This window comes from Carassius auratus, chromosome 6, assembly GCF_003368295.1.
Source record: "Carassius auratus strain Wakin chromosome 6, ASM336829v1, whole genome shotgun sequence".
Lineage (NCBI taxonomy): Eukaryota > Metazoa > Chordata > Actinopteri > Cypriniformes > Cyprinidae > Carassius > Carassius auratus.
This window is the reverse complement of record NC_039248.1, coordinates 7,309,870-7,548,548: the sequence shown is the minus strand read 5'-3', so window position 1 is coordinate 7,548,548 and position 238,679 is coordinate 7,309,870. Positions and strand designations below refer to the sequence as shown.

At 36.8% G+C, this 238,679-nt stretch overlaps 18 protein-coding genes, 1 long non-coding RNA gene and 1 other non-coding gene across 36 annotated transcripts; 9 read left to right on the top strand and 11 right to left on the bottom strand.

Annotated features, from left to right (window-relative positions):
• Window positions 1-18,208: 18,208 nt before the first annotated feature.
• Window positions 18,209-22,772, bottom strand: gmppab (GDP-mannose pyrophosphorylase Ab). The gene is made up of 12 exons (XM_026259301.1): window positions 22,505-22,772; window positions 22,153-22,250; window positions 21,940-22,043; window positions 21,564-21,756; window positions 20,486-20,545; window positions 20,212-20,342; window positions 19,962-20,096; window positions 19,777-19,874; window positions 19,576-19,622; window positions 19,406-19,498; window positions 19,154-19,322; window positions 18,209-18,827 (listed from the first exon to the last, which is right to left on the bottom strand). Exons 1-12 carry the CDS (start codon window positions 22,542-22,544, stop codon window positions 18,727-18,729), a joined length of 1,269 nt encoding a protein of 422 aa, XP_026115086.1. The 5' UTR covers window positions 22,545-22,772; the 3' UTR covers window positions 18,209-18,726.
• Window positions 22,773-33,009: 10,237 nt separating this feature from the next.
• On the top strand, window positions 33,010-45,441 carry mylkb (myosin light chain kinase b). The gene is made up of 17 exons (XM_026259295.1): window positions 33,010-33,920; window positions 35,003-35,119; window positions 35,340-35,405; window positions 37,414-37,455; window positions 37,644-37,771; window positions 38,525-38,681; window positions 38,880-39,185; window positions 39,795-39,839; window positions 39,948-40,038; window positions 40,134-40,337; window positions 40,888-41,105; window positions 41,193-41,316; window positions 42,194-42,346; window positions 42,495-42,618; window positions 42,723-42,813; window positions 42,920-43,054; window positions 44,150-45,441. The coding sequence occupies exons 1-17, from the start codon at window positions 33,269-33,271 to the stop codon at window positions 44,401-44,403; spliced, it is 2,907 nt and encodes a 968-aa protein (XP_026115080.1). The 5' UTR covers window positions 33,010-33,268; the 3' UTR covers window positions 44,404-45,441.
• A 1,046-nt stretch (window positions 45,442-46,487) lies between these two features.
• fmnl2b (formin-like 2b) lies at window positions 46,488-75,746 on the top strand. 4 transcript variants are annotated; one of them, XM_026259290.1, is made up of 28 exons: window positions 46,940-47,059; window positions 52,563-52,646; window positions 54,778-54,858; window positions 55,590-55,666; window positions 55,792-55,875; window positions 59,719-59,868; window positions 59,971-60,079; window positions 60,188-60,264; window positions 60,827-60,920; window positions 63,271-63,345; window positions 63,457-63,567; window positions 63,666-63,815; window positions 63,982-64,083; window positions 64,604-64,958; window positions 66,484-66,681; window positions 66,859-66,879; window positions 67,056-67,180; window positions 67,779-67,981; window positions 68,400-68,634; window positions 68,747-68,815; window positions 68,901-68,981; window positions 69,110-69,239; window positions 70,054-70,217; window positions 70,312-70,413; window positions 70,492-70,593; window positions 72,513-72,636; window positions 72,889-73,004; window positions 73,917-75,746. In XM_026259290.1, exons 1-27 carry the CDS (start codon window positions 46,940-46,942, stop codon window positions 72,978-72,980), a joined length of 3,315 nt encoding a protein of 1,104 aa, XP_026115075.1. In that variant the 3' UTR covers window positions 72,981-73,004; window positions 73,917-75,746. The 4 variants fall into 4 exon arrangements, with proteins under 4 accessions (XP_026115076.1, XP_026115075.1, XP_026115078.1 ...); XM_026259293.1 differs by lacking the exon at window positions 66,859-66,879; XM_026259289.1 differs by lacking the exon at window positions 72,889-73,004.
• Window positions 75,352-76,926, bottom strand: LOC113093719 (uncharacterized). The gene is made up of 3 exons (XR_003287868.1): window positions 76,866-76,926; window positions 76,712-76,758; window positions 75,352-76,531 (listed from the first exon to the last, which is right to left on the bottom strand). It is a non-coding gene; the product is annotated as an uncharacterized LOC113093719 (long non-coding RNA).
• Window positions 76,927-77,204: 278 nt separating this feature from the next.
• On the top strand, window positions 77,205-89,123 carry arl6ip6 (ADP-ribosylation factor-like 6 interacting protein 6). Its single transcript, XM_026259294.1, has 4 exons — window positions 77,205-77,775; window positions 77,899-77,952; window positions 78,024-78,156; window positions 87,554-89,123. Exons 1-4 carry the CDS (start codon window positions 77,493-77,495, stop codon window positions 87,645-87,647), a joined length of 564 nt encoding a protein of 187 aa, XP_026115079.1. The 5' UTR covers window positions 77,205-77,492; the 3' UTR covers window positions 87,648-89,123.
• A 3,252-nt stretch (window positions 89,124-92,375) lies between these two features.
• On the bottom strand, window positions 92,376-92,693 carry rprmb (reprimo, TP53 dependent G2 arrest mediator candidate b). Its single transcript, XM_026266300.1, has one exon. The coding sequence runs from the start codon at window positions 92,691-92,693 to the stop codon at window positions 92,376-92,378; it is 318 nt and encodes a 105-aa protein (XP_026122085.1).
• A 7,106-nt stretch (window positions 92,694-99,799) lies between these two features.
• kcnj3b (potassium inwardly rectifying channel subfamily J member 3b) lies at window positions 99,800-111,430 on the top strand. The gene is made up of 3 exons (XM_026259288.1): window positions 99,800-102,748; window positions 103,151-103,367; window positions 109,523-111,430. Exons 1-3 carry the CDS (start codon window positions 102,071-102,073, stop codon window positions 110,245-110,247), a joined length of 1,620 nt encoding a protein of 539 aa, XP_026115073.1. The 5' UTR covers window positions 99,800-102,070; the 3' UTR covers window positions 110,248-111,430.
• Window positions 111,431-111,691: 261 nt separating this feature from the next.
• On the bottom strand, window positions 111,692-111,803 carry LOC113105177 (U6 spliceosomal RNA). The gene has a single exon (XR_003292317.1). It is a non-coding gene; the product is annotated as a U6 spliceosomal RNA (small nuclear RNA).
• Window positions 111,804-122,113: 10,310 nt separating this feature from the next.
• Window positions 122,114-138,097, bottom strand: ino80db (INO80 complex subunit Db). Of its 2 annotated transcripts, none has more exons than XM_026259283.1 (10): window positions 137,070-138,097; window positions 135,222-135,468; window positions 134,399-135,135; window positions 134,213-134,312; window positions 132,761-132,973; window positions 130,552-130,658; window positions 126,592-126,725; window positions 126,274-126,506; window positions 126,052-126,209; window positions 122,114-124,137 (listed from the first exon to the last, which is right to left on the bottom strand). In XM_026259283.1, the coding sequence occupies exons 2-10, from the start codon at window positions 135,437-135,439 to the stop codon at window positions 123,413-123,415; spliced, it is 2,625 nt and encodes an 874-aa protein (XP_026115068.1). In that variant the 5' UTR covers window positions 135,440-135,468; window positions 137,070-138,097; the 3' UTR covers window positions 122,114-123,412. The 2 variants fall into 2 exon arrangements, with proteins under 2 accessions (XP_026115068.1, XP_026115070.1); XM_026259285.1 differs by having other exon boundaries at window positions 137,388-138,097.
• A 223-nt stretch (window positions 138,098-138,320) lies between these two features.
• Window positions 138,321-144,889, bottom strand: ndufs1 (NADH:ubiquinone oxidoreductase core subunit S1). The gene is made up of 20 exons (XM_026259286.1): window positions 144,871-144,889; window positions 144,622-144,733; window positions 143,927-144,009; window positions 143,740-143,831; window positions 143,545-143,652; window positions 143,352-143,428; window positions 143,179-143,260; window positions 142,917-143,047; window positions 142,003-142,188; window positions 141,725-141,859; window positions 141,513-141,627; window positions 141,283-141,428; window positions 140,346-140,474; window positions 140,116-140,245; window positions 139,855-140,015; window positions 139,569-139,723; window positions 139,226-139,401; window positions 138,969-139,103; window positions 138,810-138,882; window positions 138,321-138,698 (listed from the first exon to the last, which is right to left on the bottom strand). The coding sequence occupies exons 3-20, from the start codon at window positions 144,003-144,005 to the stop codon at window positions 138,607-138,609; spliced, it is 2,202 nt and encodes a 733-aa protein (XP_026115071.1). The 5' UTR covers window positions 144,006-144,009; window positions 144,622-144,733; window positions 144,871-144,889; the 3' UTR covers window positions 138,321-138,606.
• A 238-nt stretch (window positions 144,890-145,127) lies between these two features.
• On the top strand, window positions 145,128-147,448 carry eef1b2 (eukaryotic translation elongation factor 1 beta 2). Its single transcript, XM_026259287.1, has 6 exons — window positions 145,128-145,289; window positions 145,669-145,791; window positions 145,984-146,113; window positions 146,302-146,365; window positions 147,034-147,159; window positions 147,247-147,448. The coding sequence occupies exons 1-6, from the start codon at window positions 145,210-145,212 to the stop codon at window positions 147,399-147,401; spliced, it is 678 nt and encodes a 225-aa protein (XP_026115072.1). The 5' UTR covers window positions 145,128-145,209; the 3' UTR covers window positions 147,402-147,448.
• Window positions 147,449-147,813: 365 nt separating this feature from the next.
• Window positions 147,814-159,848, top strand: zdbf2 (zinc finger, DBF-type containing 2). 2 transcript variants are annotated; one of them, XM_026259276.1, is made up of 7 exons: window positions 147,814-148,126; window positions 148,454-148,540; window positions 148,908-148,952; window positions 149,506-149,533; window positions 149,646-149,742; window positions 150,365-150,492; window positions 156,784-159,848. In XM_026259276.1, the coding sequence occupies exons 3-7, from the start codon at window positions 148,916-148,918 to the stop codon at window positions 159,221-159,223; spliced, it is 2,730 nt and encodes a 909-aa protein (XP_026115061.1). In that variant the 5' UTR covers window positions 147,814-148,126; window positions 148,454-148,540; window positions 148,908-148,915; the 3' UTR covers window positions 159,224-159,848. The 2 variants fall into 2 exon arrangements, with proteins under 2 accessions (XP_026115061.1, XP_026115054.1); XM_026259269.1 differs by having other exon boundaries at window positions 148,454-148,544.
• A 644-nt stretch (window positions 159,849-160,492) lies between these two features.
• On the top strand, window positions 160,493-180,508 carry adam23a (ADAM metallopeptidase domain 23a). 6 transcript variants are annotated; one of them, XR_003287742.1, is made up of 27 exons: window positions 160,499-160,869; window positions 161,587-161,810; window positions 162,334-162,410; window positions 164,022-164,085; window positions 164,168-164,250; window positions 164,573-164,636; window positions 164,715-164,787; window positions 164,880-164,965; window positions 165,082-165,147; window positions 165,389-165,457; window positions 165,553-165,719; window positions 166,295-166,379; window positions 166,528-166,615; window positions 166,711-166,762; window positions 166,882-166,981; window positions 168,555-168,626; window positions 168,739-168,825; window positions 168,946-169,026; window positions 169,801-169,851; window positions 169,944-170,007; window positions 170,179-170,284; window positions 173,237-173,356; window positions 173,436-173,604; window positions 174,271-174,382; window positions 175,651-175,741; window positions 179,021-179,212; window positions 179,847-179,982. XR_003287742.1 is itself a non-coding variant. In XM_026259246.1 (26 exons), exons 1-26 carry the CDS (start codon window positions 160,791-160,793, stop codon window positions 179,890-179,892), a joined length of 2,376 nt encoding a protein of 791 aa, XP_026115031.1. In that variant the 5' UTR covers window positions 160,493-160,790; the 3' UTR covers window positions 179,893-180,508. The 6 variants fall into 6 exon arrangements, 5 of the variants coding, with proteins under 5 accessions (XP_026115031.1, XP_026115043.1, XP_026115029.1 ...); XM_026259246.1 differs by lacking the exons at window positions 175,651-175,741; window positions 179,021-179,212 and adding an exon at window positions 174,661-174,751 and having other exon boundaries at window positions 160,493-160,869; window positions 179,847-180,508; XM_026259258.1 differs by lacking the exons at window positions 179,021-179,212; window positions 179,847-179,982 and adding an exon at window positions 174,661-174,751 and having other exon boundaries at window positions 160,494-160,869.
• Window positions 180,509-180,571: 63 nt separating this feature from the next.
• dytn (dystrotelin) lies at window positions 180,572-186,773 on the bottom strand. Of its 3 annotated transcripts, none has more exons than XM_026259226.1 (14): window positions 186,691-186,773; window positions 186,311-186,382; window positions 185,992-186,193; window positions 185,820-185,905; window positions 185,615-185,715; window positions 185,464-185,535; window positions 185,067-185,230; window positions 184,686-184,797; window positions 184,351-184,481; window positions 184,127-184,265; window positions 183,903-183,976; window positions 183,647-183,806; window positions 182,622-183,090; window positions 180,572-182,460 (listed from the first exon to the last, which is right to left on the bottom strand). In XM_026259226.1, exons 1-14 carry the CDS (start codon window positions 186,707-186,709, stop codon window positions 182,357-182,359), a joined length of 1,905 nt encoding a protein of 634 aa, XP_026115011.1. In that variant the 5' UTR covers window positions 186,710-186,773; the 3' UTR covers window positions 180,572-182,356. The 3 variants fall into 3 exon arrangements, with proteins under 3 accessions (XP_026115011.1, XP_026115012.1, XP_026115018.1); XM_026259227.1 differs by having other exon boundaries at window positions 183,656-183,806; XM_026259233.1 differs by having other exon boundaries at window positions 182,349-183,090.
• Window positions 186,774-186,955: 182 nt separating this feature from the next.
• On the top strand, window positions 186,956-190,673 carry LOC113088368 (caspase-8-like). Its single transcript, XM_026255759.1, has 5 exons — window positions 186,956-187,046; window positions 187,697-188,046; window positions 188,128-188,233; window positions 188,819-189,317; window positions 189,450-190,673. Exons 2-5 carry the CDS (start codon window positions 187,720-187,722, stop codon window positions 189,574-189,576), a joined length of 1,059 nt encoding a protein of 352 aa, XP_026111544.1. The 5' UTR covers window positions 186,956-187,046; window positions 187,697-187,719; the 3' UTR covers window positions 189,577-190,673.
• Window positions 190,674-198,530: 7,857 nt separating this feature from the next.
• Window positions 198,531-206,098, bottom strand: casp8l1 (caspase 8, apoptosis-related cysteine peptidase, like 1). Of its 2 annotated transcripts, none has more exons than XM_026259225.1 (6): window positions 205,789-206,098; window positions 205,526-205,593; window positions 200,730-200,847; window positions 200,520-200,642; window positions 199,906-200,404; window positions 198,531-199,109 (listed from the first exon to the last, which is right to left on the bottom strand). In XM_026259225.1, exons 2-6 carry the CDS (start codon window positions 205,589-205,591, stop codon window positions 198,971-198,973), a joined length of 945 nt encoding a protein of 314 aa, XP_026115010.1. In that variant the 5' UTR covers window positions 205,592-205,593; window positions 205,789-206,098; the 3' UTR covers window positions 198,531-198,970. The 2 variants fall into 2 exon arrangements, with proteins under 2 accessions (XP_026115010.1, XP_026115009.1); XM_026259224.1 differs by having other exon boundaries at window positions 205,490-205,593; window positions 205,789-206,070.
• A 1,189-nt stretch (window positions 206,099-207,287) lies between these two features.
• Window positions 207,288-213,349, bottom strand: LOC113093418 (caspase-8-like). 2 transcript variants are annotated; one of them, XM_026259219.1, is made up of 10 exons: window positions 213,193-213,349; window positions 212,238-212,539; window positions 211,913-212,012; window positions 211,563-211,701; window positions 211,384-211,457; window positions 210,096-210,117; window positions 209,957-210,000; window positions 209,602-209,719; window positions 209,009-209,513; window positions 207,288-208,700 (listed from the first exon to the last, which is right to left on the bottom strand). In XM_026259219.1, exons 2-10 carry the CDS (start codon window positions 212,534-212,536, stop codon window positions 208,571-208,573), a joined length of 1,431 nt encoding a protein of 476 aa, XP_026115004.1. In that variant the 5' UTR covers window positions 212,537-212,539; window positions 213,193-213,349; the 3' UTR covers window positions 207,288-208,570. The 2 variants fall into 2 exon arrangements, with proteins under 2 accessions (XP_026115004.1, XP_026115005.1); XM_026259220.1 differs by having other exon boundaries at window positions 213,188-213,344.
• A 243-nt stretch (window positions 213,350-213,592) lies between these two features.
• On the bottom strand, window positions 213,593-218,133 carry catip (ciliogenesis associated TTC17 interacting protein). The gene is made up of 10 exons (XM_026259222.1): window positions 217,898-218,133; window positions 217,597-217,682; window positions 216,740-216,925; window positions 216,558-216,613; window positions 216,300-216,386; window positions 215,028-215,195; window positions 214,776-214,900; window positions 214,319-214,395; window positions 214,109-214,197; window positions 213,593-213,883 (listed from the first exon to the last, which is right to left on the bottom strand). Exons 2-10 carry the CDS (start codon window positions 217,676-217,678, stop codon window positions 213,683-213,685), a joined length of 1,071 nt encoding a protein of 356 aa, XP_026115007.1. The 5' UTR covers window positions 217,679-217,682; window positions 217,898-218,133; the 3' UTR covers window positions 213,593-213,682.
• A 98-nt stretch (window positions 218,134-218,231) lies between these two features.
• Window positions 218,232-226,095, bottom strand: pnkd (PNKD metallo-beta-lactamase domain containing). Its single transcript, XM_026259221.1, has 9 exons — window positions 225,904-226,095; window positions 223,329-223,444; window positions 223,140-223,252; window positions 222,684-222,742; window positions 221,856-221,948; window positions 221,145-221,311; window positions 220,787-220,873; window positions 219,812-219,927; window positions 218,232-219,663 (listed from the first exon to the last, which is right to left on the bottom strand). The coding sequence occupies exons 1-9, from the start codon at window positions 226,068-226,070 to the stop codon at window positions 219,490-219,492; spliced, it is 1,092 nt and encodes a 363-aa protein (XP_026115006.1). The 5' UTR covers window positions 226,071-226,095; the 3' UTR covers window positions 218,232-219,489.
• A 3,960-nt stretch (window positions 226,096-230,055) lies between these two features.
• tmbim1a (transmembrane BAX inhibitor motif containing 1a) lies at window positions 230,056-237,344 on the top strand. Of its 3 annotated transcripts, none has more exons than XM_026259200.1 (12): window positions 230,056-230,136; window positions 233,332-233,561; window positions 234,344-234,414; window positions 234,566-234,630; window positions 234,757-234,810; window positions 234,905-234,955; window positions 235,194-235,233; window positions 235,374-235,411; window positions 235,896-235,983; window positions 236,068-236,163; window positions 236,245-236,298; window positions 236,426-237,344. In XM_026259200.1, the coding sequence occupies exons 2-12, from the start codon at window positions 233,345-233,347 to the stop codon at window positions 236,573-236,575; spliced, it is 924 nt and encodes a 307-aa protein (XP_026114985.1). In that variant the 5' UTR covers window positions 230,056-230,136; window positions 233,332-233,344; the 3' UTR covers window positions 236,576-237,344. The 3 variants fall into 3 exon arrangements, with proteins under 3 accessions (XP_026114985.1, XP_026114983.1, XP_026114974.1); XM_026259198.1 differs by lacking the exon at window positions 230,056-230,136 and adding an exon at window positions 230,336-230,713 and having other exon boundaries at window positions 235,896-235,987; window positions 236,072-236,163; XM_026259189.1 differs by lacking the exon at window positions 230,056-230,136 and adding an exon at window positions 230,337-230,713.
• The last annotated feature ends 1,335 nt before the right edge of the window (window positions 237,345-238,679 follow it).

The following is a 238,679-nucleotide window of genomic DNA, read 5'->3' as shown; positions in this document are numbered from 1 at the left end:
ATGCATCATTAAAAATATGCTTTGCATGCATAGCAGAATACTCTCAAGAGTGGTTCTTCAAGTCTACTTTCGAGTGGTCAACTAACACCAGAGGTCAAATATCATCACTAAGATCAGATGATCATGCCACTTTTTATGTTTTCTTTGTTTTTACAGTCCAGTCAGTGTTATCTCTATTAAGAAAAGTTACGATATTTTGAAGTTCAACTGTGGTAAATGTTTCTTGTTTACACACATTACACACTCTAAAAAATGCTGGGTTAAATATAGACATATTGATATATTGGGTTGTTTTGACCAAGTGGTTGGGTTACTACCGAGAAGGTTGGGTTAAACATTTAAACCAACCGCTAGGTCAAAACAATCCTGGGTAATAGCTGGGTTTGTCCATATTTCACCCAGTGCTGGGTTATATTTAACCCATACAAATGAAGGTAATAAAGCTTTTTGTTCAGTCTGTTGAAAATTTTTTTAATGGTAATAATCATTGAAAAGCTGAGCAAAAAAAAGGGGGGGGGGGGTTACAACATTTAAGGTGAGAGAACATCTTTTGGGCAGGTTCCTCATTGTTAGGACAAATGATTTCAGTCGATTTTATCAGAACACTCCATTACCTGGTGATAACCATCTTTGGCAGTTTAAAAGAAGAAAAGCAGGGTGAGTACAAAAAGGACAAAGTGTCTGGAAAGAACAGCTGCAAAAAGACAGCACCTGAATGAGAGAAACACTTTGATTTTCACTGTATTTTCTTTAAACATATATATATACTAAAATGGACACTAAAAGTAACAGCAATCTCTATGAAGCATTTAAGATGCAGATCTTCAGTTTGACCCAACCACCACATGTGAAAACTGCTAATATTCTAATAGGTTGCAAATTCACAACACAGTAACAATTTTAACAAGTTGCTTATTAGCATGTATATTACCAGCATGTTGGCTGCATATTAGTATATATAAAGCACATATTAATGCCTTGTTCTGCATGACCATACTTTAGATCTCTTGATTCTACCCCTTACCTAAACTTAATAACAAAAATACCTAAGCTAAAAAAAATGTTTTAATGATAAATAATGAAAAAAAAACAACACTTTTTAAATTTAATTTAATTTATTGTTTTGGTATGGGACAATCAATATATTTTTCGCTCTGTGAGGTCTGGCAGGGTTTTGCCAATAATTCCTCGAATTATTATACATATACATATAACATATAAGCACACATTGAATGATTCTGAAGTTAAATGTCAGGTCTCATGAGAAACTAGGAGACAGGCTGAGGTTAAGTTGGGAGCATCTGCATGTGGCCTTGCTGCACAAATTATACCAAAAGGTCAGAAAGATCCCAGGGTGGATTGAGTCCAGTCAGGGCAAACATAGGTAGGTCTGACAAATGAGATACTGCACTGTAAAAAATTTTGCCGTTAAATAACAGTAATTTTCTGGCAGCAGGGGTGCCAGTAAAGTACTGTTAATTTACAGCTCTTAACCATTAATTTACCACTCTTATTTTTTAACAGTATTTTACCGTAAATTCTACCATGGAAATTAACTCCACTCCCACTGCTTCAAACAGTTCGAGTTTTTAAAACTAGCATTCCTACGATGTTAGTACTATGAACATATTTCATTTGAGTCCACTGAGAAGAAATATTTCTTACACTTAATGTGCAGTAATAAAGTAACTAAATACATGACTTTTACTCAAATCACTGCAGCTCATTGTCAGCTGTATTACACATGTATGTGCTGAAATACTCAACACAGAGATCATCACTGTATCAGCAACTCCACATTTACTGCCTTTATATAAAGCAGCAGAAAATCTGAATTTGTGGCTCATCATTGACTGAAGCACCAGCTCTACTCTACAGCACAATGGTGAACAACAAAACTACATTAAACTAAACGATCTCTCTTGTGCAAACACACATTAATACAGTCAAGTTCAGTAGTTACTCTCATTATCAGTGTATGACTTTGCCTATTTTTTTTCTATGGATGTTAACAAATATTTTAGTTAAATTAACTTTTTTTTCATTTGGTAAATCTGACGTTTACATTTTACAGTATATTACTGTTTTTCCTTGACTTGACGGCAAAAAACTGTAGAAAAAACACTTTTTTTTGCTGGCAACCATTAATTTACGGCAAGAAACAGTAGAAAAACTGTTATTTACTGGCAGCAGGGGTGCCAGTAAATAACTGTTTTTTTACAGTTTGTTTCCTGTAAATTAATTACAGTTTATTACTGTTAAATTATGTTTCATGCTGTTTTTTCTTCATCTTAAATCTTTAACCCTTTAAACCCCACAAGAAAATCCTCAGTTTTAAATGAACACTTATAATGTGTGCACACTACAGAGTGTTTGAGTAACACTGAATCAGTGAAGTTAATGAGATAATTCGGTGATTAATTGATGATTGAGCATTAGTGATAAACACCTGCACAATCACTGAAGGAAAGAGAAACACAAGATCTACAAATGACTTCAGCCACAGCCTTAAATGAAATCAACTGAATAAAAGAATACATCAAATCTCTCAAGATCTGATTAAACAACTACTAAAACAGCTTCACCAGATTCACATTACTAACCAGACTGACTTTATTTCTGTCAGATGTCTACAGAAGAACTTATGGAGAGTTAAATAGGTTTAGGTGTTTTTTTCACTACCATGATGGAGATCAGTGTTTACTTTAGTTGGGCTCTTGAACGTGACTTTTCAACAACTAAGGTTTTTTTTTTTTTTTACATGCTGTAACAATGCGCTTTTGGAACCTGTTATAGCAAAACAAAAGTACACAGAAGAAAAAAAATTGTTTATAGATTGACAAGAACAAATACTATTATTTCTGATCTAATCCCGTGTCTCTTCTCTTATTGATACTACAGCATAAGAAGGAACACTGCTGAGCCATAAGTTATAAAAGACTGTTAAGAAAATTTCACTCATAATAAAAAAAAAAACCTTTGCTGAAATTTAGACAGAAACATCAAGAATCAGCGTATGAATCACAACAATGGTGACAATCCACAAAATAAATGAAAAGATCAGTTCTGAACATCACAACACATGCTACTAAAACTTAAAACAAATGCAAAATTATAAGCACATAAGAATTCAAGAAAATAAGTGAACAATTCAGGGGCATAATTTATTCATGCCGCAATGCATGCTGGGAATCATGGATGAGTTTTATCCTGTGCTGGTACCCAGCATGCATTGCATCATGAACCTTTTGATTGTCACCATTGTTGAGATTCATATGCTGATTGTTGATTTCTCTCTTTGAGTGTTGTGGGGACTGCTGGCCGAAATAATTTTTAACTAAAACTAGTCGTTAAATCCATAAATACTGGTTATCACACTACTTTTCAATCTTACAAAATTGAAGTGTCATTCACTCAAATATTTCAACACCAAATTAATATTTGATTATCATAGTAACACTTTAAGTCAGTCTAGTAGATCATGCCTGTTAGAAACAACCATAATCACTTGACTCTCAAAATTAATACTGCTGTAACAGATGCATCATAAAGATACAAATACAGCAATAAAACAAAATGTAAAGTGTAAAAGTCAATGGTCAGGAGCCCAACTAAAGCAAACACTGATCTCCAAAATGGTGACGCTAAACGAAACAGTAACATTATCATCTAAATCTCTTTAATTCTCAGTAAGATCTTTTGATCTCTGTTCTCTGATCTGACAGAAATAAACTCAGTCTGGTTAGTAATGTGTGAAGTTGGTGAAGCTGTTTGTTGATCGTTTAAATCTTTAGTTGATTTCATCTAAGGCTGTGGCTGAAGTCAGTTGTATTTCATGTGTTTGTCTTGTTATGTTTTTTTTTCTTCAGTGATTCTACTCATTAACAGCAGCTGTTGATCAGTGTCTGAATTCACTCATTAGTGTTCATTCTCTCTGTCACGTGGAATATATTAGTAAACTCATGTAGGGAATAGTGAATGAGGGTGTAGGGTGTGATTTGAAACACAGCCGCTGAGTGTCGACTTTGAACGTTGTTAATTTACGATATATAGCAGCAGGCTACTTCTCGAAAACGATGAATATTACCCAGAATGCACTGTTTTAATGAAAAACAGTATTTTACTGTCGAAATTTGGCCGTTTTTTTACAGCGATTTTTAACAGTGTGTAATAGTCTCTGGAGCTTTGAAAGGAAGGACCATAATAGTCAAGTAATGATGAGGGTAATTTTGCATTCTCCCAGACCAACATGGGAGGCATAACCATTAACCAAGGTACACATAAATTGCATAGGGAATCACCATCAGTAATGTAAGCAAGATGCAGTCCCACCAAAATGACTTGCAAGCAAAACACAGCCAATCAATGAGAAGATGACAGGACAAACCACTATGATTCTGATACTGGCCCCATTCCGAAACAAAGACAAGTCTTGGCTCAGAATGAATATCAGACATTAGAATATAAATTATTCCACAAGAAGGCAGCACAATGGCAAAGTGCTTGAGGATTTGAACCTTTTAAGTATAAAACCATTTACTTTCACAGTAAGGGGTTGGCAAAGGGCAGTTGAAAGCAATATTGTTAGACATAAGAAGGATTTTTTTTTTTTAATTAATCTAAAATTTAAGACATAGTCAGTGTGACGTTACATTGGGGAAAATCTATTCAGAGCTCCCTGTTCCTTGTGTTCTGGTATAGCACTGACTTTAACATGTATACCTAAGGCTCATTGGAAATACCTGCCTGTGGCAACATTTCTGCTAAAAGCATATTCAGTTTCTTCTGAAACAGATGAACTTGAATGTGAAAAAAACTAAAATAAATAAAATTGTATATATATATATATATATATATATATATATATATATATATATATATATATATATATATATATATATATATATATATATTAGGGGTGTAACGATACGCGTATTCGTATTGAACCGTTCGGTACGACGCTTTCGGTTCGGTACGCGGTACGCATTATGTATACCGAACGGTTCGTTGGAGTAATTAATTATATTTGAAAAAAAAAAAAAAGAGAGAGAAAGAAATATAATGATATGCGTTCAACAAGGTAGCCCAATAACCCAAACAACGTAACAGGCAACGCCCCTGACACTCCCGAAGAAGAAAAAAACACCATCTTATATGTTTATGTTAGGCTACTCAGCAGGCGCTCGCTCACTCAGTACGCGCTGAAGGCTCGTTGCAAAATAGCCAATGCGTTTAACAGACTAGAAATGAGAAGATCCCCCAATAACCAACAGGTCTGGTGTTTGGGTGCACTTTTGATTCCCTTTAAGCTATAATGGTGATGGCAAGAGAGTGGTGGATAAAAAAACAACGGTATGTAGCATCTGCAACATGACAGGGTACACCAGCTGGATTACAAAAAAACAAAAAAAAAACAGCGGGAATATCTGGGATATATGCGTCAGTACTATCTGGGAAAAGACGAAAAAAAGGAGAAACATGCACGCAGCAAACTATCCCTGCAGCATTTAGACACTATAGCTTACAGGGAATCCAACCCAAACACCAGACCTGTTGGTTATTTTAGGATCTTATATTTCTGGTCTGTTAAATGCATTCGACATTTTGCAACGAGCCTTCAGCGCGTGCTGAGTGAGCGAGCGCCTTAGGGGCCGTTCACATATCGTGCCTAAAAACGCATGGAAAACGCTAAGCGCGTCTTTCTCCTGAGGCGTCTGTCTTTGCTAAGCAACAATGACGTGCTCTCTCCATGAGACGCGGAAATTTCAGCGAAGGATAAATGGATTTGCAGCTCTAAAAATCGCTTGCAGTAGCTCTGCTACTGAATTTATTTCAAAATTGCAATCCATATACAACTATGATCAGCTGATCCTTCATCTTGGCTGAGCTCTCAACGTTGTTACGGGAAAGGATGAAGCTGATTGGTTGGTTCTTGTCACATGACCCGCGGTGCGCTTGCGGCATTCTGAAAAGTTGAGATGTTTTTACATTTTGCTGTATCTAAAACGTATCGAACCGAACCGAACCGAACCGTGACATCAGTGTATCGTATTGAACCGAACCGTGAATTTTGTGAACCGTTACACCCCTAATATATATATATTAGGGGTGTAACGGTTCACAAAATTCACGGTTCGGTTCGATACGATACACTGATGTCACGGTTCGGTTCGGTTCGGTTCGATACGTTTTAGATACAGCAAAATGTAAAAACATCTCAACTTTTCATTTATCCTTTTATCCTTCGCTGAAATTTCCGCGTCTCATGGAGAGAGCACGTCATTGTTGCTTAGCAAAGACAGACGCGCTTAGCGTTTTCCATGCGTTTTTAGGCACGATATGTGAACGGCCCCTAAGGCGCTCGCTCACTCAGCACGCGCTGAAGGCTCGTTGCAAAATGTCGAATGCATTTAACAGACCAGAAATATAAGATCCTAAAATAACCAACAGGTCTGGTGTTTGGGTTGGATTCCCTGTAAGCTATAGTGTCTAAATGCTGCAGGGATAGTTTGCTGCGTGCATGTTTCTCCTTTTTTTCGTCTTTTCCCAGATAGTACTGACGCATATATCCCAGATATTCCCGCTGTTTTTTTTTTGTTTTTTTGTAATCCCGCTGGTGTACCCTGTCATGTTGCAGATGCGACATACCGTTGTTTTTTTATCCACCACTCTCTTGCCATCACCATTATAGCTTAAAGGGAATCAAAAGTGCACCCAAACACCAGACCTGTTGGTTATTGGGGGATCTTCTCATTTCTAGTCTGTTAAACGCATTGGCTATTTTGCAACGAGCCTTCAGCGCGTACTGAGTGAGCGAGCGCCTGCTGAGTAGCCTAACATAAACATATAAGATGGTGTTTTTTTCTTCTTCGGGAGTGTCAGGGGCGTTGCCTGTTACGTTGTTTGGGTTATTGGGCTAACTTGTTGAACGCATATCATTATATTTCTTTCTCTCTCTTTTTTTTTTTTTTCAAATATAATTAATTACTCCAACGAACCGTTCGGTATACATAATGCGTACCGCGTACCGAACCGAAAGCGTCGTACCGAACGGTTCAATACGAATACGCGTATCGTTACACCCCTAATATATATATATATTACGCTGTTCGTATCACAGCAGTTCAGAAACGAATCACGGATAGTGGAAAAAAAGAAAAGAGTTGTGACATTGAGCACTGTTCATTCACTCCTTCCCACCTACAACACCTGCCAGCACTGAGACTCGAACCTGCAACCTTTGGGTTACAAGTCCAACTCTCTAACCATTAGGCTACAACTGTCCCCCACACATGTTGTCACACATTAGAATAAACAAACTCTAAAACCCCACCCTAAAGCTAATCAATGTTGTAAATAAATGTAAATGTACTGAAGCAACCATGCCATTTTAGCATGCTTCTATAATTATTTGAGTTCTTTTATAATGACTTGTGCTTCATATGACTCATCCTGGTTTCTGAGCACTCAGCATTGCATCTATGAAGCTGTACCAAGTGGGCTATCAAGCAAGTTTACAAAAGAAAAGAAAATACATATGGAGCTGGTTATGTAACGCAAGCATCAAAATGAAATACGTAGTTTATTAATTCGTCTTTGGACACCATAAAATAAGAATTACCATGCAAGAAACCATGCAAAAATAAGTCTTTATTAATCAGTAATCTGTCCCTGTAATCATAATTGTAGTTATTTTTAGTTATTTATGTTATACTGTAGGTACGTTTTTGGAGATTGAAGTGCATGTAGAAAAAGGCACAATTTTCCAATGATGCCTTTAACAAATGCACCATTCATTTGCACTTGATTACCCTTTTTGAAAGATTTATTTATTAGTTGTTCTCTTATTCATTTTGGCTTTATATCTGCACATCAGCATTTGTGAGATATATTCCATCCGAAGAGTAATAAGTTAAGTTTTTCATCGAAATAAGCTTACAATGTTGGTCTTCAAAGAACCACTTCTGAAAGGCACAGAGCTCGTTTTGGAAAGCTCCATTGTTATTTAATTTTTGTGAACTTACGTCTCAGGCAGCAGATGGATAAAAGATAAAACTAACAAAACTGATGTAAAGTGTTATTTTCATATCCTTATGCTTTAATCTATTCTAAAGCAGGCACTTCCTGCACAAATATGTCAGCAGACTTGTGTCTGTTAAAAGCATTTGGTTTGTTTAAAAGCTCAGAGCGAACAGAGGCAGGTGAGGCATAAAAAAACAGATTGTATGAATCTCAATTTAAGAGGATTAATTAAACATCCCGACCTGTTCTCTCAGATCTCACTGGAAGACATTTGTTTGTATTCCACCAGCTTTCCACATCATGCATGCTTATTTATGAAAAATTTGATTAGGGATGTAAATGTGTTTATTTTACATAATATCCTGCTTTCACCCATCCCATCTTCATCTCTCTCACCAAAAGAGGAACATATGATGAAGACTACAAACCTCTCCAAACACGGCTGCACTCAAAATTTAATTTAGCAACAGGACTTTCAAAAAATAAAAAATAAAAAAAGCTCTCGCTTAAAAGGTTTTCTGATGGGCAAGATCACATTATTATCAGAGAGACAGTCTTTAAATAGAAGTAGATGTTTCAGAATTTCAAAAATTATCCCTCTGCTCCTCAATAATGCTTTAAGTGTACATTAAGAGGATTTTAGTGTGGTGGAAAAGAACTTTAGGGTAGAAGATTATGCTGAAGATGCCAAGTCTGTGGAGTGTGGTGTTAAAATGCATTCAGAGTACAGATTCGCTGGGGTTTTCACTAACACGGATTGCTGTTGAGTCCGACTGCAACAGTCAGATAAGTCTATAATGCAAGATAAGTTTAGAGGCTAATTGGGTGATATGTGTGCATGAATACGAAGCATCATACAAATGTTTCATATTATACCAATTTACATCCATTGCTCATTCAAATGAAAAACAAAAACCGTAATGCTCACGTTGGCTATATTTAGTACTAATGAGTTTATAATTGATAAGTTAGGTTTTCAAATTGGGATACTATTTATTATTTCATAAACCAAAGGCATAGACTAATTTGCGAATCTCTGTTATGCAAGCTATGAGCCAGTTTAACCTCCGGCGATCCTGCCTGCTGTAGAAAAGCAGACAATGCTGTGTAAGTTAGGCCCTTACGCTTCACTGCTCACTCTCTCTCTTTAAGTGCTGTCACCACTTTAAAAACACATTATTTTCTCGTCAGCAGACAGACGGACACAACTTATATTTCGCCATCTACCTCCAACTGAGCCATTAGGAAGGGCAGTGAGTGGGCAAGGCAGGAACTACAGTTAATGCTCCATTTTAAATCTTTTAAAGCTCGTGTTATGAAATAGTCAAGACAAGCCCTTTGTTCTTACAGTACCTCCTGCTAGTTTCCTAAGGGTTGCTTCTGAAGCACTGTATTAGATGCTTTAATTCCTCTAATGAAGAGTTAAACACAAAAGTAATGGCTGAAGACTCATCTCTAGGGTGGGAGTACAATGTTCAATTACCCTCTTACATTCATTGACCCACAACAGTTAAGATGTATATTTGCATACATGCACATGCATGTGTGTGAAGGGAAATACAAAGTAAGTTCCATGATTAGAGATAACAAAATTAGATTCAATTACAGCTGAATTTTAACCAATTAAAGCCCACTGAGTTGTCACAATAGCAAAAAAAATTGATGTTAGTGATCAGGGTATAGGACTTACAAGGCAAATGATGCCTGTGACCTAAATCAAAATGCTACTCCAGACAGGCACAGGGGTATGATGTTTCTGCTAATCATGCAATATAGAGAATTAGAGTTGATGGATAAACAAACTGCCAGTGGGACAATATAAAAGCCTCACTAATGTGTTCACTGTTGCAGAAATGTCCTCAGATAACACAGTCTCTTATTAACATAGAACTCCAATTAATGATTTTCTTTACATGCAAATCATATCACAGATTATGTATACCAGTTGATGTGAAAGGAGTTTTGTGCATTTATAACACTGAAATAAAAAATCTTAAAATCTGTATGCCACAACATGAAAACCACTGGCAGTGAATAACATTAATTATAGCATTGCAATGGCACCTGTCAAGGGGTAGGATATATTGCCCAGCAAGTGAACAGTCGGTTCTTGAATTTAATATTTTGGAGGCAGGAAAAATGTGAAAATTAGTGAAAACTTGATGGCTGGGTCAGAGCATCTCCCAAACATCAAGGCTTGTGTCAAGTGTTCCCGCTGTATTTGGTTAATACCTACCAAAACTGCTGCAAGAAAGGAACATCCGGGGAACTGGCACCAGGTAATGGGTGCCCAAGGCTCACTAATGCACAAGGGAAGTGAAGGCTAGTCCATCTGGTTCAATCACACAGTAGAGCTGCTGTAGCTTGAATTGCTGAAAAACTTAATACTGCTCATAATAGAAAGCTGCCAGCATGCATCATAGCTTGCTGAGTATGTGGCTGCATGGCCGCAGACCAGTCAGAGTGCCCATGATTAACCCCTGTCTACTACTGAAAGCACATAAAATGAGCATGTGAGCATCAGAACTGCACCATGGGGACATGGGAGAAGGTTGCCTAGTCTGATATATCAGGTTTTATTTGTGATTAGGATGGCTGGGTGAGTGTGCACAAAGACTATAGAAATACAAAGACGGTTCACTCCTATTCTTATGAATGGAAGAAACTGCAACATTCAATATGGCAGTATAGTCCCGCCATCTAAATAAATGAGCCAATGGTTCATTGGAAAAGTCATTGCATCTGCAGCGACCATTAGAAGATCCGGTTCCCATAGAAACCTGAAGCTAGAGCAGCTGATGCACATGCGCAGTCAAAAGTGTGTTGGAACTACACATGCAAATTGGCTGGTCTAGCCTGAAAAATTAGCATTTTGAATGCTACTTAAGCATAAGAAACAATATTCAAAGGGCAGTTAATTTCAGATTTTGTTGCTGATTTGAAATATGTTATTTAATCGCGAGTTCAGCCAGCAGTGTTTGAGATTTTAGAATTCCTCCATTCATTTGGATAGACTTGGTCTTGTTTGAGCTGCCCGGAAGCGTTGCAAATATGGCGGCAGAGTGAACGGACTTTCCTTGAAAGGGACTTTGGTGTGCATTATGTACCTGGGGAAGAGATGGCAGCAGGATGAACTTAGAAGACAGTAAGGTAAACCTTGGGTCCTGGGATTCATTTGGATGTTACTTTGACACATACCACCTGACCTACTTAAGATTGCTCTGGAATATTTTACACCCCTTCATGGCAGTGGATGTGATACCTGGCACCAAGATAGATGCAGTATCCTTTAAACTTCAGGAATTAAAGGATATACTGCCACTGTCAGGTACAAGATGCCAGGTACCAGAGAACATATATAGAGATCTTATGGAGTTCATGCCTCAGTGCATCAGAGCTGTTTGGCACTACATTAGTAAAGGATTTTGTTCTGGCTGATCAATGTAAATATTTATACTGAAGCTCAATACAGCATACTGAAGCATACACCACACCCATATTTGCTAGAAAAAATTTTCATTTCAAAACAACAGACATAAAAGGGAGTTGGTTCATAAATTACTACAGCTTCCACTCTTCTGGGATGGCTTTCAAATATATTTTGGAACCTGGTTGCAGGGCTTTTTTCCTTCCTCCTTTCAAACACGAGAGCATCAGTGAGGTCAGACATTCATGTTGGGCAAAGACCTGGCACAGAGCTGGTGTTCTAATTCATCCCAAATATATCTAGTAAGTATGGGTTATTTAAGTTATTCCATGCCAGATTCTTAAGATATTTTGGAAAACGTCATATTTTGTTTCCGGAAAGGAAAGAAAGAAAATCATACAGGTTTAGAATGACATGAGGGGTGAACTATTCTTTTAACTGTATATACACTTTATGGATTGGACACCTGACCATTACAACATAACATAAACTATAACAGCTATAACAGATTCCAGTCCTCTGGGAAAGCTTTCCAAAAGATTGTGGAGTGTTTCTGTGGGTATAATTGCCAATTCATCCACAAGAGCATTTGTGAGATCAGACATTGTTGTTGGACGAGAAGGCCTGTTCCAGTTCATCCCAAAGGTGTTTGATGGGTTGAGGTCAGGGCTCTGTGTGGGCCAGTCAAGTTCTTCCAAACTCATCCAGCCATGTCTTTATGGAATTGCTTTGAGCACTGGGGCAAAGTCACTCTTGAATATAAAAGCGTCTTTCTCAGACTGTTACTGGACGTGTAGCATTATCCAAAATGTCTCGGTATGCTTTACAGTCAGTACAGGTCAGTCAGACAGGTCACGTTCTATTGACATCTGCCAAACCCAGACTGCCAAACAGAGAAGCATGATCCGTTGCTCCGCGGAACAGGTTTGCACTGCTCCAGAGTCCAGTGCTATGCACCACTCCATCCAGGGCTTGCCATTGTACTTGATGTGAGGCTTGCATGCAGCCATGGAAAAGCATTGCAGAAAGCTAGTGCCAGTTTGAAACTCTTCAGCTATGGAATCAGCAGAGCATTGTCAACTTTTACACACCATGCTCTGTGGTCTTCTTCTTTACGGCTAAGTTGTTCCTGTTTCTAAACACTTCCACTTTCCTATAATACCATTTACAGTTAACTGTGGAAAGTCTAGCAGGGAGGAAATTTTAAGAAGTGACTTATTGAAAATGCGGCATCATATAATAATATCACGGCTGAATTTAGTGAACTCTTCACGAAAACCCTTTTTTTATGTTTGTAAATGTATACTGCCTGGCTAGGTGCTTGACTTTATTTGATTTGTTTTACATCTTTGGCAATGGGTCTGATTAAAACAGCTCAATTCAATAATTAGGATGTGTGTCACAATACTTTTGTTGATGTAATTTATATATTACTACCATTGAAATGTTTGGGGTTGGTAAGATTTTGAATATAGATAAAATAATACCATGCCTGTATTTATTTTATCAAAAGTTCAAGAAATATTATTACAATTTAAAATAACTGCTTTTGTATTTTAATATATTTATAATATATGTAATAATGCATAACTGAGTATATATACTGTTCAATGTGGCATTGGCCACCCAACAACCACCCACATTCATTTTCAAACCTTCTTCATTTCACTTATTTCCTCTCATGGCGGATTTACTTTCTATTATCAGAACATAAGTAGATGAATAGAACACGCATTAAAAGTACAAAGCTTGGAGACTCTAATTAAAATTCAGACTGAGCCATGGAAACTAAAGTCCTTACAACTCAGAACTCTGACAGGGACCACTGACGAAACTGGAGGGATGAGTTAAGCCCTGAAGACTAAAGTTATTTACACTGAAAAGAAGCTAATCACGCTTGACACCTTTAGATCTCTAATCAAAGAGAAAGAGATTGTAAATATCCTGATAGGGAGATATTCTCCTCCCAGCTTCGCACAATCTGAAGCTGTCAGATTAAGTGAGTAGCCTATGTGGAGAAATGTGCTTAAAAAAGGGGAAAATAAGCGATCTCATCAAAAGAGGACAGTGAACTGAGGACCACTGTACTAAGCTAAATGCTAATAAATTCACAGGCTTCCGACACTAAGCTCATGTGAACTTAGTTTATATGAAAAAAAGATGAGGACAGCTGATGCACCAGTACTAAACTGCGTAGCAGATCATTTCTGGTTTCAAAGGAAACTAAAGAAAAGAATGCTAATGTTACATACAGTATCCAAGCTCACAGATACTTATCGTTTATTCCAAGTTCACCAAGGTTCAATCAGTAATTTTGAGGTTTAAGATCAATATGTTTCAAATGAATGTTTCATCCACAGAAATGTTCCAAATATGTATGTGTAATTAACTTTTGTTCAGCCTCTTTAATGTTTCATCAGGAGTCTTTTTTTATCGGTCATAAGCAGAGACCACAAAATTTGCACCTGCATATTATTACTTAACACTATTATTTCTCAAAAACAGTTTGTAATATAATTTACAGTAGAAAACCTGATTTCCTTTAAGAGTTAAGAATAATTTCTTCTCTTCAGCTTCAGGCACTTTCTCTGTCTCACATTCATGCTCCACACCTTTGAAAATCCATGGTACCTGTTTTCTTTCTTCCCTCTTTTTACAGGTTAGATGATAACCCTAATTTGCACACTACATAAGTTGTTGGTGCTGAAAATCTACATTTCATTTCAGTATGTAGTTAACATTTAATACAAGTTTGTTTGACTAGCTACCCAAAATATTAATTTTTAAGATACTCCCTACATTTTCTCCCTACATTTGTGGCATGCTGTCAATAAGCCAGAAAAAAAAGGATATTTGAAATAAAAAGTTTTGTTTTTACAACATGGGGTAATCATGGGGATTTAAACGTTGTTGTTTTTTTAAATGGACTTTTACTCACATGAATTGCTCTGAAACAATGTTGAACTAATAATTGTTTTGTATAGTTGTCCAAATCATTTTCTAGGTGGGCAAACCTGATTCTATATTGATTAATTCTAGTCAAGCTGTCACGGTATGCAGTTTTTGTTCTGCTAAAAAACTCTTGTTTTGAAAAAGAAAATGCTCCATAGTAATACAGAGCACAAAAAGGATTATAAGGTAATGATCACATCCTAAAAGGCACATAAGCATAATGAAAGCAGTCTATATGACTTGTTGGTTTCACTTTATTTTGATGGTCCATTTAGCACATTCTGTTGACTTTAAGTAGCGTTGCAGATATCTGCTAAGTCTCACTGTTAGTAAAGTATAAGTAGTGTGCTAGGGTTAGGGTTAGATTAAGTTGACATGCATTTGCAAAGTTACTTATAGTCAATAGATTGTCTGTTGGGAGACCATCACAATAAGCAGAAAGCAGACAGGCTACTGATACTTCAATGAGGTTTATTTGACATGTAGGTGCAGTACTATTTTTTATCAACAGAATGTTCTAAGGGGACCATGAAAATAAAATTTTACCGACTTGTGGACTATATTCCTGAACCTGTAATAACTGTGGAAACAGACTGAAATTTAAGTTGCTTTCCTTGAAATCCCTGACTTTTGGCATTCATTTCTGGAGCATTAAGCTATGTTCACACTGTCAGTGATTTGGAGATTCAAGTTCAGTGGTTTCAAGGTGATATAAACCAAGCCAATTCAGTGATCAATTAAAGCTGCGGTAGGGAACTTTTGACGCTCTAGCGGGTAATAAACAGAACTACTTGCGCCTTGCGGATATACATCGTAGCCGGAACTACTTCTCTCTGTTTATGTCTATGAAGAATCACAAAGGTACTGGGTTACTCCGCCGCGGTACCCCTAAAGCAATCTAAAATAGTCCGAATATAAACACTTATTATAGGTGCACCCTAGTGATTCAGGAAAAGCCAAAAACACGGTTTGGAAAATGGATTCATGGTGTACTCGCTTATTATATACATTTTTCTACATTTTCAACACAAACAAAGTTACGGACCGCAGCTCTGATTGGTTGTTTCTTACCGGGAGCGGTCTGTAATTGCAAATGGCAATAGGACCACTGGGAGGAGCCAGAGGAGCTTGATTTTTTTCACAGATTATCTGTCTCATATTCTACTGTCAGGACATAATGACAGGTTTAATAAATATGTAAAAAAAAATATTTTAAAAAAAAAGTTCCCTACTGCACCTTTAATTTATATAAAACCATATAGGACAATACACTCTGCACATGCATGGTTTACCCTGGTTCCCTTTGGCTGTGTAACATACTCGAAGGTTTAAGTAGTTATGCATTTAAAGCCACTCTCTTTTGCCCATGTTTTTCTCTCAACAAACATGCCACCACCACTAGGCTATTTTTTTTATAATCTGACATGAAAAGGCTTTAAAAAAGAACACAGAACTCTATTTCCAAACTGGAATTATGTACTGCATCTGAGGAGAGTGAGAGTAAAGATAAAGCTGCAAGAATCCACTCACAAAGGAGCCATTAAACCTCTTCTGACCCACTCCACTCTGTGAATAATCAACATGTTTATGGAGGAAGGAGGAGGCTTTCACCTTTCTGAATTACATATTATCTGTATAGCAAAGAAGCATTATTTCAAATTTATAAGGTACTCTGTGGTTTATTTTAAAGGAAGAAAAAAATTGAAGAATCCAATCTTCTGTCAGAAGTAATGCAAACCTACGTACAAGGCAATGGTCTTCTGATGTATAAAGATATTTCCATGTATCCTGACTGTAAGGGCAAGTTAAACAGTTATAGAGTAACTCAAAAAAGCCTAATTGTCAATAAAATTAACTACCACAACAAAGGTCTACCTAAACAACTACATATCATGTCCCATTTCCTTCATAAAGTGTGGTTGTATAGTATGATGTTTGCCTTTTATGATCCAATTATCACATGTTAAACAGAAATAAAGTAGGCTATAAATAATAATGATATATTAAACAATATTTTTGACATCTAAATAATAAATATTCCAGAACTGCTTGTAAAATGAGTCAAGGGAAAAAAATGAATGCTAATACAACAAACTATAAACATTTACATTTACTTATTTTAAGTCTTTTGTTAAACACTGGCAAGTGAAAGGAGTTGAGAACGTAAAGTGCACACTTAAGATAGCTTAATGCTAATTAGACTAATAAATAATGCACATTATTTACTCTCCTTAAAAGCACACAAATGCACAAGTGTGCATTTAATTATCACATGTGTGACACATTTGTTGTTACTTAACAGTGCAGTAGTCATATTTAACTTGGGTGTTGGGGCTCCTTTTTAAACTAAAAACTGAAAACTTTTTATGGATTATGGCCATTTATTTACATGACAACAGCATTTCAAAATGCACATTTTTGCACATTTTACTGTCATTATTTCTGTTTATACTACAAATCTATAGTCAATAGGTGTGTGCTGTTTCTTTTCAACTGATGTCGCCAACTACTAGCCTGTAATGCATAATACAGGGGATTTGGTCTTTTTTTGAGGATCTATGTGAATCCGGATTGTTTTGAAAACATTGTAGTCTGTACAGTAAAAACACAAATGAAAAGCTTTTCGATTTTTCAGTACATCTTTGTCATGTAATTGCACACCCAGGCAATACCTTACACAAATATGCAATTGCTTGGACAGTTACATGCATTTTTGGTTAGCTTATCTAGCTACTTCACACAACATTGCATTACAAAAAGATTTAGCCAACAGCAGAGTGCATTCATGCTTAACCATTATTTACATATTTTTCTTATTTTTCCTATAAGCATTTCTTAGAGACTTTGTTAAAAAGTTATAAGACAAAACGTACCAGCTTAAGGTGAATCATAACATTTTATATGAAGCAAACAGCAATACTTCTGTTGTAAACTCCAAATATGACACCATCCTAAATTTGAAAAAATGCTGAAGATTAGCAAACAGGATGTCAGTTTGCTAAGTAATATGGCGAAAAGGTGGTTCCTCACAGAAACAGTTTATTAAGCATATTGAAGCCTCTTCTCAATTGACAACCGAAAAAAAAAGCACCTTGTCTCCTTGCCAGCACTGGTGCATTATGCTTTTTTGATAACCTTGAAGGCTCCCCTTGGGGAAGGGCTCTGCTGCAGAGGTCCTTTGGTGCCATTAGTTTGCCCTAGTTCTGTGATTGGTGGAAATATTTTTGCAAGATCATGGTTAGTGTAGTTCTTCACTAGAAATTGCAACGTTGGTTTTATTTATTTTTTTAGATGAAATGATGCAGGTGCAGGTTTTAAGAGAAGTATATTTTATTGATAAACAACTAAATAGTTCTTTGTAGGTCTGTCTTTAAATACTTAAAAGTTAGCGTTAGAATTAATTCACGGTTGTGGCTAGAAGGGATACAGCTACTAACAATAAATACAATTTTGAACCTTTTACATTTTTTTATTAACATCTACACCTACGTCAATCCTAAACCTACTCCTTACAACAAAGCAAAAACTGATTATTGTACAGTGTGACAAAAATTGCACTATACATTATTGATGTGCGCGAGCCCAGTAGCAACAGCTGTATCCACCCATTAATACAATAATTTGATATGTCAACTTCAGCAACACATTTAAAACATTATGATGCATTCGATTACATTTTCCTGATCTTTTAATTAAAATACAAATTCATAAGGCTCAACTTGTGCTCACGGGGGACTCCACGTTCTGATGTTTCTAAATTTCTGTTAGTAGATGATTTTAATACATGGTTGCAACAGAGAACATGAATAATTCAGAAATAAAATCATTATTTATTTATTAATTTAAAATTTTTATTGTTAAAATTCAAAACCTTATCACCATCTTTTCCTTTCCTACCAAAAAATATGTACCTTCAAATTTCTCACTCTTCATTTTACTGAAAAGGCAATACAGGTATGTTTGATTTGTAATTATGGAATAAAACTAAAATAAAAGTAAACTGTTGTGTTGTCTACAACTGTCATCTACTATATGTGTATACGGCTGCTGTATCAACTTAGAACAAGATATTAAATACAAAATTCCCAGTCCTAAAATTATCAGGAAAACTGAACCCCATTGAACAATATTTTTCACGCTATATTACTGCAATACAAATTGACCACACAAGTGGACTTATTTTCTCTGGACTGTAACTACCAAATACATAAACACGAAATAATGATAAACAATAAACAGAACTTAGTGCAATCTTTAGGCTATATACTTTCTACATGACCCAATGTACAGTGTTTATTCACAAAGACAGCAGAGGAAAGTGTCTTCTATAGGATAATCTGGTTTTGGAAGCTCCTGTTGAGATCTTTATGAGGCAAGACGATAGAGTTCCGAATGATGACCTCTGATGGAATACTCACGTTGCAGCCTAGAAGGAAAATATAGAGTTTAGATGGTCAGACAAAATTCCTGTTGTGAAAAAAACTCTTGCCACATACAAGCAATAGCAAGATGATTGTTATAACTTCTTAAGGAACAGCTCCACCTTCTGGAAAAAAACAGTACATCGTATTTATTATTTATTAGATTATCAGTAATGTAGTTACAACATGGCTTTATTATATTACCATTAAAAAGTTTGAAGTCAGTATAATTTTAAAGTGTACTTATTCATCAGTGATGCTTTAAACTGATCAAAAATTACATTACAAAGCTTTTAAATTCTATATTTTTATACCGAAGGAAACTTCATACCAAGGATGGTGATGGATGGGGTTAGACCTCCATCTCTGAACAGAGTCTCGCTGTCAATCTTGGCATATGGGTCGTTGGGATTGGGGTCACTTGGAGTTCCTTCAACTCTTGCCCATTTCCCCACTGTACTGTCCCACCCAACAATACTGTTCAACACACAACAGTGATCCTGAAACAGAAACCCATATATTTTTATAATAATCAATGTCACGTTTCTTTCTAATGTCTGATTGTCATTGTGACCCACTTCACCTGTAACACGGCTCCATGTAAAATAATGGACTCCCTCAATCTTACGCCTCCTCCAATCGTCACCCCTTTGCCGACGGAAACATTAGGACCCAACTGAATGGAGAGAAAGAAACTGAATACAATGCAGAAGCATATATTTACTGTATATAAGTTGTTGCCCACGCACTTACCACAGCAGAGGGATCAATGTTTGCTGTAGGGTGGATATAAACATCCCCTGAAGGTGGAAAACAATTTTTCGGTGACCTTGTTAACTGCATTTGATTATATAATGCAACTAGTGTGTTCTGTATTTACATAGGTGAATTGGGTTTGATAAAAACACAGCTTTAAGATAAACTTATTCAGAGAGAACTCTTCATGCAACATACCTATTATTTTGGGGCTTCCATCTTGGTTTGTGGCCAGTCTTTCAGGATGTGTCTGATGGTACTGCTTGAGGTACAAACGACTAGCATATATTGCTGACCTGTGTTACGTTATATAACATCATGTATTAGAAACAGTGACAGGAAGGAGAGATGACAGGTAAAAATTGAGAGAAAGGCAGTTTTACCCTGCAGACTTTATCTGACTCCAGAAATGCTGTGTTTTGTAGACAAAGAGTTTTTTCTGTCCTGCTAGGGTTGTAAAGATGTCCTGTTCTAGCCGAATCACCTCTGACATCTGCTTGCCATTAGTGAGTTCTTCCCTGTGGAAGAAATTTCAGTGCAAACAGGTCAGGCTGACCTATTATTATACACGTAAAACTGTCCGGTGGAGGTTTCAAAGGAGTTTATAGGCTGAATTATGTCAGTGATACTCACTGGATCCTCTCCCGCTGGTTCCTCTGGAAAACCATCCCAATGTGGCCAAAAATATCTGGTGTGAACAAATAGATCCCACAGTTGATAATGTCACTTACAAAAGTACTGGGTTTCTCCACAAAATGGAGCACCTGAAAGAAATAAGTGATAATTAGCATAATGTGAAAAAGTATGTATCTTCTTAATGGCATTTTTTTTTAACACAATGCTTGTCCTTCAGATCATATGAATTAGTGTACAAGGAAGCAGTCTTGTACATATTTATTTCTGGTACCTCATTTGTCTCATGGTTTTCCACAATGCAGCCGTAGTTCAGAGATTGTGTTCTATTGGCCTGCAATGAGAGAGATATAGAAAAAACCCTGAAACACTTTACCACTTTTTTTAACATTGATAAAAACAAAAACAAAAACAAAAAAAATTTATTATTTATGATTAAGTATGATTTCTGAAAGATCATGTGACACTGAAGACTATAATAAATAACGGCTGCTGAAATATCAGCTATGCCATCACAGAAATATATTACATTTTAAACTATTTTAAAATAGAAAACTGTCATCTTTTAATAGTAAAATTGTATAATATTACTGCTATTACTGTGCTACTGGTGAAATAAATTTGTTATTGGTGAACATAGGATACTTTTTTCACAAATATAATTAAAAAAAAAGTTTAAACTTTTTAACAGTACTACATATTATATTATATTATATTATATTATATTATATTATATTATATTATATTATATTATATTATATTATATTATATTATATTATATTATATTATATTATTAGGGCTGTCAGCCGATTCAAATATTTAATCTAAGTAATTACAAGATTTGTCGATTAATTAATCTAATTAGTCACAAATTAAAGTTGGCTGTGAAATCACCCACAAAAGGTCATTTAAATCCATTATTATGTTCAATGAGAACAAATCAAGGAGACATTTCAAACTGTAGCTTTAGAAAGAAATCTTTCATTTGATTCAACATAAAATTTAGAACACATAAACATTTAGACTACAATGGCCTAACATAAACTATGGAACATAAAAGAAGATCATTTGAGTAACATCTTAGTATTTTTTGTTCATACAGTGAAAGTCATTGGTTACCAAAAGAGCTTAATTACCAAAAGTCTTCAAAACACCGACCTTATTTTATGTTTTTGTAGTTGTTGCCCTACATCATATTTTTCTTGGCGCGGGACCAGTCTGTTAACTGTGTTACAATATTTTAATCACATTATTTTTAACACCTTAAACTGACAGCCCTAAATATTATATTATATGACATTATATTATATCCAAAAATCATATTACCCACTAATTACTAAAAATAAACCTACTGTTGTCCCAAGTAAGACTCCACAATGATTCTCGCCATGTTGACAGTGGAACTGGAGCATTTCCTGCAAAGGGAACTCAGAGCATACATCAGCATTCATGAGGAAAAATGCAGCCGGACCCCCAGATAAGATCTGGTCACGAAAGTGATAGATCCCACCTGCTGTACCGAGGGCGGCAAACTCCTGCAGGTACCTGCAGATTCAAAAAGAAATAAATTGCGTTAAGCATATGTATTTGACAAGTTTTTAAATTACAGGACTATCAGATGTGGTGAGACAAAATATTAGTATAAACATCATCTGTATTATATAACACGATAAAATTGGATAAATTTGTCTTCATTTAAAATATCTGCTGATCTGAACTGGTATCTACCTGATTGGGATTTTAAACTCTTGCTGTGCAGAAGAAATAAAGCGGTTTAGCTCGTCATTGGGCTGATAAAAACCTATTAGTATGATCTCTTTCATTTCAGGAACCTGTAAAAGAATAAAACATGGCAAACTTTCAAAACAGATATTGATTACTGTGTAGAACATTCAGCTGTATGCTTTACATGTGATCTAATCATTATCTGCTGTGTCTTACTTGGGCACAGGCTTCTATATGATGCTGCAGCATGGGAACTCCTGCCACGGGAAACAGAGGTTTGGGCACCTCGAATGACAGGGGGCGGAACCTGGTGCCTGAACGCAGGGCATTTTTATGAAATGTGTATTCTAACAGGTTTTACTATACATACATCGCCATATTTGCTAATTTAAAAGACCGTAACTTTGTACAACTAATTCGTGTTTAACATATCAGACGCTATCACGTAGCTACGTCCTTTGCGCCACGTCATCATATGAGACAATGTTGTTGCGGTATCATTCGTGTTTTATTCATAACATTCGTACAGTTAGAAACAACAACAACAATAATAAAACTAAAATCTCACCTTTTTGAGGGCCCCCAATTAGGATAATCGCTTTTAACATTTTTCAGTTCACTCTTATAGACGACTGAATACTGTGATACTAGTTTTTAATTACTTAATATAAATCTGTTTATGAAAATGAATTACCAAGTTACCAATTTTGTTCACGAAATAAAAATCTGCTGCTTAGACAAGGTTTTTTTCTTCTGACAACGCTAACTGCGTCTAAAACTTCAGCATAACCAACCAGTTTCATTAAATCAATGCAGTACAGTAATGCGGAAGTTAGTGTACTGTAATCCCGCCCACTGTGACGTGTCGGCTGCACTTACCAATCAGGTCGTCTGTCTGGAGATATAGGTCAGTTTAATCATAGACATATAAATAACTAGACGCCTCATTGGCCGCTCGACCGCACGTCAACGTCGCCGCCATATTGGAGCGGGCAACTGTCATAACTCTCACATCAGGACAGAAGAAAACATATCTGACTCATCGACAGATTGGACACCTACAAACCGTCACACGATAGTAAAAACAGATCTCGGGGTGTTATCTTTCACAGGTAAGACTCAGCTGTTCTTTCTCGATGTTTTTGGTCATTTTTAACTTTATGTTGACAGCTTAATTAACCACCAGTGTCAGACGATTAATAATATCGCTAGCGTAGTTAGCAGTGAAGGCTGAGACTTCATAAGAACTCAGAGTTTAAATGAATTCTTATTACGTTTTAACTTATATTGCCATTTATATAATAAACTAAATGGTGTTATGAGCACAATATACAGAGTGAGCCCTTTGACTGTCTAGATTAATGATGGAGCTAAAGCTTCTCTCTTTAATTTCACTACCATTACTTATTTACAAATATGAAGTGGTAACACTTTAGAATACTAGTCCTTTAGTTAATGTTAGTTAATGTATTAATTAACATGAACAAACAATGAACAATACATTTATTACTGTATTTATTCATCTTTGTTCATGTTAGTTAATGAAAATACAGTTTTTCATCGTTAGTTCATGCTAATTCAGAGTGCATTAACTAATGTTAACAAGCACAGCTTTTGTTTTAAATAATGCATTAGTAAATGTTGAAATGAACATCAACTAAGATTAAAAAATGCTGTAGAAGGATTGTTCTTGCTTAGATCATTTTAACTAAAGTAGTTAACTAATATTAACTAATGGACCGTTTTTCAAAAGTGTTAAAGATTAAGTTTATCATCACTTGATTATAAGGATTTCATTGCTTTTCATAAAACTGTGAACTGATTCTATGTATTCTTTTTTCTTCTCTTTTAGCCATTTGCAAACAGGACAAGGACAGCCTTAAGGAAAGCTGAGGAAAGCTGTTCTCGGAGACAAGACTATTCCTCCACAGACTAGTGTTGTGTTTGTACTAAACCCAGAGCAGCCCTGAATGAATCGACGGAATGACCAGCTCATGTTCATACTATAGACTGCTTTTACAGTCTTTGCACAGGCTGTTTAATGCTGATAATGTACTGAGTGTGTCTTTACACAAAAACTACATGATGTTAATAGCCTAGAAATGAAAAACACAGGAACTCATAGTGAATCAAGCTGCAATAGCATGATAAATTCATTGTGATGTTGTTATAATTATTATTAATTTTGATTAATATCAAGTTTTTGAGGGGAGCATCTCATATTCTGGTCTGTGATAAACAACTATACTTTGAGATTTTGTTGTGCAAGGTAAACCTTACACACTCACACCCAAACATTTATATGTGTTAACATACATGGAAAAATAAATCACTGTTTCAAAATGTGTGTTTTTTCTGCATGAGTGTGTGTAATGTGCATTATAGAACATATATATATATATATATATATATATATATATATATATATATATATATATACATACATATATATACACATATATATATATATATACATATATATATATATATATATATATATATATGTGTGTGTGTGTGTGTGTGTGTGTACATGTATATATTATACATGTATATATTTTACTTAAGGAGCTCATTAATTAAACAATCTGGAACTCATGTCCACAATTTTTTTATATTGTGTCTGAATTTGATTAATAATTATTACACAAATAGTATTTTAAAATTACATTTCAATTTTTTTTTATTTTACTCTTTAATTTACTATTAATTTATTCTTCATTTTTGTCTATTCTGTATTATTCCACCCTTGATATTACATATTCTTCTTGCTATTGTTAACCTATTGTTGTTCAGTTATTGTTAACCTTTTGTTGTTCAGTTATTTATTATGGTATTATTCATATTATACAAATAATTTTATACTATTATAAATCTATTATATCGAATATGTTATTGTAGCATTGTACTCGCTTTTCATATTATTCACTTTACTTTAAGTTGTACTACATGTACTTTTTAATATAACATATCACTTTTACTATATTTCTACTGTGCACTGTATCAGTTCATATTTTCATTTTCACTGGATCCATAGCCTCATCAGTTACATGTGTTATTATTTGTTGTGGAGTTCATCTGTAGGCTAGTGTGTCACTTTTTGATTTGTATTTACTTGTTTTATTAAATTTTCTCAACAATAGTAAATTATTAGTGTTTAAAGATGTATTACTTAGATTTTATCACAGAATTTCAAAGGGAATGAGCTGTGTTCTGATCTGAGACACGAAAGAGCGAAAAAAGAGAAAAATGTTGGGATTGAACACAGACAAGGCAATAAAATCAAATACATTTAATTAAATGAATATTCAAATTAAATTACATTCATATGTCACAGTTATACTAAATTAACATTAGAATTATAAACCGAAAATAAACGAAATCAAGAAGTGAGACAAATGTGAGCTTTCACAATTCCTTACGAAAATTAATAATTTTCCAAACCTAACTAAATAACTGGAGGCAAAGTTTTTAACTGCACGTAGATCACAAACCTGAAATCGGTTGATAAATGTGAACGTTATCTTGTTTTTATTCAGAAAAAACCGGAGCTCCCCGTTTACTTCCATGTATTTTTAAGGCAGTCTTGCCCTCACTAACATGGCGGCGGCGTTGACGTATCGCAGCAACGGCTCAGAGCGGCCAATGAGGCGTCTAGTTATTTATATGTCTATGAGTTTAATCATAGACATATAAATAACTAGACGCCTCATTGGCCGCTCGACCGCACGTCAACGTCGCCGCCATATTGGAGCGGGCAACTGTCATAACTCTCACATCAGGACAGAAGAAAACATATCTGACTCATCGACAGATTGGACACCTACAAACCGTCACACGATAGTAAAAACAGATCTCGGGGTGTTATCTTTCACAGGTAAGACTCAGCTGTTCTTTCTCGATGTTTTTGGTCATTTTTAACTTTATGTTGACAGCTTAATTAACCACCAGTGTCAGACGATTAATAATATCGCTAGCGTAGTTAGCAGTGAAGGCTGAGACTTCATAAGAACTCAGAGTTTAAATGAATTCTTATTACGTTTTAACTTATATTGCCATTTATATAATAAACTAAATGGTGTTATGAGCACAATATACAGAGTGAGCCCTTTGACTGTCTAGATTAATGATGGAGCTAAAGCTTCTCTCTTTAATTTCACTACCATTACTTATTTACAAATATGAAGTGGTAACACTTTAGAATACTAGTCCTTTAGTTAATGTTAGTTAATGTATTAATTAACATGAACAAACAATGAACAATACATTTATTACTGTATTTATTCATCTTTGTTCATGTTAGTTAATGAAAATACAGTTTTTCATCGTTAGTTCATGCTAATTCAGAGTGCATTAACTAATGTTAACAAGCACAGCTTTTGTTTTAAATAATGCATTAGTAAATGTTGAAATGAACATCAACTAAGATTAAAAAATGCTGTAGAAGGATTGTTCTTGCTTAGATCATTTTAACTAAAGTAGTTAACTAATATTAACTAATGGACCGTTTTTCAAAAGTGTTAAAGATTAAGTTTATCATCACTTGATTATAAGGATTTCATTGCTTTTCATAAAACTGTGAACTGATTCTATGTATTCTTTTTTCTTCTCTTTTAGCCATTTGCAAACAGGACAAGGACAGCCTTAAGGAAAGCTGAGGAAAGCTGTTCTCGGAGACAAGACTATTCCTCCACAGACTAGTGTTGTGTTTGTACTAAACCCAGAGCAGCCCTGAATGAATCGACGGAATGACCAGCTCATGTTCATACTATAGACTGCTTTTACAGTCTTTGCACAGGCTGTTTAATGCTGATAATGTACTGAGTGTGTCTTTACACAAAAACTACATGATGTTAATAGCCTAGAAATGAAAAACACAGGAACTCATAGTGAATCAAGCTGCAATAGCATGATAAATTCATTGTGATGTTGTTATAATTATTATTAATTTTGATTAATATCAAGTTTTTGAGGGGAGCATCTCATATTCTGGTCTGTGATAAACAACTATACTTTGAGATTTTGTTGTGCAAGGTAAACCTTACACACTCACACCCAAACATTTATATGTGTTAACATACATGGAAAAATAAATCACTGTTTCAAAATGTGTGTTTTTTCTGCATGAGTGTGTGTAATGTGCATTATAGAACATATATATATATATATATATATATATATATATATATATATACATACATATATATACACATATATATATATATATACATATATATATATATATATATATATATATATGTGTGTGTGTGTGTGTGTGTGTGTACATGTATATATTATACATGTATATATTTTACTTAAGGAGCTCATTAATTAAACAATCTGGAACTCATGTCCACAATTTTTTTATATTGTGTCTGAATTTGATTAATAATTATTACACAAATAGTATTTTAAAATTACATTTCAATTTTTTTTATTTTACTCTTTAATTTACTATTAATTTATTCTTCATTTTTGTCTATTCTGTATTATTCCACCCTTGATATTACATATTCTTCTTGCTATTGTTAACCTATTGTTGTTCAGTTATTGTTAACCTTTTGTTGTTCAGTTATTTATTATGGTATTATTCATATTATACAAATAATTTTATACTATTATAAATCTATTATATCGAATATGTTATTGTAGCATTGTACTCGCTTTTCATATTATTCACTTTACTTTAAGTTGTACTACATGTACTTTTTAATATAACATATCACTTTTACTATATTTCTACTGTGCACTGTATCAGTTCATATTTTCATTTTCACTGGATCCATAGCCTCATCAGTTACATGTGTTATTATTTGTTGTGGAGTTCATCTGTAGGCTAGTGTGTCACTTTTTGATTTGTATTTACTTGTTTTATTAAATTTTCTCAACAATAGTAAATTATTAGTGTTTAAAGATGTATTACTTAGATTTTATCACAGAATTTCAAAGGGAATGAGCTGTGTTCTGATCTGAGACACGAAAGAGCGAAAAAAGAGAAAAATGTTGGGATTGAACACAGACAAGGCAATAAAATCAAATACATTTAATTAAATGAATATTCAAATTAAATTACATTCATATGTCACAGTTATACTAAATTAACATTAGAATTATAAACCGAAAATAAACGAAATCAAGAAGTGAGACAAATGTGAGCTTTCACAATTCCTTACGAAAATTAATAATTTTCCAAACCTAACTAAATAACTGGAGGCAAAGTTTTTAACTGCACGTAGATCACAAACCTGAAATCGGTTGATAAATGTGAACGTTATCTTGTTTTTATTCAGAAAAAACCGGAGCTCCCCGTTTACTTCCATGTATTTTTAAGGCAGTCTTGCCCTCACTAACATGGCGGCGGCGTTGACGTATCGCAGCAACGGCTCAGAGCGGCCAATGAGGCGTCTAGTTATTTATATGTCTATGAGTTTAATGTACAGACTGGTCCAGTTGTTCCATATTTAGGTCAAACAAACATTAAATAAGGTTTAATAAAGACCACGATTTAGGCTTCATGATTCTCATATATTATAGACAGATAACAGAAACATTTCTTAACGTTTCTCTCTCATACCTCATTTCACATGAGGAGAGCTGGCTCAAATTATCTGCCACAAGATGGCAGACCTAGTCTTTTATCCCCAGTCTTGTCTTTTTACAACTTTCATAGATTGTAGATTCCATAGTCACCTGGGTTAGTGACAATTAAGAATTTTTGAGATAGTGAAGACAATAAATATAAAGAAAATAATAAAGAAAAGGGCATTGTAAAAAGTGTAAAACATGTTCAAAGTTCGAAACATACATACAACATTTTTTTTTTTTTTTTTTGTATATAGGGGAGAGGTTGCAACTTTTGTTCCATTTCCTTCAGTTGGAAAACTGAGACTCAATAATTTCCTACTTCTGTTAACTTCTGTGAAAGTTGACTGGGGCCAGATGCATAAACATAGCCACTATGTTAAAACTTTTGCCTAACTATCAGTTAACCAAGTAGTAATCAGTCTTACTGTTCAGAATCAAATTAGGCAAATCAACCATTTTATTTAACTGTCTTTATGTGTGTGTGTGTGTGTGTGTGTGTGTGTGTGTGTGTGTGTGTGTGTGTGTGTGTGTGTGTGTGTGTGTGTGTGTGTGTGTGTGTGTGACAGAAAGAGTGAGATAGAAAGAAATTCCACATTAGACTCATTCGATTTTTAAAAACCTGTTTACTTAAAAAGTAGTGAGACCTTACTATTGAAAGGGGTTCTCTATTAGTTCATAAAATTAAAATTTTGTAATGTTATGGTAAGCTTTTAAATGGTAAGGTGCAGCATATTGGGAAGATTATAACAAAGTTATTCAACTGTCCCTACAGCCTGACAGCCACAATACAACTTGCTATATTAACTTGACACAACATCTTCAACACAAGAAAGCACTGATTAAAATGATATATGATTTTATATGATATGATATATGATTTTTTTTTATTTATTTTTTTTATTTTTTTTTGTAGAAGGAATGGTTACATGAGGCTGCTTTCTTCCAGGAAGAATGAGGGGCTAATTGAGTATGTGCAGTAATATTATCACTGTAGCTCATTCCTAATTGAAGAAAGCCTTGTTGCAACCATCATGCTTTCCCCTGTATTTATGTCTTGTCTACATTAATGAGCATTTTTCACCAACATGTAGTATCTATAACTATTTTCTGATGACTCTAAAATTTAAAATGTTTAATTATCACATAAAAAGTACTAAAATATTTTCCTTGGTCATCATCAACTCATTTATAATCAGTATTTTATATTTTTTAAAAATTATTTATATTTATGTGTGTTAAAGTGTGAATTGCATTTACATTACATTTATTCATTTAGCAGACGCATTTATCCAAAGCGACTTACAAATGAGGACAGTGGAAGCAATCAAAAACAACAAAAAGAGCAATGATATATAAGTGCTATAACAAGTCTCAGTTAGGTTAACACAGTACACATAGCAAGGGCTTTTGAATAATATAATAAATAAAAAGAAAACAGAAAAAAATAAAATAATGGAGCAAGCTAGTGTTAGAGGTCTTATACACACACACACACCCACACACACACACACACACACACACACACACACACACACGTAATTGCATAATAAATGAAAAGACAATAGAATACAAAAAGATTAGAAAGGTAGTTTTTTTTTAAAGAATAGAATTAGAATAGTGAAGTGCTAAAGTTAGAGGGTCAAATAAAGATGGAAGACATGGGTTTTAAGATTCTTGAAGATTGCTATGGAATTACATAATAAATGCATTTTGAATAACTTTAAATTAATTAATAATTAATTTAAATAAAAATGGGGGGAAATGTCATTGTCAGTATACCAAAGCCATAATAACTGAGGTTCATATAGTACTGTATAACAGCCATGAATCATGAACTTATGATATCTAACAGCCATCTTTCAAAGTGAAATGTAAAACATTATATATAACCAGACAACATTCTCAGAAAAGAACAGTATGCAGAAGCCTTGAATCATGACTGGTATGAGAAGTGCTTATTAAGTCTTTATGGACATATAAGGTTCTGGTCTCAGAAGAAGAAAGACCACACAAGCAGTTCTGTAAACAGTGTCCCCTTGCTTGTCTACCCCAGATCAGATCCTCTCCATACAAAGCATAGTCATGTTCCTTTCACACCACTCTCAGCAAGGATATTAAGGGATGCCCCCTATTCTCTCACACCCACTGTTGTTTTACTATTTCAGAATGTGTGATGGGTATCATCATAATTTAAATGCAAGGAGGAGATGAGAGATTATATTTTTAATGAGAAACTTCTCACTTGTGTACTTCCATTTTGACATGTTTATTGCTTTTTTGTATGTAGTACAGGGCATCCCTGAGACTAACTATTGTGTCAATCCTTGAGAGAAAATGCAGTGTATACAGTTTGTACAGTATGTTCACATTAAATTTGGTCTTAAGGTTCTAACAACTGAATAACTAACAACTTTCTGGTTTTATCATAAATTTGGCAGTTTTATACATTTTAAAATCACATTGAAGAGTAGATTCAGATCAGAGGTTTATTTGTGCATCAAATATAAAGTATAAGTTTCGCAAGCAATAAAAATGGTTTAGGCCTAAGATTACTGTGAAATTGTTTGATATCTCTCTTTTTATACACATCAGACATATTCATATTCGTTATCATAACTAAAAGGTAGAAAGTATCCACCAAACTCATGCTTATACTCTTCATTCTACACATTCCTGCTATTTTTTTTTTCTCCAGTCAGTTATTTTCATCGAGTTTATCCTCAGATGCAAACAACTGCCTGGAATATCTAACATATTTCATGTTATAGCTTTAAAATAGTTAAAAAACTTTTCTGAATGGTTGGGGCTTTGTTTATTCCCTTCAGGTATTTTCTTTAGGCTTTTAGTTTTTTTGCCTGATAAACAATTCTTCAAAGAATAAGCAATGTGCTTTTGCTTGCTTTTGAATAAATTATTATTGTTGGACTGTTTCTGTTTTTGTATGTTTAGCAAAGCTAATTTATATAATAAATGCTTCCTGTAGACAGTAGACAGTTTACCAGTTTGTGGCCTGTGCAAATAAATACTGGCAAAGTATATGTGAAATGTTGCCTTTAAACTTAGCACTTCTTATATGAATAAATTAGCTTTAATTTAATAAAGGTTAATAAAAGAAATGTTCTAAAGTTACTGGTTTCCTTCTTTCTCTTTGATAGTTGGCTTTATTTTGCACAATTAATGCTTTAAAAACTGTCTTCTCCGTGGTATGTTTAATAACAGTGTAAAAAAATAGGTGTGCTTATAGATTCCAAGCTAAGAGATATGTTTATAGCAGAGTACAGCTGTGGAAAAGCTTGAGGATAGCGCATAAATGGGTGGCAGTTAAAAATGAGATACTCTTTTTGTTTGTTCCTTATAAGTCTGGTTAATGTTCCTGCCCCAATGCCGAAGATAAACTCCCAGAACAAAGCAGCGAGGGACTTTTCATGATGTATCCTTTTCCATTGTTTTGTTGTTAACAATAGAATCTGGACTTTTGCTGACAAGAGTTTAAAACCCACACCATAGTAATGTGTTTTCCAGCTTTTTCCAACCCACAAAAGGAGACTTTGTTTTCAAATCTCCTATTTAAAAGTATTTCTAATCATCAGATGTCAGCATCTGTGCCCAAACAGATCTGTTCTTTATGCCTCATGAAATTATATCCCATTTCATCATTATGGTTATCTCTAAGATCTCTATAGGATTGCCATTGAGGACTGGACTTTTACAGAATATAAGGGAGATTCATTTAAAGATGTGAGTTTGACTGTTTAATACCAGCAGCAATGGAAAATTCACTCACCAATTCACTTTGTGGTGAAGCAAAACAGCACAGGAAGCTATTTTATCTAGGAGACATTCCCATGATGTGTCCATCTTCCACACACACGCACAAGTAGAAGAGTAACAGATAGGTTCATAGCCATATAAGGCTACCCATGTAACATTTTAATATAAACTGTTGCAGACATGCAACTCAACTCTGATTGGTGAAATGCATCTTCGAACTGGCCCAGTGAGGGGCCCCCATTTATAGAGAGGTCAAAAAGTTAGGAGCATCCAAAGAAACACCCACGGAATAAACAGAACACTTATTTTCTGGTTTCTGTCCAAGCACCAAAGAAACAGTGAGATTCTCTTTCTTTGCAAATTATTAAATAGTTCTTGCCTTTCAGTTAACGTAACTCCACATCAAGTTACTCAAGATGTTTATCTGCATTTATGTTCTTAGCATACTAATAATGTATCAGATTCTGATGCTATCTTGCCATCTGTTTACCTCCTAGCTCTGTTCCGCTGTGTTGATGCCCATGCACTGGAAGTGTTTCCCTAATAAGGCAATGGCGCTCCCCTTTGATGCCACACAGATATGAAATGTGTTCCCGTCTCCAATTAACCTATTATAGAATGGAGTCTAAGCTTTTAAACATTCCAATTCCACTCCCCACCCACACATATCTCTCTCCTTCCCTCTGTATGTCCTCTCTCTACCCTTTATTCTCTCCTCCCTCTTTCATTCTGGTCCAGAGGGGTTGTCCCAGCAGTGGTTTGAGGGGGGAGAGCAGAGAGTTGCACAGTGACCACAGACAGAACAGGACCTCCACAAAGTCACTGGATCAGTGGGATCGTGAAGGAACGTTCATACAACTGGACATCCGTATTCATTTACAGCTTGAAGAAACCCCTACTTAAGGAGCTGAGAGGGACTGACAAAAAAGAGCTTTCATAAATTTGGTTTTAATTTCTAGAGGTTAGGAAAGGAAGCCAGATGACAGACTTTAGGGCAGCTCTAAAGCCCCGTTCGGGGCCTAAGCCAGGGTCTGAGATCAAGACAAGCACCCCAACAAAGGTTGACTTTAGGTCATTGCTCAACAAGAAAGATGGTTCACCCAAAGCACCTGCTGCCACGCCACCTCCAAGCAGCACACCTTCAGACTTCAGGTCCATCCTGAATAAGAAGCAAGCACCAGAACCAGAGAAGACTGAGAAAAATGAACAGAATTCATCAAAGCTAGCGCCCAAGGCACCACAGAAGGAAAAGCAAAGTGATGTCAATGGTGTAAATGGTGGTGCAATTGATAAAAAGGTTAACATGAAGGAAAACGCAACGACAGAGAAGAAAGCCAGCAGCACTGATGCAGGGACAACTGAAAAAAAGGAGAAAGCCAGCCCAGAGAAGAAGACAACTGGTGGACAGATAACAGAGACAAACGACAAAGGGGCAAAAGTTGTGAATGGAGGAGAGAAGGATACAAGAAAGCTGCCCGTTTTCAAACAGCCGCTCGGTGACATCACTGTGCTGGATGGAGAGAGACTGAGGTTAGAGTGTCAGGTGACCTCTGACCCCAAAGCTGTCATCACCTGGATTCTTGATGGGAAAATAGTGAAGGCATCCAAGTTCATTGTCATATCACAGGAAGGTATGAAAGTAGATACGTTTGACATTTTCACAGTTTACAATGCCAAATACTATTGATCTTGTATTTTCTACACAGTTTTTTATCTCTTTTGATTAATAGATGTTTAAATGTGACAGACAGTTCCAATGAAATTCGATAACCTTGGGTCTAAAGAGTAATTTAATGATGAGGACAGCTTTAAAACCTCTTTTCCTAAAGTCCCTACTTTAGAGTTCTAAGCTGTGTTGTAAATCACATGCTGAGAGGAATGATCTTAAAGCTGAGGCTGATTCACTGCCAAATGGAGCACTCAGTGAGTGTTATCTTGGTTCTTTGAGCTCATTCACGTTAGGTTATTTGATCTGAGGGTTTAAGGTCTCTCTAACCCCTTCCACTGACATGAGACAGAATGATGATCTAAGTCACAATTAGAAGGTTCTGAAATAGCAATAGAGGATTCCCTGAGTCTAAATCAAACAGGGATGTGATGGGTGTCCCCTACCACTACAGTATCCAGTGCTTCAGGCTCTTGGTTGTTCTGGTCAATTTTATGTTGAGGAAGCAGGGTATGGATTCATCAAAATCTTCTTTTTGTTTGTAGGAATGCTAATTTATGAAAGTGTTAATCTTACATTTCTTGTGAAAATCTTTTTTTGTTTGGTTTTGTCTCAGATAAGCATTCCTAAGATGTGTGGTAGGAATACAAAATATTATTAACTTAATTCTTAAGTGTAAAAATATACAAACCGGCCCCTGGTTCAGATAATTTGTGCTAATGGAATCATCTGCATTAAAAAATATATATATATTTATGGAGAACTATAGAATTTGAAGCCTTTGGATAATATGGAAAAAAAAACTGTTGACTATTCCATGTTATTATTTTTTTATTATTATTATTATTATATTTTGTCCTTGGAAATCAAGTATCCTTTTTATCGGAGACAAGCCTCAATAGCTGTAAAGGGTTTCAACTGCCATAAGAGTTTTTTAACCATGTTAACCCTGCATTTAGTTTTTAGTTAATAATAAGGCTGAAAATACAAAACAATTCAGTTGTCATATGCACTCGTTATTAAATGCTACCTCTTGTTTTACATCAGGTGAAAAGTGTTCACTTACAATCGACAAGGCTCTACCAGAGGACGAAGGACGCTACACATGTAAGGCTGAGAATGCACATGGTAAAGCAGAGTGTTCCTGTATGGTCACTGTAGATGGTAAGTGTTCTGTCTCCTAGACTTCCCCTTATGCATGTCATTGGAAACATATAATATTAAGTGAGAGTGCAATACCAGTAACCCAACAGCAACACTAACAATGACAAATTCTTCCTAAACTCATAATTAGGGTTTATTTGAAACAAAAAAGGGGGAAATTATTGTTAAGTTTTTTGTTGTTGTTGTTGTTGTTGTTGTTTTGTTTTTTGCATTCCTCTAGATCCCTCAGACCCATCAGCAGATAAGAAAAACAGGAAGAGCTCTTCTGCAACTCCCACTACAGAAAGTGAGTGAGGACACATGCTGTGGCCTGTTTACTTGTGATGTTAGTAGTTTATTTATAAAGGAATGAAATGTCATTAATCTGTAACTCAACCTCATGTAATTTCCAAATCGTGATCATCAGCTTGTCTTCCATTAGTAAAAGGAGACATTTTGAAGAATGTTCAAGCTGCTCTCTTCCATATTAAAGTGTATGGATTAAGATAATAATAACAACAACAACAAAAAAACTGAAAACTGACAGCCATTCAGGTTTCAAAATGAGGATTAGTAAACAACAACAGAATTTTCATATCTAGGTGAACTGTTCATTCATAAAAGCACCTTTAAATTAAAATCAAGTCGGGTCATGCTTTATAGACGCATTCATTAAATTAGAGCTGAGTGATAATATACTTTACATTTTGTGATGATACAAGCAGTTGAGATATTGGATTACATAAGTATATATGTGGATAAATATGCAGACAAAGTTGGACATACTTTATATAAAGAGCTGGGCAATAATATAGTGAAATCTTGTAAACAATCTGAAATCTGAGAAGTTGACCTTAAAGATGGGAACAATAGTCATCACGCGCACTCTATATAGACTCCCAAAGAGGATTTCCATCCCACAGTATCTGATGGCAGATTGTATCTATAGTGCTCAAATGGTTTGCCTGTTTGTTTTGTTCCAGCTTTTAACACAATGGTCACACTAGATCCTACATTTTAATCCATGTGATCACGATAGAGTAGAAAATAAACTCAGCCGATGTTGTTTTGCAACAATAGGCAACCAGTTGTACTGCTGCATTTAGTCTTCTAGTATTTCATAAGCATATAGCAGCCTCTAAATGGTTCACATTTACATTGCAGTTATGCTCTTAACAAACAATGTCAAAGTGATTTACAATTCAGTGCACGAAAATCATGTTACTGGCGAATACCAGAACAGAGTACATCTTATTCTCACAGTGCTTGTGGAAAAAGTTCAGGTCTCTCCAAGCATAAGAGAGAAAATGAAAGATAGGAAAGAAGCAACTGAGGACGAAGAGAAGGCCTAAAATGGTAGACTTCTGTGAGCTGAAACACATAAAGATCTGACTGTCCTCTCTGTCTTCCTCGCCCCTGTTCTCCCCCTTTCTCAGTCTCTCTGTTTGGAGTGTGCTGGAGTATTAGTGGGGTTTACATGTTGCATTGTTTCTTGACGGCGATCAAACCTTAAATAAATAGTGGAGAGAGAGAGCCACTGCTTCCTGGATCTTGGAGACCCTATATTTAGCATGTCCGTATAAGGGGAATTCCAGCAAGACACAGTGTCCACTCAGAAACTCTCTCTCTGGATGCTGATCAGTTTCCTTAGAACTCCTGTCAGTTCTCAGATGAATGTTGACCAGTTATTTCCTTTGAAATGGTGTAAAATTTAATTTCATGAAAACATGGTTTGATTACTGGTTTTTTTTTCATTGTTTATTATTTATTGTTTATGTTTCATTGTTTATTATTTATCAAGTTTGTTATTTATCAATTTAATAAGGAAGAAAAGAAAATGTAAAATCCCTACAATCTAACTATTGGCTATTAACGTACATATAACCAATGCTATTTTTTTAATGGTGGTATGAAAGCATAATAATTTAAAGTTTACCATTATTCAATTTGAAGCTGCAAAATACTGTCATAATTCCTTCTAAAATCATTATTTATGCTTTTTTTATGTAACACAACAGAAGATATTTTGGGAAATGTTTCTTTTATTCCATGAAAGTCGATGGTAATCGAAACTGTATGGTTGCCAACATTCTTTAGAATATCTTATTTTGTGTTCTGTAGAAGAAAGAAAGTCATACACATTTCAGCCAGCACGAGGAGGAGAAAACTATGAGCATATTTGGCTAAACCGTCCCTTTATAGAAATGTTTATTTTAATAATTATGTAAATATGTTTAGCTAAAAATGTACATAGTAGACCACTGCTGCATTAGATGCTATCTTATGTCAATACATGCTCTCTCGCTCTTCTGCAGATGAAGCCAGAATAAAGAAGAAACCAGCTCCTGCCAAACAGGGTAAGATTACTCTCCCATTATCCCTTATATGGCCCAAGAAATATTTGATCTGAAGGCCATGTACAGAGACACGTTCTTGTGTGATAAGCTGTCTTGCAGAATTCTGATAGTAGACAGACAGAGAGAGAAAATACGGAATAACTATTTGTGCTGAATATGAACCCATGTTTGCTTATGATGCCATGCAGGTTCTCCGCCACAGTTTCTGCAGTTCCCTGGGGATCAGAAGATCAGGGCGGGAGAAAAGGTGGAGCTGTTGGGCAACTTTGGAGGGACTGCACCCATAACTTGCACCTGGCTCAAATTTAAAAAGCCGGTAGGAAAAGGACAGAGAGTATGTAATGACAGATGAATTCAATGATGAACTGAGACAATTCTCACTTTTTACAAGTTGCTTATTATCATGCCTTATCGGCTGTTTATTAGTTCTTATAAAGCACATCTATTGCATGACCATATTCTACATCCCTAATCCTACCCAATATACAAACTTAACAACTTCCTTATTAACATAAGCAAAAATTAGGAGTTTATTGAGGGTTGGACCTTAAAATAAAGTGCTACTGAATACCCCACCTGTTAACTTTAACAGGAGACTGAAACCTCCAGGTTGCACAAGCATTTCATTTTCGCTGCCACTCTCACACAGTGAGCAGACTCACATTATTTGTGTCATTAGCATGTTTGGTTTTTGTGATTCAGCAAGTATAGAGATGCACAGTGGAATCAGAGACCGTCGAAGTACAAAACACTTAAACTGATACATTAATGTATACAATGAAGCAGAGATTATGCAAAACTCACTTTGGGAACCAATGTTAGATGACAGAAGGTGAAATGAGAGGAGGACGGTGTTGCTGTTGTCTATTGTGATCTTTACGTGTTGTTTCCTAGAGATTAAGACAAAAAGATAATAATTTGGAAAAACTACTAAATAAGGGATCGGATTTCATGATCACTTGGTTCATATGTTTGATGTAAATGTGGTTAAAGAAGAGGTGAAAATAAGAAAATAAATGCCTAAAAGCCTTAAAGTCCTATATACATTGTATACTCTTCTCCTGTTTAGATCCAGCCAGGAAGTGGGGGCATTTCCATAGAGACCACCGAGAACAGCAGCCACCTGACAATCGCAGCGAGTGACCAAGACCACTGTGGTTGCTACACTCTTGAACTGCAGAATAAATTTGGTACCAAGCAGGCCTCACTCAACCTCACTATCGTAGGTATGACAGTAAGCAAAGACAGGAAGTGACACATAATGAGAAGCAGGATGGAGAAAGATTTAAATATGAGAGACTGTATTTAGCACTTTGATACAACATAGTAACATAAAGCATATTGTCTTGTAGTTTCCCTATCTTTCTATTCATTGCTTTCTATATAACTAATGCTATCCTCTTCAATGTAAATCTGTGTCCCAGACAAGCCAGATCCCCCAGCCGGCATCCCTGCTGCCTCTGATATCCGCAAGTCCTCGCTCACCCTCTCCTGGTACGGCCCAACCTACGATGGAGGCAGCATTGTCCAGTCCTACAACCTGGAGATCTGGAATTCGATCGACAACACATGGAATGACCTCACCTCCTGTAACAGCACCTCATACCACGTCCAGAACCTTCTCACTGATCGTCAGTACAAGTTCCGCATTCGAGCTGTTAATGTGTATGGAGTTGGAGAGCCCAGTGCAGAATCTGAGCCCATTACAGTGGGAGTGGAGGAGGTAACAGGTGAGAAAGAACATCTGATTAATTGTGTTACTACTGATCGAAAAAGAATCAGTGGGGACCAAAAATCTGAAGCCACTAGAGAGAATTCCTACATTATGCATTCCTATTTGATATAATACATGCATTTCCATAACACATTCTACTATCATCATAAAAATGTTAATGATTTTAATTTCTGAATTTCTCCTGCCTTTATGGCAGCATCACTCAAATTGGCGTAAACTCAAGTCTTATAATATTATATGTCTAAATTAATATAATGAATGTTATACAGTATGTTATCAAATGTAATGTGTCACATGTATCAATAGTCTATCAAATTGACTGTGTGTGTGTGTTTATGTTCAATGATCTTATATTATATTAATTAAATTAAAATGCATAGCTTTGTCTAATATATCAATATTAAATGCATTGCATTGTATATTATATATGAAATGTATTATATCAAATGCATCAATGCATGTAAATGTATAATTATTTCAATATTTTTTGTATACACATATATATACACATATATATATTCACTGCATGTGGTCTCAGACTATTGATGAGCTGATGCACTACTTAAAGACTAAACCTTTAAAAAACATTCATACTTTTCTCCAGAGAAAAAGGAAGGGGAAGAAGTTGGAGCCACTGTTTCTGATGATGGTATGAAGTTCAAAGCAATTAGCCCACCATTCCATCCTTCCTAAATCCAAAGTTTAATAACATGACTCCCACATGGTCAAGCTGATACATATCCTGTTCATTTCACAGATGAGGAGAAAGAACCAGAATACAGAGATGTGGTGATTAAGAAAGACTGCAGCGTGAAGGATTTCTATGATATAGAGGACCGCTTAGGAACGTACGAGATGCATTATCAATATAACCATTTTGGATTTACTGCACCATAAATCTTTCTTTCAGTTTCTTCAATTGCCTTTCTCTTATTTCTAAAAGGGGTAAATTTGGTCAAGTCTTCAAACTTGTGGAAAAGTCCACCAAGAAGGTATGGGCAGGGAAGTTCATCAAGGCATTCTCACAGAAGGAAAAAGAAAACGTGAGGCAGGAGATTGACATCATGAACAGCCTCCACCACCCCAAGCTGGTGCAATGTGTGGACGCCTTTGTGGGAAAATCTGACATGGTCATGGTTTTGGAGATGTGAGTCCCTATATCCTCAATCTTTTAAGCCGAAAGACTAACATGATACATGTTAACTAAATAAAAGCTTTCATGAGTAGGCCATGTTCCAGTTTGGGAGCCGTGTTCACATAAGGTCACTTTGGTGAACCTGCCTTGTGTGTCCTGCCTGGTTTCTTTGAACAGGCTGTATTGTTTGTTAGTTGTTTTTTCAACACCTTTAAATCATTCTACTAGTTTAGCTTTTTATGGCGAGAGTGGAATGTAAAATCCAGCACCCTGTGATGGGAGAAGTGCGTGTCACATGTCCTTATATAGTGAGCTAGACAAACAGGGAGGTGGGGAGAAGAAAGCATGGATGCTCTCTGCTTCAGCTTGGCAGCCATGATGGAAAATAGCCCAGAATTAAATCTCCCTGACTGTAAGAGGATTCTTTAGCACTCCAGACACTGCTCATCTGGTTGTTAAATGGAATGTGCATAAACAGTTCCAATGCATTGAGATTGCAGTCTGACAGTGATTGGTTTGCGTCGCTTAACAATAATGTCATTGTGGTCCCCATTGGCTGCAGGATTTCTGGCGGCGAGTTGTTTGAGCGAATCGTTGATGAGGATTTCGAGTTGACTGAGCGAGAGGTGATTAAGTACATGCTGCAGATCATTGACGGCGTCCAGTTTATCCACAAGCAGGGCATTGTCCACTTGGACCTCAAACCTGAGAACATCATGTGTATCAACAAGACAGGAAGCAAGATCAAGCTCATTGACTTTGGACTTGCTCGAAGGCTAGGTAAACAAGCGTAAACAACTGCAAAAACAAACAGCGTCTGGCTTTCTGGCACAGTTTTAATTTATTTAGATTTTTTTCTGTTTTCAGAGGAATCTGGTTCTCTGAAAGTTCTGTTTGGAACTCCTGAGTTTGTGGCTCCTGAAGTGATCAACTACGAAGCTATCAGCTACCCAACAGACATGTGGAGTATTGGCGTCATCTGTTACATTCTGTGAGTGATAAATCAGTATCTCAGCAACATCGGTATCACTCCTCCGACAGTCACTAACAACCAATCAATGCTGAGGACTGGGAACATTTCCTTTTAAGGCCATTATTAGTTTTTAGACAACTCGCTTGTCAAGCTTGCTTTTTCAATTTATCACATAAACACAAATAAGATTCCTTGGAGGTGAAGTATAAATATTTAAACCGACTTGTGTCAGTTACTCTTATCTTCAGGTTACGAGAGGCTAATGCCCCCTGTGTTAAAAGGCCATTTTCGATTTGATCGTTTTTCCAAAACACTAAACAGCCATTAAAATGAATGCAAATAAAATTAAATGCTCGATCCTTTCCTAAACATAGTTTTGTTGCTATGAACTGCAAAATTGTCCTGATTAAACTTGATTTATCATTTAAATAGTGCAGATGAGAACTAAACATTAAAATCCACTAAACATTGCCTCTATATCCTTAACTACCGCCTCTACTTTAAACTGTATGACTTCATTACTATCTATAAACTATCTACACTATCTATAAGATGTTTAGCTTTTCTTTTTTTTACAGAACTGCACTGAATATGTAACACCATAATCAAAAAATATGAATATATACAGAATATATACATTACCGTCCAAAAGTTTTATGTTTATTAAAGAAGCCTCTTATTCTCACAAAGGTTGCATTTATTTGATCAAAATAAAATGATAAACGTAATGTGTCCTTTTGGAATTTAAAAAAAAGTGTTTAAAAAAATGTCTTAATAAATAAAACATTTGCCTTAAGGGATGCTTTTTGTTGTACCTTACATCATATTTTGGTTGAATGTGCGCTAACAGAACGAGAGATTATTGCCTAATACCCTTCCTCTTGTTTACCCTCAGTGTCAGTGGTCTCTCTCCATTCATGGGAGACAATGACAATGAAACTCTTGCCAATGTCACCTCAGCCACCTGGGATTTTGAGGATGAGGCATTTGATGAGATTTCAGATCAGGCCAAAGACTTCATCAGCAGTCTCCTAAAAAAGGACATGAGGTAAGCTTCATGTCCTTGTAAATGCAGGGTGTAATTTGAGCTTATTAAGAAACTTATCACTCAAATGTATGAATTAATCCTGAATAGTGATGAAAGGATTTTAAGCATTTGATATTAACTCTGTGTCCCTATAAATGCCACTCTATAGGGCCAGACTAACCTGCGCTCAGTGTTTAGAGCACTCTTGGCTCAAACAGGACACCAAAAATATGGAGGCTAAACAACTGTCCAAAGAGAGGATGAAGAAGTACATCCTGAGACGCCGCTGGCAGGTGAAAGCACTGGCGTTTATTTTAATTTATTTGTTAGACAAAGAATCCATTTCTATGAGTTATATGGGAAACCGTTTTCTTCATGTTTGTGAGTGTCTGTGCAGAAAACAGGGAATGCAGTGCGAGCCATCTCCAGGTTCAGCTCTATGGGGATGTTGGGAGGAATCGGTCCAAAGAAAAGTTCCCCGACTGATGGTAAAGGTCCAGCAACCAGTTTTCAATATTGATGCTGAACATTGTATATTGAATGTCATATATGTTAAAATGTTAATTACACATTAATAAATGTGTTTGTGTTCAGAAGAGCCTCCTGCTTCGTTTCTTGAGAGTGTGGAGGATGAAAACCACACCCCTGTGGCCCCCACCTTCTCCTCTGTCATTCAGGATGTAGAAGTGGTGGAAGGCAGTGCTGCCCGCTTTGACTGCAAGATTGAGGGTAATGACCCTTTATACTAGCGTAAGAACCATAGACTGTATAAAAATAGGTGAGAACACAATCCCATAAAAGCGGCAATTGGAATGGTTCTTCAAGAATACGGACCCAGGTGCATGCAGTTAAGACATGTTTTTTCTTTAGTAAAAATTTGTCTTTGATAAGTCTTGACAGTAGTTTTTAATGCAAAAGAGGTACTGCGCTGGCATGGAACTATTATGCTGAGTAATAATTCTTCTGCTCTTAACCCTTAAGTTTAAATAAATATCTTTACTGTCACTTTTGATCAATTTAATGCATCCTTGCTGAATACATGTATTCGTTTTCTTACTCTAAACTTCTGAAAGGTATATACTTTAGTTTAGTTTGTAGTGAAATTCCAGGTTTTTATTAAAATGTAATATTGTTGTTGGATGCTAAAGAAAAATAAATGCCTTTATGGTGTCTCAACATATTTTAGGGACTGAAGGGATTTCGTTAAAATTATAAATATGAATTTGTTATGAATTATAAAATGTAATTACTTAATTTAAGAAAAAATTATTTAATCCTAATGCAACAAAACACTATTTGTACATGTTTTTTTGTACATGCAAACATTATCAGCTATAATATAACCTTATTATTAGTTCTTAGCCATTAGCCATTTGGTTGAGCAGTTAAAAAAAAAAAAAAGTATATTTTTAAAAAGTATTGTTATTTTAATCTCCTTTAGGATTTAAAATGAAAACGGTTATCCTTTTCTCTACCTATCCATTTCCTTATTAACAATACTGTGAGGATTTTGTGTCTACCTTCTCTCCCTTTAATATGGTGATGTTCAAAAGTCACAAATAATATAAAAAGCTTGGCAATTTGATCATAATAAGTCAGAAAATTTACAAATTAGCCCTGGGTATGATTCAGCGTGTTGACACTTATTATGATCCACTACTCTGCATATTGATATTTAAATGCTACAGTATGTCCTTTTGGTTAATTGTTGGTAGACCTTAGTTCAATGACTGTTGTTGTGTGATCCACTTGCTCTTGCATTTTTCATTTGTTACAGTTTCACTGTGTCTTCAATTTGTTACTGTTCTTTACTGTGTCACAAAGGCTACCCAGACCCCGAGGTTGTGTGGTACAAGGAAGACCAGCCTATTAAGGAGACGCGTCACTTCCAGATTGACTATGAAGAGGACGGCCACTGTAGCCTGGTGATCTCAGAGGTCTGTCCTGATGATGATGCCAAGTACACCTGCAAAGCCGTCAACAGTTTGGGAGAAGCCACCTGTACTGCTGAACTGATGGTGGAGTTTATGCAGGAGGAGGAAGGCGAGGGTGACGCTGAAGGAGAGGAAGAAGACTGAATGGAGAAGTGAAAATGATGTGAGATAGAGAAGGAGAATGACTGAATAGCACAGGAACTATGAATATCTTAAACATTTTACACATTTGGATTTTTCTTCTTTTTTTTACACCATCTCCATATTTCTTCTTACTGCCTAGAATAATTTGGAAAGAGCAACTGTTTTGGGGTAAAACTGTTTGCCAAGATCAAAGACATTCCATCTTGTGCCATTGTGTCCGGACAAGTGTCCCGACTGATTTACCAAAAGGAACTACAAAACTAAATGTGACAACTATATGTCTGTATAGCAATGAAAAAAATCCACCACTTGTTTTATCATACTGATTTCATCCATGTCATTAATTTTGCGAGTCAGTATACTTTGACAATTTAGGTCTGCACTGCAGTGCTCTCTAGTGGTATAAACACGACAGAGCTTCTTCAAATAAAGCTAGTCTACTCTATATGGTATTGGAATCAATATGAAGACAGTTGAAATACTTTTGGAGACATTACTGTACGAAAATATTAACTAATGCTTATATTATTATGTTTTATTTAATAGTTATAAGAATGATTGTTGCTAAATGATTGACTGTAGTTAATTCAGTTGTTTAGAAACTGTAGCTGATAGAAGAATGTGACCGTTATTAGACTGTTTGTGCTGTTTGCACTTTGAATTCGTTTTGCCCTCTTTGAGTTAATTCACTTGCATGACAGAGCAATGAGGTGAATTTTTGCAGCAACCTGCAATACAACTCCTCATATGATATTTATAAACCCCATACAGGCTTCTGCTGCCTTTGAGTGTCTGCACTTTTCTCTGAGAATGAATTAGTCATAGAATTAAAACTTAGAGCTGTTTTGTCTTATTTTTTGATGTTCACTACACATATAATGCTTTAAATTTACCATCACATCAGAAGTAGTATATTAAAACTTTAAAACACAAATCAACAAAAAAGATTGGCCCTGTTTGTTAGTTTTGGTTTAATCAGCATAATTGACAGTGAATTTCTGAACAGTTGACATATAAATAAAGTATTTCCCTTCTGTGCTTTTGTGACACTTATGTTGTTTGTTTGTCAAAATTGCAGTTATTTAGAGATGCAGATTTTAATCATATTGGCATGCAACGGAACTATTTCTTTTTCATGCAGTTCAAAGCACAGCATGAACCTTGCGAAAAAGAACTCTTTTGAAAGAGCGCTTTTGAAAGGATTTTTTTTTCAACAACTTAGTATTAATCAAATAAAATACTGCTTGAGTGTACTTAAAAAAAAAGTAAATTTTTATGACTGTTCACGAGTACCACATGTTATCTTATTTTGTACTGTATAGTTATATTTAACTGGGTTAAAAAAAAAATGTTACCACAGTTTAATTTCACTGGAATTATTGCAATATTTGGAGAGGAATCAGCATTCCTTCAGGTCTTGACAGATGACCACAGGAGCAATTTACTAAATTTAACATTAGGCTTTTACATATGTTTATATAGCTAATGCCTATATACTAACCTATTTAAGCTATTAAAATCTGATTGTTACTGCAAAAATATAATAATTTATACATTAAAATATATCATATAATATTAATCACACAGGTAATGTCATATGGTGATAAAAACATATCACATTTACATAATGCTGAAAACATTACAGCCTAACACTTTCAACAAAGTATTACAAGTGCTACTTTTTATTACTTAAAACGGCATCATTGCCTTGTTAAACATAAAATAAAAGACTATCAGCATAATATATATTTTCGCTGTAATTCTAACTTAAATTCATACTAAAACATTTATTATAATTTCCTTCTTTTCCCTCAAAATGTACTAAATTCCAACGAGTGTTATGAAGGGAAACGTTGAAGATTTTGAAGAAACATAACCTACATGTAAAAAAAAAAAAAAAAGGGGGATAAAATAATGTACAGCCTTATACCATGATCATGGTCGTTTTTACAATACCCTACAATAAATGTAGTACTTTTAGGAGTCGGAGTTTTAGCTGTTCTGTCCAAACTACAAATACCAGCATGCAACAGAACAAAACATTGCCTCCCCCAAGACTACTCAGCATGGCTTTTTGGCACTCCCCAGCGGGGGATTGGTGCTGAAAGACTTCATTGTGTCGGGGATTGAATGAGGGAGTTTGCGTTTTGTCGAAGTCCGTCTGTTATCGTCCACACAGCGCGGACTAACTGCTCTGCCCGAGTCCGAGCCATGCGCGTTATCATGCCGCAAACCTCCAGCGGTGCATTTATTGTGCATGATACAGATAAATGCGCCCAGCTTCAGAGCCGCTGCCGCTGAGTGAACGATGCTCAACAGCTTCTAAAAATGAACGGAGGGCCCGACAGATACGGATTAACAATGTAGGGATGCTATTAATCTGATACAGAGCTCTGCGGGTTTGCATCGATGGAGAGGGTGTCTGGTCACCTATAAAAAGCCTGCACTTCCTTTTTGATAGATTTTTTCTTGATTACATTTTGGTGCCGAGGACGTTTTTCCAAAGGGTTTACCGTCGCTGGGCATCAGACAAAACATGGGGAACGCAGAAAGTATGGATGCTCATCTCACAGATTTCAGGGCGAGGGGCAGCAAACCCCCTAAACTGCCCATGCCGGACCCGGCCGAACTGGAGGAGAGATTTGCCATCGCACTGGTAAATTTAATTGATATCCTCAAAAGCCGTAAGTGTATCATGTGCACAACTAGTATGGAAGCTGGCAGTCCACGCCAGCACACACGCCTCTATTGTGTGCGGTTGGCAGTGTGCATTGCTTTGATGCTGTTTGCGCGAGCATGATAGCTACTGATTGCAGGCGCGCGGCACCTTTAATGTGGAATCCTTTGGGTTTTTCATCTGCTTTAGCGTCACCAGAATTGTGAGCTTGCACACTTGCTTGCTTATCGCAGTGAATATGCGTTCATGTATGATTTAAGGAGTCTGTCCTTAATCCAGTCATCGCAACGTGCTCTGTAGGCCAGCGTGTTCCCTGCATTTACTTTTAAATATTTTTTAGGTGTTTGAACATGAGCAATAACCCCCGTGGTATCAAAAGTAAATTTACTTATTTGGATACAGAAAGAGATACAATGTCAGTCTTGTTGGTTGATATTTCAGCCATTGGCACAACCTGTCTGATTGTTGTCTTTAATGGGTTCTGAAATGCTCCAGTTTGCCAGCAAGGGCTCTTCAAGATAATGTCTTGGGGGATATACATGATATCTACCCTGTGATTTAATTATCTTATCAGAATATAGCTTGCAGTCTATTAAAATGACATTTGGAGTGGTACAGATTTCTCCCCAGAGACCCTAAATTTCCTTTTGGAAATCAATAAGGTGTAACTACCTGTCTCTGTATTATACCATTTGACTTTGATAAGACCTGTTTTCTTATTGATGTTAGCTGTTCCTGTTCATGTCTATAATTACAGTGCCTTGATTAATGTCAAAACCACATTCTTTTGACAAGCTTTACATGCGAAGTTCTCAAGGGTCTTTAATCAATGCACTTAGAACAGGTCATCTGTTGCTTATCTCCCTGATTGGATTTTCAGGGTGTCCTCCAGACAGACACAAGTAATTTGCTTACATTAGAGACCTGCCCTCTGAACACTCATGATCTAATCAGTGCATTGAGAATCAAAAGTCTGCAAATCAGCATAACCACTTCATGCCATGTGTGCATCGTGCATGTGTGTGGGCACGTCTGTCTGTTTGTGTCTGTATTTGTGCCTAAGAGAGGAGAAACCGAGTGGGGGGAGTGAATGCAAATCTTTTAATGTTGCCTCATTTTCTCAGATTTGCATCACAAATTCTGTCCCTATAGAGTTGGCTTTTATAGCCCAAGTCTCTTTACCCTCTTCCACATGTTGGGCACTGCTGTTGTGTTTTCATTTGATGCTCAGACTGTTTGATTTCCAGAGCTTTTCTCTCATTAATCATTTAATCAGACTTGGGCTTGACTTATTATGCCCAAATAGAAGAACAGAAAGTAACCAGCAAAATGCATGAGGAACTATGTTTCAGTGAGTTATCTTTGATGGGCTCAGTTAAATTAATTTAAATATAATTTAAATTAAATCAAAGGATTAAACCGATTCTAGCGATCCATTATATTACTTAAAGAGATTTTTTTTTTTTTTACCCCAAAATGAAAATTGTCATTAATTACTTATTAATTACTCATGAATTACATTTTGGAGAGTACCCCAGAATGTAATCAACGTAATGAGCTTTGTTTATGTTCAGCATGTGTGCCCTCTCTGCTGAATGTAAACAGCGCTTATTACGTTATGCGAAAGCACGCGCATGCTTGAACATAAACAACGCTCATTTCGTTGATAACGTTCTGGGTTACTCTTTAAAATGGCGTAAGACGTTAACTCGGGGAGAAGAACTGCTGAATAAGTTATGTTATTATTTTTTTTCTTTGCACACAAAAAGCATTCTCGTAGCTTTGTAAAATTATGGTTGAACCACTGATGTCACATGGACTATTTTACCAATGTCTTTGTGAGTAATTAATGACAGAATTTTCCTTTGTTTTGGGTGAACTAACCCTTTAAAATTTGTACAAAATAAGCATACAGGTGCTTAATTAGAATATCATCAAAAAGTTGATTTATTTCACCAATTCCATTCAAAAAGTGAAACTTGTATATTATATTTATTCATTGTACACAGACTGAAATATTTCAAATGTTTTTTTTTTTTTGTTTTTTTTTTTTGATGATTATAACTGACAACTAAGGAAAATCCCAAATTCGGTATCTCAGAAAATTTGAATATTCTCAAGACCAATACCTAAGACCAATACAAAAAAGGATTTTGAGAAATCTTGCCAACTGAAAAGTATGAACATGTACAGCACTCAATACTTAGTTGGGGCTCCTTTTGCCTGAATTACTGCAGCAATGCGGCGTGGCATGGAATCGTTCAGTCTGTGGCACTGCTTAGGTGTTATGAGAATCCAGGTTGCTCTGATAGTGGCCTTCAGCTCTACTGCATTGTTGGGTTGACCTTGGACCTCAGCAAACACAGTGGACCAACACCAGCAGATGACATGGCACCTCAAACCATCACTGACTGTGGAAACTTGACACTGGACCTCAAGCAACGTGGATTGTGTGCCTCTCCTCTCTTTCTCCAGACTCTGGGACCCTGATATCCAGAGGAAATGCAAAATTGACTTTAATCAGAAAACATAACTTTGGACTACACAGCAGTAGTCCAGTCCTTTTTGTCTTTAGACACTTCATACGTCTGTGCGTAGTGTTTCTTGAATCACAGACTCCAGCTGCAGTCCATTCTTTGTGAATCTCCCCTACATTTTTAAATGGGTTTTATTTCACAATCCTCTCCAGGTTGCGGTTATCCCTATTGCTTGTACAATTTTTTTTCTACCACATCTTTTCCTTTCCTTGGCCTCTCTATTAATGTGCTTAGACAAAGAGCTCTGTGAACAGCCAGCCTATTTAGAAATGACCTTTTGTGTCTTGCCCTCCCTGTGCAAGGTGTCAATGGTCGTCTTTTGGACAACTGTCAAGTCAGCAGTCTTCCCCATGATTGTGAAGCTTACAGAACTAGACCGAGAGACCATTTAAAGGCCTTTGCAGGTGTTTTGAGTTAATTAGCTGATTAGAGTGTGGCACCAGGTGCCTTCAATATTGAACCTTTTCACAATATTCAAATTTTCTGAGATTTTCCTTAGTTGTCAGTTATAATCATCAAAATTAAAATAAACATTTAAAATATATCAGTCTGTGTGTACTGAATGAATATAATATACAAGTTTCACTTTTTGAATGGAATTAGGGAAATAAACTTTTTGATGATATTCTAATTATATGACCAGCACCTGTTTATGGACCAAGTGTGTAGCACAAATATAATATCCACTATGGAGACATTTTCACTAAAATTAGTGGTGGATAGAAGAAAAGGTTTCATAAGCCCCTTTCACACTGCCATTCCGGCAAATACAGGGGTAAAGTGTTCCTGCAATTGGTCCCTGGTTGCTAGATTTGGCACTTTCACACTGCCAGTGATGACCCGGTATATGTGCGTGCTTTCACACACAACCCGTGAAGATCCCGTAACGACATGTGACATCAGCATGTGACGTGTAATGTACGAGTCGACAACGCTAGGCACGTTATACTTGCACTCCATTATATTACTCCGTTATACACTGAAGCAAGCAAACGATCTAGGCTTCAGCGCGGAAATTGAGGAACTAACTGATCTCCGCTTCGTTACAGTTTGCACATATGTTTTCATCGCGAATGTTGATCTTCCTTCAAAACAGCCGGTAAAAGAGTCGCGCGATAACGCACGTCATCACTTCGACACGGAATTAGATCTGGCTTTTGTTCACACAGCGCTCGTCCCGGGGCGAACCCCCCAATGTTACTAGGTCCCCGACCCGGGTTCAATTCGGTAATCAATTCCGGGACGTGGTTGCTTTCACACAGAAGGCGACCCGGCAATGTTCCGGAAATATTGCGGGTCCGACTTGCAGTGTGAAAGGGGCTATACTGGGTTTCTTTCCTTAAATATGCTCGTCTTAAGGAAATAGTTAACCTAAAAAATGAACACACCCAGGCCAACCTGGATGTAGATGAGTTTTTTCATTAGAACAGATTAGGAGAAATTTAGCATTACAGTTTATACAGTTACAGAAAAAAGTTGATTAAGCACATCACAATAATCCACAAGTTATCTTCACTCCAGTCTATCAGTTAATGTCTTGGGAAGTGAAAAGCTGTGTGTTTGAGAAATTCGTACAGATCAAGCACCGTTTACAAAGCAACCCACTTGCACTAAGTTTGTACTTAAAATACTAAAAATTATTCTTTGGTACTTCTTAAAATAAACTTAATCTAAGTGTACTCATCTGTGCTATTTTGAGACACCACGAATATGAACTAAATGTGCTTTTGTGCTTTTAACATACCATCTCTGTATTTAAAGTCGTCGTATGATGTTGCTAAAAAGAACATTATTTTGTGTAATGAAATGTGTTTATGAAGTTTAAAGTTAAATAAACACATTATTTTCCACAATGTACATTATTGATTCTCCTCTATGTCCGGCCTTTCTGAAATGTGTCAGTTTTTATTAAGCTCATCGTTCTGAAAAGCCAGGTGTACGCTGATTGGCCAGCTATCCAGTGTGTTGTGATTGGCCAAAATGGAAATGTTACGCCCCTTACCATACTGTCATGCCTTTTCCCGGTCAGAACACCACAGCAACAGGACAAAAACATTAAAACCCATTATAAACAAGGCATTTGTTGCATTCAGTGGGGACATAAGTACAGTTTATAAAGACTTGTACTGTTTTTTTCAAAAGCACAATTTAGTTCTTATTCGTGGTGTCTCAACATAAAATCACATAGCTGAGTATAATTAGATGATATTAAGTTTATCTTAATAATAATTTGTGCTATATAAATTACAAAATTAGTGTGTGAAAATAGAGCACTATTTAAAAAAAAAAGTACATTACAGGAGTGCACAACATTTTATTTATGGAAACACTATTATGGATTATGTTTCACGTAGCGCATTAAAATGTTTTTTTTTTTTTTTACGAACACAGTTTTTTATTTCACAAGGTGTTAATTGATGTTCTGGACATGTGGATTATTGTGATGTATTTATCAGCCGTTTGGACTCCATTGGTTAGCAAGTGATGTTATGTTAAAGCTCTCCAGAAACAAACTCATCTACATGTTGGATTTTTCCATTTTTGAGTGAACTATTCCTTTAGGCAGCCTCTTGAAATGTATGAAACTTTAATTAAATTCATACTTTTTTTAACTGCTGAAGATATTCTGTATGAAATTGCAGATATTTATTTTCTGTATGATTGTTGCAGAGAAGAATATGGCTGTTCTGAAGATATTTAGTCTGTTCAGATGGGATTTGAACTTAGATGAGAGATGGGACAAAATAGTAAAATGGTTATACACTGCTGGTGAAGTCTTTGCTTTTGAACAACTTAAAAAGAAAAATCAATGGTGTCTCTGGAATTTCAGAGACTAGCTTTTGGGCTTTTCATCACTTGTGTTTTTGATGAAAATGTTATGTACAAAATGCCTTCAATAATGTGAAAAAAAAAAAAGTTGATTCACTTTTTTCTGTCTTTCTCAGAACTCTATGAACCTTCCTCCGGATAAAGTGAGGCTCCTTAGACAGTATGACAATGAAAAAAAATGGGAGCTGATATGTGATCAGGTGAGAGAGTCTGTTTTTACATGCATTCTGCACAATGAGTCTCAGATAAGTTAGAAAGCAATATTACAGAATTGTTATATAACCATATCTTAGTCAGAGGTTTTTTTCTTTTCACAGACAATTCAAGTCTTTATTATAACCAGTTTATTATAATCAGTCTCTGTCCAGTGCATGTGAAATACTTATAATGCTTTAAGTGATGTAGAATTCATATTTCTTCATGAAATAACTGATAAAGTAATTTGAAAAAGTTTCAGTGAGATATAGTTTTTTCAAACAGCGTGAGTGTATCACCGTGCTCTCTATCTCTCACATAATGCAAATGGCTTCAAATCACATCCCGTCTACGCTGTAAGTGAGCTGCACACTGCAAAGTTGACACAGGAATTGTCACTTGCACTACTGAGGCAATGTTGCATTGTCACTAAAATTGTTAAAATTACATTTTTTTTTATTCTTGCCAGTGTTTAAACCATTCAACTCTTTCCTGAAGATTGTACACTCATGCACACACATAATAATGGCAGGTTCACATTACTCCATTTGTAAGTGGTTCGTATTTTTTCCACACTCATGTTACACACACAGTTGCGATCTGGTTGTGCGTTCAGGAGCGGTGCATCTGCAGCAGTGCAGAGATCGTTTCCACACCGAGTCTATTTTTTGCTTTGCTGCATGCACTGAATTAAAGTAACAGCGCATTGTTTGAACAAAAACTTTTGTAATTACACCATAAATGCATATAATTAAAGTCTACTGTGTTTCACAGCCAACACATAGGCTATGTTTGTTTTTGTTTTTTTGGCTAGGTTTAAAGGAAAAGAGCACTTTTAGATAAACAAGGCAATAATCTTAAAGTTCTTAATTAAAGTTCTTTATGAACCGCAGGGTTGCTTGTATAAAGATTTAAATGCAAAAGAAAAGGCAGCAGAGCAGACTGTTTCTGTCAATGGTAAGATTTAATTTAAATGTTTTGCTTTAGCAACTTAATATATAAATCTAAAAGTAAATGCAAAAGTAAAAAGCATTGAATAATTGATAAAAAACTGTATTACTCTACTGTGTAAAAAAAAAATTACAATGTTGAATAAGCATTTTAAGTTAATGTTTGGATTCAAAATCAAAATAATGGCTAAATGTTGTGTTTGTTGTAAACAGCCATGGATCAGGAGCAGTCTCTTGTGTGAAAGTACAGTCAGTGCTGCTTCTGTTCCACACATGGACTACATACACACTGCAAACAGAGTATGTGTGAACCTCACATACAGCTCACAAATCCTGATCGGAGCACCCCTAGTTTTTATTCACTGCGTAAAAAAACAACATACGCTTGTGATCTTGTCAACCGATTTAATAACCCCTGGAATACACTTGAGATTTCTCATTTCTGTCCACTCCTTTACAGATCTATTTTTGCGTGGCGCCGTGGCCCCATCAAAACGTTGTCATTTTGTTTGTTTTATTTGCTGTTAGCATCCTTTGGTATAAGAATTATTCCAATAAAGCAGATATTTATTTTTTTTATCCTTTTCAATGACAGAATTCATATTTAATTATCCAATGTTTTTTTAAGTTGGTTTAAATGACACCACATCTGACCTTTTCTTTTTGTTGTATTTCCTGTACACCTTTAGAACTTTAACTCGATCCAAGTTGAAAATGAGTACAGATATATAATACATAATACATCGCCCTTATACATGCACAGAGGAAAGTTAATTTATCATAGCAGCACCACTAAGTAAACACATTCTTTATTAATGCATTCTCTCTACATCTGCGGTATCATGTTACCATGACTACACTGACGTAAGAAAAGGAAAACGTGGCTGACTGACACTGTGGAAATGTTTGTTGAGGTGAAAGATTGCGAAATGCCTGCTGTCTAAATAAGGAATGATCATATCTCAGTGATTGCCATGATGCTTTCAAGGCTGAAATGTGGTTCAGATGTGATTGGGGAAAAGTGAGAAGTTTAATGATTGGGAATTAGATCAGAGGATAACTGAACAGAAAACAAGGTTTGCTTAGTTAAAGTTTTATGTTGAAGTTGGGGAGGGGTTTGAACTTGCTTCAAGAGGAGGGTTAAATATGAATAATAGAAATATAGCATCATTTGCGTGTCTAACAGGAACGATTCCAAGTGAAGAATCCTCCCCATACGTACATCCAGAAGCTCAGAAGCTTTCTGGACCCTGCCGCCACCAGGAAGGTGAGTTCCTTCATGTATGCAGACTCTTCATGTCTCTGTGACTTGTTTAATAGACCTTAAATATTTAAAGATCTAGCCCTGGTATGCAAACGTTGTACATTCAAACTCATCACTCATCACTTATCATTGAGCCCTTAAGCAAAGAACTTGCAATTAGTATTTAGTAGATAGTGTGTATATGTATGTGTAAAGATGCCTTGAAGGAATTATATATGCATATAAAAATAAGTCTCCTTCATGTTTTAAAGCTGCGTCTAAGTAACGGAATAAACACCATCCTCTTAAATTCAATGGCCTATCCAGAAACCCTTATTGAATATACAAGTAAAGTCATATAGCACTTAAATAAGCATTAGAATAAAATCTCTCTAATGTAGGGCCTCTCAAACTTGTAGATGTAGATGTCATCAAGGGTGTGCTTAAAGAACTTTATTTCATGAATGTAAATTATAAATTATGCATGTTGATAGTTTCCTTCAAGGTTATAAGTGTAACCGCACTCTTGTGTAAAAACAAAAAACTAAACAAAAAAAATAACTTTTTTAAATCATCAAGCTCAAAAAGAATGTAAAAAAAAAAAGTGTGTGTATAACTTTCTGATAAGTTGACAACTAATTAGAAAGTATTCCACATTCATCATCAACAAGTTGCATTTGGCATTTGCTAACAGTACTTCCCAGTCAAATCAAGTACACACTTGCTCAGAAGTGGACATCTCTTCCTCTTGGCAGAAATTTAGAAGGCGAGTTCAAGAGTCAACTCAGGTGCTCAGAGAGCTGGAGATATCTCTTAGGACCAATCACATCGGGTGAGTCACGTGTCCAATGAATCAACCTCAATGTAACATGAATTAAGTTGATTTTAGAACTGTGAAAGGTTTCTTCTGAGGTATTCAGTTGGAGAAAGTTATTAAATGTTTTGTTCTTCACTTAGGTGGGTGAGAGAATTTCTCAATGAGGAAAATAAAGGGCTTGATGTTCTTGTGGAGTACCTGTCTTTTGCCCAGTATGCTGTCACGTAAGTAGATTTTTACTTGTCAATCTTAATTTTTGTCTTTCCTGCTGTCTTTTGCTTTCGCTTAACACCTCAGGAACGCTTTTGCTAGGGGTTGTCACAACAATCGACTGTTTTAATGAAATCTTGTCATCCTTCACTGCTAGGTTGCTTTTGACAAAAGCAAGAGGTGTGATGAATTAGCTTCACCCCAGACTTTTACATCATCTTATATTTCACACAGTTGACTGTTGACATATATGATGCAAGGGAACAACTAGGGATGCATGGATCTGATATTCAGTATCGGTACTGGCTCAAATACTGCCATTTTCTGCCTGATCGGATATCAGTCAGACGGCACTGATCCAAATCCAATATTGTGCGCATACTATTGTGTTATTGTTGAGTCCCATGAAAGGCACAAAGACATGATAAAGCACCATAAAGTTTTCATGAAATATATGGTTTTCAGTATTGTTGCTAATGTGATGTTACATTAGCCACAGGCCTCACCCACGAAAGCTGACAGACACTGCCGTTTATACCCTAAGCCAGTTCACAGCAAGTTGAACACAGTCCGCCATTGCTGCACTGATGAGAATGTCTTCCAAGCTCTTTAGGTGTTCTGTAGCTGGATGGATTAATATACATGACTCTCTCCATTTACTCATGAAATCTTAGCCGCTGAAGACAAGGTGGATTAATTTTGTTTTTGAAGATGCTCTCTCAACTCTACCGCAATTAGTTTATGTATGCGTGAATCATTTACAACGGACTGCTTTGTGAATGAGGGTCAGTATAAAGCAGTTTTTGCACAAAAGTTTCTCCTGTAGGATGGAGCAGTGCCAACTGTTTGTGATCCAGCTACACCTCCAGAAAAAGTATCACGCGTTAGCTTTCCAGATTGCCTTTCTGAATGATGTTCTTGGTGCTCTGTAAGGCTAATGTTGCTAAAGCTACCATTGTCTGTCTTTTTTAATTGATGCTGCCTTCATGTGCTACCAGAATGATTGTGAATAGGAAAGTGGGAGTTAAAATTGCATATGAAAGCAGAAGTCGTCCACTGGAATTAGTCGAGCTCATATTGGGGCTTATAAAGTTTGTAATAGCATGCAATGGCACCATGAGTTATTTTTTATTGTGCCATGCTCCTGTCTGTGTAATTCATAAAACTGAGTTTTTAATGCAAAGTACAATCAGTTGACTGACTTTTAAACTGAGTGCATTTTCTGTAAAGATAACAGGCTTGTACTAATAGTGGATAGTGATGTGTCGTTCTTTAATATGACTCGGGAAGAACCAGCCGTCTCGGGGGGTGATTCATTCAGTCGCAAATACGCAATATTCTATAGGTTCTGTTCTGCTAGTTATAGTTCACCTGTGACAGTCAATGCAGTCTTGAGCCGGAAAGAGAATTGATTAGTTCATCGTTCGGGTCTATCTGGTTTTTGACTTGTTCTTCAATCACGTGACAGACCCATATGCTAAACCAATGCAGCCTGAGCCAGAAAGAGAATTGTTTAGTTCATCATTCCCCCCAAAAAAAGTCATAATTTACCCAAATTGTGTTTGTTGATTAATTACCGCCGCACCATGTAATCAATTAGATTTATATTTTATTTAGATGTCAGTTTTGCAACAAGGTATTTTTCATTATATTTGCTCTTCGATAAGTAGTTCAATTAGAGTTCAAGTGTAGATTGATGCTAAGCCAGGGGATTGGGCATGATAGGGTCTAATGAAACTCTGCATGGGTGTCCTAAGTTGTAGGCAAAGAAAAGAAATGGAAGTAATGCTTCTAATAAAGAAAGGATCAATAGTTACCATCTTACAGAATAAGTGTAGTAGGATTAGAAGCTGGCTATGGGGATTTAACTATATGCTTGGCTAAACAGAGGAGTTAAAAGTGTAGACTTAAATAGAGTTTGTCTGAACAGTGTTAGAGATGCCATTCCAAAGGCTAAGACCATGTAAGAAAATGCTTATCTCGTTTCTTTTAGTTTTTCTTAATTGGCACTGTCAAAATGCAATAGTTTCTGGATCTTAATGGGTTTGTAAAGTAGTTAAATAATGAACATGACAGATAAGAGAAATTTACAAAATTAAAGTTGGCTTTTATGTGATTAAAGTGGAGTCGACATCTGCTGGTCACTGATGTCATTAATAAACAAATAAGACTGAACCTGGAGCTGAGACTCGAACACCTTGTGCACAACTATGGCATATGACACAGTGTGCTGCCCACATGGCTATTGCTTCTATAACAGTTTTTCTATTTGTCATACTTCTGACAGATTTCTGCTCCTTCTAAATCAGATAAAGAGATAAAGTAACACAGTAAAGTTTACATTCATATGAATGCATTAATGAGAGCGATTGTGCTTGTGAATTAATTCTATCTGGCAGCATCTCTCTACTGTATTAAAGCTGTGGGATTTAGTTAAGAAATATATGCTGCAAAAGCGTCAAAGCAACTGAACAGCATTCATTAGCAAAACAGTGTGTCAATAATGCAAAATTACATATAAAAGCAGTTCATCATTGAATTCAGTGATGTCATCTCTGTCCAGTTTAAATAGTGTCTGTGAATTTATTTGCAATCAAGTCAATGATATCGCTGTAGATGAAGTGACCCCAACTAAGCAAGCCAGAGGCGACAGCGGCAAGTAAAAGGAAACTCCATTGGTGACAGAATGAAGAAAAAAAACCTTGGGAGAAACCAGGCTCAGTTGCGGGGCCAGTTCTCCTCTGATCAGATGAAACCAATAGTTCAATTCCAGGCTGCAGCAAAGTCAGATTGTGCAGAGGAATCATCTGTTTTCTGTGGTCTTGTCCTGATGGTCATCTGAGACAAGGTCTTTACAGGGGAACTGTATCTGGGGCTCTAGTTGTCCTGGTCTCCAGGGATGTAAAGGTCCTTTCTAGGTGCTGATCCACCATCTGGTCTGGATACGTACTGGATCCGGGTGACTGCAGTGACCCCCTGATCTGGATACAGACTGGATCTGGTGGCTACGGTGACCTCAGAATAAGAGAGAAACAGACTAATATTAGCATAGATTCCATTCTTCTAATGATGTAGCAACTAGCAAGTAAATCGGGAAGTGTTCCCGGTTCCGGTTTACCTAATTAATGCAGCCTAAAAATCCTTTAACGGATTTGGATATTAAAAGCATATTCGTATGTTATGTGTAAGCCAGGTTATATCAGACTAGTCGATATATAGTTGAAAAAATCAGTTGTGTGTGGTAAGCAAAACAATGAAAACAAAAAGACCATGTGTCCTAAAAATATCACTTGAAGGAAGCATATACGAGGAAAACAACACTGGGCCTAAAACGGAACCTTGTGGCATACCATATTTTACTGTTGTTTGGACAGTCTTTCTTTTTCTTATACTCTCACATACATACATACATGGAATATCAATCTGACAGGTGTGAGCTAAACCAGACCGGTCCATGAATGCCAACATGATTCTTAAGGTTTTCAAATGAGTGGTTCTGCTAAGAGCCAGCCATAATAGTATTAGCAGTGAAATACCAAATTTAGAAGGCAAAAGTGTTCCTGTGGCTTTGTAGAGCATTGCGCTAGCAGCACAAAAGGTTGTGGGTTCAATTCCCAGGGAACACACATACTGATAAAAAATATATATCCAGAATTCAATGCACTGTAAGGTGCTTTGGGTAAAAGCGTCTGTTAATGGATAAATGTAATGTAAATGTAAAGTGTGATGGAGCCTGATATGTGACTGAAACATACTTTCTCAGCAAGGAGGAGTTGGGAGCACACAGTGTTTTGATAAAGTACACAATCTATACATCATTTTCTGTTTATGCTTTTAACACTGTTATTCTCTCTCAGGTTTGATGGAGATGTAACAGAGAGCACCACAGGTGAGACTTCTGTAGAGACCCCTTGGAGCAGGTCTATAGAAGATCTCCATGGCGACAGCAATCTACCATCACCGGTCAGCGGCTGCAGCATACCACGATCCACACGGCACTCCATTAGGTAGATGCATACAAACAGACACGAGCACATATGTGTTCATTCTGAAAATTGGAATACATTTTGTTAAGACCGCCATTAACATTGTAGTGTTTTTTTTTTCAGGTCTAATACTTTGCCCAGTCGCAGAACTCTGAAGAATTCACGTCTAGTGTGTAAAAAAGATGACGTTCATGTCTGCATCATGTGTCTCAGAGCTATTATGAACTACCAGGTAAGCAGATAATGAAAATAAATTTTTTGAAAATTGAAAAACAGAACATAATGGTTTTAATCTCTTAAAATTTTTCCCTTTTCTATATCACACATTATTCGGCTGAAGTATGGCTTCAACATGGTTATGTCGCATCCCCATGCTGTAAATGAAATTGCTCTGAGCCTTAACAACAAAAACCCCAGGTAATCACAAACATACCAGTATATATTGGTTTCTCCTTACCAACAAATATGTGGAAACATTAATCATTGCCCGCAATCGTTTCTCCAGTTTCTGTGTTTAAACCTCTCAAACAGTTGATGAGGACTCCCTTATCTGTCAAGGCTTCCATCCAAACCCTTAAGCTATTACATTTGATCAAAGACCTTTTTAGAAGGGCTGTTCTTTGGAAACTTGAGCTATGAATGGATGAATTGTCTGTCAGTTGTGCTGATTAAGGTCAAAAGAAGATAATGGTTCGTAACCAAGACAGTTCCCTGAGACCATGATACAGAATCTTTCAAAGCCGTTAAACAAAACTTAATGAAAAGCTCCTTGTATAGGTGGGATAATTGTACTGTAATTTGCCAACCATAAAACCAATCGGACCATTTGACCTGCCCCTTGGAGATTTCTTGATTGGTTAGGAGTTGTATCTGGAATTCTTAATTTTTCCTTGGAATGTTTTATTCGAGTTTGTAGCACTAAGTATTTTGTGCAGGTTGGATTTCTTGATATATGTGTCCTTTTGTTTGTATTCTGCAGGACCAAAGCACTGGTTTTGGAGCTGTTGGCTGCTGTGTGTTTGGTCAGAGGAGGACACGAGATCATCCTGGCTGCTTTTGACCATTTCAAAGAGGTAAGAAAGGATATTTTTTCTTCCATAATTTGTGCATTGTTTATTTTACTATGATGTAGGACTAAATTACATTGGAAAAACCTGGCAATGCGATGTTACGTTTTTCTGCTATATACAGTGTGATATAAAAAAATACAGGAATTATCACCAGATAACTTAAATTATTTAGGGAGGTATTAAAGAAATAATTTTGTATTGTTTTTTGTATTTTACTCTAAAGATATTTTTGAGTAGGAAATCCTTTCTGCAAGATTTGGAAAAAAAATAACATTCAATTCAGTATGACTATAAAATGATCATGATTTTATTAAGATTATTATGAGGCTGTGATAATATCAGAAAAATATTAAACAATAATAAATACTGTTAAACTAATTCATGTAATTTTATTGAAAAATTCTACTAATATTTGTCATATTTTTTTTCTTTTCTTAAATGGTAAATTGTCAAGCTTTTATTTTGCTGCTGACAAAAAAATCTATTTATATGTGCACACCGAAAATTAATTACACATGCGTAAATTGCACTAAGCCAAGATATCAATTTTATTTCAATATGTCATGAAGCCTTACTCTGTGAATACATATTTTTTTTATTCTATACTTCAAAATAATTGAAATCATGTCATCAGGATCCTATTTTTATAAATAGTAATAATAATATTCCATGATATAATTCTTCACATCTCAAAACTATATACAGAATATTTCATCAAATTAAAATGATACAATTGTATAGTTCCTCTTTAAGCAAACAAAACAGAAAATATTTTTTATTTATTGTGTTCAACAATTTATTTGGATGACATGCTTAGTGAAATATGTGTATACAGTATAGAGGTCAACCGAGAGTGTATTTTACCGATAAACCGAAAGCTAAGTTGGACCACACTGGCCGATACCGATTAATGAACCGATAGTTTTAAAATGGATACTAAACGAAAATTAAAACAATGCTTACTATATTTAAAAAGGCCATAGCATTAAAATTACATAAATATGTTACTGATATTGTATGTGTACTCTCATATTTTATATACTTTTATTATCTAATCAAAAAATAGAAATAAATAAAAAATAAATAAATAAAATGTGTGTGTGTGTGTGTGTGTGTGTGTGTGTGTGTGTGTGTGTGTGTGTGTGTGTGTGTGTGTGTGTGTCACACATTGGACAAAAGAGCAGCGCTGTCTATGAGAAGTCACACACCAGACGCGTCACGTTCAATTCAAGCAGCAGTCTAAATCTATTTATTTAATCACCAAACAGGCATTAGTTTGCTTCAAGAATTAACAATGTGGCATAAATTATTTTGAAGTTTTGTGCAATGTTGAAATGATTTCGTCGACGCAAATTTTTTTATGACGATAACGCAACGATGACTAGCTAAAAATGCCTCTAATGTGACTTAAACATGACGAGACGTTTTCGAGTTTTTGTTGACGAGACGAGACGGAACGAAAATGATTATAAGTCTGACGTTCACAATGCATATCATTTCTGCCTGTTTTGGAGAAGCACCCGGCTGCAGCCTGCAGATCGAGGTGGTGCTGCACCTGGGGCGGGGATGCACGTACTTTTAAATGCGCACTTTAGCAGAGCAAAGGGAAAGAGAAAGTGTGATCTGTATTACAGCTCTCTATATGAAGCATACAGACTGTATTAGAGCCACAGAAAGGGCACGATACATAACTTATAGCCTAGGCTGAAGTCATTATGTACATTACCAATGATTTGGGACCAATAAAATGTAATTTAATGGAAAACTATGGGAATGGTGCTCTGTGCAGAGCACAGTTTCATATGTCAAAACAAACAACCTGTGCATGCTGTTAGTAATTTCCACCTCTAGAGGCCGCTCTCGTACTGTATAATGGCAACGGACCCTTCTCAGTCACTCCAGCAAAGGACGCAACCCGGAAAACTACTGGCATGGATTTTTGCCGATAACAGATAGTTCCGCCAATCAACTATCGGTGCCGATTAATCGGCAAACTGGTGAATCGGTAAACTTCTAATACAATACCTACACTGGACAGAGGTAGATTGATGTAGCAGTAGTTACAAATAGACTCACAAACTTCTCAGGAAATACAATAAGTAAAATCTGCAAAACATCAATAATATGAATGATAGTGTTTCGCTCATGGGTAATATTTCAGTTGTTGGGCTTCAGTAATCTTTACATTTCCTGATAATAACAGAGGAAATTACTATTTTATAATTGTAAACTTAAAAAGACCATAGATGATTAATGAATCATATGCAACTCAAAACAAAAAGCTACATTGAAGTGCCAAAAAGCACATTGTTGTTTTCTGTGGGTTATTAAAACATCATTTATTGTTTCTCAGGTCTGTTCAGAATCCCAAAGATTTGAGAAATTGATGGAACACTTCAAAAATGAAGACAACAATATTGATTTCATGGTGGGTCTATATTATGGAGTCCTTCCCCTTTCCTCCAGAGTGCCTTTTAAAACAGACATGCTTTCACCACTACTGATGTCATATCTCATCATTACTCCTTTCGTGACTCAGGTGGCGTGCATGCAGTTCATCAATATTGTGGTGCACTCAGTAGAGGACATGAACTTCAGAGTTCATCTCCAGTATGACTTCACTAAGCTCGCTTTGGATGACTATCTGGAGGTATGAAAAGTGTTTTAAATGCCTAAACTATCTTCTCTTTACTCTCACTCAGAAACTCACTATTGTTTACCATCTCTGGGGTGTATTTTTGTGCACAGAGGCTGAAGCACACTGAAAGTGATAAACTCAAAGTGCAAATCCAGGCTTACTTAGATAACCTGTTTGACGTGGGGACGCTTCTAGAGGACGCAGAGACCAAAAACGCTGCCTTGGAACGTGTGGAGGAACTGGAAGAGAATCTCTCCCATGTGAGAAAAAAAATCAGACACCACTCTGTTTTCTTTGTCTTTTCCATGAACTGATTGCCTGTAGTTTCCTTTTAATTTTCAGGATAATGTATATTTACATAAAAATTTATATGAATTATGCAGCATCTTTCCCCTTTCTCATTCTTTCTATTCCTCATGTTGGCAGATGAATGACAAACTCTTAGAAACAGAGAATGAGGCCATGTCTAAAATCGTGGAACTTGAGAAGCAGTTGATGCAGAAGAACAAAGAGTTGGATGCCGTTCGGGTCAGTATGACACCACCTGACCTAGAACCCAGATCTATATTTTGGAATCTTATCAATGGTTTATAACAACCTTTTAACATACTGTAACATCACATTTTACTTTTACAGATTTAAATAATATTAAAAAAGTTATTTCAATTTTGTCATTATTTAAGATGATTGTAGACAGGAAGTGAAGTTGAATAGAGAGAGGGGAGGGGTATCGGGAAAAATCCTCGAGATGGGATTCAAACTCGGGACAGAAAAGATTCTAATCTGTATACGTGATAAACAGTTATGATTATCTTTGGTATCTCCTTTGAAGGTGTCTTTAGTAAAACAGCACTGTATTTAACAAAAGACATACAAAAGACACAAACCAGAAGCAATTCACCCTATTTTAAACACTATTTTAAATGCTTCATTGATAGACAAACTGTTATTTTTTTAAATAACTTTTAGAAATAATGTAGCCATGATAACTTTATTCAGTAACATGGGATAATTGAATGCATTTCTTGTTAAACTTATAATAACCCAGGCTGTGTACCGGGACACCAGCTCACAAGTTCACACACTTCGCCGGATAGTTCGTGAGAAGGATGAGACCATTCAGAGGCAGTCCACTCTGGAGAAGAAGATCCATGAGCTTGAGCGCCGAGGCAGTCTCCAGATCCAGGTGAGGGGCGAGGGAGATGGGGAAGGAGACGTGTCTCCGCTGCCGTCACCTCCTCAACCAATGGCTCTTTCCCCTTGCCCTGATGCCATGGCTCTGGCTGGAGCCTGTGCTGGAGCATCGTACAGCTCTGGCAGCACATCCCAGACTGGCACTCTTCGAGCAATGGTCACACCACCTCCTCCTCCCCCTCCACCACCTCCAGTGGCAAGTTCCTCTGGTAAGTAATGCTTTCAACAAATCTGATGGTTCATTACACACTTAATGAGGTTATAATGAAATGATTACTCTCTACATCTAAAGATGATTAATGTTATGGGTTTTACCCAGTGTGACTGCCATAATTTTAATCAATTGGGGTGGTGTAGCCTCGTGGTCTTGGGTTCAAACAGTGCCAGTACTTAAATTTACAGGGCCTGAGAACTAAATGTTTATAGGTGGTCCCCCTTCCCACAGGCCAAATGAGAAGTCTGTACTACAGAGGATCTTAATTGGCCCACTTTATCACAAGACCTGAAACAACATTCCCCTAAAAATGTCCCTGTTGCAAACTCTACAAGGGTTGATCCGTGAACTACAGTATGATGTTTATCCATTTTAACTTCAGGTTTCTCCAAGGGGATTGTTTCTATATTGTATGTAAAAAAAAATTTGATGGTTGACTAAATACATGATATACATTTTGAATATATTAATACTTCTAAATATATGCACTAATGTAAGTTTAAGTAAGTTTAAATATTTATTATTAGTATCTTAGGGTTGTAACGGTACTTCGGTATGACGGTCTATCACGTTTTGAATATGCATGGTTATCATACTGTAAACATTTGCATATCTACGGTAAAAAAAAATGAATGAAAAAAATTTCACCTGCGCATATGCAACTAATTTCTGTCGGCTGCTTCACTCTGCATTCAGTTGGCTGCTTACATGTACAGCGGAGAAAATGGCAGAGATGGAGTTTATATCTAATTTCCATCCCCGCTGGAAAAAAAAAGTTAAAATCTGCAGTATGGGAATTCTTGGTATATAAAAAACGAACGAGGGGTTGTCCTTGATGATGGATCCAATTTGCAAAAAATGTAGATGCAAAGTGGCTGCACTAATCATGGTGTTTCAACCGGTTCTGTTTTTTATGGTGTTTATAGGTACAATTATAGATATACTAACCTGAACTGATCAAGTAGAATAATGGTAACATCCAAACTATTGCACTGTCAAGGTCCAGAAAAGTATGAAAAGCATCATCAGAATAGTACATCTGCCATTAGTGGTTCAACCGTAACGTTAGGAAGGGACTAAAATACGTTTTGCACATATTCTTCAAAATGGCGCTACAGTGATGCGGAGAGACACAATTGTTGAATAAAGTGATGATTTTTGTTTTCTTCGCTTACAAACAGTATTCTCGTCACTTCATAATGTTACGGTTGAACCACTGATGGCAGATGGACTATTCTGACGATGTCTTTCATACTCTTCTGGACCTTGACAGTGTATTTTACTTGGCAGTCTGAGACAGTCACAAACCTCCCAGTTTTCATCCAGTATAATAATTTGTGTTCAGAAGACGAACTAAGCTTTTACAGGTTTGGAACGACATGGGGGTAAGTAATTAATGACAAATGGTTCATTTTTTGGTGGAGTATCCTTTTAAGTGGATACAGATGTGCTCGATCTTGCTGTCTCCAATGAACTATTTAATTGTTAGAGGTTCACATATTCTGTCTCTTCTCTTGTAGTTCCTAACGGGCCATCGGCAGCTCTCGCTCCTCCACCACTGCTGCCGCCTCCTCCTCCACCTCCTCCTCCTCCCCCACCTCCACCTCCTGGGCACTCTATTGAGATCTCTGCTCCTTTACCCCCACCTCCTCCTCCTTGTGCTCCTCCTCTCCCAGGAAGCGGCACGCCAACTGTCATATTCAATTCTGGCTTGACAGGTATTTATGTGTATGTGATTATTTCAGTGTGATTATTTTTCTTTTTTGTCTGTTTTAAATCATATTCTTTTTCCTTTCAATCATTTTCCAAGCTCTTGTGGATCTTAGCGCTTAGAAGCATTTTCTGCTTTCTCTCTAAACATTTGTTTATACTCTCTTTTTTTCCTGCTCTCAAAGATGGACCAATCAAGCTCTTCTGTAGGTTTCCTGATATTTGTCATGGCCACCATTTAATTGTGTTCATCTAGTCATATTATGTGTTTTGTGTCTTTGCTTAACACGTTATCATGTATTCTTGTGATTTGAATTCTTTTTATAATAATCTCATTGAGTAGTTGTTTTGGTAGTCACAGGAAACTTCTCTTTCTTGACAGCTGTGAAAATTAAAAAGCCAATCAAAACCAAGTTCCGCATGCCAGTGTTCAATTGGGTGGCTCTGAAACCAAATCAGATCAATGGCACCGTCTTCAATGAAATCGATGATGAGAGGATCTTAGAGGTATTTGTCTGCAGCACTTCACATGGTGTAAATGTGTGATCTCTATCAACTCTGCATGTATTACACCGCCAAGCTGGTCTATTTGATTATTATGTTTCTGTTTTGAGTTGCTGATGGATATAAGGAAGATGCCAGATGGTGTTTATTGCTCAGTTTAGTTTCAGCTCATTTTTTAAAGTACATTCTGTAACTGCTGCTACTAAAATCGTGAGAAACGACACATACAGAAAGTCAAACCTCTGGCCCTTGGTGGTTCATTATACTTCAATAATCTGACTATGAATCCAGAGGGGAATAAAATGTGATGTTAACTGAATACCAGAACGAGCCATGTTTTTGGATGTGAAGGGTTAAGGAAAGTCATTTTGAAGGCAGAGCAAGAACATTTTGATAAAACAATATGAAGAAAATGCATTTGAAATAACCAGTGACCAGGAAGTCCTACTGTGCCCGAATCATTGGTGCCATTAGTCTTGTCTGTATTCCATTTTTAACTTTTAATGAGGTTTTCAATTGTGGTGACTGTTAATGTTTTCGAACATCAAGTTCTAGGAGTGCTGTGGATAACAACTTTAATTGAATGCTTTTTTTTTTGCAGGATTTAAATGTGGATGAGTTTGAAGAAATGTTCAAGACCAAAGCCCAGGGCCCTGCCGTCGACATGACGATGCAAAAGCAGAAGGCTCCTCAGAAGGGTCCCAATAAAGTGTCACTACTGGAGGCCAACAGGGCTAAAAATCTTGCCATCACTCTCCGCAAGGCAGGGAAGAGCCCAGAGGAGATCTGCAAAGCTATCCAGACGTAAGTTCTTTTGCCTTTAATATCAAGATAAAGATTAACCATAATCTCTGAGATTATGTTTACAAAACTATGGGATTGGTCTTTTTCATCTGCTTGTTATAACATCAATCAGTTCTTGTTTTTTTTGTTTTTTTGGGGGGGGTTTTTGTTTTGTTTTTTGTTTTGTTTTGGTGTTTGGTTTTTGTTTTGTTTTGGTTTTTGTTTTAATTTTATTTTCATTTGGTTTGTTTCAAGTTTGGTTTTTGGTTTGGTTTGTTTTTTGTATTAATTAGTTTTGTTTTAATTTGGTTTGTTTCATGTTTGGTTTTTGGTTTTGTTGATTTTGTGTTGTTCTATAAATGTTTTTGTTTATTTATTTTTTGAGTTTTTTTTTTTTTTTTTTAATAGCACTCTGATCATTTTCTCTCACCTCCCTCAGGTTCGATCTACGTACAGTGCCTGTGGATTTCGTGGAGTGTTTGATGCGGTTCATGCCAACTGAAAGTGAGGTGAAGATGCTCCGCCAGTATGAGCGGGAGCGAAGGCCGATGGACGGGCTCACTGATGAGGACCGGTTCATGATGCTCTTCAGTAAGATTGAAAGGCTGCCACAGCGGATGACCATCATGGCCTTCATGGGCAACTTTAGCGATAGCCTGCAGATGCTCACACCGGTAAGGTGGAAAGAGAGGAAGAGGAATTATATTAACATTATTAATATTAATATCAACAAAGATCAGTCTGAAATGCATTTATATATTTGTATGTTGCTGTTTTTTTCTACAGCAACTGCATGCTATCATAGCAGCATCTGTATCCATAAAATCATCACAGAAATTAAAGAAAATCCTTGAGGTAAGCCAAAATATTTAAAGTCACACAGTTTCTTGCCATTTTAGAGCCTTACTTGTGATTAATTACGTGATATCTCTCATTTCAGATAATTTTGGCACTTGGGAACTACATGAACAGTAGTAAGAGAGGAGCTGTTTATGGCTTCAAACTTCAGAGCTTGGATTTGGTAACTTATTACACATCATATCTCTTTAAAAGTTAAAAACCATGCACATTTTTGACATTATTAATTTTTTCCGACATTATTAACATTATTAAGTTGTATTATAAAACTATAATATTTCCTACCTTTAGCTGTTGGAGACCAAGTCCACAGACAGGAAGCAGACACTTTTGCACTACATAGCCAATGTGGTGAAGGAGAAATATCCTGTTGTATGTGTTTTTTACAATGAGCTGCATTACATTGAGAAAGCTGCTGCAGGTAAGTCTCAATCAACTCTGAAGATATATTTAAAATGTACTAATTAGAAATGTTAGTTATATTTTTTAGTTGAAGCTAAAATATAAGTATTAAATAAAAAAAATACTTAAATTAAAAATAGAAATGCTGCCTTGGCAAACATTAATAGAAATATAAAATAAAATAAAAAACTTATAAAAGTGACAACCACAAAAAATATACTTTACACTGATACTTAAAGCTGCAGTAGGTAACTTTTGTAAAAATATATTTTTTACATATTTGTTAAACCTGAGACAGACGATCTGTGAAAAAAATCAAGCTCCTCTGGCTCCTCCCAGTGGTCCTATTGCCATTTGCAGAAATACATCGCTCCCGTTAAGAAACAACCAATCAGAGCTGCGGTCCATTTTCCAAACCGTGTTTTTAGCTTGTCCTGAATCACTAGGGTGCACCTACAATAAATGTTTATATTCGGACTATTTTAGATTGCTTTGGGGGTACCGTGGCGGAGTAGCCCAGTACCTTCCTGATTCTTCATAGACATAAACAGAGAGAAGTAGCTCCGGCTACGCTAGAGCGTCAAAAGTTACCGACTGCAGCTTTAAATTAAAAATACAGTATAATTCAAAGTTAATGAATTTTATAATGCATAAATAATACTAAAACTGCACTTGCTAAATACATTTTAAAATGTTCTTAGGTCTCACATTAACAGAAAGAAATACAAAAAATGTTTTCCTATAACATGCATTTTTTTACTTTAATATGCTATTAGGTTGATTCTACAGTAAGTTTGTTACTAACTGTGGATCTCATTACTCCCATGTTGCAGTCTCACTAGAGAATGTTCTCCTGGATGTGAAGGAGCTACAGAGAGGTATGGATCTGACCAGAAGAGAGTACAGCATGCATGGCCACAACTCCCTGCTCAAAGACTTCATCCATCACAACGAGGCCAAACTGAAGAAACTCCTGGATGATGCTAGGATTGCACAGGTAGAAAGAAAGAAGGCTATAGGGTATTGTGGTTAATGTGGTTTGAATCTCACAGAGGATAATCCATGTTAATGTGGCTTGCATATAATTACAGGATGCCTTTGACGAAGCTGTCAAATTCTTTGGGGAGAGCCCCAAGACCATGCCACCCTCTATGTTCTTCCCTGTGTTTGTTCGCTTCATCAAGTCCTATAGGGTGAGTCTGTAAGCTGTCAGTGCATCAATTTCCTCCTTGTTCACAGAAGGCCCAAAACTAATTTGTTATGGTTTTTAGCAAGCGGATGAAGAGAACGAGCAGAAGAAGAGGCAAGAGCAGCTGATGATGGAGAAACTTCTGGAACAGGAGGCCATGATGGAGGAGCACGAGAATCAACAGGTATGATGAGATGAGAGCTGTAGTAGAGCACACTAGGGCTGGATTGAAAAGATCAGTTTCTTGATTTGTATCAGTTTTCATTTTGAGGAACCAATAATGATTCTTAAATCCCAAAAATTAATCTTTTTCTCTATGCTGTTTTCAGTTGGTGAGTAAACAAGACTTTACCACACATTATTTTATAGCATGTCCTCCACCCAGCAAACTATTGATTGAAACAGTGTCAGATTTCACATTCTGTCAATTTTATTATATAATTTGAACAATAAATACCATTTTGGCACTCTTTAATGTGATGTTAGATCACTGTAACTGCCTTAGTTCAAGCAAAGTGCCATGCACATGCACATGAAGTTTTTACTACTAGCTACAAGACAAAATAAACATAAATGAACATGAGAAGTTTGAAATATACTGTACAACATACTAAAATATATTATGTATATTGTAATCATACGATCAAGTGTTCCAACTTGAAAGTTGTCAGTAAAACAGCTTGTAAATGTAACATTACATTTACTTCAGGAAAACCATTCAATGATCATAGCTTGATAGTTAACTAAAAAAATTAACTTGAGAGAGCATTTTGCTAAATATATATATATTATATTATATAATCGTTACATTTTTACTTAACTTGTTCTTAAATATTTAATGTACATTACCGTTCACATGTTTGGGATCAGTAAGATTTTATATTTTTTACAAATGTTTCTTGTGCTTATCAAATCATATTATTCCAATTTAAAATAACAGTTTCTATTTTAATATACTTTAAAATATAATTTATTCCTGTGATGCAAAGCTGAATTTTCTCCAGTCTTCAGTGTCACATGATTCTTCAGAAATTATTATAATATGCTGCTTTATTATCAGTGTTAGAAACAGTTTTGCAACCTCTGATACCTTTTCAGGATTCTTTTATGAATCTAAAAAAAAAAAAAAAAAAACGCATTTATTCAAAATGGAAGTCTTGTGTTACAATATACTCTACTGTTTAAAATTTTGGAGTCAGACATTTTTTCTTTATTTATTTTTTTGAAAGTAATGAATACTTTTATTCAGCAAGGATGTGTTAAATGGATAAAAAGTGATAGTAGAGAATCATGTTGTTAGAAAAGATTTTAATTTTAATTAAATATTGTTCTTTTTAACTAATTATTAATAAAAGAATCCAGAAAAAAACATCAGTTTACAAAAAAAATCTGTATATTAAAATGATTTTTGATATGACAAAGAAGACTGGAGTAATAATGCTGAAGATTCGGTTTTGATCACCAAAATTAATAATATTTTAAAATATATTAATACAGAAAACCAATATAAAAAAATTTAATAATATAGTCAGAATATAAACACTTATTATAGGTGCACCCTAGTGATTCAGGACAAGCTAAAAACACGGTTTGGAAAATGGATTCATGGTGTACTCGCTTATTATATACATTTTTCTACATTTTAGAACAAAGTTAAGGACCGCAGCTCTGATTGGTTGATTTCTTACCGGGAGCAAATGACTTTCTGAAAATGGCAATAGGTCCACTGGGAGGAGCCAGAGGAGCTTGATTTTTTCACAGATTATATGTCTCATATTCTACTGTCAGGACATAATGACAGGTTTAACAAATATGTAAAAAATATATTTTTACACAAGTTACCTACTGCAGCTTTAATTGAGTATTTTGTCATTAAACTGACATGTACTGTAGCTGAATCAATATCGAATGCGACTGAGATCCGAATTGAATCAAATCGCAAGCTTGTGAATTGAAATCAAATCGAATCATGCAATTTGCATCAATACCCTGCTCTAGAGTGCACTACAATGTATATTTAAGAAATATTAAGTTTGAAGATTACGGCAGAACTGTGTGCGCTAACTGTATGTTCTATCATTTATTAATTTGCACAAACTCCAGTCCCCATCTCACAAGGGCAAGCGGCAGCAGCAGGGGCTGATTGCTGAGTTAAGGAAGAGACAAGGCAAAGATAGCCGCCACGTCTATGAAGGCAAAGATGGAGCCATTGAGGACATCATTACAGGTAAGAACGTTCTCAGATGCAAGCCCAAAGAGATTCATTTGATTGTACGAATGTCAGATGAATCCGTTTTCCTAAGTGTGTATTGGTCTTGTTCTTTTGATAGTAACAGTAGACGTACAGTAGTAGTAGAAGCAATGCTGTTTAGCCGTACTGGAGTTTAGAGGCTTGAAGTTTCTGTCTGACCCTGTGCTTTTTCCAGAGCTTCTAGCTTTTGGTGTTTCTGTGTTGTGATTGGCTATTATTTTGCTGCAGTGCTGAAGACCGTCCCCTTTACCGCACGGTCAGCCAAACGTGGCTCGCGGTTCTTCTGTGACCCCGCCCTCTCCGAGGACTTCCATTACTAAACTAAATTCTGTCCCCTCAGAAAGGTGCCTTTAAGTCCCTCTCTTCTTTACTCATCTCCCAGTCATTCCCTCTATCCTTCTATCTATATGTTCCTTCATTTGTTTACCATTCACCTGGGTAAAGACATCACAGGATGGAAACCTGAAAATGCATGCCTGCCTACAAGAATTCCTCTGTTTTGCATTTTGTTTCCTGCACTACACACATTTAAAAATCTGTTGCAAGTCTTCCCTTCCATCGAGTACAATTTCTCTTGGTAACCACCTTACAACATATCATGATTTATCAGAAGGATCTGGATTGTAGGGATGCACTGATATTACAGTTCTGTCTAATATGATAAGCTGTTGTTGAAAACAGATAAATATTCTATTCTGTTTTATCTGAATAACTTAAAACATCAAAAAACATGAGATTAGAAATGCTCTAATTAAATGTAGGCATCTCAGCATTATAATTAGTACAATATAATTAAGTACAATATGAAGAATTAATATTGCCTATTTTTCAATTGCTTAAATCTAAACAGTGTTTATTAAATTATTGCTGTTTTGTAGAGACTAACTTCACTGCTCTGTCAATCCAAAAACAGGGAAAATAAATAGTTCGATCAGATCGATCGATCGAGGAGAAATGAGTATGCCTAATTATATATTCAGTATCAGCCTTTATATCAAACCTATACTAATAATTGGTATACTATAGACCGATAAATGGCCAATTTTAAACTATTGCATTCACTTTGCCAATTCTGAAACACCCGAAGACAAATATAGTACTGGAATATTGTGCATCTCTACTAACTTGATCTAAAACTAACCATACATCCACACACCATCCTGTTTTGTAACCATCTTTGGCCCGGTCTCATTCATATCCGCAGGGCCAGACTATAGTTGTGTTCACTATGTAATGGTTTACGTGTTTGTCTTCAGACCTGCGCAGTCAACCCTTCCGATGGGCCGATGCCCTGAGGAGGAGCGGGAGAAAGAATTTGGAGGTCCAGCACCTTCAGCTACACAACATGGAGATCACCACCTGCTAACCAAGCTTGATCAACTTCTAAGGACAGAAGGTGGGGCAGTGACACTACTGAAAGAAAAGAACAAAACAAAGCACACTTAAAACAACGGAAGGATGGATAAATGTGACTTTAAACAATTCTGTTTACATGGGATCTGGCATCTCAATTTAATGGACTGTTTTAAAGAAAGCAAGATGAAGAAAACAAGAAGTGTAGAGTGTTGTAGGTGGACCATATTTTAGTTTTTTTTTTTTTTTTTTTTTTTAAGAAGACAATGGGGGCAGTATGTAATTTCCATTCCTAAAATACATATTTTAGTTATATTGATTTTAAACACAGCTAAAAGGCTTCCTACCAGTGGTCATCCTTCACAAAACGTAACCTCTACCACCTTTTAATCATAGGTAGAAAGCAAAATGTTTTGAAACAATTGAACAATATGAGCATTTCAGTCAAATGTAATTCATGCAATATTTCTGTTCAACTGTTCAAAATCAACCCACCGCAACAGTTTAAAATTAGTCCAATTCTGTGCCAAAAATATAGATTTGGCAACCCTGCATCCAACACAAGCTAAATACAAGGTGATTTAAATACTCTGCATATTGATATGCAGCTCCTTGATGTGTGAAAATTATATTCTATATTATAATGTTTGTGGGAGCAGGCTTTAATAATAGGCTGTAATAGTCTGAAATGGGGAGCGAGATTAAGAAAACAGTCCCGTGCACATTTTAAAACAAAAATGCACACAATGACTGGCAAGAGGAAATATGGTCACCCTAGTGTTGAATGCAATATGTTGGCCTATACAGTAAAATGTGGATTCTACAAACAGACATTAGGAAGAAGACTGTGGTTTTATGTTTAACTCTATTCAGTTTTGTGACATTGTGTATTATGCACAAGACAGAGCAGAAATGCCAAAGGAAGTCCTTGAATAGGCCCACTTTTCATTTTCATTGTCATTTAACCTCTGGTTCTAAAACTCCAAACTGAGTAGCTTTTTCTGAGGGAAAGATTTGCAAGATGCACTTTTAATTTTTTTTATTATTATTTTAACTCTGATCATCTCTAAACTGATCTTTTGATTAAAAAACATGGATGAAATGCGAGGGAGATTCGATCTTAAGCTGGACTTGATACTGTAATGCTACTGAGGATTGCTCTCCTTTAGCAGACGAAAAAATAACATGAAATGTTGAGAAAATGTTTACTACCAAGCATTCACAACCAGTGTGACATTTTATGTACAATACATCTCATTTTAATCACAGACTTGCTCTCCTTCTGGTTTTAACTCCTGTGACATTAGTGAGCTGTGGAAAAGAGTTTGCTGTTTTTTAAAACGAAGACATGTCATTGGACAAAAAATAAAGTCTTTTTTTTAAATGTACAGATATTTTGCTACAAAATTGAGCCTCTTATTTTTTACATTGTTAATCCATTGTGGTGCTGTACATATTGTTGAAACAAACGAACTTGTCCTGCAATATCACTGGAATGTTATTAACTTTTATGTTGTTTAGTATGACAGTATTATTTAATCTGATGGTGAAGACAGTGAATCAACTTATTGCTCTCTCGTCAGTACTATTGTTGCATATGGTAAATGTCTGTGGTTGCACGTAACACTTGAGAGCTCAAACAGACACTAGTGGCACATATAACTTTTTTCTACTTTGATCTCTTTGACTGGAATCAGTGGTTGTGTGCAAATAAAGCAATGACACCAGCACAATTAAATACAGTGATTATTTTGTGTGGTCGATCCAAGAATTGATTTTTGTTTTACTGAAAATCTGGACTGGCAGTGAGGACATTCAATGATAAATGTGATGCTGGAGCTACTTGAAAATAAAAGTTTTTACACCTAGGTGTGGGCACATAATGTTGCCACAAGGTGGTAGCAACCCCTTGTGTTCAAGGATCTTGGCTATCTCTTTTTGGCCCCAGCTTCATGGAACAGGCATTTTTACTAATAAACATGGAAATATTACAGAGACTAATCTATTTAAGTTAATTCTAATTCTTTTATTAAAACAATTTAAACTATTATTTTTTAAAGTTCCTATTTCTATTGATGTGATCTGCAATACTAAAAATTAAAATGCATAAAATGACTAAAATTTTGCTATATGTTGTAAAATAAGGGTGAAGCGATCAGCATAAAATATCGGATACAATGCTTTGAAATCCTTGAACGGTGAAACTTAGAACCTCATTTTTTAAAAATGTGATGAACAATGCTTTCGTTTCTGTATTTAAAAATTTATGTAGCATTAAATAATTTACTAGGTGAATCTTCTGATTTTCAACCATTTCAGTTCAGCAGTTCCACCAGGTCACAGTGGGATACCTATATCCTGTCTGCTGGCTAATGGACATCACACAGGGTTGGGGACCAGCTCACGATGCAGAACTAAAGAGGAGAAAGATAAAAGCTGACAACTCCTCACGCTATGTAGACCGAACTGCCACTGCCAGGAACTTTTAAGAGTGCTGAAGAAGTGTTCCATGAAAGAACTATGAAAAACAGAAATGAAATGATACAATAGATGAGTGCTTACAGACAGTGAAAATTACTTTAAAAAAAAAATGTTTTTAAAACGTACTCAAGTAATTAATTAACTAACATAATCGGTTATCCAAATGAACAGACTATAACTATTGTAACATGATATAACTGAAAACTGATTAAATTACATTTAACTTGACATAGTAGGTGTTTTTCACAGTTTCTTCTGTAACTTCTGTAAGAAAAAAAAAAAAGATTAAACTCAAGCAAAACACATGAACTAAAAAAGTATGTATTAATGTAATATTTAATTCATAATTTAATTACCACTATATATCTTACATCAGTGACAAATTCAAATCAGTCAGTGGTCAGTCTGCATCAAATTATTTTTTTCATATAAATATAAATGGAGCACTGAAGCCTAAAAGCAATAAGAATAGACTTGACATCCAGTACATGAAACTAAATATCACATTAAAGCAGGCTGATCATTAATAACACCTACCAATCTGAAATAAAACAGTTCTCTGTGCTAAAGATTTACAATGTGTAACAAGTATTTTTGTTTATTGACGGTTATCACATCCAATCGTATGGTCGTATTGCATTGGTAGTCGATAACGATTGGACAACACGAGAATGTAGGCGGTGCTTCAGAAATACGGAAGTGCAAACCGCGACGTTTTGAAACTGCTCAACGTTTCACAATTTTCAAATTACTACACATTTTGTTCAGCGAAATCCGCTTTAAACCAGCGGTATTTCTGGTTAAACTGTATAAAACGTATTTAACATGGGTTATACAAATCGAGTGAAATGAATCATTTGATAAGTGAGTAACTAGCGTGCTAACTAACTAGCAGTTGTTGTGGCAGTTGTCTAGGAAACGGAAACGCGCAAACAAAAACGCAGGAAATGAGTCACTAGCCAGCAATTTCAACTTTAGAAACTCTTATCTTTACGACCATGCTGCGGTTTGCCAGAGATAAGGACGGCCAGTCTTTAGACGTTTATTCTGATGATGAAGATAATACTGCATTAGCAGGAAGAAGAAACATGTCGGAGGAAACAAATGCAGCTTCACGTGATAGCGAGCTCCGCAGCTCAACGCCTGGGCGACTGCCCTCGCGCCAGCGGTCCTGGAGAGACACTCACCTGTGGCCCGCTCGAATAGTCTCTGTGCTATGTAGTGTGGTCATCGTCTCATTTATCGCTGTGATAATCTCGTTTTTGTACATCGTATTAAAAGGTAAAACAAAATTCATATCCATTTCTCGGAAGCCTTCTCCTGAACTTCAAGCATGTGCAGTGCCTAATAATATATGCGTTATGCAAATATGCTAAATTTAAAGAATAATTCTTTGATCTGTAGATCTAAGAGCAGAGAGGATAACCACTGAAGATGGATCAGAAGTGAGACTCCTGGGTAGGTCCATATTAGACCTAGTGTATTGTAACAGTGGCTGAATGTTGTAAAACAGGACTTCTTTCTTGCAGGTTTTTGGAGTATCTTGGTGTTGTCTTCTGTGGCTGGAGTTCTCTGTTGCAGCTTCTCCTGGACCCTAACATACTTTGACTCCCTTGAGCCAGGAATGTTTCCCCCAACTCCTCTTTCCTCTGCCAGACTCAAGTGAGCATGTTTTATCTCTTTGCACAATTAAGCATCAAATATTATTCAAGCACATCCATGTAGCACACTGTCAATTTTTTTTTTTTTTGCAATATAGAGTTCTGATAATAATTTTTCATACTCTTTGCAGAATATGCAAATTGTTTATAATTTTAGCAAAGTAAGGGGAAATAAAAAAATTGCATGTTTATTTTTTTCTGTAGTACTGTCCTGAATAAGCTTTTTGACAGACTATATGTGAGCCCCACAAAACTAGTCAAAAGGTTAAATTTTTCGAAATTCAGATTTATTCATCATATAAAATATTTATACAACATAAACTGAAAGCTGAATAAGTAAGCTTTCCATTGATATATGGTTTGCTAGGATAGGAACATTTTTGGCTGAGATACAACTATTTGAAGCTGAGGGTGCAAAAAAGTTTAAATATTGAGAAAATCGCCTTTGAAGTTGTCCAAATGAATTCTTTGCAATGCATATTACTAATCACAAATTAAGTTTAAATATATTTACAATAGGAAATTTACAAAATATCTTAATGGAGCATGATCTTTAGTTACTATCCTAATGATTTTGGCATAAAATAAAAATCTATAATTTTGACCCATACAATGTATTTTTGGCTATTGCTACAAATATGCCCCAACACTTAAGACTGGTTTTGTGGTCCAGAGTCACATATTAAGATTCAAGTGTCTGTAACATTTACTAATGTTCAAGATGGCAACACAATACATTATGATCCGTGTGGTATAAACTTAATATCTTATGTAGATTCTGAAGTTACTAAATGGAAAAAAAAATACTTTAAATAAAATGTTCAAACCATTGTCTATTTAAGTTTAAATCCCACAGCTCTTTATTCTTGAGAATCAGTAAAACCTTTTACCTTTTGTAATCGTGTCCTTCAATATTCCTCAGTGGGAAAGGATAAATCTCAAAATCCTTGGTAAGACCTGGAGGATTTTTTTTAAAGAGCAGCTGACCGTTTAATTCCTCAGGATAAACAAGGCCATGAACATCTATCACAAAACATAAAAACGTTTTTTCATCATCGAGGTAACCACACAATATTCACAAAGTAAACTTTTGAACTGGTTCATTTTTCTAAATTTTGGTGCCAAACAACCTTCAGTTTTAAGAAATGCATAATTTTCATTTTCCTATTCAAATTGATCTTCTGTAAAGGCTCCATGTTTTTAACTGTTCAAAAGCAATCAAAGAATTAGGGAAAATAATAATTATTGTAAGTCCACCCTAAAGAAATCAGAAGAAACTTCTCAGAAATGACAAAGTTGACATCCTTCTGCAGTAATCAGAAAAACTCAATTTCGAAGTAGAAGCCATCGATCACCAAATCACTTCACTCCAGATTTGTCCATTATCATGCTAGAGAGTTAATTTACTGCTGCGGCACCTGCGACAGTCATCTCACTGATCCTGTGAGCACTATTCAATTATTTCAGTCCTTGATGTCTGATTGTCTCTACCAGTAGCTGTTTTTTTCCCCATTGCCAGTTGTGCTTAGTAGTGTAATAGCTTGAGAGAGTACAAGAGTTATAGAAACATGTTATCAAGGCTGTTCCTCTGGTCTGAGGTTATTCACCCATTTTTTCTATTTTGTTTTAAGCTGTCAGTGCCTTAGAAGCTTGTCAGCTGGTCAAATAGAAAATTGTTCTTTTCTCTTTGTGCTGGTTTGACTCGGCCGGGCCGAGAGCACAGACCGAGGAGAACAGAAAAGCAATTTTCCTGTAATTGCTTTTCATCACCAGACCTGAATACTTGCACCAAGCGGAACATTCAAAAACTGTCCCAGAATTGGTCCTCAGGGATTTTGTGTGGCTCCAAGCTCCATCAAATATGCCTAAATGTCTTTTACCCAAACTGCTTATGCACTTGGAGAAGTGAAAAGCGAGGAAAATTTGCCTAAACTTTTTTTAGTATTGCTTTTTTTGACTTTCATTTAGCTGGCTTTTTTTTATTTATTTTTTTTATACTTCTTCTTTTTTGGAGGTGTGGATTTGTGAGTTCACTCAAAAAATGAAACTATTTTTTTTGCTTACGTAATATATGTCCTTAGTTTTCCCCTTCAGTTGCATGTTAAAATGTCACATTAATAATAAGTGAATGCACAACATTTCTAAACTTATCATCGTTTATTGAGCCCTGACTTGAACCATCTCTCGAATCTTAATTTTGTGCTGTATTACACTGTATTAAATTAAAAAATTTCAATCATTTACATTAGAGCCCGACCGATATGGATTTTTGGGGGCCGATGCCGATGCCGATATTAACTCGAAAAGAGCCGATTTATAAGCCGATATTTTGATTTTGAAAATAAACTGGATATTAGACCCATTTCCTATAAGCTGCACTTACATAACATTCAATGGCAAAATATCTGCCTGTTCTATGTATGTGGGCTGTATAAACCATTTTCCAGAAGGGATTTATGTAAAAAAAAGCCTTAGATTACGGTCTCAATCACTAAACAATTGCACATCAAAAGTATATATTTTTTAACGATCAAAAAACAGTCTGATTTTAAACATTTAACACTTTTACTTTCTTCCAGTTGAAGCTGATTTTAACAGTCTGTGTGTGTACTGTAAATAAATTATAATACTAAAGTTAAAGTTAAAGTATTTGCAGAAGTAGTCCCACACTTTTGCTGCTACATCATTCACCTTTTTCAGCCATCTGTAGGGCAGAAAGAGAGACATAGAAAGAATAAGCATGTGTATTAATAATATCACCATGTATCATTACTCATGTCATCATTAGAATTATAATAATAATAAACAGGGATCTCCTACATAGGCAAAAATTAGAAATATATATATATATTTTTATTTGTCAAGCAATAGGTATTAACCTCCTTATATTTAACAATATTATTTCAACATTTTCCTGTTATGTCTGTAAAGCTGCTTTGAAACAATATGTAAGAAAAAAAAAGAAAAGAAAAAAGCACTTGTTCAGCTCACATTTATTTACATGTCCCCTCTGATTTAATCATTTCTGACGCACCTACTGTAGTTACTGTAACTACACTATATTTGCTCTCACAGACACATTCACAACGGACCCGTATATCTTCTCCTCTTCTCTTTGTGCAGTCTGAATCAAAATGGTTAACGTTAGTGCTATGAACACACCGCAATTTTCCGTCATACCGCATACCGTCAATTTTGAGAAGAACCACCTTCAAACAAGTTAATAGCAAGCATTTAAGGGGCCTGCTAAAAAGGAAGCTATATTAGCGTTAGAGTAACGTAACCAGCCTGAATTCACCAAATTGTTCCCTGGGCCTGAGGGTAGCCTCTTCTTCCTTGCTTCTCTCTTAATTCTCATCAGCAGGACTAGCGCTATCGCTCGCTTCTTACAACGGGACAGATACATGTTTGCTGCTGACCGAAAAGAGGAACAACAGACTATGAAAGAGCTCCCGCTAAAAGTTTTTAAAACTCCGCCTACGCCATAGCGCAGAGCAGGGCAAATCGCGTTGTATCTGAAGGGCAACGCTAAACCCAGCGGCCAAGCGCTGTGCATACCGCGTCCTGTGTGAAAGGCCCATTACGCAGTCATTATGTGGGAAACACACCGCAATAGAATAAGCACTAAACGCTAACTTTATAGTTCGACCTCTTATTAACGTTCGCGCTCTTCCACTGATAAACATGGTATTAGCCTTGAGGTTAATCTAATATAGCAATGCATTAGCGGCTGTAAGTGATGTTACAGAATATTTAGAAGTGATAATGATAGGACCGTTAACTAGAACTACCACACCGTTTTTATATACAGTGTATGAACTAAATCTACAATCATTTCACATGACGAACGACAGACTCACCTGGGTGGCTTGGCTGATCGCTTTCTTCTTTGTGGATTTCTGGCGCTGTTGCAACTCTGGAGCTGCAGACCGCCCTCTGGTGGGCAAACTATGCAACACTCATAACATGAGTGAAGAATATGAGACTGTTTCTCATGTTTCATCGGCCGTTATAAACGCCGATGCCGATTTAAATGCAATTAGCTCATATCGGCCGATAATATCGGCCGGCCGATATATCGGTCGGGCTCTAATTTACATAAACGTTTTAGAGCATATATCAAGCTGAATTTTTTGGAACATAAATGTAAACTTAAATATACATTTAAATAAAATAAATAAAATGTTATAAATACAAATCAATTAAACTGAAAAATAAAAAAAATAAAATGTATAAAAAATAAATAATAGTAGTGCTGCAAACACACTAGCAACCAGCAACATTCATGTTTGGTATAAATGACACAGAACAAATAAAGTGCATTCTAATTTCAAACTTACATCGCAGTCTGTTCATTATTAAAATAAAGTACAGTCAACCAAACATATAAAAGGTCAGTTTAAATAGACCGTAGTATACCAGTCCACTCTGCTGTTATGCCAAGGACGTTTTTTTCTCATTTGAAAAGCATGATCTTTCCATGATTTCCCATCTAGTTTTTTCCCATCATGATTTTCCATCTAGTTTACATAAAAAAAAAAATAATAATAAAAAAAAAATACATACATATATAATATGAAAAACCTCCAAATACATCTAGCCAGACCCACGCTCGCTCGTCCTCGTATGCAAGCACTCATGCACTGCCACGATCTAATACACAGTAAATGCAGGATTTTTTTAAAAACAAATAGGCATAGCGGAACTTAAAAATTCAAAATAAAACATTTTGCAGAAGAGGATCAAACAAAAAAAGTACTGGTCATAATACTTGCATAAAATGTTTGATGTGAAAAAAGTTGTTCACTGACTGCGCAGCACAGCCACAAACCCCACAGTTACGTTTGAGATAATATTAATTTTAATACTATGGTGTCATTTGAAAACATTGCAATTGCATTTTATAATACAACAAAGAGCACAGCAAAACCATTTAAAGAGGCGCATTCAGCGGTCTCCTTAACGGGCGCTCTCTTCATTTTATCAAATGATCATAATCGCATCTATTCATTTTACAGTCCTGCTACTAGCATTTTATTCAGACTAAAACCCCTTTAATTCGGGTGAGAAAGCTTTTTTTCCGATACCGCTGCAGATGCATTTTGCAGCATTAAGGTTATTAATTGATCGTTAATTCAAACAACGATCGATCATGGAAATTAATTGAATATTGATATCCCTAAAATGCTAATGAGTTGGATGGAAACCTGGCTATTGTCTGTATCAAACCATGCTTCCGAACAAATGTCATTCACTGTTCTGGGCAGCTCCAGGACAGCTGTCTCTCCAAGCACACTGCTGTCTGTGAGGGGGGCGGAGTTACGTAGCCCTAAATCACGCTGCAGTGTTTGTTAGAGCTGCTAACTTCTCTACCCCGTTTATAGAGTGAAATTCTCTGACTACCTTTATCTCCCATGACTGTTGTTGAATCTTCCAAACGTTTTGGCTTGGGGTCCTTCACATGCGGCAGCAGCACTTTCCACCACACCAATAACACGGGCCCGCTGCCGACGTGCCTGACTTTAAATCGGGGCTACTAAACAAGGATATCGGCTGGTGCCGATGTATTAAAATGACAAATATCGGCCCGATATATCGGTCAACCTCAAGTATAAACATTAAGCAAAGCACTTACACAGAGAACAACAAATATGGCAAATATGCTTGTCTGACACAAGAACCAGTGAGGTTTGTTGTCGTGTGTTATGCAAACTTGTTTGAGCCTCCACAAGAACCAGTGAGGTTTCTTCTTGCATGTTAAGCAAGTACAGTTTAGATTCCAAAGTGCCTTTTCAGAAGACTTATAAACTGCTTGATTTATATGGATTTCTTTTACAAACTGAAGCATACAGTTTTTGATAGCATGGACTCTTAATGGAGGGACTATCCATTTGTAGAATAATTCGGATTTCTATTAATGGTAGGGGCAAACCGTTGTGACTGTGTTCCCTTTTGCTACATATGTCTGAGCAGTTAACAGGAAGTGTTAACCACCGAAAAAATGCCACAACCAACAAAGTAATGTGCACAGTGGAGCTGGTGAAACCCTAGATACAGTTTTGTCTCCATGGTTAGTAAGTAAACTAACTGACACTGAGGAAAAATAATGAACGTAGGTGCAGATAGAGCATTAGTCACACTTCCTCAGTGGTTTACCTACTGCATAAATGAGGAAGTGTTTGGAAGGTGTGATGAATTGCTGTTAGCCCATCAGACTGTGAATTCTGTTGTATTTCAAGTGCAAGGTTGGGGGTTCGATTCCCCGAGAACACATGATATGTAAAAATTGATAGCCTGAATACACTGTAAGTCGCTTTGGATAAAAGCGTCTGCTAAATGCATACTTTTTTTTTATTTTTTTTTATTTCCACTTTCGAGTGACCTTAGTACTTGTGACATTTAATATCTGAAGCTTTATGTACACAAGGTATTAGGCACATGTACATCGAGGGATGCCTTGACAAGCTGTTGCCATCCATAGATTTAATATACTTTGAAATTACCTCAATTTAGATTTAATAATTCAGACAAGACTTCAGAGGACAGTCGAATGATAACAACCTCCAATGAATATTGAATGGTGGGGACAAATATTATGGAACAAAGTTTGTAGCAAAGCTCTTTAAAGCTGTTTTTCAACTCCAGTTAACCCATGCTGGATGGCACCCCTTGAACTTCTCATTCATATTAGATGGTTTAAAACAGGGAGCCCTATTTGAAGCCAGCTGAAACGTGTCTGCTTTGCTAACTTTTAGTTTGCAAATGAGTTTAAGGCTGTGCTCCAATTTATGAATCTATAAGCCAGCTTCTGATTGGCTGTTTGAGAGGAACGTTATTGATTGTGTCTGGAGGCTTGGCGATAAAACCCAGGGTCACTCCATCGCCCAGCAAGTTGGTTATCTAATCACACAGCAGTGCTTTGACGATGTCTGTACTAAACCCAACTTGCACAGCTGGCTCAGAACGCAAACAGGCTATTGACCAGCTAGCAGCCGGATGGGGTGGTATTGACTGACCCCCACAGAACTGTGACTGGGTCTACTTGTTCGTTCACGCTTGCATAGCTCCAGTTCACCAGCACAAAACAGCAGTGGCCGACAAACACTCTGTTCTTTTGGCATTCTCTATGTCAGATTTCACTGTTTGTCGCTGCGCTGATATAACAATTAGCCTCTTGCATTATCCTCAGATGACTCTGATGCTAATAGAAGCTTTCCTCTTTTGTTTTCAGATACACACACACGTATAATGGACCCGTCACTTTGTTTCTATAGAAACCCAACCTTTCAGTCTTTGGGTGCATATGGTGGTCACAGTCAGTTGTTTGTGGTTCTGTCTCCATTTTTTTTCATTATCTGCCTCCGTTGTAGCTAAGGATCAGGGAGTTCACGACACAACAGTTGATTTGCTGAATTAACTGGCTAATAGAAATTAGTTTAGTCTCTATTGGTGCTTTGGGTTTTTAGTTGTGTCATTCCCTGATTAGATCTCACATCGGTGAATTATCTGAATGGATGGCCTTAATTATTATCATCTCACAAACAGTTTTTTCCCCATTGATTTTTAGAAAAAGCTTGGCTCCCTAATGTTTCATGTCAAGGCTGCTCTAAATTGTGTCAAAAGTCTGTTTCGTCTTTGGGATAGATGAACCTTTCTTGTCTTTAACTGACAGATGCTGATAGAGCCCTATCTGAGCATGTGATATGTCTGGTTGAGACTTATCATTGAATATGAGCATTAATGTGTCATGGTCAAGTCCAGCTGATGTAATTCAGAAATCTGCTTGTTAATTTTGGTGCCATGCAGCGTGCGCTAGTTTCCGAGTCCAAACGCTGTATCAGATCATAAAAACAAACAAAGGGTGCTAATATACACAGTGAAGAATTTTTTTAAAAATAATAATAAAATATTTTGGGTGTGATATAGTATTATTATATTTTTATGCCAACAAAAAATTTCAGTACAGACCCCCCCCCCCCCCAAGAGGTGTATTCTATTCATTTTAGAAGCGGTGTATTCTACTTGCTCATTCGAAATGTCTAAGCATGCATTATTTGAATTTTGAATGCATTCTTAAGTAGATGAACAATTTGTCACATTGGTGCAGATTTCTGTTCCTGAACCTGCTTCTCTGAAAGCATGTTCGAATTAGCCATTAAAGAGTACTCAGGGGAGTGGATAACATGGGACATCTGGATGCCTCATAATGGGATTTTTATGGGCCTCTGCACTCACTAGAGTAGGGTAATGGCCAGCTGATATGATCATTGCCCTTGTCTATGTTCCATACGGTCCCCAGTTTTGTTTGTTCCGTGTGCTTTTAAACTTCCTGCATTAGAGTTAGACACTTCTAAAGAGTAACAGACTGATTGAGTAAAAAAAGGGTATTGCACCATGTAGCCGTAATCAGATAATTTAGAATATTATAACAGCTGTTATGATTACAAGTGAATTGATTGCAGAGCCTCATACAGTACTTCCATTGCATCAGAGGTTTTTGTTTACAGCGTGGATTTTGCAGCAGCTGAGCATTGTAACAATTTATAGCTGTCAGTTTTGCACAAGAATTCAAGAGGTGTTTTTAAACTGATTACTTTAGAATCAAACCGAAAAGCATTATGGTGGATTCACAATAAAGCATTAACAATCCCATTATATGATCATCAAGGCACAGACACAGTGTAAATTTTGATCATCACCGAACAAATCGCTTCGTTAATTATATTTAAGATTTTGTGGTACTCCAGACCTAAGTAGTAGGCCTAAACAAAAAAAGATGAAATACACTAGATGAGTTTTCCTCAGTTTGCAGACTAAAGGAGTCAACTCTAGCTGCCAAACGTCAAAGCCAGTCTCCAGAGTCTTGGCACTTGACAGATTGCCACAAAACTATTTGTGAGGTGTATGATGGGCTTCAGATTGTGATTAATCCAGCCAGAGGATATCAGGCATGTCTGAGATTTCGAGACGATGTTATACTGTTTTCATAAATGCTTCTCCCAGCAACAATTTTTGCATGAGTTTGTTGTTTTCAGATTGACTTTAAAGACTGGTAGTATATGATTTGTCAGTCATTTAGTATATGATGTTCTCAGGAACTATTTACAAAATCAGCAGGTGTATGCTTTCTAGTCTGAAAAAAAAAAAATCTAATCTGAAATTAGCTATTTTTCAAGCTTTTTTAGCAACAAGCAGTTTAGCAACACATTTCTCAACTTTTGAGAAAGTCGTTTAGACCACAAACTGTAAAGAATGTGTCATGCATTTGTCCAAAATAAGTATTTTCATGTTAATTGTATTTGGAATACAAAATCAAGCACAATCTTCAACCATTATGATTTTTGTTATAGTCAACAGTGAGCTAATGCATTGGATGTGGTTGTGTTTTGGTTTTGCAGAAGAATGACTGGACACTCTTTCCACATGGGCTACAGTATGGCTATACTCAACGGCATAGTGGCTGCGCTCACTATTGTATGGTATCTCACCTGATGCACATCGACTCACCAATGGATCCTCTGCTGAGAATAAGTGTCATCATTTGTGGGTGAACTATTGCTTTAATGGCAGATGGAGCTGTCAAATAATGTTACTAAAATAACTACAGATAAAAACTTTTTTTTAAAGCACAAAAACAAACACAAAGAATGGAATACTAGTTGAAAAATTAAATTCATACACTGAATAACAAGAAGTAAAACAATAAAGTACAGTGTTTTATTTTTTTAAGGGATTTCTCCTATTTTTATATATGCTAATTTGACAAATTCAATACACAACGAAGAAAGTTTTTTCGTAATGGACTACATTTAAAAAATAATAATAATACAATTAGTGAAGTAAGGCTCTCTTTGTTACTCGGTTATTTTATCTTATAAAAGGCTTTCATTACATAATGCTGTACAAGCCGCTTTTTACCATTACAATAGCAGTGCATTAAATCAGCTTTTTGCCCTTTCGATGTCATTCACTGTCATTGTGGCAACACATAGATGCCATTTAAATCTATTCAATAAATTGAATTAGCATTTTATGAACTACACTTAGCAAAAACGACTGTCCCTTTGCAGTCGTGCTTTATTAAAGCAGGAAGATGCTGCTCTACTGAGCGTTTTAATGGGGGAAGTCATTAATACAATCGCTGTGTTTGGGTTGATGGAGAGTGACCGTGTTAAAGCTTTGTTGAGAGCCTAGGAGAAGGTCAGTGAGTAGAAGTGTGGATTTAATTTATGACTAATTATTTGATGCAGACTCTGCCACACCACGATGACTTTTTTCTTCTTCATTATAAGCAGGCCCTGTAGTGACTTATTTCAGCTAGCACTAATGCACTGCTATGTCTTGTATATATGGAGTATCAGTGCTCTGCTGCCTCATGTGTGAGCATGTTTTGTTTTTTGTATCTGTGGCAAACAGGTTCCTAGAACTTGTTTTCCTTTTCAGTACATTTCTATTCTTTTTAGTGGATGTTAATTCTGGTTTGTTGAGATTTTAATATTTCCCGAAGTAGTTTATCCACCTCAAAACCTGTTGCTTTTAGAATGTTCAGGTATTTTAAGGTAAATGGGAGGTTTTTGTGTGCTATGGTTAATGCACGCTGTCCATGCTTTTGTATTCTTCAGCCTTTACAAAGCGTGTTCTAGCATGACTTGGTGACAAAGTGTCTCTCTTAATGATGTTTCAGACTGGCTGAGGTGAACCTTGTCTCACTCGCCTTGAATCGTGTAGTGCAACTGTCACAAACAATATCCTGTCCTGAAACCACCGGATTTGGAGGTTGAGTGGTTTGCTTATTTGTTTTCCTGCCATTTTAAATAATCAGGGATGAAAAAACAACAACACTGGAATATTCATTGTCTACCCAGGAGGTGGGATATTGTGTCAAATAACGCTATCAGAATTAATTTTGTATGAATGTATTTATGCAAAAAGCAATAAATTTGCAATTAAAATAAAAAAGCAATCAGGTTTTGTTTTATTTTTTCGTTCTTTAATATTTCACTCTGGCATTACTTATGTGCTTGTTTTTCCTTTTTTTTTTTTAAATGGGAAAAAAAAGCTTCCACATAAAACCATAATGTGCTGCAATTCGCAGAGACATAAAAACTAATAGAAACATCTGTTTTGCAGAGTGAGCGCTTCTAGATCCTAGTTAAGGCCTAAGGGCACTGTGGTTCAGAATACACAGCGCAGAAGTGAGCACGAGTGGCAGTCGATATGAAAGCATTTGCTCCGATGCTTTTTTACTTGCCACCCCCAAGGCTAGTTTGCATGAAAGGGCAGCGAGACATGTAATCATTCTGCAGAATAAAAAAAGTACACCCACGGCTCACTGTGTATGACAAAATTGACTCTTAATCTGTCTGATACACGACAAAAAAAACCAATTGCAAGTACACTATATAAACTTATAACAGAGCTCCAATTCACAAAGGTTTATTAAAGTTTCAGCCCTGGGCTTGAATTAATGGAATTGCAACCATGTCATCACAAACATGTACGTCATTGATGATTAATATTGATATGGTATGAAGGCAAATGGCAAATAAATTGTTGACACATTTGAGTTTGTTGATTTAGGGAAAAGCAAAAATGGTAATGAATACTTAGAGGAGATAGGGTTGTTTTTTATTCATTAAAAAAATATATATACACCACAGCTTTTTCCCATTATAAAAAGGACAGGAAAAATTACAAAGAAACAGCAAGCAACACATTAATCTTGTCATTTTGAAGCAGAAAGCATGAAATGGTAATTTTTTTTAGTAGTAAGTTTTATTTTCAACTTTTAAAATCATTTTTTTCTATTTGACTTGCTTTGTATAAGGTGACATCCATGGAACAAATTAAACCAGCAGATGTTCTTGCAAGTTTTAGTGTGCAAATCCATCAAGGCCAGCTCAGTGTTTGGCCTTCTCCTCCTTCGCTTAGTGCTTTCCATCTGTCCTTCTTCACCCGCTGATCTGGCGATGACATTAGACCTGACTTCTTTGATGCAGTCGTCTCTTGCTTTGCGTCATGAGCTCCACCATCACAAAACCAAACCAAACAGAGAGAGAGGGAGCACATATTTTTCAGTCAACAATAGCCTAGAATCTGCCTCGTTTTGGCCGTGTTGGATATGGAGTTGGACAAGCTGAATGAAAACAGAGATAATGTGTGTTGCTTAGATACTGGCTAGAATGAGATAAAAATATCTGATGTTGGCTTTGGTCTGATTCCACATGAAGAGCTCCATGGAGCAGTGGTATTTTAATATCATTGATAAACTGTTATAGTTTTGGTTAATATTTAGAATGTCAACTTTAGTTGAAGTTTCTTATTTTGTTAAGCTTTTGTCTTTTAGTTTTATTTTTCAATGTCTCTAGTTTTATTCATTAAGTGTTTATTTTTTGCTCATTTAGATTGACCTGATGTACTGAAATGTATTTATTTCAGTTAAAGCTTATATATTTTAGTAACAAAAATATTTTGTATATTTAGTATAGTTTTAGTAAACTCTGGCAATATATATTACTTATTCCAGGCTGTCTTTTATTGAACATTTACTGAACATTCATTCCTAGCATTCAGAAGATGTTAAAAAAACACAGAACCAGCTATTTTGCTTAAAAAAAAAAAAAAGCGTCCTAAAGTTTTTTTTTTTATTTTTTTTTCGTGATGTATATATTATATAACAGTGTATGTGGACACTCTTGAAACTAAAGTGCACAAATGCAGACAAGGACACAAGGAGTTTTGTCAGCTCAAGAGCCCCTGGAAATGGTAGAGTGTCGTTAATGTGACGTGTGCGTTCTGTAAAAACTCAAAAAGGTAAACTCGAGTACTGGCCCATTTCATGAAACTTTTTGCATTCTGGTGTTTATCATTTGCACAGCTGTCTGGCGCACTGATGTGCATAGTAGAGTGAAAATATGCCTAAGGTATACAAACACTGCTCAGGACGTACAGCGTTAAGGGGGTGATCTGTACTGGTTAATAGATGTGTGCCATGTAAGTAAACTGAATGTCATCTTAGTTTAAGTGAAGTAAATTATTTAGTCATGTTGTTGCTATAAGATACTTCACATGCATTTTTGGGGTGTGTTTTTCTCTCACATTAAGAAACTATTTGAAAGCACAGTGGGGTCTTCTTGTCAGCATGCAATTTCACCGAGGTGTGGTTTGTATCTGTAGGGACCAAAAGTCAGAAAACCTATCCAAATAAATACAATTCCAGGGTTAAAATTCACATTATAACCTTGAAACTGCATGGTTTGGGGTTTAGAAAACTTTTTAAGAACAATTAAAGAAATTATTAATATACTTTTTTTTCTTTTCTTTTTTTTTTACTCATCTTGTTATGTTGATTGTATAACTTAATAGAACAATTGTTACAAGAATTAGAGAAATTATAAGCATCTTCAGTAGTGCTCAGACCTTTGGACCCAATTATTCCATAAATGTGCCCCTGTTGGTCTGATTTTGTTCTTTTGTGCAAATAGTCTTTGCTGAGATGATTATTTGCTAAAGGCTAGAGAAAACAACTACATTAATCCATATTTCCCTTTACATCTGATAATGACTTAGACGCTCACTCAGTGCAATCTGCTTCTGTGAAAAACCAATGAAAACTAGTTTTGTCACTGTGATGCCATTTATATTAATCAGTTACAAATTTACCTCCATCATCCATAATTCACCCATAAACATGCAAATCACAGTAAGTGCGAACCACAGTTTTGCTGTATACAACATAAAAATGTCCAAATGTGATTCAACAGTAAATTAGTTCAATTAGCACAACAAGGACATCGGTCACTGAATCTTGCACAAAAATACTTAAATATCCAGCTTTAAGAAGTGATTGTTACACATAAAATATTCCTCCATTTAAACTTTTAAACGCATTACTCAAAATGTACGCAGTGTTTACCCACATAAATCTCAGCAGTTTGTTCCACAAGCATTAATCACATTAACATTAATCACTCGTGGTCCATGGAGTGAGCAATACAGTCCATGTCGTGATGTTTATTTTATATTTATTGCAGTCACTTGGTTTCAAGGTACACTTTTACCTTAGCCTTTTCCTCATAAACTGCACTTTTCCCCAGTGGAAACTGTGAACATTGAATCATACATGTGCCAATTTCTTCTTCATCTCTGTTTCCGGAGGGCACGGATAGTTTCACACATTACCAATGCGCGCGTCCCATCTAACCATGAAACTTTTACGCACTAGTATGATCCCACGATGACCGCTTCGACATCCTTTGACGGTCTTCTGTCCGTAACCAGAAAGTTGATCATGCCTTCGGACTTAATGAGCAAGTTACAGCCTAAAAAGAAGATGCCGAAGACCACGGTGAGCGCCAGCACGCACATGACCGCGATCTGCACCGTGTGCATGATGAACACGCTGCGCTCGTCCAGCGCCGCGGACACAAACCCGCTGTCCGTCACCACCGAGGACAAGTTACAGCACGAAAGAAAGCTCTCGCTGCTTCTGGTAGAAAACAAAGCGCTGTCTGTGTCGTTAAAAACAGTTGAATTCATTTTGAACTATTATCCGGGGTCCTCTGGAAGAGAGGAGCAGGTGGGCAAAAAAACAGCGGCTGAAGTTTCCTTCAGAACTTTGAAGTCACGAGAGCAAAGAAGAGCTGGGCAGAATTTCTGGGCCGTTATGCAGTCAAGAGGAAGGTTTTTCTCGGACCTGTTGTTTAGGTAATTAGGGGCTCTGGTCTGTGGAGTACAGGGGTCTGACTCCTGAGAACTCACTCAATCAAGGCTGAGCTCATCCCCTGCGACTAGAGCTCGGTGTTAGCGGCGCTTTCAGAGGGATTCGTGCACGTTGCGCCCCCTTTGACACAAACGGAAAACGATAGAGGCCGGTGTACCCGTAGACTCGTTAAAACACAGTTACATTTTACAAATGGGGAGTCACATAATATTTACTATAGCATCTAACTAGCCTACTAAAGATCTGATATGTATAGGCAACCTATTTTTTAATAGTCAGTAATGACTATTAGAAACTATAGGGTAACCAATTCTCACTATTAACTATTTGCTTATTAGCATGCCTATTATTGACATATTGGCTGTTTATTAGAACTTTAAAAACATATATTCTGCATGACCAAATTCTAAATCCCTATTAATAGGCTACCAAATACCTAAACTTAACAACTAACTCACAAACAAATAAGCATATGCATCAATAACAATAAGTAGCAAATTAGCAGTTTAAGGCAAAAGTCACAGTTAGTGGCAAGAATTGGACCTTAAAATAAAGTCACAAAAAATACTCATTCCAACAGAGTGTGTATTTAGTTAATTAGTAGTAGCCTTAAAATATATGTATATATATGTATGTGTATGTATGTATATATATATATATATATGTGTGTGTGTGTGTGTGTGTGTGTGTGTGTGTGTGTGTTTATATATATATATATATATATATATATATATATATATATGACTTTAACAATTAAAAAAGCAACTATTAAGATATGTTGGTAACAATTTAGATACTAATTACTAATAAGTGACCCAGCTGACAAAGCTAACTTAGTAAGTAGTTCTCTCAATGTTATGAACCAGGAACATTAATGTTTGTTTTGGTATTCAATAATGTTTTCAAAATGTTAGCACAGAAACATTTCTAATGCATCTTTCATGGAACATTGTTTTCCTGAAGCAGTTTAGTTGGACATTTGTCTAATGTTTTTCAAAAGTAACATTTCCATAATGTTTCCAAAAATGACAAAATAGAAAGTTCCTTAACACTGGTATAACCAAGATTTATAAGTGTGTGTGGGTGTGTGTGTGTGTGTGTGTCTGTGTGTCTGTGTGTGTGATGTTTTTTTATTTTTATGGACGTTTAAGAAGACCGTTAAACAATAACAATTTATAGCCAGAATCAGTGGAACAGTGATCTGCATCAAATCAAAACAGAAAAGATTATTCTAGTCAGTAATGGATTACTTAATAATAATTCATGCAAGTACCAGTGACATAAAATAGATATTAATAAGGTTTAAGGAATAAATGTTACAATGGTTTTCAGGTGTTTGGAAAACTAAATACACACTAATCTTGTTGCATTGGATTTAATCCGGTTTTATTTGACTTTGAAGCATTACATATATTTCCTTTATTTATTAATGTGTGTTTTGCTCAAAATAACTCGAGGCTAATTAATGGAAACCTGAACCGAGTATCATTAGTGATGAGGTGGTCTGCAGTCACACATGCAGCAGAGGGCAGAGTTACTCCTAAAATCTGTCCAAATGAATGCTGTCATATGGATGCAGAAAAGAGAGTTTTAATTACAGCCATGTTGATTATGCAAGATCCCGTTCACACATCTTAATCAGACAATCAACCTAAACAATCCAACGTGGTCAAATATGCTGTGACTCACTTGAAGATCCATAATTAATGAAACCATATAAACCCTCAGGAATGAGCGATGTCCTTGTAAACATATGGATAGAGAACAGCAGGATTACCATGGAAATAAAGGAGCAATATTTCCATTAGAAGCCACCAAGGGGTTGTGCAACGTGGCAGTTAAAGGTAATCTTTTTAATATGCTTCGGTTTACAAAGTCTCAGGTGAAAATCTGTTGACTGTGCTTGCACAATAAATCATCCATGTGCTCCTTTATCTACTAGTTATAGTATTTATTTTGCTTTGAAATCACATTTTAGTCATGTTTTATTTTGTGCTCTTTCAGGGTTAAATGTGTCTTGAACAAGCACTTAACAGCATCAAAGCTCTTAGATATCAGGCATATATTAAGTCCTAAAAGCCCCTTTTGTGAAGCATTCAGTAGTGGGAGGAAGAATCGATCATGGAGGGTGCTTAGATCCTCTCAAACTTGGCCTTTTAATCAAAAACAGGATCTGCGCAATATAAACAATGCACCTCCTAGAGTGAGTCCATCAGCGAGGGTCTTTTGAGCAGCATTGAGGCTCCTCTCACACAAAGCCTATTTTACATGTCCTCTCTGTCCCGTATCACCCTCTCTATGCGTATATGAATCATCAGACCTATCCAGTCCCGAAAGAGAGAGAGAGAGAGAGAGAGAGAGATGTGCTCTCAGGACATAGTGCTATTCCTGTCTGGGTGTTTCTGTGCACATTGAAATGCGCTCTCTTCAAATGCTTTCACTGTGCGCTTGCTTTCCTCCCTCAGTGGTGGAGGCAAAGAGGGAGAGAGAGAGAGGAGGAAGACGTGTGGGTGGTTATGGGTAGAACAGGCTACAGATGGAAGAGTACAGAAATTTGTCATATGGAGAAATTCAGGAGAGAGAGAAAAAAGGAAAAGGAGGCATATCTGAAAAGATTGCGGAGGGAAAAGCAGCAAAATGTTGATGCATTTTAATAGAAACTTAACCTTATGATGATGTTGATCAGGTAGATGTAAAAATCTGTTGAAATTACCTAAGCTGCGTGATTCCTTCTGGCAATAACATGGCGTTAATGTGCTATAGTTTCATCATAATATGAATAAAACTGCCTCCATTTTCTTAAAAGCTTTGCCCGTGTTAAAAATAAAAGTTACAGTGGTGAAAAAAAACTAAACATTTTGGTTTTTCTTTGTGTGAAGAACATTTTAATTATATAAAGAACCTCTTTCGACTACACAATCCATTCTTTATGGAACCATTAATGGCAATAAGGACCTTTTATTATTTAGGAGTGTGTGTTTTGCATTTTAAGTACATGATTACTAGGCAGGTCATGTGTATTTTCAGTATAAACTTTTTTTGTCAAAAAAGACTGGGATATGTTGTACATGATGTATCTTTAGTTATATAACAGTATGCATTTTGTTTACCAAATAGCTGAGAGCAGTTCTGATCTAAAAGCAAAAATGTGTGATATGCTTGAGCTTTATTGGCTGGTTGATATTTATCTGTTGGTACAGGCTTCTCTTTCTAAGCTCTGGGGACAAGAATGTTTAATGTCAGGGCTTTTAAAGGCATCACTCAGAAGAACTCTGCCATCTAGTGATTATCACATGAGAGGAAAAGTAGTTACTGATTGGACCTTCTCAACCTGTCATTAGCTTCCCACTGTGCAGATCAATCTATTTAGTAAACAAATATGCAGAGTTTCTTGTTGAGAGTCAGAGAGGGGGGTTTTAGTTGAGTGCCAATGGTGGTAAAAGTCATCTCGCATTATTCCAATCCTTATGTGTCATTCTCACTAGTGGCATCATTAGGAGCTGTCTGGACACATTTCATCACATTTCATTATGCTCCGTCATTCCTCCTCCAGTGGTATAATTGTTTCTTTAGATAATTAAGGCTTTCTGGAGAAGACGGGGCTAGTGTCTTGAGGAAAACCTCAGCTTGTATGAAGCAGTTGCGCTATGCTAACAATCACGATGTGCTTTTGCAGCATTCAGACAAGTGCATGTTGTGTCTGATGCTTGGTCTAGTAAGCATGCCGTTTTTTTTGTTTGTCTCTGTATTGGATTGTCCTTGGCGCAGACACCCTTAAGCCTGTTCTACATTAACCCAATACTTCACAACAAACAAGAGCATCCTAATGGTGCACTTGGATTTGAATGCTACCAAAACAATAAAAAAAATAGCCTGAACTAGCAGGTTCAGCAAAAGGGCTTAAAATAGCCACATCCTGTATTTGTATTTGCTTCCAAAAGAGCTCACACACTATGCATGTGTGAATGTGCAATACTACTGCATAATATGAAAAGAGAGATCAGAAGTGAGGTGGGGAAGAGAATAGGAGAGAGACGCACTCACTATCTGCCTTTATGGTTCCATGAGGAACCTTTAACATCCATTGCATAAAAGGTTCTTACGAGAGGATTCTTTAGTTTATTAAAATATTCTTTATGCTAAGAAACAAAAATGGTCTTTTAAGAACTGTTCACTGAAACCGAAAGTGTTTCTTCTACAGTCTTAAAATAAAGGCTCTTAATTGGTTTTGAGGGTTCCCTAGAATATTTTTCATTATGCAAAAGGTTCTTCACAGTGGAAAATAATTAATATATTTATATATTTTTTTAGATTTTAGAAAAAAAATGATTATTTGAAATACTGTTCACTAAAAGGTTCTTTGGAGAACCCAAACTTGTTCTTTGACACTCTTAATATAAGGGATATTTTTTGGCTTTGATTGTTCCCTGAAATTTTCCATTATGCAAAAGGTTCTTCGTAGTGGAAAAAGATTCTTTAGATTTTGAAAATATTCTTTGTACTAACAAAAAAAAATGGTTCTACTAAATAATGTTCATTTAATAGGTTCTTTAAAGAACCCAAAATTGGTCTTCTGTGGCATTGCTGTGAAAACCCCCTTAAGGAACCTTTATTTAAATAAATAAACACCATCCCCATTTTAATAGTGCAGCTGATGACGTTCTGTCACAGTCTTCCGTTGTGGATAGTGCTGACACTTCCAGAGCAGCAGAGTCAGTCCATTATAGACTGAGAGTCATTTGCATGACTCCAAAATAACACACTAATTGTGTCCTTATCTTTCAGCACTCTGCCCGGCTTGAAATGGGAAGAGATGGAAAATCTCAGAGTTGGAAAAGGACATACAGATGTCAAATTCAGTTTCAGGGAGAAGTACAGTGAGCATTTTTCTTTAAGGTAGTGTCAGAAAATAACACGTACAGGTGCTTCACAATTAATTGGAATGTCGTGGAAAAGTTAATTTATTTCAGTAATTCAACTCAAATTGTGAAACTCAGGTATTAAATAAATTCAATGCACACAGACTGAAGTAGACGTGTCAAGGAATTTGCTGAACAACAGTCAACGTCAGAGGTGTCTTACCTGGGCTAAGGGAGAAGAAGAACTGGACTGTTGCCCAGTGATCCAAAGTCCTCTTTTCAGATGAGAGCAAGTTTTGTATTTCATTTGGAAATCAAGGTTCTAGAGTCTGGAGGAAGGGTGGAGAAGCTCAAAGCCCGGGTTGTTTGAAGTCCAGTGTTAAGTTTCCACAGTCTGTGATGATTTGGGGTGCAATGTCATCTGCTGGTGTTGGTCATTGTGTTTTTTAAAAACCAAAGTCACTGCACCCGTTTACCAAGAAATTTTGGAGCACTTCATGCTTCCTTCTGCTGACCAGCTTTTTGAAGATGCTGATTTCATTTTCCAGCAGGATTTGGCACCTGCCCACATGCCAAAAGCACCAAAAGTTGGTTAAATGACCATGGTGTTGGTGTGCTTGACTGGCCAGCAAACTCACCAGACCTGAACCCCAGAGAGAATCTTGTCAAGAGGAAAATGAGAAATAAGAGACCAAACAATGCAGATGAAATGAAGGCCACTGTCAAAGAAACCTGGGCCTCCATACCACCTCAGCAGTGCCACAAACTGATCACCTCCATGCCACGCTGAATTGAGGCAGGAATTAAAGAAAACGGAGCCCCTACCAAGTATTGAGTACATGTACAGTAAATGAACATACTTTCCAGAAGGCCAACAGTTCACAATTTTTTTTTTTTTATTGTCTTATGAAGTATTCTAATTTATTGAGATTGGTGAATTGGTGGGGTTTTGTTAAATGTGAGCCAAAATCATCACAATTAAAAGTACCAAAGACTTAAACTATTTCAGTCTGTGTGCATATAATTTATTTAATACACAAGGTTCACAGTTTGAGTTGAATTACTGAAATAAATGAAGTTTTCCATGAAATTCAAATTTATGGAAAAACCACCTATATGGATGGGTCATAAATAAGCAGTGGTCATAACAGGTTGCTTTAGAAGCTTTATCAAATGAAGAATTAGTTTTGTTAAAGAAAGCTTGTTCCCTCTTCTCTGTCTGACACAGATGTGACACTATATTCATCACCTGTATCTTCTTCATCCATCATTTTGACACATAAAGGGAGAAATATATTAAAGGCTGGAAATGAATTATTTTCTGATAAATTGTACATTGTTGCGAAATATTAGATGACCTTTAGGATGGAACTGTTTACAAAGATTTCTGTCTGAAATATAACTTACTTAAAACTGTTATTATTAGAAAGTAGATTCAACCATAAAACTAAATAATCTGTAAACAGTAATTTATGGTTATTACTATTTCACAATGGATGTAACTCTTTTACAACTGGCGGCTCGTTTAATGTGCATAGGCCTATGGCTGTTTATGTTGAATACATTTCAAATCCCGAATTAACACGGTTATTCCTGGGTTGTCATGTTTTTAGAATGATCTGATTGTAGTTATCATTTCTGGATGCAGTTGCTTCTAAAAAAAAGGTTCTTTATTTGATCAGTGGTTCCATAAAGAACCTAACATCCATAGAACCTTTACATTGCACAAAAGGATCTTTAAAGTTTCTTAATATTTTGTAATGGTTCTTAAAAAAAAAAAAAAGGTTCTACATAACTAAGAAAATAGTTATTTTAAGAACTGGAAATTTGGGGATTGCGGAGCCCAAATGCATCACTTAGAAAAACCATAACATTTTATTTTTAGGTGTTACACCATTACATATAATTACTATTATAATAAAAATATATTATGCATAACTACATGCAAGTAACCCTAATCCTAACCCTATATAGTAGCCTACATGTAGTTAAATTAATATTACACTGTAACAAGACCACCTTATAAAAAAAAGTATGACCAAAACCCCTTTTGAAATCTTTTATTTTGAAGATTTGTAGGTTCGGCTCGTGAATTGGCACCACTAGATGTAAAAAAGAGCACTGTTTTGTGATATGTAAATTTGACATTATTCAAAAGTGCTCCAGCAGCTGTGGTTTAAAAAAATAATAATAATAATAATTTCTCGCACCAATGCAGATTGTGTTTGAAAGCACATATTTAACTACTAGGCTAATTCAAATTCGAAATGTGTGATTACTGACATCTGAAACATTGATATTTAACTTTATATTTTGAGTTCCATTGGGGACATTAATTAATAAGCCTTATTCAGGGGGGTCACAAACCCCAAACCACCCTCCAGTGGTGGGAAATAACGAATTACAACTACTCACGTTACTGTAATTAAGTTTTTCGGGTACTTGTACTTTTTGAATATATTTTTAGAGCTGTACTTTTACTTGCAAGTACAAATTAAGCAAAATAATCTACTTCGTTACTTTTAAATTATAGCTTGTTACTGAGCACGCCCACAATTAGAATTAACACTATTTCATTAATATAACGTATTTAAGCTAAGTGTAATTTCTTAAGCAGACTACAGTCCCCATGCTCACAGTGTTTCAGACACTAATATTTTAGCTGAATCAGTTTGATGTTTTTTGGGGGGCGTCTGGCAGAGCATTTGGTCCCAGAAGTGGTGAAGGATGATCTCAGATGTGACAAGCAGATATTCTTAATGGGGTCCTATTATGCTTTTGCATTTTTTGAATTTTAGTAGGTGTATAGTATGTTTGAGCAAAACAAATCTCAAAGTCCACTCCAAAGGGAGATATAAAAAAAAAAAATGTAAATCCCTTTTCAAGAACTACAATAAACAGCTTGTTTGGACTACAGCGTTGTTTTCCAAAACAATATCAATCTGATCATTGATATGGCAATATTGATGCCATTCTTATCAGAGGGAACTTGCTGCTTTGCCAAGGGGCAGGCAGTACTGAAATACCATCTGAGCTGTTCACCAATCACAAACACACTGGGACAGCTAACCAATAATAACACATTTTGTTTTTTGGAAGTTTTTCTTCATCAAAACCAGAACTAATTGAGACATTTATGCCAAGCAGTGGAGAAAGGTATTGTAATAATGTAAATTATGTGTAAAATAATGTGTTTTTCGAACTACCAAGCATGAGAGCATCTTCTAGTACACCCCCAAAACAAATTCAAGACATTGTAAAAGAGCATAATAGGACCCCTTTAACCACTCCTATCCAACCAGATGTTGAAGTTAGAAATCCCTGTATCATGACCAATTAACATACTTTGTCAATAAGATAAAATTGGGTTTTGTTCAAAGTTACTATTATCCATGCACATAGATCTTTGATATGAATATTGTTTGTTAACTAAATATCGCCAGCCAAAAAGTAACTAGTAACACTTGTACTATTAGTATTTTTTGACAGCAGTACTTTTACTTGTAATGGAGTATTTTTTCACCAATGTCACAGTACTTTGTACTTAAGTACAAATTTTCAGTACTCTTTCCACCACTGCCCCCCTCTAATTCGCATTCTGCATATTGCCTAAAAAAAGATTACGTTACATGCAGCACTGTTCAGATAAGCATATTACAAGCGCAGCGAAAAAAGATGTATCCAACACGTGTTCATCTCTCCCCCACCTCCCATCTCCACCACCACCCTCTCGGAGAAGTTTCTCTTATTTGTCTGGGCTGGAGATGGAGTTGGAGAGCAGGAGGCGCGCAGTGCGCAGGAACCGAGAACAGTGAGAAGACAAACTGAATCAGATAACAAAGCTTGCCAGCTGCGAAGAACAGCAGAGGCGGTGAGTTAAAACTTGGACAGGATCCGTAGGGCGTCTTCCAACTACCGTCTTATCAAATTGGTGCGATACACCTGGGGAAACAGGAGGAGTTGATGAAGGTAGAGGAGGAGGAGGGTGCCAACGCACAAGTGCTAGACTGCGCCAAGCCAATCTGAGATTACAAATTACTCGCATCCATTTTTCTCCACATTTTACATTTTACTGAGTGAGTCTTTTTTTAGATATGCGGATTTGCAGAATACAAGGAGATCTGTATCGCTCCATCCCAAGAGCAGCGCGCTGCTATTGACAAACTCCTGCGGTAAGCCCTAAAAATAACTTTTTTGGAATCATCCGCCCAGAAATGCGGGAGACTGGTCTATCTGAAGTGTAAAAAAAAAAAAAAAACGAAAGCAGTTCGTCAAGAACAAGCTCTCAAAGCATTCTCGCACTCTATCTTCTGGGACAACTTTAACCGTGAAGGATGTCAGCGTTACGGAAAAAATTTGGGGATGATTATCAAGTGGTGACCACTTCGTCCAGCGGCGGCGCGTTCAATCAGGCGGCCCCCGAGAAGAAGAAGAAACGTCAGCGCTTTGTGGACAAGAACGGCCGCTGTAACGTCCAGCACGGGAACCTGGGAGGAGAAACCAGCCGGTACCTGTCGGACCTGTTCACCACGCTCGTGGACCTCAAATGGCGCTGGAATCTATTCATCTTCATCCTTACCTACACGGTGGCGTGGCTCTTCATGGCTTCTATGTGGTGGGTCATTGCCTTTATACGTGGAGACCTGAATCAGGTCCACGATGACAAGTACACACCGTGCGTGGCCAACGTCCACAACTTTCCCTCCGCTTTTCTGTTCTTCATCGAAACCGAAGCCACTATCGGATACGGTTACCGCTACATTACCGACAAGTGTCCAGAAGGTATCATTCTCTTCCTCTTCCAGTCTATCCTAGGCTCTATAGTGGACGCTTTTTTGATCGGTTGCATGTTCATCAAGATGTCCCAGCCGAAGAAACGCGCAGAGACGCTGATGTTCAGCGAGCACGCGGCTATTTCCATGCGTGACGGCAAACTGACCCTGATGTTCCGAGTGGGGAACCTGCGGAACAGCCACATGGTCTCCGCGCAAATACGCTGCAAACTACTCAAAGTGAGTATAAGACTGGAACCAATTCAAAAGAGAGAGAGGAAAGGAAAATATAACCCGTTATGTGCAGGTTAGAAATCTGCAAGAATGAATTTCTGTCTAAACGTGTAGCTAAATATGGAAGAAATGCATAACACTAGATATTTGAAGGTTTCAAGCTAAGGTTAATTCTTTAACCTAATACAAACAATACCTCAAGCTGAGACAAATGAGAAAGACCTGTAATTTGATTTGTTCACCTACAGTGGAAAAAGTAGGCTATTGATCCGCACTATGCGACTTGGATGCAGCAGTCATTTTTAGATCACTTTAGATGCATTAGACCCTGACTTTCTCTCTTGCTCACACTCCATCATCTCCCTATTTTTGTCCTAAGTAGTTCTCTTTTTCTACCTGTCCCTGCAGTCCCGCCAGACTCCTGAAGGTGAGTTTCTGCCTCTGGATCAACTGGAGCTGGACGTTGGTTTCAGTACTGGAGCCGACCAGCTTTTCTTAGTGTCCCCTCTGACGATCTGCCATGTGATCGACTCCAAGAGCCCATTCTATGACCTCTCGCTCAGGTCCATGCAAACAGAGCAATTTGAGATTGTGGTTATCTTAGAGGGGATCGTGGAGACCACCGGTGAGTTTTAATAATGTGCTCAGATGTCAAAAAAATCGAATCTGAATGCTGAAATTTGATTCACTGAATGTTTACAGAACATTTCCACACTATACATCTTTAATGCGTGCAAATAATTTTGAGAAATAGAAAAACAAATATTACGCAAATGTTACTTTTGATTGAATCATACACAATATTTACAAACCAGTGCATGAAGCCAAGTTTCCAAAATCCCTATTTAATGGTTTTCTTATGTGTTATTATTATTATTATTATTTTAAATAACAGGGTGAAGGTGTTTGAGTGATGTGCTACAGATGTGAGGTTCAGTGTGTGTGTTGGAGTCAGTCTGCAGAAGCTAGTTTGCTGGTGAAAATCAGGGTTTTATGTTATAAAAGAAAAGATGTTGGTGTCTACTGCAGCAAAGATGGAAAGAGAGCGAAAGAGAGAGAGAGAGAGAGAGAGAGAGAGACGTGTTATGTAAGATGATATACAAAGTTAGTCTTTCATTTTGCTCTCTGCCTCATGGTCTGGCATGCTTCGAGATTAAGTCACCTGTCAATCAAATCACAGCTCACCTTTACTTTCTCAGCCTGCAGCGTCAAACACATCGATCCATATGTATACAAGACAGTACACACTTACAGTAAGAAACCGCATTCGATCAAACAACAGCAGAAAATCTCTGCAGGATACGTGTTGTATATGTACATATTCAATTAGATTCAGAATCGCATGCTTCCATGGTTTGATTTAATTAACATAATGAAGAAAATTATGTATGCCGTCCGGTCTTCTTTATTTATGGCACATGAATATTCCGCCTACAGAAAGTGAAAGGGGGTAAAAAAGAAAAGAAAAGGAAAAAAAGCAGAATTATGTACAGTTAGTCAGCACTCTGTTCTCCCTATTGTGAATCAGTTTCCATAGCAACTAAATCGGCCCCTTCTTAAGCGGTCTCCATACAGTAAAGTCTCACCGACTGTATGAAGTATGGAGACGGAACTTGAGTTTATCAGCCTCACAAATCAAATACTAATTACTACTTATCAAATAATTCATTAGACATTTTTAATTATGTCCTGTAATTATGGCTAGGTTTATGTCATGTGCATGTGGGAATACAGCACAAATACATTCTGCATGTGTGTGTGTGTGTGTGTGTGAGTGTTCTTGTGTCCTGTAGCTCTAATCTCCAGGATTAAAGTCTTTGAACACGTCTCTGTATATGAAAGCTCAAATTTCAAATAGCGGACACCGGGGCTAGTTGTCAGAAGGGCTACATCTCAGTAATCTAATTTTTTTTTTTGTATGTTGGTTTGATAAATTGATGAATTTGTTTCTTCATTGAAACTGATTTGGAGAAATTTAGCACTACATCACGTACTCACTAATAGATCCTGTGAAGAGAATGGGTGCCTTCAGAATGAGAGTCCAAACAGAATGAGAGTCCAAAAACATCATTTTTTTTATTATTATTACTGCAGTAAGCACTTTTATGAATCATGTTTTGGCCAAAAGTAATGGTTTAAAGGTAAAGCATCCCAGAATTGTTTTTAACAAACACACAGCTTTTTACTTCACAAGGTAATAATTGATTGATTGATTTGTGTTGTGTGGATTACTTGTGGATTATTGTGGTGTTTATCAGCTGTTTGTGGACTCTTTCTGATGGCACCCATTCACTGCAAAGTATCTATTGGTGCACAAGTGATGTAATGCTAAATTTCTTCATATCTGTTCCAATGAAGAAACAAAATAATGTACATTATGGATGGATGGCCTGATAGTAAGTACATTTATTTGTGAAATTTTCATTTTTGGGTGAACTATTCCGTTAAATTGGAGTAATTTCTTTGTAATAAAATGACCACATTTCACATTTCTGTAAAAGGACACAACATTAATCTGCTGGCAAAAACAATGGCATGATCGTTTGTTACCTTTTATATTTTTGATGTTTCACGAATTGTTGTACTTTTTAAATTTAGCTGAAGAGCCATTAAATATACAGTGATAGGCTTTTAAATGGCAGGAACAAATTGTGATAACCAACATTGTCAGTTTTTTTTTTTACAAAAATGGTACATTAAGAGGTACAACAGCTTGTCACTTAAAAGGACAACTCTGTAACTTGTCTACCCCTAAAAGTTGCATACGAGTAGTAAAATATGCAATTACACTACTACAGAGAACCTTTTAAGGATAAAATGTACAATGATGTGCCTTCGGGCATACTCCCTCAACAACAAGCTGTTATAGACCTAAACGTAACATTTTTAAATGTTGTACCCCAGCACTTTTATTAGAGCATATTGTCACTAAAGGTATGTTCAGTGAACTGTATCTTTCTTCCTGGACAATCACGGTGGAAATAGCTTTTATGTAGCTGAACATGTAAGGTGTGTGTGAATGTGACCACTCATCCCAGTCTCCTCTGTATGATTCTCTCAATGTGGCAGGAGGCAGATTTAGAGATTTAGACATTAATTTACTTCAAACAGAGAGGCAGCGACTTCAAGGCCAAGAAGTCTCAGAGGAACAGTCCAGAGCCATCTATTGCCCTCAGAGATAAACATGACAGCTGTGCCAGCATTCACATCTGTCAAATTATTTACAGCTTTTCACATTACACTGCAAAAATACGTCTCTTAAATATAGCAAAAATTTTCCTGATACTAAACAAAAACTGAATGTGTTAAGAAAAAAAATGACTAACATAAATATAGCCATAAGAAATATTAATGGATAATGAATATTAATCAATTTAAGTAAAGACTGCATTAAATTATAGTGTTTATTCTTTAACCGTTTGCATATTCAGAAGATGCAATAACTTAGAAATGTAAATTCTTTAAGATTTATAATCCTGAATAATTAAATAAAAGTACTTGTAGTTTGGTCTAACCCTTGACATTTTAAAACCAATTAAATGATATTGACTAATTCAACCTAAAATGCATATAAGATACACATTTTATCAGTTGACATCAAACTTTTGACCTTAACATTATTAACAGTATATACAGTATACAGTGACAACAGTTATAACCAGATGAGCTGCAGAAATGCTGGTAATAACATGGTGAATTAAGACTGAATAACTAGGGCCCGGTTCCCCAATAACGCTCACTCTTTGCGCGCTAAGAAGACCTCGAAAGATATATCTTACCAAAGTTGTTTATGCTCCTAAGTGTGTTCCCCGAAGTGTCCCTTAAGAAGCTTCTTAGCACGCTGCCTCTTACGTCCGACGTTACAAGAGCGCTGTCCCCTGTGAAGGTGCTGAATTAGTTGGCATCGATTGCTCAGGAATCGATTTTCCACTTCCCGCGAAGGTGCATTACAGCGTTAAGAGAGAAAACACGTTCTATGCAAAAGAAACATTCCTCAAATTATTACAGTAACATTTATTTTAACATAGTTTAAGTTATCAGTAGAATATAGACTATAAATTAAATGATCAAATGGTCAGTAATATGTTCACACAATATATTGTGACGGTTAGCTGAACCGGGTATCCCTTGCTAATCATCCACCCTCCTTATCCCGTTGTGCCACTTGTGATATGGGTTTAACGACTTCTAAAAATTATGTAATACAATTATGTAATACAAGACTCCGTCTTTGATTCAATACAAGGACACGTTGGATCGCTGCCATAGTTGGTCGCTTACTGGACACAACCATGATTACCCATTTATTGATCTTAGCCATTTAGAGTCAAATTGTTTGCCAGATTTTAATTATCAAAAGTGCTTGCCAATTCGCTTTAATTGCATTACGAAATAGCCTAGGCTAATTACCACCATATTAGTTCTGAGACCACATAAGGTCAACTTCATAAATAGGCCTGTATCCATTGCGAACATATTTTATTATTAGTCTTAAAATGTCCATAACAGAAAACCATTGTTGAGCCACAACATTGTCAACATACCATAGTTTGACTTGTACTGCGCTGCGCTGATTTCTAAAGACTATTGCACAGAGTCTTGAGCTCAAACAATGCTAAGAGAGAGCTTACGAATGGTCCAGACCAACCTTACGAAAGTGTGCTTACAGAAGATATACTTAGCGTACGAACGTGTCGGGAATCGTGCCATAAGGTTAAGAGAGAGGTTAAGGAATAGGTTAAGAACTACTTAGCGATAAGAACGTTTTGGGGAACTGGGCCTATAACTCTAAAGACGTACTTTAAATAAATAAACTATACAAATTACAAAAACAATTAACAAATTTACTAAAACGTTAACTAAATAAAAAAAATAAAAATGAATTCAAATTCTATATATAACAGTGTCTCAAATAATGCTGAGACAGATGTCTTAGTACATACTGAGTAGCACTGAATATTAACCATTTATGCTTGGAGGAAAAATGTATTGGCATTATTCATTGACTTTTTATTTTTAGTTCTTGGCTCGTGGTTTGAGAATTATGCTTTCTATGGTTTTATTTCTTGTGCTTTCAGCAGTGTAAGTAAACAGGACAGCTCTGCACAACCATCCCAAGGGGCCTCAGCAAATCAAAAGGGAGCCACTGCTTCATCCCCTCAGGACCACACACTGTGTGTCAGAATTGGCCCAAGCTGCATGGTCAATTACTGTTCAGAGCAGCCCGATAGTAGAGTTTACTGTTATCTCACACCACAGAGAGAGAGACAACAAGAGAGAAAGGGAGAGTGCGGGATAGGGACCTAGAGGGAGTCGTGAAGATAATGATGGTTAGTGCTATAGGTGTGTTAGGAAGACACACTAAAATGGACAGGAGGGAACATGAAGCGAGTAGGGGAAAATGACGGAGAGGGAGCGAGTGAATGAGAGAAAGACAGAGATGACAGAAACAGGTCAGGCAGAGCACCTCTGTGGCAATGGAACCGAACACTTGATGACGGTCACCATAGAAACAGATTATCCCTCTTGGAAATATAAATTGTTCTCATAACTGTCAGATGTTGGAGTGTAGCGGTACTTTTTTTTTTTTTAAATGGTGGTAGCTAATGTGCGCAAACGTTCCTCCCAAACGCAGAAACGAAATTTGTCATAATGGAAGAATATGGAATGATTACGTAAGCTGAAATCGCGGCGAGCCAGACCGGATTTCAACTCCAGCAGATACCTTACCTTCCCCTCTCCCAGCAAACAGCAGAAAGCCTGTTAAATATTTCATAAGATGAATAATATTGTGTTATGCTGCTAAGCCCAGGATTTGTCAGCTTGGATAGCAGGGATTTTTTACTGTAGTAAGAGAGGATGCTTGTGTGTGTGAGAGTGTGTAGGTGTGCGATGGTCGTAGGCGGCGACGTGAGAAAAAAAGAATGATCTTGAGTTTAAAAAATGTATAATGTATGTTTTGTCTTGCTGGGTTTTTATATTTAGGTCTGAGGTTTATTATAATGTGCAACCGTCTCTTTTTAGACCGCATCTGTTTCCTTCTGTCAGGAGAACGGCACAGCCGTCCCAATGCTTCCTTTGCACTTTCATCCAGCTGCTCAAATCCCTGTATAGAATAAAGTCCTCAGCAGTATCTCTCCTGCAAACATCTCAAATCTCCTCTCCTCTGGCCCCTACTGCACTGAGGCACAGAGCAGACAAAGAACCACACTCCTACATGGAGATACGGATGCTGGTTTTCAAGGGACTGTCTTTGGAACTACAGTTGGAAGAAAAATGCAACCTTCTTGTGTCATCAAGAGTACTCTTGCTTTTCTTTTCTTTTCTTAGATTCCTTTGCTATTGACTGATGTAGAACGCCATGTTGCAAATCCGTTCGCTTGTTAGGGGGTTCATAAAACGATCTCTTTATAGTGAAGGCTTTGCACGCTTTAATTAAGGAGCGATGTTCGCTGGTGTGGGTGATACACAGATCTAATGAATTTCCCACAGATAAACCTCTTGTTTTCATGCAACCAAATGGACCGTGAACAGACGTTCTCGTGGGTGTTGCTCAACAGTAAATGCGCTCGTGTGTGTGTGTGTGTGTGTGTGTGTGTGTGTATGCACACCCTGTCAGTAATGCATCTATTAGTTTTAGTCACCCAACCATTGTTGCACAGTACACTCCTCTGAAAAAGATTTGTTGTTGCACAGAACTTGATGTAGATTCTTATTAATACGTTACACAATCGCCTTCGTTAAATTCATTAAACTCATTTGTTTCCTGTCTTATCCTAGGTATGACATGCCAAGCTCGTACTTCGTACACGGAGGACGAGGTTCTGTGGGGTCACCGGTTCTTCCCGGTAATTTCCCTGGAGGAGGGTTTCTTCAAAGTCGACTATTCGCAGTTTCATGGCACTTTTGAGGTTCCCACACCTCCGCACAGCGTTAAAGAACAAGAGGAGAGTTTGCTCCTGTCATCACCTCTGACGGCGCCCTCTCTGTGCCACAGCACAGTTGGGGTGACGGAGGGCAGCGGAACTCTTGAAGGTCTGGAACTTCAGAGCGATGCAGAAACTGGCTCCATCAATATAGCAACCCCCATGCCAACTACCAAAATGCCTGCCAAACTTCAGAAGCTTACAGGACGGGATGCCCCCATTCGGGACGGAATGCCCCGCAAGCTTCTGCGCATGAGTTCAGAGATCACCTACAACCTGGGTGACCTGCCCTTCAAACTCCAGCGAATCAGCTCAGCTCCAGGCGTGGCAGAAGAGAGGCTTCAGCCAATCAGTTCTGTGCTGAGCCCCAATGAGGACAGACTGGCTACCAAGCTGGGCTTGGTGGGCGGGGCTGAACCCATCAGCCAATCGGTGACAGATCTGCCACCCAAACTGCAAAGGTTGGCAGGAGGGGTCGGGGTGGGTGGAGTCGGAATCGGAGGACGAATGGATGGTCATCTGCCTCCCAAACTGAGAAAAATGCATTCAGAGAGGTTCACAGGCTTGAGTTTAAAATGAACTGACTTCTATATGTATACATGTTTTGGCCATTTACCTCCTCTGAAATTGAAATTAAGTAAAAGGGACAATTTATAGCAATTTATATATGGATAAAATATTAGATTAATGCTAATCCTCTGTACAATCTGGCATGTTTTACCACAAACAGCATGAAAAAAAGAATTCATTTTCAACATCTAAATGCAGATAATATAACAACACTATTTAATGACTATTCAGTATATCTCTTTTATATTAGCCTAATAGCCAAACTTGTTTTGAGGGCTTGCCTATATTAAAATTATATCTTAAAATAGATTATCAATCTAATTATCAGAATGCAATGTCGGTGTTCACTGATAATCCATGGTAACTAATGTTTCTAAAGGAGCCAGTGGCTATAACCTGAGTTAGCCATTTGTTTTTTTTTTTTTTTTATCAGTGCATCGGTTATTGTGGTACACAATAACACATTGAGAGATTAGATGCTGTGGTCTTTAGACTTCAAGAAATGGGCGCTGTGCATTTATGGTAATGAATTATTTTATTTTATTTATGAACCGACTCAGGTTTTGTTCTTTTTTTGTTTTTTATCTATTGCATGATCTATCATTTCATAATCAAGCCGGATTATCTCACGTCAAAGAATAAGCCTTAAATATAAGGAGCCAAATGTAAAATACCAACCATCGCAGACAACTAATCTGGAAAGCTTTTAAAAATGTTGACACTTTTTAAAGCTTTTATGATCCGTTTGTGGTGGAATGGGTTTCCACCACAGTATTTCACATTTGGCTCTTACTTTATATATGATGTTTTGTCAATGATTGTTTCCGGCTGTTCTCCGTTTAAAAGTTTAAACTTATTTGAAATGTTCAAATATTTTCCTGACCTGAATGACTTGAGTCTTGCAGTGGGTACAATGGATAAAGTGGGGGTAAACCCATCTAAGACAATAAAAAAGACAATGGTTGTGTATATCTGTTTTAATATTCTTTATAGATAAGACCTTGTCAGCATTGTTATGGCTTTGTTTAACTCTTGTGTTTGAAAAAACGAAGCAATAAGATTATAAATTGCAGTGGAACTTTTGACTGGAAAAATCTTGTACCATATGTTATGTTCGCGTTCAATGGTTTTCAGTTTTCTAATTGTGTTTCCCTCAATACATTCTATTCTACTTCTGACGAATATTAGAACGGCAGTTGGAGGGGTTTATAATACTGTAATAAATGTTTTGTGATGTGTAACAAGTCTATTATAAAATGAAACTACTACATTTACATTTATTCATTTAGCTGATGCTTTTATCCAAAGTTACTTACAATTGCTATATATGTCAGAGGTTGCACGCCTCTGGAGCAACTAAGGGTTAAGTGTCTTGCTCAGGGACACTTTGGTGTCTCACAGTGGATTTAAACCCGGGTCTCTCACACCAAAGGCATGTGTCTTATCCACCCCCAAAAAGATGGAGCGCTTCACGGACTTGCTTGTCATCCTTTCACAGGAGCCATGCTAATCTACTCTGTATCGATCCAGTTTTAGTATATGTGCCTCAAACTACTGAAATGTACCTCCACCTTATCCATCATCATAAAATAAGTCCAAAATGAATCAAAGCTAGGGGTGGACTTTCCCACGTTTGACGCATATAAGCTCATTGGTATTGGCAGAGGTCTTCCCCACAAATAAAGCAGTTTGATCTGGTTTGACCCAGCTGTATGGATGACTGGCCACTTGCTGCCTGATGCTGCTCTTCGGAAGTGTTCAACTGTTTCAAATGCCCTGAGATTTCTATTCTTTTTCAATGAACGAACATAGATTTTCTTTTAAATTTGTTCTAAATTTAGAAGAAAAAAAAGGTTTGCCTGCTTTTTAATTGTCATTGTGGCTTGTAATACCAATTCAAAAATCCGACTCCACATCTGCCTAGTAAAAGGTCACGTGAGATTTTACTTATCATGGTAAATAATATGGCAGTGGTAACAGTGGTATTTATATGGCATAAGTTGAATAATAAAGCTTTTTTTCTGTAACAAATGAGCAGGTTTGTCCTTTCCATGTACCCCAGTGACTATGCAAAACATAGTACCGTAAAGCACTTCCTGAGTCATAACTGCAGAAATGAACAAAATGAAATGGGGGTGTGAAGTGTGAAAGAGACAATGCGTGAGAGTTACGTTAGATATACAAGCTGCAGGGGCTCCACGCAGTTCACCGTTACAGTTTTTCTCAATTGCTAAAACGCAATTCATGAAACAATTCACCATTCTCTCACAACTTTAAACACAATCTTGAAGGTATACAACAACTTGTGCAAATTTCAAACTTCCAGGTCAAAATCCAATAGTTTAGTCTCTTTTGTCAGATTCAAACTTTGGCCTCATGATACACAAACCTGTCAAATAAAACAGAAATAAAACATATTTTCCTGCCTAGAGAACACTAGTGATATCGATTAAAATCACTGTTACCAAAAAAATAAAATAAAATCATTTTGGGAAATAGGAATCCTTTTGCTAGTCAGTGTCTGTTACATTATACAACATAAATAGAGCGATGCAGATACAGTTAAATTCAGCTTTAAACTGTAAGAAAAATGTACTTCCGTTACATGACTGTAAAGCACTAGAAGAGAAATTCATTAATTCAGCATCCTCTGCCAAATTGCATTACAGTATTGAGTATCCTCATTTGTTATAGCATTTCTTATTCTTCTGACAAAATACTTTTCTGCCTTCTGCAAAAATAGAGTATGCATGTAAGGACTACTTGATTGCAAATAAATTCAATAGTAATGAGTTTGGGGTTGTACAACATGTATTTACTGTACATAAAATAATGAAAGTTCTTTCATCTGTATTGTAATTATATTGTATATGTATTTAGTAAGTAGTATTGAAACCCTAATGTTCACACACACAGATAAATGTGTGCTGTTTGGGTTCATTTTTTGATGCTTGAGTTAATTACGGTATAGTGTGTTAGTATTTTCTGAATGAGAACATGGTTAAACCTTTTGCGTTTTGTGGAGAGTTTTGCAGAAAACACTGAGCAAATTGGAACGCGTGTGCAAACAGGTGAAATGTGTTCAAAGTTTTGAGAAACATGTTTTTGTTTTCGAGAACTGTATGAATGGTTTGAAAAATTGGGCCAACTGAATCAGTTATCGCGTGATGAAATGAATCCCTCGATACGTCTTCCTTAAGAAACATTAACACATTACCTATCCACAGGGGACCAATACCCTGAACTTCTGTCGGTAGGAAGCTAATTATAAAAATGTGTGTATCTTTGTGTGTTTGAACAGGAGCTGAAATTCAAATGAGATATTATCTTGTCACTAAATGTCCGATTCAGATGAAAAGAAGGGGCTTGTGAAGGTCAACCTGCTCTGCTTAAAGAGCATTATTGCAGTGACCTGCTCATCTCTTCAGAGAGCTCTCAGAACCTGCCATCCCTTTTAATGTATTTTCCCCTGCAGCCTGATGTCAAACGCTGCTTATTTCATTTTATCAGTTCCATACTTAGTGATCTTATCCCATCCTACTTTCAAATAACCATTAATGAGTTCCTGTATTGTTTCTGCTCTACGATGGTGAAAATTAAATCACTTTCATTTAAAATGGACCACTTTGATGACAGAGTAGATGGAGAAAGGCTCTTACTCATTAATTGTAGATAAACAAAGGCAAATCCTTTGTTAACAACCTCCCGGTCAAATCTTTGCTGTTTTAAAGGCGGTTAAAAAATCCAGATGTCTGGGGTCAATTGTTTGTGTTTACTGGTTTGCATACATCTTAATTCTTCAACAGCAACTAACACAAGCCAAAAAGGGTCCTGTCCAGGGCCACTTTCCTTGTGTAACTCTTGAGGTTGGCAAAGGATGGCATTTGCCACAGATAAATAATGGCTTAAGGGATAGACATTAGGGCAGCATCAAATTGTAGGAACAGAATGCTCTATTCCTGTGGATGTTCCCTGCAGAGACAAGGACAACGTGCTGTCTGTTCTGAGGTTCGTTTCGGAGGCAGCGTGCCACTTACCAGCTTGTTGTATCCGGGTTGATGCACTTCATACAGTTTGTGGCAGATCATCCATTCAATTTTACACTTGATTGTTCTGTAGAAGTATAGAAAATGGATGATTAGATATATAGACATGCCTTTTTAATGACAATATTTAATAAAAACTGATAAAAGATTACATAGCTAATAGATCTAGTGCTGCCAGGGTTTGGAATCAGTGAAGATGATTATTATTAAACCTTGAGCAAGAATAAAATTCTCTGTGTGACAGATATCATTACTAGAGAATGTTTTAAGCAATTGTAGACATCACTACAAAAATAAAAGAAAAAAAGAAAAATTAAAAATAAAATTACAGAAGAAAATTAAAATTAAAAAGAGTTTGTTCATGAATGCATGACTTCATTCACTCTTAAAACTAAAGGTTATTTATTGGCAGCTATATGATGCCACAAAGAATCTTTAAAGGGAGAGTTCATCCAAAAATGACAATTCTGTCATTAATTACTCACCCTCATGTCATTCCAAACCCATAAGACCTTCGTTCAAACTAATAGATATTACAAAAATGAAACAACACAAATATTACTACTAAATATGACATTAAAAGTATATAAGTCACTTCAACTATATCCAGTGAACAATGAGGCTCAAATTTGCTGCCCGTCTTGACTGGTGGACTAGCATATAGTGGATGTTACGGTTATGGAGGCCCATCCTCAAAGCCGGAGGTCCTAGCAATCACCTGTTCTGCCTATAGCTATAGTGCCACTCTGCTGTTGACAAGTTTATGCAACTGCCATTACATCAGACTCAATCAGCGTGTCCCTGGACAACACGGCAGCCCATGATTTACTGGTCTGTCATCCATCATTTGACGCGTCATTTGTCAGTATCAGTCACGTAGCTAGTCGGATAGTGGTGACGTAAGAAGCACTGTTTCCGGGTCCAAGTCTCAACAGGCTTCACTTGAGAATACTACCTCAGCAGCCGTTTATGATCACTGTTTATTCATATTAAAGGTCAAGTTCTTCGTGACCCCATGTTTTACACTTTAGATAGCGTGTAATGTTGTTGTTAGAGTATAAAAAATATCTGTAAAATTCTAAAGCTCAAAGTTCAATGCCAAACGAGATATTTTATTTAACAGAATTCGCATACATCGAACGACCTGTTTGGACTACATCCCGCTAGTTCCTGTAATGACATCACTAGAACCATTTTTTTACTAACCTCCGCCCAACAAGAATACACAAAAAAGGGGGCATGGTCTTGTTGCGCTCGCACGGAGAAGGATGAAGAGTTGCGTTTGAAGAGTGCGTTTGTTGTTTGTTGTTATTTTCATCTCAGAGTCCAATCACCTTTGTTTGGCCTTTCCAGGGATGCTGTATTTAGAGATCAATAGTTACAATTTATGTTTAACTCGGTTCCCGAAAATGATAATCCACATGTAAAACTATGTGCAGCACATTTTGCTGAGGACAGCTTTCTCAATCTGAATCAGTTTAATGCCGGATTCGCACAAAGATTATTCTTGGAAGATGGAGCAGTTCCCTCTTTGTCTGGAGAAGGCGTTGTTTATGGACCACAACCGGAAAGTGTATTTTATTAAGTTGGTGCGTTTAACAGTTTCTTTAACTTATTACACAAAGGGCAACGCTGTTTAGCTTTGTTAACTAACTGGTAGCGCTGTGCAAAAAAATTGAAAGCGATTTTCATGCGCATCTCATCACTAAAGGCGTTCTGTGATTAGAAGTACATCTCGAGCACGTGCGTTCAGATCAGGATTGCTTGTATTCAAAACAAATCCTTGCTTCTCAAAACTACTCCAAAACTAGCCCAATCGGTTTCCAGGAGGGCAGCGTGCGCTAAGCTGCTGTCGAATCACAGCACAGGAACTGCTGTCACAATCAGAACTCGTTACATATTTCTGAAGGAGGGACTTTATAGCACAAGAAAGTCATCAGCACTTTTTTTATGACAGTGAAAACAGCGGTATACAGATAAGTGAATTGTGTGAAAAATACTGTTTTTTTACACGCAAAACATGAACACGTTATATTGCACACTGTAAACTCAATCAAAGCTTCAAAAAAACACGAAAAACGTGACCTTTAAACATTTAAGTGCGTGTAGTCAGACTTAACAAGTGGATGGGTGGGCACCTGTCAGTAAGGCTCACCCAGTCATTGCTGGCTACAGCAGAGATTGCTTTGACTACAGAGCTCGCAGGATGCCTTTATACATTTCTTTGCCCATATTAGTTTTTCCTGGCACCCTTTACTTCTATGAGTCCATTTTTGTACATTCTGCGCAAGAGCACCCCCCGGCTTCAAGTATGATTGAAACGTCTCTACTAGCTCATGCCACCCCCCCACTCCCCCATTTCACACAGTGAGTAACCAAAGTTTAGTTGTACGTTAAACTAAAATAAAACGAAAAAGAGCAGCTTACTAAAGTTTGTTTGTTGAAGATAATTCCGAAGTTCAGGAGCCATCAATATTGAGTAGTAATTAGCTGAACAGCTTTGCTAGTGTTCATTCACTTATTACTCCACATTTATCACCAGCAGCGCTCCATTCTCCCGCGTCTTTGTTTTTAGTTTTTGACTCGGCTAAGTCTATAGGGCCATCACTGAGGACATGACTTTTCCACTATTGATGACCCTATACCCAGCCCAAAAAGTTGTAATGTCTTGTGGTATGAAAAGTTCCCATGGCTAGAGTACAGTACTTCGAGAGATGCTGTGTTTCGTAAGCCATGTCGCCATTTCCCTGAAGCAGCCACTTAAAGCCGATTTATAAAAAATGGCTTGCAGCCACAAACCAGAAAGAGGAAATATAATTAACCAGCAGCACAAAGATGCTGTCCACAGTTCGTTTGTGTAAAGGAATAGAAAACACATTAAAGTTGTAATAGACCTCATTTTATTCTGTGCAAAACAAGACATTCCCTTGCATGTGCACTGTGAAAACGCAGAGGCAACTTCTTAGAATTATTTCAACTGATCTCCAGCTATCATCCAGAAATAATAAAAACGACTGGACAGACTGCCTAGAAATGCTTAACTTACTAGTCCTAATAGCCTATCCAAAATAAAATAGGCTACTGGAAATTGCAGCATCATTAATTATTCACAAAATAAAAGTGGATTTGCACTATGAGTCATAGAGAGGGGACATGAATGCAAGTGCTACATAAGCAAAGATCTCAGACATTTTTTTTAGCCATTGCAGCTGTATCCAAATTTGTGCGATTGATTTTGGTTTGATGGTGTGTCGGTTATGTCCAGCAATAAAGGAGGGGTGCATGTGATTTTAAAGAAAACATTTCCTATGTGCATTGTAGCCTCATTCCCACCACCTTAACCCCGTCCTGTGCACAGCATCAAAGGTGTCCCCTTGCATATCAAAATTTTTTTATATAATTTACAACTTGCATATGACGATATCACATAGACATGCTAGGTTCAAATCCAGCAACAGCTGCGACCAAGGTAAACGATTTTGGAGCTAGAGAGGTCCTTTGCTGTCCGATGGAGCTCATGGTAAAGTGTAGTGAGTAAAGTGCTGAAACTTTTGTGTCCTGCATTGGAGACTCTTGCTGAATTTTCTGAAAGCTCAGGCCATACAAAACTTGAGGCTGACTCACTACTGCATCAAATAAAAAAAATAAAAAAATAATGTTTCTACTTGTAACATTCAACAATTTGAAACATTGCCACTAAGGGCTTGCAGTCCGCCACTATATCTGTGACAGATTGCATTGATCTAATCAAGGAGATCTATACTATATTCAGGAATGAAGAAAATGGCCTTGATAACATAACGGCTTTGAAAGAGGATTTGAAAAGGCATGACATTGTGAATTGGAATATCACTGGGACCCGAAAGAGGAAGTTGTGAAGTTGGGCCAAACGCTTATCGAATCAATAGTGGGGGACACTGTCCTTGTCAAGGACAACTCTGACCTGAAACAACTGTTGAATGATAGGCTATATTAGACAAGCAGATCATGGAACTGAACACCCGTTTTAAGGCTGACATGTACTGGTTAATGAGAGGTGATGCAGCTTGCTACTGTACTGTACTATCCACTACTGTCCTGCTTATTTGATGATGGTGTTGCGGTGATGTGTGTGTGTGTGTGTGTGTGTGTGTGTGTGTGTGCTTTTGTTTTTGTGACATATCTGGACACAACTCTGTATAATGACATGGGGTATGACACAGCTCTTACAAGGAGAGGGTGACTTATGAGGACATAACCCATGTCCCCATTTTTCAAAACGTTTATAAATCATACAGAATGAGTTCTTTTGAGAAAGTAAAAATGCACAAAGTTTCCTGTGAGGGTTAGGGTTAGGTGTAGGGTTGGTGTAGGGCCATAGAATATACAGTTTGTAAAGTACCATTACGCCTATGTGATGTCCCCACTTTTCACAAAAACAAACGTGTGTGTGTGTGTGTGTGAGGCCACTGTGCTAATGCTGCTCTTATCGTTATGATCTTAACACTGCTTAATGGCACACAGGCTTGTTCTGTTTAAACGGTGGTGTGTATTCAAGCAGGTGTATTTGTCTTAGTCTGTTTTGATAACAGACGCAGTTTATGCTAGGCCCATCCCAATTTTGTTTGGGCCCACCCACATTGTGGTTCCTGGCTACGCTAGTGGTCAGTATTACTCTGCGGCGCATGGGTAGGGTTGTGCTTCTAACTGAAACATTACATCACAAGCCACATGCTAAGAGGACTGTGCTATGAATGTTTTAGCAGACGGCGACTGCAACGCTACAACAGAAATAGAAACAGCGCCAGTGTTGAAGGCAGCCAGGCTCTTGGAGCGGGAGTACAGTATGGGAGCCGTTGCTAGGTAACGCCAGAGCCCCGGGCTCGCGCGGAGGAGCATCCTCTCGCCACTCTTAGCAGTGCGTTGAAGGAAAATAGATTTGCATCAGCTCTGTCATTATGAGCTGTATCATCGTCATCCTTAAACGTTTGTTTCATGATACATGTGCAGACTAATTTCGAGAGGTGGGAAGTTAGGCTACACAAAATGCCTCGTTTGGTATTTCGCTCTCTGTTGTAGCACACAGAATCGTCCATTTCACTCCAGTTTCCTTCTTGAACGAGTCCAGCCTACTGCCCCACTGTTGGTCAAAAACTGCTCCCCATATATATTTTAAATATAGCCTACTTTTGATTGTACTTGTATCTATGTTGTTTTTTCTTGATACGCGTGAGAAGCTGCGAATTATTGCCTGAGTGAACTACCCGAATGAATCAAACTGAATCGATTTGAACGAGTGATTTATTCGCGACCGGCGTCATGACATTAATGGTCATCATAACGAAGTTAAAACAGCATTTATCATAACACGATTTTGTTGGCATTGTGAATCAGGAGCTAAGGAGAGTACCTACCTATTAAAAGTAATTTGAGCCAATGGGATCGCTTTTGGGGTCCTAATGGATACCGGATTTCGAGGCGGACCCGATTTGTCACCACACCTACATTTAGTTCTGATTCTAAACAGGTATTAGGCCTATTTATTAAAAAGTTCCATTCCTCGATTCTGATTGGTCAGTAGCTGTGTTTTATTTATGATACAGCATGCTTCACCAAATGGTTCTGTGTACCACCCTTAGAGATGAGCAGATGTATGTGTGAGAGAAAATATCATATATGTTTTTGTTTTTTAAAGACAGCAGATAAAAACAGTTCCTGTTCTCTTTTTAGGCATGTTCGGAACATTTTATTAATATTTACTGTTGCTGAACTACTTTTAGCAGAGGGACAGCATTTAACGAAATTGCTTTAAAAAATTTACATTTCAAATGCATAAATTTTTTTATTAAAATATTTTTATTGTGTTTCTAAAACTGGTGGACTGACACTGCAACAATATACCTAAACTCAGATCAAACTTATTCGTCCTCCAGAAGCTTGCGTTCTGCAGGTGAACGGCGACTTGTGGTGCCATCCCAAAGAGGTTCAAAATTACTCTCACTGACCTTTTCCTGGACTGTGCCCAGCTGGTGGAATGACCTCCCAATCTTGATTCGAACATTCATTTTCAGAAAACATCTAAAGACATCTAACGATCTTTTTTGCCAACACTTGACCAACTATACTAGCACTAACCTTTTCTTTTCTATTCTATTCTTTATAAAAAAAAAAAAAAAAACTTGTCATTGCACTTGTAAGCTATACTGCTTTTGTTCTCTAGTTGGTCTGTTTGCTTCTATTGTTCTCATTTGTAAGTCGCTTTGGATAAAAGCATCTGCTAGATGATTAAATGTAATGTTAAATGTAATGTAAATAAAATAAATAAGGTAGGCCTACCCAAGGATGTGCTGTAAATCATGTCTGAAAGGATTTGTTCATTCAAAAATAAAAATTAAGCCATAAATTACTCACCCTGAAGTCATCCATTAAACTTTCAGACAAATTCAGTTGGAGTTATTAAAAAAAAAAATTGTCTTTGATGTCTCAAGCTGTTTGATGCCATTCAGCTGGTGTTGTACTGCATTGGTTCATGAGAAGTTTAATAAAAAGCTCATCCATTAAAAACTATTCGACTTTTGTAGTGAATCATTGCGTTTTTGTATGAAAAAAATATCCATATTCAAAACGTAATAAACACTTTAATCTAGTTTGCGCTCATAGTTGTAAACAGGAGTGAAGTATGAGGTCAGCTTTGCGCATGCATAAGTGACGGACATCGAAACAGTGGAGGGATCAAAACAATGGTCACTAATTAGAACTATGAAACGAGGATTCTTAAAGAAGAATGTCGGAGGATTTTAGTGTAAGTCAAGTGGAAACTGGTTTTCGTTTGCTAAAGTAGGGAAACTTTGCTTCCTTAGCTCCTGTTAACAAACGTTGGTTTTCATGAGGCTCACCCGCGCACGCGCAACGCTAACCTCATAAATCATTCCCTAGAACTGCGTCCGTTTTACAACAGTGAGAAAGCTAGATTAAAGTGATTATTGTTATCTTTTGAATATGGATTTTTTTTTTCTTTACAAAAACCCATCGATTCGCTACAGAAGACAACTGTTCACCACTGAGCTGTTTGGGACACTTTTTTTAATAGATGCGCTTTTTATTAAACTTCTCATGAACCGATGCAGTGCAAAACCCGCTCAGTGGCATCAAACATCAGTGGCATCAAAAGATCAAAGATATAGGCTATTTATATATTTTTAAATAACTCATACTGGATTCATATAAATGAAAAAAATTCATATACACCTAGGATGACTTCAAGGTCAGTAATTTATGGACAAATTTTCATTTTTGGGTGAACTAACCCCTGAAGGGATGCATCGTGCCAAACAACGCCCTTCAGCCGTGATTTATTGTAATGTGCATATTTTAATGTAGGTTAGAAAGACTCGTTTCGGTCCACATTTTAGCGTATTGGTCGAGGAAATCCTTAAACAAACAAAATACTCTTGTGTTTATTTGATATTATGATATAATATAATCTACATTAAAAAAAAAATATTTTTGGTTAACTGATTCAAAAGATTCGAGTCACTGGGATAAATCTATTCTCACTGCAAAAGACTGGATCACATTATAATTCATTTGGCGCCCTCTGCCGTTTTTCAAGTAATATTCTCGTCGACAGGTTAGAACAGCTCTTATTAGTTTGCAATTACAATCCGTTTAGAAAGCTTGCCAAAGGTCCTATATGTTATGAATCATCTGTCCCTGGTACTTTTTAGTTTGCCCACAGAATGACTTAATACAGATATTGCAATCTTGTAGTGCTATCGGTGTCTTCTTTGCAACACAAAACTTGCAAATGGCTGTTGACAGGACACTGAAAATAATGAGTCCACACAAAGTTGTGGTCATAGCAGTTTTAATTCACATATTTCAAATAAAACAAATAGAATTTCTCTTACACATTGTCTACACGCACGCCCACATCCAAGCACTTAAGTAACAAAAGTAAACATGTCAATACATAAAAATACCTTGAACAAAGAAGAGGACCATAACATTTTAATAGGTTATAATTAAACTTTTTTTGTTGACTTGATACATTCAGTGAATAAGTATAAAAAGTATATGAGACGACCCTTGGTCTGTCAGTATGCCTGTTGTTGGTAAAAGCAGCATAATCTGGTACAACGGCAAGTCTACCAAACCACAGTTTTATATCATTATGCGTTTTATAAAGATATCGAATTAAGGTTAAACATCACTGTTGTCTTTAAAAGCTTAACTGCCCAAAAAACTATTTCATTATATTGGTCAGTATACCGATATATAGATATTTTCTGACGTGGACATAAAAAGAGGCTTTCTTGTAAGCCACTTTAGTAAGAAAGCATCTAATAAGAAGTTAAATGGGAAAATGCACGTCAACTTGGCATGACATGGGGGTAAAGGTATCATAATTACTCTTTTTAAAAGCCATAATGAGATAACGGATTATAGCTTTATACAATTTATTTCCCACAACTGCTATCACTTCAGCTAAAGGCCTTACACAGGAGCACATCGAACACTCAGAATCGAAGTTTAACACCCTCAAGTAACTTTATGGTAATGTGAGAAGAAGGTAATTACTTGTCAAAAACAGAGAATAAATGTCACTTGTTTAAAACGTTTTTACCCAGTGACAAATGTGCATTTCGTTGATTTGCAACAGACTGATTATAAAGGTGTTACACAGCTTTTATGGCAGGCACTTACACTCAGAGCAAGACCCTATAGTTTAACGGCTACTAAAAGCACATAAACACCATCTGCCAAAACAATATGCTTTTTAATCAACACACGGGACACAAAATAGTGATACAACCATGACACCTTTCCCCTTGTGTTTGCCACTGACAAACTTACCCATTACCTCTAAACAAGAACCACATTTTCACCAGTTACCAAACGTTTTCACTCAGTAAAACTAATTGTGCAGTCTGCTACTCTATAAATATATTAAATATGCATTTAAGGATACAAGTGATTTTAATGGCTAAAATCCATCTATGTCTGCTTTTCGAAAAGAGCAACTATTTTAAGCCGACAAGGAAATTTATTGCTTGATGTTCTTTCCTGGTGGGGGGGGGGTTATGGGAAATCATCTGCAACATGTTCCCTGAAAACTGTGACTGTAGCAAATTGGTTCTGCCTGCAGTTCAGGCCTGGTCCATAGGTGGCGCCGGTGTACTGTGGTGCGGCTGCAAGTCTGCTGGAATCCCACAGTGGTTAAAGAGTGGGGGTAGAAGGTGCTTGGTTTGGGATGTTGGTGACGAGGGTGAGGATGCGGGTGTGGAGCAAGTGATGGGCACAGTCTGAGGCAAAGTGGAGAGGGCCGAACTGGGCTGACAGGGGGCCGAGGGCAAGGGGGTCATTGGCGTTGAGAGGGCTGTAGACATCAGCAGGCCATCCGAGGCAATAAGGCTGTGAAACTGTGAGGAATCATTGAGGGGGAGGGCGAGAACGCCCCAGGAGCCGTGAGAGATGTCCTCATCCTTACCAAGTGCCAGTTCACTCAGATCTGCTTTGGAGTTATGCATCTTTGCTAGTAGATGTGAGTATGCGCTGTCTGGGAGATGCCCCACAGAGGATGGAGGAGTGAGAGGGGGTTGTGGTGATGGAGGTGATGGGGGGAAAGCATCTTCGGAGGTGGGGAGCAGATTTGGGTCCAGCTCCAGGCTGGAGAGAGCCTCAGCAGATAGCCGTCCACTCAGTAGATCCACGACTCCCCCAGGCATGCTTCGACAATCTACAGCTTCTACGGGACCAAGCTCAGCCATTCCGCTTAGACATGCAAGGGATTCTGGGTATGAGCCCATGGCCTGCAGAACGCGAACCAATTCTTCGGCTTCCTCGGAGGTGGGCAACAGCTCACTATTCTTGCCTGTTATGACAAATAAACATGAAATATAGAATAGCAAATGACTACAAACAGACAAACGAAGCAGGCATAAATAAAAACTTTCTGATTAGATATAAATTCTTAAAGTTCCATCATTAAACTTTTACTTTATGCCAGTGTTTTCTACAGCCCCACAGAAAGAGAGATCATATGCAATCAAACCATAAAATAATGACAAATAAGTCTTTATTTGAATCACGTAGTAAAATAATTATATAATAGAAGCCTTTTATTCAGAAAGGACATATTAATCTGATCAATAGTGTTGATAAAGACTCTTCTAATGCTACAAAACATTTCCACTTCAAATTCAAATAAATGCTGTTCTGTTCAACTTTTCATCTATCAAAAAATCCTGAAAAACTTTCTTGCTTTCCACAAAATTAAGCTGTTTTCAACACCGATTATAATAAGAAATTTCTTGAGCATCAAATCAGCAATTTAGAATGATTTCTGAATGATCCTGTGATGGAGGCTCTTACAAATTCAGTTTTGACATCACATGAAAAAATGCAATTTAAAAAAAAAAAAAAAAAAATCTACAATATATATATATATATTAGGGGTGTAACGGTTCACAAAATTCACGGTTCGGTTCGATACGATACACTGATGTCACGGTTCGGTTCGGTTCGGTTCGATACGTTTTAGATACAGCAAAATGTAAAAACATCTCAACTTTTCAGAATGCCGCAAGCGCACCGCGGGTCATGTGACAAGAACTAACCAATCAGCTTCATCCTTTCCCGTAACAACGTTGAGAGCTCAGCCAAGATGAAGGATCAGCTGATCATAGTTGTATATGGATTGCAATTTTGAAATAAATTTAGTAGCAGAGCTACTGCAAGCGATTTTTAGAGCTGCAAATCCATTTATCCTTCGCTGAAATTTCCGCGTCTCATGGAGAGAGCACGTCATTGTTGCTTAGCAAAGACAGACGCCTCATGAGCGCTTCTGCCCAAGCGCTTTGGAAAGGAGGAGAAAGACGCGCTTAGCGTTTTCCATGCGTTTTTAGGCACGATATGTGAACGGCCCCTAAGGCGCTCGCTCACTCAGCACGCGCTGAAGGCTCGTTGCAAAATGTCGAATGCCTTTAACAGACCAGAAATATAAGATCCTAAAATAACCAACAGGTCTGGTGTTTGGGTTGGATTCCCTGTAAGCTATAGTTTCTAAATGCTGCAGGGATAGTTTGCTGCGTGCATGTTTCTCCTTTTTTTCGTCTTTTCCCAGATAGTACTGACGCATATATCCCAGATATTCCCGCTGGTGTTTTTTTTTTTTTTTTTTTTTTTTATTCCCGCTGGTGTACCCTGTCATGTTGCAGATGCGACATACCGTTGTTTTTTTATCCACCACTCTCTTGCCATCACCATTATAGCTTAAAGGGAATCCAAAGTGCACCCAAACACCAGACCTGTTGGTTATTGGAGGATCTTCTCATTTCTAGTCTGTTAAACGCATTGGCTATTTTGCAACGAGCCTTCAGCGCGTACTGAGTGAGCGAGCGCCTGCTGAGTAGCCTAACATAAACATATAAGATGGTGTTTTTTTCTTCTTCGGGAGTGTCAGGGGCGTTGCCTGTTACGTTGTTTGGGTTATTGGGCTACCTTGTTGAACGCATATCATTATATTTCTCTCTCTCTCTCTTTTTTTTTTTTCAAATATAATTAATTACTCCAACGAACCGTTCGGTATACATAATGCGTACCGCGTACCGAACCGAAAGCGTCGTATCGAACGGTTCAATACGAATACGCGTATCGTTACACCCCTAATATATATATATATATATTTTTTTTTTACTGTATTGTTGATCAAATAAATGAACCCTTGTTAATCATAAGAGACCTCTTTCAAAAACAGTCTCGCCTTAAAAAAAAAAAGTTATATTACCTTCAAAAAGATCAAAGTCCTGCAGGTCATCAGGGAGTCGAGGAAGAACATCTGAGAAATCCTCCTGATTCAACTCCAGGTCATGTGGAATGTCGCTGATCTCATTGGTGATGTCATCTGGAAATTCATCTGCACTTAAATCAGGAGTTAAAGGGCTCCTGCAAAAACAAAGATGATAAGCGCACGATAGCAGACACAGATTCAAACACACTCGGCTCTCACCTTATGCCAGAGGGCTGAGTGGGCAGGCACAAGATGGAAGGCATTCCCAGGTTACCCTGAGGCTGCGCAGGAGGAATGGGTTTCTGAGGTCGTCTTGGTGCTCCTCTTTTTCCTTTCTTCTTATGCTTCTTAGTAAGTGCTGGAGGCTTGGCTTTCTTCAGTGGTCTGTGCCGCTGAATCTGCTGGTGGTGGTGGTACGTTCTCCGGCTGATATCACCTCGAAGGAAATTGTCCTGTAAAGTACCATTGGCGCACACATGGTTAAATTAGGTACTAGCAAAAGTTTTTTACGCAATGAAATAGTCTTCTGTTTCTCACCATTTTCTTGGCATGCTCGTCACAAAGTGGCGTCTGGTGCGTGATGTCAAAGACAGGGATGGAACACTGAGCTCCATCTGCAAAGCGAGCGGTGCAGCTTGAGAACAGCTGCTGAGAACGGTTCTGAAGGATATCTACAGAGTGCCATTAAGGACACAATAAAGGGAATGTAGACAGTCATAAAACTTTAGTCAGTCACCAAAGCAGATGGTTTGTTGATAACAAACGATAACTGATAATAATATGATAACTGATCATAATATAGATGTGCTCTGTTTGACAGAACCTTGGCTAAAACCTGATGATTACATTATTTAAAATGAGTCCATCCCCCAAGATTACTGTTATAAACATGAGCCGTCTAAAAGGCAAAGGGGAGGAGTTGCTTCAATTTATAACAACGTTTTCAGGATTTCTCAGAGGGCAGGCTTCAAGTATAACTTGTTTGAAGTAATGGTGCTTCATATAACATTATCCAGAGAAACCAATGTTAATGATAAATCCCCTGTTATGTTTGTACTGGCTACTGTATACAGGCCACCAGGGCACCATACAGACTTTAAAGAGTTTGGTGATTTTACATCCGAGTTAGTTCTGGCTGCAGATAAAGTTTTAATAGTTGGTGATTTTAATATCCATGTCGATAATGAAAAAGATCCATTGGGATTACCATTTATAGACATTCCGAACTCTATTGGTGTTAGACAACATGTTTCAGGACCTACTCATTGTCGAAATCATACTCTAGATTTAATACTGTCACATGGAATTGATGTTGATAGTGTTGAAATTATTTATCCAAGTGATGATATCTCAGATCATTATTTAGTTCTGTGCAAACTTCATATAGCCAAAATTGTAAATTCTACTTCTTGTTACAAGTATCGAAGAACCATCACTTCTACCACAAAAGACTGCTTTTTAAGTTATCTTCCTGATGTATCCAAATTCCTTAAAATATCCAAAACCTCAGAACAACTTGATGATGTAACAGAAACTATGGACTCTCTCTTTTCTAGCACTTTAAATACAGTTGCTCCTTTACGCTTAAGGAAGGTTAAGGAAAACAGTTTGACACCATGGTATAATGAGCATACTCGCACCCTAAAGAAGGCAGCCCGAAAAATTGAGTGCAGCTGGAGGAAAACAAAACTAGAGGTATTTCGTATTGCTTGGCGGGAAAGTAGCATATCCTATAGAAAAGCATTAAAAACTGCTAGATCTGATTACTTTTCTTCTCTTTTAGAAGAAAACAAACATACCCCCAGGTATTTATTCAATACAGTGGCTAAATTAACGAAAAATAAAGCCTCAACAAGTGTTGACATTTCCCAACACCACAACAGTTATGACTTTATGAACTACTTTACTTCTAAAATCGATACTATTAGAGATAAAATTGCAACAATTCAGCCGTCAGCTACAGTATCACATCAGACAGTGCACTATAGACCCCCTGAGGAACAGTTCCACTCATTCTCTACTATAGGAGAGGAAGAATTGTATAAACTTGTTAAATCGTCTAAACCAACAACATGTATGTTAGACCCTATACCATCTAAGCTCCTAAAAGAGGTGCTTCCAGAAGTCATAGGTCCCCTTCTGACTATTATTAATTCCTCATTGTCATTAGGATATGTCCCCAAAACCTTCAAACTGGCTGTTATTATGCCTCTCATAAAAAAACCACAACTTGACCCCAAAGAACTTGTTAATTATAGACCAATCTCGAATCTCCCTTTTCTGTCTAAGATACTAGAAAAGGTGGTATCCTCACAATTATATTCCTTCTTAGAGAAAAATGGTATATGTGAGGATTTCCAGTCAGGATTTAGAACGTATCATAGTACTGAGACTGCTCGCCTTAGAGTTACAAATGATCTGCTCTTATCATCTGATCGTGGGTGTATCTTTCTATTAGTTTTATTGGATCTTAGTGCTGCGTTCGACACAATTGACCACAACATTCTTTTGCATAGACTTGAACACTTTGTTGGCATCAGTGGAAGTGCATTAGCATGGTTTAAATCGTACTTATATGACCGCCATCAGTTCGTAGCAGTGAATGAAGATGTATCATATTGATCACAAGTGCAGTATGGAGTACCTCAAGGCTCAGTACTAGGGCCGCTACTCTTCACGCTTTATATGTTACCCTTGGGAGATATCATCAGGAAACATGGTGTTAGCTTTCACTGTTATGCTGATGATACTCAGCTCTATATTTCCTCGCAGCCCGGTGAAACACACCAATTTGAAAAACTAATGGAATGCATAGTCGATATAAAAAATTGGATGACGAGTAATTTCTTACTGCTAAATTCAGAAAAAACAGAGGTGTTAATTATAGGGCCTAAAAACTCTGCTTGTAATAACCTAGAACACTGTCTAAGACTTGATGGTTGCTCTGTCAATTCTTCGTCATCAGTTAGGAACCTAGGTGTGCTACTTGATAGCAATCTTTCCTTAGAAAGCCACGTTTCTAGCATTTGTAAAACTGCATTTTTCCATCTCAAAAATATATCTAAATTACGGCCTATGCTCTCAATGTCAAATGCAGAAATGTTAATCCATGCATTTATGACTTCAAGGTTAGATTATTGTAATGCTTTATTGGGTGGTTGTTCTGCACGCTTAGTAAACAAACTACAGCTAGTCCAAAATGCAGCAGCAAGAGTTCTTACTAGAACCAGGAAGTATGACCATATTAGCCCAGTCCTGTCCACACTGCACTGGCTCCCTATCAAACATTGTATAGATTTTAAAATATTGCTTATTACTTATAAAGCCCTGAATGGTTTAGCACCTCAGTATTTGAATGAGCTCCTTTTACATTATACTCCTCTACGTCCGCTACATTCTCAAAACTCAGGCAATTTGATAATACCTAGAATATCAAAATCAACTGCGGGCGGCAGATCCTTTTCCTATTTGGCGCCTAAACTCTGGAATAACCTACCTAACATTGTTCGGGAAGCAGACACACTCTTGCAGTTTAAATCTAGATTAAAGACCCATCTCTTTAACCTGGCATACACATAACATACTAATATGCTTTTAATATCCAAATCTGTTAAAGGATTTTTAGGCTGCATTAATTAGGTAAACCGGAACCGGAAACACTTCACATAACACCGTACCTGCTACATCATTAGAAGAATGGCATCTACGCTAATATTTGTCTCTTTCTCTCTTGTTCCGAAGTCACCGTGGCCACCAGATCCAGTCTGTATCAAGATCAGGGGGTCACTGCAGTCGTCCGGATCCAGTACGTATCCAGACCAGATGGTGGATCAGCACCTAGAAAGGACCTCTACTGCCCTGAAAGACAGCAGAGACCAGGACAACTAGGGCCCCAGATACAGATCCCCTGTAAAGACCTTGTCTCAGAGGACCAACCAGGACAAGACCACAGGAAACAGATGATTCTTCTGCACAATCTGACTTTGCTGCAGCCTGGAATCGAACTACTGGTTTCGTCTGGTCAGAGGAGAACTGGCCCCCCAACTGAGTCTGGTTTCTCCCAAGGTTTTTTTCTCCGTTCTGTCACCGTTGGAGTTTCGGTTTCTTGCCGCTGTCGCCTCTGGCTTGCTTAGTTGGGGTCACTTCATCTACAGCGATATCATTGACTTGATTGCAAATAAATGCACAGACACTATTTAAACTGAACAGAGATGACATAACTGAATTCAATGATGAACTGCCTTTAACTATCATTTTGCATTATTGAGACACTGTTTTCCAAATGAATGTTGTTCAGTGCTTTGACGTAATGTATTTTGTTTAAAGCACTATATAGATAAAGGTGATTGATTGATTGATTGATTGATTGTTGACAAGTCACAGGACAAACTGTTCAGAAATGCAGATGAACAACCAAAAGCAGTTTGCTTTTATTTTTACGAGTACATCTGAGTTTAGTTCGGACTAAATCAAAGAATAAGAACTTAGAAAGGATACGCTGAAAGCAGTGCCTGGTGAACGGTAAGGCTGAATTTCTGCAATCTTCACCTTTCACGACAGCCGAACACAACCCTGAGTCATCTCCAGCCAATGGTACTGTAGTGCTGTGGAATCAAGACAAGTAAGAAAACTAAATGCAACATAAATCTTACAAAGTAGAATGCTGAATCATTTGGGTCAAGTACTTAGAGCTTTTTCGACTTGGCTCCCAAACTCTGGAATAGCCTTCCTGATAACTTTCGGGTTTCAGACACACTCTGTCTGTTAAAATCTAGATTATAGACATATCTCTTTAGCCAAGCATTCACATAATGCCTCTCATAACCTTGTTCTTCAGTTACATCTGATCAAATGCACATTTTCATTCTTCATTAATTTCTGCCATGGGTAGAAACTAGGAGTTACACAAGTCCTAACAAAGACCTGAGATGACCAAACACCTAAGAGATGATGCCCCACCCAACCACATACCCACCCCCAGAGGACCTCAGATGATGCCAACCCTCATACAATATAAAAAACGTACATGACATTAACTAACAACTTGATTTTTACTGTACATTCCTGCCATATGGACATCAACTCGAGATATTCACCACTGATAAGCTATTACTAAATATAATCTAGAAATTACATTTTCTGTAAAGCTGGTTTGCAACAATTTACATTGTGAAAAGCATAATACAAATAATCTTGAATTGAAATGAAAAGCACTGAATGCTTTGTCATGCACATTAAGAGTGTTACTCAGATGTTTCATTATGACATGATCTGACATTGTTTCTCTTAGTCAGCAATACAATATTTGTTTCAATATTAAGATATTATGTGTTTATTATACATAACCAGTTGTATTTTATTAGCTCAAAATGTAATCAAAATATTAGGGCTGTCAAACGATTAATCGCAAAGTAAAAATGTTTGTTTACATACTAATTGTATGTGTAATGTGTGTATTTATTATGTATGTATAAATATATATACATATATATATATATACACACACATACATACAGTATATATTTCTTTAATATTTACATGTATATACAAATGTAAATATTTATATTCTTATATTTCATATTATATATAAATATATATAATATTTAACAAAATATTTTTCTTAAATATATACAATGTGTTTGCATGTATTCATACATAATAAATATACACAATATCCACACATATTATGTAAACAAAATCTTTCATTTTGTATGCGATTAATCGTTTGACAGCACTACAAATATATATAAAGGAAAAACAGGAAAAGAAAAATGTGTCACACATGAGATCATCAGTTGTCTGATAAAAGCTCATTATTGGCTTTTGCAGTGACACAAGTGTTTCATCACAAAATGATCTGATACTTGACCATAAAACAGTATTTCTCACTAAAATATTTTTGCTATACAACTACGATTTCTCAAGACTCAAGAGGCCTGCAACTATCATATCTATATTAAGATATTCCGTCATATTTTACACAGCCTGTTACATTTTTAACAACTCACAAAAGAAGCCAAAATATGAATAATTAATTGAACATTTAAAACTGCAAATCTTGTATCTCAAAATTTACAAATAAAAATACATTTTAAGTTTTTAATCATTCGGAAAAATACAAATCAATGATGTCTACAGAAAAATAAAAAAGTTGCACATGAGTTGATCACTTGTCTGATGAGTGCTCATCAGTAGCTTGTGCAATGAGATAAACAAATGACAAATTGTAAATGACAAAAGTCTTTTTCTGTTCTCTAAAGTGCCAATCTAGTATATATGTGCATCATATTTTAAGTAGTGCTGTCAATCAGTTAATCACATCCAAAATAAAAGTTTTTGTCTACATAATATATGTGTGTACTGTGTACATTTATTAGCCTATGTATGTATAAATACACACGCATGTATATATTTAAGAAAAATATGTCGAGTTTATAAATTAAAAAAATGTATATATAATATCAAGAATTTAAATATATACATGGAAATACAAAGAAATATTTTCTAAATATATACTGTATTTGTGTTTATTTATATATACATATATTATATTATATATACACAGTATACAAACATGTATTATGTAAACAAATACTTTTATTTTGGATGTGATTAATCATTTGACAGCACTAATTGTTAAACATTGAATTGATCATATCGAGGTATTGTTTATATATACCCTTAATGCACATGTGCGCAGTTTTACCTGGAGGTTGTGGAGGTCTTTTTATATTGTTCCTGAAAAAGCTGTGCAGTTTGGTGAGGTTCCTCTCTTGCTGCCTGCAGCAGGGCTTTACGCAGGGCATGCTGGGATCTCCTCTCCCTCATGAAGCCCCTCTGCTCTCTGCAAAGGTGCGTGTGTTTTTGTCTCAGGTATGAGCAGAAGCCTGCCAAACGCTCAGTGCGGGACCTGCTGGCACTGTGAGATATGAAACCGAATTCTCGAGATCAGCAGTTTTCAAACTGTTGTTTGCAATCCACTGCTGGGTCACAGAGTGTAAGCATTCATGCATTGCCAGAAATATGAAAACAGAACTTTTTCAAGTTCAAAAAACAAGTTTGTTGGTTATCATAACTTGTATTTAGATTATGTATGTCAAAGATCAAAAAATGTTTTTTCCTGAATTGAAGAAACAAACATACTACATCACAACTTAAAATGATGTAAAGTAAGACAAAACAAGCATTAAAATGAGCTAAAACAACCAAAAAGTTAATTAAACCTTAAAACTCCATCTGCAATTTATAATGAATTAACTCTAAGCTCTAACACATTGTAGAAATTGTGAATGAAAAATATTCATAAAAATCATTATCCTTGCAGCAACACTATTTAACTCTATATTAATTTAATTAAAAATAACAAAACATTATTAATGAGAGAGTGCCAAAAAAATCTTCTAAACCATGTCTTTTCCCAAATACATGTTTATTAATCTATAACGATTTATATTTGAGAGCTGTCTGAGTGGATTCACTCAACAAACAAGAAAAAATTATTCAACACTGAAAAGTTCTTCAGAATTACTGTTTGTAAATAAGTAACAACAAAACATTTTATTTATTTGTTTGACCATTCTGATTAGATGTCCTGCTGTATCCATGTGTACAACTGGTGTCTCAAACCACATTCATCTCTGCAGGGGAACAGAGCCAAACGCAACCAAAACTTGCAGTTTTATTTTTGTTTGTTTTTTTCTAGAGGGCCAAAAGTTACATAGTGTAGCTTTAATAATTATCCAGTAAATTATGAGCAACTGGAAAAAGTAATAAAATTTCAATGGTTAAAATTAGTGAGAACCCTGAAGAACATTCAACTCCTCAAACTTCTGGAAACCTGCCATTTTATTCACTGACCTAGGGATGGCAGGTTTTCGAATATTGTTCCAGACAATGGGAGGGGGTCAAAAGGATTAAGAACGACCGCTCTAGATCTGATCTTCCAAACATTATCTTGAAAGATTAGTTAATCAATTTAAGCTTTCATTTAAGGTCCGTTCAATGTTTGTCCCATCTGTGAGAATGGAGGACATAAATACTGATTTGAGATTAGATTATTCTAATATATGAGAAAGAAGCCATGTAGTAAAGCAAATTGCAGTTTAGCAATCTTTGTGTTTGGTGGATGAATGTTTGTCAGACTAATGAATGACTGTACCTTTCCTCAAAGTGCTTCTCTTGTAGTCTCTTGCACTGATATGACATAAGTTTCCCCATGTCTACATCTTCCTCTTCACTGTCTTCTGACCAGTCAAGCCCTAGAACACAAGTTGTGTCTGTCATGAAATCAAACTAAAACTGAAAAAAGCTTTAACTGTCAAAATCCCATGTCACAATTACCTACCTAAATGTGGGTTTAGGTCTTGGTTCCTTCCCCTATGTTGGTCAATCAATCTATGAAACTTCTGCAAACATGGAGCTTGTTGTTGCATGGCAACTGAGTGCATTTTTATTAAACATATATGTATGTCATCACGGCTTGGTGCTGTCCCTGAAGCTGCAGGGACAACCTTTTTGTCAAATGCATGATTAAAGTCCAGTTTAATCTTGTTGTCAGCTGGAGCCGTTTCTATTGAACCCTGACGGCTGTCCTGAAGAGTTGATGAGGTTTTGAATAATGAACCTGAACAAACTGCAGGGGATTGTGAGATTTCTGCACAAGGGGAGGAGGGAACTTTGGGTGTTTGTGGAGTTCTTCCAGTCTGGCGAGGAGGGAGGCAAGGACGTGGAAGAGTTAAAGACAGAGAAGATGTTTTGAGATGGTTTGGGAAGGCTGCATCCACAATGCAATCTTGCGGTTTCTGCTTATGGTTCGGAGCTTGGGTTTCTTGGCGCTTCTTTAGGAATGTGCCACTTGATTTGAACATTTTTTCCCCCCTGCAAAAGGCGAAGGGATCTGAGGGGAGAAGACAAGCCAGGGAGGGTGGTGGGGATGGAGGTAAAAGCTCAAGCCCGTTGTGGGTCTTCAGAGCCAGGGATGGAACAGTAATGTTGAAGGCTAAAGACTCTATTGTGTCTTGTTTCTTCTTTCGCTCCTTCTTGGGGAGGACACCCATTACCTGAAGGTGACTGTTACAATACCTAAAAGACAAACAGGTTCTTTTTTCACTATTCTTTAAACATTGACAATCTTTTCTTTAAACATTTGTTAATTAAAAAAAACCTACTTTCGGTCATGAGCCTTGGGTATGGGATTGGTGCAGCGCTGGCTATTGTACTTGGCTACATATTCGCACTGCCTGAAAGGAGCGGTTTGGTCCTCAAGCACATGACGGATGCAGAAAGCATAACCGTTGAGTCGCCGTTGCTTGCAAAGCTTTGGACTATATGAACACAGAGGCTTGCGGTCCACCTCCGAGTAGTGGATGTGTTTGCCTTCATACATCCCAGGGCTGGAACTCTCCGGAACATCAGCTGATGAAAGAAAATGGTGTGTGAATGAGACAGAAATGTGAATTCCATTCTGCTTCGTTTGGAGATGTTCGAAACTGTTCGATAAGACATATTCATGTTTTTACTCACTTTACTTTACATTTACAATTCTAATTCAATAAATGTTAGAATTCGATGTAAATGTTATGCATGAATTAAAAATATATATATTTAAAAATGAATCTATTGTATAAAATGGATTAGAATACACTACACAACTTCTTCCCGAATTTTTGCCCCAATTTGCAGTCTGCAGATTTTGGGCAGTCAGCATTGACAGATTTCCCAGCTAATCGCATGGTCTATGATGGAATGGTATCTGTTTATAATTTTATCAAGTTGGATGATATCCAACATGCTTGATATTTTAAGATGATTTTACAACACAAACGGTTTTGATTTGTCATGCAGCTGGAAGCAATGAGGCACATTTTTCCGGGTGAGTTTGTTGTGTTCTGTGGTATAGGGTGATCCTCAGTGGTTTAGCATACAGTGCTAAGCTTTTCTATGTAACCTACAAAGTGTATGATATCTAGTATTTTAAAATCTGTTCAGATTTAATGTCTTGTAGTGTATTCCAGCATTTCCTGTAACATTCACTTTATTAATTTCAATTGTAGACTGCTACTGTTTACCCTGCAGCTGCCCTAAACCATATAGCCTGCAGAGACATAATGATAGTTGACATTTGAAGAGAACAGAAATCAAAGCTCTCAGCTCTTCCACTACTATAGTGCTCCTTCATGGTGTATACGAACCAATGTATACAATATTACAAAATTTATGTATCTATACTGTTTATACTATATTGCTTATCTGCAGGTCAAGTCACTGAATTTAAGTAACGTTCAATATGTTGCAGTCACCTCTAACATCGAACAAATCTGAACTCTGCATATCAAAGCACTCAAAGTATTTAGGACGTTCAGCATAAACAACTCAAATCATTAAATATTAAAGTGACAGGAAGCAGGAAAAGTGGCCCGTTTTAAGCGATCAATGACACATTTAAAAAAAAAACAGCTGGTGTAAACAGAGCTTTTAGCAGGTGAAGCACTAATCATAAAACGATGGCTCATAAAAGTGTTTGGGCAGAGTACAATACGTTTGACATGCAAAGCAACTTTGAAAACGCAAGGGGACGGTGGACAACACGCCTACTACTCTATCATGTACTTGGGCAGCACTATCAGTTACTTTTGAGGAAAGGATTGAGCAAGTTGGTTGTAGCGCCTGAAGTAACAATTTAATTATTTTTACGGAAGATACGGCCAAAATCAGCGAGGCAGGATATATTTCTTTGTTGCGTCGTTCAAATATTTCGAACGTATTGTGAAACTTTGTAACTGTCGTCGGAATATGTTTAAACGCGAGCGACTCGGGACCGATAATAAGCAAAATACCTGTTAAACGAAGAAACGCGATGTCGACTGGATTTATTTGTAAGTTTAGGGATATTATTTATCAGGTACATTTAGATTAGTTTCACTGGATTAAGTTGTAATAATATTTCAAGAAAAACAGATATCCGAAACACATTTTGACAGCAAGTATTCCTTTATTTTTGCGCAATTCGTAGTTACCGTTGGCCTGTGAAACCTCCTGAATCCCCAGAGTCGAGTAACGAGGCCCCCGCCTTGCAGTGCGTGATAAGCGGGCTTCCGCCTTTGCTTGAGTCCGTTGCTTCCCGGCAGCCGCTCAGTCCCCGGTCGCTGCGGCCTGTGCTAAACAAGCTACGCTAATCTTTTCATACGGTCGACGGCTATTACTTTCAACGGGGATTTTCCGCCTCTACCTTAACGCGTTACGCTAGCAGATTTAGTTTTTTAACGCGTGAATATAATTTTATACGAATCCTACTGGCACATCTTTGACGATTATTGAAATAAAACTAGCCGTACACAAGGAGAAAGGGGTGTTGGTTTAGTCATCGGATGCGAGGCTTCTTACAGCACAACTACAGGCACTGGGGGGACATGACAACAGCCAACAGTGCAACAACAACCTCTGCAACCATTTTGGAATTCAACTTTGTAGGTTCATTGTCGGCTTTTAGAAAGATGACAGATCTCGCAAACACAGAATATAAATGGAACGTTTGAGTGCCCGGCTGTCAGAAGTGTTCAGACCAGCGTCAAGTTTTATTTAAGCCGCAGTCATTGATTTTAAGTTTGAGGGATCTCCCCCAAAGTCTTTTCCGACAGCCTCCTCTCACGCGTCTCATCCATGCCTGGAATGACATCACCGACTTCAAATTCAGTGGAGTCCCACGTGCGATGATAAGATTCTTGTCAGTCATATTTCCCTTCCCTTCTGCTGTCAATAAATGTTATAAAGGCAACAGGGTTTGTGATATAAACTCTGAAGCAGGTGTTAGTGGAAGTAAAGAGATTTTGAAGTGACTATGGTTGCCCCCTATCAATGATTCTTCAGTGATGTCAGAATGATCCAGGCATAGTTGTAAAAATGTATATAAACGTGTTACAGACTTTAGAACATGTGAAAAGTTGTATCAATAAACTGGAACTTAGGATAATCAATTACTTTGCTATTTAATGTATTTTCACTTCAGATACTATAATGAATCAAATTTAAAATGAACTAAATTATAGTTTTGTCCAATTAAATATATTTATTTTTTAGTGCAAAACGAGCTTTGTTGCACTTAATCCAACATCATTATTAAAAAGAAAAAAACAATTGAGATCATTTTTAGAAGCATTTTCTCCTTACACTTTCATCTTAAATTCTAAATGAACCAAAACTGATTTTTTTTCTACTGTGCCCTTGCTTTTAATAATTTATACCAGTAATGTGAACGGTGACAATAGTATATTGATATAATACATTTTTATTTATCATAAGAGCTTTCCAAAACAAAGCAGACCTCATTCAGCCAAATCATGGGAATGAAAACTTTACAACACCCTTAATAGGAGCAAGATTAATATCACACCGTTTTTTCTTTTTTTTTTTTTACTGCTCTGGTGAAGTCTGACTATGCAAGAGACGAGAGACAAACAGCAAAGTATGCTGAAATCCAGGTATGTGTTTGTACATGTACTTGACGATGACTACTTTTGTTCATATTATGGATAGACTGGTATAACTGAAAGAGTTTTAACAAATAGAGGGCTCATCAACTGCTGCTGCTCCTTCTGTCACAGCCTTCACACACTTGGCCATTGTCTGAGAGGCTCTGCTGATGGGGTCTGTAGAGGAAGACAATGGTAAACTACAAGCTCGAAGACACACAATTGGTCACAGCATTCCATTAACAAATATGAATTTATAAAACAAACCAAATATATTTGTTACTATACCTGTCATGTAGAAATCCTTCACTGTGAGCTGAGGAGGGACAAGAGGAGCTGCGAGCAAAGACTGATTCACAGCCTACGGAGAACAGGAGGACATTACTGAACTGTTTTAGTAGTGCAGACTTAAAACAAAAACTGACATTTAAAAAGAAGAACACTAACCTTTGAAAGCTCATGGGCCTGTTTGAAGTAATTGGATTCCTCTACATCATCATATCTCACCAGGTTAGGAGAGACCTCTTCCAGCCGCCTTCTCACCTCATCCACTGTGTCATACGGCAGTGTGACTCCCGCCAGCTGGGCAAACAAAAACATGAGATTCTCTACTGACCAATCTGAATTCTATTCTAAATACAGAGTTCAGGAAAGGTGTATGAACAATATTATACATTGTTAAAGACCAGGTTTTAAGAGTGTACCTCAGAAATAGCACGCAAAATCTTCCAGTCCTCACGTGCCATGCCAGGAGCAGTGACTGCCACTCTGGTCTGCTGGGCACGGCCCTCTGTGTTGACGTATGTGCCATTCTTTTCGGTGTATGCAGCACCAGGCAAGATAACATCAGCCATGACTGCACCTACATCTCCGTGGTGACCTGATAAGCATGTAGTGACATTAAACCATAAAGAATATATTTGGATGCAGGCCGCTTACCATAAAGGCCCCAGTATACTCAAAGTTTTTTGTTGTTCTTTGCTTAGAGGTAAAGTTTTGGCCTGATTTTTTTTCCAAATTATGTCACATAGAAGTGTTTTTACTGACCCTGGTAGATGATAAAGCTATCTTTGGGAAGATCTGCTCTGGTGATGCAACCAGCATCGGCTCCCAAAAGAAACAATACTTTGGGAGGGTTCTTTCGGATGGCATCAACACCAGGTTTGTAGCCCAAGTCTAGGGCTGCCACTTGACTGGCCACCCTGAGGTCACAAGCATGTATATGACAAGGTAAGTACTAGTACTAGTACTAAGCAAAAACTCAAAATTCACAATCCTTTAAATCACAGAGAACAATAAAACACAAATGAACACACTTATGGCAGTATCTGACCTGTGTAGCACATTGAGCACCTTCCATCCCTCCTCAACACCACTGCTGGCCCGAGAATTTTGAGCAATTGTGGACACAGCCTTAAAGATGGCTGCCCCATCCTCCCTCTGGAGAGCAGAGCTACCCACCACTACGACAGGTTTTTTGGCCTGAGCAAGGTCCTGAAATACAAAAACAAAATTTAACAAAATTCTGACATGCTTACAGACAACATAGGATTTAAAGCTCCAAATAAACTCCAACACTGATATTAAATGCTACCTTGCAGAACGGGTGTGTCCCAGCAGCGATTTCCTGCAGAACTTGTGTGGTTTCACCCAAATGGTTGTAAGAGTAGCTCAGGTCCACCTTATGACCCACCATGGCCACCTGGAGCTCATTATGCAGCCAACTGGAAGATGAAGATAAAAAAAGAAAACGGTGAGGTGGAGTAAAATGACACCAGGTCAACTTTTTTCAAATGTTGCAAATAGATTGTACAGTGTTTATACCTCTTTCGGACACGTGCATTGAAGAGAGGAGCCTCATAACGTGGGTTTGTTCCAACCAAAAGCAGAAGGTCACTCTCCTCAATGCCAGTGATACGGCTGTTCAAGAGGTAATTGGAGCGCAGGTCGGTTCTAAGAAGACAAGGCCAAAAAAATTTAATCCCTAATAGTAGTAAGATTTAAAGGTTAATACAAACAAATACAATCAAACCCCAGCTAATAGTTGAAACCTTTTTCATTTACGTCTATTAGAGATATCATGAAAATAATCCAGTTCTTGCTTGAGGAATCAGTTTCATTCTTGCATGACACACAAGCATGTTTGAGTGTCTACAAGAACCAATGAGGTTTGTTCTCAATAAAATATAAATGAGCTGCACTTCACTGTATTCAAAGTGCTCCATGTATGTGTTGATGAATGTTAACATGAATAAAAGCCTGAATTAAATCTGCTCATCAAGAAACCCATGCCAGTTTCTGGATTAAACAACTTGATTTATATGGACATGTTTTATATACTTTTATTAACGGTTTTATTAACTTTTAGAAGCTTGAATTTATTTTTTAAACAAAATAAGGGTGAGTAAATAACGACAATTTTCATTTCTTGGTGAAATGTCAATTTAAGCTAATCAGTACCTCAAACATCAAGACAATAACGAGATCATAAGTTGCATTTTGAATAAAGAAAATTGCTTACATTGCAAAGTAGTTGCTGAAATATGGTCAATAGGATGATGCTTGCTTGCACAAGTTATATCCTCAAGGCAAGCGATTTACCTCATTATATGGTACGACACTGGTTTTCAAGTAATTATTTGTAGTTAGAAATAGTTGTGCTACTCCGAATATCACTATGTAAAGATATGACTGAAATCAAGACAGACATCAATCTCATTTCAAACTCTAGAAAGATAAGTCTAATCAGCTGAGTACTCACCCGGCACCTGCCATTGGGAAGATCTCCTCAGTGCAGAGGGTGTCACTGTCCAGTCTGTTCAGTAGGTCCTTCAGGGCTACCAGTGCCTCAGCATCTACCATCCCACCAGCAATAGCTCCTACCTCTGAACCTTGAACTCCCTGGAGCTGAAAACACAAATCACAACCACTGAAATATGTTGATTTCAAATGACAAAGCTGGTTGACTCTGGTTTATATGCAATCACTCACTGCTCCAGCCACACGTGTGAGAACATCCTCCCAGGTGGTGGCTACCAGCTGTCCACTTGCATCCTTCACCATTGGCTGGATCAGGCGCTGCCTCTTCAGTCCATCATATGCAAACCTTAGATAGGGTGAGCCAGAAACAGGACAGTGGACTACACATGAGTCTGTGTAAATGGAAAGAGAATGTTTTCATATATTAAAGCTTATGTGCTTACCTGGTCTTGTCGGATATCCATTCTTCATTGACATCCTCATTCAGACGGGGCAGAATTCTCATGACCTCACCACCCCTGGTGCTCACCACAATGTTGGAGCCAACAGCATCCAGCACATCAATAGATTCAGTCTTTCTGTAGACACATCAGCAAAGCATGTTCAAAAAGCAAAGCGGACACACATTCACCAAGTAATCCACTATTAAAAGGCGGCATAATGAAATATATATAAGGATCAAAGTGTACACAGAAGAACAAATAATCTCTCAGGATTGTACCTGGTCTCCCAGGGTCGTGCAGTGAAGGCATAAGGTTTGGATGTCAGTGCTCCGACAGGACACAAGTCAATCACGTTACCAGACAATTCAGACATGAACATCTTCTCTACGTAGGTACCAATCTGCATGGTGTTACCACGTCCTGTTGTTCCCAGGTCCTCCACACCAGCAACCTCACTGGCAAAACTGAAGTTACAAAAAATATTAGTATATTTGATGAATCGCTACAATAAAAAAACTGTATGTATGTAACAGGAATGAGTACCAAAAAAAAATCAGTAATGCTCTACACCACATGCCATTGTTTTACAGCAAAGGTGTACATGACTTTATGCATTAGCTATCATAGAGCAGCGTTAGATTAAATTTCTTAGATTCTGCTTTTATTGTAAAGGTAAAACCTAAAATAAAATATCTATAAATTAATAATTACTAACAATTTATATTCCATTAATAATTCAGTGTTTTCATGGCACATAAAAACAAGTTGTTTTTGGTGGTGGAGCCTACAGGGCAAGCAGATAAACTACTAATCCAACCAGGTCATCAGAAAAAACAGCTGCTTTCGTTTGGCTAGGAGAACTGGCCCCCCGACTGAGCCTGGTTTCTCCCAAGGTTTTATCTCCATTATGTCAGCTATGGAGTTTTGGTTCCTTGCCACTGTCGCCTCTGGCTTGCTTAGTTGGGGACACTAGATTTACAGTGATATCGTTGACTTGATTGCAAATGATTGCACACAGATACTATTTAAACTGAACAGAGATGACATCACTGAATTTAATGATGAACTACCTTTAACTGTCATTTTCTATTATTGACACACTGTTTTCCTAATTAATGTTGTTCGGCTGCTTTGACACAATCTGTTTTGTTTCAAGCGCTATATAAATAAAGGTGACTCGACTTGACCTTACCGAACACAACGTGTGCAATGTATACAACGGGTCATGATTGTTTTAATAAGCGGGCCGATGTTCTTATCTTCAACTGCTCTCTTCTCTTCTGTAAAACGGCTTCGGTCAGCACCAAACATCATCGATTGGTCCTATATATCCAGCACAACATCAAGATGGGTAAAAACTGCATTAGGGATAATTCCATTTCCATTCTTGAGAGCATACTCAAGTTCACAGTCAAGTGACATTAAATTACAGTAAATTATTTTTTTATCAATACCTGAAGATCGCACTCTCCTCCCTGATCACAGATTGGACAGTCAAGAGGGTGGTTGGAAAGCAGAAATTCCATGACTCCCTCTCTATCAAAGATAGAAGAAATACAAATTAATAAATGCACTCTATGTATTGTGATTCGTGAACATTATGTGTAAAGCAAGAAACTACTCAAACCTGGCTTTCCGTGTTTTCTCTGAGTTAGTCAAAATGTTCCACCCTTTCATGACAGGCATTGCACATGCTGCAACAGGCTGTTGATGAAGTACAGATAAAAAAAAAAATTGTGAATCGAAAATACTTGTCATGTATTTTGATCGATAACGTGATAACAATAATGTAATAATCATAGTGCATGTCAAAACGTTACCTTTGGTGCTTTCTCGATTTCCACCAGACACATGCGGCAGTTACCGGCCACTGAGAGACGATCATGATAGCAGAAACGAGGAATCTGCACACCTACTTTCTCACAAGCCTAAAAACATTAGGCATTTCAACATACTACATGGAATGTACAACTTTACATGGAATTAGTCAAAGGAAATGGTCACTGCATTATCACCTGTAGAACAGTGGTCCCTGGCTCCACTGCGACAGGTTTTCCATCTACAAACACTTCAACCATATTGCTTGAGGCCCGGACTGAAGTCCACACTGTTGTAAAAAAAAAAAAAAAGCCACTGTTAGAAAATGATGGACAATTTGGCATTACACTTAATTTTCAAAGATGAAAAAATAATGCAAATTACCATTGTTAGTGGTGGAAATGGAACCCTTGGAATGGGCAGCACCTGCCAAAGCCCGACTTACTGCTGGCAAACGCAACATGTCTCTGTAGAAGAAAATGCCAGGTGATTAGAAGCACACGTAACATGTTGATCGCAAGTATTTAATGAATAGTATCTAGGTTAACAATGGATAAATATGCCGCTCTACTTTGAAATACAAGGACACTGTAAAGACATAGGCACAATAAAATCATACTGATCAGACCCTAGACATGCAATAGACAGTATTATTTATAAATTCTTTATTTATTCAAATGTATGCATAGCGCAAACAGTCAGCACAACAAATCCTTGTCAAGGATTACAAAACCTAAGATTTTATAACACCCAAAATATAACACATTACTGCACTTAAAAAGGCACGAATGTACAATATTTATAAAATAAACTATTTTAAATGTTTATGGGCATTGCACCGTAAAGGGAAATTAGCTCAAACATTTAAAGTGTAAATCTAATGCTGTTGACATTTCCATCTATTCACACACTGGTTAGCAGGCTAGCACTGCAGATTACTCAAGGACAGGGAGAACGTTACTGTAAATTACCCATACTTCGCATGCATTTATAATTCCGGCCGTTATATACAAAGTAAATATCCCGACAATATTCCCTTTACACTTTAATCTACACAAAAGACCATCTTAAATTGTTACCTTGACGCTATTTGGCCTTCTAGACCAGAACAGCGTTACAGCCGTAGGTTCAGTTGTGAATGTGTTACTCGGGTGATTTCGGAGATGACGGGGAAAGCCGATGCACATTAATCTGTGAAAAAAAGACAAAAACATTTTATTAATTCATATTATTCTATAATATAGAAAATGCATACACGTATGTTAAAATATATTTAAATATTATATACATTTTATAAGATTAATTTAACGTTTGTCTTTGACCTTTACCTTTATCCGTCGTCATTTCCGCTTATAAAAGCAGTCATTTCCTTCTCTTGTTTCACGTTAAAAGTCAACCAGTCAACACGGTTGTCGGTATCTGTGAAATACAGTAAGATGGTTATCGTGCCGTCTTTATTGTCTTTAAAGGTTAAGCTGTACATACCTAGAGCAAATTGCTGTCAAAAATGTTCTATTTTCATGTTTTTGCTAAATATGTCAAGTGTGGGCGGAGTTATGTCGTCAGCGGTATAAAGTCCCTCCCCAGTTCTTTTCTCGTTCCTTCGCTCTTCCTCCAGACTCAGGGTTCCACGTCTGTACACGAGGTCTCCCCGGTAACTTCTAACAATGGGATTCGGTGATCTTAAAACACCCGCTGGACTCAAGGTTCTGAATGAGTTTCTGGCAGACAAAAGTTACATCGAGGGGTAAGCTATTTTAAGAATATGTTTATTAAGTCTTCCTAGTTGGCTTGCAACAACTTGTGATTGTCCTCTTTTTCTTATGCTGTAATACTAAAATAATTTGGATGCAGTTATAACCATGACCTTTTACTTTTATACATTTTTGTAGCCATGAATTATGTGAATGTCCAATCAAACATTTTAGGTAGGATCTGTATTTATAGTAATTCCCTCTCACCCAAGTGCCAGGTGTCACATTTAAATTGCTGTATTGTGGATCCTTTGTAAATAAATTATGCAATTATATAACTTAATCCATTCATAAATTCATCTTATTGCTCATAGAGAAAACTCTACACACCTCACTACACATTGGATTGCTCAATATTCATTTTCTTGCCAGGTATGTGCCCTCTCAGGCTGATATTGCAGTGTTCGATGCTCTGTCTGGCGCCCCCTCTGCAGACCTCTGTCATGCTTTGCGGTGGTACAACCACATCAAGTCTTACCAGAAGGAAAAGGGCAGGTAATGTGTGGCTTGTTTGTAATATGTAATGTTTTTCAGGTACTTCCACCAATATATGATGATTATCCTATCACCATCTTTCGCCTGAGTGACTGATGCACAATCTTTCAAATTCTGATTTGGTTGGGAGTTCTCAGACTGTCAGTACTCTTGTGCAGTCACAAGGATTCACTCCCCTTTCCTTCCCTTTAGCCTTCCAGGTGTGAAGAAGCCTCTCGGTCAGTATGGCCCCGCTGGTGTGGAGGACACTACTGCAGCAGCTCCTGCAGCGGCTGATGAAGACGACGATGACATTGATCTGTTCGGTTCCGATGAGGAAGAGGCAAGTTCAGTAGCAGAAGGGATGGCATGTTGTGACAGAATTGCCTGGTCAAATGATGATTTTTCTCACCATCTTTCGGCTGATGTTGTGATGGACAACTTTTTCTTCCTGAAAACCAGTTAGGAAAAAATGACCATGCAGTTGCTGTAAGTTTGTGCACCCCTACTCATGGATCTTTTTCTTTACAGGATGAGGAAACCATAAAGATCAAGGAAGAGAGGCTTGCAGCATACAATGCAAAGAAGGCAAAGAGTATGTATTAACTGCCTCTTAAATGCACACTACGTTTACACTAAGTTTGCAATAAATTTAGATTTACGGTTTTTGAAGTCTTTTATGCTCACCAAGGAAATCATAAATCATTCTAATGCGCTGATTTGGCACTCCGTTATCAATGTTTTCTCATCAATGTTGAAAACCGTTTTTGCTGCCTAAATATATTTGTGGAAACCATTTAAATGTGTAAAAATGTATGTCTAACCCAGAACTTTTAATTGTGATGTATCATGATTTCCACATAAGCAGCAAAAACTTTTTACATTTTAAGAAGTTTTTCCTTAACACCAAATCTGCATGTTAGAATGATTTCTGAAGGATCATGTGACAAAGAAGGCTTGACTAATTGATACAAAAAAAAAAATTTTAATGATAAAATTGAATATGGTGTAGTAATGTTAGTGTTTTTATCCAAATCAGCCATGCTGAGAACAGACATCTTTCAACAACATAAATCCTAATGGTTACAAACTTCTGACATTGTGATAGTTATGTGATTTTTCATATTACTATCTTTTGGCTGAATGATGTGACTTGACTTTTAGTATTATTATTTTTTTTTTTGCCTGATATCCACTAGTCGTTTTTATTATTGGATTCCTGTGTTTGCTTTACCATTGACTGTCATTTTAATGTCTGAGCAGAGCCTGCACTTATCGCCAAGTCTTCCATCTTGTTGGATGTCAAGCCCTGGGATGATGAAACTGACATGGCCAAACTTGAAGAGTGTGTCCGCAGCATTCAGTTGGACGGTTTAGTCTGGGGACAATGTAAGTCAAAATACAGTGCAAGTCAAAAGTTTGCTGCATATTTTTGTATTTCAATAGACTAATTGTCTCGTGACTTCTCCTGTACAGCTAAGCTGTTGCCTGTCGGCTATGGCATCAAGAAGCTTCAGATTGCCTGTGTTGTTGAGGATGATAAAGTTGGAACAGACCAGCTGGAAGAACTTATCACAGCCTTTGAGGACTATGTGCAGTCCATGGATGTAGCAGCCTTCAACAAGATCTGAAACCCCACAGAACAAAGCATTAATACAATAAAAGCACTTCAAATGCACTTTTGTATGTGGTTTATTTTTAAGTTGTCCTCTGTGTTGCTTCAAATTGAAAATGTTACATTTGTCATGAATGTGCTGTCTTTTTTATGAACTTAGTACAGTTTCTGTCTCTTCCATACATTAAAAAAAAAGTTTAAATGCACTGAGAAATTTCTAATACTGTATCAAATTGTAACCAATTTAACTTTAGGTTGATTTTAATGTCATTTGCAGGGCAAGTTTATTTGTTTTTATTGCACAAAGTCATAGTTTACTACACTAATAATGTTACAATCAATGCATGTAGTCAGATTTTTCTATAAAGGTTATTTTGTCGCGGTGAGTTTGCAGCCCATTGATTAATAAAGCTTCAGACTTTTCTAGTGGGCGGATTCCCGCGCTTTACTCTTACGTCAACGTCACGCCACGAGCAGACCTAAGCTAAATACGGATACCGATGGGATCTAAGTGGAATAACGTCTTTAATCCAGTGACCGCACGATGAAGACTGCAGCCACATTATGTTAATGTATTTTGTAGATCATCTATAAGTGAAAATGTACTTAATCTAGATCCCGCTGTCCACGTTGTCATGCTAAGTGTCACTAGCTTGCTAAGTGAACTAGCATAGCTGGCTAGCTTAAACTACAGTTTGTTTGTTCCCAAACAATGTGGATATTCTGAAGCCGTGTAAAAATGTAAGCGTTTTCAAATACATTTTACGTTAAAGTGTATTTATGTGGGGATATTTGGGCGTGCTGTTTAAATGGCCATGTTTGTGTGTGCAGGCCAGTACATATATGAGTATTAATTTGACTAACTTAAAGCTGGACCGTGAAAACACTTCAAATTAATGACAAGTTCATTATGTACATGTTCTAAAGTATCAAACTTGATTTAAGATACAAATAGTGCTTTATTAATGTATCGTTTGCTCTTAATGTATTAGTTCGTATAATAAGCAAGTGCACTTACAAGAAACGTAAGTGTTTTCTAATTCTGCTTAATGTATCCTATATCTTTAGATGCGGCTTTTAACTTACCAGACGTGGCTGTACACCTCTACGCAGTGATGTGACACGGAAACATTCCTCTCATCCTCTCTCCTCCACGTAGGTGAGTGTGTGTGTGTGTGTCTGTATATATATATAGAGAGAGAGAGTATATTTATTTAATATGCCTGTTCATAAAAATAAAACAATAATAATAATCATTCTTAAAGTCTATTGCTAAAATTTATTTATAAAATTCTCAACAATTTAGCATTACTCAATAATTGCATAGCAGTGAATATATGTTTCTGCGGTGCCCAGATCAAGAAAGATCACATATATTAGAAAAATTACTGGATTTGCAAGATAACGCTGTAAATGCATGTTCAAAATGTTAATAGTGAAATATTTCTGAATGTCCAACAGTTCAATCATACACCACACAACTTTTATCTTACTCTGTCTGTGTCTGTGTAATTGTTTATAGACATCACCATGCCCTTGGAGGAGGGAGCACAGTCCTCTGCTAAAAGTGAGGCAGTTTTTACTAATCAGTTTTTTGTGTGTGTGTCACTGAGCACTGGAGATCCTGGAGGGACTATTAAAATACTAATGAATCATACACCATTAGGATAATAAAATAGATTTTTATAATAAATAACTTTTTAAAGGGATATCAATGCAGTCAAACTGTATAGCATTTTGGTACAGATTGATCTGTCATTTGTTAGAAATCTAGTCAAACTAGACAAAGGCGAGCATGGACCGGTTGTGAGACATATTCTTATCTTCGAAAAAGTATGAACAACACAAAAAAAAAAGAAAAGAGAGAGAAAGAAAAATACCTAGAGAGTACCTAGACAAAAATAAATATGGGTAAATGATGTAGATGAACATTGTTCATGAGGAATCTTTGCCTGAAGATATCTAATAAATAAGAACAATTTAAATGTTTTGAAGGTATTTTTGACATTTGAATATATTTGGTATTGTCTTGGGTCACCACTGATGTCCAATGTAACATTGTGTCCTGAAGCTAAACTTGTTGATGTTATGTTTTGTCAATGTTTTTTTATGTGTTGTAGAAGCAGAGAGACGTGACATGTCTGGCAGGTGAGTTGTCTGAAAATAAATTTGCAGCAGTCCATTATCCATCCCATTATGTGTTTATATTACAAATTGACAATAAATACATATCAAAACCTATTATTTACCCTATCTGAAGGACTAGTAGAGGAGAAGAGCCCGTTGCTGGTCCTTCCAGCTCCCAACGACAGGGTTACTGCAGCTGCTGTCAAGTTCTTTACAATAGTGTGGAACAGGTATGTAACTCTTCATCATTCCTCCCTTTAGAAATACTGTTGTGGTCAAGATAATGATCAAAGTATTTGTTAAGTTTGGGTTAATAGTTCCATTTTAACAATTTAAGGTGAACCACTACCAAATATGAGACCCTGGACCACAAAACCAGTCTTAAGTCTCTTGTGTATATTTTTAGCAATAACCAAAAAAACATTGTATGGGTAAAAATGATCGATTATTCTTTTATGCCAAAAATCAGGATAGTGAGTAAAGATCATGTTCCATGCGGGTGTTTTGTCAGTTTCCTACCATAAATACATCAAAACTTAATTTTTGATTAGTAATATGCATTGCTTAGAATTCATTTGGACAACTTCAAAGGCCATTTTCTCAGTATTTAGATTTTTTTGCCCCCTCAGATTCCATATATTAAAATAGTTGTATCTCTGACAAATATTGTCCCATCCTAACAAACCATACATCAATAGAAAGGTTTTGTGGTCCAGGGTCACATATATTTATATTGGGTTTTAAAAAAAATTATGTCACGCATTTATGATAATCAGACCTGGTAATAATTATTAATTTATGACATTATGAGTTGTTATGTCTTTTTTGTGAACAACTAATTTTATTCTGCAGCACATCTTGAGTTCCCAACATAGAGAAGTGGTACGAGCTGCTAGAGCTAATGTATCTTCTGGAGGTTTGTTAGAGAGATTTCTCCAGGATGTGCTTCAGTATCATCCTCATCGCTATAGTGATACACGGTATGGTATTCAGATCAGATTTCTTATTTAGCTTTGTTGACATGTTCCCATAAAATAATGCATAGTTTGAGTTTTGTGAATTGTAGGGATGAAACAATTCACTGAACTCATGATTCAACTGGATTCACGATTTTGATTTAAAGATTCGATTTTCTTGCAGTTTATTTTTTTAGAAAATGAATTTAAAGACATTATACAGTAAATTAAAAGTTGTCCTTTTATTAAGGTTATTGCTGCATGTTTCTTTGTGACATTGAAATATAACAAAACTAAATTGAAATTTTAAAACAACCCCCAAATTAAATAAGCAAGTTACACAAATAAAATAAATATCTTCATATAGGCAATCTAAGTCTTTGTCTGTGCTCTTTCCATTTAAAATTAGAGGCACTACTGTATTTTAATCACGATCCAAACAAAGATGCAGCATTCATGCAGCATGAGAAGTTTTTAATCTTCATTGAACTGTATATTTTAAAAATTAGAAATTTCAAAAACGTCTCTGGTTATGAATGTAACCATGGTTCCCTGAGTAGGGAACGAGACACTGCGTCCTCTAGGGGTCACTATGGGGAACACCTTGTCGTGACCCATGTCTGAAGCACACATTGATAAACACCAACAAGTTGGCCTGCGACAGCCCCTGATGTCACTACCGGTGTGACTATAGATATATATGTGCCCGGAGAACATGTAATTCACTTCTTCATCTGAAGCTTGCGTCCGAAGCATGGCAGGAAGCTAGAGGACGCATTGTCTTGTTCCCTACTCAGGGAACCATGGTTACATTCCTAACCTGAGATTTTCCCTTTCAAGGGAACTTCGAACTGCGTCCTCTAGGGTCGCTATGGGGAACAGTATACCCATGCCGCCATGCTGAGGGGAGTGCATACCAGAATCATGACTAGCCTGAACCAGGAAGTTGGTCACAGATAACACGGTAACACCGGAGAGCGCCAGAATGTTTTCTTCTGAGGTGCTTGTGCATTGCAGTTATGCTGCCGTCGTGCACCATATCGGTTTTGCAAATGGAACAAATGATCATTTTATTTGGCCTCTGTTTAAAGTATTCCCATACTTTTGATAACCGTGGTCTCTGTTTTTGTGATAGAATGCAACTTTCTCCATTCCCAGGAGCAAAAAGCCATTATGCGTAATGTAAAGTCACGCACGTCAACGTATTTTTGTAGTCGACATAATCGATGACGTTGATGCGACGTTGCAGCACTAGTCTGGACCATCAGTAAGGGGGTTACTATGAACCATAGAACCAACCAAAAACACCATAGGTCCAGCATAGGAGACTGTTATGCAAGAAGTTCCCACCTAACCTCGGTCAGGTGGAGAGCTGGTGGTCACAGGGGAATTAGGAGGGGGAAGATAAGGGCAGATGTAAAGACCCCCAAAGGGAATGAGTAGATACTCAAGTATCGCTCTGATTCAGACGAAAATGCTGATGCCTCATCTGGATAACATCCCTTATGTGTTGCCTCAGACCGAGATGGACCAGGACCCCTATGTTGTTCTGGCTCAGAACTGGACTTTCGTGGTGCGGTGCAGCTCAGCTACCTGATCAGGGGAAAGGCCTTTGCCTTTATCCAGGTCTTTCAGCAGATCAGCCTGATACTGTTGAAGCACAGCAGTTGTGTGCAATGAAGCCACAGCATGACCTGCTGCTGCGTATGACTTGCCATTTAAGCAAGATGTATCCTGAAGGGGCTTAGATGGCAAGGAGGGAGTTTTAAGATAGGACATCTCCCCCACAGAGAGATAGCTAGCCAGCGTCTCTTCTAGATGTTGACAGATGTATCTGTTTTGCCAATTAATCGGCACCAATAGTTTATTGCTGGAACAATCGGTTATCGGCAACTATCTGTGCCAATAGTTTTCAGGGTTGCATCTGTTGCTGGAGTGACTGAGAAGGATCTGTTTTCATAGTGCGAGAGTGGCCTCTAGTGGTTGAAATTCACTGACAGAATGTGCTGTTTGTTTAGACACGTAATGCTGCATGCCGAACAGAGTGAGAAACTTCAGACCCGAATGCAACTGACAGAAAATCCTGCCGCGCCTCAGAGCGCCATTCACATAGTTTTGCATTAAATTACATTATATTCGCCTCAAATCTTTGTTAATGTACATAATGAATTGTATATTGAGCATTTTCATCGAAAGGTTTGTCTTTGTGTGGCTCTAATAAAGTCTGTATGCTTAATTTATAGAGCTATAATATAGATCGCTCTTTCTGTTTGCTCCGTTTTTTTAAACACTGAACTTCAAACTTATCTATGCCTTATTTGTTCATTCTTGAAGTAAACTTGTGTCCGTTTGGTGAATTAATAAACAGTTTTAGACCGCTGCTTGAGTTCTATGCGGTGCGTCCAGAGTGTGTATGTGAGTTCCCCTAGACTCAGCGCTGCTCTTTCATTTTGAATAGATAATCATTAAGTGTTCAAGAATAGAAGCAGGTAAAGTGTGAGAGTATACATTGTGCTGGTATAAATGTAGGACCCTGTGATTCGGTGATGCAGAAAACACGGGACCAAATTGTGGAATCCATTTATAAAAACAGAATTCACAGTTCAATGCGGAATATCACAGAATTGGTCAAATTGTCAATTAATCAATCAAAAGTAGGTCATTACACTTTAATCAAATCATGATATGGACTAGTATCTGTAACTATTAAGCCGTGAAAGTTGATTTAAAACTGAAGCGCGCGTGACGCTTGCAGTGATTTCAGCGTCTGCCATACATAAAACAAATAAACATAGACACATGAACAACATCTTCAGAACTGATCTGAGAGAGCATTCATGAGCATCTGACTGTTTGATTTGAGTAAAACTAGCCTCATATCACATAAACAGAACTGTAAAGGTATTCACGGCTACCTGTCAAAATAAAAGTCCAGTCTGTTTTTTCAGTAGAATGTACATAGCCTACAACTAAAATGAAACAAATATTATTTTTAAAGGAATATTAACACTATATTTCTTCTTTGTTTTAATTTTAATAGTAAAACCCCTTTGTTTGCCAAAAAAAAGTTTGCTTAATTTTCAGTAATTAAAAGATAAATGAAATTAATCTTTCATGCCTTCATGTGATAACCAGGAAATGTTTAATACACAACACAGAATTTTTGAGGGGAAAAAAATCATATGGCTACTATATGAAAAAAATGAATAAATTAAGTTTAGGGCTGTCAAATGATTAAAATTTTTAATCAAATTAATCCGAATTTTCAGTGGATTAATCATGATTAATCACTATTTGCAATTACACCTGAATCCTAACCATTTTTTTTTTCTGAAATGCATACCAAAAGATAAATAACAGGACACAGATACATAATTTTCATGTATTGATTAATCAATATGGGGTTCTTTTTTTCTGAATTTCAAAAGTTTAACATTCACTTAGATCAGTGATCCTCAAATCTGGCTCGCGAGATCCACTTTCCTGCGAAGTTTAGCTCTAACCCTAATCAAACATGCATGAGTTTGCTAATCAGTGTCTTCAGGATCATAAGAAAATCACAGGCAGGTGTGTTTAATTAGAGTCGGAGCTAAACTCTGCAGGAAACTGGATCTCGCGAGCCAGATTTGAGGATCAATGACTTAGATCAAATTTACCTGAGCACTATATCAAACCATGCCATTTAACTACAGATAGTGTAAGAGTTTTAGGTGAACCAGTGGTTAAATATAGCCACATATCTATGAAATTATGCATAGAGAAACTCGAAAGAATGAACTCAGAAACACAAACATGCGCCACCATCACATAAGCAGCACTCTGCGCACTCTTGTTTTTGGGAGGTGTTCATTTGCTCTGCCACAATACTTTAGGATCGATATTTTCACGTTCTGAAGGCTTCAAGTGCCAGTAAAACCAAGTAAAAATGCATATGCTTTCCCAAACAGCTGTAATTTTCGCTGCATTGCATGTAGGCGTTCTGCACATGCGCAGTGTGAAACACAGGACGCTATAACAGGAAGAAGCTCCAGCGTATCAACTACCAAAGTCGTCTCTGTTTATCGAGCTTGGCATGAATGTATTTGAGAGTAACTGGGGTAAAACCTTAAGCTTCTTCGGTGTTTTCGTCGCGGCGCTCGCAGCTGTCTTTTACTATCTTGAGAATTCAGAGAGCTACGAGACTTTCCTGACCTGAATAATTTGTCACACTGCGCATGCGTGAAATGCATTAAAAAAATTGATGTAATTAACGACAAACAATTAATTAACATCGTTAACGCGCTATTTTTGACAGCCCTAATTAAGTTGTTTTATGGATTCAAATAATTAGACATGCTAAAACACAGATAGGATATCTCCCCCACAGAGAGATTGCTGGTCAGTGAAAAAGTGAAAGTTCCCGGTAACAATAAAAAATATGGTGAGAAAAAATAAAACATTTCATTGGGCCTTAAACATGTAATTATTGTTAAACTTTTATTAAATCGTGTAAAAATATATACGTTTTAATAAATTAGACTTATTTTTTGATAAATAAAATGTAACTATTAAAACAGAGTGGAGAAAAAAAAACTGAATCCAGAAAAATTTAAATGGCAATAACAGAAATTGGAAAAAAAATCCAATCAAATTTAGGAAAAAATCAAATGGATTTTGTGGTAATTTCAACATTTACTAATACTTTTATTATTATTACTTTTATTAATATAATTACTACTACTAGTATGATTCAGTACTGTGTTTTTTGTTGTTGTTGTAGTTTTTTAATAAAGCACTATTTTCGTTTTTGTTCAGTATCCATTTAAAAAACTATCGGTTAATTAATCTGTGTTGCCAGTGTGGTCCAACCTAGCTATCGGCATCGGCAAAATCCAATATCGGTTGATCTCTAATCTCTCATAGCCACTTTCGCGCATCACCTAAATGTTGGAATAACTCGTATGCTGAAACCGATGGATGCGTCTATTCCATTCCTTTGCGCTCTCTGTATTGAGATCAGAAATGGATAAATGGAAGGCTCACCTGAACTGAAGGGCTGTGGTCAGAAAAATAACGCTCATCGAGACAACCTCGTGGCATCACCTTGCTAGTGCACATCAATGGCAAGTCAAACTTTACCGTGGCACAATCCATAACCTCAAACAGCTCTACATATCCAGGGCAGGAGTATTGAGAAGGTCCAGCCTCGGCTTCTTCGCAATCCTCGGACATCTCCTGCTCTTCCTGAGCCAAACCCAGCAGAGTACTAGCCTTTGTATCAGAAAGTTTTAAAGAAATAACATCATCCTCCAGAGGCTCTCTCTCATCCACAGCCGACAAGCACGAAGGGGAAAGTCCCTTTCTAAACTTCTCAGCCAGATCCTCCTGTGATCCCCAAAAGCTCATTCTCCTCCATGCCTCAGCATGGTCAGTCCTGAACCGCAGGAAGCAGATGGCTGCCCTGCTTTCCTTGAAAAGAGAGACAAACGAGAGCGGAGCTTTTTCATTGAAAAACGCTTACAGTGCATGCAGATTGCTCCCTCAAGGACATTGCGTGCGTGCTCACCCAAACAAACAACATAAAGATTGTGTGTGTCATCGGGTGTCAAATAATGATGACAAGGATGCTAATACTGTCTTAACGCTTTGCTAGTAGTCACCATGATTGATAGAGATAGATCGCTCTTACCACGTTCAGATGCACGCTTCAAACAGAACAGTTAGTGAAGACTAAGAAGAGAACGACGTGGTCTCCCAGCACCTATTTATCTATAGTCGCACCGGTAGTGACGTCAGGGGCTGTCACCGGCCAACTTTTTGGTGTTTTTCCATGTATGCTAAACCGGTCCTTGGTGCTAAAAAGGTTGGGGACCGCTCCCCTAGAGGACGCAGTTCAAAGTTCCCTTGAAAGGGAACTAAATGGTACGAATTCAGTTTTGTGAATCTATACGTCATAAAACATATCTGAACAAAACAACAGACGAGCTGAATGAGACACAAATTCACTTCCTGCCAGCAGGTGGAACTTATGAACAGCAATGTAAACAAAGTAGAGCTGCATGAACACTACTTTAATATGCATTGTTCAGAGGCAAGATAAAAAGAAAATACCACGTACATTTTTCTAAACAGAGTCAGTTCCCATCAGAGATACATTAATATAAACTTCTACTTCAATTGTGTAGTGATTTGTTTGGCATCTAAACTATTTTGAATTGTCATACATTTTAATCGATTTTCAACCTGCTCACGGTTCATTGTTACATCTCTAGTGAATAAAAAAAAAAAAAAACACTGCATTCTCTTGCTGTTTTTGACACCTCTTTTTCTCTGTAGACCTACCCATGCTGATCTACCTTTGCTAACCACCCCACTCATCCCAAAGGAGGTGCTCTCAGAGGTGTACTGTGGATCAGATGATGATTATGTCTCTATTGGGACACGTGAGGAGATGCCTACCTCTGATGAAGAGTCTTGTGAAATGCTGCAAATTGCAGCCTCAACTCCAGCAGTGATAACTGACCTTACTGCATCTACACATGTACAAGGCCCTTCCCAAAAAGGAAAAATGGTGCCTGAAGCACCTCCCTCTGGAAAGTACTCTCCTACACAGGGTTTTTTGCACAGGACTAGTGGCAGCTCTGCCAACGACCAACCGAATACATCACAATTGACACTAACTGTACAGAGACAGATTTTACAAACAAACCCCCCTGGACATCCCAGTGCTTCAGAGGGTCCACCAGTCACCAAGACTGGAGCTGTTGAACACAGGAAAGCGCACAAGAAGACCAATAGGGATAAAGAGGGGAGCGACTCCATTACAGCTTCCCGTGCGCCACCAGCTGCAAAGTGCATTACCTCGAAGAACCAGCCTTCAACCTTTCGATCAGTGGCTGAAGAGTCCACAGTGTGGACTTCAGCACTGCCACCTTGGAAAGGCCCCCATAGGGAACAGACATTCAGTCATCTGTCTGATGAGATTCGAGATGTGATAGAGGAGGTTATTGAAAAATACTGTTATGGCCACAGTCTCAATGTCGATCCGCAGGAGGATGGTAGCTTCGTTCTAAGTCCTCAGTCTATGAGTCAATCCAAAGGCAGTGAAGAATGGGACAATGCAATACAGATGGCGTTGGGAAAGACAAAGGCTGAAGAAAAAAATTTAGCAGAGTTACTGGAAGTGCATATAAATCTTGAAGACCAAGGATACCAGACTCAGCTGGACACAGCCCTGAACACTGTGGGAACGCCTGAGGATAACAAGGAGAGTTCTGCTGAGAAGGTGTTTCCTGATCTTCCCCACATACCACAGTCTTTTGTTGGCAAAACATTGACACAGGTGATGTTTGAAGATGACGTGAAGATAGATTCCATAGTAAAAGAATTCCAACAAGGCCAGTTCCGTTGCTATTTTGACAGCGAATCATTAGCTAGGTTTGGGAAGCACAGTAAAAAAAGGAGAAAGAAAAAGAAGCAGGACAATAAAGAGGAGGCAGATAAAGCTGGGTGGGAGCCTACAGACATCTTGCCACTCATGGATCACAATGAAGAAGACCCCAAACAATCTGTTATTTTGAAAAAGTCTAGGCAAAGAATTTACAGACTTGCATCACGTTGCCAAGTGGTAAAGGTAAGCCACAGCACACAGACCATCCCTCTTAGCTGCCCTGTGGTGCGGCGAAAATCGTCACAAGAAACATTCCCCTCAACACACAGTGAAGAGCCCCAGCAGTGCCCCAGCCCTGAAAGGACCCCTGACATGAAGACCAGACTCTGTGCTTTGAAGCTTCCAGCTTCTTATTTCAAGATAATGAGTCCTCTACAGCCCAAAACTGTTGTCTATGTGCTTTCTTCCCCAGACGGGGGTCAAGGAATCTCCAAGCCTACCCCTATTAAGAAAGCAGGTAGGAAACGGAAGTCATGTGATAGCGATGTTGGCCTGAAGTACAAATACAAAAAGACACCTCTTAAGTTCTATGACCCTTTGACCAATAGGATCTTAAAGAGTCCACCAAAAGGCATGTCTTCACCCTCTAATTCCAAGTCTCTTTCACATGTCCGACAGCTATTCCGTAGCCTTAGTCCAGATATTAATAAGGAGAGGCAGGGCCTGGGGCAGGGGCAGTCATCAGGAGATTCTCGGAAGGCTCGAGGTAGGAGCAGCATGGTTGATCTATGCACCTCCACCTCAGACTCCATTCTGGACAGCGGTGGCCCATCAGAACCTGGTTCTTCTTTGTCTAGCAGCCGAAAAGCCTTATTCACCCGCTCCTCTATCTCAAGTAGTAGTTGTTTCCTCCTAGGACACCTCACAGCATCTACCCATGTGGATGATTCTTCCAAAGCACTTTCTCACTCTTGTGCGGGCAGTTCCTATAAGGTTGGAGGACTGGACCAAGATGAATGCCGCCAACAAGCGGCAGTTGACCAAACACCAATCAGACGTAGCTCACGGAGGGCTGGACCTCTGACTTCAGCCAAGAGACCACCAGTACCCCCTTACAGGACCAAAAGGAAGTCACCCAAGCCACAGCGCAAAGCAAAATCACAAGGCAATCTCCTGCAAACTGTTGGCTCCCGTATATCTGCAGAATGTAGGACATCTCCCAGAAACAAGAGCCCTGCTAGGTCTTCACTTAGATCATCGGCTTCCTCTAAACTGGCGATTCAGCCGGTTATTACATCCTCTTCTAAACAAATAAATACAATGCTCAGTGCCAGTCAGCAGAAGAGAGTGAGGGGGAGGACTTCCACTGTACATATAGCAGAATGAGCGTTATTAGACACCAGCCATGAGCATAAGCTGTCTTCTGTTTTTTCAAATGCTGTATAGTTTTGCACAGTTGAATTTCGGCTGACTGTTTCTAGTTGAAGTTCATTTTTGTTTCTATATGTTTGTTTATTTGTCATATACATTTTTTAACTTGTAATGAGTATATTTTTTAAGTTTATAATGGGTATTTTCTCAAAGGTTGATGGTTGTAAATTAAATTTATAATGAATATTTTTGTCCTTGATAGTGATATATTCGTGCATTTTTCACAATGGGTTTTGGCATTATTAAACTGTAAAAATAGCAAACCTTCAAATGCATAAATTGCTCAAGTCAGCAATGCACAGCCTACAAAAGTAGCAAATGTGGTCTTTGGGATTCCACCATTCATTCTCTCTCACAAACACACAATAAAAATGCCTTTTAGGCCTTTACACTGTAGTTTAAATGTGGATTAATGTTAAATCTTTTTGTGCATATATTATTGCACTAACACTTTGTCTTATGGTTGTTGAGATCTAAGCATCTAAAGAACACAGCAGACATTGTGAAGGTTTGCGATCTTCCATTAAATTGGGCAGAAGCTACAACATTCCTGTTACAAATATAGTGAAATTGACATTGACTTTTCTCTCCTATGTGGCTGAAGAAGAAATTACATACAAATATGTTTCTTGAGTGACTGGAAGCCTGAATATAAACGGTTTTCACAAGGCCAACACTTCATATGTCAATAAACACGTAATAAAACACTTCACAGAGAACAAAACACACACAAAAAAAGTATTAGGGTCGATGCGCAAATAATGTTAAAAGCAGCAGTAAATAGCAGCTTATAACCCTAGCTCAAAATTCAAGTGGTATGAGTTGGACATTTAAATATATATATATATATATATATATATATATATATATATATATATATATATATATATATATATAAACGCAATAGAAGACCAACTTTAAATGTAAGGCAGCAATGAGCTTATATAATATAGAATTTTAAATCTATATAATACGTATGCAAATAGTTTAAACTTAATTATTTCGTAAAAAATATTTAGTCGGTCTGTCCATGTGGCTTGACATAGATATAGTTTTAATCAACTGTAATCCATTTATTTCTTCACCTAAAAGACCAAAGCATTTATTTCAGATCTCGTGGGCTAGTGTACACTAATTCTAGTTGTCTTACTCATTAAGAAGCAAATGGTAAATCTCCAATTAGCTATGGTGGGTGTGTTGGCGAGTGTACAAAGTGAGGATGGTTGAGGCGTCAGCGCAGCAGAAGATGCACTGCGCAATCGCATTAGCTTCCCGTACGATATGAGCTGCTTAGCCACCGCCTTCCATCCTTCCGAGCTGCCACCCCTTCGCCGTCTTCCCAGTCCTCTCCACCCCTCAGCATCCCAACCGTGCTACCCACACCTCAGTCTCCGATGCTGCATGAAGGATTTCCCCTCTTCCCGCGGGATACGCACTAAAATCGCTCTCATGATAATGGACTGCGACGCTCGCTGTAAATTGACGCTCTAATGACATTTTATTTAGACTTCAAATATGAATCATGCGTCTGATATTCCATCTGTGTCTGCTCGCTACCATATTTCTTTCCGTGCCATCTTCTATCGCCTCAGCCTCAACGGGTAAGTACAATGTTGATCTTGCGTAACTTTATCATTTACATAATGCAGCGTCTTTATTGGATATTTGTTATACATTATGTTGGTATTTGTGCAAGGTGTTTTTCCAGCGCCTTTTGTTGCAGTAGGAAATCCCAGCTAAACACGCAGGTTCCCTGTGTAGGCTTTGATTTGATTTACGGTGGTTTATACGTGTCAATCTATGCAGAGGGGGGTAAAAGCTTTTGAAGGCCTCTGTATGGGTTGACAGCCCCATTAGTGCGGTGCCGTATGGGAACATGGTAAGGACTTAGTGAGGCGCGCTGAATCTTAATTCGATTACCATGGCAATAGATTATTATTAGCTGACATGATGCGCGTCTAAAGCTTTTACAATTCAGATATCAGATGTCCAAAGATGCAGCTGTTAAAGTTGAGAGAGAAAAAAAAATGATATGGTTATGTTTTGCCAATAAGTGTCTCTTATTTCTCTTCTGCCTGTACTCATATCATGTCTAGCCCTCTTGTCTTGAATGTGTAATCAGATTTCAGTGTTTTATTTGGTTATCAGCCGTAGCGCCTCTGTTCGATATTCTGAGATCTGCATAAGGGAGATCTGTGCGCAGCTTCTCTGCAGCATCACAGGGCTGCAACTGCTGGCACACGTTCATATATAATTGACGGGATCCCTCTCTGAGATGGAGACTGTAAAGCAGTAAACAGCTTCCTCCTGTCCTGCAGTTTCCAGCTCCCTACATAATGAGGATCTCAGGGGTCAGCACATGTCTGAGACCCGGCGAGAAGCCACAGCAGCAGCACCGGGCAATTCCACGGGAAGAGAAACCGTAGACTATGAGGTCACCGTCACATATCCCTCCCGGCTCATCTTCTTCTTGAATGAGGAGTCGGAGAGCACGGATCATGACCTGGACACTCGGGCGAGGAACCAGGCCGGTGATGGACAGGTGAGACATGGGCTGTCTTGCAGTGTATAGATCCACAGCACTGCATATTGTAACCCCCACCAAATTCAGATCTTCAACACTCAACCCGCTAAGAGCTGCTGGGAATGGTGCAGTATATTCAAACTCTCAGAGCTGATCCAGGTTCACCGGCCCTCCCTCACAAATCTAACACGCTTTTCGCAAAAGAAGCAGTTTTCACTCCCCCCACTCTCTGTACTGAACAGCCGTTGTGGGATTGCATTGTGCACACACTTTCACTTTACTTTTGCCAGTGCAGTATTTTTGCTGTAAAACAGCGCAGCTGTGTGATTTATGATGCTCTAGAGCAGATGTTTTAACTATAGGTGCACTTAGAGAGATCCGTTCACTGAGAGTGTGATTTAATGTGTCTGAAGGAATTAAATTTTCACAAAAAGATTTTTTGAATAACATTTGCATGCTTTGGATATGGCAGGTTGGATAAAGTAGCATATGTTTGTTTTGTGAAGTGTTAATGAGCCCCTGTTTGTTTCCCTGACCGCAGGTTGTCCACCTGGCCCAAGCAAGTTTCCAGCTGGACGCCTTTGGCACCACATTCATTTTGGACCTTACTTTGAACAAGTAAGTGTTTGTGTGTCTTAATAGTAAAAGACATATTTGGTTCCAAAAACATGAATTTGCTCTGTTGTTTAGTAAAAAAAAAAGAAAATAGATATATATTTTTCTCTTTTGCATTAATAGGTGCATGGGGATTTCTAATCTTGCTAAATTTCATTATTCTATTCAGTCATCTCCTCCCTGTCAGCACCTTTACATTCAAAGTATTTGTTGAAAAGTAAAGAACGTGGTTTAAACATTGTGCTGTGTTAAAACTGTCAATGCTGCATTAATGTACAGCATTAACCTATGGCATTTAATCTAACAGAGAACATTCTCACAACTTTGGCTAAAATTTTGGCAACGTTCTCGATGTTATCAACAAACATTCTTCCAGTTACCTTAATATAATATTTGTTCAAAGTCATCTGGTCTTAAACAATATTCTCAAAATGTTAGCACAGCCACATTATTTTTACATCGCTAATGGAACGTTTTTCTGAAACATTTTAACCGGTTGTGTGTCAAACTATTTTAAACATTAATATTCATTAGTTTCAGATGGTTCAGAGAACATTCAAAAGTAATTTTTTTATTACTTGCAAATGCATTGTTACATATATTTATTTAGCAGATGATTTTATCCAAAGCTAATTCAAATGAGAAATATTACAAGCAGTTTGTCTTATAGCCAACAATACTCTCAGTATGAAATACCAGGTTTAGTAGAAAGCTAGGAAACAAGCTAGAGCGACGGTAAATTGCTGACAAGAGGAGAAAGTATTTTTTGTAGTAAGTGCTTTGGTTGTGGAAGTGCTTAAGTGCTTGCGGAAATCATCTGCTCTTTTCAAAATTCAGAAACACAAATATATACTGTATATAAATAGACAATACCAGAGATTTTAACTGTTTAAAAGAATTAAATACACAATTTTTCTTTCTCCTGTGGAACACAGAAGAACATTTATTTTTTAATGTCTTAGGGTTTCTAGTCCATAAAATGAAATGCAAAATGGTCCAATGTTTTATCCCATGTAATGTGCACATCATTTCACTTAGTTGTTTAGATATACTTAAACACATTTAAGTCATAAGAATTATTATTGCTGTCTTCTTTCTTTTTGTGAGATGAATTATATTCAAATAAAATGTGTCCATTTTTGCAAGCTAAAATGCATTTAGGCTGATTAATTGTCAGCTTGTGAGTTATAAAAATAGGATCATCTGTAACAGTAGACGTGTGTGTGATCATGAGATTAAAGGAGTTTTCTTTTTCTGTTTTCTTCAAAAAAAATGGTTTGGAACATTTGATGGTGAATTCAGCTAGTGATGCTGTTGTATATACATTTCTCAAACAACATTCATATAGCCACAATTTGCTATTTCAAATGCACATTTAATGCATTTTATGTATATTAACTATGCTTTAACAAACCCATGTGGCAGAATTTCTGATCCACTAACAGCCTGGAGGTCCCATAACTAGTATAGCTGATACAGAAGACAGTATTCTCCCAATGCATGCTTATTAAGCACATAGGTGCTTGGGATCCAGGGCTGGAGCTTTATTGTTGTGTTGTTAGATAATTAATGCAAGATTGCCCCTTTGAATTCTGTCTTTCACTTTGATTTTAGTGATCTGCTCTCTTCAGATTATATGGAAATCCACTATGAGAAAGACAAGCCCGTTCTCTCCAGGGTAAGACACAAAGAGCAGCAAATATCAAACAGACCCCTGAAAATAACTACTACATAGCAGTGATGAATGTGTGTTTGTTTAGGGTGGGGAACACTGCTACTACCATGGCCGCGTGAGAGGAAAAGAAGACTCCCGTGTAGCTTTATCCACCTGTGACGGGCTTCAGTAAGAAACCTTGCTTTGTTTAAAAGTGCATGTGTGAGATAAAGAGAGCATAAGAGAGAAAATCTGACCTGGGGACCTACTGTGAGGCCAGATGGCAGTTGGTACACATGAAAAGATTTGAATGTCATCATGTTAGCGTGTGCTTGAGTGTCACAGAGAGCAGCCAAGGGAGAGAACAGGGTTAGTAAAGCACGCTTGTGGTTTCCGTCTTGTCACTTGACAAGTGATTCGACTTTTTTCTGTCCTTGTTCCTGTATGCTTTTTCCGATTGCCATCCCTGACTATCTTTTCCCAACCCCATTCTTGTTCTTCACTCTTCCAGTGGGATGTTTGATGACGGTGATTTTGTCTATCTCATCGAGCCTCTGAAACAGACTCACACCATGGTAAGATCACATCATTATAACTTATCCTTTTTGATTTTATAGCTCGTCTGCAAATGTCTCTAAATGTGTACCTTTTAGGAAACAGAAGCACGACCCCACACTTTGCGCCGAACATCTTCGCTCCATGTGACCTCTCTCCCAGGTGACTGGGGTAAGTGTGCCAAGGCCTTGGTAATAGAAATATGGTGAGATATTTTATTCACACCCTTATGTCCATGGTTTCCTTATGTCTGTTTGCCTCAGCTGCTGATGACCCATTTGAGGAAAAAGAAGAGGTGAAACGTATTTTTGCTAGCATGCCTTGGCTAAAGAGAAGGAGGAAAAGAGCTGTAAGAAATGACTCGCAACCTTTTCCATGTGCTCTGTTGTTTCAACGGAAATGCTACCTCATTCTTAAACGTTATGCTTTCTGAAATGTATAATTTAGATTTTATTATTTTCCAAGATGCCGCGTAACATTTTTGAGGAAATGAAGTATCTGGAAATAATGATTGTCGCTGACCACAAAACGGTGGGTTCATCCACAACACATTACTGTACAAGCTTCCTGTATGAATTAGCTTAGTCTGAAAATGTCTTTTAATATACACTTCTGAATATAAAACACTGAAATTGTTGTAAGTGAACTGTTGAAATGATCCACTAGAGGGCACTGAATACAATTGTTTTTATATATTTTACATACTGCAGAACCAAAGATGTTCAAAATACTCCTTGAAACTTATTTGTATTTTCACCTCTTGTTTTTGCAGTTTAAAAGGCATAAGAGTAAAAAGCATACCAGGAACTTTGCCAAATCAGTTGTCAACTTTGTAGACGCTGTAAGTTCATAAATTTATGGCTGCAATAATATTTCCTTAATAGTCGCCCAATTTACATTCATCTTAATGTAAAATTCGAATGATATTCTCTTTAGATTTTTAAGGAGCAGCTGAACACGCGTGTGGTATTAGTTGCTGTGGAGATTTGGACTGACAGGGACCGGATTCCGCTGAGCGTGAAACCATTGGAAATGTTACGAGATTTTTCAAAGTATAGACAACAGAACATTAACATCAACGCTGATGCCGTGCACCTCTTCACGTGAGTCGCGTTCTCTTGAATGTATAAGTTCTGGTAGCTTGGTGGTTAAAGATGTTGCCCAATAACAGAAAAGATTTGGTTCAGTTGTGGATGTGGAAGAGTAACTGAGAAACTTTACAATTCTGAATATGTGTGGGTCATTCTCAGGAAATGTGTGTGCTAAGATAATGCCGGACAAACATAACAATATGTCATTTAACAGTGATTAGTGTATAATGCAAATTATAATGCAACTTTAAAAATAAAACACAATTTTTATCACTGGAATATCAGCAAATTTGCATATCCTTATTCATCAGCATTAGAGTTACATCTAAATAAAAAAAACACACATATATATATATATATATATATATATATATATATATATATATATATATATATATATATATATATATATATATATATATATAATAACATGTAATCTAAAACCTTTGAACTGTAACACGGCTGACACAAAGCATGTTTTTAATGACACAGATTCCTAAGAATGTAGCTGAATACCATTGTTTAGTAATATAGTTACAAAAAAATGGGAACTAGTGACAATGATAAAGATCTCTTTCTGCTTGCAGGAATGTGACGTTTCATTATGGTCGGAGCGGTGTTGCGTATATTGGTGGTGTGTGTTCCAAAGAAAGAGGAATTGGTGTTAATGAGGTAAGGTTTACACAAGAAGCTTTCTGTGTATACAGACTAGGCAGTTTGCTTCAAAAGCTTACCTTACAGTCAGTCTAAATGACAAATCAAGCGTGATCTTACCTCTGCTGTGATGATGCACTGCTGTTTCTCTTCCTGTGCCTTTCAGTTTGGTAGCACATGGACAATGGCTGCCTCTCTCTCTCAGAGCTTAGCACAGAATCTGGGTATCCAATGGGATCCTCTGACCAGGAGGAGTAAGTTTGTTTCACCTCCTGCTGTCAAACTACTGGATTTCTTACTTTTTACTGTAAGAGTTTAGGCTTTCTCACTCACTCTTGTGTTCTCTCAGAGGAGTGCGGCTGCATGGAGTCATGGGTGGGATGTATAATGGAAGACACTGGGTATCGTTGAACACACACATTATTCTAGCTTCTCCTGACTACCTGCCGGGCATTTTAGCTCCTAGTTTCCTGTCATATCTCTTGATTTGCGTAGGTTTGTTTTTCTCTGTTCTCCGCAGAGTGCAACACCCGCGCAGGTTTTCCAAATGCAGCATTACTGACTACAGGAACTTTCTTCTAAGAGGTGGTGCTTCATGTCTGTTTAACAAACCCAACAAGGTAGGCTTGAAAATATAACACTCAACATTTTCACCTGCATACATGTGCAGTGGATAACAACATCATGTTTTTCACAAATATGTGCTTACAAAAAACCACCTCTATTTTTCCAGCTAATAAATAAGCAAATGTAAATAAGTATTTTTTGTTGTTGTTTTTTCTTGAAAATTTACTCACTGTCGGGACCAAGATGTATGAAATTTCTTTCTTATTTTTGGAGAAATTTAGAATTACATCACTTGCTCACCAGTGGAGCCTTTGCAGTGAATGGGTGCCGTCAGTCCAAACATCTGATTAAAGTAATCTACAAGTAATTCATACAATAGTCCAATAGTCCATTAATTAAGCAAAAAGCTGCATGTTTGTAGTAAATTTATCATTAAGATGTTTTTAAATTCAAACGAGCCATCTATCCATAACATTGCTTTCACCATTGAAAAAGTCGTCTCGCCTGAAACAGGAGAGAAATATGCACAGATCAAGCACCACTGACAAGCAAAAACAGTACAAAAGAGTTCTAAACAAATATATCAGTAAATGTTGATGTTAAATGACAACAGGCCGTGGACTTGTTTTACTGGAAGATAACTTATTATGGATTATAAACTCATTTTGGCCAGAAGTGATGGTTAAAATCTCTAAATGTTGGATTTGTTTCTTATTCAAACATGGAGCATTTCATTTCACAAGATGGTAAATGATGGACTGGAGGTGTGTGGAGTACTTGTGGATTATTGTGATGTTTTCATCTGCTGTTTGAACTCTTATTCTGACGCCACCCATTCACTGCAGAGGATTCATTGGTGAGGAAATAATGTAATGCTACATTTCTCCAAATCTGTCTAAATCTTGGATGGCCTGAGGGTGAGTACATTTTGAGCAAATGTAAAATTTTGGGTGATCAGTTTCAAAATGGGGCGTGTCACGTTTATCACGTCTATCGCAAATGTTACTCTTATAAATTCTGCTTTCTTGGTGTGCACATCTGTTTATTAATATCGTTCTTGGAGAAGGGTCTGGATGCAGACTTGCACTTGCACGCTCAGACACGCCCTTCCGCAAGTGATGTTACTTGCAGTCTTTATTTTTTTTATTTTTTTTGTTCTATTTATTTTTTTGTTTTTGTTTGAATCTCTATAAACATTTTACAACTGTAGCCAGGTGATGAAAACAAGAAATAAGAAACTGAATTACAGTGTCACTTGTACACTCCGCTACCTTCAGCGTCACTTGCAATCAAGTGCAAGTCTGAGAGTGCAAGTGCAAGTTTGCAGCCAGACCCTCTTGGGGCATTTTTGTGCTATTTTGGGATCTTACACTCCAACTAATCTATTTTTGGATCTACGTGCCTTTCTTATTGTTCTGTTCATGTACCTGCAACCGACAAAAAAAACAAGGGTCTTCAACAGAAAGCTGAGACTGAAACACTGAAGCAGGTTTGATGTCAGTGACATCAAATGTCACCAGTTCTCACGTGTATTGTGACTGTCATTGACATCAAACAAAAATCAAGTACTTACAGTCATCATATATTATACATGACCCTGGATAACCTTGTGCTTTGTGTTGGCAGCTCTTTGAGGCTACAGAATGTGGGAATGGTTATGTGGAAGTGGGAGAGGAGTGTGACTGTGGGGCTCGAATGGTAAGCACTTTTTTTTTTTACATAAATTATATTTCTATACAGACAATAGCAACACATAATATTTTTCTAACCATTTTTGGTCTGTGTGCACATATTTTATCTGGTTCTGCAGGAGTGCTATAAAGACTGCTGTAAAAAATGTTCTTTGTCTAATGGAGCGCACTGCAGTGACGGCCCCTGCTGCAACAACACATGCCTGGTAAGACACTTTGCTTTTGCCTCACTATTCATCATAACCTCCCCCATCCTCAACTACTGAGTATCTCATAATGAACTGAACAGTGGTTTCTCTAAATCCCTGTCCCTGCACCTTTTTCAGTTCTACCCACGCGGATACAGCTGTCGATATGCTGTGAATGATTGTGACATATCAGAAACTTGTTCAGGAGACTCGGGACAGGTCTTGTTATTTCTTTTAAATTCTATAGTTTTTTCTCTTTTTTTATGTCAGCAATTTAAATGTGACATTAGAAATATTAAAATATTTTAAAAGAGGACATTTAACGTTCTAAATGGTTGAACAGAAAGAAAAGCATTTCCACAGAACCACATAGTGAAAGTTTACTTCAGCAAAAGCAAAATTTGGGTAGAAGAATTATCCCACATTTTACAGCCCATTAAAATGTAATGGTGATTCATATGCACAATTTCTGACATTCCCTTGAAAAACAAACATTGCAAATTAAAGGAATGTTGTTTTTTTATTTCCTTGCATAACACAAATTGAAGTGAGAGTTCATTTGATGAAATGTCCATTATCTGATTCTTCCTGTAAATAATATTTGTATTAAGTCATGGCTAAACAATAGGGCACAACTGGCACCATTTTCAAACAAAAGGCCACTAATTAATTTATGCAGAAGATGCTACAGTTTCTACATGACAATCACAGGGATGATGGTGCTTCGCACAATACACCCCCAAGCTTCACTATCTGCAGTAACAGCAGGCATGTTATTCACTAAATGACAGCCTGCCTGCAGTTTTAACACTTGAATAACAAAAATCCAGTTGTCAGCTGCTATCCAGTAACTAAAGTAAATCTCAATAAATATCATAAAAAAAATACTGAAACATAAATAATGCTGATCTAAATAGTAAAAACTATTTTATTTAAATTATTTTTTATCATTGAATCAGAAATACTTTGTAAATATCTTTGTTTTTCTTACAGTGCCCTCCTAATCTTCATAAGCAAGATGGCTACTCTTGTCAGCTCAATCAGGTCAGAGATATAAATCTATTTAAATACATGGAAGACCAACATTTAGACTATTTTTGATCAATCCCTCTACAAATTGTTTACCACTATTCCAGGGTCGCTGTTACAGTGGTGAATGTAAGACCCGGGACAGTCAGTGCAAATACATCTGGGGTCCAAGTGAGTGATGCTGATTCCTTCAGAATGCTTCAGCTGTTCTTGCCAAAGAAAGCACCTTAAATAACTGCAATCCACCCACTCTGTCTTTCAATAAATGCTTGCTTGTGTTTCCTCTTTTTCTTTTCTCTGTCTAACTCCCTTCATTCTTTCTGTCTGTTTCTCTTCTCTCAGAGGCTGGAGGGTCAGAAAAGCACTGTTATGAGAAGTTAAACACAGAGGGGACAGAAAAAGGGAACTGTGGGAGAGATGGAGACAAATGGGTGCCCTGCAGCAAACAGTGAGTCAGTTCCCCCAATTATTTGGAAAGCAGGAATATACAGCACCATGAAACATTAATATGGTACAGAACCAGGTCAGGTCTAGATGGCAGCTCTTGTTTTGCAAATTTCTTGGGCATGAGCTTTGCATGTGATTCTTACTGTCAAAAATGATGGAAAACGTGTCCTTTTATGTTTTCTGTAGGTACACGAGGTGATGTTAGAATTAGGGCTTCTCAGCTAAATATTAATTTAGAAGCTGAACCTAATCACAGTGTCATTTGCAGACTTTGTATGGAAGAATTTAACTTTCATCATTGCTCAACAAGTAACATAAAATAACAAGTGAAGTACTGTCATTTGTGCAGACCTTAATGCCAAGAAATTGAAAAGATACATGTGAAATGTAAGGGTATTTACATTTATTACATTTAATTTCCTGTGCATTTTTTGTTTGGAAATATAGAGACAGAATGTTCTTGTGTAAATTCAATTCAATAGCGCTTTTTACAATACAAATCATTACAAAGCAGTTTTACAGAAAATTAAGTTTCTACAATATTTAGTAGTAGCTTATAAGCGGTGACTGTCAGTTTATGTGGATATGACAGGATTTTTCAGAAAAATTAATACAAGACGTAGTCAACCAGACGATTGACATTATTAACAGCAATTATTATATGGTGCAATCATACTTGTAGCAATATTTGTTAGTTCTGTATATTGTTTCAAGGTTAGCATCATCTGGGGTCCTCTGAGGGGTCAGCATCATCTCTTCTCAGGTGTTCTGGATTCAAACTGGAGCTTGTGTAAATCCTAGTTACCACCGTGACAAAACAGAGAAACAAATACAGCCATCATAAGCATAGCTGCTGTTCCAACAAAGTAAAATTAATTAGTTTAACCAAAGATAAAGAATAATAATGCGCATTTGATCAGATGCAACTGCAGTCACAAATTATGAGATGCATTATTCGAATGCTTGGTGAAAGAGATTTTTTAATCTAGATTTAAACAGAGAAAGTGTGTCTGAACCTTATCTTATCAGGAAGGCTATTCCAGAGTTTGGGAGCCAAATGTGAAAAAGCTCTAACTCCTTTAGTGTACTTTGATATCCTAGGAACTACCAAAAGTCCATCATTTTGTGACCTTAGGAAACATGATGGATTGTAACGTGGTAGAAGACTTGTTAGTTATGCAGGATCTAAACCATAGTCCAGTCTAGAGGTCATGAATGCATGAGCTAGCTTTTCTGCATCAGAAACAGGTAACATGTTTCGTAACTTAGCAATGTTTCTAAGATGGAAGAATGCAGTTTTTGTAACATGGTAAATATGGTTTTCAAAAGACAAGTTGCTGTCTAAAATAACACCCAGATTTTTGACTGTAGAGGAAGTAACATCATAAGTGCATCCGTCTAGTTGCAAACTGTAGTCTACTAGATTCTGTGTACTGTTTTTTGGTCCAATAATTAATATCTCCGTCTTATCCGAATTTAATAGGAGAAAATTATTTTATCTTTTACATTTTTAACACACTCTGTTAGCTTAGATAATTTAGAAGTTTCATCTGGTCTCGTTGAGATATATAGCTGAGTATCATCAGCATAACAGTGGAAACTAATCCTCTATTTTCTAATAATATTACCAAGGGGCAACATGTATATTGAAAATAGAAGAGGACCTAGGACAGATCCTTGTGGCACTCTGCATTTTGTGCATTTTACTGCTGTTAAATGAGATGACTCCCCATTTAAATAAACAAAATGGTAGCATTTGGACAGGTAGGATCTAAACCATCTTAGAGCCTGCCCTTGAATACCTGTATACTTTTGTAATCGATCTATGAGTATGTCATGATCTATGGTGTCGAAAGCAGCACTAAAATCAAGTAAAACTAGCAATGAGATGCAGCCTTGATCTGACGCAAGGAGCAGGTCATATGTAATTTTAAAAAGTTCAGTTTCTGTGCAATGGTGGGGCCTGAAACCTGACTGAAATTCTTCATACAGATCTTTTTATTTTTTTTTTGCAGGAAGGGACACAATTGAGCAGACACAACTTTTTCTGAAATTTTAGACATAAATGGAAGGTTTGAAATAAGCCTATATAATTTGTCAGTTCACTTCTATCTAGTTGTGGTTTCTTAATAAGAGTATTTATATCCAGCGGCTTGAATGGTTTTGGGATGTGACCTAAAGATAACAACGAGTCAATAATATTGAGAATCGGTTCTTCGGCTATAGGTAACAACTCTTTCAGTAATTTAGTGGGTACAGGATCCAATCAAATGAGATTTGACCATTGCTAGGTTGATCAAACCCCTTAGATGTACATTTTTTATCTGAAATTTTAAGCTTCACAAAAAAATATTTTGCCAAATATAGCAATTTTAGCAGCATTAGCATTCACTATCCAATGGGCAAACTCTGAGACACTGAAACCCAAATCAAAGTTGTTTCGTAGGTAAAGCAAAGTGCTGGTCTTCACTCTGAAACATGCAGCACAACAGTCTCTACTTGTTTTATTATTGATTAATATTCAGATTTATTATGCATCCCCTTTTATTTGAATTTTGCATTAGATTAGGTTAATAAATAGTTTTATATCAACCAAACCCCCTGCAGTTCTCGTATGAACCCCCAGGGGTTCACAAACCCCCATTTTGGAACCTTCCAGTTAATAAACCCTATCTTTACCATTACCAGTGATGTGAATGGGTATTTATTTGTGTTAAGAGCCTTTTTTTATTGGCATGATGTACTATCATGATGTGTTTTCAGAAGTTACTGATAATATTGGAAACAACTTGAGCTCTGTGGGTGTAAGGAAATGAGAAAAAGCAAGGAATGCTTGCTAAATGCTGTATGACTCTATATGTGAATACCACATGGAATTTGCAGAACAAAGGTAACAGTCTAGACATGATCACATAACCTTCTCTAACACTTTCCAAATCCTGTGGGTTTACAGTGATGTGTTCTGCGGGTACCTGCTGTGCTCTAACATTGGGAGAATCCCAAGGATCGGGACCCTGAAAGGCGACGTCACTCCCACCACATTTAACCATCAGGGGCGACTGGTGGATTGCAGGTCTGTTCCTGGATCTCTGCAAATATTCGCCCTTTATACTTGAACAAAACTCTTAAAATATTCTATTCTTTTACCAAAGTGGGGGACATGTGCTGTTGGATGATGACACTGATCTAGGGTATGTTGAAGATGGTATGCCATGTGGCCCCTCGATGATGTGCCTTGAACAGAAATGTCTACCCATCTCCTCCCTGAACCTCACAGCCTGTCCGTCTGGCCCAGGTGGCCGAGTCTGCTCTTCTCACGGCGTGAGCGAGCTCCATCTGACACTCTCTGCTGTTTAGATGAATCTCACACCACAGTCAGCCTTGTTTTCCAACCCACTCAAACCCACTTACAACATTAATCTTTTTATTCAGACTTTTAATGTCAGGGATTTAATTCCTCCCCGGCATTCCATTTATATCCAGAGGAATGACAATCTATTCCATAGCAATCGAAAATAACACAGCTACACAAATGTTCAGAAGTCTCCGGTCAGTAAGAAATTAATAGTTTTATTTGGCAAAGGTGTGTAACATTTATCAAAAGTGACAGTATAAAGGCTTTTTACACAATATTTCTAAAAGATATTACAATTTTTATTGTTGTTTTGAACTTTCTATTCATCCTTTAGAATCATGTATTAAAAAAAGGAACAAAAGTATCACAGTTTCCACTACTATATTAAGAAGCACAACTGCTTTCAACATTAATAATAATTGATTATTATTTTTATTCATAAGACCTAAAGAGAAACATTTCCAATTAAATTCAGATTTATTTATAAAATGATTTTTCAGCACATAACATTTAGAAATACTTTTTATTTAAAGTGGCTATTCTGTAAATATTAAGCCGAGGCTAACAGGCTTGCGTTTATCATCACTGTGTTACACATCATCACACATGAGTTTTTTTTCCCACTCTTTCAGGTGTGCAATAATGAAGCAACCTGCACCTGTGATGCTACATGGGCAGGAACTGACTGCAGCATGCATGACCCCCCAAAAGAGCCGCCCGTCATCGAGGACCCAGGTCCCAAGGGTGTGTGACCTCTCTTAAGTCTTTAAACCTAAAAAAACACTTATATATGCCTTATACAAGAACTTACAGCCTAATCCTCAAATGCATACACACCTTAACTCCAACCCACTGCAAAGCCACTTCCAAAGATCACTGCTTTTTGTAGGTGTCCATTTTGATATTGTGACTTTTTCCACTGATAAGACTTTTACAAACACTAGTACGTTTTTTTTTTTTTTTTTAAATGGGGCCTTGAGTGACATTTTATCTGCTGAATCACCCCTATTTCCTCTGCACAGTGAGCGTGGCCACAAACAGGCTGATAGGGGCAGTGGCAGGGACCATTCTGGCCCTGGGGGTGATTTTTGGAGGCACAGGGTGGGGAATAGAGTAAGCACCTCTTAACCCTTTAATGCCACTCCCCCAGCAAGAGGGAGATCCTGTGATCCCCTGTGTGTGCGTGTGTATGTGTGGTTGTGTGTACGTGTTCTCCCAGTGGCTTTGTCCGTTGTGTTGAATGTGATGGTGCCTTGTAATTCTTGTTGTGTAATTGGACTGATTGATTGGTATATCTCTTATTTTCTCCTCTCCCTTGGCTGCTATTATCATGGATATTTTTATTATCACCCTGTGTTAATGGAGTGTTGCGGTGCTTCCCTTTCTGGTCCATGTGGGGTATTAACACAGAACAAAAGATTCAAAGTGAGAAAAGAGGATCAAGAATGAAGAACATGACGAGGAGGGTGGAAAAACATGAAATGACTTGGACTGACATTGACATAAGATGCCATAGAGTCTTATAACGGACACAAAATCCCTTCAGAACTGGCCCACTTTCTGAGCTGAGCTAAATATTCCACTCTAACTAGGCCCGACATGCGTGTGTGAGTGGGTGAAAGTTCACTGCAAGTGTGTTTGTGGGTTATCGTTTCTTTGTGTGTTGTGTGTGCGCTGGTCTGTACATTTGTTTCCGTCAGTCCTCTTTTGGTAGCGTAGCTCAAAACACCTTGGTGTTTTAAGAATTTACCCATCTTTGATTACTCCCCTGTGCCAAAATCTACAGCCCCTGAATTCTCCACACCCATGTCAAATAACATCCCACACACACACTATGCTATCAAGGGTAAGTTGAGCGTAATCTACCCTACGGATTCCCATCCTGAGTAAACACATGACTGAAAGAGTGTATAACATAAGTGAAGTCCAGCATTTGATGTGTAAACCCTGCATGCTGTGCAGGTGCCCCTGCAGCTTACATCATGTTTCTCTCCCATCATGCCCTTCTACAGGTCCTAGCGCCACCAACCTTATCATAGGCTCCATCGCAGGGGCCATCCTGATGGCAGCCATAGTGCTGGGGGGGACGGGATGGGGATTTAAGTAAGAGCTGCACCGCATGCTTTTTATTGCCTGCCAGCCTGGAACAGGCTCACTCACACTTAAACATACACACTCTCATATACATATTTGCATACATGCATACAACACTTACCACTACACACTCACCTTCACACAATAGACAAGGGTCTGGGCTTCTGCTACAGACAACAGATTCCAAAACTAGGTCATCATTTAAAGTGCCAAATTCTGAGCTACATCCTATGATACAATGCTGAGGGACGATATGTGTAATTTGTATTTTTTTTTTCTCTTCTGTATAAAAATATGTAATTGTAAGTTTCTTATATGTAACTTTTTCTTAAATATGCTTATTCGTTCTTTACAGGCGACAGCAGATGGTAGTTTAGCTAATTAGCACATGCTAGCTAGATGTTTAGTAGTTGAAAAACTGACCACTAATATGATCAGGCTACATCTCTAAAACACAGAATTCCAGATTTAGTCTAGGTCTAGTTATATAACCCAGTTGGTTTAGCACTCTGTAGACTGTAGCAGAACCTCGTGCTGTCTGGCCCATCGCTTGAAATGCATGCGAGCAAAATGGTAAAATGGATACTGAGCAAGATGTTTAATGACAGTTATGAATTAACATCAGTATCAAAGAGAATAATGTGTAGTCTTTTTTGCTAACTACATGCTAACATTTAAAACATATAGACTATGATATTAGTAATGCCATGACCAGTTTTATGTAGTAAGGTGGGAACTTTTGGAAAAAAATATCATTGTATGCTTAAAACTACACTATGTAACTTTTTTTTTTTTCAATTGCAGCATAAATCCATCTTCAAAACAATAGTTTGCCTTACTTTGAATCACTGTATTGTAAACGGTCGTGACAGATTTCACGGGAAAATGCATTATTCAGTCATTCATCTGTGCGTGTATACATTGTATCCGTATAAATAAAACAAAAATGGTCAGACTACAACAAAGGAACCTCGTACTGAAAAGAGTTTGTGATTCAAAATGAAAGCGACAGTGTCCACACTAAAAACAAATCAACACTTGCTTAGCAATCCACATATAGGTTTAGTTTGCGCATTTACTGTGCATTGACTTCACAAAACAATATTTATGTTGCTAACAATGCCAGTGTCTAAACCAGTTACTACTTTGGTCTTTTAGATAGCATACTAGTCAGCTAGCCACTGTTTTGCCTTATCTGATTTGAATACCAGTTATTGTCTAATGTCAGCATTACCAATCTTTTTATAATCTTAATTTAAAGGGAATCCCAAGTATTAAGATTTTTATGGCTTAAAGGGTTTGTTCACCCAAAAATCTAAATTATGTCATTAATAACTCACCCTCATGTCGTTCCAAACCCGTAAGACCTCCGTTTATCTTCTGAACACAGTTTAAGATATTTTAGATTTAGTCCGAGAGCTCTCAGTCCCTCCATTGAAGCTGTGTGTACGGTATACTGTCCATGTCCAGAAAGGTAAGAAGAACATCATCAAAGTTGTCCATGTGACATCAGAGGGTCAGTTCGAATTTTTTGAAGCATCAAAAAAACATTTTGGTCCAAAAATAGCAAAAACTACGACTTTATTCAGCATTGTCTTCTCATCCGTGTCTGTTGTGAGAATGTTCAAAACAAAGCAGTTTGTGATATCCGGTTCGCGAACGAATCATTCAGTTCACCAAATCGAACTGAATCGTTTTAAATGGTTCACGTCTCTAATACGCATTAATCCACAAATGACTTAAGCTGTTAACTTTTTTAATGTGGCTTACACTCCCTCTGAGTTCAAACAAACCAATATCCCGGAGTAACAGTACACTGACTAAACTGCTGTGAAGAGAGAACTGAAGAAGAACAACGAGCCAAGCCAGATAATTTATGTAGTAAAAAATACTAAAAAGTGTAATAATAATAAAAAAAAAAAAAAAAAAACATTTCAAATTTCAAGATTTGTTACTTTAAAAAAAAACTAAATTGTATACATATTTTGAACTATGGGGGCACCGTTACTTCGATGACGTCAAACGGTTGTAACTTGGAAAATAAAATACTGATACAATGCCACATTGTTGCTGCTTTTCTTTTTGTCGTAAGTTTTTAGTTTAAGACAAGAAGAAAATGGCTTTGGAGGAATAAAATTTAATAAAGAGCCTTATCTTTGTACTCTAAACTTTATCTCTGATGCCTTTGATGCTGTTAATAGACCACTGGAGAAAACAAAGGCATGGGCATTTAAGAAGTTTTATTTGTCACAGCTATCTTCCCATTGTTTTCTCCTCTTCTTATCACTAGTAAAGCAGTTGAAGACTTACATTGTTTCTCTTGTTGCCCTGAAAATTACAACGAAAAGCCACACAATGTGGTATCATATCTGTATTTTATTTTCCAAGTTTTATATTCCGAGTTCTGTTCAATTTCACATCATCAAAATAATGGTGCTCCCCACAGTTTAAAATGTGTATAAAACAATGTGGATTTTTTAAATAATGTAAATCTTTAATGGATTTTGTACCACATATTTCAGAAAGAAACACTATTTACATTATATCAAGCCATAAAAGTCTTAATACCCTGGGTTCCATTTAAAATAACTCTTTGCAAATAAGCTACTTACCTGCTCATAAGATGTATTTTGAGATATCCATATTTATTAAATTTCTTATTCTGGTTTATTATGTGGAAGTGCCATAGCCCATTAATTTCATTTGTGCAGAACAGCAGCCAAAGCACAACTCACCAAAAAATGTCCACCAGAAGTAACATTTGTTTTGCTTCAGCAGCTAGAGGGCAGAAAGTTACATAGTGTAGCTTTAAAGATTCCAGTAAATGTTTGTAACAATAAATTTCAACAGCCTTTTGTTAAAAAAACAGTATCTAAATGTAGATTAGCAACTGTTTGTCTAAGCACATGTAAAACATGTAAAAAAGTCTAATGGCCAGCTTAGACCCAACTATGAGCAAGTTCTAAAGCTAGCTTTAAGATATAGAGATCACCTGAGAGGACTTAGCTCACTGCAGCATGCACGTTTGCACATAGCATCTTGACTGAGCCCATTTAGAGTTTGCATGCAGACTGGCACCAAGCCAGAGCTAAAGCGGAGTGCTATCAGAGCATCGCACAAAGGCTGGGCTCACCTCAAGGGAAGGGAGGGGAGTTTGTTTGTTGTTTTCCTTGCTTTGAGAAGTGGGGTGGGTTGTTTGGGAGGGACGGGGTGATCAGGGATGACAACTTTCTGACCCACTCTCCTCGCCGTGATCTCTCTCTCAATCCCCCCTCCGTTGTCTGAAAGGGTGAGAGTTTGAACGGAGAGGGGTGGAGGTTGTGTCGTAGGCAGCCTTTGTGCCATGGCTGGCTGCCACACCCTCTTATCTCCCGGAAGGCCCTGGGCCACCCTGAAATCCTAGAACAGAGCAAGAGCCCTCACCCCCCACCCGGACTCGCCCGGCACCGCTGCCTTTACTGCCTGCTTCACAGAGACCTGGTACAGACACACGCGCTGCACTGCACCTGCATGCTACCCCAGTCACCCCCCCTACACAGCGATAGTGGCGTCTCCCACCCAACCTCTCTATGGACAGGTGCATGTTAAACTGCTGGGATGCCCCACATCAAGCCACGCTACGGGGAGGTTGTGTCAAACCCCTGTTGTTGTTGGTGTTGTTGCAGTTCTTGTTGCCTCTCTTGTTGTTCCTGGTGGTATCGTCGTTGTTCATGTTGTGGGTGTGACGTCCTTTTCTGACCCTCGATGTTGTACACTCTTTCTTGCTGTTTTCTATGTCTATGTCCATGTTTTCTCCCAGGAGGTAATGTTCTTTTTCCACACCCCTCGTTGTCTTTCTAACACATACTTACCCGCAGTCAGAGGAGGGACACTCTGTTTCTCCTTGTCGCTGCAAAGAACTGCTGTTTTTACCCGCCGCAACCCAACAGCGACTAAACATTATGGATAGCTTATGATAAATAATTTGAATTGATCAAGAAGTTAAAGAAACAACTACGTGGTTGCTGCGGGTTAAGGCGGTAAGATGGGCAGTGAATTGTATGTTGATGTCTCTGGCATTGCCTGCACTAACCCCCGTCTTGTTTGTTTTGTCCTGTTTGTCCTCATCATCAAGAAATGTCAAGAAAAGACGATATGACCCTAACGCCAGTGCCATCTAAAGAGACTAAGAGAACTGCATCCTTGCCTAGTGTGCCCCTGGGTTCAGTCAGAACCCGCCGGACTGTACCCTCTCCTGCTGCTGACGCCGCTGTCAACAGTGTTGGCGTTACTTGAATATAAAAGGACAGAAAGCAACAGAAGAAAGGGACAAAACAGTCGAACATTTTTCATCTGAAGTCACATAGAACTGCTTCTCTAGCGCTGCCCGTTCCTTTTCATCCACACTGAGGCCATTTAGCAACCCTGATAACTGGTAGTGGATGGTACCACTCATCGGGACATGACTTTAAGTTTACACGACCCGACCTCCAGTTCCGATCCAGGCATGACCAGCTTCAGCTGTGGACCTCGCATGGCAGAGGAGGGACACCAATGCAAGACAAACATTGTTAATTAAAAAAAGAAGAATGATTTAAGTTCCAGTAGGTTGGTAACACAGGTCCATGTGTTTCAATGTGCTAAATGACATTTCAAGGCGTAACTTTAAAGTTTTTAATTATTTCAGCATGTTATAAATTGCAGGCATTTTCTGTAGTATTAATGAAACAAATAAACCCAAAACAAAAAAAATAATCAATCCAATTGGCCATGAAATCACCACTGTTTTATATATGTGTGTGTGTATATATATATATATATATATATATATATATATATATATATATATATATATATATATATATATGCCTAATGACGTCAATTACTGTTCCCCTTGAAAAAAAAACAACAAAAAAAACAACAAACTTTAATCTGGCTTGGCCCTGTAGGTCGGCCATGACCTGAATGTCATCACTGGCCAATCAGAGAGCTGCATGATGTAACTGCACTGGGGGCGGAGCCCACACACCCTGCTGCGCTTTTCAAGGTATCTGCATGTCAAAGGAAAAACAGTTATCATTTACTTACTATGCAAAGGGAAACATTGCACAAACCTTACGGTTTGGTAAAGAATTCTCAACTGAGACTAACAATGAAATCGATCTCAAGCTAGCTGATTATTAATAAGGCAGTCTTTTATATGCTCGGCCATCTATGTTTGACATTATAATAAGCTTCTGATAACGTAAAATGAATGTTTCTATGAAAATCTCAGCTTCTGAAAATGAAAATGTCATTGTCATCTGTGTGGGACAGCATAATTGAGGCACTTGTGATATTCAAATGATATTATTAATAGAATGGGGCTGTTTCGATAGAGGGAGCCACTGGAATAAGAGCAGAAAGAAAGGGTGTTTTTCTATATCATCATTGATCTACACCTTCAGGTTTTTGAACTCATCTTCTAAACCCTGAGCCCTTTTACAGCCATCTCATGTTCCCATGGAAACATTGCCAAAACTACAAATAATGATAATAAAGAACTTGACAAAAAATTTCATCAAGCATGTCATCAGTTCAGAAGTCTTCCGTTTAGTACTCTCAGTTTTTCCTTTTTATTTGGTAGACTTTGCAATCACACTGAAATTTTAAAACTCTCCATATTAAAAAAAAAATTCAGAACCCATAATAAAAAATGGTTATTTATTGTCCAACAGACTGTTATAAAATAATGAAATGTCTGGTATTTTTAAAAAAAATCTATAAAAAAAGCATATAAATTTGCTATAAAATCACATTAACTAGGCATGAATGATATCATTTATCACTCGATATTAGATTTTTTCTAAATTTAATGTTAATGGTATCAGTGTCCAATATTGACTTCTGCCTATATTAGTTTTCCCTACAACATGTCTTTCAACTTAGATGCACATATGAAATGCTGAAAATGTTTTTTTTTCTTTCTCTGCTTATCTCAGGGTTACAAATGTTCATAGTTGTAGTATGTGTATTCTATATAACTTTGTTTCAGAAACTCTCTTAAATAATGACTTCTCATTTACCTATAATCCATAGACTATAGTTCTGTTCTCTTAGTATTTATATTTTGGTCAAGAATAATCTAATCAAACACTGGGTCTATTTATTTATTTATTTGCTATATGTTGTGGCTTTTTCCTTAGTTTTACTGTGATTTTATATTTTTAGACAAAGCTGCAATGGTCTGTTATATTGGTAAGTTATGGGCTATAAATAAGGGTCACCTGGTCATTATCTCAAACTAAACCCAGAAAGACCCAAATCAAAGCAAACACACTCTTGTCCTGAACAGCAAATAATTTGACTGTTGAATGTCACAACTGACCAATTCAAATATTTTCATAGCAACAAGAATGTAATTATTGCCTTTTCTGTATCATCTGAATGTCAGTATCAGTGCCCCTCTAATATTAACCAGTGTCTCATTTCATATAAATAGTGAAATAAATCTTGGAACCTATTTATTTTTTAGATTTTATTAATTGTGAGTGTGACCATCAGTCCACTGTGAGCATCTGCTGTTATGATTAACCTTGTGATGGAATGAGAGATGGAAATGGGCTTGCATTGTTTGCAGGTTATGGAAAGTTCTCTTGGCTGCCCTCATGCCAAACTGGTGGTTCTCACAGAAGTGACAAGATGAGAAACAGAATCTCTCACTCCCTCCGCTGCCGTCATTAGCTTTTCTTTCTTCAGACTGACTGACCCTGATGGAGAGAAAAAAATCGGCCACAAAAACATATTTTTATTTTATATTATTACTGAATATTTAAAATAATTAAACATATTTAAAAGAATTTGATGCATTTTGGATATGTAACTTATTCTAGACAATGCTACAAAGTATTATAAAAATGACAGCACAAACCTGTGGCTGTATATAGCGAAAGCTCATTTCGAAGTCGCTGTACAAGCTCACAAAGTTCCTCTTCCTCATCCACCTCGGAGTCATCTGAGTCTGAGTGATCTTCCAGAGCTAAATCAGACATGGACTGATGAAGTAAAGAAAGAACTTGTCTTTTATGCAGCAGCTCCTCCTCCTCAGCTTCCTCTTGGTGCCCTGAAGCTGTATGGACATCCTCGTCTTCATCATCCAGATTTGTGGAGATGTCTTCTGATACCTCATAAAGAGTCTCCTCATCCACTTCTATTCTTTCTTCCTGGTATGCTTCTCCCCCCTCCTGAACCTGCTCTTCTTCACTGGAGCTGTCTTGAGGTTTTAAACACCCAGGTTGAGTCCAGTCGTTTTCACTAATGCTGTCATCGTGTTCTGGTTGAAGCTCTGAATGCGAACGAAAGTCACCTCTGAACCGATCGCTGTCCCTCACACATAACATCTGCATGTGACAATGAAAAAAAAACTATTAAAGAATCTATTATATGTTCCTTGGCATCTCTTGAATCAGTTTTAACATAAACAATGTTATTTTTGTCATATTTAAATGAAATGCACTTGGCAATCATGGCATAGTTTATTATTACCTTTTTACATTTATAAGATTATTACAATTCAATTTATATTTTTAAACATCCATTTATATTACAAAATTATATTAAATTCAGCATAAATGTGCATGAATTTATTCAGTTAAAGATGGTTAACATAAAATATGGCTAGCTGTGGAACAAGTAATTTGTAATTAGTTAAAATGGGAAATGAGATTGAAACAATCTGGATGTTAGCTTAGCCTATTGATGAAAATTGTTTGTGAACATTTTTATATTAAACCCAGTTATTGTCTGTGTTTATTAGTAGAGTTATAGAAATCGTACCTCATTCTTATTTGTTTCTTTTATGTATAACTTACAAATATGCATTACGTTTAGTTTCTTAGCTCATGTTAAATCTGCTGCAAATATCTTCGATTTAGGCCCAGATAATTTTGGACTGACCCCTCTTACATGTCTGACTCTGTCCAGTTCTTCTTCCAGATGCTGGTTCTGTTGGTTTATGGTCTCCATCATGGTCTTCAGCTCAGTACACTTGTCCTCCAGTGAATCATGCTCTGACTGGGCTGCAACTCTCCACACTTGAAACTCTTTCTCCAAGAGCCTGACCATAACATCACAAACACACCGAGGCCCAATACAAGAATACAATTACAAAAACATGCTACACAATACTCAAAAGATTTCTTTTGGGGCCCACCATTTATCTCTCTGCAGATCCCTCATGGCCTTCTGAGTAACACTGAGGTCTTTTTGGAGAATTGCTGTTTCTCTCTATAATAACACCATAAAGGTAAAAAATAAATTAAAAAAACATCAAGGGGGATCATTTATTATGTATAATTATGATCATCTATAAAGTGAATTTTACTTATAGGAACCCCTTGTTGCACTCTGTAACATGCAACATTACTGGTAAGTAACCTGAGGAATCTCCTGAGTCTCCTCTGTTTGCAGGCCTTTAGACTCTACTGGAACCGCAGCAGGGGTGGCAGTCAGACTTATTTCAGGAGCATTATGCATGTCTGGACCTGCTATAGACAGCAGCGCTGGAGAAGGGGCACTGCAAAGACACATAGACACATGAAATCACCTGTATGCTGTATTTCATCACTGAAAAACACATGGTATACACGGTAAATGTGTACCTGTATTGCAGCTCTGCACTAGAGCCTGCTCGCAGGGCTCTCTTCCTCTCTGCTTCTCTCCGAGCGTGACGAGGTACCAAAGCGTGTCGAGCACTAGAGGCCAGGGACGTCATTGACTCCTTCCAGGATGGCTAAACACAGAAAAATGTATATCACCATAATATATATATATATGTACTTCTGTTATTAAAACTCCTGGCCTAATGAAAAGCTGCCGAATGTCTAATATTTCAAATTCTATACTATTTCTAAATGAATAAACAAACAAACACGTTAAGCGTTGAACTAACAACCCTAGTTAATATATCTAAAACATCAAATGCTTGTTTGCACACCTGAGTGCAGTATTCCAGTACAGGATGAGAGGGCTTGTGTTTCCTGCTGCGTCTCTCGGTCAGAAAGCAGCTTTGGCAGAGGTGTACGTTCAGGCATTTCAAACAGCGATACCTATGGACAGGTCATACCATTATCATCAGACAGCATACATGTCAATCCCAATACATACATGCAGTAACAGTATTATTTTATGTTATGTTTTCATTTTAGATTTATTTTCAGTAATTATGTTTTTATCATTTATGTTTCTTTTACTCATTATTTCCATTTTAACTTTGTTTTTAGCAAACAGTAATAACCCTGGAACAGACATATTACAAAGGGCCAGTGGACCAGATTAAAACCCCATCAAGTATTTTTAATACAATGAAAAAACACACCTGAGGCCAGTGATAGGAAAGGTTTTACAGGCATGGCAGCGGACTCTGTGCTGTACAGCTTCACTCACTGAAATCCTGTAGAGAGTGGACAGCCATAACAGCAGCCGGGGTTCTGACTGCAGCCAGCCAATAAAATGCTCTTCAGTCACACGTGCACTATTCACCTAAGAGAATGTGAATAAAATATTCAGCTAAATCAGGGATTTTCAAACGTTTTGTTTCCACAAAATAGGATGGTCCTCTTGTGAGTGACATACTTTCTAAAATTAATAATTAATTTAGAAGGTTGGAATAATTGAGTAAATTTATGTTTTAGAAGAAGTATCTAATGCTCGCCAAGGTTGCATTTATTTTCATCACCAAAACGGTAATACGTTTTTGGAAAAATATACTATACCCCATTAAAGCAAGAGCACACTGCAGTTTCCGCTTGACCAAAAACGTGGTTTTCCTGAACAACTGCTGGAACCTTAACCAGATCATTTGTAGTTAGAAATATGCTAGTATTTGTTAGAAGTGGGTCTGAATGATTGGATTGTTTCTCTCACCTGGCTGAGGTCTTCCAGCAGGATTTTGAGTGCACTTCGACTGACAGAGCCCCTGTCACTCTCCTGATTCCCACCGTAGCTCTCAGCCAGTCGGAACAGAGCTGCAAAAGAGACAAACACAGACAATCTAACAACCTAGCAACATTATTTCATCCTGAAAGATAGATATAATCTGAAGAGGAGGTGAAGTGAATGTGGAACAGACCTCTCTGTTTAGCTGAGAGAGTGTCTCCACAGAGGGCGATCAGCGCGGCCTCCACCGACCGGAGCAGAATAACACCAGTTTGCTCTCTAAAAGAAAGCAGAAAGTTTAAAGTGCACATGCATAAACACAAAAACAGACTATACGATGTCGAATCAATAGAGTTATCTTTCACCTGTCAAACAGTTTAAAGAGAAGCCTGGTGGTTTGATCTGTGGCTTCAGGGACCATCTCATCAGGAAGTTCATGTGAAATGCTCTGGAATAGATCTTCTAGATACTGCTGAACATCTTCTTGAGCAAGACTAATCACTGGTCCCCCAGAACTGCTTAAAGTATTTAGCACTGGGCGCAAATCCTGCAGTGACACCAGATGCACTGGAGATTGAAATGAAAGACTCACTATGAGATGAAAATGGCAGGTGGGTGAGATATATAATATAATACTAATGCACCCAGTTGTATTTCACATAAATTAAACATGGAAAAACTCACTCTGACATAGTTTTTGTAACGTGCGAAGCTTTAGAGCAGCTCGATACACTGCGGAACGAACTTCATTTGGACCTTTTATGGGAGAAATAAATGACACATGAAAAGACCTCAAAAGAGAAGACAAACAATAATAGCATTCAGTGCAAAACACAACTTGTTTCAATAAACTGATGGGATCTATTTTGATAATTGTAGGCTATTTAAAAAAATAAAAATATAGTTGCGTTGATCTGAAATTGTGCTAATTTCATTGTGAACACACACTCAATTAATATATAGCCTATCTTATTATCTACAAGCCCTCTCCAGGAGCTACTTTATACACAAACATTAATTGCCATTTTCAATCTTTTATTAATGCAAAGAGGGATCAAACTTACCAGTGTTATCCAAATCCATAACAGTCCACTGCTCATTAAGCCACTAGTTTATTTCTAGACAACTGGGAAAATAAAAAAGTAGTACACTTTTATTTACATTTTAGAGTTATTGTAGGCCAAATGCTTTTTATTACACTTTCATTTACATTTTGTTGTAAATACTGTTTATAATTCCTATAAATAAAGTATTTTTATATATATATTTTTTTTAAGTTCAATTATTACTCTTTCATTGACTATTTACAGCGGTCGAGCCAACAGAAGACTTGGCAACCTTGACTATCTGGCAACCCCACAGTTATTGATCTAGGCGCGGTCACTCGATTTTCGAGGGAAAAACATCATCTGATAAAACGGTGGGTGATTTGCATGTAAAATTTTAAATGTAACAAAGTTTTTATTAACAACAAAATATCTAAAAGCGTCTATGCTACTATTACTGTACATTAGATAGGCTTCGATATGTATAATTGTGATTTAAGTAGTGCAAATAAATTAAATACCACTAATCTAAGCGAATGCAAAAAATAGTTGAAAAGCTACATTTTCTTTTAGCCGATTCGTCAGAGAATTGTAAGGCGATCTATTTAATTCTTAAGTCATAAACACATAATAGTAAATTGTCAAGTAAGCATTCCATAATATGTCGAACTATTAATAAATCGATTTAAAGTATAATATTGAACTTGTGGCTCACCTGATCGCTGTAACATGAAATGTTTCTTGTGTGAACATCAAGCCTTGTGCAACTTACAAATTCGCGTGCACAAGCTGCTACTTAGCTGGTTTGTATTACTTGGTGTTAATAATGTATGAGCAGAGCTTTTGTTTCACTTAGTCCATGTCAGTAGCCTACTATTGGTTATTAGTTTATTGACTGCTTATTATATTATTGTATAGCATGCATCTTTGCTTTGAGGTGAAAAAGAACAATTTACTGCACTGAAGATGCTTTGTGTACAATTATTATCTTACAAAGACTAACTTCTCTTCTTCTTTTTTCCAGTTCTTCAGTGCAGATTTTAAACTATGTGCGAAAAAGAATCATTTAACAGAATTCTCCAAAATAAAACTTTCCTCTTGGAGGCTTTATCTGAAGATCCCGATATCATCTTGCAGCATGTGCAGGAGGCTGAACTTATTACACTCCGTGACTACAGGAACCTCTCAGATATTAAAAAAAGAGAGGAGAAAGTCATCAAACTACTTGACAAAATCATGGGAAGGGGGGAGGAAACTTGTCACCAGTTTATAGACCTTTTAAGACAGGACTTGATATTGGAAATGTATCCAAAATTAAAGGTTCATGCCATTACTGCTCTTCCAGCCATGCCACACACCTTTCCAGTGCAGGAGGTGACATTCATATTTGAAAGATTCAGACTACTGTAAATGCGGCAATCAAGTTTATTCTGTTCATATGTGCTTTTATTTCAGGTCTCTCAATACAAAATAGAACAAATTCCACGTGGTATCTGTGTAATCATCAATAATGTGGATTTTGCAACAATGGATGTAAGAAGGGGATCAGATGAGGACCAAAGTTAGTTTTTTTTTTTTTTTTTTTTTTTTTGATGTTTTTAGTTATTTAGTATAAGATACTTTAAAGGAGTAGTTCATCCACAAATGAAAGTTTGCTGATATTTTACACACCCTCAAGTATTCTAAGATATTGATGAGTTCGTTCCTGATTTGGAAACAGATTTGGAGAAAGTTTTTTTTTAATCAACATCTCTCTTTCTGATGACACTCATTCACTGTAGAGCATCCACTGGTCAAATCCATTTTTTAAAATTTCTCCAAATCTGTTCCGATACAAAAAAAACAAACGAATCTACACCTTGGATAGCCTAAAAATGGGTAGATTTCAGCAAATTTTCTTTTTGGGGTGAAATATTCCGTATTTACTTTTAGTCATTGTGTAAGGGGAAACATTAAATAATTGTATTTGCTTGAATAAATCTAATTATAAGTTTATTTATACTTTTAGAAGTAGTTTAAGAATAATTCACATTTTTATTCAATTATTAATTATAATATTTGTATTTATTTATTTAGGTCATTTATTTAGAATGATTTGTTTGGCTGGATTGATAGAGTTGCTCTTATTCTTTCTTTTAAACCCCAGAGTGTCTTGCCGAAGTATTCCGCTGGCTGGGGTTTGTGGTGGAGGAGCACAGAAATAAAACTGCAGCTGAGATGAAGTATCTCCTCAAGGATGTGGGGAAGACAGTACATGGAGACTGCTTTGTGTGCTGCATCCTCTCCCATGGCATAGAGAAAGGAGTCTGTGGAACCGATGGTGCTGTTATTTCTGTCGATGAAATACGAGAGCCTTTCAATGGCAATAACTGCCAGAGGCTAACTGGCAAGCCCAAGCTGTTCTTCATACAAGCATGTCGTGGGAAAAGAAATCAGCAACCTGTGCAAGTCCAAGCGGATGCTCCAGATGATGGAGAGTCAGAGATGGAGGAGGATGGTGATAATTTTGATATCACAATCCCGGTTGACACGGATTTCCTTATTGCCAGGTCAACCATTGATGGTCATCTTTCTTATAGAAGCCCAAAAGGGGGCTCCTGGTTTATTCAGTCACTCTGCCGAAATCTACAGGAGCTTTGTCCAATGTAAGTTTGTAACAGGTTTTTTTTTTCACTATGATAATTTTGAGTAGACAAATTAGAGAAAAACATAAAGGATTACATGCACCAAATCTATATGTACTATTAAAAAAGTAAAAAAAAAAATTATGTTTCCAGGGCTACAGACATCCAGACCATCCTGCTTCATGTGAATAATGAGGTTAGTAGTCAGGGATTCAGGGGCAAACAGATGCCCGTCCAAGAAGTCGCCATGAGGAAGAAGCTGGTCCTGCTGCCAGCGTGAACCACTGAAAGCTCCTACAGCATACGGCATTGCTTGATATGAATTATGGTTTTAAATATTTATAATGTTCTTAAAATTTGTTTTTAAATCAGGAACGGCACTGGTTACTTGAAGGGAATCATGAGCCATTTGAGATAAAACAATTTTTTAAGTTTTATAAGTAACTTTTTACTGCATTTTTGCATGTCATTTTACTGTCATTTTAATCTGTATACAATTCATATACACCGATCCAGGTATTTTACAATTAAATAGTCTTTAAATATGGTAATTTAATACATTTAGAATAGAATGCATTTTGATATTATATTACTCAGTCATCTGCAATGCAACACATATGCATAAATATGTAGTGTAGGAGAACAGAAAATGTATGCATCAAATGTAGATTTAACAAAAGAGCTGTTATTACTACAAACTAGTTTGTGATTAATGCATGAATTAAGCAAGATAACATGAACCTAATTCAAATTCTCTACATACTGTAGATGTGTTAAGACGTGCCATCAACTTGAATAATTCTGTTGTGGCAGTACTTCCTCCTCAAGATCAGTATTCTCCTCTTCCTGTAACTGCAATAATAATCTTTTAATTTATGCTAAACAGTATTATGAGAAAAAAACTAACAAATTAACCATTTCTTTTTGTCATAGTGTGCTATTGTTATGGTGCTTTATCGGTGCAGTAAGACACAAACCCTGCTGGTTTTATCCCAACTTGTTTCACAGGGAACAGTTTTCTACTATGCACTGAAATTACACACTAATTGTAACATAAAAACACAGCTTTATCATTCTGAAATGGATATATATATATATATATATATATATATATATATATATATATATATATATTATATATATATAGATATTATCATAACCAAAATGTGAATATTAGGACCTTTTAAAATGTAATTCTCGGGCATTAATTAGATCTTAAAAAGGCATGTCTATAGTGACTACAAATAGAGCGTTTCGCGCGTAAAGAGCGAATGGTGCTTTTTGTGCATTTAGCGTTTGACGTGAATTCGCGTCTGCCGCCCGAGTTGAAAAATGTGAACTTTGGCGTCAATTCGTGCCGCATTAACCAATCAGGAGCCTGCTAGGAGTCACTCAACAGTATGTTCCTGCAGCCTCAGGTTGTGCAGGAATACCCTTCTCCACTCATTCAACAAGGAGGAACGACTGATGTTGTCAGTGAGCAGTCAACCGGAGCTATATGACAAAAGTTAATATTTCTATAGAGACAGGAATAAAAAGGACCTATATATATATAAAAAACATATTAATAGATAAATTGAATAAAGGCCAAAGGTAAGAAACGTTTCATTTTACCCCAAACAAATTATATTTTATCTTGAACCACTAAAGAGACATCAGAGCCAGCGGCAAATGTCAGAAGATCTAGCCGAGGTGAGGCTGCTCTCGGTGGATACATGATGACGGAGCTCCCGCTGATCGCATGGAGCTCATCTCCGAGATCGGCGAAACACATTTTTTAAATAGACGCTGTCATTATAAATAAACTGCATATTTGAGTTTAAAACAACTACATTCTCGCCTGAAATACTTTTAAAACTACATTTCATGACACAATAACAGTAATATTTTGAAAATTATCTGAATAAAAATGGCGGTTGAAAATTCTGCGTGAACTCAGCTGGCAGAAGCCCCCCCATGACGCGAATTCGCCTTTGTTGTGAAGTTAATTTCACGAATGAAACAAACTGCTCGCGCGAATGGTCTCAAAATGGTCAAGTGGCAAACTAGACGCGAATTTGACACTCTATTCGCGTTTGGTGTGAACACAGCATGAGAGTAAACAAGATCCTTGCATGGACTTCCCCCCACCTAGCAGAACCAGACTGAAATTCCTAAGGGGGGCATTTTAACCTCTGGTCTCCACAGAATATCTTTATGTCAGGGAATGGCACTGAAACTGTCTTTTATAGATGAAGATTCACCAAAATGAACTTAAAAAGACTTATAAATGAATATCAGTCCATTGCTTAACTCCATATTCATTTATATGTAACCCACACATTTGACTACCATGTTTATAATCACTTACTGTGTATGTATTTTAATAACTATTAAATTGAGAACCTCTGGCTTAAGGATAAATATTCATGTTTAGTATGTATTTGTTTGAATCTGGTTGCTTGAAACATTTCTGACCGTCAGTTATTTGTCAAATGTCGAATTCTTAGCTTTTGCTATTTGTCATGCCTCCTTTTAAGCTTTTAGCTCTTAGCTTGCTTTTAGCTTTTAGCCTGCTTGTAGCTTTTGCTCCTATTCATGCTTTTAGTCATCACTTTAAGCATTATTTGAGCGCCGTTCCAGTGTGCGTCGGCCTGCACGCCTGCTGCTACTTAGCCACGATGAGAAGAAACACCACCTAGTCTCGTCAAACTTTACTTCTGTTCTTTTACTTTAGCTTATTTTCTTTTCCATTGAAAGTTTCGTTTTAGTTTTGTTTAAATAAACTAATAAAGAAGGCAGGTTCTGTCGTAGGGAGTGTGTTACCCACCTTTGAGGTGATAATGCAGGATAGAATGATTGGGAAACTCTATTCAATGATGAATCAAGATTGTCATCCTTTAAATGAAATAGTTAGTGACTTTATGAGTACCCACAGCTTAAGATTGATCCATCCACATTGTTACAGGGAGCGTTATAGGAAGTCTTTTTTCCCAACGGCAATTAGGTTGTATAATCAGTGTTATTTAAGATGACATACTTTTTAGGATTTATGTTTTTGTATATAATTACAATGCTTTGCAACTTCATACTGAAGAACAAGTTTTTATGTTGTTTGTGAATGTTGTTTTAAAGTTGTTTTAATTTAATCATTGTATGGTTGTGCTGCTGTGACATCTAAATTTCCCTTTGGGGATTAATAAAGTTAAAATCAAGTCAAGTCAACTTCCAGCCAATCACCAACCTCCGGAAACCCCCTTTCCAATGACAACAAAGGGAACCCCTTTACACAGATGATGCAAGTATCTCCAGACTCTCATCTGTACTGGTCTATCTAATATAATTTTAACCTCATTGACAAAACTCAATGCGAGGGTTAATTAATTGATTGATGGCTGTTCATGTCTATGCAATTTCACGTATTGCTGTAAACATGGGATTCCACATTTTCATTCTCTTAAACTAATTATTCACGAACTTTATATCTTCCTGCAACTTGTGTGAATGTGTGAGTGCGTGCGTTTATGTGTTAGATTAGTTTATATGTCTTAGATTTATCTAATAAAGCCTTATTCACATTGAAAAGAGAAGTATCTTGTGTTTTGTGCAGACAAGTTAATGTCTTAAACTGCCGATCTTGTTATTGTGCGAATTAATAGTGTTTTCACTATAGTTTGGATATTAATATCCAGTGCAGATTTAATGTTAAATGGTTCATTCAATGAATCGCAGGGCACCTCAGTGATCAGCCGTGAAACTTAGTCTTAAACCGTTAAAATTTTAAATGATTCCCTTTGAGCTAAATTGACCTGTTTCCCTTATAATCGACTGGGCAAAAGGTGTATTAACCTAAATAAATCTGAACCTGAAAATGTTGCATATTCCCTGTTTTGTTTGTAGTCTTTTTTTTTTTCATCTTTTAGTTCTTTACATTTTTTCTTGTTAGTCTATTGGACCTGTCTGGACATATAGCCCTAGTGCTTCCTATGTTCTTGGTTTTGGTTAGTTTAATTGTTGATCAGTAAAAATATGATTGTCTTAAAGGGACAATAAGTAACTTTTTAGGTATTTTATCATCTAAAATCAATATTTTTATTCATAAATATGCCCTCAATGGTGTACAAATACCTATGCCAATGTTTAAACTAATCCTCATAAATGAAGAATTTATTATCTTTATATACATGGGACGGGTAGGTTGACGGAGGCTTCCATGTAGTTCCGCCATCTTGCAAAACTATAATAGCAGAGAGGGACAAAAAGTACTAAGCCAACGCGTTTCCACAGCGCGTTTTCGGTCAGAGCCAGAAACACAGGTGCAGAGCAGTGAGAGGCGCTTGAAACTGCACCGGCAAGTTTAAAAGTCTGGATTGCATTCTTATTATGGACCATACATATGCCGCGCCACAGGAGAAGAAAACATCGTCGCCAAAACAGTCAAAAATAGAACGTAAAAGTGACCGTAGATTACAGAAAACAAGAGTTAATGTCGGGGAAGCTTTTTCTAGGTGGAAAGAGCTAATGCTTGATAAAGATTTTAAAAGAGACGCTGAAGTGGCCAGTTTTCTTCTCGACAGGTAAGTCAGTGTTACAGTCTATATTATAATATTTTTTTTATATCTAACAATGCATATAATTCAGAAAATATAACGAATAAATTAGACATAACTACTAATTACAATATTTCATGTTTTCCACAGTCAGTAATTCATACTGTAACATTCGTTTGTTAGTTGTCATGTTGCAGTTTGTTTGAAATAACACACCTGTTCACCTGAAGGAAAACTCGACGAAGTGCTATTAGAAGACATCCTGTCAAAGCTTTTTGGTACATATCGCCTACCGTAGATGCAACGCGCATTTGAAAAAGCGAGGCGCTGGAGAGCAAAATTAGTTTGAATGCAAAATACAATTTCACCACTAGATGGGAGTAATTCCTACTCAGTGTCCCTTTAAGGAAAAAACTTCCTTCCTTCCTCTATTATACACAAACCCCCTCCTCAAGATTCAAGATTTTTATTTGTCACATACATGATTATATAGAGCATATATAACCAGCAGTGAAATGTGCTGGTTATATGTTTAATATATTTTCCTAAAAGTGTTCTTAAAGGAACACTCCACTTAAAAAAAAAAAGATCAAATTTTCCAGCTCCCCTAATGTTAAACAGTTTAGTTTTACCATTTTCTAATCCATTTAGCTGATGTCCAGGTCTGGCGGTAGCCATTTTGGCTTAGTTTAGCCCAGATCATTGAATCAGATTAGACCGTTACCATCTTTCTCAAAAATGACCAAAGAGTTTCTATATTTTTTCCTATTTAAAACTTGACTCTTCTGTAGTTACATTGTGTACTACTTTTCAGGCACTAGTATCACTGCTCCTGCTGCTCCCATGGTACGGCAGCAAAGTTCTGAAACCACTCGGCAGCACTGCAGACCAATAGGTTTGGGGGTGTATTTTGGGATACTTGCTATGACAGAGGCTTATTAAAATGCTTATACATCATTGCATCAACCTACAGTAGTTGTCACTATGCTGGACCTTTTACCCTGAGGGGTTTGACACCTTTACCTTGGACCACCCATTTTACATTCACCTTTGACCTCTTAATAATCTCTGGGGTCAATATGCCATATGGCTTTAGGATGTTGGAAATTACAACTATCTTCTGCCGTCAATACGCGGATAGTTTTATTATGTGGAAGTCTGGCATTGATGCATGACCTCCGGGAGGACGTGTAACATGAAGATCGACTTTTCAGGTTTATATTTGACCTTTTAAATCCAGCCACATCTGCAGACCATAGGTGGGTATCCTGCCTCATTCCATCTCATGGTGTGTTACTGTCACTCTTTTGACCGAATTTAATGATGAACAAACAATATCAAAATAAGTAAAGGAATACAAAATTTTAATAGATCATTAGAGCATATAACACACACACACACACACACACAATTTAATCTATGAGGTATAAAAGTACAATGTTTAACTCCGCTTAGAGGCACCTGTAACTATCATATTTAAAAGTATATAGAAGCATTATTAATTTTAACTTTGTAAATGACTAAAAACTAATATTTTAACTAAACATATTTACAATTGTGACAAATTCAGATATGCTAAACAATTTTGGAATTATGTTGATGAAAAACAAAAAACTGCTCATCACAATATCTTAAAGAACATGGGATTAAGACAAACACGACAACTGTTGCAGTGGTGAGTATTCTATAGGATACACCTTATGTCAAAAATGATTGATGGCTTTGACCTTTGTGACCCACATTGTGTTGATCCTGTGACCTATCCAGATGTGCAACATCAACCTTTGACCTCCTGGGATGACATATGTTTGTACAGATATTTGACCGTGTCCGAGCAGTGACAGTTAATGAATGAGCTCCCAAAGAATGTTTTTGAAGATTTTAATGGTCTGTTCCGACTTCCGTGGGGTTTGCCCCATCTGGTGTCCAGGGTTTTTTTGCTGTCTCTCACTCTGTGGGAGATTTGACTGCTCTGACACGGTCAAACATCTGTACAAACATCATTTGGCATGTCAGGAGGTCAAAGGTTTACGTCAGAATTTCACATGTGGATATCATTAACAGGTCACGGGGTCAACACATCATGGGTGGGCTATGGGGGAGGAGGGGGAGGTCACAAAGGTCAAAGCCATCTATCTTTTTTGACATAAGGTGTATCATATACTGTAGACTACTATAGGAGCTAAACTCTGCAGGACAGTGGCCATCCAGGACGGAAGTTGCCTATCCCTGCTGTAAAGTGACCATGAGATGGAATGAGGCAGGATACCCACATGGTCAACAGATGGCTCTGAATGTAAAAGGTCAAAAATAAACCTGAAAAAGTTCAGATCTGACCTGAAAAGATTCAAAATCAATCAGTCCTCATATTACCGCCGGAGGTCACGAAATTCCAGATATACTAAATATTGATTGTCATATTGATAGCCAGAGATAATTATAAGCTCACCGGTCAACACTGGAATTCCAAATATGCTAAAACCATTTGGCATCTTGATATCTGGAGATTATTAATAGGTTAAAGGTTAACATGACATGTGGGTGGTCCAAGGTCAAGGGTGAAATCCCTCAGTGTAAAAGGTCAAAAAGGTCAACAATCAAAAATTTGAACAAGGTCGACTCCCCTTGTTATTTAGAAAACAGATGGTTGACATCAAGAAGCCTCCTTCTTTACTCTATTATTATTATTATTATAATACTGCACACCTCAGTTCTTTCATGAAAGTGTTTGTGAAAAAACGTACATTTGTTCCAACTCAAGCCTAGAGCTGTTTAATCATAAAGAACAAGTTGAGAACTATTGGTTTACACTTTTTAATTACAAACTGCTATTTACAATACAGAACTTAGTGCATATCACACAAACCTTAAAAAAAAATTCAGTATTTTGAGATTCCGTCTGCGTTTTATGCTTCACGGAAATCATAACACTGTATGCGTCAAGAACCGGGTTGACCGGGTAATCGGTACTACCGGTACTTAAAGAAACCATGACATTTACATTGTTTTTTGTACCGACTTGGTACCGAAGAACCGGGTCTTTTGACAACACTAGCCTCTGACAAGTCATTTGGCATGATTTAGCATCCGTATGAATAAAACATCAAACCAACCATTATTACTCGTCTTCCAGGGACACAACAAAAGGAAATAAAGCTCAACAGAACAGGGGTCCGTTCTTTGTACGTTGCTAACTCAGTTAGCTGGATTTGATTGTTGGCGATCTTGGATTGGTTGGTTCTTCGAAGCTCATCTCAGAGTTACTGCTACAGCAACAGGTCCACAAGCTTAAACCTGCTTGGGAGCAGACTCATTTAATGTAAACAGGATTAGATCACATCTTTTTAAGCAGAATTGATACTTAAAATCTTTCTGCTACCACCACTTTATTATATTACAAGAGTATCCTACTGATCCAGGGACAATCATTTAAAATAATAATTATTTTAAAATGTATTTAAAGATGATATAATAATGTTATGTAGTCTTTAATACTATAAACATGGCCAGTTTTACTGATTTATTCACCATAAAATAATTACTTCTTAATTGTATTAGAGTCTTACACACATAACGTAGAGCCGTGCATTAATCTGAGTGGTGACAGCTATGATGGCAGTGGCTTGATGTAGCGCAGGAGATGCAAATAGCATGATCTTGACCCTTAAGAAACTTTAATTGCTGTTTAAATGCTGTCACGAAAACAAATCTGTTCAAAACTTACATTAAATTTGAAATATGAATTGCTAATTACTTGTAACAACAATGCACATTTCATTTAAGGGGGGGGGTGAAATGCTATTTCATGCATACTGAGTTTTTTACACTGTTAAAGAGTTGGATTCCCATGCTAAACATGGACAAAGTTTCAAAAATTAAGTTGTACGTTTCCGGTTTGTCACAAGTTTCTGAAAGTTTTTTTCGAGTATGGCTCTGTGTGACGTTAGATGGAGCGGAATTTCCTTATATGGGTCCTAGGGCACGTTTGCCGGAAGAGCGCGCACTCCCGTATAGCAGAGTACTGAGAGGCTGAGCACAGACTCACTGATCAGAGCGAGAGCGTCGCGAAATGTCACCAAAAGGAGTGTGTTTTTGGTTGCCAGGGCAAGACAACCCTGCACAGATTACCAAAAGAGAAACAGCATTAATGGACCAGTGGATGGAGTTTATTTTTACAGAGCATCAACGGAGTTGTGCAAGTGTTTTTGTTTGTTCCCTGCATTTCGAAGATGCTTGTTTTACAAACAAGGCCCAGTTTGACGCCGGATTTGCACATCGTTTATTTCTTAAGGATAATGCAGTCCCAATGAAAAAGGGTCACGATCGTGTGTTGGAACCGCATGCGGTGAGTAAAACTGCTTAAAATATCTCTGCCTCCTTGTTAGTGCGTCCACCTCCCATGCGGAGACCCGGGTTCGAGCCCCGCTCGGAGCGAGTCGTTGCTGCTGCTGCTCTCGTTCAGTTTCAGCCTTCACAGCTATCACAGCTTCCAAACTCTCTCAACGCAAAAGCTTACTCACGCTCGTGATTCTTTAGCTCCGGCCACACGTCACGCCTCCAGACGCTCGTGTTTTTCCGGGCAAAATCGGTACAGACTATCTTTCTCTTATGAATATAATAAAACTAAAGACTTTTTGGAGTTATGAAGGATGCAGTACTACTCTATAGGTACTCAAGATTAACAGGATATTGAGTGAAAATGAGCATTTCACCCCCCCTTTTATCTATTATAACATTTATGTAGTTTTGTTGTCTTGGCTGTTTCCTTATAAAAGTCCAGAAATGTGTCAAGTTTTTCGTCAAGTGCCTTATAATTATATAATGTGATTAAGTTGCTGTTTTGATACCAGGCAATTGCTGCATTGTTCGTGGTTTCGAGTATTGATACATAACCCCTTAAAGCAACCCATGTACGCGCAGTTATCTCAGATAACTGAATCCAGCCATGCTAATCATCAACAACAGGTGCGTTTAAAGAACTGAATTGGCCAGATTAACCCGATGATTTCATCTTGGATGTAAAAAGCAACGTACAAAGAACAGTACATTATTTTCAGAATTAATAATATTCTAAATGCATTACAAATGGAACTTTTCCCACAAGAGAGGAAGAGATGGATGCCAGATTGTCATGCCTCAAATAAATCAAGACCTTTGCTTCATGGGCAGGACCAGTGTTTTGGTTAGAGTGTAGCGAACCTCAGGCATCTGCTTGCAACCCTGAAGGATTTTGGAGCTCACTATTCTATTCACCTTTGTCAAAATGGAGTGTATGTCCTCTTTCCTGCCAGAACAAAAAGATACAAGTCAGTCATATGAGTAGGTGTTGTCTGTGACACATCAAAATGCATTACTGTTTACAAATGGTATGTGGCCATATGCATTTCTCAACCTTAGATGGTGATGATCAGACCACAATGTGTTTTAAATGCACTGGATTACTTTTGAAAAACTCACCCAAAATGGATATTAAAAGAATAGTTCTTTCAAAATGTACACACCCTCAGACCAAACAAGATGTAGATTAAGTTTTTTTTTTAAATCAGAACAGATTTCCATAAATGTAGCATTACATTACTTGCTCACCATTAGATTCTCTGCGTTCTGTCAGAATGACTTCAAACAGCTGATAAAAACATCACAATCTACAAGTAATCATGAATTCAGCTCATTAACGTCTTGTGAAGCAAAAAGCATTTTTAACTTAAAAACGGTTACATCTGACTAAAATACATTGTGAAAAAGTTATATCGTTTGAATAAGGAGAGAAATATGCACATAACCATTTACATGAAGTCCAAAACCACTCAACAAAATATTTTGATGTGAAAGGACAACAGGGGATAGTCTTTTTTACAGGACTCTCATTCAGACAGCAGAGGATCCATTTGTAAACAAGTGATGTAATGCTATAGCTAAGCACGCTTACCTACATCTTGGATGGTCTGAAAGTGAGTGAATATTCAGCAAAATGTAATTTATGGTTTAAATTTTCTGAACATCGAATGCAAATAGTCTCTTTAATTCTAACATAAGCTTCAAAATCAAAACCTAAAACCTAAAACAAGAACACAACTCACAAGCCACTTTCCAACTGTTTGCAGAGTTCCTGGATAAAGATGGACCCATCTTTTATGTGGCGGAAAGATCTGTAGTGCTCAACCGTTGCTATTCCAATGAGAAAATCAGCATCTTTAGGGACACCGTGCCATGCAACAGTATGAGAATCCTTCTCAAATGTTCTTTCTTCTCTGGTATTCTCCTGTCCATCTGCAATACACACACCTTGCTGGCCCTCATTACCCTGACAGGCTTGAATGAAGAAAAGCTTCGGCTTGTTAACTAGAGTTTGGCATTCAGCAAAAGGCTGTGTGAGTTCACGGATCAGAACTGGTTTTCCATCTATTCCAAGAACAGAGCCTTTTTCTCCATGGGACAGGATGCAGCAGACAAAAGCATCCATCTGAGAGTGATCCCTCTCTGCAAGCTCCTTTATCACATTCTGCATATCTGATGCTTGCAAATCATTCCGCACATCAACTTTGAAAAACATGTTCTCAAACACTCTGGTGAGATCATCTAGAAGACAAAGGTAAATGCATTTAGGCATTCACAAAGCCATATTTGACAAATCCAGTAGAAGATTATATTGACATACATATCTAAAAAAAAAAAATTAAATTCACAAAAGTACCTTTATCTTTTTCTGTCCCTCTCCGGTTTCCAAGTGACGTTCTCTCAAAGTTGTAGTTGTTTATGATCAAACAATATCCAAGAGGCCTATTTGACGTGGAATAAAATTCCTTCTGTGTTGACACTGTGAGAATAAGGAGATGTTAGGAGAAGGATATGTTTGGCTAATATTTTGTTCATTTATAAACCTAACAGATTGTAAACTACTTACCCACACGTTTCTTTTTAGGGTAGTGATCAGAAATATTGCCAGTTGATTGAAGGGGTTCCCGCTTTCTTTTAAGTACATTTGTCTTTTGAACACATTCAGGAAGGTTTTCTTTGTCTTCCTACATGACATACAAATACTTTTAATAATAATAATAAAATGGCTCAGAAATATTTTTCAAAAAGCATCTATGTAATCTAAATAACAGGACATTTTAGTCTGTTAGAGGCAGTTGTGGCCTAATGGTTGGAGAGTCAGACCTGAAATGTCATGGTTATAAAACAATATTTTGTGTCTAATTATTTATTTATGTGGCAAGTAGCCGTGTAATAAGCGTCGGGGTCCTGATCACCCTGTCGGGTGTATTCTGCGAGAACAACCGGCTGGATGTAAATGGGCTAGTTGCATATTTCCGCCATCTTGGATTTCCGGTCTTGCGAGTGTGTGCAAAAATACTTCCGGTTGTGCTAAACATCAGTGCAGAGAACCAGAGAAATCCAAATATTACCTTCTATATGTTTACAGGATTTATGATATCACTTCAAATGCAAATAAGATACACACTGAAATTATTACTATACTATTTAAATGTTAACTGAGCCAGTTGATTTGAAAGTTGTGTATGTCTGGGTCTGGCAAATTAATGAAATACAAATGTTCCCTTCTGTTCACAAAATAAAAGTTGAACTCATGGTGTGTATACACAGCTACGTACATAATGTATTTTTATCTTACCAATTATGAAAATGTACAAATTACTTATTTCTCGGAAATGTTTGTATTACAATGATTTTTTTTTTTTTTTTATGAAATATTTACCTTGTGAGACGTGGGCTGCGATTTATCTTCATAAGTATCCATTTCTCAATTTTGCACATACATCAGCTGTTTCATCATTATTCTCACAACATATTTTATTATTTTACACCGTAAACTAATACATGACTAAATTTAATATCTGTTTTATCTGATCATTAATGCAAAAGAATAACAATATACTTGCGCTGCTCATAGTCATAATGATTTATGCTGCAGATTTTTTTCACAAAACAAATAAAACATTGATAAAAACCACATGAATGCAAACAGCGATGTTTTATTTAATGCAAACCTACTGTACCATAAGGGCTACTATTACTACTAATTACATCACTTTAATTGTACAGTTACAGTTATGAGTTATCAAATAAAGTTAATAAAACATGCTTTATCAAAAATCTCTCTGCGTCTCATTTGACAGTCAGAAACCTTGATCTTCCATAACAGTCAGAACAAAATCAAAAATGTAAAGCATTGCATATTAGAGTGCTTTGTGTTTGAAAGAAGAAATCCCTGTGGACTTTTTAAAGGGATGGTTCACTTTCATGTTTTAGCTTACCTCAAGGGCAACCAAGATGTAGGTTTCTTTGTTTCCGCAGTATTTCTCATTTTTATATTTTTAGGTCAAACCGTCCTTGTCAGTCAGTCATATAATGCAGGTCTATGGTCACCACCTCAAAGAGCATGCACAGAGAAATCCAAATTAAACAATTACCCATCGTAAATACACATTGATGACCTAAGACACGAAAGGAGCGGTTTATGTAAGAAAACTAACAGTATTTATACCGATTTTAACTCTTGTACACAACCATGTCCAACTGATCTGAGTGCGCGAGTGCTTTCTGATGTCGTGACTTGTGTGATGTTTGCACTTGCTCTGGCTTAGTCTGCGCAAGCGCGAAAGCCCCAGAAGTTATCTCTCGCGCATGTACGTCACTCATTGTTTACACTTACTGTCTATGGTTTACACTAGGGATGCACCGAAATGAAAATTCTTGTCCGAAACCGAAAAAGAGAAAACCAAGGCCGAAAACCGAAACCCCGAAATAAATTATGCCAATTATTAGTACCATTGCATTTATTGCTATGACCGTGTACTAACTTTACTAGAATTAAGACATTGCAATTGCATAAATTAATATTAAAGTTTCAGAGATAATTACAATTACATAAACATAAAAATACAAAATTACAAATTATGCAAATATTTATTAAGCACATTGCAACAATGCACAGTATAAAATAAAATTCAAACTAAAAATGTATCCCACTCATGTGTATATTTAATAATAATGTACAGGCCTACTGGCCTGCAGAAAGGTTTTAAAATGAACAGTTCTCTCATAAAAACAAAGTGCATTTAGGTGAAGTGCATTTGAAATTGTTCTCTGTAGGACTAGAAAGTGCATTACTTCTCCAGTAGGCAAGAGAGTTATCACTTCTGGGGATGGGGACTTCAGACAGATAACCATCTGGCTGTTGAGCAGTTGAGCTTGTCATCTGCCTGACATTTGAGAAATATTTGAGAAAGTGTATTTAAATAGGGCCAGGGCATAAATAAACATTTTTATTAAATTAAAGCAGAAATCTAGCAGAAAATCTAGCAGAAATATGGCTACAATCTGATATTATGTATGTATGCATGCATGTATTTATGCATATATATATATATATATATATATATATATATATATATATATATATATATATATATATATAAAGTCACATATATAGTAGCCTAAGAACAAGAACAATAGCCAACGAATTATTATTATGTGAGGCACTTTCTTGCAGAATTTCACTGAACATATCAGACAACGAGGGTGCATACCCAGAGACGAGTCTTTTTTTCTGCACTCTGATCTGTCTCCTGCGCTTGGCACTTCTCCGCATCCAGCGTGGCCTGGATCCTTTCTCGTGCGCGCTGCCTTATTTCCGCATTCAAGTAATGGTCTTTATAACCCGGATCAAGCACATTCGCAATGAAGTGCAGAGGATCCGAAAAGATCTCAGTGAGACGTGTGCTAACAGACTCTATAAGACTGTACTTTTTTTTGTTTTCACTTTGTGGTCCGTCTCAATCTCTTTGTTAGGAGACCCTTTAGTGCTGCGTATAAAGGAATAATAATAGAGAGAATGTTCTCTATTAAGACCCACTGGTGTGAAGTGAATGTTGCGGGGAGCTCGTGGTCTGTGCTATGCAGGTGCACGTGCAGGTCACGTTTTCTGTTTGCGTCATCACAACATTTCGGCCGTGTTGTTTCGGTGATAAAAGTATTTTTCGGTGGCCGAATATTCGGTGCATCCCTAAGTGTTACCTTTCACTATGAAGATCTGAACATATTTAGACGTACAGGAAATTGCAATGGAAGACGATTTCAAAATATCAACAGACAACATTGAATTTTTTTCACAACCATATTTATTTGAACTAGAAAACACAGATCAAGAACTCAGAGCGATGGAGGAAGCATCCGCTGCAGGCAGCACATCTTCAAGCCTCAGAGAGACAGAGATCTCTTTAAAATTGGTGGTGTTTTAGTAGCAAGTGTTGTGAGATGCCAACAGAAGTGGAGAGCATATGTTGTCACGAATGGAACATAGCAATGCCATAACTAGCAACAGGACAACAAGGACATTGACAGTATCGCATCACACACCTGCCTGACTGAAGTTCCTGAGTTTTCTCCACTGTTGAGTCGCAGCGTTTTGCACGTTGTGTTTAGTTTGCCACGTATAAACTGGAGGCGACGTGTGTAATGTGAGTAATGTGTTGTATTTTTATTATAATCGCAATGATTATAGGGTGTATTATAAACAAATTAATTAGAATTACTGTATTATATTTCAGACAGAGCAGATTGGTGGCGTATTGTAAACATTGAGCTCTTTCCGCGCTTGCACAGACTAAGCCAGAGCACGCGCAAACGTCACACGAGTCACGAAAACAGGAAGCACGCGTGCTCTCAGATCAGTTGGACGTGGTTGTGAACAAGAGGTAAAAACTATATAAATACTGTTTGTTTTCTTACACAAACCGTTCCTTTCGTGTCTTAGGTCATCAATGTGTACTTACGATGGGTAATTGTTTAATTTGGACTTCTCGGTGCATGCTCTTTGAGGTGGTGACCATAGACCTCCATTGTATTAGTCACAGACAAGAACGGTTTGACCTAAAAATATCAAAATGGGAAATACTGCAGAAACAAAGAAACCTACATATTGGATGCCTTTGAGGTAAGCTAAAACATATCAAAATGTAATTTGAAAGTGAACTATCCCTTTAACCTGACGCTGTCTTTGATCCACATAATCAACAGAAGAATAAAGCAATCTCCGCATTGTATCTTGATGAATTTCCACACAGAGGTACGCAAAAATGTAGGAATGGATGTTTCCCCATGTTTTTGATATACCACTATCTGCTGTTAAATTTGAAAATCATTAATTATATACATCTAGCCAAGTTTAATTTGTACGTTTCCTTTACAGTAAATGAGAACGTCTTAAGACAGGTGTTGTGCCCAATTTCGACCCCCTGCCAGGTAATAATTCGGCAGGGGGTCGAAATTGGGCACAACACCTGTGGTAAGTATGCACACACTTGCAAGAGCTGAATCTCACGCGCCATCTTGTGCACCTAGCCCATTATGCCTTATATACGTAATCACCACGGCCCTTTTTTTCCTCTCTCTCTCTTTGTAAAATTAGGTGTCGTCAACAAACTAACATCGTTGACCATGAATAGCTCATTTTAAGGTAATTTCGGCCAAAATAAATTTATTAATTTCGACAGTTAGGTTAAATCGTGGGAGTCGGAGTCAAACAGCCCTATTAAATACCTGCAGAGTACAAATTCCAAGTCTGACACATCACATCACATCACTTTCACTTTCACTGTGTTAATAAAATTAAATACTTTGTTATGAATTACTCCTTACAGTCTTTTTTCGCTTTGATCCATTTGATGCTCTGACCTTCTGCTTATTCTTGTTTCTCTGGCTTGTCCGATTTTGGGTGCCGGCAGAACCAATTTTACCCATATCTGTGATAACAGAAACGTTACATGTTTTTATATCAACGAAATCATTCATCAAATTTAGAACTTAGAATTTCGTATATGTTTGGTGCATTATTTAGTTCACAGTGCTGCGTGCGTGGAGAAAACAGGAAGTTTTGCTCTTCGCGCGCTTTTGTGCACAGGCGCGAAAACTTTAATCAGTAAACTGTAAACACTCACCTTAGCCAAAAACGTACAGTGGTTTAAGAAACAATGCAGACCAGTCTAGAAGGAAATATTTTGATGTTGCCGGGTTTTTGGACACGGGTATTTAAACCAGTTGACTGACCGAGTAGATTGCAGGCAGGAAGGGAGAAAGTGTGTGTGTGAGAGAGAGAGAGAGAGAGAGAGAGAGAGAGAAGGAGGGAGGAATCTGAGGGAGGAATCTGAGATCCTCGCGCTATGAGATTCCCAATCTCCGCCCTTCGAAAGTCTGTCAAAATGGAAATCGTAAAGAATATAATAATTGCTCTGAAACAACCAAGAGCATACTGGTAAACAATGATTTGATTGTAAAACACTTTTAAAAAAATACAAACATAAAGTAGGTTATATAAAATACATGTGGCTAAATCGTCCAAATGTGAACTCAATGAAGAAGTGTCTCCTTTTACAAATAGCATAATGCAATTGGTTAAATAAAACGATTTATATTATTTTGAAAATGCATAATTATCTGAAATAACTTCTCTTCAGGACATGTCAATTTCCAATATTCTGTCAGAGCTTTAACTAATAGCAGATCAGAAAAAGAATTTTTTTAGAAAGATGGTTAAAATAATTATTATTATTATCATTTTTTAAAAATATATCCGTGTGCAAGAGTGTAACAAGGCTATTCATGATTGTTAAACTTTAAAAATCAGATATCATTTAACTATTAATATTAGAAAAATAGGTCCTGTTTACCACCCTTAGGCCTATGTTTAATTTTAAATGGCAGGAAATAGATATAGAAAGAAGAAGGGTATTCTGTAGGGAGATTAATAGCCTACATCTTTATTTGACCCTCTAACTTTGGCACTCACTGTTCAAATTCTATTCAAAAAAAAAAATCTATCAACCTTTCTAGTCTTTTTGTATTGTATTTTCTTTTCATTTATTATGCAATTGTGTGTATGTGTAAAGACCTCTAACACTAGCTTGCTCTATTCTTTTTTTTTATTATTATTCTGTTTTCTTGTTATTTATGATATTATTTAAAAGCATATGCTACATGTACTGTGTTAACCTAACTGAGACTTGCTATAGCTTTTATATATCATTGCTCTTTTTGATTGCTTCCACTGTCCTCATCTGTAAATCGCTTTGGATTAAAGCATCTAAATGAATAAATGTAGGCCTAAATGTAAATGACTACCTTACCAAGACTATTAATGACATTATTGTTATTTTAGTACATGCTTTTCTCCTTTTCTTTCTCTAGAGTCTGATTTTGAGGTAATGTGGGGGTGGATTAATATTGAAGATTTTCAGCCTGTAAACCAGTTTTCATCATGGCTGAAGGTCCCAGACTGACCCGTGTTTCTTGTATTGTTCATGCACAAGGTGACCTTAAAGCTCAGGAATAGCATGAAGACAGCTCTGAGAGAAACCAAAGGCTGGCAGTTAATGACATCATTATCCCAGCCTCCTAGAAAAATAGTTTTATACAGGTTTCCAAGGCACAATGACATCTGTTGGTATTTATTAGAATTTTTATTTCTTTGTTACACAAGCTTAGGAATAAAACACATTCTGAAAAGACCCATAAGTCTTAATACAATAATCTTATGTCATTTGAGTCCATACGTACAATATTCTTATAAAACACTACATTAAGACATTCCATACTGAAATCACAAAATAACTACGGATATGCCACCTTCACCTAAGAATAGAAATGATACCTATAAGAGATGACGTGAGTTTACTGCTACACTAGTATTGCACTGTATGGGAGTGTGAAGTCAACAAGATTTAGACAGATGTGAAAGAAATGATAAAGAAGATCCTTGATGTTATTTTCCACTTTAAATTTTATATCATTTATAAGGAGATTTTTATTTTTGTTTTTTTAGAAACAATAATTTCTAAGTGTGTATCCTGCAAAACTTAATGCGTTATTTTTTAAATTGGAAAAGTATTTGGGCACAAACTATAGGATGCTGGCTGAAAGAAATTAAAATATATCAATGGAAATGAAAACTTATATTTTAGATAAAAAAAGAAATATTTTTGGCAGAGTTTGAGGATCTTTTTTATGAAAAGAGGTGGCACTGAACAGTATTCTAAGAAACTGGGAAGTTTTTTTTTTGTTTCTTTTACTCATGCATTTCCATTTAACAGAAGAACATTTTGCAGTTAAAATTTAATAAAATAACAATAATGCAAGAATTCAGAGAAAGGGTGGAAGACGACATTTTGTGTTTTGTAATGCAAAACATTATATGCTAAAATAATAAAAAAATGAGACATGTTTAATGACAGTGTTTAACAATGTTGGATTTCACTCCTTTCTAGACATCAATGATTTCTTACAATTGCAAAGTCTTTAAAGATCTTACACTATCTAGGTTTTTAGTTCATTCAGATTGAGATTAATGGGAAATATATGCATTTAAAAAATTTCCTCCACAAAAATTAAAATCATTTAAACTGCTGGTATAAATTCATCATACTTAACATTAGTTAAAAAAAAATTCCTGGTATCAAATATAAATGTTTTATTTTTAAATTGCATTGTCTAAAGAAGATCACACAGCCAGAACTCAGTAAACTTTAGTAAAAGTTTAAACGCAGTAAACTTTAACTCAAAAGTCTAATTTAATAATTAAGATCAGACGCACAGATACAGCAAGATCAATCTAAATCTAGTACCAAACTGCCTTGATCCTGCCAGAAGGATTGATCGAGTCTGAGTAATGGAATAACGGAAACTTCTCCAGCATGAATCCAGTCACACAAAAGTCAATCAGAAGATTCAGTCCATGGGCAGGACCAGCTTCTTGGTGAGGGTATATCGAGGTTCAGGCATCTGCTTGTGGCCCCTCAAAATTTTAAAACTCACTTCACGGTTTACTTTTGTCAGGATGGATAAGATATCCTCTTTTCTGTCAAAAAAAGCAGACAAGAAAATAACTCTATGTACCTAAATCAAATAATCAAAAAAAAAAACTGCCCCCAAACTTTTGAATGCTAGTATAAAATAAATTCTGCACACATGGAGCAAACTAGTCAATGGGATGACTGGTGGAAACTAAAGGTTAACTGCAAAGTAATCTCACCCGTCCTTACCACATCACATGGTCATGTGCAATCATCTTATGGAACTGGAACATGAATTTCTACAAACCCACCTACATGCATCTTTCAATTCATTTTTCATTTTCAAGACATGATAGTCTCCTCTTGAACTCACCTGGGGCAGAATTTCTCCAACTGATTACAGAGCTCCTGGATATAGATAGACCCTTCTGTAGTGTGGCGGTAGGACTGGTAGTCCTGTACTGTGGCCATTCCAATTAACATATCAGCTTCTATAGGAATAGATCGGGCTTCAGGATTGAAAGCATCTTCATCATATGAGTCGTCTTCTGTAGCGATTCCCGGTGCATCCATTGTCAATACACCATTCTGACCCTCATTTCCTTGGCAGGCTTGAATGAAGAAAAGCTTGGGCTTGGATGCTAGTGTAAGGCACCTAGCAATAGGCACTGTAAGTTCACGGATTTCAACCTCGTTACCATCTACACCCAACACTGTGCCCTTCAATCCATGCGAGAGGACACAGCAGACAAAAGCACCCATAGGAGTATGATCCCTTTTTGCAAAGTGCCCCATCACATTCTTCATATCTGAAGCTGTCAGATCATTCTGAACCTCAACCTTAAAATGCATTCTGCGAAACAATCTGCTAAGGTCATCTACAGAAACACACAGAGAGGGTGTGTTCATTTAGAAACATATTTTTAAGGATTACAGATAAGATGCAAATGCATTTGCTGGAAATACCTCTGTCCTTGTCCGTTCCTGCTCGATTGGACAATGAGGAGCTTTCTTTAAAGTTGTAGTTGTTGATGATTAGACAGTATCCAAGAGGTCGCGGAGTCATATTATAATATTCCTCTGTCTACATAAATGCAAAGCAAATAACGTTGAAATTACATGTTTATATTTACATTACACTTCACAAACAGCCAGTAAGTACACATGTACACATCTCAATGATAGAAGAACATTAGTAAACTATGTTTGTCACAGCAGTGAGGTTATGATTTAACTGTTTGTTTGGTACTTCAAATAGTTGTTTATCTCATTCAACTATGATAAAAATTATTAAGCATGAAATGTAATGCATCTTATTTACTCTGGGTTCAGCATCTGTATCCGCAACAACCGAGACTCTCCTCCCTAAGAAAAAACATATGGTGAGAGATATAAAGATACATGCAAAGAGCATTATCATTCAGTAATGTTTCGAAAGTTTGTATGAGAGTGCAACTTACTTCCATATTCGGTCTCCATTTGCTGTGATAAAGCCAAGGGGGGAAGAGAAACAACAGAGGTTATTTTGCATTGAATTGCACTATATTTTATCATTTAAAATGTATTTGTCATCAAATAAAATCTGGAACGTGTGATGAAATGTGACAACAACTATTATAGAAAAGCAGAACTGCTATTTTAAAGGCAGTTCTTTATTTTTTTTAAATGCTCCTTTACATGAAATAATTCATTTCAGGAAGTTAAAAATGCCAACTATAAGCTTTGTTACTTCTCAACTAGCTTGTTGTGACCACAAACAAAAAAATCCCAGTAGGGAAAAACAGTAGTTCATGTGATTAATAAAATGCAACTATATTTACTTAGGATAACAAGATAAACGTTTATAAATTGAAAGGAATTGAAACAATGCTTCCCAGCTGTGTGTCCAGTCAAACTCTGTGGAAATGTGGCTCAAATGTTGCTACTTTGTTGAAGCAGCCAAATTATGATAATGCCAATTGGTACATGGCCTCATGCTTAAAAATCATTAACGAAACTATGTAAAAGAAAATATGACCCAGACTACATTCAAAACGTGCAGTGGATAAACACTATTTTCTGAGGAGAATCAAACCAATTGAATTTTTTTTTTTTTTTTTAAACCAATCATAAAATAATGAATACATTTAAATATTTGACAAATTACATTCTTTGGGGTTCTGTATGTTACAACAAAAATAGTAATTTGGTACTCTGTTGTGTCACTTGAATATAGAACACAAATAAAAAGACATATATAGTTCACCAATAAATGAAAATGTTCTGTTAATTTACTCACCCTCAGGCCATCCAAGATGTAAGTGATTTTTTACATCAGTAGAACATTAAAGAAGATTTGTAGCTGAAACCGTGGTGTATTTACATTGACATTATATTGTAAATAATGTTCAGTTTCTTACACAGACAATCAGGAGCCACCGGTATTTATTTTGAGTTCCCTGATATGTTTTTTTGACAGTCAAATTGACAGTAAACACTGACTTGTATTTTTTTTTTAAATCACTGAAGACCATGGTCTCAGTTAAAAATCTTCTTTACCGCACTACTGAAAAAACAGCAACAAAAAAAACCTATCTTGGATAGCCTAAGGTTGAATAAATTAACAGCAGCTTTTCATTTTGCAGTGAACTATCCCTTAAAGCTTTCACATTAAAATTATACTAAAATTACACATCATAAGAAAGATTTGGGTTATACTATGTGAAAATGATGTGTTCAAATGCATCTTAATGTATTTGACATACTTACATATCCTGGCATAGTTTCATCAGGAAAGGGAACTTGCACATTACCAAACACTTCCCGTAGAGGAAGTCTGCCTCCTATTGGACAAAAAAAAAAAAAAAAAATACGTTGTTTATGATTGGAGAAATTAGAAAAGTAATTTCTTTTTTGATAACTGATTAACAGTACTGATGAACAGTAACCTTGTTCCCGAGCCCTGTACTCCTCTACCCTACAGGCCAGCTGTTTGTCACATTTGTCTAGAATGTAGTAAAGTTCATCCAGGTTGTCTTCACCAAGCTTCTGTAGCTTTTCCATCTCAGTCATAACATCTAGAAATGTCTGTATGATTCACATAAAATATGTTTTGTAGTAACAGGTTAAAGTGCAAACCATAATAGTCACATTCTTAATTAAATTTCTAATAATTACAAAGCTAGTTACTGTAATCTAGGTAGCCACTACATATACCACTTTCACAGTAATTTATTATTTGTGTATAGCGTAATCTTCACTAACAATGTTACTTCAGGGATCAAAATATATAACTTACAGCAGAAGTTCCTAGTTTTGCCTTTGGAAGATTCACAAAAAACTTAAATGTGTGAAGGTTTTCTTCTGTCATGTCCTCAGATATACGAAATAGCATTTTTCTGTGATGAGAAGAGTAAGACAAAGTGTCAGTGAGTCACAAGCATTGTGACATAATATATTAACAGTACAGTAGGTACAATACAAGAATCACTTTATACTTAGATATTAATAGCGTTGGTAACTACTTATTTTTATCTAGTTTAGCATGTCAGTGTGTGCTCTATCAGCTTAAAAGTGGATTTTTGATCGCGGTAAACTACATGTACTGTGTGTTTTCTTCATACCTGTAGGCTGAGACACCTTTACTAGATGCGTCACGTTGTAGCAGATTCCTATTCACATTATCTTTGGACATTTCGAGGATTCCAAGCAAGTCTAAGCGTCCAATTGTGCTCAGAAGCTCAGGGACGAGTAACCCGTCATCAAGCAGTGCTTGCTCGTTCAGTCGTAGGAACAGTTCTTTGGCATCAGTCACTGTCTCCAAACGCTTCTTGGGAATTAGGTCCATACACAGAAACTTCAGCTGGGCCACTTCAGTGCTTGTCAGGTCCTCGTCGATCTCGTGAAGCTTCTGATGATCCATATTCTGTAACAATGTTAAACAAAGGCTCACTGAAAACAACTTAAACACGCAGAGAAAGCCATTACTTTGCAGCTGTCTAGGTAAGCACACGTTCAGTAAAACATGTCACTACATGCCCAGCCCAATGCGAAAAATATCCTTGTCCTGGGAACGGGGCGTTAAGAACATTAGGAATATTTTTTGAGTGTATTTATTGTTTACAAATAGTTCAAAACACGATTACTTTGGAAGTTTAGTTTAGGACAGAATTGACAAATAGCATTAAATAAGACAAGAACTAGAAAACCGCTAATTCAAACACTTTTAATTCAAAAACACCTTGTGACAACCTTTCCATCTAACAACTAGACACTGTTTAAGTGTACATATTTGATTAACGTAGGCCTATTTCTTCACGTATTTAAAATTCGATGGTTTTAAAACTACTATTCTAACCACTTGGGCCGTTACAAGGAATGGATTAAATGTATACAAGTACGCTAAATAATTAAGAAGTGTATCAAATCACACGTCAAGACTGTCGTTGCTTTAAAAAGTTTGGTGTCAAATGCTACAATGTATCCGCGATTGACAAACTTAACCGAACTAGGTTAAGACGAACACAGTCGTGAAAGTTAAGTCGAACAATCAACTTAAATGATCAACACTCACCTTACCTTAATATTTACAACATCCAACGGGAATAAAATGGTAAACTGTCGTAGAATCGAAATCAAGAGAGTCTGAGCGACATGTTAAAGTGTCAACGACGTTTCTAACGATTTACTTTCAGTTTCAGCCTCTCAGGCTTTTCAATTTTAACAGGAAGTGACGTGTTTACAAACGTGTTATATAACAATTGCGGGGGTTACCCTCGATTTATTGTTAAGAAATACCGTTTGGCTTTAAGAAAAACATAAAGAGTGTATATTTGTAAGTAGACTATATTTTATGTGTATCATTATGAATAGTGCTTCCGATTTCAAAAAGATTATATAAAAAGTCAAGTCAGTATTTACTCTTACACTAATACTCTTACAGTATTTTACCTATTTCTGATTCTGATTTTATATACAAAAACAGAGCATAAATTCATTATACCAAGACACAAGAAAACTTTTATTTTCAATCTCTACTACAGTACATCTGACACTTGGCTATTGTTTGTTATTCATATGGAAAGTTTTGTGAGTCTTTATGGGACTTTCCTGGAGGACTTTGAGATGCATAGGGTGCAAAGAAGTCATGAGCAAAGGAGAAGACATCTTGAGGTTTCCTCAACAGCAGGAACTGCAGAAAGTCTGCCAGTAAAGCCTTTATCTCAGGGTGTTGTCTGACGTAGGAGGAGTAGTCTGCTTTGAGTTCCTCCTGTGTCATGAACGAGTGGAAATGAGTCACAAATTTGTTTATTAGTCGAGTGACCTCTATCCTATGTGGTTCCTTGTTTGTAATTCATACAAATTTAAATAAATAAATAAGCATTACCAGGTAGAAATTAATTGAGTCTTGAGTTTTAATATGTTCAATATATTTTAAAATATCCTTTGAGTAATATATGACATCAATTAAAAGCTCATTAAAAGTAATAGACACCTTTCTGTCAAGAAACTTTGAGTAAAGCTCCATGTCTTCCTCCCAAATGAGTGGCTTCTTCTCAAACACAGGAATCTGGTCTTTCTCAGCTGAAAATAAAAGCAAAAACACTTTAAAGTAAAGTTTGTAAAGATTAATTTTAAAGTAAAGACTGTAAAGATTAATTCCGGTCACAAAGGAGCGGAATGCAGAGTGATAAAGTCGTCAAACCTCCATCAAGTAAGAAAGGCAAATGCAGGAGCTTCATAATTGCAGGTGAGCCCAACTGCACTCTGCTTGCTAGATGCCTAAGTGTAAAATGTTTTAGGAAATGTTAATGTTCAAAACTCTGAATATACATATTTTTTTTCATATAGGTGTTTGTTATAAAGCAATGAAACAGTTGATAAAAATACCATAAATGGCATATATGTTTGAAAGACCATCTATATTTATAGTATGTACAGCGGACGTGAGAACTGTCACTTGCGTCACAACAGCTAGAGGCTAGACACTGTGAAACATTTGACCTTTGTGTCAGTAAAAAGAGTGAGTCATTATTTTACTGTCAGAATTTTGTCAATTCCGTGAGCCACTCGCTAGCAGTGAAGACATGCTGTTATGAGAAACAGATAAGATCAGTTTTGCCTTCTAGCAAAAAAAAAAAAAAATGAAGAGAGCATTCTACCCATCAGGCAAGAAATAGCAATGCCAAGTTCCTGAGGAGTCCTTTCCAGAAGAGACAGTCCTTTCAATCCCAAAGATATCGACTAACTCTTCCCCAATCATCTGCTTCTTGCACCCAAGTGCTCTCTAAAGCAACAAGTCACATGAAAGAGTAATAAAAAGCGCATCATGTACTATCATGCATCTAATGTTCACATTGATTTTTAACTACCATACAAAAGCTGATATATAAGAAATTGTCACTTGCACTTACATAAACTGACTTAGAAAGCACAGTATCGGGATCAAATGACAGGAACGTAATGTTTTCTGGAACAGTCTTCTGCCGAGCCAGTATACGCATGATCATGAAGTTGGATGATTCAGACACAAAACCCTTTAGAGAGCTCAGTGGAAATGTGTGGGTTTGTGTCTTCACTCCCTAAGGAATGAAAGATGTGACTTTCTTAGTACTGAAATAAACTGTCAGTAAATGTTCAATAATAATTAATTATTGTGTACTTTATAGGGGTGTAACGGTACACAAAAATCACGGTTCGGTACGTACCTCGGTTTTAAAGTCACGGTTCGGTTCATTTTTGGTACAGTAAGGGAAAGAAATGCAAACATTAAACTGCAGGTTGTTTATTACATTAAACTTTTTTTAACAATTTGTTTACACTTTTTTTAAAATACTTTTTAATAAAATATAATACTATATATATATATATATATATATATATATATATATATATATATATATATATATATATATTATATATATATATATATAATAAAAAATGAATAAGAAATAAAATAATGCTGCAAAGTTCTCCACTAAATAAAATACTCTATCTCAAACCAAAATCACATAATAAAATATAATGGAAAATATAAATAAATAACTATGTTTACAGTGCAGCATTACCAATCCCAGCTTGTAGGCCTGCTCATATTTTAATATATATATATGTATATATATATATATATATATATATATATATATATATATATATATATATATATATATATATATATATATATATATATATAACTTTTCCAAAGTGTAAAGTGCAGCAACAACAGTTTCTGTTTTTAGACCTGCTCAGATTTCGTTAATGGGTTGTCCCGAGCATAGGTCTGTTTAAATGCAGACAGGAGCTGCGTTTGAATTATGGTCATTTTTTTCCTAGTTGTAGTGATGTTCACACTCGCGTGATGCCTTTTGAAAACTTTAGAATCAGCTGCAGGGTGGGATTTGCGCTGAACGTGGAGACTTCCGCCAAATGTACCTGTGTTCCGCACACAAAATATTGCATTCGGTCATTCGGTACACACGTCCACCGTAACGAGAGCCCTGTATCGGTACGAATACACGTACCGTTACACCCCTAGTACTTTAATTAATTCATTTTATTTATATTGAATCACCTGAATTTCAATTCATTTGGAATGCATGGTCAGACACTAATGTATGCATTAATGTGCATTTCACTTTTTTATTTGGGCACAATGTTTTGAACATATGTTCAAGCACAACACTTACCTCCTTCTCTGAGACGATTCGGTTTACCACAAGCTGATCATCCTGTTTAACAAGATGTACTTTCCGTTCCACTGTCTGCTTTTCTAACTGGAAAATTTCCAACACCTCAGATTTGGGTGGCTTTACATTGCAATTTTGATTATGACATTCATTATTTCTATGGTATTAAACAGAATCTGTCAGTTAACAAGTATTGACATAAAGGGAACATACCCTATGCTTTTCAAAAACTTTGCTTTATGTCAATAGAAAAGATACCTTTACATATTCATGATGATTCTCTTCCAGTATCTCAAGATTTCTCGATATGTAGGCTGGTAAAATCACAAAGGAAGAAATACAGGGTTTAACATTCTTTAAGAAATGACTGAGATTACACAGATGTCATTTATGTTCCAACCAAGAAATTATAAAGAAATTACATTATAATGTAAGCTGACCTATAATGGATGTACCACAAGGAATATCATCAATCGTTCCATGACTGTTGGCATGGAGCAGATAACACAGCTCCTCATTGTAGCTTGTCTTGGTGACACTCACAGAGAAGTCTCCCAGCTCCCGGCCCGAATCTGACACAGTCACAAGTGAATCTGCGAACAAACACTGGTCCAGATCCTGGGGTGCTGCAAATAACAGCAGAAGAGGCTTGAAGTCCTAAGTCCTAATTGGTATTATCTACTGTAAGTCGTGACTGAAGATCCATTTAAGGTGATTACTGTTTTAAAGGGCTTCTGAATAAACATTTAACGTAAAGGCACATTTATGTAGCGAGTTGTCAGTGCTTCATGCTTTATCACAAATAAGCTATCATGGAAAATCGGCTGTTCAAATTACATGTTAAATAGAAACAATAGTAGAAATAATAGTACCCCTTATGAAACAAAAATATATTGCAGTATATTGGAAAATATCATGTAATATATTAGGCATATATTCTTATATATATTATTTTTTTCCAATATATTGCAATATATTGAAAGCGGCAATCATTTGTATATTTTGCAATATATTATATAATATATGTATCATCAATACATTATTAAATGTATTCAAATATATAAAATATTAGAAAATAAAAAGGGAAAATAATATATTACAATATATCACAATATATTTTAAGAAATATATTGGTAAATATATTTTCCTTTCGCAAGGGACAATGCAACTTAATGAATGCTGATTACAGTTTACACCTTGGACGCCATTAACAGATGGTCCCTGACCCTAAAATAGCATCAGGCATACTTCAGAAGTGACGTCACTTACTAAATCATAATAATGTTTAATGATTTACCAATGCTGTAAAGAAACTCCACTGCATTAACCGAAGCCTTTAGCTCTTCGGTTTCATTCTGTGTTGATTCACTCTCCTCCATGTGTCTTAGATGTCCAGATAAACAAGAGCAATTACAACAAGTTCGAAACACAGCATATATATATATATATATATATATATATATATATATATATATATATATATATATATATATATATATATATATATATATATATATATATATAGCATGGATCTTTGTGAAAGTAGCAGTTGAAGATTTAAGCTATCCGCGTCTTTTTTCTTTTTAAGTTAACGTTACCTGGATTGTATATTGAGTTTCAACTGTTCAGTCCTTCAGCAGATGTCAAAAAAACAGGAGCTAACGTACTTTGTTAATGCTATTAAAAATATCCAAATCAACAAACTTACTTAAAAAAATAGTTAATTTGCTTTAATATATCAGGAAACAGTATTAACTCATAACAGCGTCTACATTAACTCGTTTTTTATACGGTTTAGATGTGTTTTTAGTTCACGTCTAAAACTTATTATCATCTCTGGTTTCCTTAGTAACGCTGTTGTCAACATCTAACGTTACCGTAAACCTTCTTGTAGTCGCGCCAGGTTTTTCAGGTAGTGAATACAGACACTTATTTGTTAATAGTTCATTTATTATGACAAACCGTTCATAAATATCAGTGCTTAAGTATTCAAAACAGATTAAACGTTATTGTATTTGCACATCTCCAAAACAGAGTCAATGTTTAGTAAAAACACATGGGTGCTGTTTCATTAAAAGACGCTAAGAAAAACTGGGATTAAAGTCCAAAACCTGATTTGAAATTACCTAAATAAAATAAATCGGGACTAAAGAGTTTTCATAAACTATAATTTAAATTCACGCAATCGCACTAATTCGATCCAGCTAATGCTGTTTAATGCATTTCAGACATTGTGTTTCCCCTGTCCATAACTGACACGTCACAGGGGTATTTTTCATCTGTAAATTTCAGAAATCAGGCAGTGTCATGAAAATATAGCCATTTTGCGGTCAGGATAGGGCGAGGACTGGTGTCTCACCACACAGAATGATGTCGCAATAATTCTGGATAAAAAATACATTCTGTTATTATATTTGTTGTTGGACATTAAATATGAGCGTGTAGAATTTGAATCCTGCATACAAGTTATTATATCATGGCAGTAACTGTAAATCAAATGTAAGCTGCTAATACAGGCCGTCTGATTTCCATTATTTTCAACTTTTAATTTAGTGTTTTAAATGCTTTAATGATAAATTTTAAATGGTAATGTTTTAATGTTGTACTAATAACCATAAAAGGTACAGCTGTCATAAAAACCTGTTTAAATCTTTAAAAATAATAATAATTCCTTATCTTTTTGGCACAATAAATTAGAACTTAGAATTTAGAATTTAGGAACTTAGCTTACCCTTAGACAGTTCGCTTGCTCTGGACCTGGTTAATTTTCCAGCATAAATTGCCACAGTGACTGAGCTTGAGCAAGTGAAAATAAGTCAGACTAACTGAAACAAGCTTGGCTTATTTGGTAAACTTGTTTTATGAAACAGTCCCCTGCTTTTTAGCATGACAGGAGAGCTTGTTTAAAAAAAATAAATTATAACAATTGGAAAAGTTCAGACAATGCCTTTCAAAGTCTACCACATTCTAAAAGTTCAAATACATTTTTTTACATTTTTTTTTACACCCCACATTACATTTTTTATACAAATAATGCCCAGGGCTACTTAACTTTTTCTTTCAGGTCACTTTTCAAATTCACATTAGTGGTTTTTTAATCCAGCACAGTAGTAATACAAAGGGAACAGTACATGTTTAGCTTGGAATGGTTTCAGTGGTTGCGTCTTTCAAATATCAGTGGATGAGAGCCTTATCGCGCCTTATAAAGGTCTTTCCGTCTACGCAGTTCCTCTAGAACACGGGTGCGATATGACGTCCAGTCCTCGTCCTGCTTCTGCTGCAGACCCAGGGCCCGCTGGAGATCCTGAGAGTGACTCCGCAGGAAGGGATTGTATTGCTTCTCCTCCGCTAGGGTGGATGGACACTGTATGTAGAGGAGAGAGAATGACTTTAAATCAAGCTTTGCTAATAGGAATATCATTTAGCGGATTCAGAGTAATATTAGGTGTCTAGAGATGTAACAACTTTTTTAGAATTTTTTGATATTAGGATAGAATTCTTGTCTTCCTTACTGTGCAGAGTCTCTGACCCCTCTGTTGCAGCACCCACTGCAACTTATGATCCCGCACAAGATTGCAAGGCTCCACTTCAACAGCAAATAGCAGGTTATCTTCAGCATACTCATGTCCTGAGAAGAAAGACTGGCTTTATAAACATAACTATGAATGTAGCTTTTCCTTAGAAACACAACCAAATATAAGTTTGAATAACACACAACCAAAAAAGTTAAAACTAAAAATAGCAAAGACTTGTCAAATTGCCATTAACTCTTGGTTAAAACCACTTTCAATATAGAATTAAAGAAATAGTCCAACCAAAAAATAAAAATTCTGTAATCATTTACTCATATATGATTTACTTTATTTTGCAGCGCACAAAGTGTATGTGTATATATATATATATATATATATATATATATATATATATATATATATATATATATATATATTTTTTTTTTTTAAAGAATGTTGGTAACTAAACAGTTTTGGTTCCCTCTGACTTTTATTTTATGGATGAAAAGCACAATGGAAGTCAACAAGAACCAAATTATTTAGTTATCAACATTGTTCAAATGATCGCCTTCAGTGATAAGAAGAAGAAAGTCATATGTTGACAGATTGTTCCTTTTTAGGTGGACTTTTACCTTTTAACCTAGATTTCAAAATCAAACATAATTTCAAATATTCAAAATAAACATGAATAATGAATTAATACATTTCGTGTAGTTGCAGAAACTATCATGCATCATGTCAGTTTCAAGTGCCTGATGGAAATGGTTTCAAAATTTCCGTCAAAAGTTTCAAATGAAGTCATGAAGAGATAAATACAATCTGTGGTGTTCTGTACTCTCGGATAAATGCCACTAGTTGACTATCCAGGATTTATAACTATTCAAGAGTAAAATATAAACAGTGAGAAACATAAAAACAAACAATAACTGGATAAAACTCTGATTAAAACTTAAAATGTGAAAAGCCCATACTTACCAGGCCAAAGCAGAGTATCATCGTTCAGCGATCCCACTGTATCCAGAGAAGTCAGCATAGTTGAGGCATTACCCTCAAACATTCTCCCTTCAAGGGACGGAAATGAGTCAGAACTTTAAATGGAGTAAGCTGGGTTTAAGAATGCTGAATTCTTGTTTGCAGTTTTGGCATTGCCTTCTGGGCATTGATACTGGATAATTAGTCATTTAAATATTATATATTTGTAATGTATACACACAATGTCAAACACTGCAGGCAATATTTAAATATTACAATATTTACAAATATTGTAAACTAAATTATATAATTACTTTTTAAGTGGACACTGAGATAACACAATGATTAAGACCGTACTCACCACATCCAGAGAGGAACACCAGGTCCCCTGAAAACAAACTGCTGGGGCCACCTATTGTTCGGCCATCAAGCAAGTAGATCATGTGACCCACTGTGTGTCCAGGTGTAAAGAAGACCCTGAAGTGCAGCCGAGTTCCAAAATCTATTGTGTCTTTGTCTGAAAGGGGGCTTAAATATAAAGAAAATCAAATTAAGTGGTCTGTTTCATGCTCTTAAATAATGCACAATTGTTATATCATATACAGTAAGAAAAGGTTTAGTTTAGTTGAGTCTGAAAACATCCGACGTAATCTCTCAAACAAACACTTTGAATTTTTAGATGATATTCAAATGTTTTTATATACTAACACATTTTGGATAAATGTAAAAGAACAGTTCGGCTTAAAAGGAAAATTCTGTCATCGTTTACTCATCCTCATGTCGTTCCAAACCTTTATGCATTGCATTATTCTGTGGAACACAAAAGATGATATTTTGAAAGATTTTACAATGGTTGATTTGGACTTCATGGACTTTTACTGTATGGACAAAAACAGTTCAAACATGCTTCAAAATATATTCTTTTTTGACCCCAGAATAAATAAAGTCATATAGGTTTCAAACGACATGCAAGTGGGTTAATATAAGGACAGAATATTCATTTTTAGAACTATTCATTTTACAGTTAAAATGATACATGATGGAACAACAGAAGGTATGTAAAGGTACTGACTGTGTAAGGCCTGGAATGTTGTCCATAGCATTCCCATACACTCGACAGGACCTGTAGCGTCTCTTTAGAGCCTTGTTCCCTCCACTGTGGTCCCTGATTGGGAAAAGTGTATATATGAGGAATAGTTTGATTTCATTTTAATGTTTAGATATTTCATCTTGATTCGGTTCCCTTCACCCAAAAATGAAAATTCTATCATTATTTACTAATTCTCATGTCACCCCAAGACTTCGTTCATCAATACACTTTTAATATCCTTTCATCATTTTTAAATTGAAAGTCAATGCAACCAACTTTTTCAAGCTTTAAAAAGTGCATCAACACATATTTAAAGTAATCCTTAAGAATTGAGCAGCTTAAGTCAAATCTTCCAGAATTAATGAAATCTTTCTGCATAATGTCTCATTAATATTGTCTTTTTGTACTTTTTTAAAGTCTGTAAATGTTGGATGTGTGTACTTTCAATAGACGGAACAAATTCTGAGGGAATATTAAAAATTTGTGTTCTGAAGATGAACATGTGTTTACAACAACATGGAGGCAAGTAAATGATGACAGAATTTTCAATTTTGGGTGAACTAACACTAAAGGTATTAAGTGCCCCATATGTCTCAGAACCGGTTCAATGTGATCTTACAAAGCTAAAAGGGCCTTCAGACTAAATATAACTCATCAGTCTTAGAATTCTCACACAAACAAATCAGTCATAATTATGTATCATATCTAGTTACTGATTAAAATAAAGGATTTTCATAGCTGCTGCTCATACATTCATTGTGAAACTTTCAAATTGTAGAGATTTTTTGCCACTTTCAGATTTGGTCTTACCAGTGCTTGTGTGTGCAGAGAATAGCTTGTAATGTCACCCCCTCTTCCTCTAGACAGGCCTGTGTGGGTGTAAAGACACATGAAATGAAATAAAACAAGACCTCAGCTGGGTAATGTCAGAAGTGAGCTAAGACGTGACTATCACACGTCCCCAGTAAAGCATCTCTTCATGTATATGGAGGATCCTAAAGATTTTTAAGTAAGGACTTCCCTAACCTTAACACCAACTGATTACAACATTACCAAGATCACATCTGTTCATAATATAAAAAAAACAATGACAGATTTCCAATAAAAATAACTGATTATTATTACATCTTACACAATTCTGGTAAACCAGTGAGGAAAAACTAGCACTTTCCACTTAATCACATGGGTTTGGCAATTTCACTATAGTAAGACACATAATCCAGCAAACTATTTCTGAAACCATTGCACAGTTGTTTTGAATCCAACCTGAACAGGCTGAGGGTCAGCGGGGTCAACCACAACAGCCTTATTTGAAGCAGTGTCAATGACCACATAGCTGTAATTGTCTGATAAGATGGGCACTGGTATGATCTTGATGCCTGTTGAAAGTGAGTCCGAATTAAGGTACTGATAATCAACTGTTGAGTGTATGATGGAAAAGGTGTTTCTGCTCACCGTTTATTATAGTAGGCTGAGTTCTGGAGTGGCCGGCAGGGTACCTCTCCTGTGCTTTCCTTATCTGCCTCTTATGAAATATGTACCCGAGTTTGGTCCGTGTATATAGAGAATACCTGCAAGTGTTTTTAAAGAGGACACATGGGTGTTTTATGCCATTGTGTATGTTCCTGTATGAAATTGTTCCCCCATGGCATTGCAATAATGGGTAGACATGCTGTAGATTCAATGTAAATAATCAATTAGGTGAGTTAAAGAATCTATTAATTTTTATTCCAACTACTAATAGTTTCTAAATGTTTTGGCAATTTTTTTCATAAATAGTCACGTTACGTCTGTTTCTAGACTATACGTTTATGCCTATATCATTGCCTATTTTCTTCCTCAAATTTATTCACAGACTCATTTATTCATACTGTGTAATACAATGACTGACATGAAGACTTAAGATTTATAGAGACTACTTAGACTCTGAAACAGTCGAAAAATTACAGTGCCCACAAGGTAACATGGTCAGTTTACTTAGTTTTGTTGTGACCACATAATAACCACATAATAACCAGTGGGAATGTGATGTCAGGGCCATGAGATATTCATTTGAATTTGAGGGGATGTCATATTAACTCATGGGAATGTGATATTATGTTGTGGCCACAAGATCATTTTGACGAGGTAACAACATCCTTATGTTGTGGCCTCGAGATGCTATGTTGAGGGAACGACATCCATTTCTCATGGCCACGACTTATGTTGAGGGAACCACATATTTTCGCTCAGCCAGCTTTGAATCAGCACATCCCTCTGCAACTGGAATTTAGATTTTCTGACTTACAGACCTTAGTCTGATAAGTTAGATAACCTCTCCTCCTCCATCATCATCCTGAAGGGCACACGGCTGCGTACTGAGCCCTCTATCGTACTCCTTATTCACCCATGACTGCGTTCCTGTTTATGGCTCCAACACCATAATCAAATTCACAGATGACACCACAGTGGTAGGTCTGATCAAAGATGATGACGACGAGTGCAGCACCTGGCTGTGTGGTGTGCCAACAACAATCTGGAACTAAACACCCAGAAGACAAAAGAAGATCATTGTGGACTTCAGGCGGACTAGGAGTCATGCACACACACCCATTTACATCAACGACGCTGTAGTGGATCATGTGTAGAGTTTCAAGTTCCTTGGCATCAACATCTCTGATGACCGCACCTGGTCCCTAAACACCACCACCCTGGTCAAAAAGGCAGAGCAGTGCCTTTACTTCTTTTACGGAGTCTTAAGAAAGTTCACCTGAGTCCCAGGATCCTTGTGGAATTCTACCACTGTGCCACTGAGAGCATACTCACAAACTGCATTTCAGTATGGTACAGCAATTGCTCCGCGTCTGACCGCAAAGCACTCCAGCGGGTGGTGAAAACTGCTCAACGGATCACCAGCACCCAGTTAACTTCCATTGAGAACATCTATCACAAGCACTGTCTGGGCAGGACAAGAAACATCATCAAGGATGCCTTTCACCCTAACCATGGATTTTTCACCCTCCTTCCATCCGGCAGGTGCTACAGGAGCCTATGCTCGCGCACTAGTAGGCTCAGGAAGAGCTTCTTCCCCGAGGCTGTGACACTTCTGAACTCCACACCACCAATCTAACCTGCACCTGCTCTCTTACTGCACTGGTCACACTACTTTACATACATGTATTTGCACTACTCATATTTTGCACAGACTGTACATTGTTAAAGTTATTAAACTGCAATCTGTCTAACATTGTTACTGAACAAAGCACAGTAAACTATTTCTATTAAAATATTATTGTACTACTGATATTTGTATCTGTACGTACTCTGCTTAATATTGTATATAGCAACTACACTGTACATTCAGTAAATCATAGCTTCACTTACTCTGCACTTATATGTATTTAAAACACTATATTCCTGCACTTCTGGTTAGATGCTAACTGCATTTCATTAGCTCTGTACTTGTACTCTGCTTATTGCCAGTAAAATTGAATCTAATGTCACCTTACGGTCACCATTAAAATGGCTGGGATGTCTGGGACGCAAAGGCAGCTTTTTCCACCTTTTGACCACAAGATATCGTTAGTGTACACCCCTTACGAAAAATAACCATGGTTTTATTATAGTAAAACTGTAGTAACCCATGTTTTTTTGGCGTATTGACTGCCATTTGTAAAACCACAGATTTACTACAAATACCATGGTTAAACTATGGTTAATTTGTGGTTACCATGGTTTAACTACAGTAACCATGTTTTTTTGGTTTTATTTGTAGTAAAACCATGGTTAATTTTCGTAAGGGACCGTCTTGAAAGCTTCGAGTAAATGAACCTTTTTACGATAGTTTAGGAGAATGCCTCGGTGCTTCGCAAAGCTTAATTTTTCCATCACGATTTGCTACGTCTTAATAGGTAAAACATGTAACGTTACGTTTCAATAACACTTACAAAACGGTTAATGTAAACATCATACGGTAACGTTAGGTGAGGATTAAAAAAACAGTAGCTTATTGAAACAAAAATGACCGTATCAAGACAAACAAGCCACTTACGCTATCCAAAACAGTGGTTTCTCTGTGCGAGCCATCAGTTTACCGATCAGACTGTTTTTCCATGCACTTCTGCCGCATTTAAAAACACGATAGATGTAAAACCCTCCACATACTGAAGCAAAACAAAGTAACGTTAAATACACTGTCCAGTCCGGAAGCGCCATCATAGTGGTGACGCAATTAAACAGCACAACAACGATTGGTCAGAAGTAACAGTCACCGTAAAGACTCGTATTTTATTTTTTTCTATATCGTTCATGCATTATCAGGTGCATTGTTTGCATCAGGTATTTCAGTTTCATAGACTGTCATAGTTTCTGTTTTACTTTACTTTTATTTAATTTTTATTATTATTATTTAAAATACATTTAAGCTGGGACTGTTTCTATATTAAGGCAAAGGGCGACGCGCCAGCAGAGTAAGAAAGGGAGGGATTTTTTTTGTCTGTCATATTTAACCACAATGTTACGCTAGTTGTCAGTAGTATTGTTCCTGGAGTATTGGGGGTTATTCGTGCCTTTATTGCAAGCCGTTTTAGCATTTAAAACTTGGATTTGACTAACCATAAATATAATTTCGGATAGTCACAATTTTAATTGCAGATATCTATATTGCAATTATGACATGTCATAATTGGAATTAAGATATTTACAATGTGATTATGACTAGCCATTGAAAATATTTTCAGATATCTTCAAATGAGTTTTGACTAGTCGTAATCCCAATCCAAGACAATTTTAAATTTGATTTGACTAGTCAAAATACAATTTAAGATATCTTTAATTCACAATTTTAAAGATATCTGAAATATATTTGTAGATATAGGCCTATGCAATAAATGTATGACTAGTTAAATTATGATATCTGCAATAAAATTATGGATATCCCTATCAGATTTTTGACTAGGAAAATACTATATTTGGAGATATCTGCATTTAGCTTTGTTACAAGGCATAATTGCAAAGTATATAACTGGAATTAACAATTTGACTAGTCAAAATACATTTATAAATATCTACAATGTGCATGCAAATACACCTTTGTTGAGCCCCACCTTAAACATTTTATTTAACCAATCCTAGCTTGGAAACCGATGTCATCCGCAATTTTGTCTAAGATTTGTATAATAAAGTTCCTGCATCTTTGGGTTATTTTATACAGTAGTAATTTAAAAGTATGGAAATAAAATTTTTGCTGGAGCATGTGTACAAGTGGTAGGCTATACAGAGAGGATTTAAATAGGCTTTTGTCCTGTTTTATATCATAATGTTGAGACGTGTGTGCTGTGGATTAAATTTTGTTAGCATTCACAAACGAACACACGTGTAAGCCTCATGTCAGCCATTGCAACATTTTATACAGAACCTATTTACAAGTGGTTAAAGTGTGTGCTTTTTGATGTAACATTTTGCCGAAATTTTTTTCTCTCTTTTCAAATGTCATATATTGTATCAGAAAGCATTTAATTTCAATAAAAACGAAGGATATCATTAAATAAAGTATTATAATAAAGTAATGCCTTTTGTCCTGATAAGGTGAAAGTGAAGTGACATTCAGCCAAGTGGTGGCCCATACTCAGAATACGTGCTCTGCATTTAACCCATCCAAAGTGCGCGCGCGCACGCACACACACACACACACACACACACACACACACACACACACACACACACACACACACACACACACACACACACACACACACACACACACAGAGAGAGAGAGAGAGAAGTGAACACACACCCGGAGCAGCCATTTATGCTGTGGCGCCCAGGGAGCAGTTGGGGGTTCAATGCCTTGCTCAAGGGCACCTAAGTCATGTTATTGCCGGCCCAGGATTCGAACCCACAACCCTAGGGTTAGGAGTCAAACTTTCTAACTGCTAGGCCACGACTTCCCCCATCCATTTAAAAAGTTGAATTAAAATTATAATTCACACTAAACACGTTATTATTGCATACTATATATGAACTACAATACTGAGGTGCAGATAATTGCCACTATTTGAAAAGTTGTATAAATAGCAGAAAATCTGTAAATAGCTTATCGTTTAAAAATACTGTTTGCACTTAGAATAAACAGAATCCATTGCTATTTGCACTTAGTGTAAATAGCATTTATTGCTTAATCTTATTAAATAGCCGCTGCCTAAAATAATACATTAGCGCTCATTGAACACAGCAGAATATCATCATGGATCTCTTTCTATAATACAATACAATACTGCCACCTTGTGGGCTGTTTCCTATGGAAGCTCGTTTCTGCCACTAAATAAAGAAAGAATTAATTGATAAATAAAAAAATAAAAAATAACAACTTTTATCTCACAATTATACACATTTTAACTCACATTGCACAGTCTCGCAATTCTGAGAAAAAAATCCAAATGAATTGTAAGATAAAAGCTGCAAATGACCTTTATTTTTCATTTCATGGTGGAAGCAAGCTGCTATGACACAAGTGAACCTGAATTCATACACAACGTAATGTAACCTACTAATAAATGTCATAAATGCCAGATAAACTTTATTATAAGTTTTATTATAAACTGCCAGATAACAAATATTAAATTGTAATCTTTTTAAAATCAGCCTTCACCTTTTTTGACTGCATCTGATTATGTATCTGCATCTGATTATTATATAACATCTAGACAGGATTACAACCCCAAATCAATAAAACATTCAATAACATTTTGTAAAATGCAATAAAACCTAAATATTTTAATACAATCTTAATTCTATTTAATCTTTATTTGATTAACAACAGTGAAAGAAAAGATTTTCAGTGTTTTAACTGACCAAATAAACTGTAACCGTAAATATAAGCAAACTGGGACAGAGACACTTTAAGACTGCGTCACATCAACTTTCCTTTTAATTACAAAATTTAATTGTTTGTAATTAGAGGAAACTAATTGTTAAAGTTTTGCAAGCAATATTTTTGCCCAATCTCTCTGTATACAAGACTTCAGCTGCTCATCAGTCTGTGGTCATCATTGCCTGATTGTCCTTCTTATCATGGGCCATACATGTTCAATATAGAGACTAGACTGATCTAGCACATTCACTATGTGTCTATGAAACCGTGCTGTTGTTGCACATGTAGAATGAGACCTGGAGTTGTCTTGATCTAATAACCATGGACTTCTCATGAAAGACGTCATCTTGATGGCAGTATATGTCTCTGTACAATGCCAATATAATGCCTCCATGTCAATGGTACCCTCACATATGCCAGACACCCATGCCATTTGCTCTGACAAACCCCCATACAGTGACAAATGTTTTGCATCTGTCGCTAAAAGTTTTTTAGTCTTTGAATAGTCTTTGACTAAAAGCCAAAACCTGATTCCCTCACCTATTAACAATTTTATCCTGCTTATAGACTTTTTCAAAACAGGTAAATATGGACATTCTATAACCCCTTCACTTTTATTTAGCCTGTCCCAACATTTTTTGAAGTGTGTTGCAGCCATCAAAATCAAAATTTGTTTATATTTACAAAACATATTTAAGTTGGTCTGTGTAATATTTTCTTTGTACTTTTGTCAATTAAATAAATGTTAAAAGTGAATTAACAAATCACAGAACCTTCAAACTTTGGGGTTATAGATTTCTGTCCATTTAAAATAATATATAATTTTATTTGCTTTGTGTTGATAATGTACAGGTATTGTGATATTTCTATAAAGACACTTATTTACAGTTTAATCCCTTTAAAGAAAAAGACCAATTACCCCCATTTACCAATTAGAAATATAGGGAGGCAAACTCAAGGAAGAACCCACAAATATAGGGAAACAAAGAGGGCCATCACATTAAGATTTACCTTTGATCAAAGATAACTGAAAAGAGTACTTATAGAGGTAAAACAAACATCTCAAAGAAAAAATAATATATTTGTTATTAAATGATAAAACATTTCTCTGAAGCATCACGTTTTTTATGTTATGATTTTAATTCATGTTAGAATATTTAATAACTATTAAAAAACAATTAAGTCATAAAATAAATTGGATCATAATATGAAAGTTTACTATGATTTTTATTCTAAGTATTTTTTTTAATTGATGTAGTTTTCGGCACATTTTGCAAATCTCCTTTCTCTGTCACACCCATTTCAGATCTTGACGTCTATACTAATGTGCTGATGACCTAAATCAGGTGTGTTTGATTTTGGGGTGCCTCCTCCAGAACCAGTGTTGGGAACCACTGCTGTAGGCTGCATTTGGTAAATAATCTTTTGATATTGAATGCAATTTAGCACTACCTGGTGTAAGAAAACAAAACGACCGAACGACTGGAGCACACAGACACACACACGCACACATCACAGCTTGTTCTAAGAATACAAATATGCAACCTGGGTGTGTCTAGACTCTAGTTCACCACCACGCCTCGACAGACTTCTTAGGTTTTTTTTTTTTTTGGTGAAGCGTTAGCCTACATAAAGATAGCAGACAGACAGTAGTTCATTATATGTCGTTTTAACTTAACTTTGAGCAAAGCATATCTACTGGTATAACGGCTATCTTGTGGTTTATTTGTTTTGAGTTATGTTGTAGTAACAGGCTGACTCCACCTGCTGGCTTGTAAGCATCATGAGCACATTATTACACTGAACGTCATCGACTGACTGCTGCTGGCTGTACACTAGTTGAACTCACACTGAAGAAGGTGGATTAGTGAACAACCTCACCCGTTTTTATTTAAAAAGGCTCAGTTTGAAGGATAATATTAGCAGGTGTTTCTTTCTTTAAGCTACAACACCTATTGGGTGAAGTTTTCTGGATTTCAGACAACGCGTGGTAAGATTGTTACTGTTTTATTCTACCCTCACGTGCTCTTCTAAAGCATGAGGTAAAAAAAAAATTACAACTGTCGAATAGTACATCGATTGATTAATTTATGCTTTAACATGAGAGTAAAATAATTAGCACTTCTTATTTTGGCGGAAACTAGGGTAACCGTGGTAAATATTTGCGAGGGGAAATGAGGCCAAAACATGTTCAACAGCTTTAGAAAAGAGTTTTGACAATTAGCCTGTATTTATAAGTATATAACTTGCTTTTAGTCTATATTTCAAGGGAGTAAGATCACACTTTTCTAAAATACCCTTTTAGTGATAGAATATAATGCAGTTTGTGGCTTTGTTTCAAATCCTCTGAGATCTAAACATCATAACACACATTGAACGTAACTGTGATGCCCGGATCCGCTGTTGAAGTAGACTGAAACACAACCTGATTCACAGATCAATCGCATTAACCATGTTTTCTATTCAATACATGTGTAATATTAAAAACCCATTAACTGTTCCTGATCAACCCTATCAGGGAAAACCAAAAAAGTTAATAGTTACTATCTCTGCACAACAGTTATTTGAATATGACTGATTGCATAACGTTTTAACCAATCTCAAGTACTAGGGTAGAAAAGTAAGGAAATTAATGTTTTATTTAGTTTCCACTTGAAATATAAAAGATTGCTTAGTAGAGCACATGATGTAACCGTGTGTTGCAGGCTTGCTTGAGTCATGCTGGCAGTGTTGAACTGATACAAGAAAGGAGACATTCTTTCCCAGTCTGGCTTAAATTACCCAGCAGCGCCCTCCTTGTTTTTGTAAACATTACAAGCAGCCTGTATACCATCGAGGTGTATACATGAGAAAGTACTTACATGTACATGGGCTGAAAGTAAAAAGTGACATTAAACCTGGTTTTATATTGTTCACGGAGTTCTGTCACACATCCTGGAAAATGTTGGTTCATTTATGACTCAGTTTAGTTGCTCAAAGTTAATTTGACAGTCACTCCTCCCTGAACATGAAATGCAGAAACGCCTTTTCTCAGGATACTTTCATAAAATGACAATATTGAATTGGGTTGCATAAGAGTTTCCTTAGAAGGTGTGAGTCATCTGTGCATGTTGACCTCACTGTTTGGTCCTGCGAGAGCTGCTCTGTTAGATAACAGGAAGTAACGTCTTAACACAAATAATGTCTTAACATATGCGAAGAAAAAAAGTATCATACAAATTTCAAAATATCACCCCATAACCTGAGCGTAGGAAAACTTAGTCGTTGAGGAAAAACTAGGTGTATTCAGACCACTCACTGTAAGGCCTTTCATGGGCTGTGCCTTGATGGTTATTTCCAGGAAGACTTTTTAAAGTGTGGTTAGTGCTTTTTTTAATTTTTTTTTGCTGTGATCAGTACTGTGAGAGTGAAAATGGCAACATAATATTTGAAGCTTTGGTATTTCATCAGAGCTTTTCAGAAGCTGTACTCACTGATCCAAAATATTGTACGTTCAAATCTTTCATCAACGTTACTGTAGAGATTAAAATGAAAAGAATCCTTTCAAAGTGTAGATGTGCAGACGCAGAGTGAATTTATGTCCACTTATCTGTTGTTTGCATCATACAGTATATCTTGATGGGAAGAGGCAGGAAGGATATTCTAAGTTTAGTGCTCTTGCAGAAATGTTGTCCTTAAGATAATTTGACATTTCCGTCTGAATTGTTTTCAAAAATGAAACTGGTCAGCGCTTGCTTTTTTTTTATCCATTAACTAAATTGATTAGATTAGATGGGTGTAATCCTACCGAAATTACGTTGATAACTTCGCTAAAATGTACACACAATTGTTGAACAGTTAATGAGTAATAATTGTAAGTTATTATAATACTCTTATATTATTATTTAAATCCTTACCTTGTTCAGTTTTCATCAATTTAATGATTCAAAAGATAATTTGTTCTACTTTTACCTTAAAATGCCTCTCCTTGTGCATAATTTCATGCTCTAAGAGAGATTCAAAATTCAAACGATTTTAAATATTCATTCTATAAATACGATTTCAAGTTACAGTTAAAAGTGTTTTAAAATATAAATGGATTTCTTCAGGGATTTCATCTAAAAGTGAGAGACAACATCAGTCACTTCAATCTAGAACCATTAGTGACCGCATAGTGAACTACTTTTGTTAGTATTGAAACTGAGAGAGTATGCATGTATCCAGAAACAGGAAGCTCTTTCCTGCCCGTGAAATTTTTTCGGAGTTGGATGATGAATGTTTTCCTGGTTATAAACAAGTTTAATACAAAAGGGAAAGATCATCTTAAGCTCAGTTATAGGTTGTGTTCAATAATTGACAGATCGTGTTTAGCTTGAGAAAGTTTTTTACATTTGAAACAGTTCTTGGTTTGTTGGGTTATTCGAATATATTTTATGGCTGAATGGGAGATGATTTAGAAAACGCAGATCAATCAAACAAATCTTCTTGATAGCATTTGAACATTGACATGCTCCTAAAGAAAGAATAAAGAAAGTAAATACATTGTTTTGGAGCAAGTCTGATTTTATCTTGGGTATTTTCTGCACTTTAGTAACACATGGTCACTATGGTATCTAATCTACCCACCAGGCATTAAAGCAGCATGTCAAGGTCCGATTTTCCTCCGGGTTACGATGATTCGCGGCTGATCTCTAACCCTCAGCCTGGAGGAGGTTACCCTGCTTCGGCCCCCCCATATGGCTTCAACGCGTACGGGGGACAGCCGCCTTACCCACAGCCCAATGATCCATACCGAGGCCAACCTGCGGGATACCCCCCGCCAAGTATGCCTGTCATCCCCGTCATCCCTCCTGGTTTAGGTAAGACTGTTATTTCTGGTAAACCTTCAACTTTTTAATTTTGCTGTCACAGTGTTCATGGTCCTGAAAAATTTGAGAACAGTTTTGAATAGCCTCCAGATCAGCTTTAGGTTTAAGATCTGGTTCATCGCTTAAACAGTCCATTGTTCTGGAAATTGAATTTTAGCAGATCATGACTGAAGTCAGCATTTTTCTTAATGCAGTCCCTATAGCCTAGCTCTAACCTGATTAGTGTTGATAAGCCAGTGATGTAGTGATTCATTAGATCTCTCTCTGGAATACTTGATTCTGATTGGTTGGTCGCATCATTCTAATTCTAACAACACTTATTGAATTTACTGTTGTTCCTGGCAACTGATTACCTCCGGATATATCTGTGGTAGTTTCATGTCTCCTATATCATTCCATGATCTCTTTCTTGTAGTGTAATAAAAACCATTTAAATGCTAATTTATTTATCCCTTACATAGTTGGGGATTTCTTCAACTATGAGCACTTTAGGCTTTGTGAACTTTTTGAAAAATTTGCTTTCAAGCTTCCACTTATTTAATTTTAACTCTAAGTCATGAAAATTCCCTCTATATCTTTCTATATCCCACTATATGCTCATATTTATATGATGTATTTTTGTAATTTAATGATTCGTGTACATCAAAGTGCTCAATGTTGAAGACTTTCCCAGTTATATGATGGTTTATTTACACAGACTGATGTGAATGAGGCCATTCATGCTCTGCATTCTGCAGGAGATGCAGTTTTCACAGAAAATATGATTGTTACAGGTGATAATGAAGGATTTACTACAACAGGAGGATTTGACGATATTAGTGTCCGTCACACTTTTATACGAAAAGTAAGGAACCGTTCTTTTGTAATCTGCATAATCTTGCTAAAAAGTAAAAGTGTTTTATGGTAATGTTACTCAGTTGCTATTTCAGATTAATGGATTTTTGAATATGGTCCTAAACGGATAGGTTTGGAAAAATGTTCTTTGTGTCTTGCAGGTTTATCTGATCCTCGCTGCGCAGCTTCTGGTCACAGCTACCATCGTGGCTATTTTCACATTTGTGTGAGTCTTTTAGTTTGTGTGGTTACTTTCTGTGCTTTACATTCACACTAAATAAAGGACAAATGTTATCTCTGCTGGTTCCGGTGGACTTTGTTGTTAAACTCTAATTTGTTTTTATTCACACAGGGAACCTGTAGGAGTGTTTGTGAGGAAGAATCCAGCCATTTACTGGGTTTCATAGTAAGAATGAAACGACTTCATATTTATAACCTTAAATACAAATGTAGAAAAATAGAACAATGTGAATGACTGTTAAAATGTTTTTTTTTTTCAGTGCTGTCTATTTTGTCACTCACATGGTATTGGTTTGCTGTCAGGGACCCAGGTGAGATGTTTGCCCCATTTTTTTTTTTTTTGTCAACCTGATAATAAACAGAACAGATGGCGATATTTTGTAATTCTCGTAGTTTCGTAATGTGACGCAGTAAGAATGAGGGCACAAACATCATACCAGACATTATAAACAAAAAAAATAATTTAATCGAAGAAATAAAAAGAGCCACTGCAAACATAAGATGTAATGTGATCCGGTGAATTTAGCTCTGTCCTTTGTTACATTTCAGGAGGCGTTTCCCATGGAACCTGATCCTGTTGGCCATTTTTGTGAGTCATTCTGAAGGAATTAAGAGGGAATGAGGCCAGACCTTTAATGGGCAATGTTGTTTTTACATGTGATGCTGTAGACTAAGTATCAAGGACACTAAAGTCTTTAAATAAACCGTGCCTGTTTTTTCTTATTTTAGACACTGGCCCTATCGTTCATGACAGGAAATATAGCAAGGTGAGACATGTCACGCACTACATGTGTGTCTCAGTGGTTAGATACAGTGGGTGGGGGACAGTCTCAGGACTGTTGACGCAGTGTTTTAATGGATGTCCTGTAAACCCTCTGTTTAGCTTTTGACAACTCCTTTGTCCATTTAGTTTGCAATGATAGAGTGGTTTTGTTCCCACGCCATTTAATTCTTCTTTGTACTAGATGTATTAAGATGTCGATGTATACACTTTTGTTTTTGTTTTTTTTCTTCAAAAAATGTAATCCATTAATTCAGCATGTACCAGGAACAAAAATGACAGCGAAAATTTCTATTTCAAATAAATGCTGTTTGTCAACTTTCATTTATCAATGTATGTATCAAGTAAATGCAACCTTGGCGAGCATATAGACTTCTTCGTCAATCTTCTAGACCCCATGTTTTCGAATGGTAGTTTATTTTGCTAATAATAATAATTCTGAATATTCTAATGCAATTTTTTGTTTGTAGCTATTACAGCACTAAGGCAGTTTTCCTGGCCCTGGGCATCACTGTTCTTGTGTCTGTCGCGGTGACTGTGTTTTGCTTCCAGACTAAGGTGGGCTACACACATAATTTGTACACCATAAGCATGACTTTAATGTTTCAGCGTATGTAACCATGCTTTTCTGTTCTTTTATAGGTAGATTTCACTAAATGTTCCGGTTTTTTCTGCGTCCTCGGAATCGTCGTGTTTGTGACTGGCATCATCACAGCTATTGTGCTGTCATTCAAATACGTAAGTATGACTTTGCATCTTGTATTTTGTCCAGAAATAGTCATTTGATCATTTACCTGACTTCTTCACTCTTTGTTTCAGATCCCATGGCTTCACATGCTCTATGCAGCAATAGGGGCCATTGCTTTCACTCTGGTATGTCTGTTCACTGCATCTCATTGAATTCTTTTTTTAATTTTTTTTGTGGAATACTTCCGCTTTGTGTGGGAGAATCCAATCCTAAATTCACTTCTTTGCATTTGTGTGTTTTTAAATGATTTAGTTTCTGGCCTATCACACCCAGCTGCTCATCGGGAACAGGAAGCTCTCCATCGGGGCAGAGGAGTATGTGTTTGCGGCTCTCTCCCTTTATGTTGACATTGTCCAGATCTTCATCTTCCTCCTGCAAATTATTGGATTTGCGGAGAGATAGAAGCTTTAAGCTGGCCGATGGAACTTTTCTGTCTTGTCTTTTAATGTTTATGCACTGTGCAGTGTCTTCTCAGTCCAGACCTAACCAACATGTACTCAAATAATACAGAACAAAAACATATCTATCTTTATACTTATGAAACAACTGGTAAGGGATGAATATCATTTGCATTGTTTACTTACCATATGCTTATGTTACAATAAACGATGAGTGATATTATATAGCCGTTACTTTGTCATGGAAATGGAAGCTGTCTTTTAGAAGTGGATCTGTATTAGGCAAATTTAGACTTAGATTTGCTGTATTTACTGTAGGTATTATGTGTGTGTTTGTGTGGTACATTTTGGTTGAGGGTATAGCCTTTCTGCTTTGTACATGCAATCTAACTGTATTTTATTTTATGAGTTTAGAATATTTATCACTGGCATTTTTATATACAGTATAAAAGTCTACATCAAATATATTTTGCTTTAATTTTGGGAAATAAATGCCTTTACTTAATGAATTTGATACACTTAACCAAAGGTCACAGATCATGTGATGTACAATGGTGCTTTTCCTGTGTTTGCCACCAAAGATACACCCAAGAATTAAAAGTGGTAACTACATATTAAAGGATTGTTATATTTCAATTGTATAGACAAAATAAAACTGTCTTTTCTGTTATAATGTTCTCATGCCACGTGAACAACAGTGTGGCTGAAGTTGGATGTGTAATCATTGTTATTGTGAGGATGATCATAATAAAAGGAACACAAGTATTATTTAATTGATTTTACTAGTGGTTGCTTATAATGGTGTTCTGTATGCAAATGAACAAGCATGGTGATGACTGCATCAAAATATAAAACATTTCAAACAGGCAGCACTGAAATCCTTCAGTCGAGGTCTTCATCAACTCCTCATCCATGAGTTCCACTATAATAAATGTTTGCTTTCTACGATGTCTTTGTTATATCCTGCTCCGCTCACTGTTTCCATGGCAGCCCAATGCAATTTTGTGCACAATGAGGCCATTATCTAACACAATAGAGTCATTTTCTCAAAGTACAGCTGTCACTGCATCCTGGTGGCTGATTTATATCGGTCTCTCTCGTAATCTCCCTCGTTGGCTTTCTTCATTCTCTGTCTGATTTTCAGCTGCTTGAGTCGGTTCTTGTCCACTTGTCTCTTCGCCAGAATAAAGCCAATGATTCCAGCAGGCAGGCCGATCATCCTAGAGGAAAACATCTCGGTGTCAGTGGCCTGAAATAGTTTTTACTACTGGTTTATTCTGGCAGTACTTACCATGCATATCCAACTTTCATCAGAGGATTTTTGGCCTTTCTTTTGGGGATGTACTCAGGCCTGTTATCTTCTTCTTCCTCCTCCTCCTCCTCTTCGTCTATCTTTTGTTGGCTTGTCTTGTTTTCAGGTTCTGGTGCTTTCTGGGTGTTCGTAACCTTTGGAGACTCTGTCTTGGTGATGCTTTGTAAAGCGTAATGTCCGCAGTGTAGAGCTCTGCTGTGCAAAACATTGTCCTGCAGTCTGGGACGAGCAACGCTTTGCTCATAGCGAGATCCAATCCATAATGTCCTATTTGACAACTTATACAAACCTGAACAAAAATTTAAAAGATGTTAAACAGTGTTTAATCACATTCAGCCTACATTTATTTTCTGCATCCTTTCCATACCGACCTACTAAATCACATACAGAGTGTTTTGTGAATATTTATGAAATAAAATGGAACGCAGTGCTATTAAGAAAGTAGAGTTGTCTGTATGCAGAGGAAGTGTCTACTCAGGTTAGTAGGTATGTGTAGTAATGCAGGTTAGTGTTAAGAATCAAGTGGGCTCAGATGATGTCAGCGGTTAATTATGGGTTAGGGATGGATGGATTGTAGGTAATGGGGGCAGTTTATCATCTGCAACGCAGGCTGGCACTTATCACTGTAGATATAAATACGGATAATCCGTATTATTACATTTGGCAGATGCTTTAATCCAAAACCATTTATATTTTATTATGGCCTTCAAACCCAGTTTCATCCCATGTCTACATTGTTAGAGCTTCTTATTAATGCCAGTAGGTGGCGACACGTGATTGTCTTTATTTAGTCATT

Bases quoted from the DNA above. Each gene is read 5' to 3' on its own strand.
- gmppab (XM_026259301.1), bottom strand. From the start codon at position 22,544: ATGTTAAAAGCGATTATCCTAATTGGGGGCCCTCAAAAAG. The intron at 20,097-20,211 runs GTGAGTATCACT...TTTCTTCCACAG, and splicing joins AACCAGCGGGAGAGGATCCA to GGAAGAACTCACTAATGGCA. The intron at 19,499-19,575 runs GTAAGTGCGTGG...CTCTCCATTCAG, and splicing joins ACATTGATCCCTCTGCTGTG to TTGGGTCCTAATGTTTCCGT.
- mylkb (XM_026259295.1), top strand. From the start codon at position 33,269: ATGACAGACTTTAGGGCAGCTCTAAAGCCCCGTTCGGGGCCTAAGCCA. The intron at 37,456-37,643 runs GTAAGATTACTC...GATGCCATGCAG, and splicing joins ACCAGCTCCTGCCAAACAGG to GTTCTCCGCCACAGTTTCTG. The intron at 39,840-39,947 runs GTATGAAGTTCA...TTCATTTCACAG, and splicing joins AGCCACTGTTTCTGATGATG to ATGAGGAGAAAGAACCAGAA.
- fmnl2b (XM_026259289.1), top strand. From the start codon at position 46,940: ATGGGGAACGCAGAAAGTATGGATGCTCATCTCACAGATTTCAGGGCG. The intron at 66,880-67,055 runs GTAGGTTTCCTG...CTTTCTTGACAG, and splicing joins TGGACCAATCAAGCTCTTCT to CTGTGAAAATTAAAAAGCCA. The intron at 68,982-69,109 runs GTAACTTATTAC...TCCTACCTTTAG, and splicing joins AACTTCAGAGCTTGGATTTG to CTGTTGGAGACCAAGTCCAC.
- arl6ip6 (XM_026259294.1), top strand. From the start codon at position 77,493: ATGCTGCGGTTTGCCAGAGATAAGGACGGCCAGTCTTTAGACGTTTAT. The intron at 77,776-77,898 runs GTAAAACAAAAT...TTTGATCTGTAG, and splicing joins TTTGTACATCGTATTAAAAG to ATCTAAGAGCAGAGAGGATA. The intron at 78,157-87,553 runs GTGAGCATGTTT...TTGGTTTTGCAG, and splicing joins CTTTCCTCTGCCAGACTCAA to AAGAATGACTGGACACTCTT.
- rprmb (XM_026266300.1), bottom strand. From the start codon at position 92,693: ATGAATTCAACTGTTTTTAACGACACAGACAGCGCTTTGTTTTCTACC.
- kcnj3b (XM_026259288.1), top strand. From the start codon at position 102,071: ATGTCAGCGTTACGGAAAAAATTTGGGGATGATTATCAAGTGGTGACC. The intron at 102,749-103,150 runs GTGAGTATAAGA...CTGTCCCTGCAG, and splicing joins TACGCTGCAAACTACTCAAA to TCCCGCCAGACTCCTGAAGG. The intron at 103,368-109,522 runs GTGAGTTTTAAT...GTCTTATCCTAG, and splicing joins GGGGATCGTGGAGACCACCG to GTATGACATGCCAAGCTCGT.
- ino80db (XM_026259283.1), bottom strand. From the start codon at position 135,439: ATGTATGAAGGCAAACACATCCACTACTCGGAGGTGGACCGCAAGCCT. The intron at 126,210-126,273 runs GTGAGAGCCGAG...TTGTTTTTGCAG, and splicing joins ACTCAGCCCTCTGGCATAAG to GAGCCCTTTAACTCCTGATT. The intron at 124,138-126,051 runs GTAATATAACTT...TTGTCATAACAG, and splicing joins GGACTTTGATCTTTTTGAAG to GCAAGAATAGTGAGCTGTTG.
- ndufs1 (XM_026259286.1), bottom strand. From the start codon at position 144,005: ATGTTGCGTTTGCCAGCAGTAAGTCGGGCTTTGGCAGGTGCTGCCCAT. The intron at 140,475-141,282 runs GTGAGTACTCAG...TTGTCTTCTTAG, and splicing joins TTCCCAATGGCAGGTGCCGG to AACCGACCTGCGCTCCAATT. The intron at 139,724-139,854 runs GTCAGATACTGC...TTGTGACCTCAG, and splicing joins GTGCTCAATGTGCTACACAG to GGTGGCCAGTCAAGTGGCAG.
- eef1b2 (XM_026259287.1), top strand. From the start codon at position 145,210: ATGGGATTCGGTGATCTTAAAACACCCGCTGGACTCAAGGTTCTGAAT. The intron at 145,290-145,668 runs GTAAGCTATTTT...TTTTCTTGCCAG, and splicing joins GACAAAAGTTACATCGAGGG to GTATGTGCCCTCTCAGGCTG. The intron at 147,160-147,246 runs GTAAGTCAAAAT...TCTCCTGTACAG, and splicing joins CGGTTTAGTCTGGGGACAAT to CTAAGCTGTTGCCTGTCGGC.
- zdbf2 (XM_026259276.1), top strand. From the start codon at position 148,916: ATGCCCTTGGAGGAGGGAGCACAGTCCTCTGCTAAAA. The intron at 149,534-149,645 runs GTGAGTTGTCTG...CCCTATCTGAAG, and splicing joins AGACGTGACATGTCTGGCAG to GACTAGTAGAGGAGAAGAGC. The intron at 150,493-156,783 runs GTATGGTATTCA...TTTTCTCTGTAG, and splicing joins CATCGCTATAGTGATACACG to ACCTACCCATGCTGATCTAC.
- adam23a (XM_026259244.1), top strand. From the start codon at position 160,791: ATGCGTCTGATATTCCATCTGTGTCTGCTCGCTACCATATTTCTTTCC. The intron at 164,086-164,167 runs GTAAGACACAAA...GTGTTTGTTTAG, and splicing joins ACAAGCCCGTTCTCTCCAGG to GGTGGGGAACACTGCTACTA. The intron at 166,763-166,881 runs GTATCGTTGAAC...TGTTCTCCGCAG, and splicing joins TGTATAATGGAAGACACTGG to AGTGCAACACCCGCGCAGGT.
- dytn (XM_026259226.1), bottom strand. The intron at 186,194-186,310 runs GTGAGTTTTTCC...TTCAATCTCCAG, and splicing joins GTTACAAAAACTATGTCAGA to TGCATCTGGTGTCACTGCAG. The intron at 185,716-185,819 runs GTCTGTTCCACA...TCTCTTTTGCAG, and splicing joins TCTCTCAGCTAAACAGAGAG to CTCTGTTCCGACTGGCTGAG.
- LOC113088368 (XM_026255759.1), top strand. From the start codon at position 187,720: ATGTGCGAAAAAGAATCATTTAACAGAATTCTCCAAAATAAAACTTTC. The intron at 188,047-188,127 runs GTGACATTCATA...CTTTTATTTCAG, and splicing joins ACACCTTTCCAGTGCAGGAG to GTCTCTCAATACAAAATAGA. The intron at 189,318-189,449 runs GTAAGTTTGTAA...TTATGTTTCCAG, and splicing joins CTACAGGAGCTTTGTCCAAT to GGCTACAGACATCCAGACCA.
- casp8l1 (XM_026259224.1), bottom strand. From the start codon at position 205,591: ATGGGTAAAATTGGTTCTGCCGGCACCCAAAATCGGACAAGCCAGAGA. The intron at 200,848-205,489 runs GTAAGGAGTAAT...TATGTCATGTAG, and splicing joins GATCAAAGCGAAAAAAGACT to GAAGACAAAGAAAACCTTCC. The intron at 200,405-200,519 runs GTACTTTTGTGA...TTTGTCTTCTAG, and splicing joins AGGGACAGAAAAAGATAAAG to ATGATCTCACCAGAGTGTTT.
- LOC113093418 (XM_026259219.1), bottom strand. From the start codon at position 212,536: ATGGATCATCAGAAGCTTCACGAGATCGACGAGGACCTGACAAGCACT. The intron at 210,001-210,095 runs GTAAGTTGCACT...GTTTTTTCTTAG, and splicing joins AATGGAGACCGAATATGGAA to GGAGGAGAGTCTCGGTTGTT. The intron at 208,701-209,008 runs GTGAGTTCAAGA...TTTTTTTGACAG, and splicing joins TTGGAGAAATTCTGCCCCAG to AAAAGAGGATATCTTATCCA.
- catip (XM_026259222.1), bottom strand. From the start codon at position 217,678: ATGGAGGAGAGTGAATCAACACAGAATGAAACCGAAGAGCTAAAGGCT. The intron at 216,387-216,557 runs GTATCTTTTCTA...GAAATTTTCCAG, and splicing joins ATCATCATGAATATGTAAAG to TTAGAAAAGCAGACAGTGGA. The intron at 213,884-214,108 runs GTGTCTATTACT...TTCATGACACAG, and splicing joins CAAAGTTTCTTGACAGAAAG to GAGGAACTCAAAGCAGACTA.
- pnkd (XM_026259221.1), bottom strand. From the start codon at position 226,070: ATGATGGCGCTTCCGGACTGGACAGTGTATTTAACGTTACTTTGTTTT. The intron at 220,874-221,144 runs GTGAGTACGGTC...CGTCCCTTGAAG, and splicing joins GGTGTTCCTCTCTGGATGTG to GGAGAATGTTTGAGGGTAAT. The intron at 219,664-219,811 runs GTAAGGAAGACA...CTCTACATACAG, and splicing joins GGGGTCAGAGACTCTGCACA to TGTCCATCCACCCTAGCGGA.
- tmbim1a (XM_026259200.1), top strand. From the start codon at position 233,345: ATGTCAAGGTCCGATTTTCCTCCGGGTTACGATGATTCGCGGCTGATC. The intron at 234,956-235,193 runs GTGAGATGTTTG...GTTACATTTCAG, and splicing joins GTTTGCTGTCAGGGACCCAG to GAGGCGTTTCCCATGGAACC. The intron at 235,984-236,067 runs GTGGGCTACACA...GTTCTTTTATAG, and splicing joins TGTTTTGCTTCCAGACTAAG to GTAGATTTCACTAAATGTTC.